General features: G+C 37.2%; 10 protein-coding genes and 2 long non-coding RNA genes across 19 annotated transcripts; 3 read left to right on the top strand and 9 right to left on the bottom strand.

Moving 5' to 3' along the window:
- Positions 1 to 6,428: 6,428 nt before the first annotated feature.
- Positions 6,429 to 64,476, bottom strand: LOC127438927 (dual specificity protein phosphatase CDC14AB-like). 3 transcript variants are annotated; one of them, XM_051694831.1, is made up of 15 exons: positions 63,790 to 64,472; positions 63,346 to 63,436; positions 61,542 to 61,617; positions 57,362 to 57,454; positions 49,494 to 49,573; positions 36,353 to 36,419; positions 26,116 to 26,178; positions 25,604 to 25,691; positions 23,948 to 24,178; positions 23,261 to 23,399; positions 21,419 to 21,572; positions 19,092 to 19,192; positions 15,370 to 15,495; positions 13,059 to 13,431; positions 6,429 to 8,914 (listed from the first exon to the last, which is right to left on the bottom strand). In XM_051694831.1, exons 1-15 carry the CDS (start codon positions 63,884 to 63,886, stop codon positions 8,885 to 8,887), a joined length of 1,809 nt encoding a protein of 602 aa, XP_051550791.1. In that variant the 5' UTR covers positions 63,887 to 64,472; the 3' UTR covers positions 6,429 to 8,884. The 3 variants fall into 3 exon arrangements, with proteins under 3 accessions (XP_051550791.1, XP_051550792.1, XP_051550793.1); XM_051694832.1 differs by lacking the exon at positions 13,059 to 13,431 and having other exon boundaries at positions 63,790 to 64,476; XM_051694833.1 differs by lacking the exons at positions 6,429 to 8,914; positions 13,059 to 13,431 and adding an exon at positions 13,440 to 14,856 and having other exon boundaries at positions 63,790 to 64,476.
- A 7,843-nt stretch (positions 64,477 to 72,319) lies between these two features.
- Positions 72,320 to 77,984, bottom strand: LOC127438928 (RNA 3'-terminal phosphate cyclase-like). Its single transcript, XM_051694835.1, has 11 exons — positions 77,549 to 77,984; positions 77,328 to 77,428; positions 76,548 to 76,691; positions 76,245 to 76,368; positions 76,066 to 76,124; positions 75,822 to 75,963; positions 74,892 to 75,013; positions 74,726 to 74,784; positions 74,362 to 74,456; positions 74,149 to 74,253; positions 72,320 to 73,266 (listed from the first exon to the last, which is right to left on the bottom strand). Exons 1-11 carry the CDS (start codon positions 77,591 to 77,593, stop codon positions 73,168 to 73,170), a joined length of 1,095 nt encoding a protein of 364 aa, XP_051550795.1. The 5' UTR covers positions 77,594 to 77,984; the 3' UTR covers positions 72,320 to 73,167.
- Positions 77,985 to 84,904: 6,920 nt separating this feature from the next.
- dbt (dihydrolipoamide branched chain transacylase E2) lies at positions 84,905 to 98,529 on the top strand. Its single transcript, XM_051695154.1, has 11 exons — positions 84,905 to 84,969; positions 85,472 to 85,592; positions 85,676 to 85,751; positions 85,864 to 86,045; positions 86,135 to 86,262; positions 92,019 to 92,271; positions 94,604 to 94,770; positions 94,866 to 94,943; positions 95,027 to 95,218; positions 95,362 to 95,433; positions 97,165 to 98,529. Exons 1-11 carry the CDS (start codon positions 84,919 to 84,921, stop codon positions 97,330 to 97,332), a joined length of 1,488 nt encoding a protein of 495 aa, XP_051551114.1. The 5' UTR covers positions 84,905 to 84,918; the 3' UTR covers positions 97,333 to 98,529.
- A 3,591-nt stretch (positions 98,530 to 102,120) lies between these two features.
- Positions 102,121 to 108,047, top strand: lrrc39 (leucine rich repeat containing 39). The gene is made up of 9 exons (XM_051694973.1): positions 102,121 to 102,320; positions 102,499 to 102,667; positions 104,521 to 104,626; positions 105,107 to 105,263; positions 105,367 to 105,503; positions 105,577 to 105,722; positions 105,858 to 106,010; positions 107,618 to 107,760; positions 107,899 to 108,047. The coding sequence occupies exons 2-9, from the start codon at positions 102,540 to 102,542 to the stop codon at positions 107,967 to 107,969; spliced, it is 1,041 nt and encodes a 346-aa protein (XP_051550933.1). The 5' UTR covers positions 102,121 to 102,320; positions 102,499 to 102,539; the 3' UTR covers positions 107,970 to 108,047.
- Positions 107,781 to 109,453, bottom strand: LOC127439005 (uncharacterized). Its single transcript, XR_007896839.1, has 2 exons — positions 108,610 to 109,453; positions 107,781 to 108,516 (listed from the first exon to the last, which is right to left on the bottom strand). It is a non-coding gene; the product is annotated as an uncharacterized LOC127439005 (long non-coding RNA).
- A 1,273-nt stretch (positions 109,454 to 110,726) lies between these two features.
- Positions 110,727 to 138,658, top strand: LOC127439035 (oxysterol-binding protein-related protein 1-like). 6 transcript variants are annotated; one of them, XM_051695050.1, is made up of 30 exons: positions 110,727 to 110,899; positions 111,023 to 111,097; positions 113,380 to 113,505; positions 113,709 to 113,794; positions 113,971 to 114,045; positions 115,777 to 115,888; positions 116,201 to 116,286; positions 116,675 to 116,819; positions 117,149 to 117,216; positions 117,806 to 117,850; positions 118,767 to 118,840; positions 118,928 to 118,991; positions 119,100 to 119,201; positions 119,290 to 119,412; positions 119,793 to 119,874; positions 120,773 to 120,879; positions 122,034 to 122,196; positions 127,067 to 127,244; positions 128,776 to 128,851; positions 129,187 to 129,321; positions 131,104 to 131,201; positions 131,430 to 131,612; positions 131,715 to 131,822; positions 133,492 to 133,581; positions 133,684 to 133,810; positions 133,947 to 134,060; positions 134,242 to 134,365; positions 135,422 to 135,512; positions 136,235 to 136,255; positions 137,179 to 138,658. In XM_051695050.1, exons 3-30 carry the CDS (start codon positions 113,382 to 113,384, stop codon positions 137,285 to 137,287), a joined length of 2,910 nt encoding a protein of 969 aa, XP_051551010.1. In that variant the 5' UTR covers positions 110,727 to 110,899; positions 111,023 to 111,097; positions 113,380 to 113,381; the 3' UTR covers positions 137,288 to 138,658. The 6 variants fall into 6 exon arrangements, 4 of the variants coding, with proteins under 4 accessions (XP_051551010.1, XP_051551012.1, XP_051551011.1 ...); XM_051695051.1 differs by having other exon boundaries at positions 110,763 to 110,849; XR_007896847.1 differs by having other exon boundaries at positions 110,727 to 111,097; positions 136,235 to 136,892; positions 137,179 to 137,317.
- Positions 138,659 to 139,143: 485 nt separating this feature from the next.
- On the bottom strand, positions 139,144 to 140,820 carry LOC127439071 (SUN domain-containing protein 2-like). The gene is made up of 3 exons (XM_051695109.1): positions 140,574 to 140,820; positions 140,402 to 140,491; positions 139,144 to 140,309 (listed from the first exon to the last, which is right to left on the bottom strand). The coding sequence occupies exons 1-3, from the start codon at positions 140,778 to 140,780 to the stop codon at positions 140,172 to 140,174; spliced, it is 435 nt and encodes a 144-aa protein (XP_051551069.1). The 5' UTR covers positions 140,781 to 140,820; the 3' UTR covers positions 139,144 to 140,171.
- A 1,120-nt stretch (positions 140,821 to 141,940) lies between these two features.
- On the bottom strand, positions 141,941 to 153,966 carry LOC127438905 (uncharacterized). Its single transcript, XM_051694810.1, has 11 exons — positions 153,948 to 153,966; positions 151,272 to 151,392; positions 150,182 to 150,306; positions 145,219 to 145,374; positions 144,530 to 144,589; positions 144,310 to 144,418; positions 143,791 to 143,849; positions 143,041 to 143,141; positions 142,867 to 142,944; positions 142,694 to 142,738; positions 141,941 to 141,979 (listed from the first exon to the last, which is right to left on the bottom strand). Exons 1-11 carry the CDS (start codon positions 153,964 to 153,966, stop codon positions 141,941 to 141,943), a joined length of 912 nt encoding a protein of 303 aa, XP_051550770.1.
- A 196-nt stretch (positions 153,967 to 154,162) lies between these two features.
- Positions 154,163 to 155,506, bottom strand: LOC127438904 (uncharacterized). The gene is made up of 3 exons (XM_051694808.1): positions 154,777 to 155,506; positions 154,590 to 154,630; positions 154,163 to 154,329 (listed from the first exon to the last, which is right to left on the bottom strand). The coding sequence occupies exons 1-3, from the start codon at positions 155,504 to 155,506 to the stop codon at positions 154,309 to 154,311; spliced, it is 792 nt and encodes a 263-aa protein (XP_051550768.1). The 3' UTR covers positions 154,163 to 154,308.
- An 8,177-nt stretch (positions 155,507 to 163,683) lies between these two features.
- On the bottom strand, positions 163,684 to 180,633 carry LOC127438977 (tetratricopeptide repeat protein 39C). The gene is made up of 14 exons (XM_051694939.1): positions 180,162 to 180,633; positions 175,954 to 176,002; positions 172,747 to 172,875; positions 172,541 to 172,655; positions 172,014 to 172,383; positions 169,108 to 169,276; positions 168,424 to 168,517; positions 167,930 to 168,037; positions 167,728 to 167,837; positions 167,470 to 167,593; positions 167,255 to 167,352; positions 167,008 to 167,112; positions 166,590 to 166,628; positions 163,684 to 166,510 (listed from the first exon to the last, which is right to left on the bottom strand). The coding sequence occupies exons 1-14, from the start codon at positions 180,299 to 180,301 to the stop codon at positions 166,421 to 166,423; spliced, it is 1,740 nt and encodes a 579-aa protein (XP_051550899.1). The 5' UTR covers positions 180,302 to 180,633; the 3' UTR covers positions 163,684 to 166,420.
- A 6,008-nt stretch (positions 180,634 to 186,641) lies between these two features.
- Positions 186,642 to 191,530, bottom strand: LOC127438999 (uncharacterized). The gene is made up of 3 exons (XR_007896838.1): positions 191,184 to 191,530; positions 187,091 to 187,427; positions 186,642 to 186,903 (listed from the first exon to the last, which is right to left on the bottom strand). It is a non-coding gene; the product is annotated as an uncharacterized LOC127438999 (long non-coding RNA).
- Positions 191,531 to 192,458: 928 nt separating this feature from the next.
- Positions 192,459 to 199,758, bottom strand: LOC127438985 (procathepsin L-like). The gene is made up of 8 exons (XM_051694955.1): positions 199,737 to 199,758; positions 199,375 to 199,520; positions 197,263 to 197,385; positions 196,921 to 197,085; positions 196,479 to 196,700; positions 193,016 to 193,184; positions 192,739 to 192,844; positions 192,459 to 192,589 (listed from the first exon to the last, which is right to left on the bottom strand). The coding sequence occupies exons 1-8, from the start codon at positions 199,741 to 199,743 to the stop codon at positions 192,490 to 192,492; spliced, it is 1,038 nt and encodes a 345-aa protein (XP_051550915.1). The 5' UTR covers positions 199,744 to 199,758; the 3' UTR covers positions 192,459 to 192,489.
- Positions 199,759 to 202,385: the final 2,627 nt, after the last annotated feature.

Genomic DNA, 202,385 nt, shown 5'->3' with positions numbered 1-202,385 from the left:
TCGTTTTGTTTTTTCCTCAAGAGTTTTCCGCTGTAAGCTTGCGAAAGTCTGATGGCTCGTGACAGTTTAATACAGTAATAAACAGAATGAATGTTTACAGACTTTATTCTTTGAATGTGTCACTAGTCCTGAAAAACCTCACTGGTGTGATGATATTAATGCTGTCACTGGTGTGATAATGCCAGTAGTTCTCTCACTGGATTCAAATGTGCTGTGATGGTTTATTGCGCAACAGGAAGATCGCAGCACATCTCAAAGCTCACAATAGATGCATTCTACGTCCTCCTGTCCTTCTGAGTTCATTCTTCCAAGGATGCTTGACAAGACTGGTCTTAATAAGAACAGAAGTACGTTCTCCACGTTCTTTGAATTGAGATTCAACCAGTGTTTGTGTTTAATGCTCCATGGAGCCCTCAACCTTTCAAAGGACACTGTTTTGACCGCGAGCATGTACAAACGCGGTCGACGCACACAAAGGTTTCCTGAGCAACCACTGGCCGGCGCCATGATGATTCTAATTGCATGTTTTGTATTTCTGGTCTCGAGACGTTAAGAAAAACTGCCAAAACGAGCAATCCAGAGAACAACAACCATTTAAGTGTTACTTGGAGTAAAAATGAATTTCATGGTCAACTTGTGCAGTTGTTGGCTGTCATAACTCATAATTAATGATATCAACATAACTAAACTCGGACCATCGCTTCATGTCATACACACTCAGGTGAGGCACTGTCTACAAAAAACGGTCATCTTGACTCTGTGAAGTATCGGCATGTTTTTTGACCATTTTTACAAATGTAATCCCTTAAACATTACATTACCCGCTAAGAATTTACGCCGATGCGAGTGAAAACACTGGAGACCAGAAATTGAAAACTGTCGAATCGTGGAACACTTCCGCATTCAGGAAAAAGTGGATACTTTTGCCTGTCACCGCAGCGCGACGCTCCGCCGACTGAGCATGCACGTATCCAAATTCCACCGGCGTTTATGCTTGTCGTGCTCGCCGTTGTACTACTCTATGAAACGACAGGGGGCGGTCAAGAGAAAATGTATTCTGAATCAGCATGAAGAACAGTGAGAAGTGTTTTCATGCCGCATGCATTTGCTTGATTTGGATGGTGGATCATTATTTTCATTGATCTATGTGTTAATTTTTTTGTGCTTTTAAGCATTAGTATTCGTAATAACCTTGACAAAAATCGTAATTAAAGCATCAAACTTCAGTTTGGTTTTGGTTTTATTCAATATCCAATAAGTCACTGGACAAATACTTGTATTTTATACCTTAAAAATGCTTATAGTATATTTATTGACCTCAAGCATATAGATATGGTGCAATATAAAACATAAAATGCTTATTGTACATTTCTTGACCTTATACTTCAATAAAATGACATATGTAGATGTGCTACAATATAAAACATTTTCATAAACTATACAAAACCATTTAAAACTGAAGAGCAATGCTAGTCAATGCAATATTCAAGGTAAGTTTACTACTATAAAAATTCAATCTGCTTTGAAAATATGCATTAAAATGCTTGTACCCATATATATATACTCTTATAGAAATGCAAACTAAAACATGCAGTGCCTAAGACAATTTATTCATGAAACATTAGCAAAACATTTGTATAAATACACTCGTCCCATTAAACTGAACGGGGCAATTTTTGCAAGAATGGTTTTTAAATACGATTTAAACAACAACAACAACACCAACAACAACAACAAAGTGTGTTCTGCTCATGTCATGAATAAGGCCAATTGACTAAATTTTCATTAACCTGTGTGTGTGTGTGTGTGTGTGTTTTTAATAATAATAGTTTCAAACTTCAGTCTAGTAGTTTTTACTCAGAACACAATAAAAGGCTCCTGACAAATTATTGTATGCCTTAAAACACTTAAAAATCCTTATAGAATATTTCTTGACTTTATACTCTTATAAAGTTTTCCACACAAACTTTATGAAATAATTTAAACATAAAGGGCAACACTACAGTCCATCTCTGCAACGTTCAAGGGACTGAACATTCATTGCATAATTTTCTGTAAAGCTGCTTTGAAACGATGTGTGTTGTGAAAAGCGCTATACAAATAAAAACGACTTGAATGCACTGTTCCAATATTTTATGCTTATAAAATTTACACTGTAATGCATTTACATTGAAATGCATTCATTTTTGAATGTGCGCAAAATAAGGGCTTGAGTCGCCACGATGACATCATAAACATAAACGAGTATAAACCAGGTTTGACGCTCTAGTACAGGGGTGGGCAACTATTTTTGGTAAAGGGGCCACATCGGGTTTTAAGTAGTGCATAGGGGGCCACATTGTATTCCTTTTGAGATACAATGTCCTGCACTGATTTGGTTTTTGTACCTTTTAAGCCTAGTTGTGTACTCAATTTTCTGAAGTGTATATGTGACTAATGGGACTATTCTGCAATTGCCAAAAGTATTGTTTTGCACTACAAAGGTAGATACTTTTCTGTCAGGCATTGAAAAACTGAAAAGTTGAGCTTATTATAAATGATTTATTTTATCATCTCTACTTCCCTGGTAGTTCATTATTTAATTTAACACTCTCTACATCAGGAGTCTGTTTTAATTAAAAAAATATATATATATAGAACTTTTAATGTTTGTCACAAAGTGGGCGAGTTTACTTATTTTACTCTCAAATCATTACCCGTTTACATGGTCATGATGCAGGTCTTGTCAATGGTTTGACTTTCCATTCAGCACACATCTGAATAAAACAAGCTGCATGACTATGATAAATGATTACTGCAAGAGTTAGATTAACATACAGGTGTGAGAGGACTTCAACATTTCTAAATTGCACAAATAAAAAAATATACATATTCGTCTCTCACTTGCTTTTGCTTGCATGTCAGTGATTACCCCTCCGCGTGACAATGATGCAGAGATCTACTTTTATATTTAATTTAATCACTGAGAAGGTTTACCTGCAAACTTAGGTACGTTTACACGACAACGATGTACTAAAAACGGAAAAGTTTTTCCTTTGCGTTTTTGAAAAGTTTTGCGTACAGACGACAACGTTGTCAAAAAGATCCTCGTTCACGCGGATCCGCGAAACGACTAAAAGTGCTGTATTATGCATGCCAGGCCAGTAGTTGGCGATGTCATTTTGTAAAGAAACACTACGCGCCTGCGCACATAAGCATTCTTCCACAGAGCGGTGAATACAAACAATGAAGATGGCGAAAGCATCGAGCAATTTTGTCTGGACGGACGATGAGGTTGCTTTATTACTACAATTACTTTGCTGGAGAAGCGTCAATAAACTCAGAACCTTGAGCAGCACAAACACAGTCCTGTAGTCCGCCATTGTAGTTTTGAACGTCTCGCGCGTTGTTTTGAAGTAATCGCGCATGCCTATAGACTGAACATGTAATACGCGTGCGCATGACGTCATCGTTTTCACAAATTTGCGTTTTTGTTTGTTTACATGGAGATGATAACTGCATCGTTTTCAAAAACGTGCACTTTGAAACCCGTTTTCAAAAGTTTGCGTTTTCAGGCCCCAAAACGCCGTTGTCGTGTAAGCGAACAGCCAAAACGCATAAAAAGTTTTCTGTTTTTAGTTGAAAACGTTGTCTTGTAAACGTACCCTTAGTAGCACCAAACATAACAAGCAGCCTCAAGAATGGACACAAAGTAGCCGTATAACACTTTTCCTTGAGAAGAATATCGCACTAAAGATCGCAAAGTTTGTTCAAAGGGGAAAGCGAGCGCTAGAAAGAGCGCACTCACGTGCATGGTTGCCACATTGCACAAAATAAGTATAACATTAGGTGGAATATTTCAAATTTGCACAAGTATAAATCTAAAATTGGGTGTGTTGTGTCTCTTATCTGGCAACCCTGAGCATGTTAATCGCTTGTGGAGGCGCATTAGGTCCCAGTGCAAGATAACTGAAATATCCAATGAAAAAAAAAAACGCTTTTAGGATAAATGAGCCGTGGGCCACATTAAACCATTTGGAGGTCCGGATCCGGATCACTGGCCATAATTTGCCCAGGTCTGCTCTAGTACCTACATGCGCAGGCGACGCCAGAGATTATTTAGCAGAGACGGGCCACTTATATTTAAATGAATGGGAGAAATTGGAACGCCCAACCAAGAAGCTCTAGTGCCCAACAGTCAACAGATGTAGAAAGGAAGTCCCGTCTTACAGTTAAAAGAGCCAATCACCTTTTAGATACAGACATCGCCTGTCAATCAACTCAACAAGGCGCGTGCACATTAGCTATACAGTATATAGTTTTTAGCGTAATCTGAGTTAAAGAAGCAAAATTTATGATAACAGTGTTGTCAAGATTTTACTACTGATTTGATATATGTCCTTTGATCGTAATCTTGACCAACAGTTTTTGAGATTTTGGTCTTTACCCATTCAAGTAGATAGGAGCTGCACTGGCATGACTGGAGACAGCCTCCCGAGAGCATTCAAAAGATGGCCGACAGTGGACTGACTTGCTAGAAAGACTTTGGTGATGCGCACAGACTTGAACTGTCCGCATGTCTGGAAAAACAGGGCTGCACTAATATACGTTGGGATATAACTACATGTCTTCAGATAAGTAACAGGGTTGATGGTTTTACACTTCATTTAGCCGTTTTAATAAGGGACAGTTATGACAGTAACAGGGCTGACACATAGCAGCGCTGATGCATATGACATTTACATCGCCAACTTAAATTTTAAAATATAGATAAATGAACAAAGAATAAAGTCAAAGCACCATTGTTGATGTTCTGATGCAAGAAGAAACAACAGGGCTGGGAAACAAGCCAAGCAAGGTAACCTCAAAAATATATAAAATAAAAATAATAATGAATGTGTGTGTTAAATACAGTAGCTAGATTAATAAAGAAATCCACCCATTTGATAGGCATGTAAAGCAGGTAGAAGGAACACGCGTGTATGTCAAGCTGGTTTAATTTCAAAGCAACTCAGAGACTATTAATATAGCAGCCTCGAAACCTGCAGTTTTGCCTCGAGCTGATCATTGAGCTGATGTGTATTCTAAGGCATTACACCTTCACAAACCTAAATGAAAGCTTTCTGAAACCCATGAGGCCAGTTACAATTAAAATATATTAGACCCGTGAAGGTTCTCTTATTCAAGTACCCTACTTGATTTGGTGATTAACAGAGTTGATTGTAGAGTGCTTCAAATTAATTGGTATGCAAGAGAATAGTCTTCCTTTTTTTATGACTTCAAGAGAACACTTTCTGCATGGTCGTGCACCTACTGGTACAAAGAGGGTAACACCTAACAATAAGGTTCTATACATTAGCATTAGTTAGTACATTGGTTAACATGAACTAACAGTTTTACAGCATTTACTGTATTAATCTTGGTTAACTTTGTTAAATAACATACATTATGTATACGGTAATGTAATAAACATATAAATGAAGGTAATACATTGTTGATTCATATGGAATAACTCATCTTAACTTATACAACTTTTAATGTTAAAATGCATAATACATGTAGAAATTATTAACCAAGATTAATAAATGCTGCAACAGAACTATTGAATTTTAGCGTTTTAGTGTTAACTATTGCAATTACTAATGTTTACTTGTGTAGCTTTTAATGATAAAATGTATTAGTACTCGTATATATTAACATTGAACAATACTGTTGCAGCATTTACTAATATTGGTTATTTTAGTTAATGTTAACTATTGCATTTATGAATGTAAACTTGTGCAACTTTTAATGTTAAAATGTGTTAGTACATGTATAAATGAACATTAACCAACATTAATAAATGCTGCAACAGTATTACACATTTTTAGTTCACATTAACTATTGCGGTTGTTACTTGCTGCTAATACTGTCGAAGCATTTATTAATATTGGTTATTGCTAGTTAATGCCAACTACTGTATTAACTAATGTTAACTTGTGCAACTTTTGTTACAATGTATATGTTGAAATTAACATTGAACAATACTGTTGCAGCATTTATTAATATTGGTTATTTTTAGTTAATGTTAACTATTGCATTAACTAATGTTAACGCATGCAAACTTATTGTAAAATGTTACAACTAATAGAAACTAAACAAGAATCAACTCATACATAACTGAAACTGACATTTTAAAATACTTGCAAATGTAATGGCTGTGAACAGTCATTTGACTTGCAGCCATTTTCACAGCTGTCATCGACGCCCACGGCAGAACGCCTGCTGCCAGACAAACTCAAAGAAAAACAGAACTCTAGTCCGTAACAGTGGCGATTTGCAGTTCACACTTTGATGGTTGTCAGGCACTTTGCCACTGAAGAACACAATCTGTACAGTATTAACTTCAAGACTAATTGGGCAACTGCACAAAGAGAAGCAAAAACGTTGGTTTCCACACAATGCACGTTTCTGTTCAAAATTAGTCTTTTATTTTGTTCTGGTTTACGAAATCCTGTTTACATTGTAAAAGAATAATGTACAATCCACTACTTTGTATTTTACTTTATATGTCACTATGTTTGTGAAAAACAAAACAATCTACAATAACATTGTTAGATTTTCTTTGCATACAGCTTCAAAAATATATAAATTTAATAAGCAAGGAGTAGTTTACAGCAGATACAACCATATATATCAAAGAGGTAGAATACTTCAATCAAATAAGATCCTCCCAAAATGTTTATATACATAGATCATTACATCTGGAATGTACAGAGTGCTACAGGGCGAAAGAGGATACAGAACAGTCATTCAGAGCAATTAACATGACTCAAGAATTCATCCATCAAGTCGTAATTGCAAACACACTGAAAGTGTGCTGAAGTATTTGTTCAAAGATAAACTTAAAGGGTTTGATTCACCCAAAGATGAAAATTCTGTCATTTACACACCCTCGTGTCAACCTGTATGACCCTTTTCATTCTTGGAACAAAATAGATGTTCACGCCGCTCTTTTCCATGCACTGAAAGTGGATGGGGACGAAATCCATTCATATGACTTGTGCACTAAAAGTCTTCTGAAGCCATCCAATAAATAGCTTTGTATGAGGAACACGCTGAAATTTAAATCGTGATTTACCAAAAACCTCGCAGCTTTCATATCTCACGCATTCACATTTTCAAAATTGTCACATCTTGACAGGTTTGACATCAATGCCATCAAAAGCCATTGGTTCTCATGTCTCGTAACAAATCAAGCTGCGGCAAGTTTGAATGTTGGAAAAGGGCGAAAGAGTTTGGAGAACTATCGCCGGTCTGTTCCTCGCGCAAAGCTAACAGACATATTCAAGAGACTTGAAATATATGGAGTCGTTCGACTCAAGGGCGATTAAATGACAGAATTTTGTATTTTTTTTTTTGGTCTAACTATTCTTTTTGCATGAATATTCCAACAGTCTTAGCTTAAACCCTGCAGGTAAACCGAACACTGTACGATAAATAATCTTCACCTGATTGTAAACATCCTCATATCCGATGATTTTACAGTCAATTCTGGACAAGTATCCAAATTTCAGTAGACACACTCGTTTACATTTACATTTTCTGAGTAGTTTATCCATTCATTATGTGCATTAAGAACATAATGGGTTTTACGTATATTGTTGCCTTTACATCAGCTTCCATTGTAATTGAAAGCCTAGATCCGTGAACAAGCCATGTTGCGTATTTTTATACTACCATGTACCGTTGAATGTATAAGCATCCATAATCACCACCATACAGCCTAGCGCCTTGTCCACACTAATACTTTTTAGTTTGAAAACACATTACATTTATGCCTCTAATCCAAACTAGAACAGCATTTTTCTCTACCAAAAATAGAGGGTTTTGAAAATGCTCTCCATTGCCGAATGCTTTGGAAAACGATGACATTAGGAAAGTGTTCAAATGAAAACAAATTAGTGTGGACGTGGCTTAGGCATGTTAAGACCAGCAGCCAAAAGTGTGCAACTTAAGCATACATTCTAAGGTGTTTTATTGGTGCTTTGGAGTGCTGGTGAAACTGACAAACGTGAAAGATGGAGTGTCTGCTTGTGTGTTTTCAGCAGCCCTTGAAGAGCGAGTGAGCTGAATTAGTTTGATTATCATGCACATTATAATGTCAAAGGCCCGGGAAAAGAACAGGAGTCCAACCTGTTACTCTTACTAAACAAACAGAACCCTTCATGTACAGCGAAAAATAATTTGTGCTTGCAAATGGTTGGGGTCTCATTAGCCATCCGTTGTTGTGTGGATACAAGCCAACCTTGGACCCACCAAACCCAACCAAAGAAAACATGCACTAATCAGTTTCATGTGCCTAAAAACAGCCCGAAAATCCCACTGAAGACAACACTAGCAGTCAACCCATTTTGCACCTTTCAAACATAGCCCTCGCACTTGATGTGTTATTCGGTAAGTACACTCAAACATGATACAGGCTTCAGAACAAACTCAATAGTCCAAAGATACACAAATACATTAACAAAACGTGCTTGTCATCAAGCATAAGATTACAATTGTGTAATTGTAGATAAAATAGTAAGGACAAAAATTTTACAAAATTATCTAAAAATATTTTTTTTTCCAGTATAGCTACGTATATTCATACATGGAAAATATCTTTAAAAAAAAAAAAAAAAAAAAAAAAGAGGGCCATGGCAAGTTCATTGTCTTCGGTTAATTACAGCATACAGCAGATTCCAGATCAGTTCAACCCTGTCATTGCAGGATGTAACATATGGGAGCCTTTCAGTCTTAACACTCTCGAATTTGTTTCACTGAGTGCCTGTGACAAAGTTGGAGAATCAGCAGTCACAGTGATGGCGTTGTGGGTCGGAACCAGGGCAGCACTATGGAACGGGATTAACAGAAATTTTCCGCATCAATACTGAACGTACTCCGACTGAAGGGACTGCAAAAAAGAAAAACAAAAAAAGGTAAGTGTGGAAAATACAGAAGTGAATTTAAAATGATTTTGAAGCCAAATATAATTATGGAAAATGGCATGGCAAATGGTAGCTAAATAATAGTCGAAAAAACCAAGCAGAGACATTAGAAAAACACAGTGACACTGGCGTAAATGAAGGGGAGATAAGAGAATAAAAAAAGTCAAAGTTCGGAAAATGAAAATACATTTGCATTAATTGTGTGTGGGGAAAACGGAATTTGTGCAAAAAGCCACTTAAGTTAGAAGACAGGTGTACAACATGCATAGTTAAGGACTGATTTTTACAATTACAAATTTTATACATTTGATTCGTTGGGGGTGGGGAAGAGAAACTAAATGTGTAACGTAACAAAGAAACAAAATGCCAAATTCATGTACATTTAAAAGGGAATTCTGCTTTAAAAAAAAAACAAAAAAAAACAGCCTAAGGTGGTTTGCCAGTCTTAGCTGATTTCCACTTGCTCAGACTGGTCTAGTTTGACAGGTTTAAAATGGTTTGGGGCACTTGTCAGCTGGACAGTCTGGGATACCAACTGTCCGACTAAATAAAACAGCTGTAGATCAGCTTGGCTAGGATGAGAAACCAGCTAAACCAGTTTAAACATTTAAATGTTAGGCTTGTTTAAGCTGGTCTTTTCGGCAGAGAAAGAAGAGACATCTGTGAAAGTGTGCATAAAGCTGTAGAAAGAACAGTGTTCTACTTCAAGCGTAGTTTGTTTACAAACATCTGATAAAGGTATTAAGAGCAGATTCGCAAACATTCGAAATCGTAAACGTCTGGAATACAATTGCAAACATCTTTCAAACATCTGAAAGGGATGGGTTGCAGATAAGCAAAGTAAAGAATAAAAAAAAATAAATAAATAAAAAAAATCACTTGCTCATCTGGACTATTCCTTAGAGAACAATGGTTATCACTGCTACAGTGCAGCTTTGACTCAGCTTCGAGTCAGAACACACGTTTGGAGTTCTGATGTTCTAAACAAAGCCAGCTCACTAAAATCCGGAAATGGGGGTGATATGGGCAAAATCGCCAAATCAAATAAATGGGAGAGGCTGCCAGAAATTCTGCCTATGTAGTTTGAAATCACATGATTTACATGTAATTCACAAACAACAATAAACAGGATGTTGAAGGGGAACCACCAAATTCCCTCCGGTAGGACGACTTCCTATATGAAAGAACAAAGTTCTGGTGAGGACACAAAAACACTCCACTAAAAAGCTACTTTTCCTCCGACCTGAATGCCCTTATCACGTGATACCACAGCTGAATCAAATTATTGCACTGGTCAAGTGTTTCTTATAAACGGAACTGGGAGCTTGGGCTGGAGGATGACCCTTGACCACTGATTTCACTTAACGAAATGTATAAATTATTTTATTTTAATTTTTTTTCCCATTTCTCCCTAATTTGGAATGCCCAATTCCCAATGTGCTTTTAAGTCCTCGTGGTCGCGTAGTGATTCGCCTCAATCCGGGTGGCGGAGGATGAATCCCAGTTGCCTCCGTGTCGGAGACCACCAACCCACGCATCTTATCACGTGGCTTGTTGAGCGCATTGCCACGGAGACATAGCGCATGTGGAGGCTTCACGCCATCCATTGCGGCATCCATGCTCAACTCACCACGTGCCCCACCGAGAACAAACCACATTATAGCGACCAAGAGGAGGTTACCCCATGTGACTATACCCTCCCTCGCAACCAGGCCAATTTGGTTGCTTAGGAAGCCTGGCTGGAGTTACACAGCACGCCCTGGGATTCGAACTAGCGAACTCCAGGGGCGGTAGCCAGCGTATTTTACCACTGAGCTACCCAGGCCCCTTCTATAAATTATAATGAACAATAATGAACAATGTGACCACGAAAAGATGTTTACATTGTTTTGCGGAAACGTTGACAGAAAATAAAATGCATGTTAAATGACAACTGCAAAATTTTAGGGTGGCTCTGATGCACATTACATATTAAGATGTTCTGTCTGCATTGGCAAAAAAATTATTATTAATTATTTTATTTTTTATTTTTTTTAAATCAGAGGTTGCCGAACTATTTCTGAACCAAATATCATGAAAATCATTCGATTCCAGTAATTATAAAAAAATAATACTGCTCAGGATAAAACCTGGTTCTCTATTCAAAACCCTAAACTGCAATGCAGTCTAAGTGTTCCAGGCAAAGTAAAGACGACAGGAACTATTTGCAAATTCACCAGCTGAAGGCATAGGACCATTTGTTTGATACACAATCAAATATTGAGATTAACATTTCTTGCAGCCTAAACCACTCCCACTGCATCAAACAGCAGCACTGAGATGCCACTAGTACTTATGTTTGTACACAAATTACTGCCAAACCAGAACACCACAGCTTTTTGCCATTCAAATAAAAGACGCTTATATTAGCTTGGCTTTAAAGCCTTTGTTTCCATATCCCTAATGAATCACTGCTCAGCCTTTTTTAATATTTTAGTTAATTTAGTAATCATTTTGATTTCCTCCGAGCATCAGCGTGGGATGCACTCACAGGCAAGCTGCAGATTAGCATGAAATTGAAAAATTAGTCTCGTTCCGACCACTCGATTTAAGCTCACTTGACAATGGTAATTAGGTCTATATCTGAACATCTAAATAAGTGCTTTATTTGAACACACCAGAGACAGACGGTACACAGAGAGAAACTGGGAGCATTAGAAGTAGCCGTGAATACATGCACACTAGCGTATAAGGGGTAAAAATAAGGACACATGCAAATAGTCAGGTTTTAAATGATAATAAAACAAGTATACAGAAGAATGCAAAAGGACAGAATCACATGTTAGGAGACACAGAAAGTGATATAGGAAGAATTCCCAAAAGAAGGGTTTCCCCCAACAAAAAATTACCATAGTAACAATAATACCCACCAAAATACATGTATAATAAGTTTCTACGGTTTGTATGGTCTATATGATCTTGCAAAATATTTGAGGCTTGTGTCTCTGCACAATAAACTGGGTGTTTCCCAATCAGTGGGCATTTTCAAACCGGGATGGGCATTTTTCAACTGCTTTACAAGATTTGCCTACTACATTAAGATCCCCTATTTTCATTGGATAGTTGAGAAATGTCCATCCCGGTTTGAAAACACCCACAGATTGGGAAACGCCTATTACTGTTCCGCAGAGACCTATACGTCAGATATTCAAGAGCAAAGAAAGTGAACCAGATAACACTGGCTATAATAAAGCTGTTCAGTCTTGATGTCCATTTGTCCATCACGCAAGTCTAATTTTGCCAAGGGTTCCCTCTAGAATTTCAAATGGGTTTTAGAAAAAAAGATTTGAGTCACACAGCTCATATATATATATATATTAAAAAAAAAAAAGCTATTTCAAACAGAAATATGTGCAAACGTTGGCAATTACCTTTAACTTTTTACACAACGTAGTGGCAGTTAATAGGGAGAAGTCAGAGCTTTTGTAAATTTTCAGTAAGTAATTACGAGTTTGGTAAAGATGTGAACTTTCTTACAAGTCGAAAGCCGCTTTATGAAGAGTTATCGCACTAGGCTTTGCACCATCAACATTATTTTGGACACCGCAACAGACAAGATATAAAGTCATACTTGAGAGCTTCTGATTTCAATAAATAATAAATAAAAAAAAAACATAACATTGTAGTCAATGTTAAAATACACCATCTAATCACTTTCCCGCAACAATAAAAACGTACCATACCACTTTGAAATATGTATACTTTGTACTGAGCCAAATGTGTGACATTTAGTTCTTCAATTGGTCACACGTCTTTGCTGGTCAGAGTTCACCAAACTTGAACTGTGGTGTGCAGTTTAATGCTAAATTTATACAAATGAGCTTGTGTTTCCGGTCTCCCCCATTCAGATGAGTTTAATTATAAGTAAATGGAGTGCGAAGTGTAGTGTGATCACGGCTTTATGGTAATTCAGACATGACCATAGCATAATTCCAGGTTAACAATTTTAATTGCAATCATGACATTTTGGCAGAAACAATGGTTAACATTGTAATTTTTCATGAGGGTATGAAATGCTGCTGCTGGGTTTGTGTATCTTTGGAGGGATAAAAGGAAGAATAATTTACTTACAGGAATGGAGCGGCTAAGGTAGCGTGCCGAGACCCCGCTCAACCCTGCCGGGGGGCTTCTGTGGTGTCCCTGCTCCTCGGCCCCCAGCCTTCCAATGGCGGAAGATCCCCCCAGGCTAGTGTGGTTGAGGTTATAGGTGAGGCTTTTTGTGCCGCTGCTTGGGCTCACCCCATTGGTGCTCGGGGCACTGGAGGTGTTGTATTGATTGTTGTTGTTGACTTCGTAGTGGTAATTGTGGGGGCTGCTGTAGCCCATACGGATGGGGTGGGAAGGAGTTGAGGAAGTGAACGAGGAGGGGGAGGACCGTTTTCTAGAGCTCTTGTCTTCTTCATCGGGTTCATACAAGTTACCCAGAGAGCTTGCTAACCTGGTGCTGGAGGATGAGGGGGCAGGGGAGGGGAAACAGACAAGAAGGGTGGAGGATGTTCATGACGACTCAACTTAAAAAAAAACACACTTGTACTCTACAATATCTATACTTTAAGACATGGCGATTAGGGATGGGCACATGTAACCAAATAATCACAAGTAGGGGTGGGCAATAACAAGCAAAATTTATTTTCTTATATTTTTTGTTTGATAAGGGTGAGGTCATTCAGGTCACGTCCACACTAATACGTTTTTGTTTGTTTTTGCTGCATTTGTCATCAACAAATGGAAAATGCTCTCTAGTATCCCACACTGAGAAACTAGAATGTTAGAATATGGAAAATCGAGTTCAGATGAAAACAGATTGGCATCAACGTGGCTTTAAGGCTACGGTATACTTGCCATTCCTTCTTGCAAACAGTCGAGCGTTCTGCGTCTCAAAGTACACTCGTTTGAAAGCGGAACAAAACGGGGATGTGTTCGATGCATGTGTGATGACTGCTTTGTGACACTCTTTTAGTGCAGTCAGTGCCAGGCGTCTATGCAGACAATGCGCAGAGACGTGGGCTGTCTAGAAAAACGAGGTTGCATGCGGACAGTCCGCACGTACAGTGCTAATAGCAAAAATTATACTGAAATCTGAAGTATAATTTGGCTTTTTAAATTGCTTTTCTCTCTCCATATTTGTAACTAAGGGCAGAGGTCTTAGCAGTTTTTATTTTTATTTTTTAAAACTCTTAATATAAAAACGAATGGAATGTGCATTTCCAACCATGTGGTGGAGTTTTGCATAACCTCATATTTCGGTATCTCGCCCACACCTACTTGGAAGTTACAGCAATGATAGATAATGAAAACATAATTGCATGAACTTTACTATTTACTTTATGTAATATTAGAGACTTTTCACAACGATCAAACTTCAGTAACAGCTATGCATCAAAAAGATGCCTCATTTTTAATTTAGCCATTGGTAATGACATTATTTTGGCGGTAACTTGCAGTCCTATTACTTTTAGACTGCAACTTTTCTGTTCTATACTGTTAGGTATGAAAAGAGACAATTCTGTGTACAATTGCACTTTGACATTTCAAATTTGAAGCATGGCCTTAAATGTGTGCATAAAATGTGTGGATACAAAGTGCCATTTATATGGTTAAAACATTACTAGAAAGTAGTGGATATGCACTTGGTCCCAAAATACATATGACTCTGAGAAAGTGCTGGTTTCAAGAGAGTGAAACAATGATAGTTATTTGAAGGTGATATGGCTCTGGCTATCTGCTGATTAAATAAACAGCAGGGAGCAAGTCATTTAAAATTAGTGCGCCAACAGCACGAAGCGAACCATCTTGGTTCCTTGCGTTCAACTGCTCTCCATTTCAGAGCATAGGGTAGTCACAGAGAGGAAAAAAGGCCACCAGGGAGCTAGGAGGAGAAAAGACAGGGAAAAAAAAAAAAGAGAGAGAGAAAGAAAAAAGGAAGAATAAGTTATTCGAAAAAAGTCTGGAAGTAATAAAAGGAGGGAATATTTAGGCACCACACAATTGTGATTGATTCAGTGAATCGCAATCAAATTGTTTATGCATCTCAATTAGGGATGCAAATTTTAAAAAATATCCTTGATCAACAATCGTTAATGAATGAAAATTGATTCATCATTAATCTCTTGGGGCTTCAGTCAGTGTCACCGTTTTTGCTTGTCACTTCATAATTATTCTAAAATTCAGACTTTGAATTTTTGTGGATCAGTCCAGTAAAAATAAAAAAAGATTTGTGATGCATCAATGAACCTATTTTTTTCCACATCCATTAAGAGGCAACTATCTAGAAGAGGCGATTGAGAGGCGAGTCATGAAAATGACCTGCTATGCAGAAAGAGTAAAGTAGAGAAGTATGGAGAAGAATGGATGAAGCAGAAGATAGGGGAGGCTAGCTTACCTCTTAAGGTTGGTTGAAGAAGAAGAGCGGCCAATTCGCTTGGCAGATGCAGAGACAGAGGAGGTCGGGACTTTGGAGGATTTTAGGGGAGAGGCGGAGCCCTGGTCAGCGGCTGCCGGATTTATCCTGTAAAAACCATATATAGGTCAAGGCATAGAACTTAGTGATAGTTCACCCAAAAACTAAAACTTCAATATAATTCTCACCCTCGAGTTGCTTCAAACCCTGATGACTTACTTTATTCTGTGGAATCCGGAGATATTAGGCAAAATATCAACCTCATACCGTCTCATGCACAGGCCTAGTCTTAGGAATTTAGCTAATCACCCTTGATCTGAGTGTGAAACTAAGCAGAACTGCATAATCTTGAATTTAAGGGAACTTAAAAGAAAGGGGATTTAGGGGATTTAAAAAGAAAAGTGAAATCAAGCTCACAATGATTTAAAAAGGTTGCTGAATAAGATAATTCAGCCTAGGTTTCTCAAATTACTAGGAGACAATGTGATTTCCAACATTTGTGTGTATAGTTCTGAATCTCCCCCAGTCATCATGGAAAATGTATCACTGTCCATTTATAATGCACAAAACTTTAAGAACTGACCATTTTCTTGGAAAAATACATTATATACACAGTTTGGCAGAATCTAAAGTCGTCTTTAAACAAACAAATCCAGGATATTACATTTAAAAGAGGCTTTAAGAGGAAAAGAAATCAGGTGAGGTAACAGGCGATGAGCCAAGATCTCCGGTAGGAGAGTCTGGGTTGTGGACTAGTGGTTAGTTAACATACATTAGACACGTTGAGCCTTGGTGCTCATGCAGAAATTGCAGGTTCAAATCACATTCTCATCCCACTCTCTCCCCAAAGTTTTTTGTCTTCCTTCTACATTTTAGGAGAAATTCTTTTTCAGTCACCATTCACTTTTATTGTATGGAAAAAGGATGTGATGAAAGTGACTGAGGAAAACAATTTTTCCTCCATGGAACGCAAAATTAGATGTTAGGCAGAAAGTCCCAAAGGTTTCCATACATGTTTTAACTGCTTATTTTAAGGAGTACATAATTCTCAGTCACCATTCACTTTCATTGTATGGACAAAAGATGCAATGAAAGAGAATAGTGACTGAGAACTTCTCAAAGTCACAAAAATATGGAAGGAAACCTGTATGATATTCTTTCCTCCATGGAACACAAAAAGATGATGTTATGCGGAATTCAAACCTCAGTCACCTTTCACTTTCATACGATCTTTTTCCACACAATGAAAGTGAATGGTGAGAATTATTTAACTCAAAACTAAACTGCAAAAATGCAGAAGGAAACCTTTATCATTCTTTCTTCCAAGGAGCACAAAAACGGATGTAAGGCAGAAAGTCCCAAAGGTTTCCTTCCACTTTTTAATGGCTTAGTCTGAGGAGTGAATAGTCACCATTTCAGTCACCATTCACTGTCATTGTATGGAAAATAGATGCAATCAAAGTAAATGGTGACTGAGGATAATTTTAATTCCTTCATGGAACGCAAAAGGAGATTTTGGGCAGAAAGTCCCACAGGTTTCCTTCCACATGTGAACTATCCCTTTAATTCCAAAGTGATCTTTTCATTTCTCTGTATCTCGCTTCCTTTTTTCATCACCCATGCAATCTCTCCATTTGTACCCACTCCAAAAAACTCCCCTTTGACTCTCCTTTTAGCCCTTTCCTTCTCTCACTCCTTGTCTCTCAGTTAAACAAACAAACAAACAAACAAACAAACAAACAAACAAACTCGCCAAGACCGTATTTGTCATCATTAATTTTTATTAAAATGAGTTGCAACAGGAAGAGTAGGAGGGCCAGTTATGTCCAAGAGCCCTCTTCAACTCTCTGCTCTTTGTGGGAAATTAATTAAGGTTCGCGCTCACAAGGGGATGTTTAATTTACATGTGAGCATAAACGTGCTATAACGTGGCCCGTTGCAATTATTGATGACATCACGAGTACAAGGACGTTGCATCTTGTTCTTGGCAAGTGGTACTTGAAGATCTTGTTTTATTAATTTTCTGTGTGTTGTGTGTGCACATGTCCAAGGGCTTTGTTTGTGCAAACACACATCCACATATGTGCTCATCTAAAGGACTGGGATGCTCCTGAACACTTCATATTTCTGTATTTTGTAGTCCATTGATTATTCATTCATTTCCAACGGCCGGTTATTTTTGACCGGGAACATAAGAGTAACAAAGTGAAAACAAAAAAAAAATGTTTTGAAAGAAAATGGTCCCATTTTTTGTTTAGTTTCAGATACCGTATGTGAACAACGTCAAGGAACTGTATTCCAACTGGATTAAATAAATAAATAAAAACAGTGTTGATGTAGGGCTTCTGCTTTGCATAATAAAGTCTTACTTGCATCTATGGATGCAGCAGCGAGTGGTGTTGACTAACAAAGGTTTACTAAAGTTATCCCAAGTCCATGTTCATGATATCCATTACAGATGAATATAGTAAGTATAACTCTATAATTCCATTTTGAACACAGCCAATTGCTCTAAAAATCAATGATGGTAAATAAACTGAGAAAAACAACAGCATGTTACTTGCCCATCTTTAAGTACAGAGAAACCATCTCTCCAAGACAACATATTCGCCATGTTACTATGCCAACCAGCTCTGCGCGTGGAACATCACAGCTCTTCCCACTGTCGTGTTCTTTTGTAATTATTGTAGCTCTGTGTCTTGTTTAAACATTAAGCATGGCCTGCCGTAATTTAGCTCTTCACTGAGCTAAAAGCTAATGGAAGTTGAAAGAGTCGTGATAAAAGGCTTCATTCACTGGCAGAAGGAAAGTGTGTAATTTATGTAATATGGCTCATTACAGTTTGTAGGAGACCTGGAGAGAAGTTGGTGATGTGTTGTCCCTCTTTTGTGGCCTTAAAGTGGAGTCGGAAATATTGTAATTATGAGTAACATGCACACGAATGACCACACAAAGTCGTATTTACTTGTAAGAAGCTTGGAATACATAATGATACATGAGTTTTCACACTGGAAGGAGCATGTCAACATGAAAGATAGTTTGCTTTCTGCTTTGCAGTAGATGGTAGTGAATGGATTTGCGAAGTTAATTTAAATTTCAGTGCTGATTGAAGATAACATTAATTTGCTATATACGAAAAAGCTTAGTCAACTAATATAAAACTATTGACGCATCCTTCACGGTTTGCTGTACACAAAATAAAATGTAATTGACATATCTATTTACTGTATATAAATAAATCATAATTTGTGTAAAAGTGATGCAGGTGTTTTCAATTGTAATTATCCACTGGCACAACAGTAAAAAAAAAAACGAAGAAAAAAAAAAAACGTCATTAATAGTTTTAGGCTTCTTCCGTATTCGTTTAAATTTTCAACATGTTCAGCATGGCAAAAATATTCTAAATCGCTCCTTACACCACGTGGCTCACGCGCCCAGTGTGAAGTCTGTAACCTGTTAATAAAGGTGACGAAATTAACATGCGCTGCTCACACCGCGCTGATGCGGCATTTGTGAAACAGGTTTAAAGGTGTGGTCATATTTACCTTTACACGGCAAAATTCCGCAGGAGAAATGCAATCGTTTCAAATGGAAATTTTCACAATCATTATTTTTGCGCAATGGACTTCCGGTGGCGAAGAATAAAATGGTTATTTGCAAAACATTCACACAAATTTGCATTAGCTTCTGGCAGGAATTCTTACCTTATGGCTCCAGTGGTCGCAGACCTGGGCTGCCGTCGACCCTTTAAGGCACGCAGTTTGTCTCCTTGAGTCATACCAAGGTCATTCTCAGCATAATCATTCTGTCAAGAGTCAGAACATGCAATCTAGAACATCTTTATGATGATTAAGTTCTAAACTTAAAGTTTAAATACTCCCCAGTCAATGTACACACTGCAAAGTTTTAGGTAAAAATAGGGATGTCACAATACCGATACTGGTATCGAAAACCAGTACTGGTATCGGAATCGGGTAGGATACTGCGCTCATATACTTGAACCAGTGTTTCCCATTAATTACCTAGACTGTGGTGGCCCGCGTAGGTGTGTGTGCTGAACTTGCACGCGTGTTCCGAAAATGCTCGCGCTAATGCACCTGAACGGTTCTGGTGAAAATTCCGCCAAAATGCCAGTCTTGGTGAGGTATTCATGTAAACAGAGTGATGTCTAAAGTGAACGTAAACAGCAGAGAAAAAGCAGATTTGTATTACAATGTCAGACTTCTAAGTATAAATGTAAGCTAATAGACCTGCTGCCATCTAGTGTAGTGTGTTGTTATAATAAAACAACAATAACAAGAAAACGAGAACACACAGCACTTGACTGAATAACTTTAGTAGCTTTAAAAAGTATTAATGTATTATAATCATACAGTGAAAACCAGTAGTAGTTTTATGTTGCATTTCATTCTGAATGTTTACTTGAATACTTGATAGACTACTGCAGTTAAATATTTTTAAGCTATTAAAAAAAGCACAGAATTTTCTTAATTTGTATTTTTTGTTCTATTATCTATTTATATTCATTGCTGTTTTTTATTGTTGTTTTACTACTGACTGTTTATTAGTCTTGAATAATTAAGAACTTGAAACCATTCTTCCATAATTTACATATTAGTTTTATTATTTGTTGTGGTTTTGAAGCTGGTAATTAAAATCGCCAAATTTCACTACCGACTACTGAAATTTTGGTATTGTGATAATGTATATTCTTTATCATACATGGTAGATCTTGCTGCACTAACATGATGAAAAAGTAGATCTCATTCCATAGAAGTGTGAGCACCCCTGCTGGAAATGATGGCGATGGAGGCTTTTCTTTATTTGACTACCATACGTGATAAAATAATTACCATATGACAATAGCCTCCTCCCCTACCCAGTGCTGTTTATATTTCTGTCGCAGAGAATTTAGTTGATTGCATAGGTACACTATTAGGTTGGGCAACGGTCATAATTTTAGAAAAATATACAACATAAACTGACATGTTACTTGAGCATGTAACTTAAATGTCATTTTTTTCCTCTCCGGACAGGTAACTTTTTTTACTCGGACAAGTGAATGACCAATTTGACCAGACTCTGGAGGACAATACTTAATGTCGAGCCCTGGCTCAAATGTATGCTCTAGTCAATTTTGTGTTTTGACCATTTGTGAACTGCGTTAAACTAGGTCTCATTTATGCTTTGTGGGTGTGACTTTTTTGCCGTGTCATCACCAATCATCTCTATACAACAATGTGTTTGATTAAATTACTAAGAGCACAAAACTGTTTACAAGAGCACAAAGTTCTTCATAGAATAATTTTGCTCTCAAAGAGCACAAAATTTATGCATTTTCTTAGAGGAGCCCCTAGAGGGTCCGAGGTCCACCCACCACAGTCTCACAAAATCCTGTGGGAAACACTGCTTGAACTCATGCTTGTAAAAATATTCCAATACAAAAATGATACCGTATGAAGGATGGATGTTATTGCATAAACATCCAGTGCACAAATTAAAATCACTTTATGTCCAAGTGTGATTATTAAACCGCAAAGCTGTGATTTAATGAGATAAATTTACTGTATAGTTTGCATGTGCTGCAAGCTTCAAAGTGATTGTGTGAAGCCAGCTGCTTATACATGGAAAGCAATAAATATCTATACGGAAAACACCATCAAGAGCATTGTGCTCTCCGTTTGTAGCAGATGATAGTGTGCAGCGTGCTAATTTTCTTTATACCACACAGCATAAACAGACTACATATTTATTTAATAGCAGCGTTTTGCGGTTAAATAAATCACACTGGCCCTGCAATTCAAACGGGATAAATCAGCCTCCGAAGGGCACTTCAAGGGGAGAACAATCATGATAACATAATTTGATAGCAGTAAAAAAACAAATTTGGGGGGTGAAATATCCTTTTAAGCGCTCAGAAGAGTGACAATCTCATTCAGCAGCAGTGTGTACATGGTCAATGATCCTAGACAGCGTGGCACTTGCATGAACACGACAAGCCCATAACAGGAAGCAGCATGGCAGGCCTCACCTCCCCCATGTGATCCATGCTTTGGGATTTCAAGAAGGTGGTGTTGATGGAGAGATTGTCCATACTGGAGATGAGGTGAGGCACACAACGGTCCTCGTACTGCCTCTGCTTAGCGCGGTGCACATCTCCATGAGCCCAGAGACTCGCCTGCTTCCTGTACAAGTAAAAAGAGAAAAGGAAAAATCTGGTTGGAATACAAAGGACAGAAACTCTGCTCAGTGAGAGTCTTAACAGTCTCTTGGTTCTTGGCCAGAATAAGCTGCAACATGGACCAGAGGTCTTGTAGTTTGTTGCTGCCAGACCTTTGACCAACAGCTCCCTTTTGGAGCTCTCATTTTGCACCAATAATTCAAAAAGTCCTATTTGCATAGGAAGACATCTGTGCCAATGCTATATAGCACACACTTTGTATACACCACGCAGTGAATGGAATGTCACATCTCGCAATGCCCTAAGGAGGAAAAAATGCTTGCAGATAACACGCATCTAAGCAGCTGTGGGCATTCTCTCCACTGTGGTACACGGCATCACAAGAGCCCAACAAAGCACTTGAGATTAGGCTTAATTGACCTTCCCATGACCAGAGCTCTGTTTTAACTCAGCCATGACACAACTCAGGGTTGATGCAGAGTTTTTGAAATCAAATTTAAGACTTAAGACCTTTTTCAAGACCTGAACAAATCAAATTAATACCGTATCCCCATACCAAAACAAACCAACACAATCTCAAAATAAATCATGTATCACGGACTCTTAAACAGGCAGGGGCACACATTCAACATGGCCTTAACATTGCTTATTAGTAAAACAGGTTAGGCTATATGCAAGTTTAAAATACTAAAAAGACATGTTTTCCACATAAATATCACATTAAAATTGGTTTATATACTATTATTATATAATTAGATACAAATTAGAGGTCGACCGATATTGGATTGTGCCGATTCAATAATGTGTTAAAATTATAATCTGCCAATATTTTTTAAAAATTGGTAGCCTATATTAAATGTTCCTAGTATTTTCATCCTGTGATGAGGAGGGCCAGAAAGAGGCTACAAGAGTCCATATTGAATTAATGTGTGATCTTTAGTGATTGCTTGTCATAAATTTCCGATATGGCTTAATGATTGTGAACTCACATTAGTTCATATCACGATTCCTGTCTTTCCACTCCCAAATTTAAGACCTCTTTAAATAAAAATTAAGACTTTTGTTGTATCATTTAAGACTTTTAAGACCTTAAATTTAGGGAAACAAAGACATTAAGGATCCAGGGAACCCTGCAACTGAACCATAGCCTGGTTGCAGAGTTCTGTAAACTCTGTTCTGATTCCAGAAAAAAATGACTATTGCTTGTGTAACCAGTCCTGCTTGGCCCGCTCCGAACGGGATTTGACCTGGCGTCTCCATGGGAGGTGGGCGCGCTAACGAGGAGGTTAAAGGCTACAGCCTCTAGCGTCTGTCGCTAGTGCACCTAGAGGCCAAGGGACTGAGGTTTACACATACCGCACAGCTATCACCCGTTACATTTTACCATTCTGGATCTAGAACATCTGCTGTACTTCCTGATCTGCTTTGCTCAGGAGGGCGCTCTCGTAAAATGCATGCACAGGTTAAAGCTCTTCACGCTTTCGAAAATATGGCCAATGGCTCAAAAATGGCTCTTAGCCCAAGTTTGAACACTTTCAGTGGCTATCTACATTCTATAAACATTTATGTTCAATTTCACAAAGGACACAAACTAAACTTAAAAAATACTCTAGGAAGATTTTGAGGGGACACCAGTGCTCAAAGGAGCATATATATTGGTAATAGTGCATTGTGGGAAGTTTAAGGACTTACTCTTCCAAGTAATGCTGCTGGGGTCCGATGATGGAGCCGGGTCTACAGATGCGGATCCAGGCGATGGCTTCGGCAGCCGTGAAACGGTAGTGCTTCATAATGTAGCAGCCAATCAGGGTGCCTGTCCGGCCTAAACCCGCTGTGATTGGCAGGAAAAACATCAGATGTGTTTTGATCACAAAGATGCAAAAGGTGGTGGGAGGGTATAGAAATTTCAAAGTATTGTGATATTTTTCCTTGCAATATTGTATTGCTATGCTTATGGCAAGAATCAATATTTTAAAGTTACATATATAGATAGAATTAGTTTTTTTCAGAAAAAGTATTTTCAAACTAAATACTAACTCCGAATGAGTGAAGAACATTCAGTAACTCTGTAATGTTTATTTTGTAAGGATGTCTGATTGCATTTATTATTTATTGACACTGATGTTTCAATGCTCTACGCTACTTGAATGAAATTAAATTATGCCACATTATTTCCACTGAAGCCAATAAATATCATCGATTTATAAGTCTGATCTCAAAATGAGAGTATTCTAATGTTTAATTCAACATAAAAACAAAACTCATTACCATTTTGACAATTATCCTCTTTTGGCAAAATCTTAGTAGATCAATGAGTGAACAGCATCATTGTGCGCTAGAATTACCATATCTTTAAGTTAAAAGTCTTTGCCATCTCACCTTTGCAGTGTACGGCCACTGCCCCATCTGTGCTCTCGCAGATATGCAAGAAGCGCCGGGTGATAACATCACTTGGTGTGCTGCCGTCCACGAAGAACAGGTCGTAATGGTCGAATCCAGCATCCGTGAAACGCTTGGCATCGTAGATCTTTTTGTTGAGGCGCACTATGGTGGTGACATTGTGCTTGCGGAAATATGGGAAATAGGCTTCAGGTGCATGTAGAGGGTAACCTTAAACCCAAGAGAAGAGGTCTTTACATACATTTTCCTGTTTGGATGAATTATCCCATTAACCCTTTAATGTGTGCCTCGGGTCTTCAGTGACCCGGGACTTATTCCACCCCCTGTCCCTCATCCATTTTTTGGAGTTATGCCTACACCGCTTTAGTATTCCTCAACCTCTCTGTTCTGAATAGTGTAAAAATAAAAAAAATCTCAAATATTATATAGATTTTAACTGTTTAATTATCAAGTGTAGTGGGTCATCAAAGACCCAAAATATGTAATAGTGGCATCTTTTTTTGAGCTTCCAAAAATCATATTTTTATGATTATTTCATCCAAGTTTACTATCACAGGATATATATTTCTTTGTACACGATTTTCTGCGTAATGGTGGTGGATTATCAGTACTCCATATTCATGTACACACACATATTATACATGCCATTTCTTAAGGTGGTGCTGATGTTTCAGTGATTAACTTGATTTATATTTGGCATTGCCATTTGACGAAGAAGCAATGTTGAAGTAAACTATAGCAAGTGTAACACATGAACACTATGATATGACTAGTCATTTTGGTGTACGACTGTAAATACGCAAATTGTCCATCTATTTAGACTAAAAAAGTGCCTGAGGATACATGTATAGCTTATGTATTATGTTTTGCTCAATGTGTTGGACAGCAAGTTGTGTCTCAATTTCAGATTGGAATAAATGAATCCATTTCTATACCTGGTGTATTACTTGGTGATTAGGAAATTATTTTGTTCCTACAGCAATTAGAATGCTTAATTCAGGGAGGAAAGACAAATGATAATTCACCATAACGCTCCCATTCCTTGAATTATGTAAATTATATTATCGTGTTTAAGTATTTATAATTTATGTATGTGTGTTTGATGTCTACGAAAAAACTGCGTGCAAACAAATTTTCCCTTGGGATATTAATAAACATGAACTTAATTTTTTTGATATTTGAAAAATAAAATTTTACAATTTTTCTAATCATCACTCTAATTGAAAATGTGACACTATCTGGACATTTTGTAGATTCATTTGTGATCGACATACATGCCGGGTCGATAAAGACCCGAGGTATGAAAAATGTTTGGCAAAGCACCCATGCATTTAAGGGTTAAGCTAGTTTTTATGCGTGAATATGGCATGTTAGACCAGTTTTTCCCAAAACAAGAGCTCCCTCTACTGCCACATAAGTGAACATTATAACCAAAAGGTAGTTTTCTCCAGTATAATCACCAAAACAATGCAAATCTTTAGTTTTGCAAAGAAATTCACATTCACAAAACTAATTTCAAGCATTAAAGCATTAGCTTTTGTATCAAATGGCTTTTAAGACCATCAGAAATTTTTAAGATCATTAGGCCAAAAGATTGCAGTATACAAATACAAGGTTTCCAAGTTTCAGTCTTACCATTCTCTATTTTACTTTTCAGATGAGGCCCGCTGAACGCGAGGAGTTTGCCAGGGATGATCCAGTTTAGATCTCCGTTCTCTACACGCTGAATAGAAAAAGAAAACAAAGAAAATTAAGATGTAGAGACAGGAAGACAACAGAGAAACAAGACCAAAATAAACAGTTAAGGCAGGAAACGTTTGTATAATAGCAGACCTGATACAGTAGTTCTGATAATACTGGGGTTTACTTTGCGCCAATGACCAGTCAACTGTACATTATCCCTTACATAACACAGGTGCACAACGTATAAATCACGTTGACTCAGAACTACACAGTGTGTAGTTTAAATCCAAAATTGATCAACGTGGGACTGTCATTAGGTTAAAATGTCTTTAGATCCGGTAGAATAAACATGATTATGTAACAGGCTTGAGGAGCCATGAATCCAGTTCTGGGTAAAAGATTGCCTGCTGGTGTGCCTAATGAGTGTGAATGCAACGCATTTCATAACGAAAGGGCATCATTACCTCATAATGCTCGTACTCATTAACGTCAAACGTCTCGAAGTTCAAGAATCTGTGCTGAAAGGCCTGAAAAACAAAGTTAATAATATACAACATCAGTTTTATGCTAAAACAACTCATGCCCATCTGGTAGAGCGTTTAGAGTAAACATTAGAATAAGTGTTCAACAGACATTCAAGATCATTGACCGAGGAACAATCAAGCAAGGAGTGTAATAAAATTGTCCGGCATGGCAGTAAAGATTGGGGCAGTAAGATGTAATACAGATTTAAACTGATAAAGGTCGTGAACCTCACGCACATGGTGAACAGACAGGCTTGCAGATGTATAGTTTTATTGATTTCAACAGCAACCACATGCCATCTGCAATGAACTACTGTTGCCCTTAGTGTGCGACAATTGCCTTGTTTCTCAATCTTTAGATGGTAAACCACAATTTCTTCCACCATTCTGAACATATAATTAAACATTACCGACATTACACTAGGCACACCACTTTCCCTTTAAACTATCAGTCAGGAACATTAAAATAAATAAAATAAGTTACATGCTTTTTATTGTTTCTTGCTATTTCTCACTGGTTCTTCGTGCTAGATTGCCTACTTGCCTAACTTCATTGAATTTCGGTAAATTCGAGCAGCACATGACTCACATAATTAAAAATCAGTTCAGTGCACCTTGCATTTGCATTTTCAGGATCCTCAAGAACAAACTTTGGACAGGGGACATAGCAAGGTTTAAGTATTTCTTCAACTTCTGAAAATGTGATATCCCGAGGGGTTGATTTTTATTAAAACTTAGAGATTAATGTTTTTCTTTTTGTTAAATGGCCTCATTAAAACTGACATCTAAACTTCTTTCTTTTTACATTTATTTTTGGTACTTTTCAAATGCCTTTCACGTACAGATTTTATTATTGCTTTAGCCTTGTCCCAGAACCAGACTTTCAATATTAAACTATGAAAAAGCTGTTGTTTAAAACTCTAAACAAAGAGTGTAATAAACTGTTTTAATGTTTTGTGAAAATTATTTCTATACATTTTTTTTTTAAATTATGACTGTCCCACAGCTGTGGCATCATTTCCACCACACTAAACAATTTAGCCCCAAATAAAGCATTTCAAAAGTTAGTGTACTTGTTAACCAAGTAGACAAAATTGTCAGTGAAGAGCATGCTTGAGATGAAATATGAGACAAGTGAAGTTTGATGGAGACAAAGAAAATTCAAAGTAAATTTCACTCGAGAGCAGAGGGGTTTTTTTGGGCATCATTGACAGTTAGGCTTTAATTCTGCCAAATTATGCAAAAACTATAAAAAAAAAATTAGTGTATGAAGAATACACTTGTGCATGTACATACACTTTTGGACATTGTAGACAAATTAAACTAGCACGAGAGTGAAAAATGTTTTAAAAGGATTTCACTTTTGATAAATTCACAGAGCTAAAAGTGAATTTGAAGAAACACTCATACATAGCCAAGTAAATGGGCCAAAAACACGAGAAATTTGAGAGTGAAGTGGTACCAGGAGAGCACCAGGTGGGTGCACTGAAAAACAAGACTCTCTTGGCAGAATCGGGAAGGTTGCAGGTGTTACCATGAGCCATGGTGTCCTGAGCTGCAAGGTTCCATAAGTCTGTCAAAACCCCTTCAAAGTGGACTGTCTGCAAGGACACAGCTGGTGAGGGATTATCACAAGCTGGCAAAAGTTACATCAGGCTAATGGACCAATCAGCCGAATGCTTTCAGGTATGCAACCCTGAGTCTGTCTGCACTGTCCAAACAACCACCTGTACTATCACAAGTGCTGAGCCATGCAGACGTGCAACAGACGGCCGTGTCCATTACTACGAATTGACAGATGTGTGTGCATCTGATACGGCAAGCCATATTGCTCGCTCCCAGGCTGTGGTTATGTAACTGTTCTCTGGTCTTGGGCAGGTTTAATCAAATGAAACTGGCTTCCCTCCTCCCCTGCAATGCTGCCTGGACGAGGAGCTTACAGCAGAAATTTGCTTCTGCAGTGTCAATGGACAGTGTTTATAAGCTGCTCTAAACTACCGCTAGCATGGCCTAAATCTCCAGTCGCCTCATTCGAACTTTGTGATGGTTGTGGCATACTGTAGTGCACAGGGATCCTGGGAACCACATATATACATAAAATATGATGGAAATATTGTTTCCAATAACTTGATATTTACACACAAATTTGGAAGTATGCTCGGGGTCAATGTCCATTTGGCAGACCAATTTGCGACAGAGTTTTAAATTCCTGGCTGATGTCTTGAGATGTTGCTTCAATATATCCACAATTTTCTTTCCTCAAGATGTCATCTATTTTGTGAAATGCACCAGTCCCTCCTGCAGCAAAGCACCCCCACAACATGATGCTGCCACCCCCATGCTTCACGGTTGGGATGGTGATCTTCGGCTTGCAATCCTCACCCTTTTTCCTCCAAACATAACGATGGTCATTATGACCAAAAAGTTACATTTTTGTTTCATCAGACCAGAGGACATTTTTCCAAAAGTAAGATAGTTGTCCCCATGTGCACTGTAGTCTGGCTTTTTTACAGCGGTTTTGGACCAGTAGCTTCTTCCTTGCTGAGCAGCCTTTCAGGTTATGTCGATATAGAACTAGTTTTACTGTGGAAATAGATACTTGTCTACCTGTTTCCTCCAGCACCTTCACAAGGTCCTTTGCTGTTGTTCTGGGATTGATTTGCACTTTTTGCACCAAACTACATTTATCTCTAGGAGACACAATGCGTCTCCTTCCTGAGTGGTATGATGGCTGCCTGGTACCATGGTGTTTATACTTGCGTACTATTGTTTGTACAGATGAACTTGGTACCTTCAGGCTTTTGGAAATTGCTCCCAAGGATGAACCAGACTTATGGAGGTTCACCATTTTTTTTGAGGTCTTGACCGATTTCTTTTGATTTTCCCATGATGTCAAGCAAAGAGGCACTGAGTTTGAAGGTAGGCCTTAAAATACATTCAAAGGTACACCTCCAATTCAGGACACCTCCTATCAGAAGCTAATTGGCTAATTGTCTAAAGGCTTGACATAATTTTCCGGAAATTTCCAAGCTGCTTAAAGGCAGTTAACTTTGTGTATGTAAACTTCTGACCCACTGAAATTGTGATAGTCAGTTAAAAAAGTGAAACAATCTGTCAATAAACAATTGTTGGAACAATTAGTCATGTCATACACAAAGTAGATGTCCTAAACTACTTGCCAAAACTATAGTTTGCTAATATGAAATCTGTGGAGTGGTTTAAAAATGAATTTTAATGACTTCAACCCAAGTGTATGTAAACTTCTGACTTATATATATATATATATTATATAAGGGCTGCTGATATAATGTGTTAATTTGGTGCAATTAATAACATGAAAAATGCGTTAAATAAACACAAGTAAACATGTCCTCTGACAGAAATAAGGAATATTCCCACCATCGGAGCAAATCAAGCTTAAATACCTGTTTTCAGCAGGGGTCAGTAAAAGAACTCTGTTCTTTGAATAGGTGTGTGTTGCTCATACAGCCAAACCAAACTCATGCTTGACTGACACTAGCAACAGCACAAAAAGTGAACAAGTTCTTGCATTCAAACACAGCTGAACGGAGCGCAATTCCGAATGCAGGGATCTCCACATGTTATCCAAGTTTCAAATTGTTTCACTTGACACAGTGAGCTACAAACTGTATGTTTATGAAGCGATGCACATAAAGCATTCTAAAAGCATCTTTCAACCTTAGAAAAACTCTTATAATAAATTTACTGTATCTCTGACAGATTGACAAATTAAATTGCTAAATAGATTGTTGTGGACTGTAGGCCAGGGATAGGATTAAGTTCAATAATATGGAAATATATTGCCTTCTAAAGTCACTTTTTGTTATGTCATATCAATGCTTTACTCATCTGCCACAATAATTTAATGCTTTTTAATTATCAGAATTATAATTTTTATAATATATATATATATATTTGTAATTTAAATATAACTAATTAATATTACTTGATAATTGTGTATTGAATTATTGTTATTTGAGGGGCTTTGAGAAACAAATATTTATGCGATTAATTTGATTAATCGGCCTAATTAACTAATTCAAATTACAATTTAATTGACAGCCCTAATTTATTCATTTTGAAGAGAGAAACGTAATGTATTTCAAGCTTAGACATAGTCCATAACAAAAGATGACAATGTCCATTTTTGCAGATTGCAAAACAACTTTGTATTAATATATTAGCATAATTCATACATAAAATTAAATGATTAATATTACCAATTATAAATAACATTATTATTACTACTAACACCACAAATAATATTAACAGCTCATTTAGTTTTTATTGGTGTAGTCTAATGATTATTTCATTATTATTGCGACACTCAAAAATAATCTATTGCTATTGGTCGTAAAGGTTCAATGAAGGATGCAAGGGAGGGATGAATATAAAGAATTCTGCCATTTTTCTTGAAGTGGGCTGAACCAGACGACATTCCAAAGAGTTTAAGAAACATATGAATGCACTCAAGAATGCACATTCACCATGCTGAACGAGTCTTTCCAGCATGCCATGCTGCAGTCACACCAATACCAGCATACAAGCCGGATGGTTGCGAAGATACTTGCAAACAGAAATGTGCACGACAACCTCCCTCAAGTGAGCACTGTTTAAAATGCAGCTAGTTTGACAACTTGGATGAATTATAAAAGTAACACCTTCAAGAGAACAAATCGGCACTTTGAGAAATTGGAGCAAAATAGAAAATGGAAATAGAAATTGTTGCCACTGGGAAAGCCATTGTGGCTCTTCAGTTAAATGTAATAAATTTACCTGCATTTAAACCATGCAGAAAAAACTCTGATAAGTGTCATGTTTGATAGCAATCCTGTTTTTGATTATTACCTTCAGCTTTAAATGTCTGAGAAGCAGTCCTGTTATTTGATTGCGCTCCAGATCAGTGTTAATTTTAAAACTTTGTTTTGTTTTAGTTTACACCAAGTAAAGACCACTGCTGTGTTATGCAAGCCATCGGCAACACAACCCTTCTGAAGCATTTTATCCAAGACAAGAACACTCTTTGCCCTATGTGCAGGTTTCTAATCTCTCACTGACTATAGTACAGTGTAGGGTCCAAGGCAGTCTATTAGTATGTGAAGAGCTGAAACAGAGGAATGCAAGAGTAATCCAGGTTTGTGTGCTTGTTGAAATATGACTTACAACTGTTTGTTTTAAGAATTGGTTCAAAAAAATAAATTTGATTTGTTGGAGTCATCACTCAAAAGTGTTCACTGAAGTCCTGCATAGCACCTTCACCTATTTTGATTTGAAGTTTAAAAAACAATTCCATTAAATATTGCTGCTTATCAGTAAATTTCATATGACCTTTATAGATTGTGTCCAATGTTCTCCTTTATAGATGTATTAATGCTTCGTGCATTGGTTCAACCAAATCATTAAAAAAAAAATATTTCAGAAGAATGAATCATTCACAAAGTGAACATCACTAACACGTACTTAAGTGTAATACTTATAATACATGCTAATGTATTATAAGTATATATACACATTATAATATATAATAAAATGCTTTCAATGTTTGCGTGATGAACCGCAATTTTATTTTGTGGCTTCTAATCAATATGATGGCTGATATTTAAAATCTGTACACTTTCCACAATAAAGCTTGAATTGAGAATTTTACCATTTAAATTATGGCTGATATCGATGTCAGATTATTTTGTGTTATGGCTGCTAAATATGTTGGCCCATATTTTAAATCTTTACAGTGCCTACAAAAAAAAAAAAAACAGAATATTATATTTTGGCCGATAGCGATGTTATGAATTATAATAGCGATTAAATTTTTTCATGTTACGGCTACTAATCAATATGATGTCTACTATTTATTTTAATTTTATTTTTTATCCCGTTTTCTCCCAATTTGGAATGCCCAATTCCCACTACTTAGTAGGTCCTCGTGGTGGTGCGGTTACTCACCTCAATCCGGGTGGTGGAGGACAAGTCTCAGTTGCCTCCGCTTCTGAGACAGTCAATCCGCGCATCTCATCACGTGGCTCGTTGTGCATGACACCGCGGAGACTCCCGGCATGTGGAGGCTCATGCTACTCTCAGTGATCCACGCACAACTTACCACGCACCCCATTGAGAGCGAGAACCACTAATCACGACCAAGAGGAGGTTACCCCATGTGACTCTACCCTCCCTAGCAACCGGGCCAATTTGGTTGCTTAGGAGACCTGGCTGGAGTCACTCAGCACGCACTGGATTCGAACTCGGGACTCCAGGGGTGGTAGTCAATACTCGCTGAGCTACCCAGGTCCCCGATGTCTAATATTTTAAATCTATACAGTGCACACAATGAAGCTCAAATCTAGAATTTTAAAACCGAAATTGTCCGATACTTATTTTTGACCCCTTTTACACCTGGAAATGATGCATTTTGGGTGATCCGATCACAAGTGGTCAGTGTTAAATATAGGTGAAAACGGGGTCTAAAACATTTTGTGATGCGTCCCTGTAACAAAAAGAGCTTACACTTTGCCAAGTGGCTTTAAAAAGGAAATAACCAATCGATCTGAAAATTTCAAGAAGCAACAACACACACTGCCTGGCCAAAATAAAAGTCACATACACTAATATTTCATTGGATCGCCTTTAGCTTTGATTACGACGTTCATTAGTCATGGCATTGTTTCATCAAACTTATGCAAACGTCACATTTATTTCCATCCAGAGTTGCATTAATATTTGGCCGTGATCTTGTTTTGATTACGGGAGAGTCGAACCACTCCGTAAAGTCTTCTCCAGCACATCCCAAAGACTTTCAATGGGGTTAAGGTCAGGGCTCTGAGGTGGCCAATTCATGTGTGAAAATGATTCCTCATGCTCCCTGAACCACACTTTCACAATCTGAGCCCAATGAACCTTGGCATTGTCGTCCTGGAATATACCCAGTGCCGTTAGGATAGAAAAAAAAATCCATTAATGGGATAACCTGGTCATTCAGTACATTCAGGTAATCAGCTGACTTCATTTTATTGCCGCATAGCGATGCTGAGCCAAGACCTGACCAACTGAAGCAACCCCAGATAATAAAACTACCTTAAATCCAAACGGTGACTTTTTATTTGGCCAGGCAGTGTACATAAAGCATGAGAACTTCACAAATCTTCAGCGTGTCTGATATCAACATGCAGAGACACAGATGAGAAGCACGAATATCTGAAGCGCCTTAAATACAGGTACTTCCCTTAAAAAAAAAAAATAAAAAAAAGAATTCTGCTTGAAATGTTGTGTTTGTGCTTAGATAAAATTTCAGATGCATCTGGGAAAAACGGCACGCCTTTTTCTAATGCTTTGTCTTTTCTGACTTTGCTGCTCTTTTATCATGCAGTAACAGCAGCATAGTGATTGATGTACAGTATGTCATCATGAAATCATAGACCCTCCCCTCGAAATCCAAACACAAGTGGTCACAGGAGACGCATTTGAAATGCATGACAGAACCAGGTGGAAACACCAATGCGTCTTTGCAGACCACTAGGTCTGAGCAATATATCGATAACAATATTGAGAATTTTGCTGACGATGTAAAATTGACCAATATCGTAAATATAGCGATGATTTTAATATGCTTTTATTTGGCCATTACGTTTCATAAAGAGCACATCAGTAGACTAATTTCATGATCTTTCAGGGCTGCGCAGTTAATCAAAATAACATCAAAATGGCGAGTTGGTCATTTGTGATTATTAATCCACAAAAGGCTGCGAATTAAAGACAGATAAACATGGTCTCTGAGTGCTTAAATATAAAACGGTAATGTGCTGATCTGTGTTAAATATAAATATTATGTGGTTGGTAGTGAATGATCAGACCCCAATCGCTCACTTGACACTGAGAAGGCATTTGATCGGGTAGAATGGGACTTTTAAGATTTTGGAAATGTACGGGTTTGGGAACACTTTTATTGGGTGAATTAAGTTACTTTATAAACAACAGTTAGCAGCAGTGCAAACTAATGGATTAATTTCACATTTTCTCCTTTTGGTAGGGGAACCTGGCAAGATTGTCCTCTCTCCCCTTTACTGTTCTGTCTTGCCCTGGAACCATTAGTAGCCACAATAAGAAAATAGGATGATTTTCTGGGTATTGTTGCAGTAGGTGTGGTGCATAAACTTCTTTACACAGATGATATATTATTATTTGTCTCTGAACCTAGTAGATCTATGCCTAGTCTTCATAAAATTATTAATTCCTTCTCCAAATTTTCAGGATACAGTGTGAATTGGTCTAAATCAGAAGCTCTTGCTCTGACAGCATATTGCCCTGCCATGGTTTTCCAACCTGCCGCTTTTCAATGGCCCAAGCAAGGCAGGTATTTAGGCATTTTCTTCACAGCAAATTTGAGAGATTTAGTTAGTTGATTCTGACCCATTAATGAAAAGGTTCTTGTGCGATGTGGATAGGTGGGCTTCACTACATTTGTCTATGGCACGGAAAGTCAATGTTATGAAAATGTATTGTATCCCCAAATTCAATTATTTATTACAGTATCTCCCTCTACAGTTTCATCTTATTTTAAACAATTTGATAGAATATCCAAGTCTTTTATTTGAAATGGTAAACTGCCTCAGTTGCATTTCAGTAAGTTACATAGACCAACCGACAAGGAGGTTTAGGCCTCCCCCAAAAAAATTTTATTACTATGCTTTTAGTCTCAGACACCTGGCCCATTAATCTCTTCCACCTGAAAGGGCCCCTCCCTGGTACAACACAGAACAAGGGGTCCTTGCCCCAATCTCATCATTGCAAAGTCTTTATCAAATTGCCTAGTGAAGTGAAAATGCATCCCATTATTTCACATTTACATTCAGTATGGACAAAGGTTTCCCGTATGTTCAATTTTGATACTTGCCTAAATGTTTCCTCAAGCATATGGCTAAACCCTAAATTGTGTATTAAAAAAAAGTCCTCCTTTTGCTGGAAAGAATGGTTGGAGAGGGGTGCTGCTACACTTTGTGACCTTTATGAAAATGGAGCTTTGAGAATTTTAAAATATAACAGCAATTTGGGATTTCTAGGTCTCAATTTTACAGGTATTTACAGTAGCGCCATCTACTTTGTACTATTTTTGGGGATAGTACTCAGCCCCCTAAAGCTGCAGACACTCTCTGTAAGGTGCTCACAGCCTTTGGAAAGGGGCATGAAGCATCAGTGTATTATTCCTTGTTGATTCAGAGTCTTGGTGATGGGGCCTTAACAGCTATTAAGAGGTTACGGGAAAGAGATTTGAACTTGGTATTGGAGGATGGGGAGTGGGAAAGAATTCTTAAAAAATGTTAAAACTGTCTAGGGATGCAAGGGTATGCCTTATTCAGTTTAAGATTTTGCATCGTATCTACTGGACACCCTCTAGATTGTTTAGGCTTGGTTTAAAAAATAAAAAAAACCACCTACCTGCTGGTGATGTCAGTTGGAGGATGGAGACATGGCCCATGCTCTCTGGTTCTGCGCTAAGAGTCCAGAATTTGATATGTGAGGCTTTAGACACTCAAATTTTTTCTGCCCTAGACTATGTATATTTGGTGATGGGGCAGTTATTAAAGTAGGTGACAAATATATAAAATGCTGGGTCCAAACTAGTGTAATGATTGGCAGACAGATAATTCTTAGAGGATGGAAGTCAAATGGCACTCCCTCATTTCAAGAATGGTTCACCGAATTGGGCAGGGTGGCGGCATTTGAAAAGATGTCATTAGCAGCTTGACGGATTAGATGTGTATGTTAAGAAATGGTGCAAATACCTGTCCTTTCTGGAAGGCGGAGAGAAATGCAAATATGGTCCAAATTCTAAATTGTATCCTTTGTGGAATTTATTTTCTTCTTTTCTCTCTTTATTTGTTGATTGTTGTATTTTTATTTTCTCAATTTTGTGTGTGTGTTTATATTGGATGTATATAACCCAGGCTTTGACCACGCTGTTGTTTGACTGGAGTTGTGGTGGGAGTTTAATGGGGTTAAAAGTTGATTCTGTGCATTTATATAATGTTTTATTCTGTTTTGTTTTGAAATCAATAAGTTTGAATCTGAAGATTGACCCATCTGTGCTGCAACATGGCCAGTGTTGGATAAAAGCAGTTGCGCAGGACAGCATATTCAAAGCAATTCAATTTAGAGCACATCTCACCTTCCTAATGCCTTGCAAACAGTCGAGAACCGTCAGGTTGTATGTGCAATTCCCAAATGAAGCATCCCTGAAAGAGAAATCAGAAGACATTAAAAAGATGTCGGCGTAGTCACACAAGATAAAAATCCAACAACAAAACACCATCCTCCCATTCAGCCACAGGTCTTGGGACTCTACCCAAGTATATAAAGTCCTGCTATGCATAAAGGAACAACAACACAGGCAGATTTTATACCGTGGTTCTCAGGTGGTCTGCTTTCATCCAGAAAAGACTATTACCTGCCGATGAATACAAGCAACTGGGCCAGGCCCTTTGTGTGTGAATGCGGGAGTGAAGGTAGAGCGAGAGACTAGACGGAAAAAGACCAAACACAGAAAGAAAACCTTGCATCTGTCAAGCCACACATGTGGGATGTTCAATAGACCAATGGGTTACATCTTATAGGTCAAGGTAGAATAATAAATAGCCTATGTCACAGACATATTTTGAAAAGATGTACGAAGTTCAGTTCTGGTTTGTGTACCTGCAATGGTGCCGTGGGGTCAAGGGAAATGTTTTTGCTAGTATTTTAGAAATTAAAGGAGGAAGCGCTACCCTTGCCTAATGCACGCCAAGAAACAAGATTCTTTGTGCCAGCTTAGATTGAGTTTTGAATTATGCATGTGCTTAACTGGCTGTTTATGATGCAGCCAGGGTTGTATAAAAAGTGGGTCAGTGTTCTGCTGGGATCTTTTCATCAGTCTCCCAGTGTGCCTCAATGGAAAGAACAAGACAAATGTTCACCCACACGCACAATACGTATTCACACATGCATATCAAACACCCACAAGAGGGCATAGGGGTGTTGTGTATTGGCAGACAGCTTAAAGTTAAAAAGTTTGTTGAGTGTAGCCTAATTTGATAGAATACTTCATTCCAAATCAATGTGCAGAGCCAACTAGAAGTGAACCATTCGTAGGTTGATTTCCCCAAAAAAGTAAACATTCTGTACGTTAAAATGCGCAGTTATAATCAAGCTCAATGGGTTTGAGTAGTTGAATTACAGTCTTCATTTGTTTGTCCAAGTATACATGCACACAACGCCAAGGCCAACTGTGATCCGATTAACATGTATCCACAGTGAACTACGTCGAGCTATAAGTTTAAACCTACAACTTGTCAGTTACCAGCTCAAAACTTTTAACCACTGCAACAATGATTTAACAAAGCATACTCGCTTCACTTTGATAAAAAAATAAAATTAAATAAAAAATTAAAACAAAAGGCTAAAGAAAGGCTAAGTTTCCATTGGAGCTTTGTAGACCAATTCTTTTGTTCACTTCACTATCGGTTCCACATTATGACGGCAGGATTTAAGAGACCTTTGAAGTAACAGTTGGAGTCGTTCCCACCAGCTAGAGGCTCATACATCTTCATCCCGGCAGCCCTGAGAAATGTTGAGCCAATCGATACAGCTGCAGAAACACAGAGACTCACCAGAACCAATTATAGACCAACATCCTCTAGGTTACGTAATGCCTCACATCCGTTGGAGGACAGGAGTCATAAAACTCCATTTAAAACAGCCCCACTCTGTCCACATCTAATTTACCAATGTGTGTTTAATAGACCTTATTCAAAGCAACTTGCAGGACACTAAATTGCAGGGACAGTCCTCAATGGAATAACTCAAGATCAAGTGTCTTACACAAAAGGCACAAAGGTAATAGTTCATAGATTGTCCCTTATGGGTTTTGAACCTACAACCTTTTGGTTTTCAGCCAAGAACTTTCACCAAAGAAAGTCCTATGGATAAATGACGACAGAAGTCTAATTTTGGGTGAACTATACTTATGCTGGTTCAAGAACCCCTCCTGAGCAAGCTACTATCTAATTAAGTGTCTCCAACAAAAGGAATCAGAGAGGGCTGGTCAGAGCAATTACATAAAATAAAAAAAAAAAATCAGTTTCTTTATAGTCACAGGCTTGGTTTAAAAGGCTGGGATAAACAGAGCTGTTATGCACTGGGTGTGTCCCGGGCGAACACTTAAGAGGAGCGAAGCAGAACAAGCTTACAGATGCCAAAACCACAAAGCCGCACGTTAGTCTCGTTGCGTAACCACGGTACCAGAATTTCAGCAGTCTGTACTGAAACCAGTGAAATTTCAAGGTTCTCGATACCAATTTCGATACCACAGAAAAATTTGCTAATATGATAATGTGCTATTGAACACTCCTTTAGCCCAAAGTTAAATTTCAATGTAAATAATCAATTAAAAGATAAGCATGTTTCCTTCAAGTGTTTAACACTTGTTTGCTTTTAAGCAAGGCTCTACTGAAATCGGTTTTATTTTTTCCCCAAATCCTTTTTCCCTTTTTTTTATTTTTTTTCCAGAATTCCATGTTTTAATTTAATTTCATTACCAAATGGTGTCTAATCAATTTTCCCTTAAACTTTTAACAAGTAAAAAAATTACTTAACATACCATTGCATTTAACAAACTTTCAGTTCAAAAGTGCTCTTGCTCTTGATATATTGCTTAATTTTTATTACAATCATTATTCATTAATCATTATAATTTATCATCATTTTTACAGTGAGGATTACATTTTACTATACAGTTATAAATTTCAGGCGTTTAGCTTTTATTATGAATCATGCTTTTATTTTGACGTGTATTTTCGATGGAAGTTTAACTTAAGACATATCACGATTCTAAATTGATTAGTTGTGCATTTCAATGTAAAAGAAGCATAACGAGCCCACTTCAAGCACTGGTTCTAAGATAAAGTACAGCAGGAAGCTCTGCACTTTTTGCACATAAACACTAATGTCCAATGGAGATAAATGAAAGATGATTGTGAAAGATCACAATATATCAGTTGAGTCGCAACACAAAGAATCATGATGCTATCATAATATTATCATTAAATCGCAACTCTGGTATCAATATAATATCGTATTGTCAAGTTCCTGTTGATTACCACCCCTACTCAGTATATGATCAGCCAGATGTTAAAAGGTAAACTACTTTGATGAAATAATGCAGGATGTTCATAAACAATTGAGTGAAAGAACACAATATTTAAAGCTGAAGTATGTAACTATTTCCATGTTAAAATATTTTTCCTATCCCAGCTTAGTATGGGGATACAAATAGAAGCCACTCAAAGGTTAATTTTCTCAAAAAACTTAAGCACTCTAAGGCGCTATGAAAATCCTCTGTTTTAAGTGACCCATCTATTCAAACACAATGACATTGACTCCACAAATGGTGTGAATTGGGGACGGGACTCTGTCTGTTTGCCCAACGACAGACGGGGTGTATTTAGAAAGCAGTTTTAAAAACTACATTTTTGCAATTCCATTTGGTGGTGCAGAAACTACATCAGTTTTAACAGTTTTGTTGCAATGCACTAAAAGTAAATGCAGTATTACTGAAATACTATTGTACTGCATCCCAGGTATCAATATAATATTGTATCACCAAGTTCCTGCAGATTCCCACCCCTAATCTGTACATTGTGAGCAAGGTCCATTTAGAGAGATGCAAAAAAACTTTTTAGATCTGCCCTTACAGGGCAAAGTAGGACAAGCCAATGTCCTCTGGAAGACTGCCACTGCTTTCCTCTTGGGATTGCCAAATATTTGGCCAGAGAGATTTATTCCTTCCCATTCTTACATAAGAAGTCAACAATGCCAAGTACTGAATCTTTCACCAAAGATTAAAGATCTTCATCCAGACCACTAGAACATCGTCAAACTTGTTGAGTAATGAAACCAGTTCAGTTGAATGGAACTTTCACTGCTACCAAATCATCTGATATTTCAGGTTACTTGCATGTAGTCCTAAAAATATAATGCTTGAAGTCAACAAATTCTGGTCATGTTGTGCATTCCATTATTGGGTGGACACTAGGTTATGCAAGTATCTTTCTAAAAATGACTTCGTATGGGAAAATGCTCTGCCTTTCAACCTAGATCAACATGCAGACGATGTAACCGACAGATGAAGACAGCAAGCCTTTTCTTAGGCAAGATGGATCAAATAGACCATATAGTTCCAGTGTACCGGAAACGTAGGCCCACTCAGACCCAACAACAGACTTGATCGTTTTTGGGTAAACTATCATTTTAAACATATCGCTTCATCTATACAACATCTGTTTGCAGGCGCTTCCTCTAAGGAAAACTTAAACAGGAGTCATTCTCACACAGAGCTTTTCTTTATTGGATGGCATGGCTCATTCATGCCTTGCCATTAGGCACCCCTGCCTCTCATAAACAAAACAACTCCATTTACTTTCTGAATTAACCAATTGCAGAGCATTACATAACTGCATTACCCTGTTTGTCTCTACAAGTGCCATGGTTACGGCAGCCAAGTGGAGAGAGCATTTACAAAGTGCATTTCTTTCTGCATGCAGCTACACCATTGACAACAAAAGACATCTTTGTGGAGAAACAAGGGCTCAATTAACCATCAAGTTGGACGGGATGGTAAACGGAGTGGGAGAAAAGCCATAAGAGGCACGACTAGTAAACGTAGGATTTCGTACACAATAAGTGGTTTCAGGAGCTGGCACACCAGCCGTTTACTTCAGGATGGATGCATGAGCTTGGGTTATTTAGGGATGGCTCACCCATTTACTTACCCATGTCTCTCCAAAACCTGAACAACAGTTTCTGTGAAGCACAAAATGAGATGTTAAGCAGAATGAGCTACTCTTTTATACCATTAAACTGGATGGGGACCAGGGGCTGTCAAGGTCCAGGAAGGACACAAAAAAAAACAACAACAAAAAAAACAATTATGACGAGTGCAATATTCGGAACATTTAGAAGTCACAACATAGCTTTGTGTGAGGAACAGACTCAAGTTTCTATTCAACAGAAATCTTGCTTTTAAAATCTTACTTGACAGCAGCAGTCACCGTTCACTTACACACTCTGGGTGTAACGGTTCAAATTTCTCAGTTCGGTTTGTATCATGGTTTTAGGGTCACGATTTTGGTACGGTTCGGTATTAACCATGTTCAGAAAAAATAAAAATAAGTACAGTAACCATAGTTTTACAACAACTATTTGTTGTAAAAACATAACCACAAAATCAACATGGTTACTGTCATGTTTACAATATATAGTATAAGCATGGTTACTATATGGAAACTACAGCATTACTGTTGTAAAACCATGGTTAATTTTTGTTAGGGTCTTTAAAAAAAAAAAAAAAAAAAAAAACTTTATTACTAAATCATTTTAACTTACAGGCACTATTGCGCTACATGCGTCGACAAAATGCATTTCAAACTCTACTGCACATATATTCAATATTCAGAAGTTATACATCACTATAGAAGGAACTTTGCTATTAAAATGGATACGAGGGATGTTGTGACACAGCTCGAGTGTTTTAATCACATGCAGAAATCACATCTTCGTCAGCTGAGTAGGTAAACATATCATTGCCAATGAACACCCCAATCGTTTTAGTTATTGTTTTATGCCTGTCCGAATTAGCACTGAGTGACTGCTTAAAAACAAATGGGAGAGTGCAGTTTCGGCTCATCTGCAGCTTTGTGTGCCCCACGCGCTATCCTTCCCCGGTGATTTCGCCATAAATTATCATATGTTGATGTATTACCAGTATACAGCACTCATGTCGAGCGATGTCTGCAAACAGTACCTGTCTTGTAATTGACTGCAAAAAGAAAATGTTTCCAGACAGGAGACCTGAATAACGCAGGGGGCTTCTCTACCAGTGGCTCGTTTTCTCCACTTGATATTTTCAACTACACACAACGCTTGCAGAACAGTGATGTCATCAAGTTGACCCACGTGAAACAAGCAGAGCGTCCATCTACAGATTCATTCAGGTGCATTAGCAGAGCTTGTAACTGTGCGTGTCTATTTGATGCCTTATTTTCTTCGCAAAACCTTGTGCTCCAGATGCATCAATAAACTTGGTGAACCGCGGTGCAAATGCTTCCTGAACTGTGGGTGGTGAACGTTACACCCTATTACACACAGTATGGACAAGAACAGCTTGGACATTGTTTAAAAGTTACTTTTGTTTTCAATAGAGTTACTTGCCATATATTAAAATCGGATGTGCCAGGTAACATCTTGAGGGAAGCATAAGGTTAAATTCTGGGGCGAAAGTGCTGGACCATAAAACCAGAGTATCATTCATGTGAGATTTACATTGTCACATTTACAGTCTTAAGTACACAATGGAGCAGCACACAAATAGATTGAAAGTGACACTGAACATTAAATCTTGTGCCAAGATAAATGTTTGATCACCTGACAAGCATGGACAAGCCCAAGGTGTGGTTGCAATTTTAATCAGCACTTTTATGCAAAACAGTTGTCAAATAAATCTGAGGTTAATCTCTCGAAGACAACAGTATGTCAGCACAAAAGCATACAACAAATGCCCACAAAAACAGACAAAAGACGTATTGACCAAAAAAAAAAAAAAAAACCCAGAGCATTGCAATTACTACCAAAGGCCAAAGCTAATCTATATCAGAAGTAGGGCTGGGTATTGATACAGATTTCCTGATTCAATTCGATTCACAAGCTCTCGATTCGATTCAATATCGGTTCATATGGGTTTATGCAAGGAATAATTGATGACGGACCATTGAATTATTAAAAAAAATAAATGCACACCCGAGGTGGTAAAGCGGTCATGATGCGCAGCTTATACCACAGTTATTACACCTTATTACATCGTTCAGGGTTTTATCTTAAGACATTTTCTGGTTTTCATCCCTAAAACGCTTGAGTGGAACTACTTTCTTCCGCCACAGTTTCAGCGTCTTGCTCCGATACATCTCAAGCCTTCATTGCTAGTTCGAAAACGTCACTTTAGAACTAACAACGGAGGATAGTTAGGCTTTCCTGGAGCACTTACTGGAGTAATAAGTTAGTGCTTGTGTGTGCACGTGAGTTCGTGTTTTTTTTTTTTTTTTTTTTGAGGGATCGAAAGAAGCTCAGAAACTGAGATATATCACCTGTGGGATTACCTTTATTTGTTGCAGCTCTAGTCAGAAGTAATATCACTTTAAAATTGCCAAGACGCAAGTTTAAGCACTTCTCAGCAGTAGCGAGTGTCGCCATATTTCCGATGTAAACCTTAATTGTTTTTAACCTTTTCTGAAATGCCGGTGACTGACATGACGGCTCTATTTCTCACTCTCGTGAAAGTGTGCGTGTAATGCGTAAATGTATGCGTGTCCACGTGTGCTTATGAGAGCTTGATGTGGAGCGTGAGTGTGTTTTTCCACAGATATTTCAGATAATACAGAAACTGTTGTTTTGATCAAGTTTTGATACAGCTCAAGCCTTCGTTGCTAGTTCAAAAATGTCACGTTAGAACTAGCAATGGAGGATGTGCTGCTTTTCGGTACTGGAGTAACAAGTTAGTGTGCGTGTGCCAAGGAGACGGGGAGGGGTAATGCGGTGCTTTCCATTATAGCTATGTGAGGCTGATTAGGGCAAAATACGTCGAAACAAAGTTTCACTTATTAAAAGTTATTTCGGATAATAGAAACTGTTGTATTGATCAAGTCGCGGGGGGGTATGGCTCTATTTGTTGGTCGCGAATTGAGTCTCCGTGTGTGTGTGTGTGCGCGCGCATCTATGAGCCTGTGTAAGTGCGGGGGAGACGAGGGAGCTTTTCAACCCGTAACTGAAATAAATGTAGGATATTATAGACATTGTCATTCTTATCTGATGTACTTAATGTATTTGTTTTATTTGGCTATTTTGTTGTAGTAGCCTGTAGGGTTCTTCGAAATAAACAATTTGGCGAAGTGATATGGAACCGTTATGCGGTCAAGTCCTGGAACTACTTCATAGCTGTGCGTTTACTTAAAATAACTGCACACCTTAGAACGGCCGTCAACCGCTCAGAATCAAGCATTCAACAGATCTGTGGTATAATTCAGTTACAATGTCCCTTTTGCTTGCATATAAAGAATGCTCTCCCAGCTAATGCTGTTAATTATACAGGGGACCTTTTAACTTGGTACATTAGGAAAATATTAATTTGACCAATTATATTTTATTACTTTTTCATCACTTGTCACATTTTGGCTTTTTAAAAATGAAAATGACATTTTTAAATGTATTCAATCAATAAATAAGATATTATAGACCATTTCAAGAATGTAAACAAAAACCAGATGAATTTGAATGGTCCAAACGTATTTCCCGATCCTTTCAACAAAGTCTCTTTTTCAAGGCAAGCGAGTCCACTCGGTGACCGTTTTTGGAATGCTCTTGGGCAGTTCGGGAAGCTATTTTTCTATGTAAACAAGCATCATGACAATGCAGCTCCTATCTACTTGAATGGGGAAAGAACAAAATCTCCAAACGGTTGGACAAGATTACAATAAAATAACATTTCAAATAAGCAGTCAAATTTTTTTATTCCGACGCGCATGGGGTTGCAAGTTCACCGAGTGGCCCGGCTTCCCTTGCCGTCAGCCATGATGCACACTCCAATCCCCAGCATTGCATCCAACTCACGCCTAGGTTCCAGAGTGCGGGTCCAGCAACACATCCAACTCACACCGGACCCTTCCTGCTCCATTCCTGGACCCGCAAATACGCCAGGAGAAGCACGCTTGTTTTTTTTAAAAGGCAGCGGTGATGAGGCTGTACCTTTTCGCTGATCGTTGGCTGCCGTTGGCCGTTCCAATTTCTCCCATTCATTTTAATAGAAGTGGCCCGTTTCTGCTAAATAGTCTGTTTTGACAAGTAGCAAATGTTCACGGAACAGTGACGTCACTTGACGTCACCAACGTACAGTCCTTGATCTATATTTCATATATTAATTGTTATATTTTTAATTAAATTGCATAAATTTTACCGTTTACAATATTTACATTGATTTGTTGAACACATGCTGAACAAAACCGGTACCCGTCGCTAACCAAAAAAAAAAAGTTTGTTAACAGTGCCTTTAAATGAGTGCATTTTAACTAGAGGAATCGAAAGGCTTCACCTCATTTGTGCGATGCACGATTAGACTTGTTTTTTTTTTAAGTTGTTTTTGATCAAGAACTGACTGTAGAGAACAGAAACGGTATTAAAAGAGACCATATTCAATGACAAATGGGTTGCGTGGATCTCGCCTTGGACACATTAATTGTAACAACTTTTACTCAACACGCTGTGAAAGGATCTCACTGCTGAACACTTCACGGCTAAACTACATAATTAATGGTGAGTGAAATGAAAACATTTACCAGCCAGTTGCCAAATATATTCACTTTAGTCACATAGTGTAAAATTTGTTTGCAAGTGCAAGTATTTCCCCTCATTGTAGTAGAGGGTTGCGCATTGAGTGAAAGATTGATCTTGGGATTTAAGAATTGTTCAAATGAAGATCGCGATTAATTGGAAAAACAATTTTTACCCACCCCAATCAGAAGCACTTAAATACAACACGTTACAGAATGTACATGTGCCCATCAGTGTATGCACAGATGGGGCCATGGGTCACCCAGACTTTCTTCATCTCCATTTCACATGCACGCATAACAGAATCTGTAGCTATGTGCTTGGCCAGGCTGAACTTTTGAGAGTTGTGTTTCTGGGTCAGTGAATAGGGAGGACGGAGTTGAGGGGTCAAATCACATTTGGTAATGACACAGCCATAATGCTCGACTCATTCTGAATACTAACTACATGGTAATAAAAGACTTCATGTTGGTAATGAAAGAAAGGATAAAGCTTTGAGATGGCACTGATATCTCCATGGGAATTTCAAGTCATTTTGAGAAACAGCAGGAGAGCGTCTTGAGCCGTGGTTGAGCTGGGTTGTTGAAAAACAGAGCAGTAGTCACACTGGCACTATTCCACAACTATTTTGGAGTGTCTGGAGACACTTTCATTAATCTTCATATTATCAATTATCTAGCTGAAGCTTTAAACTTTAAAGCTTCAGTCAGATCATTGATCTCATGAAGATTAATATTGTTGAGCAAGTCAGTCAATATATTTATAGCAACTTCCCTGAATAACAGCACATACAGTTTTATGGCAAATTGTTTTGAAGGTAACTCTGCTGGCCCCTTGAGTACTGAGGTTTGTTACCACCACAATAATGCAAAAACACACATTAAGCATGTTCAACCTCACCGTGCGTTGGCAATGTGTTGTCCAAACACTCAAATCTGCTTATGCGTGCTTGTGTAAAGTATGTATATTGCCTAAATAATGACAGAATTTTTATTTTTAAAAGTGAAATGTTCCTTCTAAGTTTAAAGATTGATTGCTTGCACAACACATTGCCAACACGGTCAGGTTGAACATGCTTAACGTGCCTTTTTGCGTTACTGTGGCAGTAACAAACCTCAGAACTGAAGGGGGCGATAGAGTTCCCTTAAACAATTTGCCATAAAACTGTATGTGCTATTATTCAGGCAAGTTGCTATAAACATATTGACTAACTTACTTGCTCAACATTTTTTTTAAACTGTTGCTCCACCATGACAGTAATTTGCTTAAATAAAATTTAAAAATAGAGCACAGCAGCAGACAATTCACACTAACGTCCGCTATAGTGCCCACTGTGGCAACGCTGAGAATGCAACACGTACTTGTGTTATGAATTGTGGTCTGACACATTTTGGAATGCAGTGACTCACAAAATGCGATGCTTCTACTTTCTTGTTTAGGAGTAAGTTTCGGTCTTTGTTCACTCTCGTGCTCCAAACATTTATTCTGTGGAACAAAAAAACCAAAAAATTGTAAACATTTTTAGGTGTGATTTTGACATCGTCGCCATCTTTAATTTGATTCAATCAATGAATTCAATTCGATTTGAAAGTGAATAACGACTTAAATTTTGCTCCATTCTTCACACAAAGCTATCTTATGGCTTCTGAAAAACTGGAATATAGTACACGAGATGTATGGACAACTTTTTGCACTGGTTTTATGGTGGTTTTTTTTCGTCCTTTTTCAAGCTTGACAGCTTTTCGAAATTGTGTGTTTGTGTTCTATGGAAGAAAGGGTGGGTACATAAATAGAAAAGTTTCATTTTTGAGTGAACTATCCTTTAAAAGGAATACTTTGGAACAAAAAATTTGATGACAGTAGAGACCAATACTTGGTTTGAATTAGCTAACACCATTTTGCCGTTCTTCAGGTTACACATGGCAACCCAACCCATTTATCCTTCTGTTATCATCCTTTAAGCATTATACTGTACGGCAACACTAATTAAAAGGAACTGGTTCAATAACAGCACTGGCGACCACTAATAAAACCGCTTTTATAATGGCAACACCATAATCCAACAGGAAGACCCCTTCACAACATAAAATCATCCATTTGCCCCATTCACAAATCCACCACAGCAGATTGCAACCACACACCAGCTGCCAGGAATCCAGAACTTGCTACAAGCAGGTTTTCCTCCATTCTACAAATGTGTGCTTTAAATACGGCACAAAGCTTATGACAGTTTGAAACAGAGTCCCAAATTCAGACCAACAGATTTGGGATTACATTAGTGTGCTGACCATGCTTAACGGCCACTTTAATAGGTACACCTGTACATCTACTTATTCATGTGATTATCTAATCAGCCAATTGTGTGGCAGCAGTGCAGTGTATAAAATCATACAGATAAGGGTCAGGAGCTTCAGTTAATGTTCACATCAACCATCAGAATGGGCAAAATGCGATCTCAGTGATTTAGACTGCGTCATGATTGTTGGTGCCAGATGGGCTGGTTTGAGTATATCTGTAACTGCTGATCTCCTGGGATTTTCAAGCACAACAGTCTCTAGTGTATATAGAAAATGGTGCTAGAAACAAAAAACAACCAATGAGCAGCAGTTCTGTGGGCAAAAACAGCTCGTTGATGACAGAGGTCAAGGGCAGACTGGTTCGAGCTGACAGAAAGGCTATGATAACTCAGATAACCCCTCTGTACAACTGTAGTGAGCAGTAGAGCATCTCAGAATGCACAACATGTCGAACCTCAAGGAGGATGGGCTCCAACCAGACGTTGCGCTAGAAGAAATATTTATCTGGTCACTTTGACGGACTGAGTTTCCGTCATTGTCTATTTTCATCCATCATACTGGTTTTAATTTTATAAGTACTACATTCAGGGGCATAGCATCCATTATAATACATGAGTGGACAGGCTTAATTATATTTTTGACTCCAAGCGCACGTCAGTCTCTAGAATTTACTCAGAATGGTGCCAAAAACAAAAAAACATCCAGTGAGCAGCAGTTCTGTGGACAGAAATGCCTTGCTGATGAGAGAGAGAGAGAGAGAGAAAAAATCAACAAAGAATGGCCAGACTGGTTAGAACTAACAAAGACTACGGTAACGCCGATAAACACTCTGGAAAAATTGTGGTGAAGGTTTGGGTTGGTTGAGAAGGGTTGGTGCTGTTTTGGTGGCACGAGGGGGACCTAGACAATATTAGACAGGTGGTTTTAATGTTGTGGCTGGCTGGCACGCATGCACAAATCTGATTGGACGAGACCTTCCATGAGTACGGATGGTCTCACTCCATCAGCATGTAAATGTACTGGTTGTTGAGCACAGCAATTTTGAGCATTATGCTATAGATGCATGATAATTGTTTACCATAAACAATCCATCCTGACATCAGGATTAAACAGTCACATCTTGGAAAAATAGGCTTGCATTTTTTTTTTTTCCATTACCCGGTTTATTTAGCTGACTGAAGTAGTTACAATCACATTACAAAACCCTCTGAGCCACAACAGTAGAGAATAATTCATGCTGTGCTAAATCAGATTAGAGCATAGCGTGCAGGAAGTGAGGCAGTGTGAGGAATGTTGGGAAAAATGAGGCAAAATATACTGTATTTTGGCCAAGCTAAAAAAATAAAAAAAATAAAAAAAAAAAACAGCTCATTGGCATGACATGCCCCATTTTTGTTTTTTTGGGAGTCAAAAAAAGCATGTGTTTCTTTGAGACAGATGGAGAAAATGTCTCTGAAGTGCGAGTGTGTGGATTAATTAATTTGGGTTCCGACATGGAATAAGGCGTTTATTATTCAACTTTCAATATCAATGCAAGCCACAACCCTGCTCAGGTGACTGACACAAACAGGGCAGGAGAACTACACTTACATGTGGGTGTCTTACCTGAAGGGGAGATAGGAGGCATTAGAGCCAGAGATAAGGGCTCTGTAGGCTTCCTCTGGTGTTTTCTTTAGGTAAATTACCTAAGAAAGGAACAAGAGAAACAGGAAATTAGATCAGTCTACAACCAATGCAGTTCCCAGAATTGAGCTGGAAATGGAGGATGTTTTACCAAGTAAAGAAACAGACAATATACTGTAAAACTAAATTCACAACCCATTTACTGCTGTAATATGATGTGTTTGAGTGAAACATTCGTGGAGTATGTACTAAGGAAAGGTATAGAGTCAATCTGTATTTTTATACTGACATTTTCCCTCTAGGATTAGGAAGGGAGAATCATTTTAGTGACAGTTTATTCACATGGTTCATTTCAATGAACTGGTAGAAATACATTATTTCGTCATCATTCAAGCGTTTACAAACGTCCCCGAGCAGCATTTTATAGGGCTGGTTAAAAATATAGTTCCCGACGTTGATTCATAAAATTCAAAGATTGCTCTTTTAAAGTTTAGGTTGATTACTATATCGGTTACATAAATAGTAATTGAATTGCATAGTTTGGGCCCTGTTCATTTTTTTAATGAATACTTTTGTAATGTACAAAGTTAAGGCCCTGGTACACTCACTGCTAAGTGCTTCTTCATTCTTCACCAGTCACACCACTGGGGGAGGGGTTTAGAGGAGTATTTAAATGAGAACGCTCAAGATTACAGAGTAGAATTCACACAAGATCAGTTAAAAAAAAAAAAAAAAAAAAGCTGTTTTAACTAGTCGATGATGATTTAAAGCAGAGACGTTAACGAGACTTTCAACTGAAGTCCGAGTCAAGTCTGAAGTCTCTGATGGATAAGTCTGAGTAAAGTCTACAGTCTTTTATCGCAAGTCCGAGTCTCAAGTCACGAAACATTACATCTTTCACTACATTTTTTTTTTTTAATTTGTATTCATTTACTTTATTTCACATAAAAATCCTATTTGCAAAAATGCACTGCACAGCCAAGAGTAAATACTGAAATTTCTGAGAAACTTTTACAATAATTCTACCAATAATCCACTGGTTGCATCGAAATAAGGGCTTTTATTGGTAATTGTGTTTGACCAGTAAAATGTATTGTTTGTGAGTCTGAAAGCTTTTTTAATTTTTATTTATTTGTAAAATAGGACAAAAAAATGTATCAGGAATATTAAGGCAGTGATTGAGGGGTTATACATGATTCACATTAAGTGACCTTACAACAGCACTAATGACTTCTAATATCATTCCGTTTATTACCATTTATTATTTTTAAGCTTATTCTTACTAGTACCCCATTAATAATTATTTTACACCTTGTATTATTATTAGTAGTAGTAGTAGTAAGTGTCATATATTGCAGATCATGTACGTTTATGCATGTACACATGCACCCACAACCATATAAAAGCGTTATCTTGTTTTTCATTTACTTGTATTTGGAATAACACAAATGTTTAAACAAAGCAAATATGTAGCACGGTGTATTTCATGAGCAAACCAGAGCACGGACTAAAACTGAATAGGATCAGAGGGGCATTCAGTGAACCACCACAAACGGCGTGCGGACCTCACAGCTCGTTGTCATGACAATCAGGGCGCCTCTGATGATTCTCGGCTGCTCTCATCTCGCAACCGATTAGCACCAAAAATCTCAAGAGAAATGCAACTACCGAACGCAATACAGATGTGCAAAAACTCAACAATAAAACAACTTACTGCTCACTTTATGGGTGTGTATGAAGTTATGTATAGATGACGGTGGCAGGCAAGTGCTCTGCTGTTCGCGTTTCTATAGATTCCACTATTCAAAGAACGCGCATCTCTTTACTTTTGTCAACCGTTGAGTCTCGGATTTATTTAAAAATAAATTCTGTGACTACCACCCCTGGAGTCGCGAGTTCGAATCCAGGGTGTGCCGAGTGACTCCAGCCAGGCCTCCTAAGCAACCAAATTGGCCCGGTTGCTAGGGAGGGTACAGTCACATGGGGTAACCTCCCCATGGTCGCGATTAGTGGTTCTTGCTCTCAATGGGGCACGTGGCAAGTTGTGCGTGGATTGCGGAGAGTAGCACGAGCCTCCACATGCGGAGTCTCCGCGATGTCATGCACAACGAGCCACATAAGATGTGCGGATTGACAGTCTCAGAAGCGGATGCAACTGAGACTTGTCCTCCGCCACCCGAATTGAGGTGAATAACCGCACCACCACGAGGACCTACTAAGTAGTGGGAATAGGGCATTCCAAACTGGGAGAAAACGGGATACAAATAATTTAAAAAAAAAAAAAAAAAAACACAACAACTGTAAATGGGGTCTTTCACCATCACTTCCAAGTGTGTGCTCTGCTGGGTTTTGTGTGTGTGTGGTGTGTGTGGTGTGTGTGTGTGTGTGGGGGGGAGCTCAGTTGAGAGCTGCATGGCCAGATTTTGTTCTAAATTAAGTCACACCAGTTCAATCTTCAATTTCGTATGAAGGGTGCCAGGGTCTTTAGAAGGTTGCCTGTATAAATTTACAGCATAAGCTGAGAAAGAATCTCTTACATTTGTAAGCAAAACTAACCAACTAAAATATACCCAAATGAATCAGAAGTCAAATCTTTTTTTTAAATCCCCTTTTCTTCCAACTTGGAATGCCCAATTCCCACTACTTAGTAGGTCCTCGTGGTGGCGCAGTTACTCACCTCAATCCGGGTGGCAGAGGACAAGTCTCAGTTGCCTCCGCTTCTGAGACCGCCAATCCACGCTCCTTATCATGTGGCTCGTTGTGCATGACACCGCAGACACTCCCAGCATGTGGAGGCTAGTGCTATTCTCCGCGATCCATGCACAACTTAACGAGTGACAACCACTAATTGCAGTCAAGAGAATTGACAACAAATCTGCTTGAATGAACTACTGTAAAAGGAGGAACAATTTGTTCATGAATCGGACATCAGTACTTCCCAACCTTCTATTTAACCCATTTTGCAATCTATGTCTATGTCCCTCTTTCTCCAACAAACAAACTCTCAGGAAAATTGTTATGGCAGAATGTGTCACACATATGAGATGCTGAGGCTCAGCACAATAGGGGCCTTCTCAAGTTGGGACGACTTGTCACGGCACAGTGCGGTCACCACACACAGACTTGAAGTTACGAATTTAAGTGGTCATCTATTCCATTCAGCCATGCTAATCCCTCTCAATGACATCATAAATAGAAAGAACTCTACAATAGGGGCTCTGCTCTCCTTCCCCCCTCCCCACCCCAATCAACATTTCAACAGCTTGATGTAAGAATACAGCATGGCAGTGTCAAAATCAAACAAGAATAAGAAACCAAGAGAACCAGGTTTCAGCTCAGCACATAGTGAATAACACACAGGAAATGGCCCTCAAGCACTTTAATGTTAGGGTATACTTCGTTTTTCTGTGTGGTGTTCAGTCTTGCTCACAATCAAGCACTCATCCTTTCAAAGCATACTCATTTGACTACGAGCCCCTATGGACGCGTTTGACGCATGCGCACTACGACTGCTTTGTGATACTCTTTTAGCACAGTCAATGCAAGCATGCGCAGATGACACAAAATTTTTTTTGGAAAAAAATAAATATATAAATAAAAATAATAGGCTGTACGCGGTGCGTGCATGTACAGTGCTGATGATGAAATTTGCATCAACCAAACTGTGCGCAAGACGTACCGGCACACGGAAATTCGAAATATACTTTGGCCATAAAATGTCTTGACAATAGATTGAAATCTTCACTCGAGGGATAAACCTTACAATAAAAGCAGTAACATTTCACCCCAAAAAACAAAAGCATGAAAAATTATATTTTGTACAATGAGAATGAAGCCTATTTTAATGAGCATTAAGATTTTTTTTTATTTTTTTTTTAAATGGCATTTTTGAGAATTTGGTAGAAAAAGTAGTGATTCATTGTCATTACCATAATTTACAGATTTTTTTTTCCTCTCTCTTTGCATTTATTTTTTTATTCTTTGATTATTCTCATTAGATTCACTTTTATTGTATTGCATTACCTTGTATTACAGTAAAAAATTAGCTGACAGATTTTTTTTTTATTGTACAACAAAATACTTCTAGAATGTATAAATACTTCACAGAACTAAATATATCAAATCAATTTAGATACACGTTATAATAAATATATTATTAAGAAAAACTGATGTAATACCTTCACCTTAGCAATGAGAAAGATTTATTTATTTTAATGTTTTGTATTACAATAATGACAATTTAGGGGGGAGGGGTGTGTTTAATTTGAAAAAAAAAATAATTGCAACAAAATAAAAAATCTCGATGTGATAAATGCATTATGTTAATGCTACACATTTGATGCTTCATTGTCTTTATGCTAAATATTTCTCTTTTTTTGACTTTGGGGAAAGAAAATTGATATTCTTGATGTGTTTCGTGAGATTCACCTTGAGATGCTGTTTGTCCCAACAGCCTATTTCAAACAGACTTCATAAGGATTGTGGCTGGTGGAGAGCTAGAACTCAAGAGGTCAAGTGACCGTGTTTATGAAGGCTATATCCGTTCAGCAGGAGACAAGAGCCATGTAATTTCTGCACAAGCTCATGAAATATGCACCAAATGAACAATTAGCCGAACAGTTCTGCAGATTAAGTTCCATTCTGTGAGAAGGGTCAGCACTTGTTTTGTGTTGTTCCCTACTGTCCCATGTGACCGAGAATAACTGTGGAATCTCTTGGCCCAGCTGTTACACCAGTACAAATATTCTCCTTCACATGGTAAAACAGGGTTATCTAATGCTGGATAGATCAGCAGCAAACATCTGCTGTAGGCGGAGGAGTACGTGAAGGTTCAGTCGTCCCACACAAGCGTGGCTCATAAAAACCTACTTATAGAAGATTAACTGAAAGATAAAAACCATTACATTGAAAGCACAGCTATGCACACGGAGCGATGGGCAGGGCCAGAAGTAATCTGTGCGTGTAGAACTCCAGAGAAAAGATAATGGTTGTTTTTACTTGGAACCTCATTGTTGGAGATCATAGTAGTAAGTCCATCTTGAGAACAGTACTGGATTTATAGGTGGGCATACTCGATCTCATGGCAGGTCTCAAGAGATTTGTTTTTTTGAAGGTAGCTAAATTGAGTTTCCATTTAAAACATTGTTAAATTAAGAGCAGGATCAAGGTTCAGGCTAAATTTACCCACATAAGGTAAAAGTGGACATTCCTGGTAGACTGCAGTGGAGGACTTTGAGGATGTCTCTCAATTTGAAGGTTCTTTGAAGGATAATTACAAATGAAAGACCAGGATCTCAAGTAACGCAAATTTTCGCTGGATCTTTAAGATTTCCTATCTAAAGTCTTAAAGAAATATTCTGGGTTCAATACAAGTTAAGCTCAATCAACAGTGTTTGTAGCATAATGTTGATTACCACAAAAATAATTTTGACTGGTCCCTTTTCTTATATATTTTACACATACATTTTTTTTTTTTTTTTTAAAATTAAGGAGGCACTTACAATGGAAGTGAAGCGGGCCAATTTCTAGAGGGTTTACACACAGAAATGAGAAGCTACAATTTCATTAAAGCACTTGATTCTTTTATTAATGCTTGTGTATTATTTGAGCTGTAAAGTTGTGTAAAAATCGTCATTTTACGGTTTATAGCGTTACGTCGACATAGCTAATTAAATTAATTGATAAAACTGGATCAAACTTTACACAGAAAAGGTTAGTAAGTGATTATACCATACTAAAATGTCAATGCATATTTTGTCTATGTCTTGTGGGTATATTTTTGAAACAGTGATTATTATTTGACCTTTTCACTTCCATTTTAAGTGCCTCACTGTAACCCAGATTTTTGCTTTTTCTTTTTAAGGAGGGACGAGTCAAAATTAAATTTGTGGTAATCAACATTATGCTATGAATGTTATCGTTTGAGCTCAACTTGTATTGAACACGAAATACTTAAGATGCCACAAGTTCTACTTTCTAAATGAAACCGTCATGGTTAGGATTCTAGAGTAAGGGGTCATTCAGACCAAATGCGTTTTGAGCGGAAAAAGCTACACACAGCACAACGGATAGAATGGGTCTGCGTCTCGAGACAAGTTTTTAAAACATTTAAAAAGTTCTTTTTAATTTGACAAGGCTTATTGAAAAAGGTGCCAAAAAGGTGCAAAACGTTCAAAGACGTCTGGCTAGCGTGTGTTTGCATTGAAAAACAATTGCAAAACAGTACTGATGTATACAAAAATGCTGCGTTTTTGCTGCAGTGCAAAACAGCATGACCACTTTAGTCCAATTTGAGAACAAATTACTCTTAAAAGCAAGTTCTTGTAATGATTTTTTTACAAATCCTTCAGAGCGGTCCTTTATCTTTGGACATACAGAGCCCGGTCATCGAATGAATGAGATGTCAAGGTCTTCGACAACGATGGATGAACGCCGAATCAACGCCTCATTGATTGGATGATTATGACATTGCATAGTTAGATTGTTTGTTGTATTGACTATATGAATTTAGTAGGAAACCGATTTAGCTTATGAGTGGGGAACAAAAAATAAAGTGGTGAGGTGATGAACCTCAGTTACAAACATCCAATATAAGGATTTATGGTGGCACAAAGCCATTGCATCACAGCACACCAGAATCAGATTATGCAAAAAGACAGATTATAATCATGCATGGCCCTCATCCAAAGAAAAGCAAGGGAACATCAGATGAATGCAGAAAAACAATAAGTGGTCCAGGATCAAGCAAAAAAGGATCCTGATATTGAATGGCACCACTGCCACTTTCAGTTCCCTAATATTTCAATTCAAACCTGGATCTCTCCTGTACATTTTAGAGTGGGACTCACATGCACAAAGTGTGCATTTGGCAGAAACACATGAACAATGGCTTCTTTGAAGGACATCGGAGAAGCATCTCATATACCACTACCTCTCTGTGTTTCCATTTAAGACTCATTAATATTTGAGGACAGCAGATTTTTTCACAGAGCTTATTTCATTGTGAGTGACAGTGGCCGTCAATGAGACCACAGGTCTGCACAAACAAAGTGAAAAGATTTGCATGTTTTCAAAAAGGATTAAAATATTTACAGACCAGGTCATGAACATTATGAAAAAAATTGGTGCCATGCCAAAACATTTGTGCCTTAAACATCTCAGAAAGTGGGCAGTCATTTGAAGAAATGGTTTATCAGAATGTTACACTTACCCACATTACAGCAGGCACAAGGGCCTTTTACACGGCATGGCATGCCAACAGTGCCATCCGAGCAATAAATCTGCCCAGCCTGTAAAGTGCCAGGAAGTGGAAGCCTAGAGACGTCCAAAAGCACAATCAGGAGGCAAGCTGGCATCGCTCACATTAAAGTGAGCAACATTTTAGTGAAGGCTGGTTAGATCAGCGTTTCCCAACCTCTTTTAAATGTAGTGGAATGGGACACACTGGCATATGAGCCAGTCAAGTACAAAATTGTGCTGCCACATCGTGGGGATGTACCAGTCTGTCATCAGACTTTTGCTCTCCCTGAGGGGGAGGCTGGAATGAGGATGCTGGTAGACATCTGAGAAGACTTTGTCTGACAAAGCATGCACACAAACATGCCACATATATGAAGATGTTGATGTGACACGTCCCTGACGCCAGCAAATGTGGACGGGGAGTGGGAGGATTGTTGGTTTTGATGCTGACGCATGGAAAAACACAGCTGAGCTGATCATTTGCAGGGCCTTGACAGATTCCGCCCTGGGTGCGATTCTTCAAGGCCAGCAAAAGTAATTGATATGGTTTTCCAGTGACAAAGACGGAAAGAGAAACAGAAGTGACTAACAAGAGGGGACAGGATACTCACAGCATAGGCACCGATGAGCACAGCGGCGTTAGCCCTTTTGCGCTGGTCAAAGCTGGTGTAGTGCACAATCCTCTTTCTGGTCAGTGTAAAAGACTGGAAAGAGAGACATAAAATGTATTACATTGCAAGCAAAGGACAGAAAACACTACAAATACGCAATTAAATGTAAGTGCTTCATTAAATTTGGTTCTCGTTAAAATAGCATATTGCATAGAAATAGCAAATGAAAAATTGCTTTAAGCTTTTAAACTGTTTCCGTTCAAATAATTTACCATAACGAAACTTGCATCAGTCGCTAAGCTTTGTTTGCGCTAAAATAGCATTAACAAAAGATGCAAAAATTGTATATAGTTCAACTTGATTTCCGGTATTCATTAAATATAATTTGAACAAAAACCAATATGAAAATCAAATCATTAAACTTGGTTTGTGTGCAAATATATATAAACAAATAAAAACAACAACATTTGCAAGAAAACAGCATGAAAGATTGCATAATAGCATGCATAGTTAAAACTTGGTATTCATTCAAACAACATTAACCCCAAAAAAAAAATTCTCAATCGTTAAACTTGGTTTGCACTCAAACAGCATATTGCATAAAAATTGCACAAATCATTAAAGTTTGGTTTGCGTTAACTAAAATTACAATCGTTAAACTTGGTTTTGGCTAAAATAGCATAATTACATTAATAGTTCAAACTTGGTTTACCTTACATAAACAAAAACTCCAATCGTTAATTTTGCTTTTGGATAAAACTGCACATCGTTAAAATGTAGTATTTGTTAAAACTACATATTAATTTTGTCTTTGTAAAAATTCTATCAATAATTAAGCTTGGTTTGCACTTAAATAGCATTAAAAAAAAATGAAACAAATTTTGCAAATTGCATGAATCACTAAACTTGATTTTCAATAGAATGTCACAAACAAAAACAAAACTAAAATTGCATCAAATATTAAATTGGATTTAAAAAAAAATAATTAAAAAGCATTTTAATGAAAAAGCAACAAAACTGCCAAAAAAAAAAAAAAAGGGCAATCATAACTATTTCTTTTGATTAAACATCTCAGTCAAGTCACTTCAAACCCATTTACAGTTAACATGACAGGTTAGATGTTTGGGAAATAGGTTATAAGAATCCCGACAACAATGTCAAAGCTTCTGAATAACAGTAACTGTATTGGATCCGAGCTGAAGCCCTCAAAAAAATCTGTTACTATGTCACTCCACATGGTGCAGTCAAAATTTAGCTGGGGTGTGATGACGTCAAACATAAAATCAAACTACTGGCACAACAAATTGCTGAGATTCAAACTCATCCACATACAATCTGCCCCCAAAGAAACTACAGAAATAGACAGACCTGAGGAAATAAATATTTCAAAGCTCTCTGGGCTAAGAACTTGGTAGCACTGAGATATTACATTTTCTTATTGACCCTGTCTGGATGCAACTTTTTAGGATGGAAATTGGCCACCAACAACTGAGCAACAATGCTAGTTTGGTAAACAAAGATATTTTCACTAGAACGGTCTCAGTGCCTTCTCTTTTTACTGAGCCAACAAAGTAACGGGGTGACACCTTTTTTTTTTATTTCCAGAGTAAACCGATAAGCAGAACGAGCTTAATTTGGTAAATTAATAAAATCACAAAAAAGCAAAAATGGCAGCATCCACATGCAGGAGGTAGTTATGCTAGTTATGCTAGTGAGGGGAAGAATGAGCTGTCAAAATTAACCAAATCAGAACAGCTTACCACAAACCTCAAAACTGACAGTTTTTTTTTGATTGTGCTTCAAAAAACACCAACTTGAGATGGCATAAGCTCCGTTCAGCAATGCAAGAAAGCAGATCTGATCTGAATCAGACTTGCAAACCAATGCAGTTGTGTTGCATCCACCAAGAACTGCCTTAACCGCAGCTTACAAACAGATCCTACCAAACATCCCTTCTTAGCTTTTGCTTTTAAGTTTCCTCCAGTGTACAACCAAACATGCATGCCCAAACCGGTGAGGATATTAAAAAAATAAAAAATAAAATAAATGCCATCCCTATGGCAACAACTTGTAAATGGCAAAACAGGCAGGGACATTCGCATGTGGTTGGATGGGTGTGGACATGAAGACAGTGGTTAAAACAGGAGGGAAACACATGAAAAATCATTCATGACTTTACCTTAAATATTCCAAAACATGAACACATGAGAGAACTACACCTTGCCAGCTTTAAAACACAGAACACAGGGATGAAAAAAGGGGTTGATTATTTTTTTGATCCCTTTCTGGTAAACCCATATACAGTAGATGCTCACAGCTGAAGAAAACGGAAATATTGCAGAATGAATCAGTGCATGGACACAATAAACTTAGAGTCTTGTGTGCTTTGGGTCTGGTCGTCTTGGCTGACCTCTCAATTTAGGTTAATTGGAAACTAAAGTTGGAGTTGTTTTGAGTTAGCCATTTTATGGTCTTAAAAGTTTGATAAATCTACTACTACATTTCTGTACTTTGTTAGAACAATAGAACATATTAGCTCTGTTCCAACACCTGGTGAGCAGCCTACCGAGACAGCATTATAGACACGATCCTGACGCACAGGGCTGTTCCAAAAGGTAGGCAGCATAGTAAGGGGCTGTTCAGACCATGTCCGTTGTTACGCTAAAAACGTGCTTGACGTGGTGCAACAAACAGAACAGAACGCAGGTGTCTCGGCACGTATTTTTAAAAGTTTAAGTTCTTTTTAACTTGACACGACATCTAATAAAAGGCAGCGCTCTTACGCGAGACTCTAAAAGAAGATACGGCACAATAGCCAAAGCCCATGTTTACATAGAAAAACAATTTAAAAAGTGCAGACGGATGCAAGAACGCATTCGGTGTGAACAGCCACTTAGATTCCTTCTTTTGGCCAAAATCTATGGCAGCATCACATTTGTCCTTCTCGGAAAAGGCAATTAGAGAATGCATTGCATTGAGTTCAGAGTTGCGAACTCAAAGTTGGCGGACAAATCAAGAGAAATGTTGAAACTAGAACAGTGATTTGCAATTGATTCTAACAGTTAAATTAGTCATTAGCATTTTGCTACACTAATGACAACACTTGACTTCATTAAAAAAAAAAAACTAGGTAGCATACACAAATATTGTGTCCAATAAAAATTGTCCACCCCACTTAATCTGGAAAACGATGTTTGGAAACTGAACAAACAAAAACGGATTAGTGTGGACGTGGCCTCAAGATTCCTAACGTCGTAATTTTCCAAAGTATGCGGTACTAGAAATCACTTTCGAAATTCTCCATTTTCAGTGGTGGAAAACTCCATTTCAGACGTAAACATAGCAAAATCAATGCATTTTCAAATGAAAACATTTGCGAGGACATGGCCTGAGAAGGCAGCTATCCATGTACGCAGTAGACTGCAAGGCAGCTCACAAGGTTTTGGAAGGAGTAGTGTATCTTCACAGAAGGTAAACAATTGTGGTATATCCAGGATTCTTCTACCTACTGTTATCCATTCCTAACCAAATAGTCCCCTGTAAACAGATGTGACAAATCCAAAGACCCTCCCCCTCTTCCCAACTGATGTGTGCAGATCAGACGGACATCTAATCCTCCAACATAAATCCTTAGGACACGCTTGAACCACATGCGGAGCCCAATGCTGGTGGCTGCCAATGAAGTCTCACTGGATAAAAGGCACAAAGTCACTTCAATTTCCAACATTGGATTATGATAGAAGAAAAAGATCTGGCCCAAGATATCAAGAATGGTGAATAATGTAATTCAGTTTCTCGGTACACTGCGAACACTAAAAGAAAACTGCAATGAAAAATAATGGTGTCTGATGTGATTTGTCACATTATGTCTAACATCTCCCTCTGTTCCCATCATAGTCATACAATGACAGACTTTTCAATGGGTGAACTACGCCTTAAAAGTGAGGGCTGAACAAAACTTTTTCTAGCTCTAGCTGAAGTTCATTGCGGTGTCATTAAGTTTAAGTTACCATCCCACATTACAAACAAAGGAAATGACAGCGTGATTCAACTGCCCAAAATATCTTCGATGCAGTCACACATTTGTGTGCGCAAATTCCTCATCGTGTTTAATTGCTGTACCTACATAATGCACATTTTTCAGGAGGGATTTAACAAATCAGGCAGGTGTTCGACTCACCTTAAGCTTTTTGTTGAGCTTACAGCAGTATCTGTACAGCATAGCAAGGTTGAGGGGCCCAAAATCTGCATAAAAGCTAAAAGAGAGAGAAAAACCCCATTAAATTTAATTAAAAGAAAATCCATTTCCAAGTTTACCTGGTGGCCGCAGTGGGCCAAAACCTGGAAACAAGCCACAACGGATAAAATAAAATTGATATAGACAGACGAACAGTGGTTTGTTTAATGTGTGTCAGTTTCTATTGCAGCAATATAAAATAATGTTACCAGCTCCAGGCCACTCAGTGCCTTCTTGAAATCTTTATTCAAACTTTTATGATGTAGTTGTGGTACATTGCCGCTTTAGAAATGTACAAGGCACATGACGTGTTTATTCCCCCAAAAGCAGCTTTGCTACTTCATTTCACATATTTGCAATGTACTTGCTCAATATTTGTACATTATCGCTCTCAATTGCGATAAGAGGTGCCCTTCGAAGAGGCTGGGGCCCAGGGGGCCTCTTAACCCTTGTGCGACTTTCTGACATTTTTGTCTTTTTCAATAATTTTGGCTGTTAATGCCAACGGAATAAATTTAGCCAAAGGTGTGTATTTTCGGGGGAATTTTGATATTTCAACTTCAGTTTCTATAATACATCTATAATATACTGTGTACACAAAACAGTTACACTCAGGGCCTTAAGGACAAAAATGTCCCCATTAAAAGTGCAATATTTCATCCCAGTGCCATTAAAGCATAAAATCATGAATTCTATGATATAATGCTTTCATACCAGAGTCCTGGCTTCAAAATTTACATTTTTAATATTTTCCACCAGATGGCACCATTTTTCTCATGTTTAGCCTATGGAGCAAATACATGCTTTTTTCCTATTTTCTGTTTGATGTATTAGAGAGCAGTACAGGTCAACTGAATAAATGACGCCGCTAAAATTGAGTGGGTGTGTTGGTATGGATGTCAGCGTGTGTTTTGTATGTGTGTACTGAAATTTGTGTGTGTGTAAGAAACAACAGTTGCATTATGTAAACATACTGGCATTTAAAGGGTTAAAATCCTGAAAATGAATGATTATTTGGTAGTTATGATCAGGAAAATCAGTGAAAGTGGAAAATTATATTAACAATATTTTTATGGCAGTTTTTTAACATTTTCGTCCTCTAAGTCCTGAGTTTTTTTTTTTTGTTTGTTTTTTTTTTAAATCTGACGTCACAAAAAAAATAATGCATCAAAATCAATGTTGTTGCTAATCATTGACATATGAAATACAAAAAAATGTCCCTTAGCATTTAGTACATGGAAAATTATTTATTTATTTATTTATTTATTTTTTTTTTTTTCATTAAAAAAAAAAAGTGGCATTATATAAATATGGCATTTAAAGGGTTAAAATCCTGAAAATGAATATTTGGTCGTTATGATCAGGACTGATGTTGGATTAAAAAAAAAAAAATTGTACTCAATGAAAGTGGAAAATAATATTAATATATAATATTATTATGGCTGTGTTTTAACGCGAACATTTTTGTCCTCAAAGGACCTCGGAGTAACTTTTTTTTAAATTGATGAACAAGGGTCAAGACATCTTCGGAAGGCGTCAAACAAGTGTTTGAAACTTATTATTCTTTCAGCAGGAAATTCAAAAACTATTCACAGGTCCATTATGGAACTTTGGAGATAAACAAATGCAACATTGTAGCACTTTCACTGGAGGAAACATTCGATTAAAGCGTTACGTAACAGACGTTGGAACGCTTTCCCGCCTGCTGAGGCTTTTAGGAGGGAAAACTGAGGGAGGGAAAACTCACTTTTCGTAAACAAACTCCTCATCCGTGCTGAAGTAATGAGTGTTCGCGGTGCTTTTCGGCTTGCTTCGTAGGGTGGCAAAATAGAGTCGATCTGAGGAGAGTGAAAAACAAATATGGTCAATTAAACAAGCTGGAACAGTTATAAAACAGCTATTAAAGGCTCTTTAAGAGGTGAGATTTTATTGTAGGCTTCAACCAGAACACAGAAGTTATCCAACCGCAACTTTTACAGTGAAAAACCATTAACTTTATTACAATTTTAACATTACATTTTATTTTGAATGCTTAATTTGAAAGAAATTAAGTTTTCTGCCCAGATTTGATGGTCGAAGTTTATTTCAGTCTGAGGCGACACAATTATTTTGACTCACTGAATCAAATCAATTCATTGACTCACTGAATCAAATGTATTCAAACAGAAGGTGCCCATCAATTTCAACTCACCTTTTATGCATTCAGAGGCGCCTATCAAATCATACTCGTCTGCCATTTTAAATAAAGTCGTGAGTATCGCGGAATGTTTCACGTTGTCGAGAGTCATCGACGGAGAGCAAGTCTGGCGCAGCTATTTTACAGAAAAGAAGAACAAACTATTGCTGGTATGAAAATCAGTTTCCTCTCTACGGATACAACTTCTCTCTTAACCGATGGCGCAAATATTCCGAGTAGTTTAAAAAAAAAACAAAAAGCCCCTGGAGATGTTTAAACAAGGCACTTAAAAGACTTGTGGCATTCCCCCACGCGTAAATATACACTGATATTAGCTTTCTGCTCAGCGAAGTCACTTGTTATTGATTTGGTTGACTGTGCATGCAAGACGATTGCCAAGAAGTAGTCCAGAAGGAAATAAATAACAAATGAAACTTCCCAATCTGTTAAAATAACTCAAGGTGCGTCATTTCGACATCCCAACTCGTTTGCCATGTCCCGCGTAAAAGTGCCTGAATTATCAACACCGGAGATTATTCCCTTATAAGAGACGCCAATATCGTCGAGTAATAAATCTGTTTTCACTTCAAACTGGGTAGATATGAGACGCGAACTGCGATATTGTAACTCTGCCCTGGTCATTAGGTGGAATTTTTTCTCGTGCCATGGTCGCAGACGGTCAAGAAATATCTTAAAGGGACGTCATGTGCTCTCAGTTGTCCAATCAGCAGTATGGATGGATGTTACTCGGGTTAACCCTCAAACGACCAATCAGAGAACAGGAAGACGTTTAACTCTTGAGTCAAAGCTCGGGATCCGCGTTGTAATTCAATCTATTTGAGGTCTGTCTGTCTGTCTATTTGTTTGTTTGTTTATGTATCTATCTAATTGTCTGTATGTCTATCTATCTATCTATCTATCTACATGTAACTGTCTGTCTGTATGACTATCTGTCTGTCTGTCTGTCTGAAGGACTATCTATCTATCTATCTATCTATCTATCATCTGTTTGTCTGTCTGCCTGAATGACTGTCTGTCTGAATGAATTACTATCTATCTATCTACATGTAACTGTCTGTCTGTCTATCTGAAGGACTATCTTTCTATCTATCTATCTATCTATCTGTAACTGTCTGTCTGTATGACTATCTGTCTGTCTGTCTGAAGGACTATCTGTCTGTCTGTATGAATGACTATCTATCTATCTATCTACATGTAACTGTACATCTATCTGTCTGTATGACTATCTGTCTGTCTGTCTGAAGGACTATATATATCTATCTGTCTAACTATCTATCTGTTTGTCTGTCTGTCTGAAGGACTATCTATCTATCTATCTGTAACCGTCTGTCTGTATGAAGATCTATCTATCTATCTATCATCTGTTTGTCTGTCTGCCTGAATGACTGTCAGTCTGTCTGAATTACTATCTATCTATCTACATGTAACTGTCTGTCTGTCTGAAGGACTATCTATCTGTCTGAATGAATGACTGTCTGTCTGTCTGTTTGAAGGACTATCTATCTGTCTGAATGAATGACTCTGTCTGTCTGTCTGAAGGACTATCTATCTATCTATCTGTAACTGTCTGTCTGTATGACTATCTGACTGTCTGTCTGTCTGTCTGAAGGACTATCTATCTATCTATCTATCTAAATATCTATCTATCTTTCTATCATCTGTCTGTCTGCCTGAATGACTGTCTGTCTGCCTGAATGACTGTCTGTCTGTCTGAATGACTATCTGTCTGTCTGTCTGAATGAATGACTATACTGTATATATCTATCTGTCTAACTATCTATCTATCTATCTGTTTGTCTGTCTGCCTGAATGTCTGTCTGAATGAATATCTGTCTGTCTGTCTGAATGAATGACTATCTATCTATCTACATGTAACTGTCTGTCTGACTGTCTGTCTGTCTGAAGGACTATCTATCTGTCTGTCTGAATGAATGACTATCTATCTATCTACATGTAACTGTCTGTCTGACTGTCTGTCTGTCTGAAGGACCATCTATCTATCTGTAACCGTCTGTCTGTATGACTATCTGTCTGTCTGTCTGTCTGAAGGACTATCTGTCTATCTATCTATCATCTGTTTGTCTGTCTGAATGACTGTCTGTCTGTCTGAATGAATGACTATCTATCTATCTACATGTAACTGTCTGTCTGACTGTCTGTCTGTCTGAAGGACTATCTATCTGTCTGAATGAATGACTGTCTGTCTGTCTGTCTGAAGGACTATCTATCTATCTATCTGTAACTGTCTGTCTGAAGGACTATCTGTCTGTCTGTCTGAATGACTATCTGTCTGTCTGTCTGAATGAATGACTATCTATCTACATGTAACTGTCTGTCTGTATGACTATCTGTCTGTCTGAAGGACTATCTATCTATCTATCTATCTGTAACTGTCTGTCTGAAGGACTATCTGTCTGTCTGTCTGAATGACTATCTGTCTGTGTCTGAATGAATGACTATCTATCTACATGTAACTGTCTGTCTGTATGACTATCTGTCTGTCTGAATGAATGACTATCTGTCTGTCTGAAGGACTATCTATCTATCTATCTGTCTGTCTGTCTATCTACATGTAACTGTCTGTCTGTATGACTATCTGTCTGTCTGTCTGAATGAATGCCTGTCTGTCTGAAGGACTATCTATCTATCTATCTATCTATCATCTGTTTGTCTGTCTGCCTGCCTGAATGACTGTCTGTCTGTCGGAATGACTCTATCTGTCTGTCTGAATGACTATCTGTCTGTCTATCTGTTGAATGAATATCTGTCTGTTTGTCTCAGTGACTCTATCTGTCTGTCTATCTATCTATCTATCTGGCTGGCTGGCTGTTTTTATGTATAGACAAAATGTTCTAATATTTAAACTGCAGAGACCAATTCAAGAAACTAAACAGATTTTTAGACATTTTAGGTTCTCTGAATGCATTTTCTTTGTCTTGTTGCTCGTGACATCATCTGAGAACCCAAACACAAGAGTAGCCAGACAATCTGTAATGGTAAGATCAAATATCCTTCACCCGCACCAGACTGTTTTTATTCGGTCACCCTCATTCACAACAACAGCTGGAGAGATCACACATGAGACTAGTCACACAATGGGTTTTACAGTAAATACTTCACATTGAACAGATGGACATCATGAAGGAGATTAGTAATATGGGTCCATTAATGATAGCTCAGTCTGATCTTGTATATTGTATTGAGGCACTGAGGAAGCAAACAATGCGAACCCAGCAAGCAGGATGTTTTGGTGCATTATGCATAGGATTTGAATGATCTGCAAATGAGTAAACAACACAGAACTTTCTGACCCTCGGCTACAGGAATCAACAGTCTGTCTGCCTGTCTGAATGTCTATCTATCTATTTTATATCAGCAATGTTGAGCTTCAAAGAAAGTCCATCTTACCTCCAATCAAGGAGATCCAGACCTTGTGCACAGCTTGGGCTGACTGGCTCCATTCCCTATTCTCCTGGGATCTCCAGGATGCAGCGTCTGACATGCCTTCATGGAGGTATAACAGAACTGGGTTTGGTGGGACCCACAGCTCCCTGTTGCCCTGTGGAACGGCCGACTCCTGGAAACCTACTCCACCATTCAGAGCACCAAATCTATTTTGGACAATACGCTACGACAGCTTGTACAGTGTGGACAGAGTGTGCCAGTGGAACAAAACAGAGAGGATCTGGTTCATGTGACACTGCTCAGGTTTCCTTACATGGGGCTCGCGTTACAGTCCTGGCAAGGTGTGACTTTCAAGCTCGCTCATGTTACTTTTCCGAACAATTGGCACTAACGTGCCGTTTCTTGGGACAACGATCCAGGTTGTGCAGAATGTTTTAGTTTATATCTTCCAGTGTCATCATGTCACATATAGTATATCTGAGCTTTTTAGAGCATGTTAGCCATTCTTTTTGTGCAGAAGCTGTACAGGTACACAAGCTGACAAATAAAGCCAATGCTGTGGAGCTCTGACATCATGGAAAATCTAGGGGAGAAGAAGCAAACAAGTGAATGAAAGGTTTCATGTAGGCAGTGAGTATGCTAGTGGGCTGTCAAGTGAAAATTAAAAGATGAGTGTTTTCACTGTGTACTTTGAGGTCAGCCATTGTCACGCTTTACTAGAAGTGTCCTAGATCATGTGTTCTATTATCTAGTCGCCAAACTAGATTGAAAAAAAAGCGCTGTTTTCCAATAGCACTCATTCTGCCTTCTGATATGCAAATTTTGTCCATCTTTAACTAGACATCTAAACAGATCACTTTCATGCTAATCCAGGATTAACTTTATTCAACATAATCCTAACTTTTACCAGAATAAGTAATCAGCCTGCCAGTTCAAATCTTACAAGATCTGAACTGGGTATCAGCAGTTCCTTGCAGTGCTACTTAAAGGCCAAAGTATACTTGGCGCTTTCGCGTTGCTGATCGCTCTGAGCACAGTATGCGTGACATAATTTTCAGTCAATGGCCAGCGCATGCGCAGACGATGCGCACAGCCGAGGACCGCGCGCACGAGTCAAGAAAATCTAGGCGGATTTAGACACAGTTTGCGTCACACATACTTTGCGCGGAGTGATCCGCAACGCGCACACCCTAAGTATACTTTGGCCTTTAGTGTGCATGCATTCATATTTGCTCATGGTCAGAAGAGTATACTCATAAGGGCAACACTATCAGCCAGGCTTTAAGCGATCCAGAACACGCAAAAACGAAGTGTACCTGGGCCTATTCTTATTTTGTGTGTAACAGGAAGGAACTCTGTATCAGGTTGACAATAACCACTTTTACAGTCTGTGGTAGGCCTGGAAAACATTGAGGCTCAGCATGAGGAAAAAACTTTCTGAATTATGTCTTTAGGCCTTAAGGTCCCTTTTTACATTTCCCGGTTTGAAATATGGAAGTAAACAAGTGTGGTAAACAAGTGTGGTGTCTAGAAGGTAACATCCCAAAAGCCTAAAGGCCAAAGTATACTTCAGTTGTCCGTGTTGGTGATCGCTCCGCGCACAGTATGCGTGACGCAAATTTCATCATCAGTCCGCCCTGATTTTCTCGACAGGCGGACAGTCCATGTCTGTGCGCATCGTAGGCGCATGCGACTGCAGTTGACTGAATTAAAAGAGTATCTCAAAGGAGTTGTAGTGCGCATGCGTTTAACGCGTTTATATTCGCTCATGGTCAACAGAGTATACTTTGAAAGGCAACGCAGTTGACCAGGCGTGATCTGATCTAGAACGCAAAAATAAAGAAGTATCCCTGGGCCTTAAAGGCCAAAGTATACTTTGGTTATCCACATTGTTGATTGTTTTGCGCACAGTATGCATTACGCAAATACGTTTGCGTGAAGCAAAGTCGCTGTGTGGCCCAGATATTTTCAACAAGTGTACAGTCCTTGTCTGTGCACATCGTTGGCACAAGCGCCTGCCGTTGACTGTACAAAAAGAGTATTGCAAAGCAGTCGTAGTGCGCATGCGTCGAACGCGTTCATATTCACTCGCAATCAGAAGAAATGAAAGGCAAGGCGTTTGACCGGTAGCAATCCGATCTGGAGCGCACAAAAATGAAGTATACCTGGGACTTAAGTCTCGTAAGAGTCTCATTCACTGTTACTAAGGTTAGGTTTAGGGTTAGATTTAGTGGTGGGTTAAGGTTAGGTTTGGGGGTAGGGGTAAGTATAGGGTTACTGCAGGACTCCAAATAAACACAGTGTGTGAATGTCTCATGCGGCTCTCACCAAGCTTTAATTTAACCATACGGTTACCTTTTAGATGTGACCGTAAACTTCTATAGCGGTAAATGGGAGACTACGGCAAATATTATTTTTGCATTTCCATTTGCTGCAACAGCAATAAATAAATAAATAAAATAATTGAAAGTGTTCCATGACTGTCAAATAGAGGAAAAAATAGAGAGAGCCGGGAGAAAGACACCAAATTTACTGTCACTTAGCAGTTGTATTGAAACCTCATCACAGCAGCAGACTAGTTTTTAATTTCATGTCAGGGTAATATAAACAAAGAATAATGTTTAAAGTTAAATATATATAAAAATAATGAAAAATAGAAAACTTTTGCAAAAGGTTTAATAGCTTTACACTTCTAAATAAACGGTAATGTGAAGGGTTAGCGTTAGGGGTCCATTATGAGTAAAATTTGATTGGTCAAATTCGCCCCTGTTTGTAGATGCCATAACTACACCATGCTTGAGAGAAAAAAAGCATCTTTCACATTGATAGCCATTCAAAAGAACCCTGTATTCTGGCAAAATATATATATATTTTAGAAGCAACATATAAATCGCAAAATCATGTTATAGTAGGTGTTTTAGCAGAGTCTAATTTTTTGAGGGCTCTTAAAAGCATAAAGTGGACTCGTGTACCTGTAGTGCATAAAATGTCATGCTATCACAAATCACTAAGTATTTGGATACTCAGATTGATATGGCCTGTTTGAAATAGATTTATCACCATGGTGTTACATGCTTCAGCAATTATAGTGCATTATCCGTCCTGTTGCAATATGCAATATAATTTGTATTACAAAGTCCTTTAAAAATGTTATTAAAAAGCAGCATGCTGTTAGAGTTTAATAACAATTAGTGCTAATGACAGTTCTTTGAAAATTACTTATATATTTGTATGTATGTATCTGTATAATGTTTGTGTAACTTTTTATGTGATATCTGTAACATATACTGAATAGCATGTCAAAGTAGGTCACTTTAAACACTCTTATATGATGTCACCTTTGTGGATAAAACCATTAAGTCATAAAACTCATTATTACTTTGTGATCAGTTCAGTCAGCTCAGACCACAGTGTTATCATAGCAGGAATATGTAAGTACAAATACTCAGGCTGAGAGGTGAAGCCATGGCCATAGATCACATCTCAGCCTTTTATATAACCCTTTAAAGACAGATGTCCGTTCTATTGAAACAAACAAAGCTGCCTATAATATTGATGGATTTATATAAGTGGTTCTTATTATATTAATCAATTTTCTATTTTTCTTAATGTGCAAGTAACATGTATGTAATCTGAGGGGTGACTGAAGGTCTGATTTATATCAGGAATGCAATAACAGTGATTGTTCATTTAGCCCGGCTCCCAGAGAATATATATATATCATTTGTATATTGTACTGAATTTATTACATAATTCATCTTTATTTAATGCAGTCTCAAAAAAATGACACATACAGGAGAGATTTTCATTAATGTCTTGGCCATTGCATGCATAAACAACATGTAATTAAAAGAATTAAAACATCCAACCAAATTTTGTCATCATTTTCATCAGTAGCTTGTTTTAATTAATCACAATTGTAAAAGTAATTAATTTTCAACCTTGAGTTTGTTGAAGCCGTGGCCTATTGGTTAGCACATTAGCTCTGCTGTGGGAGCCATAAGTTTGAGTCTGGCATGTTTTGTACCTGTCCTCACTTCCCTTTATGTAATGTAATGCCTATAATTAAAAATGGTTTTAAATTCATTCATTTAAAAAAATCTCAATTTAGAATGAATTTAAAGAAATACAAATCTATAAAACTTGAAAATTCATTCATTAAAAAAATCCAATATTAAAATGTTAATTTAAGAAAACCCCTAATTTAAAATTCATTAAAAAAAATGAACCACAATTTATTCATCTAAAAAAATCCCAATTTAAATATTAATTTAAAAAAATCCAAACTTGATCACATTTATCTAAAAAAAAAATTCCAACTTTCAAATTAATTCATAAAAAAAATCTCAACTTCAAAGTGTATCTAAAAACAAATCCCATTTTAAAATCAATTTAAGAAATTCCCTACTGTAACATTTAACAATTAATTTCAAAAGTCCCAATTTTAACAGTCATTTAAAGAGAAATTAAACTAAATTCATTTAAAAAATCCATTTTAAAATTCATTAATTTGTTTAATCATGTGGTTGGCCATAAGCAAACATTTCCTTCCCCCTGATCATACTGACAGACCACTGAATACTGTTCAGAGACCACACCCACCACCCCTTCAGGGACACTTTTCCTTTTAACAATGTACCTGTGCATTTTCACGTATCACAACACTCCCTCTATTGTCCTGGCATCTGCCAGGTGTAATTGTATTGGCCCAGAGCACAAAGGAGCCGATGGGAGAGACTCCAGTTGGACTGGTAATAGCCAACACTTGTAGACTGTCTCCAGGGGGAGTTAAATGTGAAGATTTGCATTGTAAGCTCAACAAGTACTTTCACTTTGCAAAATTATTTAGCAATGCCATACAAAACATCTTCAAAAGGTCTCCAAGTGCTGCTTAAATGCCACCTAAATTAAATAATGACCCTATATAGTGCTTCCAACAGCACTTTTACATAGCAAAGATAATTATGCCTTTAAGGAACAGTTCAACCAAAAATGAAAAATAAAGTCTCAATGGGTTTGAAGCATAAAAGGTGAGTAAATGTGGGTGAACTATTCTTTTAAATATAGGTCAGAGAAGAAAAAAAAAAATAATTACCTTTTTAAGGAAACGCTGAATCGATTTATAATTTTGTATGTATTTTACTCATTTTATTTTCTCAAATATCTTAATGCAAATAACAAAATGACATGCTCACCTAAAGTAGCCAACAAAAACGTCAACAAAATAAATCTCATGTCAATCAAATTAACATCTGCAATTTCATCTTATAAATAACAAATATTACTAAGAATGAAACCAGAGATCTCTCACTTTAAAGCACTTTTCATTCTGTGCACAAAGAAAAAGTACAGCGAGAAAATAAATTGGTAATGAAATTTCAGAAATTTGTTTCATACCAACACAACAACTTAAATAACTTACAAAAAAGAAAATGCTAAATGGAACCGTAAATTTAAACTTTTTTTTTTCCCCCTCTGTGTACACACAGTGCACTAAATTTACATGTACATTACTACCATGCAAAATTGGTTAAGCTAGTGTTATTGGTAAAACTGATTGTAATTTCAGATTGATTTAATGAAACTTTAAGGCATGTGTTAGGGTGCGTAAAGCAAATTTGACTGATTCAGCACAAACCTGATGTGGGAATATTGCAAAAAGAGCCCAAACTATCCATAATGCAAGTGATGTCATTACAGTGTAAAGCAAAACCCTGAGTAACAAAAGTATTAGAGGGGGACAGAGCAGTTGACGTAGGGTACAAACAGAGACAAGGCAGACTGACTCAGGGTCAGTGCAAAAACTAATCATTAATCATGGGAGAACATAAAGATAATGTCACATTATCTTTAGGTTATCCCGTCAGTTACAGTAGTAGTGTGTCTCTGCTACAAGTCCTCCAGTTGACTCCATTCGAGCCGCTTTATCTTGGCTGGGGACAAGCCAAGGAGGGCATATCCATGCGTTTACAAGCTAGAATTGGTGGCACCTACTCCTTGGCACTCGATGATGTAGGTATCTTTGTTGCCGTGCTCATCTTCTGCCTTGCGTATAACAAATTTTGCCTGTAAAAGAAAGAAAATTGAAACTGGAGGAAACACACTAGAGAAAGTGTCCTATGGAGGTAAAGTACCACTGCTACCACAACCGAATATTTTAAATCGAAAAGCTATTATTGGTGTAAATATTATAGCTAGGGTATAGTTTGTTTTTCTGTGGGCTGTTCCATCTCGCGCAGTCGAGCACTCAAGCCTTTCGAAGTACTCTCTGACCGTGAGTGCATACGGACGCATCAGACACAAGTGCACTACGACTGCTTTGTGATACTCTTTTAGCACAGTCGACGTCAAGCGCATGCGCCAACGATCCGCAAATACAGATTTAAGATTTGAAATTACAGATTTGACTAAGCATTGTAACAAATAATGAAGAATTGTAATCAAAACATTTTCTGTTGACGCAGTCTCCTCATTGGCACAGTACACGTGAAGCATAGTTTTTCTAGACACCCAAGACATACGAAATTTGTGTCATGTGGAAAACCATTTTGATTACAAATCTTTACTATCTGATGCAATGCATCATCAAATCTGAAATTTGGTCATGTTTTGATTTGATTCAGTTTATTTTGTACAATTTATTATTTTATAAATTGGGTGAAGACACTATTACAGATGTAACTGGAGGGATAATAAAACATCCACGCAGGATGTATTTTGGGCATCTGAATTTTTACAACTGAAAATAGGTAAAAAAGTATATTGGATAAGATACGAACATACAATACGTTTAGAATTACAACAGTAACAGTAACTTATCATTAATATCCATAACAGATGCACTCCATTTTCATTGCTGGTATCCATATAGCCAACAATGTTATTAATTTAGATTTATTGTATTAATAGATATGCAATATAGCAGTGTATGAGGTGGCACTAACTTACATTAGTAAGCCGCTCAGCAACATGGATTGCCGTTTGCGTGTGGAGAGTTATTGGGCCTGTCCGGATTCTGGATGTGCCGTTTGCCAAGGCCATGAAAATAATGAGCTGTAAGAGGAAAATATAATTAATTTAGTCTCCAGAGAAGCGCACTTAAGTGCATTAGTAATTAGTCGTTGCACTGAAAAAGTTGAGTGTTTGTGTGCACTGTCTGACCTGGTCTTGCAAGAACTCATCCACACAACCATTATGCCTGATGTTTCTTAGCAACATTTCTGCAGCCTCAATGCCAACTTTGTCAGCATACACACCTAGGGACGGACAAAGCAATAATACACTACAGTGAAATGGGGTTCATATTTTCATTTTTTTTTTTTATAATATATATCTCACCTAGAAACATATCTTTATCCAATTCAGGGAGATGCACTGATAACATATTCCATTTTACTGGCTTATGAATGTTTTTCAACCCTCAACAACAACCGCAACAGAACAGGCTTTTCTTTGTGATCTAATGCCCCCTAGTGGCAAAACGTAGAACACATTGTTTTGCACTGGACAACCAGACAACTCTTACCTTTCTTGCCAAGGGATGAGCCAGCAAATATGCAACCATTGGATGATTCTGCAATTATTCTGCCAAGAGATAGAAAATATTATACAGACATTAATGAAAACTCCAAACGAAACACTAATACTTAAAAAATGATAGCAATGGTAAGTTTGAGATCAGATGGACTCACATAATCCCGTTGCCATTGCCACAGGCCTTGTCCTTTTCTTGCAGAGATTGAATGTTTATGTACAGGTCTTTAATTTCTTTCCTGATAGTGCGCACCGCTGCCGTGGACATGTCCTTTGCCAACTGAACATCAAGAGAATTGTTTACTAAAACAATGTCTTTATCATCAAACATGCCCATTAAAAACAAAAACATGCTAATTTCAAACAAAAAACAAATGCCTTTATCTCCAAACAGGCTAATTCAAAACAAAAATCATGGCAATTTGTTTTTTTAAACATTCCGATTCAAAACAAAAAACATCAAATTCTTTATTTCCATCCTTTGGGGTCCTGGGTAGCTCAGCGAGTAAAGACGCTGACTACCACCCCTGGAGTCGCGAGTTCGAATTCAGGGTGAGTGACTCCAGCCAGGTCTCCTAAGAAACCAAATTGGCCTGGTTACTAGGGAGGGTTGAGTCACATGGGGTAACCTCCTCGTGGTCGCTATAATGTAGTTCGCTCTCGGTGGGGCGCGTGACGAGTTGTGCATGGATGCTGCGGAGAATAGGGTGAAGCCTCCACACACGCTATGTCTCTGCGGTAACACGCTCAACAAGCCACGTGAGAAGATGCGCAGATTGACGGTCTCAGATGCGGAGGCAACTGAGATCCGCCCTCTGTCACCCGGATTGAGGCGAGTCACTATGCCACCATGAGGATTTAGAGCATATTGGGAATTGGGGAGGGGAAAAAAATAAAAAATATATACAAGTCTATATTTCCAAACAGGCTAATTAAAAAACAAAAATCATAGTGATTTAAAAAATATATATATAAAAAAAAAAAAACATAAAACAAGGCCTTTTCCAATCCTTTCCTTTTATGGTACATGGTGTGAAAAGCATAAATCGTGTAGATAAGCAATAAAAGTATAAATAAGGGTCTTGTACCTTGAAGGGCAGTACTCCAGCCACAAAGGCCCTGCCGTAGATCTTGGTGATGTTTCCTCTTTCGGTCATGTTAATTGGACTCAGTTCCTTCACAGGGTTTACCTTGACCACCACCTCTCCACCCCCTTTAGGATAGTAACCTCTGTTTTCCAAGAAACATAATTCAAAAATGTTTTAGCTTTTAGTTTTAACAATTATAATCGGTTTAAAAAGTTTACATCAAATTAAACCAAACATGCTTTACCTCATTCGTAAATCACAGTCAAACTGAACCCCGAATCTCTCCACAATTGGTTTGAAGACCTAGGAAAGAGTGATAAGGAGATCTAATCTGAGACTTAAATTAATGATGCAATTTCAAGGATGTCCAACTGATGAGTCTGTCTGGACATTCCCTGACCCTAAACTTAACACGGGCGATACCTTTATTGTATAGTCGATCTGAGGCGCCATCTCAGCATTGGTTCCTCCCTTCAGGCACAGTTCTGACGGACCCTGAGCAAACAGGGCGCAGGGCAGAGAAATCTGCATCAGCAGTCCCACACTTCTAAACCACAGAAAACAAACCATTCACTTAGGTTTCAAGCCCCTAAAATGCATGGTCATGGTTATTTTTGTGAAGAATCATGATCAGATGAGGTTGTTAAATGTAATTCAATGGACTTAAAGAATTCAGGCATTTTTCAATGTCATTAATTTACACTCAGTCGTGACTCTGTTGCTTACCCGGCCGTCTGAGTGTCCGCGATGTGATTCCCACCCCTGATTTTCCCAGGAGTGAGTGCAATTTCCGTGGATCCCACTGTGGCTCCCTCCAGATTGCCATCACACATGTCCCTCACCAGCTGGAGACCTGACAGATGCTGAGGCCTGTGACGTTGAATAGGGAGGGAGGGGGTAGTGATAACAATTGAAGGGATAACGAAGTTAAGTGCTGTTTAAAATAAACACTCATTATGACTGAAAGAATCGGAATGACTCAATATACTGAGTCATTTGATATGTAAATAAAGTTAAATCACTTTAAACACATAATTCTATTTACACTGGAAAATGTGATAACAGCAATTAATTTACTCTAGAAAGGAAAAGATTGGTCATTTAAGAGCTCTAATACAAAGCCAGACCTTTTAAAAAGGAAACATTTAAGAAAGAATGAGAAAAAGAACATGTTAATTAGCCATGTGCTTCTATGCTAACTAACAAAGGGACCCATTTACAATTCATAGCAAAACTATTTCTGACATGTATGTGGGGTAGATGGTATAAAAACAACAACTTTATTGAACAGTCGCCTATCTGTATTGATTCGAGAAGTGATGTTGAGATCAGTACTAAACTCCAACAACCCAACTTTGCTTTGTTTCATGATTCACTGTTGAACAGAACGGGGGGGGGGGGGGGCATGGGAACATTCACCACATATGTAACACATAACTATTTAAATGTACACAACCCCCCATAGAGCTGAATACACAATGTGTCCCAAAACAAAATGATCATTACCTTAATCCCGGTGTGCTTCTGCCGGCTCGGATTTTATTTAGTTTGATTGACGCTCCTTGAATGCAACCCAGCGCCACAGACACTCGTAAAATCTGCCCCCCCTTCCAAGAGAAACATCGAAACTTGTTTAAAAAGAAAAACTGTCCAAACTACTACATGTAGTGAAATAATAACTTTAATTATACCTATTAAAGAAAAAGGAATGGCAAATGAACACTCACCCCTTCCATTACGCTTCCGTCCATTTCGAACGTAGTTGCGGCCATTTTCGCAAAATTCTAAAAATCGCTACAATGTATCGGCGAGTTCGACTTCAAAGCGCGCCGCTGATTAGAAACGAGCTCGCGGGAATCAAAAGCCACTGAGCGCGACTTCCACACTGTGCGAAAGTTAATACAAGCTGGCGTTCGTGGCACAAACAATGCCGCGATACTTCTCCAAAATACCCTGGGAAAAACAGTCCTTCTGAACTGAGATAAGGAATAAACTGGATGTCGTCGTTTGGTTTGATACAGATAAATAAAGTAGGAGTTGACTTGTGCCGAAACAAAATACCAAAAAAAAAAAAAAAAAAAATCGGCAAATTTCCTGGCAATACAGTCACACTCTCGCAACTAGTCTTGCCAGTCACTGCTGCTCCGGTGGAGGTGGACGGGTTCCGAGCATGCGCAGTTGTAGTGTGACCGCTGTGACGTCACGCGTGTTGTTAGACAAAAGTTAGATACAGGGGAAGATCTCTACAAATTTTGTGTTTCTAAAAAAGTGAGAGAAATTCCTATAAAGATTTTTACACAAAATCTACCCCACTAATGTTTTACTTTCTAAGTTTTCGGATGTTGGAAAAGAATGTTCTTTTTGTAAAAAATAATAATATACATATATATGAAAGTCTTTTTGTTTTATGATTGTGAAATATACAGTCATTTTGGAAAGGTTGTACTCTTTCTGCGGATGATCGTCTAAATATAATGCTGTCTGTTAAAGAACATGGAGACAAAAGCATGGACAACTTATTAAACAATACTTTTGTCTGGTAAATTCTATATTCTCTACAGTAGAATGTCCAAATATCTTCCATCTTACAAGGCTTTCTGTAACGAACTGGTCTCTTTAATACACTCGCTTAAGATAATGAAAACTGGTTAAAAAAAAGAAGGAAAAAAAAGTCTATTAAGCGCTACGAAACTGTATTTGCCGTTGTGTAAACATTATTTTATTTTTCTTCCTCTTGTAACTTTTGAGTTACACAATTTGTCCTGTTATTGTATTATTTTGATTATACAGAATTAAATAAATTGTCAAATACAAAATAAAGGGGAAAAATCAGAACTGGTTTAAAGAAATGTATCTTATTAATGGGAAATATTATATTCAAAAATGCAAATACTATTTAAAAAAATCTATTAGAAACCTATTTAAAACCCTGCAAAAAAAAAAAAAAAAAAAAAAAAAAAAAAAAGGACTTCAAATATGTAAATGTTAGCCCGGGGCCTCTAATCTTCATTTATATGAACTGCATGTTTCACTAAGATTTATTAAGAGGAAGGTCTGATTATAACACTAAATATTTATTAATTTGTTTGCTTATGGCAGTTGAGTTATACAGGTCCCAAATATATTGTATCTTAAATGTAACTCTTAATGGAAAAGCAAGATATTTTATACAGAGAGCTAAAAGAGGGTATACAGTATACTATTGGTGTGAGGAGGCAGGCAAGGAATGAGGATCTAAACGCAGATTTAATAACACAAAGAAACTCAGAATACAAGAAAACAAAACACAGGGACCCAAGCACAGAGCATCAAACAATATATGCAAAGGCTGACAAAGAAAACAGGGAAAACAAGGGCTTAAATACACAAGGGAAAACAAGGAACACCTGGGGAAACAATCAGGGTGAACCAATCATGAAATAAAACTACAAAAGACTACAAAACTAACACAGGAAACAGGAACGGGGAACTAAAAAAGAATTTCAACATAAAAGTCTAGACAAAAACAGGAAATACATGACAATTGGAATTGGTCAAACAGTTCTAAGTAGGGAGCTAATACGCTATATACTGTATAACACTATAATATTAGCAATTAATTATAATAAACACCAAATAATGAATAATAATAAAACACCAATACACTATAATTATATAGGTTAGTATGCACAAAGTTACCATATAGTGGAATAAATAAATAAAATAAAAATAATACATTTTTAGAAGCCTGGAAAAGGGTTTGACCCATTGACTCAATCAATACTAACAGCACAGGAGTCTCTAGGTGTCCGTGCTAGTGTCAGTTTGACCTTCCTGACGGTAACAGCTCAGAAGCCCATACAGAGAAGGATGAAGAAATGTACAATATTGTCATGTGTATTTTGTTGATGTAAGGTTGGTTCAAGTCAAGTCTCGCTTACAGTCAAGTCATGTTATGTCAAGTCCATGTTTTGTTCACGTTTTTTTAGTTAGAGTTTTTGGGTTACTGCACTTTGTAAATAAACTGCACTTGGGTTCTTCATCTTCATGTCATCGTCTTCGTCATTGCCATTGCCAGCCAACTACGTTACAGAATACCTGACCATCTATGAACCCAGCAGTTCGACTCATACGGCTATGTCAGGGGAATCGTCCCCTGGAGGAGTATGTAGAGGACTTTTGCGCTCTGGCCAGCCAGGTGGATTTTAATGTGGTCGCCATCAAGCACATTTTTAGGGTAGGGTTAAGTGAGCCGATCTCCTCCTTGATGCCTGATGGTCGCAGTTCCCTCAGCCTGGCTCAATTTATCGACCTCGCCCTACAGATCATTGGTTCCACGTTCACTGTGGGGGAGGCGGATTCCAAGCCAGAGGTCCAAGTCATGGCTGCCGCCAAACCAGATGTCCACGACATGGCCACCGCCGAGCCAGAGTTCCACGACATGGCCACCGCCGAGCCAGAGTCCCACGTCATGGCCGCCGCCGACCCAGAGTTCCACGTCATGGCTGCCAAGCCAGAGTTTCATGTCATGGCCGCCAAGCCAGAGTTCCTAGTCATGGTCGCTGAGCTAGCGCCATCTTTTGCCCCGAATCATCAGCCTGCTCCATGCCACGTCACAGCAACGCCTCAGCCTGCTCCATGCCACATCACAGCAACGCCTCAGCCTGCTCCATGCCACATCACAGCAACACCTCAGCCTGCTCCATGCCACGTCACAGCCGCACCTGAGCAGTTGGACCTGGAGATGGTTCCCACCCTTATACCCACCCTTATTTCTCCTGAGCAGGCAAGGGGAACTTTTGGCCCTCCGACCCCGCCTGGACCCTCTGAGCCCTGGACTTCGCCTTGGCCTGCCGGTTCCTCGACATTGCCTCAGCTCGCTGTTCCCTCGGCTCCACTGCGGTCCTTCAGCCTGTCGGCTTTGCCGGGATCCCTCGTCCCTCCGGCTCCTCCTTGGTCTGTCGGTTGCCTGGCTCCGCCTTTGCTCTCCGATCTTCTGGCTGTGCCTCGTCCCTCCGATCTGTCAGCTCCAGTGGGGACCTCCTTCCTTACGGCTCCACCTTGGTCCTCAGTCCCACCGACTTCACCTCAGTCTTCCGATCCCCCAGCTCAGCCTTGCTCCTCTGAGCCTCCAGTACCGCCTTGGTCCTCCCTGCCATCAGCTCCACCCTGGCCCTTCGAGTCTTCGGCTACTCTCCGGGCACCAAGTTCTATGGCTCCGCCCCTCGAGCCTCTCACAGCTCCGCCTTCCATGGCTTCGCCCCTCGAGCCTCTCATGCTCCACCCCCCACGGACTCTGCCCTGGTCCCATGCCCCTCGCCCTTTCTCACCACGCCACGCCCCACGCCTCAAGACACCCCCCCCCCCCAGCTCCCTACAGAACTTTGAATTTATGTCATGTTTTACATGTTTTGTTTATGTGTTGGGGTGTCGGGAGCCGCCCCTTAGTGGGGGGGATATGTCATGTGTATTTCGTTGATGTAAGGTTGGTTCAAGTCAAGTCTCGCTTATAGTCAAGTCATGTTATGTCAAGTCCATGTTTTGTTCAGGTTTTTTTTTAGGGTTTTTGGATTACTGCACTTTGCAAATAAACTGCACTTGGGTTCTTCATCTTCACGTCATCGTCTTCGTCATTGCCATTGCCATCCAACTACGTTACAAATATATCCTCTCCTGCCTCTATAGATGTACAGTACAGTACATTAATGCTGGCATCACAGTGTGGTATACCAGCTGTTGGTAAACAGGATATTTATTCCATGCACTGCCGTGGGAAAGCTTGCAGCATCAATAAAGCAATTCCACCGTGGTCTGTTTGATCCTCTTCCTTCTGACGAGCATCATATCCTCAGGCTCCTTACAGTCCTTTTCATCATGTGAAAATAATATTCTGTGAAACAGAAATAATAAAAATGCATAAATAATTTGCACTATACTGCTGAAGAGGGTTATAAGAAGTGAATGTTGCTATTAGTATAAACATAAACATTTTTTGCATGGTATGTTGATAAATGGGAGCTTACTTTATCCTTTTAACAAAAACAATAACATAAAACTCACTGCTTATACCTCTAGCTCAGCTTTTGAAAAAGAAAGCTCAAGAAGAAATTCACACTATGAGGTCTTTGCTGCATGACAGGTTATTAAAACAAAATGAAGACTGCCCAAAGACTACAAACTACATTCCACTGAAGATATATTTGGGAAAACATTTGGAAAGCCAAATGTTTCATGAGATGCGCGAGCTGGAAAGACCTTTCAATGACATTAAAAAGGATGTTAATATTATTAGTTATGACGATCTCCTGAAGCCTTAATTCTTCATGCATTTCCATGTCTGCACTGTTCTCATAAGAGGAATATCTGGACCAAACTCAAGGCAGATTTATTTGGGGTCAACTGCTGATCAAATGAAGGTGGGCATATTTGAATTTTTCCCAATGGGGTAGAGACATTAAACTGGTTAACGGGTTAGACATTTAGTGGATTAAGAGATTGGATAACTAAGTGACTATTTGTGCTCCAATAGTCTGGTGGAAATGCAGGATTTTATGACAAATTGCACCTCCATGTGCATCTGTAGTAGATCTGGGTGTAATGACAGTATGTGTATGTGTTGTCATGCTGGAGGTCCGGGTTCGAATCCCATCCCTTGATGTACTTTTCATCATGTCTGTACTCTTAATATTTCCTATAATACTACTTATAGTAATAAATAAAAGAGATTCTTCACACTGATTTGGTCACAGTGAAGGTCGGAGAGTTGAGAGAAGGATTTGATCTGGAAAAAAATGTACCATGGTTTTACTGTAGTATTATTGTTGTAACCATGTGTTTTGGTGGAAACTATATAGTTCTGATGTACTAACCATGGTGTTATTACATTAACATGGTGTTAATAGTAATTAATAGTAACAATGTTTAATTTTGTGGTTACTATGATTTTACTAGAAAAATACCATGGTGATACTATGTTTACTGTAGTAAAACCATGGTTAATTTTAGTAAGGTAGGGTTAGGGGTAGGTGTTGGTGTAGGGTGTTTGTGGGACTCCAGATGAACACAATAGAAATGCTGCAGTGATGCCACTATAATGTATGTTAGTATTTAAACAGGGGTGTATGAGTATCTGCTACTATTTGCACTTAGTGCAAATATCCTCTGCCAGACTTTAATATATGACATTGACACTGTAATAACATTAAAGGTACACTCAGTAATTTGTTTAATCATCTTAGATTTACACTGACACCATGGAGTGTGGATGCAGCATCATTCAAATGCAATAGTTTGTAGTTTCCGATGCCACTGGACAAATTATTATGATTCACAGTTCGCCATGATTAATTTAATCCCTGATTGAAAGTGTCCAATAACAGGGTGGTTATTAAGATTTATGGAGTGTTCACATCATGTCGGAGTTACCATAATTACGAGATTCAGACTTCGTTCATGTCTTTGTAGAAATCGTAATTACTAGTTGTAAACTTCAAATTCTATGAAAGCTCCGACTTGACAGTCGTAACTTCATGTAAAAAGAACCAATACGGCAGCGGTCTCAACATTCGTAGGTATTGAAACATATTTTCTGTTCCATATGCCATTTTATTACGCCATTGATGCCTGGAGAGTTTATTTATTAAGTTCAATCGACATAATATTGATTACCACAAAAATTTATTTAGAATCATCCCTCCTTTTCTTTAGCAAAAATCGCCAGGTCTCCTAAGCAACCAAATTGGCGCGGTTGCAAGGGAGGGTAGAGTCACATGGGGTAACCTCCTCGTGGTCGCTATAATGTGGTTCTCGCTCTTGGTGGGGTGCGTGGTGAGTTGTGCGTGAATGCCGCGGTGGATGGCGTGAAGCCTCCACACGCGCTAGGTCTCTGTGGTAACACGCTCAACAAGCCACGTGATAAGATGCGCTGTCTCAGATGCGGAGGCAACTGAGATTTGTCCTCCGCCACCCGGATTGAGGCGAGTTACTATGCCAACAGGAGGACTTAGAGCGCATTGGGAATTGGGCATTCCAAATTAAAAAAAAAAAGCAAAAATTTAGGTTACAGTGGGGCACAATGTACTGAATGTGGGCCAATTTTTGGAGGGTTTAAACAGAAATGTGAAGTTTATAATTTTATAAAAGCATTTACATTAATTATTTTCTTAAAACACATGTATTATTTGAGCTGTAAAGTTGTTTAAATCATAATTTTTACAGTTGTTTTAGGGTTTGTTGACATTACATCGTCATAGCAATATTGTTGTAAAATTGGCTATAACTTTACACAGAAAATGTAAGTAAGCGATTTTATCACACTAAAATCATGTTTACAAGCATATTGTTTACATCTTGTGTTTATACTTTTGAAACAGTGAAACCGTTTACTGATTGGCCCCATTCACTTCCATGGTACTTCCATTTATTTTAAAGAAAAGGAGGGGTAAGTCAGAATTATTTTTTTAGTAATCAACATTATGCCACAAATGCTGTCGATTGACCTTAACTTGTATTGAACCCGGAATATTCCTTTAAACATTTCACAACATCATACAGTGGTGAATTAATGCAGTGATAAACATTCTACTGTTGTCAACAACAACGTTGTTTTGGCGTCATAAGTGTTGCCACAGAAACAAATAACTTACGAGGTCTGAGGATGTGAATAACTCTGAGTAGAATCTACGACTTGGCATCTCGTAATTACAGTAATTCCGACATGACATGAACGCACAGTAAGTGAATAGTATTCAGCTGATCATATGATTCTAAAATGGCAGCCCCAATGAGGGGACCCTCTCCATGTAGAAAAAAACAGCTTTTATAAGGTTACTGATATGACTAGAGTCCTCATCTCATGTAAGTGCTCTTGATTTTATTTTATTTTTTTATTTTTTTACACATGTTTCGAAATTACAGTTATTTCTTTAGAAGTAAAACTTTTTAAATGAGGAAAAAAATGACTGAGTGCACCTTTAAGGGTCTATACAGGCTTTTGTGTTTCCCTTAAAAACATTACGCATCTGAAATATTTGCCCTTCACCAAAAGCTCTCTGATTGGCCAGTGGAGCGGGGCGTGATTGTTTCGTCATATCCGGTTAGACAAACTCGGTTGGGAAAGATGGCGGCAGTCATCACTGTGCGGGGTCCATTCGCGTTTATGAGACGCCTGGTATGTCTTTACGTTACATTTTATATGTACTACGTGGTTGCACTAATTTCTAAAAGACACAGACGACATTTAGAGATGGTTTAGTCGCGGTTCGGTTTATTTAAATGACTTAAAAACAGAAGGGCTTGCAGAACTAGTAGCCTGCAGCTATCAACAGCTGAAGTAGGATCATTCACTGGACATGCATGATGTATGTGTATAGATGCCAAAATGTAAACAAACAACAAATTATTAAAAGATATCAAAATTGTTGTTGACAATGAAACAATCTTAAGAAATATGAGCGTATTACATGCAACTTGCATAATAACTTCTAATGTATGAAAACATGAAAAGTTTTATTAATAAACTTCGATGCTATATATATATATATATATATATATATATATATATCAGGCTTTGTGAGATTAACACAGTTGGTCTAATCTATTCTATATGAAACGTTGAAGCATACGTTGAAACACTTTGATTCACTGATTTTGTTCTGTATTGACTATTTCAGGTCTCTGCACGTTTGCACAAGCACTGCTGCTCAAAGACCCAGGCAGCTTGCCTCGTGTACCGACCCCAATCATATTCCCTTAATGCTGGGCAACAGCATCGCTTCTTTCGCACTAGCTATGGTGAGTTTTAATTATTGCGATAAGGGTATTTGGGTTCTAAACTTGTAGATTGTATTTATAATTGCTTTTCTTGCTCTTTACAGTTGCAGCAAGACCAGTTTTGCAGTTTAAGCTCTCAGATATTGGGGAAGGCATTATGGAGGTGACAGTTAAAGAATGGTAAGTGTCTTTTGAAACTACTCAAGCTATTTGACCCATACAAATAGCAACCAGCAAGGGGTGCCATTATCTTTTATTAGTCATCATCTCCTTTTATTATTGTGCACATTAGGTATGTGAAAGAGGGCGACAAAGTGTCTCAGTTCGACAGCATCTGTGAAGTTCAGAGTGATAAAGCATCTGTAACGATCACAAGCCGCTATGACGGAATCATTCGTAAACTCTACTATGATGTCGATTCAATTGCCCTTGTGGGCACACCTCTTGTTGACATCGAAACAGATGCGGGCCACGGTAAGTGTTTTATAAGTGCATTTTTGTGGTATCGAGTGATTTAGCTTTGCATCGGATCCCTTAATCTTATATTTCATGGTGTTTTGCAGTGAAGGGACCTCAGGAGGACGTGGTGGAGACACCAGCCATGTCCCAAGAGGAACACACACACCAGGAGATCAAAGGACACAAGACTCAGGCAACCCCTGCAGTAAGACGGTTAGCCATGGAGAACAATGTAAGTTCTGATTTATCTCCCACCAAAACAAGCTTTAAAGTTGGCATGAAATCAGAATTGATCCTATTTATTTTATTAATGCATGTTACAATTGTTAACGATTCATCCATGCATATTTGCCATTTTATAAAAACATTTTGACCTCTTTTTTTTTTTTTTTTTTTTTTTGCCCCAATTTGGAATGCCCAATTCCCAATGCACTCTAAGTCCCCGTGGTGGCATAGTGACTCGCCTCAATCTGGGTGGTGGAGGACGAATCTCAGTTGCCTTCGCATCCGAGACCGTCAATCCGCACGTCTTATCACGTGACTTGAGTGTGTTACCGCAGAGACATTTTCCCCTATGTGACTCTACCCTCCCTAGCAACCGGACCAATTTGGTTGCTTAGGAGACCTGGCTGGAGTCACTCAGCACGCCCTGGATTCGAACTCGTGACTTCAGGGGTGGTAGTCAGCGTCTTTACTCGCTGAGCTACCCAGGCCCCTGAACTCTTAATTTTTAATCAAAATCTCATAACATGCTCTTCCAGTGATGTGACTAACTGTTCTCTGCTGATGTATGCAAGGCCACTCTGCAGTTAAGCCAGCCTTTAGTCAGTTTTAACCCTGCCCCCTCAAGAGCCTTTCATGTAAACAAACTTGCCATCAAAGCAGCTAATGCAGAGATGAAGAGGTGTATTTTCGTCTTTTTCCCAACCCTAAACTACCTTGGTTTTGGGTCTGCTGGCTCAAATTTACATTTCAAAGGAAGAGGAATAATGTCGAATTTGCTGTTGTGTTTGAGACATTTCATGCCTGAATGCTTCCAGAGGTAATATCTACAGAATACAATGCAAGTCGGATACATCTGGAGTTTATTCATATTTTTTAATGCAGAAATCTTGGGATGTACAGCATGAGTAAAGGCCAAAGTATACTTTGGTTATCCACGTTGGTGATTGCTCTGCGGACATTATGCATGACTCAAATTTCATCATCATCACAGTCCGCGCGTGGCCCAGATTTTCTTGATACATGGACAGTCCTCGTCTATGACAGGTAAAAGAGCCCATCACCTTTTAGGTACAGACATCGACTGTCAATCATCTTGAGAAGGTGCATGCGCATTAGCTATAAAAGCCGAATTTATTTTATTTTTTTTGCGTAATCCGAGGCAAAGAAGCGCAATTTATGATAACAGTGTTGTCATATTGTACTGCTGATTTTAAATATGTTCTTTGATCGTAATCTTGACTGACCGTTTTGGAGATTTTGGTCTTTCCCCATTTAAGTAGATAGGAGCTTCTCTGTCTTGACTGGAAATAATTTCCCGGGAGCATTCCAAAGATGGCCGCCAGTGGACTGACTTGCTAGAAAGACTTTGGTATTGCACAACAGTTGTAATGCGTATGTGTCGAATGCGTTGATCGTGGTCAAAAGAGTATATTAATTCATTTTTTCCAGAGCTGTATATATAACTTCTTAAACTACTTCAAAGAGTTCTCATAAAAAAATTCTCCATGTGCAGCAGCGACAGTTTTGCAGATCTTTGGCATTCTAGCTGTCAGTTTGTCCAGATACTCAGGTGACATTTCACCCAACACTTCCTGTAGCACTTGCCATAGATGTGGCTGTCTTGTCGGGCACTTCTCACGCACCTTACAGTCTAGCTGATCCCACAAAAGCTCAATGGGGTTAAGATCCATAACACTCTTTTCCAATTATCTGTTGTCCAATGTCTGTATTTCTTTGCCCACTCTAACATTTTCTTTTTGTTTTTCTGTTTTAAAAGTGGCTTTTTCTTTGCAATTCTTCCCATAAGGCCTGCACCCCTGAGTCTTCTCTTTACTGTTGTACATGAAACTGGTGTTGAGCGGGTAGAATTCAATGAAGCTGTCAGCGGAGGACATGTGAGGCGTCTATTTCTCAAACTAGAGACTCTGATGTACTTATCCTCTTGTTTAGTTGGACATCTGACCTTCCACATCTCTTTCTGTCCTTGTTAGAGCCAGTTGTCTTTTGTCTTTGAAGACAGTAGTGTACACCTTTGTATGAAATCTTCAGTTTTTTGGCAATTTCAAGCATTGTATAGCCTTCATTCCTCAAAACAATGATTGACTGATGAGTTTCTAATGAAAGCTGTTTCTTTTTTGCCATTTTTGTCCTAATATTGACCTTAAGACATGCCAGTCTATTGTATACTGTGACAACTCAAAACAAACACAAAGACAATGTTAAGCTTCATTTAACGAACCAAATAGCTTTCAGCTGTGTTTGATAATTTAGCATGATTACTCAAGGATAAGGTGTTGGAGTGATGGCTGCTGTCTAGATTTGATCAAAAATGACTTTTTTCAAATAGTGATGGTGCTGTTTTTTACATCAGTAATGTCCTGACTATACTTTGTGATCAGTTGAATGCCACTTTGGTGAATTAAAGTACCAATTTCCTTCCGAAACAGCAAAATCTATACATTTTTCAAATTTTGGCCGCCAGTGTACTTAAAAAGGCTGAGCGCTCGACAGCTTGCAAGACGACCCGGAATGCAGAAGAAAGAAATATACCCAAGTCTTTTGTGCTCTCTATTAGTGATCGACCAATATGGGATTTTTAGTGGCTGATGCCGATATCGTAGAGTGCAGGATGACCGATATAATGCTGACTAATGTATAGTATCACACAATTGAATATATTAGTAAATGTCATGACCTGTACCTAAAACTTCTAAAAATTAAATTAACTTGTGTTAGCACTTTAAAAATCACAAACTTGTTTAAATGAGACTTTGTTGTCTATAAAATAGAGGTAGACCGATGTATCTTTTTTTACCGATTAATCAGTGCAGATAATAGCTTTTTGGAACTATCGGTTATCAGAAAAAATGTATGCCGATAGGTTTTTTTGTTTGTTTGTTTGTTGTTCCTCTGTGGGATAATATATATATACACACACACACACACACACACACACACACACACACACCAATCAGCCACAACATTAAAACCACCTGCCTAATATCATGTAGGTTCCCCTCGTGCTGCCAAAACAGCTCTGACCCGTTGAGGCATGGACTCTACAAGACCTCTGAAGGTGTCCTGTGGTATCTGGCACCAAGAGGTTAGCCGTAGATCCTTTAAGTCCTGTAAGTTGGGAGGTGGGGCCTCCATGGATCGGACTTGTTGGTTCAGCACATCCCATAGATGCTCAATCAGATTGAGATCTAGGGAATTTGGAGGCCAAGTCAACACCTTGAACTCTTTGTCATGTTCCTCAAACCATTCCTGAACAATTTTTGCAGTTTGGCAGGGCACATTATCCTGCTGAAAGAGGCCACTGCCATCAGGGAATACCATTGCCATGAAGGGGTGTACGTGGTCTGCAACAATCTTAAGGTAGGTGGTATGTGTCAGAGTAACATCCACATGAATGCCAGGACCAGAATATTGCCCAGAACATCACACTGCCTCCGGCCTCCTTCCCATAGTGCATCCTGCTGCCATCTCTTCCCCAGGTAAACGACGCACATGGCCGTCCACATGATCTATAAGAAAACGTGATTCATCAGACCAGGCCACCTTCTTCTATTGCTCCATGGTCCAGTTCTGATGCTCACATGCCCATTGTAGGCACTTTCGGCGGTGGACAGGGGTCAGCATGGGCACTCTGACCGGTCTGCAGCTACGCAGCCCCATACGCAGCAAGCTGCGATGCACTGTGTGTTCTGACACCTTTCTATCATGGCCAGCATAAAGTTTTTAAGCAATTTGTGCTACAGTAGCTCTTCTGTGGGATCAGACCAGACGGGCTAACCTTCGCACCCCACACACAACAATGAGCCTTGGGCACCCATGGCCCTGTCGCCGGTTCACCGATTGTCCTTCCTTGGACAGCTTTTGGTAGATACTAACCACTGCATACCGGGAACACCCCACAAGACCTGCCGTTTTGGAGATGCTCTGACCCAGTCGTCTAGCCATCACAATTTGGCCCTTGTCAAAGTCGCTCACATCCTTATGCTTGGCCATTTTTGCTGCTTCCAACACATGAAATTCAAGAACTGACTGTTCACTTGCTGCCTAATATATCCCACCCCTTGACAGGTGCCATTGCAGCGAGATAATAAATGTTATTCACTTCACCTGTCAGTGGTTTTATGTTGTGGCTGATCTGTGTGTGTGTGTGTGTGTGTAAATAATCTAAAATGAGTTCACACCACTAATAAACCAATTAGCTTTTAATTTGATTATGAAGTTAAACAATAAAACACATAAAACTCTTGGTTATGCACCAAATCTAAATTTTTCTGGTTAATATTGGGATTTTTGTTTCATGATCAACTGCTTTTTTGGATTTGATTTATTTTGGATTCTTGTAGACTCTATGTCTGTGCAGTCATAGTAAAGCAAGACTAAGAAATTTTTTAGCATTCTATAAATTGATAAAAAAAAAAACAACAACTGTCGGCCGATTAATTGGTTATTGGCATTTTCCACCACCTTAGTTATCGGTATCGGCAAAATCCACTATAGGTCGACCTCTACTATAAATATGCAATTCTACTGGGTGATATTGGGCAATTCTTGGCGCTGTCTCTGCTTGTGAAACTAATCGGCCAAATGGAAAAATGTATCGGCCAATGCTGATAATTTAAAAATACTAAATATCAGCCGAGTAATAGGCCTCGGCGATACATTGGTTAACCACTAGTCTCTATATGACACTATATAAGGAGAGAGTTTTAAAAATATATATTTAATAATAACAGTATAGCATAACATACATCAAAACCCACCCTTTATTGTTTCCTGATTAATATCCTTCTTCACTCAGTAATATGTCGTATTATGGAAGTTAAATATGTTAATGTTTCATGTTGTCTTCCAACATCCAGTTACATTAATTGTTGTGGGTTAATTCTTTATTACATCTTGATTTGAAAATAAGATGTTAGATGAAAGTCACAGAGGTTCTGCTTGAAATCAAATAGAGCATGGCGCCAGAGTCAGTGGGGCTTGTGCTCTGGCTATTGTGACCAGGGGTCATAAACTCCTGCAAAAGATTAGGCGTTGCTAGGCTGTGCACTAGCCTCATTAAATCATGTCAGGGTAGATGTTACTGTTAGCAAAAGCTTTTTTTTCTAAAGATGGTTGTAGCTCCTCATTGGAGAGTCTTAGGAAAGTAATGGCTAGCCTGGCAGCCTCACATAGTCTAAGAAGTTTGTGTTGTTGTCATGGCCACAAGTAGGGGGCAGGGCGGAGAGGGTAACAAAACCAATCTAGTCAAGTTAAATAAAGAAGAGTGTTTACACATTTACTACAGCATTTTTTCCTTTTTTTCCTCAGTTTTGTAACTGTCACACATTTGTAAAGACTGTTTGTTTCCAAAGAGTGTGTATAATATATACAGTAAATACTATAAAATTGTATAAACTATAAGCACTATATCGGGTAGATTTTTGCCCATTACCCCGATTTCACAATGTATGAAACATTTTTACTGGCTTATTCAATGTGTGCATGACTTTACATTTTGACATCAAAGGTTGAGAATGACCTGATGTTTTCAAATCTCATGTAAATGCAGTATTTTTACATTGTCTGATTTTTTTTTTAATAAGATGATTTTCTGGGAGTTATCTGCATATTAGTGCGCATGTTAATGCACTCTGTGATTGTTTAACTTCATAATCAAATTAAAAGCTAATTGGTTTATTAGTGGTGTGAACTCATTTTAGATTATTTACACTGAAATAATCCTACTCATCATTTTCCTCCCAGATTAAACTAAGTGAAGTCATCGGCACTGGAAAGGATGGCCGTATTCTCAAAGAGGACATCCTCAACTTTATAGCCAGACAGACAGGGGCCATTTTACCCCCCACCCCATTCCAGGAGATTCAACCTCCTCCTCCTGCATCCGCTGTACCATCAGCTCCAAAACCAAAAGAGAAGGCAGCTCCACCCAGTATTCCCACTCCTGTTGTCCATAAGCCTGTGTTCACAGGCAAAGACCGCACTGAGCCTGTAAAAGGTATAAATGCATTAATTAAGGCTGTTTTCACACTTTGTTTTATGGCTTGGTCCGAACCAAAGTTTGATTGCACCTTTTTTCACTCTGTATTATTTGGTTCTGAAGTGCGGTACATTTGCGTCATCAACATTGCTTTCAAACTAGGGCTGAACGATTAATCGAAATCGCAATCGATTATCAAATTGCGAGGACTGCAGTTTAATTAAATGGTAACACTTTACAATAAGGTTGCATTTGTTAACATTAGTTAATGCATTAGTTTTTAGTAACTAAAAGTGAATAACACTTATTTACAGCATTTATTAATCTTGGCTAATGTTAATTTATAGATATATAGTTATTGTGATCTAACAAGGAACAGCACCTCTTTACAGTGTTAATTAATGTTAATTTATACCAAAGCATATAATAATATTTAATGTATATACCAGGCTCGTGCCATGGGCATTGAGACTGGGCATGTATCAAAGATTTTTAATGCACATTATTAAATGCTGTGCCCAAAACACATTATACTGGTGAGTGTAATGTCGCGGAAATGTTATTGATGGAAATTGTTGCCTTAGAACCCACCAGTCAATGGAAACAATTATGTCACAGTGGCAAATTCATGGCCAAATTGTTTTAAATTCAGGACAGTAATATTGTTCATATCACACAAAAAAAAGATTGTCATATATTGAGCCGGGCATGCTTATGTCCATTAAATCATACAATGAACCATAGTGCAAGAAAAGCTTGATTTGACATACAGCAAAAAGAAAAAGAAAAGATTGCAAGTTACTAGTTTCACTACGTCGCTCTTCCCACAGTTCAGAAACACTGGAATGGACAGCAGCAATTAAATAATCTGACCACCAAAGACAACAATCTTAACCTGAATGCACAAGGCAAATGTAACGTAAACACGGCAGTCATCTCTTAATATATTTTTTTAAACAGAAACTGCACCCTAACATTAGAAATATAAAACAGACATAACACAAGAAGGACATGATTGCCAGATAACTGGCACTTCAAAGTCTCAGACTAACCAGAAACAATGACCTAGTATTTATGACCTAGTATCAATAACACAGATTTTTAATAAAAATATTAACTTATCTTTACTGGAACAAAAATCCTTACGAACAATCATGCCACGGTCCAAATCACTGAGATCACATTTTTTCCCCATTCTGATGGTTGATGTGAACATTAACTGAAGCTCCTGACCCGTATCTGCATGAATTTATGCACTGCACTGCTGCCACAATTGGCTGATTAGATAATCGCATGGATGATTGTTGGTGCCAGACGGGCTGGTTTGAGTATTTCTGTAACTGCTGATCTCCTGAGATTTTCACGCACAACAGTCTCTAGAGTTTACTCAGAATGGTGCCAAAAAACAAAAAACATCAAGTGAGCGGCAGTTCTGTGGACAGAAATGCCTTGTTGATGAGAGAGGTCAACAGAGAATGGCCAGACTGGTTCGAACTGACAAAGTCTACGGTAACTCAGATAACCATCTGTACAATTGTGGTGAGAAGAATAGCATCTCAGAATGCTATTCTGAGATGCGGTTTGGCAGTGTTTTGGGGGCATGAGGGGGACCTACACAATATTAGGCAGGTGGTTTTAATGTTGTGGCTGATCGGTGTAAATAAATGTTGTTCATTGTTAGATAATGTTAACTAATGCATTAACTAATGTTAACAAATGCAACCTTATTGTAAAGTGTTACCATTTAAATATACAAATAGTCTGAACGCATTGCCCCTTTTGTCTGTGGTGTGTAGTGCTTTCTTAAATGCATGTAAACAGGGTCAGTGTATTACACGTTGTTTCAGAGCGGTTCTGTGCTCGATACGCACAAATTCTATCTATCTGGTACCCTGAGTGACTGATGTGCTCTGAGTTCGGTGTGCTAACGTGATAACGTTATAACATTACGTAATGATAACATAAGGCAATAACATCATATTTAAAATAACATCATATTTAAAGTACAATTTACTATAAAAATTTAAAATAACCCCATGGCTTTTGTGGGCAGCAAGTCAGATGAGAGCAGTTCACTGGATTAAAAGGCTGTCGTCAACTCAACTACAAACAACAGAAACTTCACTTTTCAAAATAAAAGCTTCTGCCAAAATAAAGGCTTGAGGACTCCATAGTAAGTTAAGAAATGATTAAAGAAATAAATTACTATTGAATAATAATAATTTGTCCAAATGGTTTAACCCTATTTCAAACCAGTTTCGAACCACAATGATTCACACAGATTCATACGTTTTTTTTTTCTCCACTTATGCAAATTTGTGTTTATGTAGAAATTTTCATTTCTAAACAGGCTTTCAGAAAGCAATGGTTAAGACTATGTCAGCAGCCCTGAAGATCCCTCACTTTGGTTACTGTGATGAAGTGGATCTGACACAGTTAGTGCGATTGCGCTCCGAGCTGAAGGGATTGTCAGAGTCTCGAGGTGTGAAGCTAAGCTACATGCCATTCTTCATCAAGGTATACACATTTCCTCTAGCTCTAGATTGGGCTGCCTTTTCAAAGTCTGTAGCATACAAGAGAACTGATATCGACGTTATATCCTTTATGAACAGGCAGCATCACTTGGACTCCTCCATTTCCCCATTCTTAATGCTGCCGTGGATGAAAACTGCACAAACATCACCTATAAGGTAACGTTTCATGTGAGGAAAACATTTTGTTGGTGTATTATTCAATTAGATTATTGATCTAATTGGGTTTCTTCCTCTATAAGGCTGCTCATAACATCGGACTGGCGATGGACACCAGTCAAGGTCTTTTAGTTCCTAACGTGAAGAACGTACAGATGCTCAGCGTCTTTGAAATTGCAGTTGAGCTCAACCGTCTGCAGACGTTGGGTGTGTCGGGTCAGTTGGGTACTGCCGACCTCACGGGGGGGACATTCACCCTGTCAAATATAGGATCGGTGAGTTGAGAGCTTCAGGAAGACCACAGCTTTGTGCTAATTGTCCAGAAATCATATATGATGTAAGGAATTGCAGATGGTAAATTATCACTCACCTTGAAACAAGATTTATATTATTGTTTCCTTCCCGTGCTTCTGAACAGATTGGAGGAACCTATGCAAAGCCGGTTATATTACCTCCCGAGGTTGCTATTGGTGCTCTTGGGAAGATTCAGGTTTGTAAAGCTATGAAGTCTGCAATAGAGGTTGACCGATTGTGGAATTTGCAGATACTGATAATGAAGGTGGTGGAAAAGGCCAATTAATAACGATTAACTGGTTAACCGATTAATAACTGATGCTATTGGTGCTCTTTGTTAGATTCAGGTTTGTTAAGCCATAAAGTCTGCAGTAGAGGTTGACTGATAGTGGTATTTGCAGATACTGATAACTAAGGTAGTGGAAAAAGCTGATTAATAACGATCAATTGGTTAACCGATTAATAACTGATTAATTGGTAAACCGATTAATAACTGGTTAATCAGCCTTTTCCACTACCTTATTTATCATATTGGCAAAATCCATAATCGGTCCCCTATAGTTTTTTAAAATCGATTCATTGAATGGTCAAAACATTTATTTGTAGACTTTGAGGCTACAAGAGTCCAGAAATTAATACAGTCCCAAAAGCAGTTTATTGTGCAACCAAAATCTCAATAATAACCAGGAAATAAAGAGATTTGTTGCATAACCTGGACTACAAGCAAGCCGAAATACACCAGATGAAGAGTAAATATATATATTTCCCCAGATTAGGTTTAATGAGGAATAATGTTTATTAATATTCACAAGATATGAAGTTGAAGTCACAATGTATGTGCTGACAGGGGACGTTTCCAAAAGTTGTATTTTTCTTTTGCATGCCCTTGCTTAAATTTAAAACACTTGATTATCTAAAAAAATATCAAAATATGCATTGAAGTGAGGATACAATTTTGGATGAATATTGTCAATGATGAAAGATTTAGGGTACATTTACACGACAACGATGTACTAAAAACAGAAAAGTTTTTCCTTTGCATTTTTGAAAAGTTTCACGTACAGACGACAGCGTTGTCAAAAAGATCCTCGTTCACACGGATTTGCGAAAATGACTAAAAACGCTGTATTATGCATGCCAGGTCAGTAGTTGACGATGTCACTTTGTAAAGAAACACTACGCGCCTGCGCATATAAGCATTCTTCCACAGAGCGGTGAATACAAACAATGAAGATGGCGAAAGCATCAAGCAATTTTGTCTGGACGGACGATGAGGTTGCTTTATTACTACAATTACTTTGCTGGAGAAGTGTCAATAAACTCAAAATCTTGAGCAGCACAAACACAGTCCTGTAGTCCGCTATTGTAGTTTTGAATGTCTTATGCGTTGTTTTGAAGTACTCGCGGGTATGCCTATAGACTGAACACGTAATATGCATGCGCATGACGTCATCGTTTTCACAAATTCAAATTTTTATATGTTTACACGGAGACGATAATGGTATTGTTTTCAAAAACTTGCACTTTGAAACCCGTTTCTAGGCCCCAAAACGCCGTTGTCGTGTAAACAAACAGCCAAAATGCATAAAAAGTTTTCCGTTTTTAGTTGAAAACGTTGTCGTGTAAACGGCCCCTTAGATGCAGTAAATCCCCACAAGGTGTCAGTGATTGTTTTTATTTCACCTCTAGAGGCCGCTGTTATACTGTAGAACCAATGCGTTCCAACTGTATCGTCCAGCGCCAGCCACAGAGGAACATGGAGGAATTAAAAAAAAAAACTATTGGCAACTATCGGCACCGATGAATCAGTAAAACCGATATATCGGTCTACCTCTAGTCTGCAATATTAGGATTAGTGCGTACTACGTTGAAAATAGTATTTGCAGTGAATTTTGAAGTAACATGTTCTTTCCTATGTTCTCCTCAGGTGCTACCTCGGTTCAACCACAAAGGCGAGGTAATGAAAGCACATATCATGAACGTCAGCTGGTCTGCTGACCATCGAATTATCGATGGAGCCACCATGTGTCGTTTCTCCAACATGTGGATATCTTACCTGGAGAATCCTGCCTCCATGGTCCTGGATTTAAAATAAAGATCACACTGTCCTCATACACATCTAGCCATGCAAACCCACTTTCTGTAATGACTGATGATGTCATGTCCAGACACTACAGATTTTTACTCCGGCAAAGAGCTCATGTCATCTGAGCCACTCCTTCCATTATGACATGAACGGTGCACATTGTTTCTGACTGTTGTTTTGATGTTTGTTTCCTTTGTGTGTACTGTTAAGGTTTAAAGTTGTCTCCTGTTGTTGCCTTACTGATGTAGGCTGTTACATCTACCAGAACGTATTATTAATTTCTGAATGGTAGAGAATATGAACTTATAAATGTAGCGATATGAACACTAACCTATGAACATTGATTTATAATCAAACTTTCTAGTTACTGTGAAATCAGAATGTCACTTCAGTGGCATTGCACAAGGGTTTTAAAAATGTATCCACACTAGTTACAAACAGGTGATATCTGTTAGTGAAAAAAAAAAAAAAACTGTCTTGGTGAATCTCTAGAAACATGCAAGCTCAAAATTAAAAGGAAAAAGTGTTATATTTTGCATAGAAATGTTCATTACAGATTAAGTGCATTTTAATGTGTTCATATGTTTTACTTTGGAGATTTTCTTTTTTCATTCTCATCCTTAATTACTAATACAGTAATATTTTACTTTATTACAGTAAATAAAATACTGTAATACAATATTTGTAATTAAAATCAGCACAAGTTAAAGTACGACTAACACTACCGTGATGTATGAATACTTTTCGATTTAAATACATAACATTTTTTTAATATAATTTTTTTGGATTACAGTAATGAAAACTACTTTATAAAAAAACAATGAAAATGAAGCTTTTAAGAAAATTATAGTTTCTTTTTTCTTTCTTTTGATTTTGAAGTGAAATATGACCAGGACATGTTCTTGTTTCGTGAGATTCACCTTTTTTCTTTTTTTTTTTTAAGAATGCTGCTTTTCTTTTTAATCTGATGTCATTGGTTTTGAAGGACAGTGGAAATATATGTGCAAAATATATTCATTTTGGCTGTGGGAAATTTAAACTGATGTAATATCTTCTCTGGTGTGATGATTGTATACATGGACACTAAAGTTCTGAGACGGTGATGTTCATCCACTATTAATGAAAAATGGGTGCTTCTTTTAGGGACTTTTGAGCTTGTGAATTTTGAAGAAATGCATTTTAATAAATAATATATTTTAGAAATCATTCAAAGACTGTTACTTTAAACAGTAAGCTATCAATTTAGACCTTCATGTTCCAGCTCTACTGCTGCTCCTAGTGACAGAGTTCCCAGGAAAACCTGGAAATTTTAAAAGGGTCATCAGCTCCAAAATATTTTATTGGTCAGAAATAGCTCTTTGTGGGTGCAGCCTCTATAAAAGATATTTTTTAAATCCTTATCCAGTAAACAAACTGCTGGAAAACTCAAAGAAATTTACTGTGGGAACCCTGAAGGTTGAATAGGACTAAGCAGCCCTGCTTTAGAACCAAATCTTTTAGGATTTATGATCCTTAGACAGGTTAAATAGTCAGTGGGAGGTGGAGCCTTGTTTCTCATTCTCAAGCCGGATCAGAGTTTTAGACTGTTGCCTTTGCCACATCAGTTCAAAACTACGGTAAATGGGGTTTTAATTATTGATGTGCATAAGAACATGCAGGTAAGAATTTTATGTCATTATATATCAGAACAAATTTCTTAATTTAAATCTCAGTTCAAAATGATGCAGCAACAGGAATAAATGTACTAAAAACCTGAATAAAAAAATTCAAATGTTACCAAGGATATTTTTATACTTTACAGTTTGGAGCAACTAAAAAAAGCACAATTTAATACATTCTTTTTTAATTATTGTGAATATGCACAATCTGGAGAAACAGAAAACCTTGATTTAATTTATGTTTTATTTTATTTTTTTCATTGAAAAATAAGATCATTTTAGTTAATTTAGTCATTTTCATTTGACAATATTTTTAAAAAAGGTAAAAGAAACACTAGTATATTTGTATTTTGATATATTTTTTTTAACACAAAACAAAAAGATAAGATGGCAAAAAATAGTATTAGTAACTATTTTTAAATGTTATTTTATATAAAAAAAAATTTAATCAAATTTTAAAAATTATGCAAAAATATTAGTATAAACCTATTATATTTGTAGTAGTAGTAGGTCTATTAGTATAATTAGTTGACAAACTTATTTAATCCAGTGTTCATACTGAGGGGGCTGGAGGGGTCCCGGACCCCCCAAACGACCACTTAATTTAACCTTGTGTGGTCCCCTCTGGTGTTTCATCAAACTAGAAAACTATCCTACTAATACTGCAGCCAATATTACATCATTCAAATTATTCGTATGACACTAACAACTATACATTTCTTTCTAATTACATAAGAAAGACGAGAGAAAGTGGAAGCGAACCCAAGAAACGAACGCCAAGAGGAAAATATCCAAGGAAGATGCGCAGCGAAAAACCAGCACATCATCACTGATTCCCACACGCAGCTCAAACTGGATGACGAAGGAATCGAATAGCCAAAAATTAATCCCAGAGACTTCAGACAGAGAGGAGCAGCTCATCCATTATCAGACCATCCCAGACAGACACTTCTCCACCGAACGAGCACATGAATTAATCAAACAACTGGTAGATGCGAGACTTGAGATGGTGGAATACAGTTGCGCATGTGCTGCAATTGCTAAAGCGCTGTCTGATTGCATTACAAAGGCTACGAAGAAGCTACTGTATGATCGATATAAACTGATTTGTTATGTGGCCATTGGCCAGCTGAAGGACTCGGTGGTTAATTGTTCAAGCAGAGCAGTATGGAGCCCAACTGCAGACACATTCACTGAATATATTTATAAAAACAGATCTTTATTTGCCTTTTGCATTCTGTTTGCAGTTTATAAAGAGTAAAGGATCTAACGATTTTAAAAGTACTCTGAATTAATATATGTAAGTTTATTTTAATAGCACATTTCATAAATCTAAGGGTTTTAGTGCCAAGGGAATAAATGTAGGCTTTGATCTGTGATTAAGGCAATATCATACCAAACATACTTTCACACAGACTGATCTCGCAGTGAAATCGGAAACAGTAGGCTGACTTTTCTTTTGCTAAAATCGGTCTTTTGCTTGAAATTGAAAACACTGCCCCCAATGACCAAAGCAGTAAGTGTTGTTGGGTGTATGGGCAAGTATGAGTTCCACTTTCCAGGTGAAATGTCCACAGAGGGGCGCCAAAAACGAGTTGTGAAGCAAGTTGTTTTCAGCTTTACAAGATGTAATACAGTCAATTGGAATTTTTAGTTTAGTTTAGTTTATTGTCCAGCCATGGTTGAAAATGTATCTTTGGTCTTGACAAAACAAAATTACATTTACCACACACCAATGTGAATACATTCCAGGTATAGTACAGTACAACAGGGCTTAAGGCACCCCTTAAGGACATTTTTAGCTTTTATTCTGGTCACAAAATGTGTCAAGTCAAATTTATTTATTTATTTTCACTGAATATTGATGGAGTAACATAATTTGTATGAAAAGAAATAATAACAGAAGGTTGTTTCGAATAAAATTCAGTAAAAAAAAAAAAAAAAAGGTGGTGAGGTTGGTGTAAAAGGCAATCATGTAGATACCAGGCCAATAGTTATAGGGCACAATTCATCAACTAATGCAAAAAATAAAAATAAAAATAAAATTTGAGACAGCAAGATGCTTTTTTGAGTAACAAATTAGGATGATTCTTACTCAAAATAACTACTTAAAAAAAAAGACAACCATTTCCTGTTAATTTCAAAAGCATTTGGCATTTTATTACATCTCAAGTATTGTATAAACAAACTAATCTCTGCTACGGGGGGCTTTTAACCCCAAACACTATACTTCACTTACTGGACAGTAATTGGTGGGGGGATGCAACCTCTGAATCACGCTTGTCACTGATGGCTGAAAATGTACCTTTTGTCTCGGCAAAACACAATGACATTTACCACACACCAATGCAAATACATTCCAGGTATAGTACATACAATACAAAAAGCATTAAGGATAAAAAATAAAACTGTAGGATGCATGTTTTATAAACTGAACCAACAGTGGAGGGGGTTTGGGATGCAACCTCTGAATCACACAATTACTGATTATGAGGCCATGATTATTAATTGTCTTTCATCAATAAAAAAACTCTTTCCTCTGTGAAAGGTTCCATAGGATTCCATTGTTTCTATTCAAAACCTTCCTCATGGTGAAAATTCGTTTTTGGTGTGAAAAAGCATTTACATTTAAGTTTTCACTCTCTTTTGAAGTGTTTTTAAGTGAATTATTAGGCTGTATGTTCTATGTGCATTTTAGATTATGTGGTCTTGTATTTCCCTTATTATTAATATATAAAAAAATATTTTAATATTAATAAAATAAAAAAAAACCTTCAGATATGTGTTGTTAAATGATTTTTCCGTTTTCAAAAAGGATAGCAAAATAGCATTTCACAGTAAACAACCATAAAAATTGACTAAATATTTCATAAATACAGTTATATAAGAATTTAGCCTAATAATTAAAAGACAAAAATACTGAATTTAAAAACTACTACAACTGCTGCCACTTTCACAAAATATAATTGTCCAAAGCCTCATTGTTAATCAGGTTAATACTGCTCCTCTATTCTTAAAACCATGTCTGGTGCAGTAAGGTATGCGATAGGGGACAGCTGTTCTTATGCCAACTTTCACATGTGACCACACTATTCTGTGTTGTCACTGGTTAAATTTAGAATCTGGCCAGAGTTTCGGTTCTAGAGAGAAAACCAATGACAAACACTGTCCGAATAATTATTTCAAAGCATAATCCTTCAACACATCATACTTACTGGAACTGTCAGAGGGATTACACCATTGGTCCAGTTTGGTGAAAAAACGTATGCAACACAAATGGGTTCTAACCTGGTAAAAACATGTTAGGGGCTGGAAGGACAATTTGACCCAATGAGAGTGGTAAGCACAAGCTAATTCATACCATTCTTTTACCTTCTCAAAGTTGTATTAACGTTTATTCACAGACTATAATATTAAGATTTGTGTATAACAGTCGAACAACAAAGATTTGTTGACATTAATAGTGTTACTGTGCACGCATGATTTTGAGTGTATTATAATTAGTTTGCTGCCCTAGCACACTGTGTGAGAGAGGAGATTTGGGGTCTGTTTGTCATCATGATGGGGGTGGCTGTCTGCTGTGGGACGGTGAACTCTATCAAGGCACTGTGGGAAACCAGAATAAAGAAAAGCAAGGATGAACTGAAGAAAGAGAGAGAGCAGAGGGACAGGGGAGCGGTGGGTAGGTATGTGCTTTGCTGTCCTGTATCCCATGGGTAGATAATGCCTTTATTAAAGCACATGTTCTCAGGGGAAAAACAATGCTAAATTCACATAATAAAATACAACTTATCATAAAATTGTGCATTGTTACAATATCAAAATAAATAGGATTCTCATTTCATTTGTTGTTGATGATGAAGGCAGTGCATCAAATCAAACTCCAGACAATACAACCCAGACTAGATTCGTATAAATCAAGGGTTTGATATTCTGTGTGAGTTTCCACTTGATGTCCAAAGTGAAATCTTGGTCCTGAACAACACGGTCTCATGACAAGTTGTAAAATTAGATGTATGTCTCAAAATAACATTTTGTATGAGTTTGCTCGTACAAAAACGTACGACTTTTAGTCCCATAGAGAAAAATGAACAAACCAACAAACAATTTTATTTCGATTTTTGTTATTACAAAACCATTTTTTTTTTTTTACATTTCACCCATAACCCCAACCTAACCATTAAACCGAAACTCTTACCCAAACTCTAAACCTAACCATGAACTTTTTCGTACCACAGAAAAAAAATCACATAAGGCTTTGGAGCAAGACAAGTGAAGCATATTACAGCTTTATTGACATAGATATCAGTCATTTGTATTACATAAATAAATATGGAATGAGTAACCAGATTAGTTTACTGACCTTTCCTTTCTTAAAGAGTTGGATTGGAGGTTAGTAAAAATTAGATGCCAGAATTGTATCGATTTGATATTCTGTTTGTTAATTAGTTGGTATATATGGAGATAAAAATCATACATTTTCACATGAGCCAAGTCATACGATATGTTACGATTTCGCTATACCGTACAAATTAGAGTTGTTGTGGAACTATAGGCGCTTTTCCACCATTGGGCCAAATAGTTCTCCATGCAAAACTGTACCATTACAATCCAGGCCAGCTGGCATGGTTACGGTTTCTTTTTGCACTGTGGTGCATTGAAATCAGGAGAATGTATGTAACAAATCCGTCTGTTCTCAACTGTGTGAGAGGTAAACGTTGGAGCAAGTGCACTATGGAGGGTGATCGCATGTTCCAGTTTTTAGGACTGCTTTTTTCCCTGGTTTTACTCTGCTAATACACAGGAAAGACATGGCCCATGTCGCAAAAAGGAAAACAAAGAGAAAAAGGTGAGAGGTTTACCATAATTTGCTGAGGGCTTGTGTATGCCACTGGACACGAACATGCAGAAAGGTAAAAATTCCCAAACTAGCTAAAAAAGTATTATATAGGTATTTTATAAAAATACTATATGACAATATACTGATACTTTTTGTGTTTTAATGAGCTGGTAATCCCTGATGAAAAAGGCATGAAGAAAAATAAATGTAGGTTACAATACTAGTTAAACCATCATCATAAAATCATGAAGACACACTACCCTTTTAGTTGTTTTTAGCTTGCAAAGTGTATGTTTAAATATTTAAATATTAGCGAACTTTGCAAGCTAGAAACAACTAAAAGCGTTACAAGTTACCCTGGCATTGGCAAATTGACAATCGAGAGTTGCCACGTACTAAAGACATTCCACCAGCACAGTTGAGAATGGGTACGGTTAGCTAACTGTGTCGAGAACAGTTTGTAATTGTGCCATGCCGAACCATGCTCAAGAGGAAATGCTACTTTAACAGTTTCGTGCTCAGAATCATTTGGCCCGATAGCAGCTTATGATTGTCCTGAGGCAAAACCAGTTGAGAATTTGAGAACCACCGTTTTAAAGCACTTAACTGATTGTGTTGTCGTCTTTAAAGAAATCCCTGTTGACAGATCTATTTAGCATGTAAAAAGAAGTTTTTATTAATTCAATATCTTTGATGTAGGCTGACAGGTGCCTGGGAGGATCGTATCACTTTGGCCAAGTTAAAGGAAAAAGTGGTGATCGAGGAAGGACGTGTCATCTTTCGGATTGAAAAGGAGGAGTGGAAGGTACATAGCTGTGTGATTTGTACTTTGTGAGTTTAACAAATTTACATTGAAGTTACTGATTGACCGATTTGGGTGTTTCAGTAATTGATGCTGATATCTAGAGGAGGGTGCATTGTGGGCATTATCATACAGACACAGGCCCTGTACCAAATGCTCTTGATGTGGACTTGATGTCTCATGACTTTCATTTATGTGCATCCCTTGACGTGCATAAGATCGTCGAGCGTCCCATTTGTCATTTTAGGTTTCAAAAGGGTGTTCACAAGTGCCCCCTTTGTAGCCACTATGCACCCAATATAAGCCCTTTTGCAGAGTGTAGAACCGCAAGGACTTGGGACCGGTCTAGATTCTGGAACTTACACATGAAAGAGTTAACACTTCTGGTCAATGGCAATTATCCATTATCACTATTGTACTTTTTTTTTTTTTTTTTTATTGAGCGTTTGGTGCTCATTGTTGCCATCTTGTCTCTTGCTGCAGACTCTTCCTGCAGCTCTAGTCCAGCTCACCCACATCCAAGAATGGCAATTACACCGAACAGGACTTCAGAAAATTGGACGATTCATCTCAAGCTTTGAGAATCTCATAGTCTTGGACTTGTCTCGTAACTCAGTCACAGAGATTCCCAAAGAGATTGGTCAGTAAAAAATGGGAGGCATCTACACAAATCTTTCAGCTTGACCTTTTTAAAATAAGCTTCATGTCATAGTAACTTTCAGACATTCTCTTATAACTAACAGGTAAACTAACACGGTTACGGGAGCTGTTGTTGAGCTACAACAGAGTGAGTTTTGTACCAGAAGATATCGGCCACTGTGAAAATCTAGAAAAACTGGAATTGGCAATGAATCAAGATTTAGATGAGCTGCCAGTCCAGGTATCATTAAACATCTATATATATATTTAATACACTCCAAATATTTTGAAAATCAACTAATTTATTTCCTTAGCTCAGCAATCTAAAGAAGTTGTATCACCTGGACCTCTCCATGAACCAATTCACCACCATTCCAGACTGTGTGGTTAACCTTCCTTCTCTGGAGTGGCTAGACATGGGAAGCAACAGGTTGGAGAGTTTGCCAGATGATATTCACAGGTACAGTACTAAACTTTGATCAACTACAGGTCACACTATTTTAACACATTGGCCAATGCACCATTAATAAAAAAATAAAAAAACCCAGATTTGGTCATGGATCTAACACCTGTTTCGCTCCATGTTTTGATCTAGAATGGAGAAACTTCACACACTGTGGCTCCCAAGAAATGAACTAGAATACCTGCCAGACAATATCAGCCGCATGCAAAGCCTGGATACTCTAGTTCTGAGCAAAAATAAACTACGAGACATTCCTCCACTTATGGAGGGCATGAGTAACCTCAGGTAAGTAGTTCCAACTATGATTTGAAATGCAAAACATATGTCTCAGGTGCAACCAACAAGAAGCTTTGCAAAAGTAAAATAATGATTCTATAGGAGTGACTTCAGCACAGTTTTGTCATCGGCACAGTATGCGTGGACAATTCGCGTGCAGCCTTGTTTTTATAGTCACATGCGACAGTCTGCATCTTCGCATGCCTTCTGTGAATGCGCCTAGTGCTGACTTAAAGAGTATCACAAAGTAGTCCTAATGTGCATGCGTTGAACATGACCATATGGGCTTGCGGTTAAAGGAGTATACCTTGAAAGTTTGAAAGCTTGACTACACGAGATTGGAGTGCCACGCAGAAAAATCAAGTATACCCTTGCCTTAAGGCCCGAAATATAATCCACGCAAGTATGTGAACTAGCAAACAGTTCTAGCCACGCAGGATTGATTTCACATGTCTTTCCATTATAGAATGTATCTGAATGCAATTCACAATGCAACACTAGTGTGTGTTGCATTGTAAGTGTTCCCACAAGGGGCATCATAAAGGGGAAAAAGTAAGTACAATGTGACTACATGAGTGTAGTGCGTTGGCCAAGCATTCACATCTGCATTTGCATACTTGCTTAGTGTATGTCTCTGGCCTAAAGGGCCGTTTACACAGCACAAATTTGGTCCATGTCAGCAGATGCTTCTTGTGAATAGCAAACTCAAAATGTCTGAGTGCTTTTTACAAGTCAATGTAGCTCTAACTCACACCTCTAATCACGTTAAATTAACTGGATGCCAGGTTTGCCAACTCCTGACTCTAATTAGCTTTTCTTGATGTCATTAGCCTAGGGGTTCACATACTTTTTTCAACCTACACTGTGAATGTTTGAATGATGTATTCAGTATGTACAAGAACAACGCAGTACTTTGTGTATTTAGTAAAAACTTTAATTGTACTTGTTCATTATTGTAACTTAGATGAAGATCAAACCAGATTGTAAGACAAATTCAGACATAAATGCAAGTAATTCCAAAGGGTTAACATACTTTTTCTTGCCACTGTACATGCGCTACACGGTCGCCTTTTACCGCTGCACCTCAATATTTTTTCAGTGTCTTGCACAGAAGTGCCATATTTTTTAGACACCAGGTCAAGGCTTGGGCATACTCCGTTTTGTCCGTGCCATTACGTTTCGTGCACGGTCGAGCTTTAAGCCTTTCAAAATATACTCTTTTGATGCATTTGATGCAACTACTGCTTTGTGATACTCTTTAGTCGTCAACAACAGGCGCATGCACCAACAAAGCACAAAGATGAAGACTATTTGCGTGTCTAGAAAAACTGGTCTGCAAGTGGACAGTCTGACGTCCTGTGCTGATGACGAAATTTGCATAACGCAAACTGTGCACAAGATGTCGCGACACATGGAAAACCAAACTATACTTTGGCCTTTAGGTTAAAAAGAATGTCAACTTTTAAAAGCGCATCACGAGACACTTGTGTTCTTTTATATGCATTGAGCTGCATCTAGGCTTTTTTTTGCTACGATTAGAAAGATTCGACAGTTTTTACAATATTACGATTATTGATGGGATTACGATTACTAAGCTTAAAATGCTCTTTTGGCAGGTTTGTGAATTTCCGAGACAATCCTTTGACATACGACGTCACACTGCCCGATTTAAAAGAGGATGTGGCCGAGGAAGATAACGACAGGGAGATGTACGGTCGCGAGTTCATGCACTACTACATCCAAGAGTCCCGAAAAAGAGGTTATGCTGTACTCAATATGTACTGTGTACATAACTGGTAGAACTTTAATGTAAAAAATTGAATAAATAAAACAGAACTAGAACTGAAGTAATCAGACCATGTTACTGACCAACTTTTGCATTAAATATGTATTTCAGGATCCCAAACTTTCATGTCAGTACTAAATGTGATGTTGGATGCTGTGCCAGAGATAGCATCGTCTTTGTGACTTGCTTGCTGGCTACTTTCTGCTCGTCTGCCTTCAAAGGGCTTGGCCTGATCTTCTGGTTCATCAAGCCAAGTGTTGTCCCACAAGCCCTGTGAAGAGTCCTCTGTGCTTCTCTTGTCTTTTAAATGAACTTAGAAAATGTTTTGTTCTCTGTGCAGTTGGTTGGATTTGACTTTCCTGCTTTGTGCTTCTGCTTGTTTGTCATAACTTATGTTTGTGGATGGGTTAAAATAAAATAAAAATCCATAAACATTGATCAAATAAAAAGAATCATACATGTTCTGCACAGCACTGCTGGCTATTATGTGCTTTGCCTTGTCTATGCAACCTACTGTTTGTTTTAAGAAGGCAATTCAAATACATCTCTGTTCCGACTGGTTGTGGGAATGACAGTTAGTAGCACGTTCTCCAATGACACGTCTCTGCTTGTGTAATACTTCAGGCTGGATTCAAAGCCTCTTTGCTGGAGGTAAAAAAAACTCTCCCCATGTCAATTATAAGTTTACATAGGCGTCCGATTTGTTCCCAGTCTTCAACTGACATAACACTGCAAGGATGTGAAGAGAAAACAGTTACGAATAAGATAAGCAAAACAATGAGATCAATGCAATATTCATTGGTTGATCTTCAAAACCCTCACCTGTTACCATTTACCATTTACCAAAAAGCTTCCCCACTCTTTTTATGTTCTTCTTCATCCCCTTGTTGTTTTATGGTCACTTGTTTGCTCTGATATCGTAGAACTCAATTTTCTCATGCCGCATGTGGCCCAGCTTAACATGCATTGAAAAGCAGCAAACTCTTCTGGTCCATGACCTCACTGCCTGAAGAACTCTTTCCCCATGTAGTATCTCCAATCACAGCGGTGGTGACAGCACAAAGCGATGGTCAATCCTGACACTACGAGCGCTCTACCTTCGGTTGGTGGAATGGGCTCCATTTCATCCCCTGCTCCCTCCTTTGGCTAAAGTTTAATGCGTTTGCTTGTAGGCTGATCTTTTTTGTCTATGAAGATGTGTTCAAATAAACACTGAAGAGCCAAATCTATTGAAAGTGTGCGAAAGAGCATTTGAGGCACAGAGAGAGGAATGACGCTACATGTATATTTCATTACAGCAGCATTGTGAAAAATTTTGAAATTAAGAATTTACTGTTTTGCAAGACAGCAAAGTCTCACAACAGAGGACTTTCTGTAGGCCAACACAACAACAAAATGGGCAGGAAAAGAGAACTCAAAATGTTCTGTTTAAAATCTCCCCAGGAACATGACACTTAAGTTTAAGCAAACAGCTGTAAATAAATTCACTACATAAGAAAATGTGTAAGCTTTATTGTTTGACCAACTAGCCTAGTGTTTATGGGTGTTTGCATGTTTCCCGCTTAAGGTTTTTCCTTTTTCAAAAACCATCTTGCAGTATCGTTTGTGTCTCACAACATTAAAAACACATCTTCCAGGTGGAGCCGCTGACATGCCGTCTGCTGTGGACTCCGCCATACTGATGACGACACGACTTTGTGACGTCGGCGAGAAATTTCAAAATAAGAGACATGTGAACTATCGTCCTGAAATGATTGAAATACTTAACACGTATTATTAATGTAGTAATTGAATAAATATAGTAATTTATTATTAATTTGATTTATTTATTATTATTAGTATTATTAGAAACATAGGTGATAATAATAATAATAAGAATTATTATAATTGTTATATTTATTTTATTTATATTTATACTTTAATGTATTTATTATTATTATTATTATTATTATTATAAACATAAATACTACTACTACTAATAATAATAATAATAACAATAATAATAAAAATAGTCATATTATTACTTTAATGTATGTATACTTATTATTTTATTGCTGATGTTTTTGTTGTTGTTATAATTATTATTATTATATTATTTTAGAACTCATTGGAAATAACTGGTAATTGATACATAGATCTTCTTTGTAGTATTTTGTATTCTTTCACAGTACAAAATAAGTGCTGTGGCTGCACCATGGCACAGTGATGCTATCCGACGGTAAACACACTATGTTACGGATACATACCACGATCCTGAATTATTATCATTTTCATTTAAAAAGGTATAAATAAATAAATAAATATTTTGCCATATTACATTTCCAAAAACCATGGTACTACCATGGTCTTTTTTGGTAGCCTACTTTTTTGTTTGAGTAACTGATCGACCTTGGAATAATCTGAGATGTGAATTCAGTGTGAAACCAATGTCTTCCTGATTTATATAATAATAATAATAATAGTAATAATAATAATAATAATAATAATAATAATAATAATAATAATAATAAACAAAATAAAAAAAGTTTTAGAAATATAGCACAAATGTTTTTTTTTATTTTATTTATTTATTTTTTTTATCATTACAAGTGGTACAACTTCTCCAGGCATCGCCCCTAAAAGTATACTCTTTTTAATTAACCTTATTTTTATTTATTTTTTATCAGGTGGAAAGTATTCCTTAACAACCAGTTAATTTTTGGCTCTAAAATATCCTTTACTTACATGTATTTATTTATTTATTTATTTCGTCTTTATCCTTGTACTACTTGTTTTCATAATAATAAAATTAATAACTATACTAATATATTATTATTATTATTATTATTATTATTATTGTTGTTGTTGTTGTTGTTGTTGTTATTTTTATTATAGTTATTATTATCAGATGGCTCTTATCGTGGCTGTTTAATGTTGTTTTCAAGACCGGAAGTGTATTGTCATTATACGTGTTGTCAGTCAGCTGTTCATTTACATACTGCCGTATGATGTTAGTTTGTGTTTGTGTTGACTTTACGAGCAGCAGCACGCGCACAATCTAGTTGCAGAACAGATTAAAAGATGTACGACTGTTTGTAAAGAACTTTGCACTATTAGGAAAGACTGAGTTAGTGTGAGTTATTCAAACAGGAAGAGTGCAAGGCTTAAAAGCATCACATGCTCTCTCAATTCTGTGATAGAGCACAATTTGTGAGTGTTCATTTAATTTTTAATTTTTTAATCTATTTCTTAAAAGCTCTGGACGTATTCTGGATCAGGAATGGTGGAGTGTCTCGTGGAACTTCCAGTCATGCTTTAACTACCTGAATAGGTAAGTCATTTCTTCTATACCACTAATAAAATGGTCACTATTTAATATATGGTTCCAAGTTTAAAGCTTAAAACAAGTTGTTATTTAAAGCACTTTGGAAAAGTGTTGCCTTGATTATGTAATTTATTAATAATGTATAAAAACTTTATCATTACTTTTATATAAGCTAATGCATAATTTCTAACATACATTCATTTTTATACCCTTGCATAACACATTTCTCATACAGATGTCTTAATAGTTTTGACTGCAGCTCATTGCTAAATTCCTAGGCAGAGGTGAGAAGTGATAAAACCACATCCCGGTGTCAAGATTTCCACCTTAACTGTTAAGAGTCAACGTATAGAAAACAGTTTGATCCTTTGAGACTAGAGAAAATTCACTTTGGTTTATTTTTAAAATCTAATTTATTTGCTGAAAGTTGATTCTCCAAGGGATCTTTACCAGATTAATGATATGATGCAATCAAATAGAGACCGGTTGATCAAGTTGGGTCATTCTTGTGATGTTATACTCAGACAAATTTATACCAATTTGTCCCATGACTTCAGAGGTTTAGAAAGTCACATGACAGTGAAGTAGTTTTGCACAGTCAACCTTACTGAAAAGTCTTTGTTCTTTATTTTTTGGCCATTTATAACCGTTATAGGCATATATAGCATGGCACTTTCAGAGCTTTGTGTATAACTTGTTATCTTTAATGGAAATTGATTTGCATTTACATTGATTCTCCATCATCAAGTGTCAGTGTTTGGAATTTGATGAATGCATTAAATTTGGCTGGAAATACTAGTGCACATTTGTAGATCATACCATTTTGTTACAGGATTAGAATATGAAGAATATGGATTTGCAGATTTAGAAGTACTTTTAAAAATAAGAAAAACCAGCACTGTATTAGGAGAAAGTGCTCGAGAGAAACATAGTACGTCAAACTTGTTAGAATGTGGTGTTTCCAATGAATTTATAGACCTAGTTTGAATCTTACACCCTTCATGTTCTCTTTAGGGTATTAACCTACATTCACACAATGACAGCTTTATGGTGTTAGTGTACAGCTAACATGGTTCCTGTCTGTGACTTAAAAGTGACTTATCGTTGTTAATCTGCATACCAAGACATTTTTCCTGCTCGTTTTGTTCTGAAATAGGTGGATTTCTTAAACCATTTCTGGATTACTCAGGAATTAGTTCATACAGTTTTTCTTTACAGCAACATCCTTGCTGTATTTCAGATTGGATTTTAGTTTATAGTGCTGTTCTATTAATGGCTTGTTTATGAGATCATCACCGAAAATTCATGTTTATCAACGCTGTGTCATGTGTCGTCTATGTCTTGCTGGAGGTAATTTTCCTCCAATCCAAACAAGGGAACCACAAGACGGCAATTTCGAGGAATTTGTGTTTCTGTATATCAATGCACAAAGATAATGACTAATGAATTTCTCAAACTTTATTATCATCCTGTATCATGTTAAATGACTTTTAGTGAAAAGTGAAAATTTGTTGTACAAAAGACAGTGGAATGTACTCATTACTGGTTTCTGAGCATTTTGTAGTGAAATAAATATTTAGTCTTAAAAATAAATGTTAAGACTTAATAGTCTTAAATATTTAGTCTTTTACACTTTGTAGTGAAAAATAAATATTTAGTTTTTCATTTGTAGTGAAAAATAAATATTTAGTCTTTTACACTTTGTAGTGAAAAATAAATATTTAGTTTTTCATTTGTAGTGAAATAAATATTTAGTTTTTCAATTGTAGTGAAAAATAAATATTTAGTTTTTCATTTGTGGTGAAATAAATATTTAGTTTTTCATTTGTGGTGAAATAAATATTTAGTTTCTACTATGACTGTTTTCAAATAAATCATGTTACACTAGTGACAAAGAACCATTTTAAAAGAATGATTCATTCACAAATCTGATGTCACACATTTCCCATAAACAAGGTTATAAAATCACATTTAGATTTAGATAGAATCAGATTTTGAAAATCAGATAATAAAGTGTCAATCAACCAATCAATTGTATCATTTTGTTACTATAATCATAATTGCTTTGTTGGTAATGTTGGTCTGTGCTTCAAACCTTTGGGACCATCTTACAGTGGTCAGTGTTCAATTGTCGATATTTCCGTGCAAGATGGAGACCAACACCTTTCAAGAACTTTTTAAGAGTTCAGGCAGATTTTGATTACTTGAATCCTGCTCTTTTACACACTTAATTTGTTACCAAAGGCTTGACTTTACAGTTTGAAGGGTTTTGTATTTTCTTCATAAAGCCATGGAGGAGTTGGACCCAGAGGGGCAGTTCCTCAGGGATGCCAGGAATGGGAACTTGGAGGGTATCCAGAGGCTTTTGATGTCCAAGATAAAGGAGGAAGCCAAAATCGATATCAATTGCAAGGGTATGACACATCACAGTTTACATTTCCATGGACCACTCATCTCTAGATATTACCATGCACTGAGTTTTTATCATCTAATTATCTGCTATTAGTTATTTGTTGATTAATTGTCTGCATGTCACTCCAGAAGTTTTTGTTTTGCTCTGTAGTTTGAAAATGTTTTTAACAGCAATGCTACTATCATTGGTATTGCATTGTATTAGGCAAGAGCAAATCTAATCATGGATGGACACCTCTTCATCTGGCCTGTTATTTTGGACACAAGGATGTTGTTGAGGTTTTACTGAAGGTACCGTTCATCTCAGACAGGTTTTTTTCAACAACTTTTGTGAATTCTGTTTTGGTAGCTTTGAACGCTTTTGCACCAGGTGGATGTTTACCTTACCTTACCATAATTTCTGCTAATGGGTTGTGAGAGTACTTTGATGCCTAATTTTTACTTTCACTCATCTGTGCTGCCTACAGGCGGGAGCAGATGCCAATTTACCAAATAATGTTGGAGACACGCCCCTCCATAAAGCAGCATTCACTGGGAGAAAGGCACGTATTATCATCACATATCTGAATCCTAAGATATACAAATATACTGACATACAGTAGTTATTTACCTGAACGCTAAATAATGATTGGTTAATGAATAATAAATACAGATTGAATACCGAATGCTGATTGAATACTAAATGCTGAGTGCTGAATGGATAATGAATGCTGAATACTAATAGGAAATATAATGCTGAATACTTATTCAATACTGAATGCTGAAAACCAATTGAATACTGAATGCTGAATATTGATGAAATATTGAATATTTACTGAATACTGAATGGAGGCTAAATCCTGAATTTTGATTGAATACTGAATGCTGAAATCAGAAAGGATGATGAATTCAGGTTGGATGCTGAATGCTAAATTAGGATTGGATACTCGATGCTGATTACTGAATGGATACTGAATCCTAAATACAGACTGAATACTGAATTCTGATTGAATAATGAATCCTGAATTTTGATTGAATGCTGAATACTGAATGGATAATGAATATTAAATTCTGATTGGATACTGAATACTGAATTCTGATGAAATAATGAATACTGATTGAATTGTGAATGCTGAATACTGAATGGATAATGAATCCTGAATTCTGATTGAGTGCTAAAAACCAATTGAATACTAAATGCTGAATTTAGATTGGATATTGAATGTTCAATACTCATGAAATACTGAATACTGATTGAATAGTAAATGCCGAATACTGAATTCTGATTGAATATTGAGTGCTGAAATCTGAATGACTGCTAAATACTAATTGGATACTCAATGCTGATTACTGAATAGATACTAAATCATTGATACAGATTGAATACTGAATGCTGAATACTGAATAGATACTGAATTCTGATTGAATAATGAGTGCTGAAAACCAATTGAATACTAAATGCTGAATATGTATTTAGTACTGAATTCTGAATATTGATGAAATACTGAATACTTTTTGAATAGTGAAAACAGAATACTGAATGGATACTAAATCCTAAATACAGACTGAAAACCGAATGCTGATTGAATAATGAATGCTGAATTCAGATTGAATGCTGAATCCTGATTGGAAACTGAATGCTGAATAATGATTCATTACTGAATGCTGAAAACAAATTGAATACTAAATCAATGCACAACACAGATTGGATATTGAATGCTGAATTCTGATAAAGTACTGAATAGTGAATGTTAAATACTGAATGGATTCTGAATTCTGAATGAATACTGAATTCTGAAAAAACAATTGAAAACTAAATGCTGAATACGGATTGGGTACTGAATGCTGAAAACTGGCTGAATGCTGAATAATATTGATTGAATATTGAATGCTGAAAACCAATTAAATACTAAATGTTGAAAACAGATTGGATACTAAATGCTAAACACTAATTGAATAGTGAATGCTGAATACTAAATGGATACTGAATCCTGAATGCTGATTGAATAATGAAATCTGAAATCTGAATGAATGCTGAATACCGATTGGATGCTGAATGCTGAATACTGATTGAATTCTGAATGTTGAATATGGATTAGATACGCTATACTGATTTCTGATTGGATACTGAATACTAAATACAAAATATAGAATGTATACTTAATCCTAAATACCGATTGGATGCTGAATGCTGAAAATCGAAGGAATACTGAATACAGATTGATTTCTGAATGCTATAAAATTTATTGAATACTGATTATATACTAAATACTGATTTCATCTATGCTGTTTAGGAGGTTGTGATGTTGCTCCTTCAGTATGATGCTTGTCCTTCTGTCATCAATGGGACAGCACAAATACCCAAAGACATCACCCAGAGTGTAGAGATCAAAAGCATGTTGGAGGGTAAGTCTGCCATGCTGCGTTCAAGAGCTGTTAATGCCAATCTCTGGCTTATTGTTCATGTATAATGTCCTGGTTCTCTCCGTGTGTTGTTTATATGCAGGGACACATTTTAGAAACATAAGAAAGGGTTTTTTATTGTGTGTGTAAAAGTAGCTGCAGCTGGAAAACTGGTAATGTTGTGGCCAGTTGATAATAAACTGGGCAAGAAATCATTGTGCCATTAGCACTTGACCTCAGTTTAGACAAGGACCACTGTACTGGAAGCCACTTTGGATAAAAGTGTCAGCTAAATAGCTGTTTATTACTTACTAGCTGCAGAAAGGACTGAGGAGAGGAAGCTAGAGGAGCAGATGTTGGAAGCGGCTCGGGAAGGAGCCTTATCTACCCTCACAAGACTGGTAACCTTGCCATAAATTCTTTACAAATTCGCCCAACCATTTAAAAAAATTTCTTTATCATTTACTGTCTTTTTTTGTTGTACAATGTGTTTGTTTGTCAGTGTAGATGCAGAGTACGTGACACAAGGCATAATATGTCAGAGAACATTTTCACCCTTGTATAAACAATTTCTTAGCTCTATTTTGTTTGTAGCTAATGCTTACATGACTTAAGATGTAAATTCCCTTGCAAAAGTTTTGTATTCCTGAATGTTGACCAGTGTTGCCTTCTAGTTTCAGAAGTTCTTGCATTCTTGCATCTTGATAAAAAAAGAGTTGTTTTTTGCTCTACTCATTTTAAATGCTGTTTTGTCTAAACCATTTGCTGTAACTCTCATTATATGTGTAGCTTAACATGAAGAAACCCCCGAACATAAACTGCACGGATCTACTGGGCAACACGCCGCTGCATTGTTCTGCTTACAGAGGCCAGAAACAATGTGCCATCAAACTCCTGCAACACAGCGCCAACCCTAACATCAAGAATAAAAACGGTATAAGGGTCAGCCTTACTTTAGCGTGATTTTTTTATGCATTTGAAGGTGTTGCTTTTTTGTCATGTGAATATTTTCTCAGTTGTACAGTTCTGTAAATGAATGAAATAGAAGCTGATTAAACCAGCTTTAACCAGCTTAGGCTATTTTTTCAGCAGGGACAATACTATTTATATTCTCTTGATCATCTGAAATAGTTCCTTTCTCTGTTTGATATTGTAATATAATAACTCAAGAGATCAGTTCTGATCTCACCCGTTTTGTCATATGAAATTGATTCTACAGTATGTTTATGAACTTTAACATTTTTGTTTCTATTTTGAGTTCAGATCAGACAGTTTTTGACTTGGCTAATGATGCGGAAATGAAGCAGATCATTGCAGGCAATGTTATAAAAGTAGGTTCTTTACTAGAGGGCAAACCTTGCATAACATAATGTACAAAATTATAAAAAATAAATAAATAATAGAATTTCTGTTTTGCAGCTGTGCATTGTTTCTTTAAAACTGAAGTGTGTGAACTTTTTCTGTGTTAAAATATTTTCTCAAATCCCAGCTTAATATGCACAGACAACTATAAGTTAGCCATTCACCGGCATTAACGGCATAAGCCATTAACTTAATCGAAAACTATCTCTGTGGTGCAATAAATATTACTGTTTGTTTTGAGCGGCCCGTCCAACCCGATACAACAATATTGTCTCAACCAACGGCATGAGTTGGGGGCGGGACTATCTTTTTGTTTGACCAATTGCAGACAGGGGGCATATTCGATAAGAGTTTTTGAAAACAATGTTTATTTTTGCAATTCGGTTGCACTAGTGGTGCAGATATTACACATTTCAGCTTTAAAGACTTTGAATCTTGTGCACCATTTTCGTAAATAGCTCACTAGTTCCTATAGCAACACTTCACAATATTCCTTATGGATGTTTTACAATTATTTACGATATTGCACTTTTTGTGAATTTGATTTCAATTCTACAGGGAATGACGCGCTATGTTAAAACGGTTGAGGGACCTCTTTGGAAGGTAAGCATAAAGATGTTTATCATAACAAACCCAATGAGCGTGTTTACATGCACGTTCTTACAGCGATTATGTTTAAATAAGACAACATTGTGTGAGGTTCCTTTATCGGGGTAAGGACATAAAAGGTTTAAGCAAAAACGGATCGGCACACAGATTTTTGCACATTACCCGATTTCACATTGCATGTAAACTCCTTTACCAGCATTCTTACATGTTACTCAATGTGCACAAGTGTTGTGCACATGTCTGTTTTTGTTTTGACGTAGTAGCAACGAATAACCTGATTATTTCGAAAGCTCGCGTAAATGGGTATTATAATTTTTGGACCCACTTTATATTAGGGGGCCTTAACTACTGTGTACTTAACCATACAATGTACTTATTATGTACATACATGTTGTTGCATTGTAATTACATTTAAAGTACTTGCATTTAATTACATTTGTAGTTACAGTGTTAACTTTACCCCTAACCCAACCCTTACCCCAAAACCTAACTCTAACCCCTAACCCTAACCCTACCCTTTCTCCTAATCCTACCTGTACCTCAACCTCAGTAGCAGCAAATTTGGGAATTTTGCAGAACAACATGTAGTTACACAGTAAATACACTGTCTGTATGTATTTAATGTTAGTACATAATAGTTAAGGCTACCTAATAGAAAGTGTGACCTAATTTTTTTTACATTGTCGGTTTTTCTGAGTGAGCTGATTTTCTTTATATTTAGCAGTTGCTGTGCATGTAAATGTGCTCAATGACAGCTATATATGGCAAAATTTAGTTTTCAGTAGTTGCTTAGTACTCTTTATGTCAACAAAGGAATAGCTTTGGAAATTTTAAATGAAAACACCTTTATATAATGTAAACTGTACCTTTTATTTTCGGCTGTTTCATTTCTGTTTTGTCTGTATTTCAGAGCTCAAGGTTCTTCGGATGGCGCTCCTACTGGGTGGTTCTTCAAGATGGGGTCTTGTCATGGTACCCCAAAAAGTGAGTTGTATAGTATTTAGTTATTAAAATTCAGAAGATTGCCTATAACGATAAATCCTCCTACTTTATTTATTTTAACCCATCAAGGCCAGATGCAGAATCAAACACACGGAGGAAAGGTTGCAAACCCCTAACGCAAGCGCAGTGCATGGTAATGTTCATTGGATGATTTAGCAGTGACCAAAAATGCTGGGTCTATCGGTCATGTTTTGTTTTTTTCTAACATGACTCGTCAAACTGCTTTTTCCTTTACTTTTAGATTAAAGCGAAAGATAACTGCTATTTCACAGTCAAATGCTTTGATGACAGCGTTCACAATTTCAAAGTCTCGCAGGAAAACAACCCAGAGGCCACCAGAAAAGTGAGATTACATTTAGCTCATTTGTTTAGTGTAGACTCCAATGTGTTATGTGAGTTTATGTAAATGTATGTGGGTTTTTCTTTTTCAGAGATGGCTTGAAGCAATAGAGGAACATTCAGCTTTCAGCACACATTACTGCTCTCAGGACCCTGACAGCGATGAAGAGGAGGAAAATGTTGTGACTGTGGTCGAGCTCTCTGATTCGCTTCAGGTGAGAAATGCCCTTGTCTTGTGGGTAAACTTTCAGTTTAATAGCACGTGACCTCTTTCCCCCTTTTTTAAGGTGATAAGTAGCTATTATGCTTATCTGAAACCTTCATCATCATGTGACAGCACTGCCTATCAGCTGAAATCTGGGCTTGGATCAGGTTTCTTGCCCGTACAGCTTGTTTGCATCCCTAGACAGTATTTTATTTTGCTGCGCTCATATATTTCCTGTAGTATAATGAGTTCTGACTTCCCTTTTTCAACTTATTTGCAGGAAGTGGTAAAGTTGACTAACCCTTTGCCATTCTTACAGTCCTAACCTTTCTCTGTCTCAGTTTCCCTCATTTTCTCCTTTATTTTCCTTGTTCCTCTTTTGTTTGACAGCTCGCTGAGGCCTACCATCAAAAGCTGGAGACAGAGGTGTTGGCCCTCCTGTCCATGGTGAAAGAAGATGGACTTGCGGAACGTAAAGACTTGAAATGTTATTAATATTTGATTCAAGGCTGTCGGTTTAATGAATTAATTCGATTGTGATTAATTCCATAAAAAATAACTAGGGCCCTTGATTTAATGTGTTAATTTAGTGTGATTAATTGTATTAAAATATGTAAAATAACATTAAAAACATTACATAAATTCTGTAATAAAAGTACGAATTGTACTGCCATCAGAGCTATTCAAGCTTGAAGTACATGTAACTTGTTTTTTACGACCTGTGTCAGCAGGGGGCAGTCAGCGCCTCAACAAATCTCACTATTTGTTATATATATAAATTTAAGCGAATGCCAGAATTAATTCTATTTGTCCCAGCCGGTGCATCTGAGTGGTCGAGGAACATACAGTGGGGTCCAAAATTCTAGTGAAAATGCTCCTGTTTTGCATATTTCTATTTTAATAAAAAAAATGTCATTACAAATTATATTATCAGAATAGCAATTTGAGTGAATTGAAAAAATCTCTTAAAATTTTATATGTCCCCCTTTTGCGTTAATGACAGCATGCACTCGAACTAGCTTTTTAGGAAGTTTGTGCAAAACTTCATGATTTGAGAATGTTCCAAAGACCATTGTGTGTTCTTCAATGGAAGCAAGGAAATCTGACTTGTTGTACAAAGGAGTTAACATGATCAATGCCACCAATTTGCTCATTTGGATAGTGACCCAGAAATAGTGCAGTATCGTACATATTTCTGCAAAATTTACGTCAAAATGTTTCTTTGTTTTACATTTTTCAAAATCCTAAAACTTTCTTTTTATTTGCATGTTTAAATTAGATTTAATATTCCAGATTTTCAATGTGCTCTCAGACTTTTAGTCCCACTGTATGAAAGGCACCAGCAGCCATTGATATATATGTTCTTGCAGGATTCCCTGCTGCAGTTGTTCAGAAGCTACAAGAGGTGTGTGCGGCCTCAAATGAAACCTGTTCCTCATTGCAACAGTGTCTGGGACTTTTTTCCAAACAGGAAGGGGTATGTACTACATTTCGCTGCACACATCCACTGCTGTATACAACGTTTTGGACGTAATTCTAAAAGTGCCTTCTAAGAATCAGATATGGGCCAGTTCAGACCGAATGCATTTGAGCTAGATGCGGTGCAATGAATACAATGAAAACTATTTGCACATGATTTTGCCTTCTGAGACAAATTTCAGAAATCGTAAAAGAGATTTTTGTAGTGCAAAACTGGCATTCTTTGATCACTTGATATGACGTGTTCACTGACAGCCAATTAATTGCCTTTGCAATGAATCTTGGCCTCAGTGTTGTTCTGGCAGTGTTGGAAATTTTGCGTCGCAGATGAGATAAAACACCTTGTCAACGCTATCAGTTAAGACGATTGGGACCAAAGTCTTGGCTACAGTTGTGTGAACGGCCTTTTACCTGTTGGAGTCGTGGTGCTGCCCCGATCCCATTCCCCCTCTTTTGCCCCAATAATGTCCTGTTTCCCCGTAATTGTATCTGTCTAATAATGAGGCCAAAGCCTAAAAGTAGCATTTTAAAATGAAAAAAGGTGGCAGAGTTGTACATTTGAAAAATTGCGAAATGCACTGTTGTGTCAAATATGATACAATTTTGGTTTCTAATTAATTTTAAGTCATGAGCATTGGTGTGGTTTCTGTGCATGGCACACACTAAGGTAACAGAGGGGTTATTCATCAAGGGCATTAATGTCAGCTTTTGGCAGGACTGCTTGTCAGATATGTGATATCTGGCAGATTATATTCCCCAATGAGTATTTGAGAAGCTGACATGTATACTCTCTGAGTGTGAATGTCTTTGCACAGTGAATTTGAATATGGGTTGAATATGTGCACTTGCCTACAATTTGTGTGCAAAATCTGACAAAACCTTCTTTTGGGGACATCAGGGGATGTCCTCTTTTGAAAAATAAAATAAAATAAATAATAATAATAATAATAATAAAAAGATTCATTTATAAATATTGTTTTTTCTTTTAATTCTAAAAATGCAAAAAAAAAGGTCTCTTTTTGGGTTAGGATGTTGGTTAGGGTTAGTCTATAGTAATTGTAAATAGCTTTATGCAAAAACAATGGAAGTCTGTGAAATATCCTCATTTACAGTAGATAGCAAAGTAAACATCTGTGAGTGTGCATTTTGCAGGCACGCAGATCAAAACTGGAGCATGAGGTTGAGAAGAATAAAATCCTGTCTGAAGCTCTTCAGACTTTGGCTACAGAGCATCATGAGTTGGAGCAGTCAGTGGTCAAAGGATCGTCGCCCCACAGCGCTCTCAGTGAGGACGAGTTCTACGACGCTCTGTCTGGTTAGTTGTTTCTTATGCTTGTGAATAACAAATAGTCTGGTGGGTAATACACGTGTTCCGGACTCGGGTAAAAATGCCACGGAAAGTGACAAAAATTTCCTAGATATCTAAAATAGGTTAACAAAAATGTATTTTACACAAAACCATAGAGGTTTTGAGTGCATAGTTACAGATTCATGAAATTAATGCAATTCAGATTAAGTATTTCACATGGGACGACACACTTTGTGAAAGAAAAAATGATGCCCATGTAAAGGTAAAATCTATTCCATTGGGCAAATTTAGCCTCATTTGCATAAAAATTTTATAAGTGACAATATTCGACTTGTTGCATGTTGAGGTATACCGATATATTGGTTTTACCCATTAACTGGTGCCGATAGTTTCTTTTTCGAACTGTTATTGACAAAAATCTATGATGAAAGGTTTTTTTTTTCTGTTGCTTCCGCTGGAGGATTGTACAGTTAGAACAGCTTAGTTCTGCAGTACAAAAGTGGCCAACAAGGTTTACAACAAGGTTCAATTTGTTAACATTAGTTAAAAAAATGTGTTGACATGAACTAACAATGAACATTACTTATTAAGCATTTATTAATCTTAATGTTTATTTCAGAATCAGAATCAGAATGAGCTTTATTGCCAAGTGTTCTCACATACACAAGGAATTTTTTTGGGTGATAGGAGAAACAAGTGCACACAGAACATTACAGTGAGATAGAATATAAAACAAGGTAAGAGTATAAATAGACATACAAATAATAGGACATATAACAGAATGGCATATGTGCATGTGGTAATGTATGTGCAAGGTAGGGGTATGTACAGTTATTGAATTAAATATTTGAATTTACATATGTACATGAGATAAGTATTTACATTATTGCACTATGGGGGAGTCCTGAGGCAGTTTAATTGTTCATGAGAAAAATGGACTGAGGGTAAAAACTGTTCTTATGCCTGGATGACCTGGCGCTCAGTGCTCTGTAGCGCCGGCCAGATGGCAACAGTTCAAAGAGGGAATGGGCAGGGTGTGTGGTGTCCAGAGTGATTCTACCTGCACGTTTCTTCACTCTGGAGACGTACAGGACTTGGAGGGTGGGCAGGGAGCACCAATAATCCTCTCAGCAGTCCTGACTGTCCGTTGTAGTTTCCTTCTGTCTGATTTGGTGGTTGACCCAAACCAGACAGTTATAGATGTACACAGGACAGACTCAGTGCCGGCCGAGTAGAACTGTGTCAGCAGCTCCTGTGGCAGGTTGAACTTCCTCAGCTGGCCGAGGAAGTACAACCTCTGCTGAGCCTTCTCCACAATGGAGTCTTTGTGGGTATCCCACTTTAGGTACTGAGATATGTTAGAGCCCAGGAACCTGAATGACTGCACTGCTGCAACAGTGCTGTTCAGGATGGGGGGGGGGATTTCTCCTGAAGTCCACTATCATCTCAACTGTTTTGAGCATGTTCAGCTCAAAGTTGTTGTGACCACAGCAGACAGCCAGCTGATCAACCTCCCGTCTGTATGCAGACTTGTCACCGTCACGGTTTAGGCCAATGATGATGTTGTTGTCTGTGAACTTCAGGAGCTTGACAGTGGGATCTTTTGCAGTGCAGTCATTCATATACAGGGAGAAGAGCAGTGGAGAGAGAACACATCCCTGAGGAGCACCAGAGCTAATGATGAGGGTCTTGGATGTGAATTTCCCCAGTCTCACTAGCTGTTGCCTATCTGTCAGAAAGCTGGTGATCCATCGACAGATTGGGGTGGGCACGGAGAGCTGGGTCAGTTTGGTTGAGAGAAGATCAGGCATGATGGTATTGAAGGCTGAATTGAAGTCCACAAATAGGATCCTTGCATAAGTCCCAGGTCTGTCGAGGTGTTGCAGGATATAATGCAGTCCCATATTGACAACATCATCCACAGACCTGTTTGCTTGGTAAGCAAACTGAACGGGGTCCAGCAGGGGTCCAGTGATGTCCTTCAGGTAGGCCAAATCCAGTCTCTCAAATGACTTCATGACCACAGACATGAGAGCGACAGGTCTGTAGACATTAAGTCCTGTGATTTTGGGTTTTTTGGGGACTGGAATAATGGTGGAGAGTTTAAAGCAGCAGGGAACTTCACACTGCTCCAGTGATCTATTGAAGATCTGTGTGAAGATGGGGGCCAGTTGGTCAGAGTAGACTTTCAGACAGGCAGGTGAAACACCATCTCGGCCTGAAGCTTTCCTAGTCTTTTGTTTCCGAAATACCCCAGCATACATCCTTCTCGCAGATCATAAGTGCAGATTGAGTAGCAGGAGGGGGGAGGAGGGTAGTTACAGGAGGTGTTTGTGTGTGTGTGAAGTGAAGATCAGAGCGGGGGAGAAGTGTGAGACTGGGCTTTTCAAACCTGCAGTAAAACACATTCACATTCATCAGCCATTAGTTGACTCCCAACAGAGCGAGGGGGAGGTGTCTTGTACATGGTGATGCTTTTTAGGCCATTCCACACAGATGCAGGATCATTGGCTGAAAACTTGTTTTTGTAGCTTTTGAGAGTAGCTTCTTTTAGCCACTCTGATTTCCTTAGTAAGTGTGTTCCTGGCCTGGTTGTACAATATTTTATCCCCACTTCTGTAAGCATCCTCTTTGGCATGATGAAGCTGCCTGAGTTTTCCTCTAAACCATGGTTTATCGTTATTGAATGATAAAAATGTCCTAGTAGGGATGCACATACCCTCACAGAAACTTATAAATGATGTCACATTATCTGTGAGTTCGTTCAGGTCTGTGGCTGCAGCCTCAAAAACACTCCAATCAGTGCAGTCAAAGCAGGATTGTAGTTCCAGCTCTGCTTCATTGATCCATCTCTTTGCAGTCCTTACTATAGGCTTAGCTGATTTTAGTTTCTGCCTATAGGTTGGGAGAAGATGAACCAGACAGTGATCAGAGAGTCCTAATGCTGCACGTGGGACAGAGCGATATGCATCCTTTACAATGGTGTAGCAGTGGTCTAATATATTTCTTTCTCTGGTGGGGCATGTGATGTGTTGTTTGTATTTTGGCAGTTCACGGGTGAGGTTAGCTTTATTAAAATCTCCCAGAATAATAATAAGAGAGTCCGGGTGTTGTTGCTCCATATCTGTGATGTGATCAGCCAGCTGTTGCAATGCTGTGTTCACGCATGCTTGTTCACGCATTTCAACATATACTAATACATTTTTTAAATTAAAAGTTGTATTTGTTAACATTAGTTAATGCACCATGAACTAACAATAAACAGTTGTATTTTTATTAAGTAACATTAACAAGGATTAATAAATTGTGTAACAAATATATTGTTAATTATTAGTTCATGATACCTAATGCGTTAACTAATGTTAACTAATGGAACCTTATTGTAAAGTGTTACCACAATCATGCAGGGATTTGCTGTCAATTTTCTTTATCATTGACAATATTCATCTATATTTTGATCCCCACAATGCATATTTTGTTATTCCGATCAGCTTGATTAGGGCATGCAAAGAAAAATGCGACCATATGGAAACGTACCCCGTCAGCATATACAGAATTAAACCTCATCTGGAGAAATATATAAATGCAAAACACTTAATCTGTTGAATATCTAGGCTATAAAAAAGCGTAATTTGGTAAATACATAATTATAGAGCACTGTAAAAGAGCGAAGTCTCCATCATTTCCAAATAAGAGTCGCTGGTGTGTTTAAGGCTTGTTGATAGTTAAAAGTCCCACGTTATGCGCCAAATCTTAAAACAAAAATTCTGGATATTTTGGTTTAACAATCAACTGCATCTGGGATTTTTTTTGTATCATTCTATAAGATTCTATTTGTATCATTTTTTGTATCATTCGATTTAAAAAACTTTTGGCCGATTAATTGGTTATCGGCCTTTTCCACCACCTTAGTTATCGTATCGGCAGAATCCACTATTGGTCGACCTTTAGTTGCATGGTGGCGCATGTATGTGGGTGACCAAATTCAAATACAATCAAATTCGAGTTAAAATCTGATTTCCAAATCAGTCATTTCCAAATCCTGCTTCTCATTTTTTGTCACCTCTCCACTCTCCTGTCTAATGAAGTCAAAAAAGGCCATAAAATTAAGTAAAACCAACAAAACCAAACTAAATTTGTGTAGGATTGGGGCAACCAGACCAAAGAGCAAAAAAGGTAGAATATTTTAAATAATTTGAGCTTTGCCTAATCACAATATTTACATTTGTTTTGGCCACTTTTAACAGGCTAAACTTCAAGGATGCAAACTTCCTTGAGTAATAGTTGCCTAAAAATCAGAAGTGGGCATTTTTTCTCTTTTTATTGGACAAATATAGTAGTGAGTGTCGTGACAGTTTTAGGAAAAAAGAAATGGAAAAATTTCAGCTGGACTTGAACCTGCGTTTTTCACATGAGAACCACGGCTAAGTATGTCAGGAGCATGTGCACTAACTGCAGCACCACTGAGAACTACGGCACATTTTATAACAGTTTATCAAGCTATGTTTTTAAGCGTATAGAATTTAAGATGATTATGTTATGATTTGTACCTCTCTCAACATTTAATTGTGTGATATTTACAGTGTACAGTAATAAGATCTCAAAAAAAGGGTGCATTCATGCTGTATTTACAACTTTGTGAAATTATTTCACAATTTATAACATGTTAGATCCTGTGATGGTTACAATAACAAGGAAATCTTCAGAATGAGCTTCATATTAGAGAGACATGTTACATAGTGACGTGTCCAGTCACTTCCGACTGTGTGGTTCCATTAAACGCCACCTGATCCCCAGCTCAGGTTTCCTCAGTGAGCCTGTTGCAGTCGGCCATGCATTGTCCCTGTAAACCATGTCTGTTTGTGTTTGTTTGCAGAAGATTCAGATTCTGAGCCTGTGGTGAGCGCTTTTGAGACGGCCGGCCACTCGTACGAGGACAGAGAAGACATCAAGTCTGAGATCTACTCCAGCATCCGAAGTCATCTCGTTGGCAGGATGTCCCGGGAAGAGGAGGATGATGAGGGGGCCAGGGTGAATGGATTGAAGAGGCACAGGTGAGCAAACCTGGAATGCTCATCTCAATGCAGACACAAATAAGCACAATGCAAACACATCCACCAGACCTTTCTGGTTGTGCAAAATTGTGTGATTGTAAAAGCTATGAAATAGGAAAAAAACATTTACCATCACAATAACAACTTTGCAGATTGTGATTCTTTTTTTTTTTTACATAACGTTTGCTAAATATTTGTGCTCTTTAAGTTGGTTGAAAAAATTAAAGCATGAGAACTAACAACAAAAATTTAAAAACAAATAATTTATAAAAAACAAAGTATAAAAACAAGCAAAGAATTTATAAAAATAAGGTTTAAAAACTAAAAAAAAAGTATAATGATAAAAACAGTATATATAAAAACAAATAATTAAAAAAACTAAGTATAAAAACAAAGACTTTAAAAACAAAAAAAACAAGGTATAAAAATAATCAAATAAATTATATAAACAAAGCATAAAATAAGTAAATCATTTATAAAAACAAAGTATAAAACAAGCAAAGAATTAATAAAAACATAAAATATTAATACTTATTTATTAAAACAAAGTATAAAAACAAGCAAAGAATTTATAAAAACAAAAAGTATAAAAACGAATTAAAAGTATAAAAACAAGCAAAAAATTTAAAAACAAAAAGTATAAAAACTAATTTGTAAAACCAAAGTATAAAAACAAGCAAATACATTATATAAACAAAGCAGAAAAACAAGCAGGTAGTTTATAAAAATAAAGTTTAAAAACAAGCAAAGAATTTATAAAATTGTTTTATAAAAAACAATGTATAAAAAAGAAGTATAAAAACAAATGTTATCTCAAAGATAACATCCAGCCCAGTTCTTTTTGTAACAGCACTTATTTGTTCAGTTTCTTAGACGTTACTTATCTTATCCTGTGTTTGTTTTGTTTGTATCTTGTGGTAAATAATTAAGCAAGCTGAGGCCAGAAGAGGTGCTCATAATGAAATGCTAAAAGATTGATGGGGTAGAGTTTAACGCCGTAATTTGAACTTGTACGGCTCGGCACGTTGACTGATGGATTGTTGATGGACTGATGTTGCTGATAGTGTGTTTCAGAGATTGTCCCAGGGAACATAAGAAATATTTTCGTCTGAATTTTTTTTCCCCCGTTAATTCTTCATTACATTTTTATGTTTACTGTTTATATGTTGTCTTTAGAGATTGTCCTTTGCAAAAAATTTAGAGTAACAATGTATCATGTCTATTTATGATTTTTTGTAACTTTTATCTTGTAAAATATAAAACAAAATTGCTTCAGTTTATCTGAGCTCTCTGAAACTGATTGGACTCCAGCCCTGCTTTGCTGAATAAGATATAGATCTTCCGTTACCTGTCTGATCATGCCAGTCTAGACGTGCTGTCTACTTGACCACAGCAGAACCAGTTACCATGGATACAGCTGCCTTGTCTCTGTTTTAGCCATAGAGGTTTCTTAATGTAAATGGGCCAAATTCTCATTAAGCTGACATGGCACTGCTCAATTACTATACTTTTTGCTGTTGTTTTTCCATAGGACAAGTTTGCCAGCTCCCATGTTCTCCAGAAATGACTTTAGTATCTGGAGTATACTGAGAAAGTGCATTGGGATGGTGAGGTTACATTTTTTTTTTTTCTCCAAAAGTTATATTTGTAACATTTCACTTTAAAAAAGAATGGTGCCTATTTCATCCTCAAATTCTTACTTATCTCAAGATCATTTGTGCATTTAATCATTTTTTTTATCAATGTAAACTTGAGGTTATAAACTGGGTCATTATCTGTGTGCAGCTAATGATGTCTCAGAATGAAAATCTTCTTTAAAATGTATATTGTTTTTCTAAAATTGCTAGAGATTGTAGAGGCTAACGTGGGCTTTTTCATAATGCAATCATCATCATCTTTCAGGATTGCTCAGAGTACTCTTTCTGATCTACATCTCTCTCAGGAACTGTCTAAGATCACCATGCCTGTCATTTTTAATGAGCCGTTGAGTTTTCTGCAAAGGCTTACAGAATACATGGAGCACACATACCTCATCCATCAGGCTAATGTCTTAGAAGACTCTATTGAGAGAATGAAGGTAAAAGCACTGTAATCAGCCCCTCTGTACACAAGCAAAGCCCTTCAGTTCTGGGTCACTGAAATCCTTTAGATTAGTGTAGAGGGTCCAACTTTATATTAGATATCTTTAACTACTACATACTAACATTAAAATGCATACAATACAATGTATTTATTGTGTAACTATATGGTGTTCTGCAAATTCTCACAAGATTCCCATTTGGTGCTACTGAGGTTGAGGTACAGTAGGTTTTGGGTTAGGGGTAAGGTTAACAGTGTAACTACAGATGTAATTAAATGCTGGTATTTCAAATGTAATTACAATGCAACAACAATGTATGCACATAATAAGTATATTGTATCAAATACTTAATACAAAGTAGTTAAAAGAATGAAAGTCTGTAGAAAGTCAATAGTCTGTAGAATGAAATACCAACCAGGCAAATTTCAGCCAATATTTTGAGATCATTTGGCATCGGCCGATAACTCATTCTTGATATATTTGACATATCTAAAGTCCCACCAGAACAGTCCTGGTAGCTGCCTTTTGGGAGCCCTTCAAACTAGATGTCGACCGATAGTGGATTTTGCCGATACAGATAACTAAGGTGGTAGGAAAGACCAATAACCAATTGATTGGCCAATAGTTTTTAAAATCGATTTATAGAAGGTAAAAAAAAATCTTTGTCTTTCCTTACAATGACTGGCACAAATATAAAGGCTACAAGAGTCTGAAATGAATAAAATCCCAGTTTGTACGTTCAAAAGACACCGGGGACTCTTATTATGAAAGGACAGAGTTTTGACCCCATTACAATGAATTATATTAAGTATTAAACAAATTGAACTTTATATTCACCAAATTAAAAGTTTTGATGTATGTATTTCACCAGATGATGTTTGATGATGTAAAAGGTTTATTATTATTCACAAGATAAGGAGTTGGAGACACAATGTATGTGCTGATGGGGCATATTTCCATATTGTGGCATTTGTTTTTTTTTTGTTTTTTTTTGTATGCCCTCATTTCAATTTTAAACATTTGATTATCTGATCAAAATAGCAAATCCCCATGAGTCGTCAGTGATTGTTTTTATTTCGTTCTAACTGTAGAATCCTCCAGTGCCAGCAAAAGAATACAGAGGAAAAATAAAAACTATTGCCATAGAATTTTGTCGATAACTGATAGTTCTAAAAAGCAACTATCGGCACTGATTAATCGTTAAAACCGATATATCGGCCTACCTCTACTGCTAACCTATAGATTTCTGATGGTGTTTATATGTGTGGATGCATTTTCTAAGGGGCCTTTCAGACTGAACGAGTTCTTGCACTGAAGAAAAAGCCAGATGCAGCCTAACAAATGGAACAAGACGTGTCTTGTGACGCACTTTTAAAGTTCTTTTTAACTTGCCACGGTATCTAAAAACAAGGTGCGAGATGTGGCCCAATGGTCAAAGATGCCCATCTAGCGATTGTTACACAGAAAACAACTGATATACAGCTCATTATTTCATTCGCCCATGCTGTTTTCCAATTGTTTTTCTTTTATAAACTTGCGCTAGACAGACATCTTTGACTCTTGCACAGCGGCAGCAACTCGCGCAGGAGCGTCACGTTTTTTAGACTTCGTGTCAAGTTAAATAGAATGTCAACTTTTAAAAGCGGGTCTTGAGACTCCTTCATTCTGTTTTATTTGTTGTGCTTTATTTACCTATTTTAAGTGCAAGAACACATTCAGTGTGAACAGCCTGTAAGAGTGAATTCATGGATTAGTAATCTGCCTGTGTTTTCAACACAGAGTGTGGCAGCATTTGCCGTATCAGCAGTGGCGTCTCAGTGGGAAAGGACGGGAAAACCCTTCAACCCTCTGCTAGGAGAAACATATGAGTTAGTCAGGTAAGAGATTTCAACCCATTAAAAACATGGTGTCAAGGATATTGGATTATTGTGATGAATACATAGAATTGCTGGTTTATATGAGCAATGGAATGGTAGTGGATTAGCATTGGTGTTTGCATTTGCTCTGCAAAGGTGCATTTTGGTGTTCCTTTCACCTAAACAACATATGAATATCAATATGTCATACGCTTGATGTTAGCTAGAACATATTTTCTCCACCTTCAGGGAAGATCTTGATTTCCGGCTGATATCGGAACAAGTGAGCCACCATCCTCCCATCAGTGCCTTTCACGCTGAGGGTCTCAAGAAGGACTTTGTGTTCCACGGCTCCATCTATCCCAAACTGAAGTTCTGGGGCAAGAGTGTGGAAGCCGAACCAAAGGGCATCATCACTCTAGAACTTCCTAAGTAACAATCATATGTGGTCTGCTTCATGGCATTTTGCTAAAAAATCTTAATGAGTTGTTTCAGTGAATGTTGTGTTTGAGTAACGGACTCATTTTTTTGCAGGCATAATGAGGCCTACACATGGACAAACCCAACGTGTTGTGTCCACAACATCATCGTAGGACAACTGTGGATCGAACAATACGGGAATGTGGAGGTTATTAATCATAGGTACCAACGGGAGTGTTCTGGAAATGTACAAGTTCTGATTTGATCACTTGATCTGGTTTGATTGTGATGTTTGATTCGCAAACTTCACTAATGCTGGTTTTGAACTGATTACCTTAACCATACATGATATTATGTATAACCTTAAGCCCATAGGTCTACATGATATTATCTAACACTCAATTTAGGGATGCGAACGGTATGAAATACCGATACCGATGCTGCTTTTAGCAAAAATAAAAAATGATACCGATATAGGCCGAGAGCGATATTTTGCCACTTACTTTATTTTGTCATCAGTTTACCGTTTTGCTTAAGAGGTACAAAAGCTATTTTATTGTTATAACAATAAATAATTTCCATTAAAAATTAATTAGGTCTGTTGAGCACATAGAAGTCCAAAATTTTAAGAGAGCCACAATGAAAGATAACATGATGATTAATGTGGGGGGAAAAAAAGTTATTTCTGCACTTGTGTTTTTGGAGTTCTAAACAATAGAACCCTTTACATAATATGATAGAACATTAAAAATAGATGTTTTACATGTAATTCATTATAAATGTACCATCTTTTTTCATATCTGCGTTTCCATGACCGATGGTTTTACAGTTTTTTCTGATTGCTTAGGCACTATCTTTGAAACTATAGGCTATTTTGGCAAAACTCTACACACTAACCACAAAACCTTTCACCAAACCAGCAAAACATTATACATCTCTTGCAAAAGCAAACAATTCTTGCAAAACTCTTCAAACTCTTCATTTGAATAAGCTCACGAAGTGCCAACTACGCATTGATTGTATAAATGAAAAACACTTGTGGCTTTTGCTTTTTCTTTGTGCAGGGCATAGCAGTTTGCAATTAAGTTTTGTCATACATGTAGTTAACACATTCACACAGGCATCCAAATGTGTAAAGTATGGATGTGTATTCCGAACATAACACGCTATCAATACAAATAAGGGGGAAAAGTTATGTACTGTATTTGCTTTCTCAATGATCTAACACATTTGTGCTAGAAAAAAAAAAACAAACAAAAAAACTTGCCGCCTTTGTGGGTCTGGCCATAAGACTGTGGCCTATTTATAGTGCTCAAGCTCTGATTTGTTAGTGAACTCATTATCTAAATGTGTTTTCACATGTGCCAATGTGAAAAGGCAATTGGCGAAATAGTGGAGCAATGTAGAGACCAATGTTTACAGCTTTGCTTAGAAGTGTGTTATTCAGTTGTAAACTGAGTGTAAATCAGTGAGTTTTGTTTACAGTTTTGCAAAAAGTATGTTTATAAGAATACAAACTGAGTGTAAAGCAGAGACCGTGCATTCAGTTTGGCACACTTGGTAAATGCATTGGCTGCAAGCGTTAATGGTTTCAGAAACAGTGCTTCAAGAATCACTATTAGTGTTTAAGCATTCCCAAAACAACTGTAATTTGGTCAATATTTGGCCGATAAATATCGGTTGCCAATACAACGGAGCATCTCGAACTCAATTATATATATTGTATGTCACATCTGGGTTGATGGAGCTGGTTTTTATTGATAGCCATAGAGTTTGTGTTAGAACGTCTCGCCGGTGAGGTTAGCTGATAACGATGGAAATGAACACATTCACTTCAAACGGGGACCTTGAGTAGGCAATAATGCAAGAGCTATACTATGTTTGCCAATAGGACTGGCGAAAAATGCTGCCTGAATTTCAAACCTTGTGGCCTTTTTGGGAAAGAATTGCATAAGGTTGAAGGCTACATCCTGGATAAAAGGTACATATTTTTCTAATTGAATTTACATGATAAATGTAATCTTTCTAATTTGACTGGTATCATATCATTGTTTAAGATTGGCAATTTGTTAATCCCATGTAGCAAAAAGAAAGTATGTGTTCTTTACGGGAAATGGACAGAGTGCATGTACACAGTAGACCCAGTGACGTTCGAAGCTCACAAAAAGAAAGATAAAAAAGCGTTAGAAGAGAAGAAAAGCAGTAAACAGGTATTTCTGAATGTTTCTAACAACATCTATTGTCTATTATGATGAAACCTGTCCTATAGGGCTGTAATGGGCAAAGCTATACTATTTTATTTTTTTTAATTTGGGTTATTACAACTGTTTGCTTGGTATTTCTCAGGCATCTGTTGCAGAATCAGAGGAAACACCTCAACTAGGGGGAGATTCACTGGAGGTCATACCAGGCAGTCAGCTGTTGTGGAGAATAGCACCCCGACCAGCTAACTCAGCCCAGGTCAGTTACAAAAATACAATGAAAAAGTCATACATTTTGGCCTTTTCATAGTATAAAGTAATTAGAGTAAATAGGATTGCCAACTCAATTGAATGCCTATCCCAAAAAATTAGGCACATTAAGGTAAAGTCTAACTAAAGTCTTATGGTTTATCTTATGGTTTTATTAACATATATGAAAGATGTACAGCTTCACTTCATTCGCAATGCAACTTAATGAGCTGGACAACGAGATTGAAGCAGTGATCCCTAAAACAGACAGTAGACTGAGGCCGGACATACGAGCCATGGAGAACGGAGACATTGGTATGTATTGTATGTTTGCTTGTTAGATTTTGTATCACTGTACTGCTATGTGCTATTTCAGATTTTAGATCATTGCAAGGGCTGTTGATTTAACACGTTAATTTAGTGTGATTAATTTATTTAAAAAATAACGCATTCAAAAAATGAACGCAATTAATCATGCTCCTTGATCCGTATGTAAATTCTTTAATAAAAGTATGCATTTTCCTTCCACCTGTGCCATTCAAGCTAGAAAAACAAGTTTAGTTTTTACAAGCCGCATCAGCAGGGGGCAGTCAGCGCCTCAACAAACCTCACAGGCGGCGCAGCCACAGAATGAGAGTCGGTCACACATGAAGTGTCATTGACAGCTGGATATGAAGCACAGTAGTTCATTTCTAGATGTGGTTTTCAAAGTTTCTTGACACAGCATTCTAAAAACACTGTGTTTTTGATACTGAAAACCAGAGAGATGCTCCAGAAGCGTCAGCCTGACTCTTATGTAAATAAACCAACCATTAAAAATAGCGCAGATGGAACGCAAGAACGCATCTTGTGAAAACGAGACAGATTGACGAACTTAATTGCATATTGGATTGCTGTCGACTGTAGTGTTGCTAAATGGGAATAAAACTCTGTAACCACTTTTTGTATCAATGCTTTACTCGTCTACCACAATAATGCAGTACAATTCAATCTAAATATCTGAATTATTATATTATATTCAAGGCCCTATATATAATATTTTAAATTATTTAAATTATTATTTATTGATTATATTGAATTACTTTAGTGGACCTTTCTCAGCAAATATTGATAGATGCAATTAATTGCGATTAATCGGCATGTTTTAATTATTCGATTTGAAATCTATTGACAACCCTAATAATTACACATACTGTATGATGTTACTAAGTGGTATAACTTGTGCATATTGCATACATTTATGTCAGGGTAATAACAAGATATAGCTTTTGTATGCTCCGGTTTCTCAATTTCTAGAGCTTCCTGCAAATCTGTGCAAAGATTACAAACATTTAAATATTTTGGACTCTAATAATTTTTTTGCAATCTCAGATCTGGCCAGTGAGGAGAAGAAAAGATTGGAGGAAAAACAGAGAGCGGCCCGTAAGAACCGTTCCAAGTCAGATGAAGAATGGAAGACGAGGTACCAAAATTTTGCCGAAAGTTTTATAGCTTTTCACATATTTGTTCTGCTGCTCGCTGATTTACCATGGTATGTATGCCACAATACCATAGTTACTAGTTATTGTTTTACTCTAAAATCATAATAAATTGATATGGGGGATCTCCTTCAAACTGTGCAAGAAGTTTTCATTATCTTTGTCATTTTAATTTCTTATTTTAAAAGTATAATGGAGTAATGATTAAAATATATTTTGGTGGAAACTATGGTTACCATGGTACAAATGGCTTTCACACCTATATTTGCAGTTGGATTTATTTGAGATCTGCTTCTCTCCTGAGCCTGGCCTGGGAGATCTTAACAGGCCCATTTTTATGTCCATTTTTTATTTTTGTAGTATTGGGTTTTGCTTGTGACTAACTGCATAACATATTATTCATACTAAATTTGTCAGCATTGGTGGATTTTAATATGTATGAAATTGTAATGTGTGCATTAATTAAGCTTTGTATCCACCTTGTATAAGAATGTTTGATAGATTGAACTGTTCTTCATCCATAGCTTTTAACAGTGTCTACTATCTCATGATGTGCTGTGCTTACATATGTAAATAACTGATGTTTATTAGCACTCTTGACTGGCTCTTATAGTCCTGGTTCACTGAACACTGCACTCTGCATTTAACCCCATTTTCCCTTTCATTTCTTTTGGCATTATAATCTGTCCTGTGCTGCTGTGAGCAGAAACGTCGCCTCTGGCCCCAGGTTTGACACTTGCTTTGTTGTATTGTTTTTTGCTCAGCTGTACAGTAATTGCTTAACATGGTAATTTAATTGCTTAGAGCAACTGGCATCTGTGTAACCACAGTCTGTAATTAACCTAATTGACCTAATCAAAACCCATCAGACAGATATTATTGAAGCTTTATACCTTTGAAGCTTGTAGGGATAAAGAGAGTAAAGCCCCAAAACCTAAAATTATTCATTGATTGTTAATACTACTATTACACAAAATTATACAGTAGATCTGTGTAGATCTCAGTTAAATATCAAAATATTCAGTCTGTTGTAAACTTTTAATTGTAAATCCCCCTCAAACCAATGGAATGCTAGCTCTCCGATTGCAGTATTCACACTTTTCTATTTAATTGGTTATCAGTTCATTAAAATTTCTATCAATAGAAAGATCTATCAATAAATGCTGTCTGGTGGGTCTCTAAAGCCTGACTAAGCCATTACAACAGGAAACAATGTTATATCATATTGAATAAATATATGTTTTGCAATATTAACTTTCCACTTAATTGGTTATCGGTTCATTATCGGATCTACCGATAAATGCCGTCTGGCGAGTCTCTAAATAATAAAGCCTAAAGAGAAGCCATTGCATCAGAAAACAACAGTATGTACTATTTCATTTATTTAATTTCTTTGCTAAATTCACTTTTCTACTAAATTGGTTATCGGTTCTACCGATAAATGCTGTCTGGTGGATCTCTAAAAAATAAAGCCTTACAAAGCTATTACAACAGAAAACAAATGAAAAAAAAAAAATATCTGTATTGGTCAATCTTCAGACAACTCCGTTAATTATAATGGCATTGCTCTACATTTTCCCGTGAGTTGCTCTCAGTGTAGATGGGGTGTTACGTGTTCGCTAAACAGAACCTTGTCTTTATTCGAAACAGGTGGTTTCATCAAGGTCCAAATCCACACAACGGTTCTCAGGACTGGCTGTTGGCTAGTAGCAACTGCTACTGGGACCGTGATTATTCCCAAGTACCGGACATATACTGACCCACAAGAACCTTGCACTATCGTTGATAAATTGTATAGTCAAGACTATCCATAATATAACTATAAAAACATACTGAGGTGGTCTTTTACTGGGGTGTAAGATACTTTTTATTTTAACTCACTGCTCTGTATAGCTGAATTATTAAATTTTTACATTTATATTTGTCTTAATTATGCCATGAAATATTTAAATGCATGTGCAACATAATATAGGCTTTAGGAACTACAGATTGTAGCATAACAAGGAACATGATAATCACAAGCTGGCCTTGACATAGTAATATCAGTGTACTTTTATAAGATAATAGCAATATGTGGAGTTTTGAATCACTCCTAAAGGAAATGATGATGTCATAGATTTGGGTGTCCTCCAAGGTTCAAGTCTGGGTCCATTTCACTTTACATTTCTTAAGTTTGTAACCACTGTGTTAAAAGTCAAATACTGTATAAAAATAACATTTTTAGTTGTAAAATGACTATTAAGGCCCAGGTATACTTCGTTTTTGTGAGTTCTGGATTGGATCGCGCTGGGTCGACCGTGTTGCCTTTCAAAGTATACTCTTTTGATTGCGAACAAATACTAACGTGTTTGACGCATTCCCACTACAACTGCTACTACTCATTAGTTCAGTCAACAGCAGGCTAATGCGCTTATGATGCGCACAGATGAGTACTGTCCACGTATCAAGAATATCTGGGCCACACGCGGACTGTGCTGATGACAAAATTTTCTATTAGCAACGCAGACAACCAAGTATACTTTGGCCTTTACACGTTTGGATTTTAACATTTTAATGCACATTCACAGTTCATATACCACACATACAGTATTAGGAGATTTCTGCTGCTCGGTCTGTTTGTGATGTTGATTTTATTTTGAGAGATAACTCTGTGGTGTCTGTTCTCACTATTATATTGACCAATGTCTTATTTTATTTTAAAATATAACAATCTTATAATTCAGTTATGTATTTATATTGGATTAACTGTTTAGCTGTTTTTAACAATTTGGTTAGGTAGTGCTTAATGTGTGTTTGTGTGCACACGAGAGCAGAGATCAAATCGAATGAATCTAATAATGTCAAATATTTTAGCAGCATGAACTGCAAACAACAGGAACCTATGATGCTGCATTGGTCATTTGACGTGGTCTACTTTTTAACTCTATATCTGTTTATTTTTGTGAGTGTCCAGATGTGTGTTGTGTGTGTATTTGTTTTTTAGAAATCTTATCCCAAATTTGCCTACATTATGCATGTTGAGCAGAATAATATTGTGCATAAAAGGCATTAAAGATTGAATGTAATGTACATCATATCTAAATAATAAAAAACGAATAAAAAAATGAATGTATGATAATTCAATACTATAAACTTGTACAATTGTATACTTTATAACAAATATTTAAAGGCTAAACCCAGCACATAAAGTAAACTGGAAACTTGTGAATTTGTTTGCTGTTTGCATAACCTGACATGATATGATATGTATAAAATTAGTCTAGAGCTAAAAAAATTATATATATATATTTTTTAAATACATAATTTTAAGAATACTAATAATATAGTATCTTAGAGTGTATCTTCTATTGCCTATAATTTTGTATATTTTCTATTGCTGTAAGTCGATTAAAAATTGTAATCGCGATTAATCGCTTAATTTTCCATAGTTAACTGTGATTAATCGCAAATTTTAAAAGTGATGAAATGGATTTATTTCTTTAGGAAAGAAAACAAAACAATATGTAACAATAGTGCTTTATTAACATTTTTCAAACAAATCTTTCCACAGTGTAATGACAGAAATGCACTAAAATAGCACCAATTCAAGTAACGTGAAACATTTCCCAAAGTCTACGTGGGAGGTTGACTGATTGAAAGACCTAGTCCCCATAGGTTGCGTATTCATTGCAATGTGCATTAAAGCTCTTATACCCTCATCCTCCACAAAAGTAATCGGCCGGCAGTTCTGTGGCTATCCATTTTGTATGTAAAATTTGCATGATTCGCATCAGGGCATCAAGTGCCGCTTTGAACCACATGAAAACCACTGCAGAGTTCTGCTTTTAGGGCTGGCACTGCCCACGTAATGATACTTCATCCGAATTGTCTGGCAATTATTAGCTCACGCTTCGAAAGATCAGTGGCAACGGGTTCAAAGTTGAATTATTTAAATTTTGTGCAGAGCGTCGACAGACCCTCCATGGGAGAACTCCAACAAGCTAGCTGGCCTCAACGGTCCCTCATCATTGGCATGTAGCATATTTTTTGCCATTTTGGTGATATATAAGACTTGACGTGCTTCTGTGGTAATTAAATTGTGCCTTAAAGAGGCCGCAAGTACTTGATTTCTGTCACAAGTCCCATTTGGGTCTTTTTGTACAACAAATAGCATAAAGAGGTCCTTTCCCCATCACTTGATCATTGACACGGAATCATTGTTGTATGTGTGTTGTGGTATGTGTCTATGCAATGACCCCGGGCGGACACATCACAAAGGTTCTGCACTATTCCATCCAGTGTTCAGAACTCACATGGAGCATAATAAAATGTCAAAATCTAAATACAAATTGGAAAATGTGTTAACTGCGTTTAAGTATAAAAACAGCGCAGGCAGACACAAAAATGAAAGCTAAATATTAAAGCTTTCGTGAAGATGTTTGAATCAGTAAAGGAACAAAATGTAAATATGTCATTGAAATTAATCAAATTCCATTTGGATGTTCAGACAATGATAGTGAATTAAAACTTAAAACCATAGCACCTTAAACTAAACAACCCTGTTTTGATGCTGAGTTGGACTCTTGACCTCATGCCCACAAAAATGACTCCGGATTTCAATGCCAACAGATGTTCTTGCTTTAATATTTCTGCTAATTTTTTGCTTAGCGGTGACCCTCTAACCCTCTGGTGACCCAGGGAGCCCCGTGCACCCTAAAACGGTAGATGCAGGTATATTCAGGGTGACCCCAGTTACTCAGAATCCTCAGTTCCACCATTCTGTATACTTGCGTTGTAGACTCCTTAAAGGACAGAGTTTAGTGTTTATGCATTACCATTTCATTGTAGAAGACTTGTTTTTACACTGCTAAGCAATAACCATTTTGTGACCTACCGGGAGTTCGAAAGTCTGTAAAGACTCGCCATCCTGGTCGTACATGAAGGTTCCGAGCAGTTGTCCTCCACTAAATTCGCTGGACAAACCCTAAAAAGCAGGCAAATAAACATTACAATTGTCATACCAAAATTGGAACTTGACTATGTCATGTAACATGGCATAAACTCACAAAAACAACAAAGTCTTTGGGTGCACTATCTGTTTGTCCTCTTTTAGAAAGTGCGTTGGGAATGTGCTCAAGGGTGACGTGAGTGATCCTGATTGGATGGGACAGGGAAATCACCAGGAAACCTTTTGACCCACCAAATGCCCAGCACTTCCCTGGATACACCTCCGGCTGCAACAATCCCAAACACAACAGTTTAGTCCCAGACATTACAGTTTAGATATACACCTAAATAACCATAGGGGTGAGTGTAATATCAATGTGACCTGTATGACGGTACGGGGGCTTTCAGAGTAATACCACAGCGGTATCCCAAACAAGGTGAACAATTGAGACTTGGACTGATATGTTTCCGAACAACTCGTCTTGATCACGCTGCCACCTAAACAAGTTAACAAACATACACATCAGTTATCATTATTTAATAAAATGTGGTTGGCGTTAATGGGAAGTTATCGACAAATGATGTACCAGAGGATTCTAGAGCATAGTCGGCCATTCCAGTGCCGTCAGACTTGTGCAAATTCAGAGCCCTCTGGACGATGTCAGTCACATCCTGAAATGCATTTTACGAATTTTTGAATTGGAATCTTCATTGTGAGAGCATTTGTGAAGATGATGGGAATAACGAAGAGGATATGTGAACATCTAGGGAAAAATATGTGTGTCTTTACTTTGGAACTGAGGGTGTTCTGCATATCCAGTTTCTGTTTAAGGAGGTTGGATGCTTTCTTGATGTTTGAAACGTCTGATCTTAAGTTAGAGATCTGCTGCTGGTATGCCGATTTAAGACTAAGTGAGAACCGAGAACATTTCATTCACATTTTCAACAGAAATGTATGAAGTTATTATCTGTGTTGAGGAAGTTACTCAAAAAAGTAATCCAATACTGGTTACTACTCTGAAAATTGTAATATGATTACTTTACTGATTACTTCATTGAAAAAGTAGTCATATTTCCATTTATTTTATTTTTTTTAAGTTACTTTCTAAAACACTTTTCACAGAAAAAGTTTTAGTTTTTCAGCTTGACATTTCGAATTCAAAATGTCTATATTTCCTTGAACGGAAGTCATACTCAACGCCACACGTTTGTACTTTATGTACTCTACATAAAGAGTATTATTTTAGAAATAACCCAAGTAATGTACTTAAAAGTAATTAACTTAAAGGCAGTAACTGTAATTTGATTACACTAATTTACAATGTAATGCATTACTTTTGAATTAAAAAAGTAATTAGATTACAATAACTAATTACTTTATCAAATTACACCCAACGCTGGTTATTATGCAATATGGTTTAGTCTTAATAATGGAAAAAGATGACTGCCTTGTATTATTAAATAGAAAAAAAGAATAAAAAGGTACTCACTTCATCTCTTGCACAGTGACATCTTTTTGCAACACCTACAGAACAAATAAACAACACACACACAGAGTTCAAACATGTAAATGTTGCATCAGTCACTCCATTTTGTGCTTTAGTGGCGTCAGAGAAAGAGGAAGTTGTGCACTTATGGTGAGTTTTCTAATTAGTAGAGAACACATTAACGTAGAGTTGGGTTTAGGCAATAATAGTATGTAATCAATTCTTTTATTGCATTTCGGTCTCTTGGAATGATTTAGCTTGTATTATGCATATGACATATTGGTAGGATTGTGGTTTTGGTGGCTTAGATCTGCTATGCTTCTGCTGGAACATACACAGACTTGCTGAGTTAAGCATGTGAACATCCATTAGACATCCATACAATCCCCATGTAGCAGACCGAGACAGGTGGTGCTGGGGAGGAGGAGGATTTCAGAAAAAAATATCTCGTAGCGCACTGCAGTGAAGCTGGCTTATCTGCAGAACTGAGCACATTAAATGACAAAGACAAAGAGAGAGTACAGGATTTGATTGGCTACCCGATTTCAAAGGACCTATCAGTTTACACCATGCGAGCTGATTGGCTTAACATACTGTATCACAAATGATCAAGTCGATTGGCTAAAAGATAACGTTCAAAGAACCTATCAGCTTGTGCCATGAGTTTCACGCCTGAACTTTAGTCATTTCTTTCTCCTTAATCAAATGTACGGTGTGTGTGTGTGTGTGAATGTAGTTTTCTCACCTCTCACCAGTTTCTGCTTTTCATTCTGCAGTTTAAGCCATGTGATCTCTCTCTGTGATAATGAGACCAGACAAAAGGAAGTATACAAGACCATTAAAACCCATGAATAGGTATAGAAATATCTGCATATAGAGATGCATCAATGTGTAAATGAAGATTTGAGAAGACGTGATATCTCACCATCACGTTGGCCTCTCTTTTGCGCACGTCGCCAATCTCGTTCTTAATTTTTGCCAGGCTGCCGAGGGTTAAACGGCTCTATAAAGACACAGAGTAAATAATAGCCTTTAAGAAAGCCTATTTCTTTCCCTCTTTTGGGAAGAGCTATGCATATTTTGGAGATTTTCTACTCACGCTGGGTCTTGCAGGTATGGTCGTGTATTTTTCCGTTGGAGGTTGCATTTCAGTCTGATGCCAGTGAGACGGAAAAGCAAATGGAAGGCAATACCAAATACCTGGAACAAAAGAATTCCACTATCACCTCAAATGAAAAGCTTCCCTTTGGCATATACGATGCAAGTAACCGCTATTAATGTCATTTCCAAATGAATGTCAATTAGCACAATACCCCATTACTAGAACTTTATGAATGGATGTTTCTTCAGCTTCTGACTATTAGCACTGTGGACTTCTTGGAAATCTTGTTTGTTAAATTTTTTTTGACTACTAGTTTTTTTTTTGTTTTATTTTTTGTCTACTAACAGTGTCCAACAGTGTATGTACATGCATCACAGGAGATTTATGTAAAAAAAAAATATATATATACATTTTTAATGTTTTCAAAATAAAATTTTGGCTTTTTTGTCTTGCTAAGGCTAATTTCATTGTTAACATTTTATGTATTCAAAATTCACACAATTAAATAATATTTCCACCCTTTGTCAAAATTACAGCGTAATTAGAAATGACACCCAAAAATATATATATATTCTGCTCATAAGTGATATTTTCCTTTAATTGACCTTCATTTAACAAAAAGAAAAAAAAGTTTACATTTGTTTGTTTTATAACAAATAAACCTTGGGACATGATATTGTCCAAAGTTGAATAAACCCCTATATGCAGAAAACATTTTATGGTTTAAATAATTATGAACTGACCTACCAAAAATCAAGCAGAGGGCGAATAGGAACATGATAACTTTCCTTGCATCTAAATTGCATCTGTTGTGAAAAAGAAAAATAAGGTTGAGAAGGAGAAAAAAATAACAGTATAAAAAAATAAAATAAAAAAAATCTAATGAAAGGATTTAAAATTGACCCTATTTATTTTTCTAAATAAATGTATCTGTACAATGTACAGTTCCTTACTGTGTTTGATTCATCAGTGAAGAGAAAAATGTTTGTTCTATAATCTTTCATCAAAATGTAATATTTTTCTGTTTGTTGAAACCAAGGCTGTGTCGGCCAATAATATCATAGCATAACATGTCTCACCACTTTTAAATCCCAGTGGATAAAAGGAAGTCCCATCCTACATTAATCATTGCTGAACATTCAGTTTCACTTGAAAAATACATCATATGTGTTGCCAATGCTGATTCATGTCTTTAAGGCTGGAGAGCACACTAAATATAGATCACCACTCATACAAAAAAAAAACAGATACATGAATAGAGTTTACATTTTCCTGCTGAGCTGAAAAACATCAGAGTGTGAGATTCTTGAGATATTCTCATTCAGAGTGTGCCAAACATTCTCCAGCCACCAACAGAGCATTACTACAGCCAGACCTGCCCAAAAAAATACAAAAACAAAAGAATGCATTTTTATTGCATTAAACATTACAATGCAAAATAATGACAGTACAGACACTGCAGATGGCAACATAAAGAATATGTCACCTGGAGAGTGGAAAACATCCGAGAGGGCAAATGTTGGATTTTCCTGGGTGTGCACGGAGTCTAAAAAAAGGAAACAATATCTAATAAGCATCTACCAGCAAATATATAAACTTTTCAACATGTAAAAAAGATCAGACTGATCTTGCTGTGAATTCGGCAACAGTAGGTCGAAAGTTGTGTGCTTACTGAAGTTCTAATCACTGCCCCCAGTGGCCGAAGCTGGAAATGTTTTTGAATGTATGGGCATGTGTGAGCTTCAGTTTCCGGGTGAAATGTCCATAGAGAGGCGCCAAAAGCAAGTTGTATTTTAAGTTGTAAATGATGTAATACAGTCAACAGGAAGGTATATTTGATTAACTCTACCCACTAACCCCAACCCTAAACCTAACCATCAGTGGAGTAAAAATGCAATTTTAGAGCAAAAATTCAACTTCTGATTTGCGCTGGCCATTGTTTATGTAATGCAATTGCTTCCTGCTTTTCACAGGACCAGAACCCGTGTGTCTGAGGATACTCGTGCAAAGCGCTATCAGTCATGACACTGGATAAAGTGAACACATTTGAATTGATGCAGATGTCTGTTGGGGTATGGCGCTTGTCAGTAACTCTGCAGAATGGGGTCGACTTCAGGTTATATGAACATTCGGAAGCAACTTGTTGCTTTCCTGTGTAATTATGTTGAAACACACCATTCAGTGTTGATGAGTAGTAGTCTTTCTCAGCTGCAGAATTCCCAGATGGAAATCGATTAGTGTTATTGAAGGAAAAAGGCAAAATGCTGCAGCAAGTGGTTTTGTACATCTTGTCCCTCCTTTGGGCTGCCACCTTAAAGTTAGAGGAAACATCTAGAACCAAGAGGAAGAGAATTGTTATGAAAGGGAGAAAAGGAGCTCAGCATTTTGTGATTTGAAAAATGGTTCTACAATCAATATCTGTCTCCATAATTGTTTACTGTTATTTTGTACAGTTACTTAAGGAAAATTACGTCAGTGTGGCAACATTTTTGCAAAATATTACATGACTCCTTGCACGTATCGCAGCAGTTGTTAGGTAAAATGTCCACTGTGTGGGGCTAAAAGCAAGTTACGTTTACTCCCAAACACCTTTTTAAGGTTTTAAATTAACAAAACTGACCTCCCTACCAGGGCTGGATTGGTAATCTGGCATACAGGGCATTTTTCCGGTGGGCCGACGCACTTTAGGGCCGATCAGGGGCGGACTGGCCATCGTGAGAACTTGAAATGGGCTGAATGGGCCGCGATAAGCTGAAATGAGCCACTGCGTTATGCAGAACGGGCCACAAAAGGCGGCGCGTTATGCCGAAAGGGGCAGCAATATGCAGAAAAGGACAGCGACCACCCCCCCCCCCCAACAACTTTTGGGCCGATTTCTCTTCCCAGTCCACCCCTGCTCCCTACCCTAAACCTTGAACCTAAACCTAACCGATAGTGTCATAAAAGCAAATGTGAGATAAAACACGCAATTGCTTAAGCAACAGCATCACTTTGTGATGCTTCTTTGACACTTTCAGCTCACGTGTCGACTTGTGTGCTCTTCAGGACTCATACCCCGGTTCTTTGCCTCACCAGTACAATGCTCTATCAGTTGAGCTATCTTTTTTGGAGCATGTTGCAATCATCTGATTTGAAATGAGTGTATATTTTCAAAAAAACATTTAAATTCAAAGGGTAAAACTTCAAATAATGACGGGTGAATATAATTTACAAAGTACTCCGTTTTGTTTTTATTAGATTTTCCGTACTGTCCCAACTTTTTGAGAATTGGGGTTGTACAACAAGCCACAAAAATCAAAAAATTCGTACAACAACGTGATTCTGAGACCAGGGACTGTATGCATAAAACTTCTCAGAAATACTCCTAAGAATAGTCTTAAGCTTTGACTTAAGTGTCAAAAGATTCTTGGCAAAGAGTAGGACTTGTGTAAGAGTGGGAGCTTTTTTATAAAGATGCTAAAAGCAACTTTAAGCAAAGTCTAAGACTGATTCTTAGGTGCTGACTGAGGTGACACTTAAGTGTTGTGAAATAAGGACTACAATGATGTCAACCCAAAATGGCGGCCCTCAACCACTGAATCAGCCAATAGTGAGCCTGCAAGGGTAATTTGTCCCAGCTGGTATGACATCATTAAATCACTCATGATTTAATACAACACATTATAAAACAATGTTTTGATAATAGGTTATTTTCTGTTGATTAATTCATTGGTTAATCAAATGAGAAAGCCAAATTGAATTTCCTGTATTTTAAAAACATCATTCCACATTTTGCCGAATGTTGCCCTCAAACAATGTGCAAATTGAAGGCTACAAAAAATCCAAATGCAAAACCTTGCAATATAAATAAAAGAAATATAAATAAAAGGACAATTTAAATTACAAAATGAAATGATAATAAACCAAACTGTTATAATCCCGTTACAGTTACATCTAAGATTTCAGGGAAACATGGTTCAATTTAATGATAAATTTGACATTCAACATATCAACAATATTTTATTGTGGCACTCCGTTTGGTTACTTCTCTCCATGGAGATATACAGGTGCATCTCAATAAATTAGAATGTCGTGGAAAAGTTCATTTATTTCAGTAATTCAACTCAAATTGTGAAACTCGTGTATTAAATAAATTCAATGCACACAGACTGAAGTAGTTTAAGTCTTTGGTTCTTTTAATTGTGATTATTTTGGCTCACATTTAACAAAAACTCACCAATTCACTATCTCAACAAATTAGAATATGGTGACATGCCAATCAGCTAATCAACTCAAAACACCTGCAAAGGTTTCCTGAGCCTTCAAAATGGTCTCTCAGTTTGGTTCACTAGGCTACACAATCATGGGGAAGACTGCTGATCTGACAGTTGTCCAGAAGACAATCATTGACACCCTTCACAAGGAGGGTAAGCCACAAACATTCATTGCCAAAGAAGCTGGCTGTTCACAGAGTGCTGTATCCAAGCATGTTAACAGAAAGTTGAGTGGAGGGAAAAAGTGTGGAAGAAAAATATGCACAACCAACCGAGAGAACCGCAGCCTTATGATTGTCAAGCAAAATCGATTCAAGAATTTGGGTGAACTTCACAAGGAATGGACTGAGGCTGGGGTCAAGGCATCAAGAGCCACCACACACAGACGTGTCAAGGAATTTGGCTACAGTTGTCGTATTCCTCTTGTTAAGCCACTCCTGAACCACAGACAACGTCAGAGGCGTCTTACCTGGGCTAAGGAGAAGAAGAACTGGACTGTTGCCCAGTGGTCCAAAGTCCTCTTTTCAGATGAGAGCAAGTTTTGTATTTCATTTGGAAACCAAGGTCCTAGAGTCTGGAGGAAGGGTGGAGAAGCTCATAGCCCAAGTTGCTTGAAGTCCAGTGTTAAGTTTCCACAGTCTCTGATTTGGGGTGCAATGTCATCTGCTGGTGTTGGTCCATTGTGTTTTTTGAAAACCAAAGTCACTGCACCCGTTTACCAAAAAATTTTGGAGCACTTCAGGCTTCCTTCTGCTGACCAGCTTTTTAAAGATGCTGATTTCATTTTCCAGCAGGATTTGGCACCTGCCCACACTGCCAAAAGCACCAAAATTTGGTTAAATGACCATGGTGTTGGTGTGCTTGACTGGCCAGCAAACTCACCAGACCTGAACCCCATAGAGAATCTATGGGGTATTGTCAAGAGGAAAATGAAAAACAAGAGACCAAAAAATGCAGATGAGCTGAAGGCCACTGTCAAAGAAACCTGGGCTTCCATACCACCTCAACAGTGCCACAAACTGATCACCTCCATGCCACGCCGAATTGAGGCAGTAATTAAAGCAAAAGGAGCCCCTACCAAGTATTGAGTACATATACAGTAAATGAACATGCTTTCCAGAAGGCCAACAATTCACTAAATATGTTTTTGTTTTTTTTATTGGTCTTATGTATTCTAATTTTGAGAGAGTGAATTGGTGGGTTTTTGTTAAATGTGAGCCGAAATCATCACAATTAAAAGAACCAAAGATTTAAACTACTTCAGTCTGTGTGCATTGAATTTATTTAATACACTAGTTTCACAATTTGAGTTGAATTACTGAAATAAATGAACTTTTCCATGACATTCTAATTTATTGAGATGCACCTGTGTATATATACAGTACTGTGCAAAAGTTTTAGGCACTTGTGAAAAATGTTTCATAGTGAGGATGTCTTCAAAAATAATGACGTAGTTTTCATTTATCAATTAACATCATACAAAGCCCAGTTAACATAAAAAAGCTAAATCACTATTTGGTGTGACCACCTTTGCCTTTAAAACAGCCACAATTCTCCTAGATACACCTGGACACAGTTTTTCTTGGTTGTTGGCAGATAGGATGTTCCAAGCTTCTTGGAGAATTCACCACAGTTCTTCTATCTATTTAGGCTGTCTCAATTGCTTCTGTCTCTTTATGTAATACCAGACTGACTTGATGTTCAGTGGGGGGCTTTGTGGGGGCCATGACATCTGTTGCAGGGCTCCTTGTTCTTTTATTCTACTCTTTTCTATTTGTAAAAGTAATGTTTGGGAGTTTAAAATGTATATTATCTGTTGACACTGAAGCTGAAGATATAAATAACCATCTTAAGACAAATGCTTTTTTGAAACATCTTATGTGCCTAAAACTTTTGCATAGTACTGTATGTGTATATATATAATGACTCGCTGTTTTGGACAAGTTGTTTTGCAAATTGGGAATTGAAACTTGCATGACTTTAATATTTACAAATAAGAATAAATCAGTCAAATGTAAGTTATAAGCTGGGATTAAACATCTCAAGCACATTAAACTGCAGAAGGAATCTGTTAAAGCATCTGACACCCCACATAAAACCATGAGCTTATTAAACGTTTTAGATAGTGCTTGGGTTGGGCTCTTTTCAGATGCACCACTGTACCATTTTTTCAAATGTCTTTTTTTCCCATCGAAACACGTTTTCTCTACTGTAAAGTGGCATCACTGATGGAGGTCTGTCATGGCAGTGCAAAGATATTTAACAAATCATAATTTAATTAATTGTTGAGTATTTTCATCATTGATTTTGATAATTTTAGTGATATTTAGATTATATTAATTAGTTGTTGAAGCCCTCTGAAACCTTAGGCATTTAGCCAATCACATTTTTCAAATGCTTCATTCACAACAATGAGTTTCAATGTATTCATTAAATGAAAAAAAGTGCTGCAAATAAAAAAATATACTGATGGATTTAATTTCACTTAACTACGAAACACATTTGCCCAAATTCCACTATCATAAGTACAACACATTCTTTCTTTGTTGTAGAGTGTGTTGTCTCTGCAGAACACAGTCATTGTGCTACTCCTAACTAGGTTAAAATACCTCTCCAGCACTCTTAAACAATTTGGGAGCTGAGACCAAATCTTAACACTTATGAACCTTTCTGAAACACACTTATTCTTAAGTCTAGGATTAAGAGTAAAATGACATCATTTTTAGAATTTTGACACACTTAAGACTAAAATTTTACTCTAAGTGGCTTTATACACATGGCCCCAAGCTGCAAAATCAACGTACAGTGGCCCCTAAAAGTATTTGGACATCAGATATACAAAATCAGTATAATACATGAACACAGTACAGTGCAGTGATACTAACCCATATCTAACCCAGTGTCACTGAAATCATCAATATATGATGTCAGTGATTCAATCATGCTGTTTGAGGTTGCGGTTGGGGTTGCACTGCGACCTCTACGTGCCCAAGATCTCTTTTTGAAGACCCTGCAGAAAAGAAAATGAATAGAAAATGGAGATGGCTGTAGAAAGGAACATATGTGTGTTTACTTTCACACTGTAATGCTATCTTAAAGCTGAAATGTGTCATTTCTGTGCCACTATAGCGCCATCAAATGGAATTGAAAATATACAGTACTGTGCAAAAGTTTTAGGCACATAAGATGTTTCACAAAAGCATTTGTCTTAAGATGGTTATTTACAGTATATCTTCAGCTTTAGTGTGTCAATAGGAAATATAAATGTTAGACTCCCAAACATTACTTTTGCAAATATAAAAGATTAGAATAGAAGAACAGGGAGCCCTGCAACAGATATCATGGCCCCCACAGAGCCCCGCACTGAACATTGTGTCAGTCTGGTATTACATAAAGAGACAGAAGTAATTGAGACAGACTAAATAAATAGAAGAACTGTGGTGAATTCTCCAAGAAGCTTGGAACATCCTATCTGCCAACAACCAAGAAAAACTGTGTCCGGGTGTATCTAGGAGAACTGGGGCTGTTTTAAAGGGAAAGGTGGTCACACCGAATATTGATTTAGATTTTTTTTATGTTTACTGGACTTTGTATGATGTTAAGTGATAAATGAAAACTATTTATGTCATTATTTTTGAAGACATCCTCACTATGCAACATTTTTCACAAGTCCCTAAAACTTTTGCGCAGTACTGTAAATACTGTTTTCAAACAGTTTTCCTAATACACCCCCGTCTGTGTTGATCGAACAAACAGATAGTCGTGCCCCCAACTCACACCATTGGTTGAGTCAATGTTGTTGTGTTGGGCTGGACGGGTCGCTCAAAACAGAGCCACAGTGTTTAAAGTTCTTAAGAAATTTAACCTACGAATGGTTTTTTATACTGTAGTTGTTCCTGCATATTAAGCTGGCATAGGAGAAAGAATTTTAACACCGAAAAAGTTACACACTTCAGCTTTATCACGTAATCACACCTCACAGGGCTCTCTCTGTATGAGATGCGCCGAACACGTCCATCAAAACTGGTGTTTACAGCATTGTCTTCAGGGACATAATATCCACTTAGCCGCAATCGGGAACTACGCCTTGACATCTCTGTGGAAACACAACACATAGAAATAGGTGGTATGAGGGGTTTAGTTCAGATGAAATGTTACTATACTATTTATTCTTTAAAAAAGAAACATACATCCTTTTTAACATTAAAACAGTGATCCAACTATAAAAAAAGAGGCATTTGACAAATGACATGGGCATGAAGAGTTTAGATTAAAATATGTATAAATATACACTGAAAAAGTGGTAACCTGCAGTTAACTCAGAGATTACTTTTGTTGGTGCAACCTAATTTGTCAGGTCGATTTAGTTAGATTAAATAACATTTCATTATTTATTAAACATGAATTGAATAAAACCAATTAATTTAGATGTTATCACATAAAGCACCTTTTTTAGGTTACCTGACAAAACATTTGGGAAAGTGTGTTTAAATGCTGTAACTGGTCACCATTTCCAGGGTTTATCATTATTATTATTTTTAAGTATTATAAAAACTAAGAATTGCACTAAAATAATGTTATCCTTAAAAATGTGCTTCATGTGGTAAAATCTAAATTAACTGGTTTGAAGTCAAAAATATTATTTAACATCACTAAATCAACCTGAATACTTTAGGTTACACCATAAAACCAATTTTGGATAAAGTGGTAACAATTGCAGGTTACCACTTATTACAGTGAATGATACTGCACATATAAGAATTATGCAGACGTTTTAAATGCATGCATACACTGCATCACACTGCGGTTTACCTGTGCTGATCTTTCAGTATTTTGATGTTTTAGTCTCTCTTCTATTTCCAAAAACCTGCTCGACAGGAACAAAGTGCAACTAAATGTCAAAAGCACATGCTGCCCTAAAAGTTTGATCCATTTGACATCGAAAATGTGATCGGAGAGGGCAAACTAAATGCTTCGGCAGCCTTTTCGAATGAATACAACAGTCGCGTCCGGCATTTTTTAAAGGTATGAATCAGCTAGATACATATAATGACAATCTAATAATAATAATCTAGCTAGATATCGTGGATATAATTAGAAATGTGTTATTTATTTAGGCCATATATTGTTTATTTTGAATATTTTATTTATTTATTCGTTGCTGTATTTATTTATTTATTTATGGGTCAATGACGTGGCGCTCCTTTTTTCGTTCAGGATCTACACTCCAAAAAATTATTTTACGCATTTCAAATTCATAGCAAAATTCCATTAAATTGAATGGAGTAATAGTTTAATATAATAATAATAATAATAATAATAATAATAATAATAATAATAATAATAAATAATTTTGTTACAAATTCTATAATTCATGTTGATGGAATTTTGTTATGAAACTGAAATGCGTAAATCTTAAAAATAGGTTAAATAATTTTTGAGGGCAAGTTATTCAAGATACATTAAAATGCCATTTCCACGAAACAATTACTTGAATAGGCTACACCTCTATGAACATGTTTTTTCTTTCTTTCTTTCTTTCTTTCTTTCTTTCTGGGGTTGTGATGTAATCGTTTGGAGACAATAAAAATTAATAATAAAAAAATTAAAAGTCTCATTAAAAGCAAAAATTCTTGAAAAAAGAAAAGTTGGCATAAATAGTTTGGAATATTATTTAATTATTTTTTCTAAAAATAAATAAATAAGCAGTGACATTTTTTTTAAAGTATTCTTAATATATGAATTTTTTCTTTCTTTTCTTTTTTTTTTTTTTACATGTTTTCTTCTTTTCTGAAAAATCACATTTTGTTCCAGTCAAAAAATATAAAAAATAAATATATGTTTGAAAAGTAATAAATAAATAAATAATGTTGAAGTTGTGTACACTCACGTGTTTCAATGTGCAAGGAAAGTGTTTTAATACATTTTACTTGATGGTTACATCACTTGACATTTTAAGTATATATATATATATATATTGTAGAAAATGCTATAAAAAAATCTAAAATGTATGAAACCAACATAGACAAAAAGATTACATTTATTATGACCTGACATGTATTTTCAACTAGATTTTTAAAGGATTTCTAATTATTATTATCTCCGACAACTTTATTTGTCAAGAGTCTTTAATTAATTTACCTATTTAATTGTTTAAAATGTTGTATTTAATTATTTCTTTTTCAAACTCTTTTATTTCTTTTCACTTTATTTTACTTTCAATTGTTTACTTCCTTATGTGTGTATTTGTGTGTTTTTAAATCAGTATAATAATGAGTGAGCCTTGAACGTTCAGGCATAGCAACTGAATCCATAATATGAAAGTAGGTGCATAAAGGGGGGGAAAATAGTTTATTTACTCTATGTGAACCTGCACGCGTCAAACATACAGTATTTATAAATGGACAAAAACTGCTTTGCCTTGTGAAGAGGTATAGCTCAAAATATAACTGAAAGGGATTGATATTAATTTTGCTTTTAGTGCTGTTAGACTCAAAGATGCACACACATGAATTCAGCACCATGGATAGTGACAGTGCCGCAGTTGTGTCCATTGTCTCCTCATGGAAATGTCTTGTGTTCTTTTGTCCTTGTTAAAATAATGAGAGTGACTGAGATAGTTATCATACAACATAAACCTTGTGCATTTACCTTGTTGTTTGTCCACCATCTGCACCATATATTTTGTGATACAGGCCTAATAAATGGATTCATCTTACACAAAGTAACACAATAACATTTCAAGGAAAGCCCTGTCTATTGGATATGTAGGCCGATATGTGACTACATTTTGTTTGTCTTGACTCTACAGATTGAGAAAAGTCCAAAACTGCTTATGCAAAAAAAAACAAAAACAAAATCTGTAATTTAATATGATGTAATTTAATATGTTGTCTTCAATCAATCAATGATAATGCATTTATTTCCATACATTAATTTTATTTATGTGATGTCCTGTCTTGTCCACTCATATTCCTCAGGCAGTCCCTGTCTCTGTCTGCCATAAAACATTTTACTGGACTATGTCATCATCCTATGAAACAAATGTAAAAAGAAGAATTATGGTAAATTTGATACTAGATACAATTATGATATACAATGAAAATTACTTGAAAGTTTACACAGTTGTAAATTACTTCTAGTAATCATACTGAGTTCAGGAAAGGTTAATGATGAATTTGCATGTAATTTGTTTTAATTATGAATTCTACATACAAGATGTGTATAAAATGCAATATTTATTTTAAAAGGCCAGTGTTTTAAATTGCTATCGGGGGAAATTTCTTTCCATACCTCTTCTCCATATTCTCCTGTAATTGCTGGCCTTCTCATATCTGCTTGTGTAGGTAGGAATAAAGTAAAAATCAATTTTTTTTTTTCTCTGCAAGACCTTATGGTCCTTATTGTTTTAATAGTGCACAAAATGCATTGCTGTACAGAATTGAAATGAGCAAAATGTAAAGAAAATGAATTGTTTCACCTGACGGTGCAGTGTGAGCAACCCCCTGAAGGTTCGATCCTGAAGCTGTCAGCTGTGAGGACATCACCAGGGGTTCAGTGAGCCGCATAGACATTGTCAAGACCTTGTACTGAGTGCTGTATCCAGAGCCCATCATCTGACCTGAGAAGCAGACTTGGAAACTACAACAGGGGTCATTCACATGGAACCTGCTTTGGTCCAGCAAGTCTTGCAGCAAGTCTGTCTGGATGTTAACATTATCTGGGAACTGCCTGCTACGTCCATTAGAGGTAGACGGCACTTCAAGATCCATGGATTTGAAGGTTCCACTGGATGTTGTGACATCTGAGTCTTTCTGAGTTTTCAGGCCTGTTGGTTTGAGACCTTTACTTCGACTTTTGTTCTTTTCATTGTCTTGCGCTGTTGGGTTGGCGGTCAGTGGTAATTTACGCACAGGCACTGAAGAAAGAACTTCTCCTGGTTGTAGCTGACCAACCAAGCGATTGAGAGCACTGTCATTGTTGACTGGTAACAACAGGAGGTCATCATCTTCAACGCAACAGCAGCACAGAACATTTGAAAAGCCTTTAGAGGAAGATTCATTCTTGTTCTTTATCTCGGTTGGTTTATGTTTACTGTCAGACTTTGCTTCTGAGGGTTCTTTAGTATTTGGACTTTTCTGCAAGGTCTTTGATGCATTTTCATACTTGCTAGTTGATAGGTTTTGCTTTTTGGATTGGGAATGGGACATATTTACTGCTTTAGTGGAGTGCTGATATTTTAATATTGGTGTTCTTCAGGTTGGAGATACATTCAGTGCTGTGGCGTCAGTATTTGGCAGCTCCTCACCTATAAAAATATGCATGAACATTCATATCCATTCAGGTAATTAATACAAATTAAATACACCAGTCTCAATGTTCAGGACAAACTGCTATAAATCTCAGCTTATAGCCTTTTTTTTTTAAATGTAAAGTTACTTGCTGATACCAAGAAATGGCAGCTCAGAAAACTTATAATGACATTTTATTTGACACTAAATGTATTGGTTTAAAAGGTAAATGCAATGCAAACTCCAAGAGCTCAAATTGGAAACTGGAAACCATAAAATCGTAGCAATGGTCGGAAACATACTTTGTGTAAAAAATAATTTTTATAAGTGTTACGAATTGTTATGTTAACGCATTTAATCGCCAAATCACAGTTGCGTTACTTATAAACAATGTCTTAAAAGAGTATACTCACTATCTGGTGGCATATATACTGAGAAATCACGTCTCAAATCTTCAACGTGAAACAGTTGATATAACACTAGACATCACCAAACATTTTATTAAAATGTGAGCTCTCTGATTTGCCTAAAACTAGTCTGTTTTCCGGCGAAATTCTGCTGTTTCTGTGACAACAGTGACGTTATACTTCATTACGCATAATTGTCAGGTACAGTATAAGAGTTTACTGTGAATAAAACATATGTTGCGCAAAATATCTAAATATGCCTTATATAAGAATACATTTTATTTTCAGTAATATATGCAAACTACAGCCGGTGCTAGCCAGACATCACTTCAGTCTTTTGGCTTCAGAGGATGAACTGATGCCAAAAACAACCATAAGACATGACACTTCATATTTAGGATAGATCTCACCGAAATGACCAGCCGGTTGAACTGCGATGCACCTCACTGATCTCTGTCTACATCACCTTGGTCTATTGATAGACTACACTTTTGAAAGGAATACATAGACTATCAATTAATTGCCAACAAAAGCTTTCATCTGCCAACTAATAAAGGACAATTGCATCTATGTGAATTTATGCAGTTAATCCAGGATGAACTTCAAAGACATTAGTCAGTAATCTTACAGTTCAAACAAAATCTTTGTTTAAACACTGGCCCTTAACACTTACTTAGTTTAATAATTTTAAACCATGACTTGCACTGCACATAATTAAGTAATATTGGCATTATATTCATGCTGTTAGCCAGAGGGGAACTGGCCCCCACAGTGAGCCTGGTTTCTCTCAAGGTTATTTTTCACTGGGTTTCTAAATGCAATTATTATTATGTTTTTTTTATTTGTATACACTTTACAATCATATTGAATCAAACTACACAATTATGACTCTAAGACTTTATAAATATTACAGTTTCATTTTTTAATTGTATTTTTTGTAAACGCATGATTTCCTATAAAGCTGCTTTGAAATGATGTGTGTTGTGAAAAGCGCTATACAAATAAAAATGACGACTTCTGTGTATGATAGGGTTTATCTTGAAACCGGATGGTTGACAAGTAACGTGGATATAAAAATATCGATTTATAATGTTTCACAATTTCTCAATTTTCTAACATTTTAATCACTTTTGAACTTTTTTTTGAAGAGGACTTGTGACTTTCTTTTTTTTTTTTTTTTTTTTTTTTTTTTTTATACATACAAGTTTTCAATGAAGTATCTAAATTAAAGGAATCTTCCATGGGTTCAATACAAGTAAAACTTAACCGACAGTATTTGTGGCATAATGTTGATAACCACAAAATTAATTTCAACTGGTCCCTCCTTTTCATAAAAAAAATTGATGTTACAGTGATGCGTTTAAAGTGGAACTGAATGGGGCCAATTTTTGGAGCATTTTAAAGCAGAAATGAAAACTATATTTATTTTATAAAATCACTTACATAAATTTTTCTGAAAAAAAAACAAAAAACACGTGTATTATTTGAACTGTTAAGTTGTTTAAATTGACATTTTTGCTGGATTACATGGTTTACAGCATCTTCGTGGCAACGAAGTTGTAAAATTGGCTATAACTTTACACAGAAAAGGTTAGCAAGCGATTTTATCACACTGAAATCAATTTAACACACATAGTGTTTACATCTTGTGGCTATACTTTTGAAACAGTGAGGATTTTAAAATTTACGGATTGGCCCCATTCACTTCCATTGTAAATGCCTCACTGTAACCCAGATTTTTGTGTTTTTTCAAAGAAAAGGAGGGATGAGTTTAAATTCATTTTTGTGGCAATAAACATTTTGCCACAAATGCTTTTGATTGCACTTAACTTGAATTGAACCTGGAACATCTATTTAATATGAGATCCTAAAAACTATACAATATGTACAAGAATTATACAAGAATTACAAAAATGTTGTTTTAAACTGTCAGGGGTGCGCTGGAGAGTAGGACTCAAATACAGAGGGATATGTGAACAGTTCTTTATTGATGGCACACAGAGAAAAACAGGTGAATAAATTCAGTGGGGAATGTAACTGGCACAGCCTGCAGAGTGGAATGTCCGATGAGGAAATAGAGGAACTGATGATGACTGGAAGACACCTGGGCGGAGGAGGATTTGAAGATCGGCTGATGGTGAGCGAGAAGAGTAATCCACAGAGGTGAGTATAAATCCAACAACAGGTAAGTCCATAGGTAATAATCCATATGGGAGCGGAACTAAGTGAGAGCACAGAACAAAATAACAAAAGACAAAATGATGGGCAAGACTGCATACAACAAAGAATACTGAACAATCTGGTGAGATGAACATGACACACAAGGGAGAATAAATAGGGTGGTGAAATAGGGAACAGGTGAGGGTGATTACCTCATGAGCGGTGCGTACGAGCATTCCCATGGGAACACTAATCACGCTGGCCACAAGGCAGAGGAAAACACAAGCGGGAGACGAAAACAAACAGACAGACAGGAAAAACCAGACAGACCCACTGAGACCATGACATTTCATTTTCACCTCCCATCCACATCCCTATCAGAGCTGGGCACAACCTCGCCACCCTTTCCCATTTACCCGCCTCTTAATTTCCGTCATGATATAATTATCAAGCTTCTCAAGGAGAACATTTCCTTGCAGTAATTTCCTCAATGACACCTCTTGTCTTCTAAAGTTTTTGTTTCTTTTCTTTTCCTCAATGTCAAATTAAAAATTATCAAATGGTTAGCAGCAAGTAAATTATCCTATGATGGTTAATGACGGTTAAACTAACATATCTCACGCACTTTACATTAAAAAAAATGATCGCGAGGTGCTTGCTATTTAAAAAAAAAGTTACAAGTTACATTTATTGTTACAATTTACCAATGTTGAAGTATTGAATTTGTTGTAGGCTATTAGACAAGGCAACTCCATTAGTAGGCTGATCAGACAATGTCAAAGCCTGTCTTTTTATTCTTAAGAAAAAATAAAAATGTTCTTAAGAAAATATTTGAGAGCTTAAGAATTGTTCAAGAATTGCACTGAGGAACATTCTTACGAACTTAGAATTTATCCTGAGAATATTTTTGTGAATTCGCAAGGCAGGTTGGAGGAATGTTCCCACAGCAGGACCTGTGTTCAGACTGGACACTTTGCAGGAATAATGACATCTTGCAAAGCCAAGCGGACTCTGGACTCAATCTTCCAAGACACCGCCGCCACCACCCTGTTTGATGGGATGACGGAATCTGGGGAGGTCGAGTAGATCCCGGATTCAAAAAAGCGAGGTAAGGCATCGGGCTTAAGATTCTTAGATCCGGTGCGATACAAGGTGGTAAAGTTAAATCTGTCAAAGAAAAGTGCCCAGAGAGCCTGTCTGGAATTTAAATGTTTTGCAGTGCAGATGTACTCGCGTTTCTTTGATGTACTCAAGGTTTCCTGATGTCGTAGTCCTGTTGCACTGGGGTAAGATGGTGAGAAAAGAATGTGCAGGGGTGCATTCTCTTATCCGATGTAGATCTCTGGGACAAAATGGCCCCTACCCACACCTCCGACTAATCAACCTCCACCACGAACTGGCGAGATGGGTCAGGGTTAATGAGGATGGGAGCTGAAACAAAACAGCTCTTTAGTCTTTTGAACGCAGACTGTGCCTGCGGAGACCAAGCTAACAGTGTCTTGGTGGAGGTTAAATTCATCAAAGGAGCGGCCATCTGGCTAAAATTCCAGATAAACCGCAGGTAAAAATTGGCAAACCCCAGAAACCAGCATTTGAAAAAAGAAGCATTTCAAATTGCTCATTTTAATTGGGCAAAATGACTGCTTGATTGGAAATGACGGCCAATAAAAATATACCCCTGGGACATGAAAGTGCTTGAAATTGAAGAAACACCCAATCACTGTTAAAGATACAGTAAAATAGAGATATGTTGGGGGAGGTAATTATGATGTTTTGAATTGACGGCAAAGACTGAGGTGTGATTGCTGGTACAGTCTACATGTATATGGAGCAGCATGTTGATTGTATTGCATTTGAAATGGTTTGCCTTCATGCATCTGGGATTGAATACAGTCACAAGGGACCTGACCAGCACACTGAGGCAAGCAACAAGATGTTGCTGGCATGGCTTCTTTAAATGCATGAGATGAATGGACAGGTTGTGCATTCAAATCAACTGGAGTTGCAACATTTGGGTATGAATCTGGCGGGATTATGGAACAAGTAGTAGTAGACTTGACTGGACCAATAGATACTCGTCTCATTTGGCAACACATTAGCTGTAGCCATTGTTTCATGTGATGTATAAGTGGAGTACGTCAAATTCTGGATGATTTTGCCCTCTGTCATGGTTGATGTCTCATTTGCACAAGTTGAAAGGCATTTGCCTTCATCAGTTGACATGGAAGGAAATGCCATTTACTCTGTGGAGGCCGTCCTGACAAGTTTGGCTTGAATTGGGTTTATTGTAGTTGCAATTACAGGAGAAACTGGCTCATGTGATGCTGAAACAGGGGAGTATGTAAGATCAGTGGCCACTTCTAGTGGCTCAGATGTTGGAGGGCATGGTCTAGACTTAGTTGTTACTTGTTCAGATGATTCCTCTAGACTAGAGATTTGTCGATCCACCAGACTAGAGGTAGCTGTTTCAACAGGTTCATAAACTGCGAGACATGTTTCCGAAGAGTCTTTGGATTTCTGTTGAGGTGAAACTAAACGGTTCATGAATCCCTTAAACTTGCTGATTAATTCAGCCAATTCTGATTTGATGTCAACTGATATGTTGGATGTTTCTGAGATTCTGCTATTAAAGACGAAGCTGATGCTGATTCTGTCTGCTCATCGTGGCCCTCATCTTTTTCAATTGGGACTGAACCACAATCATGTACTTACAAGGGATGGATGATGTTTTGATCAACACAGTGTTTGATGTAAACTCAATCTCGCTAAGTGGAACACGCTCAAAGAGCGCTAAACCCCTCCGGCAAGTACAATTGGAACAAACGATTGGTGGTGAACACTTATTTTTGGCTGTTTTGCAGAAGACCAACACTGCCTCCATTTGGTCTGCTCCTGCTAAAATGCTCAGAATTCCATCTTCATTCAGTACTCATTGTAATCAGCAGACTTCAGAGTAAGCGGAGCATCATCATTTTCAGCGTCATAAGATGTCAACAGACCAGCTATTTAAGAGACAAAACAGATGCTTTTTTTAAATTTATTTTTGTATTGTATGTATACTGGAAGTATAAGTAAATTTTGGTAAATGTATTTACAAAGGAACAAACAAATTTTCATTGGTTAATAATATTTCATATTGATGTAGCATGTGCATTACCTCTTTCTTCTTGAAATTCCTTTACAAGATCAAGCATATCAAGGTTTGGCTTCTCTGGCAAAAAAAAAAAAAAAAAAAAAAAGAAAAAAAAAGAAAGAAAAAAAAGATTTGTTTTTTATGTTATTCTGGAAAGAAAGAAAAAGAAAGAAAGAGCCCTTACAATGTACCATAAAACATTTACTATAGCAGTACCATGGTACAGTGAAAGTATAAGATAATAATACCACTGTATTTAATGATTATTAAATTAAAGAAATATTCTGGGTTCCATAAAAGTTAAGCTCAGTCAACAGCATTTGTGGCTTAAAGGTGATTAACACAAAAAATAATTTTTACTTGCCCCAAAAATCTGGGTTACAGTTAGGCTCTTACAATGGAAGTGAATGGGGCCAATCCATAAACACTAAAATACTCTGTTTCAAAAGTACAACCACAAGACATAAACATTATTTGTTGTTAACATGATTTCAGTTTGATAAAATTGCGTTCTAATCTTTTCTGTATGAAGTTATGTCCAATTTTACAACTTCGCTGCCATGACGATGTAACTTGGTAAACCCTTAAAACGACGATTTAAACAACTTTACAGCTCTGCTTTAACAGAAACATTGATTTAAGTGCTTTAAAAAAAATTATAAGCTTTACATTTCTGCCTTTAAACCCTCCAAAATTGGCCCCATTCACTTTCACTGTAAGTGCCTCAATGTAACCCAGATTTTTGCTTTTTTTTAAAGAAATAATTTTTTTGGCAAATGCTTTTGATTGAACTTAAAGAGATAGTTCACCGAAAAAAATAAAAATTTCTCATTTACTCACCCTCATGCCATCCCAGATGTGTATGACTTTCTTTCTTTTGCTCAACAAAAACAAAGATTTTTAAAATAATATTTCAGCTCTGTAGGTCCATACAATGCAAGTGAATGGGTACCAAAATTTTGAAGCTCCAAAATCCACATGAAGGCAAGATTAAATTAATCCATAAGGCTCTTGTTAAATTCATATCTTTACAAGCAATATGATAGGTGTAGGTGCGAAACAGTTCAATATTTAAGTCCTTTTTTACTATAAATTCTCCTCCCTTCCCAGTAGGTGGCGATAAGCACAAAGAATGCAAATCACCAAAAACAAAAGAAGAAAATGAAAGAGGAGATTTATACTGAAAAATGACTTAAATATTTATCTGTTTCTCGCCCACACTTATCATATCGCATCTGAACACATGGATTACATTTATGTTTCCTTTATATGCTTTTGTTTTGGTCACCATTCACTTGCATTGTAAGAGCTGAAATATTCTTCTAAAAATCTTAATTTTTTTTGTCTCAAAAACATGGTAGTAGTGGTACCACATCCGAAAAATAGGGTAATTGAAAGAAAGAAAGAATCTAGTTTAACATTTCATACACACCTTCTTTCAAGCGAAGTAGCTCCTTAAAATAAAATTATGTGAATTGATTTACATCATTAGGCTGTATAAGAATAACAGTCCTAGTGAACCACTCCAGGACCGTCTTCAAGCCCAGAGGGATGTTCATGTCTGGTGTTTGTTGTTTATCCATTTCATCGCCGTTTTAAATCTTTCACAGTAAACACGGTGAAGTTCTGGGTCAAATGGTGTGGACAGACAATCAAAGAATTGATTGCGGCTAGCGAAGATAATCGTAAATGTTATATTTACAAGCAAAATTTTGTTATTGGTGAAGGTTGCGATGAAGGCTGTGCGCTGGTCTTGACTCTCTCGCTATGTGCTCTCCATGGACACAAACGCGAACATCTGCAAAGTTAAATTTTAGTAAAGTAAACTTTTCTGTCACCTGCGCATGAACACATTTGAGTCGTGTGCATTTATTATAGAAATACATAAAATAACAAAATAATCAAATTATAGTATGTGTAATATATTTTATTATTTTATGTCGTATTAAAATTTTAATAATTGGCTAACATCTATATATACTAACAAAGTTATTGCGGTGCAAGGAAATGGCATTTTAATGATTTTTTAATGAAGAACAATCAGTGCTTTAACTATAATGTGGACTGAAAACTTGGCCCTTGTCATTGAGAATGCATGTCCCAATGTACAGCCAGACCCGAGACCAGTTCTCGGAGGGCCACCATGTTAATTGGTTTACCAACAGAAAACCATATCCATTTACTATTTAGGAATCAGGGAATTTTTGCAATAATGGAGGCAAGGAAAAAGGTGAATAAAACAAACCACTATCTGCCAAAATGAGAAAAACAGGCTGCATTTAGAAATCAAATTTGTGTCAGCAAAGAAATTTTCACATAGCTTTGTGCTCGGCAAAATCTTGCTTTGACGATTATAATTCAATTAACATAATGAACACAAGAACAGTGTTTGATGGTAAGTTTCATTGTTATTTTATTATTGAAATTTTCATAATTGTATTGTCCTCACAAGGTATAAATACCCTGAACATCCAATACTGACACATTTCACAGTGAAGACATGTTTTGAGTTTCAATCAAGCCTCCTATGTTTGCCTCCTCCTAACTTAGCCACCAGAAGGGCTTGTCAATAGAGAGTCATATACAGTTTGGTGAATAAACCACACAGGAGGGACCAACATTTTACATCTACTGGGCCGAGAAAATAAGGAAGTGCAAGTTTCACAACAATTTCACAATATATACACCGATTCAAATCAATTCAGGTTATTCAGAGGCAAAATTATGAAAAGGAGATACTGATGTACTGTTAAAAGTCTACAAATCATAAATTTGGGCCAGCAACATAATTACAGAAAACATCTAGCACAAAAACAATTACAACTTATGGCTCATCTAAAACAACAAGACAAAAATATATAAATGAAAAGACTTCCTCTGGCCCAGAGAAAGTACATTGGTTAATTGCGCATGGTTTATCACTTCAGAAAATATATCTTGCTGTCACAAGTTGCTGAGCAGCAGAGGACATGGCAACGAAGGGTATGGCAAAGTAGATGCAGCTACTCTCTAACTTAAAATACAACATTTCAGATGAGATGCAATTAGTCATGTTTTTCCTATTCCTGTCATAAAATCTTGCACATTTAAAAATCACTAAAGGCCCCCTGACATTCTTTAGGGCTAACAATCATGATGGGAGATGTAGTCTAGTGTTACGACAGACATTGGCAACATATGCATTACATGCATACAATGAAAACAGCCAACATTGAATGCAATAAGTTTCAATTTGCAATAGCATGTTAGCCGTACACTTCAAAGGTCTGTCACTAGACTAGATTATTCGGCCAGACCGATTTGGTCTTTTCGAGATTATTGGAATTGGGCCAATAACTGTGTTTGTCATTTGCTAGCATCAAACTGTTACATATATCAGTATTATTACTGCCACCGGCCACCCACCTCTCTAGATATCGGATATCGAAAATTTATTGGCCAGGCCAATATTTGGTCTTTTCGAGATTATCGGAATTGGCCATTAACTGTGTTTGTCATTTGCTAGCATCAAACTGTTACATATATCAGTATTATTACTGCCATCAGCCACCCAATTCGCTATATATCGGTATCTGCAATTTATTGCCCAGGCTGATATTTGAGCATTTCGAGATTATCGGAATTGGCCGATAAATGTGTGTGTCATTTGCTCTCATCAAACTGTTACATATATCAGTATTATAACTACAATTGGCCACCCAACTCCCTAGATATCAGTATATGCAATTTATTGGCCAGGCCAATATTTGGCCAACATATGAAGATTTCAAGATTACTGGAATTAGCAGATAACTGTGTGTGTCATTTGCCATCATCAAACTGTTCCATATATCAGTATTATAACTGCTATTGGCCACCCAACTCCCTAGATATCGGTATCTGCAATTTACTGGCCAGGCTGATATTTGGCCGATATTTGAGCATTTTGAGACTATCAGAATTGGCTGATAACTGTGTGTGTCATTTGCTATCATCAAACTGTTTCATACGTATATAAGTAGTATTATAACTGCCATCGGCCAACCAATTCCCTAGATACCGGTATATGCAGTTTATTGCCCAGGCTGATATTTGAGCATTTCAAGATTATCAGAATTGGCCAATAACTGTGTATGTGTCATTTGCTATCATCAAACTATTACACATATCAGCATTATAACTGCTATCGGCCACCCACCTCTCTAGATATGTATCTGCAATTTATTGGCCAGGCCGATATTTGAGCATTGAGAATATCAGAATTGGCCGATAACTGTGTATGTCATTTGCTATCATCAAAATGTTACATATATCAGTATTATAACTGCCATCGGCCACCCAACTCCCTAGATACCAGTATATGCAATTTATTGGCCAGGCCGATATTTTAGTATTTCGAGACTATCGGAATTGGCCGATAACTGTGTGTCATTTGCTTTCATCAAACTGTTACTGTTATATAAGTATTATAACTGCCATTAACCACCCAACTCCCTAGATATCGATATCGGCAATTTATTCCCCCCCCCCCCAAAAAAAAACCCTTTTCAGTCAACCACTTGATTAGACATCACTATGGAGCATACAATCTGAATTCGACATACAGATATACATTTGGATACTATTAACTTGTTGAGATAAAGGGTTACATAAGATATTTTATAATTTTATGTGTTATCTTACTACTTCTATCCCATGCTATTGTATTTTGTATGATAGGGCAAGCTATGGTAAATGATCTAACCAGTTTGTCTATTCAATACACTATATTTATATTGTGTTTTATTGTGAGAGTTTGCCTCAACATTTCTATATTCCACATGTAACAATATATACCTTCTGCATTACAGAACAATCCCAAACACACACAGACAATGTACCTGCATTGTGAAATTGGGTGTAAATGTGAAAGTGAAAATGAGATATCATTGGGATGGACCAACAGCTACATGTTAAAATAACCAACGGATATTCATGAACCATTACTGATACTAGACTAAATGCAATGTTTAAACAAATAATTTGTGAACTCATCCTCATCCTCTTAACTTTAAATTTCTCCTCCAGAATAGCATGGTAACTTCAAATGGCTTTCATTGTAAAAAGTGCTGGACAGGAGTGGTTAAAGTACAGTGCACTTTCGGTTGGACAGGGTCAATGTGGGACCACTTCCTTTATGGAGGCAAGGGCAGAATGGATACGGACGTGCAATCGGTTCTCAAAGTCGTACCCAGTGTAGTTCTCCTACAAGTAAACGTATTATCACCAAAACAAATTCACTCAATCGAGATACCTCAACACCAATGTTTAGTTAAGGTCTTACCTTAGCCTGAAGCAGTAATGATCTTCCTTTACTCAGAGTCTTAGGGGAAAAAGGGTGAAACTACATTTAATTACAACAAACAATTCCCATAAATTTGTGTTAAGGAATTTCATTCATAAAAGGGACATTGCTTTATTTAAAGGAGCAAAGTCCAATACTCCAGTATGTTAATCCCTTATTTTATTAAGTGCAAAAACTTTCAAGAGATTATCTTTTTAGCCAGAGCTGGGTGAAGTATTATTTACAGTATAATGGGTTGTTTTGAAAATAACAGCTTACATCAGCTTTCTTAAAACTGAGTAAATAAGGTACATTTTATCCAGTGACTTGAATATTTGAAAATAAAAAGAATGAATGTTTATTTTACAAAATGACTCATTGAGGATAGTACTCTGTTTCTGAGGATTATGCATTTTACCTCAGGTTTGGCCAGTAACACGCAGCCCAGCTCATAGCAGGAATAGGGCTGAACATAGCTGTTCTTCAGACGACCATATTCATCCTGTGCTGCCAACTGAAACGACTATAAACACACAAACATAAGCATAAATACAGTACATGAAGGAAAAAAAAGATATGACCAAGAAATTAGTAAATTATGCCAGTAATTAACAAATTAAACACTTCATTTTTGATACATGTTTCAGATGAAAGATAAAACAAACCTGGATGGCATCTATAATATTTCCAAGACATTTCTGAATAGCACCAAGCAGCAGATGCTTTAGGCCCAGACTTGACTGGTCATCCAGCCCTTGTAGAACTGAAAGATAAAGCATTAAAATTAGCACTTGAGCAAAAAAACAAAAAAACAACAATAACCCAAGAACTTAAGACTGATAGATGATGAATAAATCTTTAGTCACTGTGGTCTTCTTACCTTGGTTCATAAGCTGGAGTTTGGAGGAAGAGCAATTTGGAAGAGCTTTCCATAAGTACAGCACCTCAACAACACCCAAAATGCATAGCTCTCGTGTAAGGGACATTTTCCTCAGTCTCTCTGCCTGGTGAAACAAAACAAAGTAGAGGCAAAAGTTTTAGTCTTACCATTAAATAATTAAATGTAACACACAGTAATGCAAAAAGTCTGTATATATACAAAATACAGAAACTAATTGTAAAAAGAGGTGGAACAAACCCTTTTGAGTGCAAACTGCTCGATTTGATTGTTCTTGCGCTTAAAAAGCTTCTGAACGTCTTGGAAAACGGTCTTGGCTCCCTCAAGATCACCAGAGGCTCCCTGACATACTTTGGGTTGAGAAAAGGAAACGTTTAGCTATTAAAAAAACAGCGTTAAATAGGTCAAGAAAGAGCAATTGTGAGAAATGAAATTTTCTGACCTCCAGTGAGGTAAGCATAATAGCACTGCGACCATCGGGATTCATTCTTCAGTCGTTCAAAAGACCTGAAGGCATCTTCAAAGTTCATCTCTATCATGCTGCACCAACCTGCAAATTAAAGAGGTTTACAAACTTTACATACAAAATTTGCAAACATCTTCAAAGTTCATCTCTACCATGCTACACTAACATGCAAATCAAAAAAGTTTACAAACTTTACGAACAAAGAAAGTTTACAAACGTCAAGTTAATTTCTATAATTCTGCACCAACTGGAAAATCAAATAAGTTACAAACCAACTTTATGAACAAAAACGGTTTACAAAATCTTCCAAGTTACAAAACAAACAAATATAAAATAGGTGGGAATGTTTAGAACTTTGTGAAAGACAGGTGTTCCAATTCTGCAGAAATCTGCAAGCACAGATTCTGTGTGGGCCTGAAAAATAACCAAATTATCAATACTGACTTCAATAACAACTAGAGCAGCCGTACCGATTTCATAGAGGCACACGTGTTGAATCTCTCTTTGGTCTGAGGCGAACTCCAGAGCATCCTGGAATGACGCCAGTGCACTGTTGATTTGGCACTGAAAGTAAAACGACAAATATAAGATAAATATGCTTGCTTAATTATAGTCCAATGGAACAAACTCCACTGGGGGCATTATGCTCTGTCACAACAAAGGGTTTCATCAATATTTACTGAGTTGTGGTAGAGAGAGCAAACAGACCTAAGTGCCACACCTTATTTGAAATATGCCCAGTATTAAAGAATATCTACCATTGCACGTAGAATTTAGGTCAAACTGCAAACAAGCCACGACATCTGAAAACATTCTTAATCATCAGACTGCCCCAGGAAATATAAACATGTTTTCTGCTCTAACAGTGGTGTAATGTGAACTAAGCATTCAAAGGCAGTGTATAATTTGGATTCGACATGTTTTATATAATGATTGGCTTTGGATTCCTTCCATTACAAATATGTGACTAACACACCCACAGAATAAAGTAAGTAATTGCTGTGGTTACATACCAATTAAATATCGACTCGACTGCACTATTGTTTATAATGATTTACTGTAATTGTGCCAATCCATTATCCAACACAAAACATCTGGTCTGGTTTTGATGCGTTATTTCTTCATCAAATAACTTCTTTATCCTAAACACACACCTCTAATCTCTGTACTCGCCCCTTGAAGAAGATGAAGAGAGAGGAGTTTGGGTAAACCATTGCATTCTTCTGTAGAATGGCTTTGGCCTCCAGCAGTCCAGCGTGCGAGTCAGAACCATCCAGGGCAAAGAAGGGCTGCACCACTGTGTGATACCACAAGAGGGCCAAACTGATAGACAGAAAGAGAGAACCAAAGAGATAAAAGATACTCTGTTTTGCTTATCTGATCTATGCAATTTCTGTTATAATGAGAGAAATGTACTTCTATATAATGGCATAAGAAATTTACAAACAAACAAGCCCTTGTGCACTTACAAGCAAAGCTTTGTTCTCCAAAACAGAGCTACTAAATTCTGAAGGTTTTCTGTTTCCAATTCTTTACATTTATGCATTTGGCAGATGCTTTTATCCAAAGTGACTTACAGTGCACTTATTACAGGGACAATCCCCCTGGAGCAACCTGGAGTTAAGTGCCTTGCTCAAGGACACAGTGGTGGTGGCTGTGGGGATTGAACCAGCAACCTTCTGCTTACCAGTTTTGTGCTTTAGCCCACTACGCCACCACAATTCTTTAATGAAACCACACAAATCACATTTAATAGTACTGCATGAATCTGGGGTTCTGAAACATTTTCTTGCACATTTGCACGGCCTTTCCCTCTAATGCCATTTATCTCTAATTGTGACCTTTCAGTCACAATCAATTATGTAACCTCAGCTTGAAACCAGTTCAACGGTATGATTGCATGCGCACAGTACTTCAGAAGCAAAGGGCCATCCATGAGATACGAGAGGGTGCAAAATTTGCCAAATACAGGACTTCAAGTGCTGCAATGTGGAAACTAGCATCTGTATATTTCTCTGATGGCTGATTTACATTGTGTGGGCACTCATTTACACATGGCTGACTGGAATAATTACATAACTACTGCTGTAGATTTGTCATGCATTTTTCGCCACATATCATGAATATCCCAACATTTCCCTCAAAATCTATCACTTTTATTTTGTGCTCCACGGCTATGACCTACCTCGTTTTATGTTTCGTTTTAAAAGAGAAATTCGTACATTTTCTGAAGAAAAATTAGTGGTGCTTTGCCATGTAAAACCAAAGTCCATCTCAAGGCAAGTTAGTCCACTCTGCGGTCATCTTGGGAACGCTCACGGGCAGCTATTTTTTATGGATGCAAGCATCATAAATGTACAGCTCCTATCTACTTGAATGGGGAAAGACTGAGATCTCCAAAAACGGTTGGTCAAGATTAAGATCACAGAACATATTTCAAATCAGCAGTAAAATTTGACAACAAAGGCATCCTAAATTGTGCATCTTTAGTTCAGATCACGCAAATAAAAAAAATTCAAGCCAATGTGTATACGCATTCTTGAGTTGACTGACAGGCGATGTCTGAATCTAAAAGGTGATTGGCTCTTTTACCTATAAGGCAGGACTTCCTTTTCTACAACTGCCATATTGGCCTTTCCAATTTCTCCCATTCATTTTAATATAAGTGCTCCATCTCGGGCTAAACAGTCTTTGGCAAAACGCACCATTATGATCCTAGGCTGTTGTGAATGGTTGCTAGGGCATTGCTATGAGGTTGCCATGGTGTTCTGAGTGGTTGCTAGGTTGTTGCAATGCAGTTGCTAGTGTGTTCTGGGTGGCTGTTTACTGGCCCAAGTCAAAAGATCCACCCCTAAGTCTCTATGATATTCTGGAGCATAGATAAGGGAACCCTCCTTCAATGTAAACATATGGGATTATTCACGTTTTATCAGAAAGACTCAAGATTGCTAGAAGAAATGCAAATGAAAGGATATTATATCATTTGGCGTAAGCCCCTTCCTACGGTTTAGCACTCCGATGCTTGCTTGAACCATCAGATCCTGCCAGAGGTGATGACGGCAGGGGAGCAGAGCTTACCACCGCCCAGGACAGGACCTAAACTGGTGGTGATGGAAATCGGTGATGGGATGAAAACGGAAGTATGCAAACAATGAGAGGCAGCTGAGCAGGCTATAAAGCGGGGGCTGTATTGTGATTGGATGGATACCTGATAGAATGAATCCCAAGATCTTTAGGCTAGAATTATGCTTACTCTTACATTGTTGTTAATGTGTTGATATGTGGTTGCTAGGACAGTGCTAGATAGTTGCTAGTATGTTCTGGGTGGTTGGTTGCTGGCCCAAGTCAAAAGAGCCCACTCCCCAAGTATCAATGATATGGCTCAGTGTAAGAATAAAGTTTTTTTTTTCTTTCCACCTGTTTTATCATAGGCCAGGCTAACATTGTAAGTCTGATTGCTTAGAAAAGTAATAGCACAGCTCTCCTCAAGTTGCTAAAAAAAACGTAGGCAAGTATTTGTATGCAGATGCGAGCGCTTGACCAACACACTGCCAATGCTCGGCCCAGTTGAACATGCTTATCGTGTGTTTTTGTGTTAATGTGGTGGTAACAAACCTTAGTACTCAAGGGGGTGATAGAGTTACCTTAAAAGTCTGTCATTAAACTGGATGTGCTATCATTCAGGTAAGTTGCTAGAAATATATTTACTTTGAAGATATACTCTTCAAACTGTTGCTCCGTCCATGAGAGTTGTTGACTTGAAAGAGAAAACTCACCATACAAGCGGAGAGTTCACACTAATGTTCACTGAAGCGCCCCTTGTAGCAACATTGAGAATGCAACACGAACTTGCGTGTGTTATGAATTGCGGTTTGACACATTTCAGAATGCAACATGGACAAAAATCAGCCTTGCTTAGCTAGAACCATTCACGTTGATGTCCTTGCGTAGAGTATGTTTTGGCCTGAGCTATAATAATAGTGATGCTTGCACTACCAGAAAAAAAACCTCCAAAACAATCACAATGTTACAAATTTCTTAGTAAGGCATGCACACTTACATGGCAAGTGGTGCTTTCATATCTTTGCTCTCACTGGCGTAGGCTAAGGATGCAAGACCTTGGTGGCGATCTCCAGGAAAACCCAACAGGTTTACGATCTTGAGCAGGTGTGGAGGTACCATTGAAATACACAGGTGAAAAAGCCCATAACCAAAGCTGACAGAACCCTTGAGACGATCCAGAACCTCTTCTGTTACTCTGCCGCCACTTTCTGTTGAAGATGTGTTGTGGTTGGCTTGATCGGAAGCCAACGCCCCCTCCTGGTCGGAGGACCGTCTGCGACAGGCTTCCTGCAGTTGGCTGATGTCACTATAGCATTTGTTGTACATTTTCCAGGCCTTGCGGAGGATCCAGCCCCCTTTGATGTAAGCTAAAGAGAGAGAGATAATTATGACATTTATTTGATAATAACAAAAACACCTCTACGTGGTGGTATGCAAATGACGCAATGACACTGTAAAGCTGTTTTTTCCATGAATCAGCATTATTCTAATGTAAAGTATAAACACTCAGCCTTTAAAATCCACCTGAGACTTCCTGTTTGACAAAACACAGCACGGCGAGATAGATCTGGCAGTCTGCCACGATGATTTGTCTCTGCAGACGATCCAAAACCTCCACCCCTGATCTCTGGGAGTCCATCTAATTTGGAGATACAAAAGATGTCATTAACGTCAAGAAAAACAATCTGGCAAGAAATTCTATACAGAACTTCACACTCATTTAAACTCACACTCTTCTTGATTTTGTTACGGATGGTCTCGATGACGCCAGCATTGTCACTCTCGCAAAGTTTCTCAGTAGTCCTCAGGTCATCGCTGGCCATCTGCATTTTCTCCTCCTCGAATGTCATCATGGCATTCTACAATGACGCAAACAATATTTTGGCAACATTTCAAAAGTTTGTAGTCTGTGCATTAAAAAATGGTAGTCTGTAAATATTCCTTTTTAAGAATTTTTTATTTTTAAATCACATTCAAAAGGAGAAAAAAAAAAAAACAATGGAGCTGTGGCACAGTGTTGCTGAAAGTGCTCTTGTATGTGACGCAAGTTTGAATCTGGCCTGCAACTTGTTCCAGTCTCAACATGGTCTTATAGAATCACGTTACTATAACTTGATTTTTGCTAAATGATTTGTGGCTTGTTGTATGTACCACGGCAGTTACCTGGTGATATGAACACTAGAGGCGCTACAACAACAAATGGCAAATTATCAGTTTATAATCACCTACTTTTCGCATTGTTCCTCACACAATGCTTCCTTATGACATCAAAACACTATTATAGTGCATGACTTGTAAGACGATAGCCTACATTTTAACATTTGCATGATATAACCAAATACATTTACTGTACAAGATTGTTTGATTGGAATCAAATTTCACGGTAGCTTAACTGATAAAGCATTGCTCTTGCGATGCAAGGGACCACACTACGAGCCCTTATGAGCATGCTAGTCGACACATGATCTGAAAGTGTCAAAGCAGCACCACACAATTACATGGTTGCTTCAACTGTTGCGTTTTGTATCTGAAAATTGCATTTAATTACACTATCGGTTAGGCTAGGTTTACGTTTAAGGTAAGGAGGTTAGTTTTCTTGACTTCAGACTCGATAGACCATTAACCTTAAAAACCTCATCTGTTTGGGAGAAAATTTAACTAACTTTTAGCGCCACACAGTGGGCATTTTCACATTGGAAATGCAGCGATATGTGTAAGATACCACGTAATATCATTTCCAATATCATGTCACCACAGTCACATAATTTTCTTGAGATCAGACTACCCAATCTCATTTCTCAAAAATATTCCTGATACTACTGTACCTGTCACAGACGAGAAAAACAAAACAAAACAAAAAAAAAAAACAGGCAAAACCCGAAAAGAGAGCCATATATTGAAGTTGAAAGCAAGTGGCGTTGTAGTGGATAAACAGAGAAATCTATTGAATTCTTACAGTGAGAGTTTAAATTGTTCCTTGTATTTACAGAAATAAAATTTTGCCTAAGCAAAAAAAAATAAAAATAAAAAATAAATAAAGTCAAAGCAAATGACACCCTTTTTAAGTACATCTAAAATTAGTCTTTTTTTTTGTTACTGGCAAATAAGGGTACATTGCTCACTAGACATCCTTTATGTAACAGGAAGACAATGTTAAAGTGCAAAAATGCGCTAATATGATTGGACGAAGTTGCATAGACAATACCGAACACATGGGCCCAACAAATGGCCCTTTCAAAAGAGATGCGGAAACACTAGTGTCCCTTGCAAAAGGGAAAAGTAAAATGAGAGGCCTACATTGTTGCTACCACACAATCCTTAAATAAAACGCACAATGCAAATAAAAAATGTTTATATTGTTATTATATAACGCTCCCAAACACAATAAATAGTGAATGTCACAAGCCAAAAGAGAAATTGTACAGTCTTACAGTACAAAACCATACTTGTATAATCCTGTATGAATAACATCCTGAAATGATATTAACATCTATTGTTCAAAGCAAACAATGGTTGGTTCATACACTACAATATCGCTCTGTTTCTGTGCTATACTTATAAACAAATTAATTAAATGGTTCTTCCTAATAAAGGAGCACAAAACATGGCAACTACACTCATACTAATGGTAAACAAAAACCCAGTGTTTTGTAAAGTAATCCTTTTTTGTTGGCGGTACGTCAGTGATGACTAGCACTTGTCTAGCCTTGTGTAGTTCCCTCCTCTGCTGTCTGTATTTTGTTTTTAGATAATGTGTAAAACAGTATGTATTTTGCAACGATAATCATTTCAAGTAGTCGTATGCTTCTGTGCATTGTTGTCACATTGCCTCACCAATCTCTCTCTCTATATTACAACCTCCTTTTCTGTCTTTCTCCATACCTTTGGTCTTATTTTCTCTCCAGTATATAATTTCCTGTCCTGTACTTCTAGTAATGGGCTAGATGAAACATGTGCAGCACTGCAGGAAACAGGCTTGCAGTAGGAGTATGTATGAGAGCGTGTGCCGACTACAGTAATAATGATAGCAGAGATGGATAGGCATGATGCATGATGTCGTCGACCAAACTTATAAGACATGAGACTTTAAGAGGGCTCAGCCGATCGCTCACACATGAAGCCAAATTTTGCAACTATGCGACTAAAAATGTCTGTGTGCACTGAGAACCTTTCACTGCGTGTTGAGAGTAAAAGTTTGTTTTGACTCATTATGTGTTATGTGTGTCCATGCAATCCAGTTTCATTGAATTTATTTTAACATCCGTTCTGTTCTTTACAGTTAGTTGTTGATCAAAAACAAAAAAGCATTTAATTCCAATCGCATTTAGCACAGATGCGATAGAAGCCATGTGACTGCTCTCTTATTAAAATGCGCTTAACCAAAGCACTTCTGTGAAATGCTCGCTGAACTGCCGCTAGTCTTAAAGAGACAGTACCATTTTAGCACTTCTTTTACATTTCAATGTAAATACTTGTAAATGGTACAAAGTATGCATGCAAACAATAAACACGTAACAAAATACATATATATTATGCAATATAATTTATGCAGTTCCAAGACTGATGGAATACATGGAATCTGTACATTTCGAAAAAGATCAAATGTGACCAAAATGACGTAAACTGCTTAAAAAAATAAATAAATTATATATATATATATATATATATATATTTACAATGTACCAAGTTAGAAGGCGCCCTGTATAATTAACAGCATTAGCTGATATAAAATGTCTTTATTATGCAAGAAAAATTAATATTATGACTGAAATGTACCCAAGTACATTGGAATTTAATCGAAATCGGAATTGAAGGCTTGTGAATCAGAAATCTGCATCAATACCTAGCCCTAATTTTGAGTAAATATTGTGTAAATGTGGGCTTGTTTGACTTTGTAAGTACTAACAACTAAAATTCATGTCATGGCGTTCACTTACCAAGAAGCTGACGAAACTGGCCCCAAAGCTCATTAGCGGGCTATGAGTCCTGAAGACAAAATAGAGAAACAAGTTTCATGGATTATGGTTAATCTGAGGTCATGAGACAACGCACAACACAAGAAATGCCATTGCCTACATGCAGACTTTATTCATGTAATTGTGCAAAAAATGAATAATATCTGGAATCCAATTTTCCAAAAATATTTCATAAAACATTTGCAAAGGGTGGGGAAATGTGTAGAACTTTGTAAATTATGTACAGTACAGTAGTCATGGATTCTGTGCAGGCCTGCTCATAAAATTATATTTCAAATTAAACAGGGAATTAAGCTCTTAAGAGCATGAAACATAATATATGTATATCCATACCCTTTAGAGTGTCATTAAGTAACAGTTTCATCTGATATAGACACAAACTCTAAGGACTCAACCACCAATGTTCACATGCCCTGTCTCTTCAGTTTGATGCAATATGGGCCTATATAAGGTTCTAATATTTGCTAGATCTAAGATTAACCTTTTAAATCACTATTAACACCCAGTGCGACTAAGTTAATCAATCCAAAAATGTAGGCTTTCTTCCACCTTAAAAGTGTATTTATTTTGTGACTTCCTATTCAACACACATTAAATGCACCTCTCTCCAGTGTCTAAACCTGAGTTTCGCAACATGAGCACCACGTTTTTACGGCAAGATATTGTAAAGTTGAAAGCAGTTCAGCTTTATAAAGCACATTTACCCCCTGCATTTTGCTCCGTACTGTTGCGCTCTGTCCAGCTGTTTTGAATGCAAGAATGCATCCTTTGTGAACAGTGTACCTCTAATCTCCACTGTTCAATGTGAATATGAAGTTTACAGGCCTTAAAGGGGTCATCATGACATGAGGAATTACATTTTCCTTGATCTTTTGAAATAAGAGTTCATTGTATTATAAAAACATACTTTAAGTTTCAGAACTCAAAACTTCCTCGCCTGTGCAAAAGTATCATATACTATGTAATATACCTGTTGTCATGCCACTAATATTACTCTAAAAAAGAAGAAAAAAAGAAAATCACTTGTTGCTCTTAATTTATATTTTCATTTTATTATTATTCATTTTATTAATGACAGTTGCTGCTGCATGATGGCTATTATAATAAATGCCATTATTTTCATTTTAATGTAATTTTTTAATTTTCATATAATATTTTATAATCTTTAACTTTAAAAATAAAGGAACGTGTTCAATAGCATGTTTTTGCTGTGGAATCAAAACTGATGTAGAGAATCGAGAAATGTCACTGGTTTGGTAATGTGACAAACCTAGCGGTCTGTATGTTTTTTTTTCTTTGAAATCACCATTTAAACTCTGTTGTTGCTGGGACACCAGATTATGTTATTTTACTTTATGTGTAAGATTTTTTTTTTATATTGTCAAAACTATGTTGCTGTTCCCCTTTCTACTTGACTCAAGTTTAAAAAAAAAACAAATGAACATAAACTTCTTTCTTTTCAAGGCCTTTAAAAAATAATGCTTTTTAAAATTAATTTTAAGTATTCTGTTTTAATTTTATGGCATTAATTAGGGTCTGATCTATTTTTAGTTATCATTGTATGGTTTTATTTTAGCATCATGTGAATCACCCTAATTGTGTTTAGTGAATAACTTCCTCACTGTTAATTTACACCTAAAATATATTTTAAAGGGTTTAATTAATTTTATTTGTAATTAAAAGTATAATTAAATAAATTAGTTAGAATTATTTATAATAACTACTTATAATTACTATTTTGTAATTTAACTGAACATAAATTTATGTTTTTTTTAAAGAGTGACCAACTGTAACTGTGCATATAAAGAAGTGGAACTCTCTTAACTGTGATGTCATAATAACTCATGTTCAGTGTCAGTGCAATGTTGAACTTGCTTATTTCAGGCTATAAAAGGAGCTGAAACCTTCAGTTTATGACCATTTGAGTGCACGACCTGCTCACTTCAGCTGCCACTGCCAGTATACAGCTTTTGACACAGCTCTGTTTGTATAGACTGGGACAATGGCCATTTTATACTAACTGCAGAGTTTTCTACAGAGAGGATCAGCGACCAGCCAGGGTCTTTATTTCTGGGTGATCTGCACCCAGAAGTGACTGAAGACGGGCTGCTCAAGACATTCATCCTCTTTGGTGCCATCAGTTCCATGTGGGTGTGTAAACCCAGCAGGAACAACTGTCAATGGAATGGATACATCAACTTCATGCACCATAATAATACTGCTCTTGCACTGGACTCTCTGATGATTGAGCCCCTCTTTGGCAAGGCTTCAGCTGTTCGCTTTGTCAAAGAACTGGGAGGAGAGCTTGAACATGGCAAAAGCTAATGCCATTTTCGAGGAGAACTAGGAAGAGAGCTCTGATGCAATTAATATGGTCGTGACTAGAAGGTAACCTTCCGGTTATCCAAAGTCCCGTGAAAGCTGCATTTAACGTTCACAACAGGGCTGTCAAATGGGCCAAGAACCTACATTCAATTTTTTTCCTCAAAATACAACCTACATTTTTAATTACATTTAAAAAAATACAATATTTTTTGTATGTAAACACTCGCTAGATGAACATCTTTGATTGTTTCGCCATGTTTCGCTGTTTGTTCAGCGTCACGTACAGGCGCAGTTTTTCAGATGCTGTGACACTCACCCCCAAACCTCATTACAATCCGGGTCACGGTACCACTGTAACTGGTCCTGCTCAACCCGCTCCGAGAGGGATTTGAACCAGCGTCTCTGGTGTAGAAGGCAGGTGCTCTAACGAGGAGGCTAAAGGCTACAGCCTCTAGTGTCAGTCACTAATGCGCCTCTTGAGGCCAGGGGAGTGAGGTTTACACACTGCACAGCACGTACCAGCTGGCTACCGTTTCAAATGTGATTGGTCTGAAGTCATCATCAGTGCTTGGCACATATCCAAAATTCGAACGAACAGTTTTAGCATTTGAATGTGCGTTTTTTTCTTAAATTCGATGAACATTCAAATTTCGAAATTGTATTTGTGTTTATATGGAGTCACACAGAAACCCTAAACCAACCCCAACCTCTAAACCTAACCAGTTACAGCGAACGAGACTCTCACGAGACCTGGGCTTCTGTGGGGTTATCTTCTAGACACAGTCAATTAATTTGGCCCTCCATAAATATTTAGATGAGCAGAAGAATAAGTAGGTCCTATTTTGCTAGCACAATTTTACTCCTTTTTTCATTCCAAAGCTTACTGAGTGCATTAATTTTTGAGCTGAATAAATAATAATTGTTAGTAATAATATAACACTTAGGATCGATATATTATCCTCGAAACCAATCAAAATCTTATTATTTCAAGAATGTCACGTGCCCTTAACTGCTTCACTTTAAAGGTGCACTCAGTAATTTTTTGGAAGTATTTCGAAGTGACTTACATTGGGTTACACTGACACCTAGTGGCCTGGATGCTGCATCATTCAAACACAGTTGTTTTCAGTTACACATGCCATTGTAGAAATTCACTATGCACAGTAAACCAGGATTAATTTAATCCAGTAATTAAAGTGTCCAATAACAGGGCAGTTACTGAGATTTAGAGAGTAGTATTCAGCTGGTGGTGTGATGCTAACATGGCTGCCCCCATGAGGCGCCCCTGCCCCATGTAGAATAAAAGAGGTTTTATAAGATTACTGATATGTCTGAACTCTTCATCTCACATGAGTGGTCATGATTTTATACATATGTTCAAAATTACTATTAATTTCATTAGAAGTAAAACTTTTTAAATGAGGAAAAAATAATTACTGAGTGCACCTTTAAATCCGCACATCTATGACTGTCTGTGAAACATGTCAGTCTGGCCAAAACCATCATCCGCCACCCTGTACATCAACATCGCTTCTCTACAAGCAACTGACAACCCCACAGACAAACAGTTTGCAGAAGGAGGCAACCAAAACATTCGTCTTGACTTCACGCAAGCAGAACAGAAACTCATCTTAAAAAGATCTGATTTACAAACATTCTAAATCATAAACGTCTCAAAGACATCTGCTGAATGTCGTATTGACATCAGAGACATACTTATTGACATGCGTCTTAAAGACGTATTGCAGATGAGCAAACAACATAAAAATGCGTCTTCCAGATGTAAACACACATCATATAGACGTCTGGGTGATGTACGTTGGCTATCATGGTATTAATCTTACCTGTATCTCTTAAAGAGCTCGTCGCTTTCTTTGAAGCCATTGTTGAGCAGCATATGAATGCCCTGAAATGCCAGTTCGGCGTCATCTATCTGTTCGGCTTTCTCTTCAACCTGCTGTTGCGGGTGCTCGGGGCCTGCCATCCTCAATGTTTCCTCCTTTATACGACTATAAACTCTCGCTGATTAAAATGGACCCCATAAAACTACAAAACACCGCAGAGGATATTGCTTGTCTGCTTGTTTTGTTTACAGTATGACAATCACTCCGCAAGAACCGACTCACGCTTAATTTATCAAACAATCACCGACGTGCCAACATTATTCCATTACTGCTGAAATATCGTCTGGATGTAGTTTGATCCCTTCCGTGTCCGATCTGCTGCGCTAAGATGTTTTTAGATCCGCAAACGTCCCCTCCATTATAACGAGCTATAAAAAATCAGCCGGTGTTACTATGTATCCAGTTCCTGAGATGTTTGGTTCCAGTGGGCGGAGCAAACATGAATATTCATGAGTGATCCTGACATGCGTATTGAAGTGGAACTGAAAATGTTAGCGCACAACCCTCATGATTCAAGTTCAACTCGTTTGAAGGATTATTTCAAAAAGGTAATTAAACGTTGACAGAGTTAGTCTAAACTACAACAGTTTACATTTCTGTAACGTCTGTTAATTTGTCAAAAGTGTTTTGATGGGGCCTGGGTTGCTCAGCGAGTATTGGCGCTGTCTACCACACCTGGAGTCGCGAGTTTGAATCCAGGGTGTGCTGAGTGACTCCAGCCAGGTCTACTAGGCAACCAAATTGGCCTGGTTGCTAAGGAGGGTAGAGTCACATGGGGTAACCTCCTCGTGGTCGCGATTAGTGGTTCACGCTCTCAGTGGGGCGTCTTGGTAAGTTGTGCGTGGATCGCGGAGAGTAGCATGAGCCTCCACATGCTGTGAGTCTCCGCGGTGTCATGCACAACGAGCCACGTGATAAGATGCGCGGATTGATGGTCTCAGAAGAGGAGGCCAATGAGACTTTGGTGAGTAACCGCACCACCATGAGGACCTACTAAGTAGTGGGAATTGGGCATTCCAAATTGGGAGGAAAGGGGATTAAAAAAAAATACAAATACAAATAAATAAAAAAGTGCTTTTGATTAGTCTGTGCGCTTTGCATTCTTGCACGAATGATTACAGCCACTTTAGGATACAGAAGAGCAAGCTTAAGCCACTAACCCACCCCGTAGCTTTTTAAATTCTTAATTGTGCTCTTCTGTTGTATATTATTAAGTCATTTTTTGCAATAATTCATAGGTTGTGTAATATTTTTCTACAAAGAGGTGTTTTATTAACAATTAAGGTTTCAATGCTACTGTAATTGGCTGACAAGAAATAAAATAAAACAAGTTATACTTTCGGTGAGTCTTAACACTTTATGGCAAATTTGCTTTACAAAGGATGTTTAAATATTTCTACTGGAAACAAGAAACAAGTTTCTGCTTATATCACAGTTAATAGCCTGATGGCAGTTCATGTAGGTCACTTATCAATATATGCCACATAATATAATTTGTATGCTTTGTTCTTGTGGCACGTTTATTATTATTATTATTATTATTATTATTATTATTATTATTGTAGTGTGCAGAGGCACCAGTTCTCATGGGAAATGATGCACAAAAAAAAACAAAAAAAACAAACCAGGCCAGCAGCTACCACAAGAATATATATTTTTTAACTGGGATGATAGGAAATAGTACATATGTTATCATTACCAATATTATGAATGTTATGTTTTAGTTTTGTGTTTGTGATGCACTTGTTTCTACAAAAGACAACCAATTTGTGTTTTGTATTTTGGTACAAATATGATTTCATAGAAGACACTGCGAGTGGACATTTTAGTGTGTTAATGTGAAAACTAAGTTGGAATTTCAGTTTGCTTTACAAAATTCAAATGTGTATTAACCTGACATGAACTTGTAAGAATAAATTCATACTCATGTGATGCCAATGTCATTGTATCATTAAGATTGAATGTGAGAATCTCTTTCAGGTTGCATGTGAGAGCTGCAGTGGCTGGCACCAATGGAAATATGTTATCCAGGGAAATATGGAGGCTGTTTCATTTGTTCAGTGTGCCATGGGCATGTTTTAAGAAACTATTTTCTGGGGCACTTGCTAATCTTGTTTCATAATTTTATATTTTTGAAGCTTTCGTTATCTTACCAAGAAGAGCCATGCTCATTGTGACCGCTTCCTCAAATTATTAGGCTTTTGGTAATTGTTTCATGTGACTATTTACATAACTTATAATATAGAAGGCCGGAATTGGTGCAACATGCCTTTAGTGTGTGCAGCAGATGATTTTGTCATTGTACATAGAGTAGGCTAAACTTGAAAATAAGAAATGAGAAGAACACCTGTGAATGAGACTTAAGTATAGTTCTGGATCTTGTATTTAATCATTTATTTAATGCTTTATTGCATGCTAGTCTCTATCAGTTCTTTACCTAGTCATACAGTCTTTTAAATGGTTGCCAGTAAACATTCTGATAGTTTTATTCAGTAAAGAGCAGTGCTTACATTACTATCACAGTTAGACTACTGAAGCCATTCTTTCTGTGATCACTTGTAGAAAGCATTGTCTGTAAGTGTTTCTGTACGTTTACTTCCGTGTTCCAAAACCAGGAGTGTGAAAAAGGTCTATTGCGCCCTTTCGCATCGCGCCTTCTTATGCAATATTAAAGGAGCATCGGTGCCGTGACGTTATTGTTCCTTTGATACGCCGTATTAGGTGCTCATTCACCCCACTGAGGTGTAAAGGGTGATATAAGTGATCGAAAAGGATGAGGATTCAATGGAAGCTTCCTCTTTACTGTCACATGCCCTTTGCCTCCCCTCCAACCAGGAACTTCGTGACGACAACTGCTGTTCCACATTAACCCTTCTTCTTCTTCTTCTTCCGTGGTTAAAGGAATATTCCGGGTTCAATACAAGTTAAGCTCAATCGACAGCATTTGTGGCATAATGATGATTACCACAAAAATGTATTTTGACTTGATTCTCCTTTTCTTAAAAAAGCAAAAATCTAGTTTACAGTGAGGCAATTACAGTGGAAGTGAATGGGGATCATTTTTGAACGTTAAAATACTCAGTTTTTGAAAAGTATAGCCACATGACAAACAATATGCAACTAAAAAGTATTTTAGTGTGGTAATATCACTTATTAATGTTTTCTGTGTGAATTTATTGCCAATTTTACAACTTCGTTGCCATGACCAGTGTTGGGTTACACTACTTTTAAAAGTAACTCATTAGAATGTTGTGTTACTCATTAAAAAAGTAACTTAATGAATTAAAAAGTTAATTTTTATGGAAAGTAAAACGTTCAGTTTTTTCTCACAGCCACTTTCTCGTCTGCTATGCTATGCATTCCATACAAATAAGCCATGCATTGCATACAAGAGACATTACAGGTTGTGCTAGCTACTGTACAACACTCATGTCAAAACAACATGGTAAACAAACAGATATTTAGAAAGTAGTCTTCACATCATATTTATAATAAAGAATCAATAACATGAATATGCATGATTTGTTTTTCCATCAACATGGCAGCCAATATAAATAATGAAGAATAATCACTGTCTTACCTAAAGCAGCAAAGTCCAACACTTGAACCTGCATCATATATGTCATCATGTGCTGTGCCCATCGACAATGCCAGAGTCAACTTAAGACGTTTTTTTCAAAATTCAGTGGAAATGCCAGCCTAACATGTTCAAGGAATGTGTCTGATAATAAAATAATATTTTTCACTTAAGTCATCTCAGTGAAAGCTTGTTTTGAGTTGATCTACGGTGCGTACAGACGCCACTGGTTGATCGCATACAACTTCAAAGGCACATGTTGATACAACTTGAATGGAATCGTTTTTAATACTACCAAAATGTCATAAAAATGGTTTGTTTCATGAATCAAACTACTTGTTTATTATAAAACAAAAATGTAGAATCTTTTTAGAAACTAAGACATTTTCTCTGCATACACAATCGATGTAGAATTTTGCTCGGAACCACTGATCCAGAGCCAGCTTTTCTCATCCCATTCTCCCAGTTACGGGAAGCTATAACACGGAGCAGTTCAGCTGCACCCTGTGTATCATGTCATGGCCAGTGGAAGAGTAGTCTTATAATCCCTCTGCCTAAACGCATTTACTGATTTTTTTAATGCAGTGTGTATTAACACATGAATCAATCCTGTTTCACTCAACCAAAGGTTGACCTCATATTATGCTAAAACACACTTGTATAGCTAATGTGCATGCACTTTAGCGAGTTGATTGACAGACGATGTCTGTATCTAAAAGGTGAATAGCTCTTTTACCTGCAAGGCAGGACTTCCTTTCTGCATCCATTGACTGTTGGGTGCTAGAGCTTCTTCCCAATTTCTCCCATTCATTTAAATAGAAGTGACTCGTCTCTGCTAAATAGTCTCTGGCCTCACACTCTATAGAACTACAATGCCCATCATGCACTACGTCTCCTCCCCGAAGTTTGCACACTTTTATTCCTGATTTCTCACAATACAGGGAAGTAGAGGTGTACAAAAGTAACGTGTTGCTTTATTTAAAATGTAACTCTGATATTATGGTCTGAAATTAAAAAAAAAAAAAATTCGTTACTTTACTCAATACCTGAAAAAGTAATCTGATTATGTAACACACGTTTCTTGTAACACGTTACCCCCAACAATGGCCATGACTATGTAATGTCATGTCAACAAACCCTAAAACCCTAAAATGACTGTAAAAACGACAATTAAAAATGTTACAGCTCAAATAATACATGAGTTTTAACAGATGAATTAATGTAAGTGCTTTTATAAAATTATAAGCTTCACATTTCTGCCTTTAAACCCTCCAAAAATTGGCCCCATTTACTTCCACTGTAAATATGAACCTGTGAACTCATGACAGAGCACAAAATCACATTCACCACACTCCTATGTATAACATGAGACAGATAGAAAAGCTTTCTGTATGCTGTCTGGTCTGGCAGTGGGCAGGTCTCAGTGGAAGAACGTATTAATCACACATTAATGCACCTGCCATAAATAAATGATGAATGTGCAGGCAAACGCAAATATATATGCCTTGGACTTCTTAATGTGGTGCATTTAACAGCACATATGTACCAGGAAGACAAATGTACAAGTTGTAAAGCATATTTTAATCATTAAGCTTATGCATATGACTGTAACTATTTTCATTGTTCATGAAATATGCTTGTCATTATTTTCAAGAAAGGAGCTTAAAATTACTTTACAATCACACTAATCAAAAAGTGCCATGGTACTATGCTTTTATCAGACATACTGTAGTGTAGTACCATGGTAATAACATGTTTTTTAGATCACATAAATATGATAATAAATAGGACCTACTTTAGTAGAACAGTATAAAAGTACCATGGTATTACCATCTAATACTTACACTGTACCACAGCACCACCACAGTACTTTGATGTAAATTTTAACAGAGTGCTAACTATCAAAAACACTTTTTTTAATTAACAAGACATAATCATATCTTTGAATCATATCTATGACATTTGTCTAAAAGATATTATGGAGTATTCCTGTTTTCTGCTGGGCATTCGGTGGTGTTTATGGGGCCAAACACACTAGTCGCATCCCCAAATGAGAGAGGGGAGTCTTATTGAGACTCAAGTTCCGTTTTAAACCAGTCTAAGCTGGTTTGCTGGTCTAGCTGGTCTCCCATCCTTGCTAAGATGGTGTTCAGCTGGTTTAACTAGTAGTTCAGCTAGTAGATCAGCTGAAAAGTGCCAAAAACTCCTCTAAAACCAGCAAACAGACAAGCCTGGGAGACCAGGTAAGACTAGCAAACCAGCTTTGGCTCTGAGGTTGTTAATTGATTGTATATGCTTCTGTTGAAGCCATCAACTTCATATTTTAGAAGTCATGTGTAATAGTGAAATTCCTAGTGAAGAACTAAATTTCCCATGATTCTGAAGATAAACTGGTAAACAAAGCATGCCAAACAAGCGCTGCAGCGACTGCACACTTCCATGTTGCACTGCGAATGACGTAATCAAGGCAATCTCCCTACATTCTCAAACTACTAATATATTTGTAAATATCAGAATATTTTGCAATAAAATGTAAATATATTGTTTCAACACTGATAACCAACAACTTTAAATCAATAGTGATATATTCTGACATTGTTTTTATTTGTTTACATCATTCACATTGCTTTATGGGATTGTAGTTCATTCCTTCATTTAAGACGTAAAGTTAAGTCTTGTACCTTGTCTTTTTGTCTCATTTTTAAATACTTTTTTGCTTCGAATCAAAGTTTGTCATGCTGTAATTCACCCCAGAGATGATTGGTTTGGTTCATGGCTGTGGCAGAAGCTGCCTTCCCTACCAAGGAGGAAGCGTGAACAGGAGTGAACAATCAACAGAACTTTAATTTAAAACTCAAATTTACACATTACAACGAAACATAGATGCACACACACAGACACGTGCGTCTCTCTCTCCAACTGGCTTCTCCGGCTCGTCCTTATCCCCCTCCCGGCTGATTAGTACGATTCAGCGCTGGGCGAGCATCCTCATGGCTCGGCCACGCCCTCCTCCTCGTCACACTCCTCCAACACCCCTTCCTGGAGGGGAGGTGTTGCCCTTCTGGCCATCCTTCTGCTGGCAGGTCTTCCACGCCTCTTTGGACCCTGGGAGAGACGAGGGGAGGGAGAGAGGAGAGGGAAAGAGCGAGGGGGAGAGACAAAGGGAGAGAGAGAGGAGAGAGAGAGAGAGAAAAAAAAATTAAACACTCCGGTCCCCAACCACGCGCCATTTGGTCCTCAGCCAGCTGAGCAGTGGTCCTCTGAGATGCTGGGTGATGGCACTGGACCTTACCTCCTGGCAGATGGTAGCGAGCTCCTCCGCCTCCCAGCAGATGTCAGCGGCTCCTCCAACTCACGGTGAATGGCTTCTCCACCCCCTGGTGGATAGTAGCAGCTCCTCCGCCCTCTAGTGACCGGCAGCGGCTCTTCCACTTCCTGGCGGACGGCAGTGAGCTTCCCCCACCCCCTGGCGGAAGGCAGCGGCTCCTTCATCTCGGGCGAACCACTCCAGTACCACCATATTATACCTCTTCGGCGTGGCGACCCAACACTAGCGGCGAGGGCTTTTCTGATGTTGCGTCTTCCTCCTGTCCCGGGTTTCGGCACCACTGTGGCAGACTCTGCCTTTGCTACCAAGGAGGAAGCGGGAACCGCAGTGAACAATCAACAGAACTTTAATTTCAAACTCAAATTTACACAGTACAACGAAACATAGACGCACACACACAGACATATGCGTCTCTCTCTCTCTCCCTCCAACTGGCATCTCCTGGCTGATTAGGACGATTCAGCACCGGGGAGCATCCTCACGGACCGGCCACACCCTCCTCCTCATCACAATGGCTTAGAACTCTTTTATGAAGGATTTTATTATATGTGCCGACACCATTTTTTTGAGAACGAGTACGAGTAACGGTATTTCCTTTTCGGTATTCGCCGATACCGCTACCTGTTTTTATGTTTTTCTGAATTCCATATCAACAGTTTATTTCGGTTTTATCATCAAAATCGTGTCTAAATAAATTAATTCATTAAAACTTTAATCAAATTAAAATAGAATAGTTCATTTTCAACATAATATTGTATTATTTTATCAAATTAAGTGCTTTTATACAGAACCTCACAGCACAATCCAAAATACAACAATGAAGTTATTTCTGTCAAATAAAGTGTTGCATAACAGCTAGAGCATCACAGATGTGAGATATTGTTTATAATATATAATATAATTACTATTGATTTATTAATATTATTATTACTATTATTATTATTATTAGTAGTAGTATTAGTAGTACAGTGAATATTACATAACTATACAGTAGTTAAATATTTATGTCATAATTTTGTCCATTTAAATTAAGCTTTTATTTTGGAAAAAAAAATATTTTGAAGTGTTTCTGTGTTGTTTTGACGGTAGCTTCTCACTTACAGAAAAGCAGATGGCCCAATGTGATTATTAAACTACAAAAGGCTGCTGTTTAATTCAATTTGTAGTCTGTATGTGCCTCGTGCTACAAAGTGAATTAGTGCTTTGCTCACTGTCATCTACTACAAACAGAGTGTGCAATGCTCATGATGGTGTTTTCCACCAACACAACACCGACTCTACACATTCACAAGCACTCAAATTTGAAGTGCACAGCACATGCAAACTATATACTTATCTCATTAAATCGCAGCCTTTGCGGTTTACTAATCACACTAGGATATAACATCATTTTAATATGTGCGCTGAATGTTTATGGGGTGAAATTTGTACGGCAGATGGTATAGAAGCATTTTTACGAGCACGAGTACAAGTACATGAGCACATATCTGACCCGATTCCGATACCAGTATCGGTATCGGGACATTCCTAGATTTTAATAAAAAAAATAAATAAAAAAAATGAATGGGAAAAATACTTCCAGAAACCAGACAGCTGAAAAGTGGACGGGCACTGTTGTGCTTTATTTTATGCAAGCACTCGCTCAACTTTCCTCTCTTGAGTAACACAATTTAAAATAAATAAAGAGCGTCATGTCCAAACCACACCAACGATTAGCTGGTAACACATTACAATAAGGTTCCATTTGTTAACATTAATAAATGCATTAGGTATCATGAACAAACAATTAACAAAATATTTGTTACATTTTTTATAATCTTTGTTAATGTTAGTTAATAAAAATAAAATTGTTCATTGTTAGTTCATGTTAGTTTATAGTGCATCAACTAATGTTAACTAATACAACCTTTGATTTTAAATATGTATTAGTATATGTTGAAAGTAACATTAACTAAGATTAATAAATGCTTAAGTATTGTTCATTGCTTGTTCATGATAAAGCTGCACTACGTAACTTTGTGCTCTCTAGCGACATCTGTGGTTGAAACTTAAAATTTCAAGCAATTTGTGGAAGAACACTTTATGTCAGTCGTGTTTCGGCACTGCTCTTCTGGCGGATGAATCTCCCAATTTGAGCCAGCTGGACATCGCCTGCATGTGATCATGACTGGAGGCGGAGTCATAATGTGCTATTTTCATGTTGATTTTATATTATACGATTAAACATTTGAAACCGAAATATTACTTGCTTTGATGAAGATAAACAACCCTCTTATTTACATATCTGAATGAATTTTACACTTCAGTTGCTTTTCTGACACTACACTCAAAACACTTTTTGTATTTTTTTCTCCCCAATTTGGAATGCCCAATTCCCAATGCGCTCTATGTCCTCATAGTGGCGTAGTGACTTGCCTCAATCCGGGTGGTGGAGGACGAATCTCAGTTGCCTCCACGTCTGAAACCGTCAGTCTGTGCATCTTATCCCGTGGCTTGTTGAGCGCGTTACCTTGGAGACATAGCGTGTAGAGGTTTCACGCTATTCCCCGCAGGATCCACGCACAACTCACCATGCGCCCCACCGAGAGCGAGAACCACATTATAGCGACCACGAGGAGGTTACTCCATGCGACTCTACCCTCCCTAACAACCGGGCCAATTTGGTTGCTTAGGAAACCTGGCTGTTAGGAGTCACTCAGTACGCCCTGGATTCGAACTCACAATTCCAGGGGTGGTAGTCAGCGTCTTTACTCGCTGAGCTACCCAGGACCCCACCAAAGCACTTTTAAATAGAGAACAGGGGGCTCTCCTCAGCCACCACCATTAGATCAATATAATGCATCCTTGCTGAATAAAAGTATTCATTTCTTTCCAGAAAAAATTACACAACTGTTTTCAACATTGATTATAATAATAAATGTTTCTTGAGCAGCAAATCAGCATATTAGAATGATTTCTGAAGGATCGCGTGACACTGAAGACTGGAGTAATGATGCTGAGAATTCAGCTATATATCACAGGAATAAATTGCATTTAAAACTTGCCTCTGGGGCATTTACCATTTGTATAGATAGTCTCAGAACATTACAGTATGAATAGCGCTCTCTGCGCGTGGGTGTGATCACATTAGGGATAATTAGCTGAGCCAGGAGAAACTGTACATCGCTTTGTTTCATAAAGATTACATTGCAGGAGAATATTTGTTTTAAATTTGAATTGTTTTATTTAAAAGTAGACATTTTATGCTTTCTTTAGACATATGTTTCATGTTTGTCTGATAAGTATTCGCAGAGTTTCAGTTCATTTTTTTGACGTGTTTCAGAAAGATGCTCGTGGAGACAGAGACGGATGAAAGCGCACACTGATTATTTTCTTTATTTTACAAAAGCACAAGACTTTGTTGTTATTGTGAGTGAACACAAATAAAATTAGACCCCTTATAGTTTCTAATGATGTCTTACACTTATCTGTATGCGCAAGTATTTTAAGTCGTTTCCACTATTATGAGGAGAAAATCCAGCAGGATGCGCCGGCACGTCCATCGACCCCTGAGGGTTAATATGATTATTCAATTGTTTTATCTACTATTAATATTTGAATTGTACTGCAGTTTTCGATTTAAGAGGTTCAACTCGTGATATGGCTGATACGAGTTCAATAGAAGACATTATTATTTTCATACTATATTGTCATTTGTCAATCAACCTATAAAAATAGACTTCATATGTGGTAACATGAAAATCATCTGCTTTTATTCATATGAAAATCAATTTAATAAATTAAACCCAACACGGGTTCAGGTCCATTGTTTCCTAAAAACATTGCAATCAACTGGTTTTATTCAAGTAAAAAAAAATTTATGTGACATGACTACATTAGGTTATCCCAACAAAGCTAATTTTAAGGATCAGGTCAAGTAGAAATAATCCTTAAGGTAACAACTGCACATTTTTCTTTTTTAACAGTGTAAAAGACAACTTTAAGATGTTCTTCTAACTGCACAATGAAACATTATTACAGCAAGCTTCTCGGCGTAATGTGTGTGGATTCACAATACTTTCTCAAAATCTGCTGCTCTTGATTGTTGTTGCTTTCGACTTGGACATCACTGTTCCTCCAGGACTGGTTTGGAGATCCAAGATCATCTGTAGATACCCAGAAATCCAGAGAGAACAGCACCAGAACTCCAATCCACAGGCTCCAGCTCTGATCCATCATCCTTTAAAAACAACCAACCTGAGCCTATGACAAAATCTACTTCAATCACTATTCAAGGAATTCCCAAGAATAGGATCTTAGCCGTCTATAAATGCATGTTATATATTTATTTACTGCAAAGCTTAACAAGGAAGGCATGAAGACTTCTGACTCAATGCACTCTGTGCGATCTTCACTCTTGGCAAAGTTAAAAAATGATCTTCTCTTCCTGGTTCTCTCTCCAGGTGTGTGATAGCAGTGTGTATGTATATTGGAGAGGAAGGGCAGAGATTTTTGCCCATGTGCTGACAACACCAATAGGAAAGTCAAGGAATATCTGTGACCTCAAGGAACTTAACTGATCATTAACTTCTTCAATTCATCTGCGTTCCAGCCTTTCACGATGACTGAACTCATTCAGGGCGGAAATATTGATTGCAGACATATATGATACAGATTTCTAAGTCATCTTGGAACCATGTCAAAAGTAGATATTGTTTAAATCAATCAAATAAATTATAATATTTTCGACTGTGGTTGAATAATTACATGTAATAAAAATATGGTTTTAAAATATTAGTAAGAAAACATTTTTATGTAAAATTATTTATAATTATATATATGTAAGGGAGAACTCAGCAGTTGACCAATTTAATATACCAGTTCTATATATATATATATATATATATATATATATATAAAAAAGAAAAACTTTTTTAGAACAATATTAGAAGGTTGCTTTTAAATTAACCCTGACTCTAACCTTAACCCTACAGAAAGTTCATTATTATGTTGCTACATTTTATAGACTAGTTTTTCAATGTTTAGTTTTAGAATCCTCACTTTTTTACACCTTTTATCTATTATATGTAGCACTGTTGAGCACATTTCTCATGTGTGAAATGCATTAAACAAATAGTTTCTCAAGTGCCTCACTGTAACCCAGATTTTTGCTTTTTTAAAGAAAAGCAGGGGCAAGTCCAAATACATTTTTGTGGTAAGCAATATTATGCCACAAATGCTGTTGACTGAGCTTAACTTGTATTCAACCCTGAATATTCCTTTTAAGGGTTCGAAATATTCCTTAATACAGCCTCCTAAATGAAGTGATTTTTGACACAAAGTTCTGACTTCATTAGTCTTTATTGGGAAATGTCATGTTCCTCTCATACAATGGGATAGAGTGCATAGCTGGCAATCCCGCAGGTGTTTTTGCCATTGCGGATAATTCGCATGTAGCCTCCTTCTCCCCATCCTGTTCCCCAACTGAGGAAAGAAAAGAAAAGATGAGCTAAAATGTAATGCATCAAACTAGAACACTCCCATAATAATAAACAAAGCTGTCTGTGTGTCACTAACAGTGTGGATGAGGTGTCAATGTCATCATAAGCTCTTTATGATGAGAGTGTTCTCACCTGTTTTTGATTATCCAGTAATCTTTGCCACCCTCTGAACCATAACCAACCAAAAGCACAGCATGGTTGAGATTGTTAGGGTTACAGTTAGACTCCGTGTAGATCCCTGTTGGAATGATAGTTTTAGGTTAGGGATAGGTTTAGGATATGTTGATCTAAATTCTAACATATAGTATTGTAATCTAATCATATTGGGAGATTATATATATAAATCAAAACAATAGATTTGTCACAATGTAAATTAGATTCTATGATATTTGAAGAGAAAAAAACTTACCCGAGCTGTAAAAGAGGAAACTTGGGTTGTCAGCATCTATAGCAACAGTGATTGGACCAACAGTTGCCATGGCGTCAGCCAGTGCCTGTTCATCTCCAGCCGGGACAAACCTATAGTCACTGATTCTGGCGGCAACCAGGCTGCTGTCATAAAAACAGGGCTGAGTATCCTGACAAACCAATAAACATGGAGAAGTTAAACAGCGCAACTTCCACGTTTGTAATAGTACATTTGGATCAATACTAAGAAATCAATAGTAATCCATTATAAAATCAATACAAAGCAGAAATACACTACCATTCAAATGTTTGGACACAGCTAATCATTTTTAATTACTTCTGTTTTCCATATGTTAGAATTAGAAATAGACCGATAATCGGTTTGACTGATATTGTTAACCGATATTTACACTTTTTCACTTAATCAGTTATCGGTTTTGTTATATTGGGTTTACTGATAAATTCGGACACAAAAGACTTTACATTTTAAATAGTAATTAGGCTAAGTGAGGGGCTTTTTTATATTGCAACTAAAACTAGTCAAATTAATTCTTTGTAGACTGTGTGCAATATTAGTTTTGTAAATCAGTTCACCAGAGGTTAGTGATAAATGATTAAGTTGTTTATGCATATCAGTTATCAGACACTTAAACACAAAATTAATCAGTATCGTATTGGCCATTAAAAACCAATATCGGTCAATTTCTAATTAGAATAATAGTAAAGTCATTAATATTATGAAATAACACAAATGGAAGTTATTAATTTGTATATAACTCCTGATCTTCATTCACTATATGTTTCAATTCATCCATTTAAAAAAGTACAATTTTAGTATTGTAAAAAATTCATAAATAAGCATAATTTATATTTATCGACAAAAGATTTTCAAGTGTTTAAGCATGAGCAAAGATAATGAAAAACACAGAGTTGGGGAGTAGGCTAACTAAACTAAAAGTAGTGACATTACTAACATATATTACAGAACACGCTTTATTTGTCACATTAAATTGTCGAGGGAATGATCAAACACACTCACCTAAACAGTCCTCTCTTTCATATATAGCGCTAGGAAATCTGAATCAGTTAAGTGAATTTGTTCTTTTGGAAAGTTCATGTAAATGTACCAGTTAAAATAAACGATTCACTTATTGTAGCTTTGGGAGCTCCGATTCATTTTAGTGAGTCAGTTCGTTTGGACAGTTCATGTAAATGAACTGGTTCACATAAATGATTCACTGATTCACTTGAGCCCCTGCGCAGCCTTAAGGCCCCGGTAGCATATGTACATCACCCACATGTCTATTTCATGAGTGTGTTTACATCTGGAAGATGTATTTTTTAGGTCGTTTGCTCATCTGCAATACTTTCAACCCGATCTCATAAAAATGTATACATAATTTATGAGTTGGCTATTTTGTATGGTCTTGCATGATGTTGTTCACATAAACTCGTACGATCGTACGATCATGTGCAAATTCCCAGATGTCTAATGCAGAAGTAAGCACGTGTACTGCGCACCAGGCATTAAGGACATACTTAATATTATGCCCTTACCCAAACCCCTTTTCTAAACTTAACCAATGAGAAGAGTGTGTAAACATGATAAGAAGCTGTTGTGTGTGATATAAGGAAGTAAACAGTGACGTCATTGGCTGTAGTGAAAGTCGTAGGAATTGCAGTCGCACGTTATCATACGAATTAGCCAAATTTAGAAATGTGGTACGAATCCTGACGATTTCGCCATGAGAGTGTGTTGAATACTTCTATAAGACGTTTCCCCTTGTATGTCAATAAGACATTCAGCAGATGTCTTTGAGATGTTTATGAATTAGATTGTTTGTAAATCTGATCTTTTTAAGATGTTTAGCAGATGTTAATTAGATTGTGATGCTTTCCAGATTCATAGATTTAAAACAGACATCTTGGAGATTTATGTGCACTATCTGGGTATACTTCATACGAAATTGAAGAATGAACGGGTGTGATGTTAGGGGTTTTTGAGTTCCTTTCGGTGGTTTGTAACAGCTCGTCAGCGCAAAGCTAAACACCTTCTTACTGCCATTGGTCCACGTCATCAGTAGCTCCACCTACTTTGGGGCCGACGACTAATTCCGCTTATGTTGTTCAGTCAGTTTAGATCAGTCAACATGAACACAATGGTGTGCAATTATTAGGGAGCTGGTGCAAACTTACCTACATCTATACAATCGTTCACCTAAAGACATTTTCGAAGGCCATGTTGTGTGATTTTTTTTTGTTTAATTAGTCTACAAAAATAATCAAATCTACTCAAATACTCTTAAGTTCCCATTCCCTCTGTTGTTTGATATACTGCTTTCCTCATGTGCCATCTACCTGGTCATAGTAAGATATGCCTATCATCCATTATGCCTATTTACACTCTTAATGCACCGATCATTGCAGTAATATCAGTTTCATTATAAATTACAATAACAGAGTGGAGCCAGAGCATTGCATGTTAGCACATTAGCACCATGAACGCAGAATATTAACATGACAAATTGCAAATTATCTACTGCATTTATATTACTTTAAATCATTGAGTAGTTAAAACAGCTTCTTTTACTGATCTTGTGTGAATTCTACTCATAGAATGAGGTATGCAGTCATTTATTACACATTTTAATGTTACATTAGTTAAGGTTTTACATGTCGTCTTGTGCGTCCTAATATTTAAATGCTCCTCTAAACGCCTCCCCCAGGCTTTTAACGAAAAACAGAGAAGCACTTCGCCATGAGTATTCCGAGGCCTTTAAAGGGACACATATATACTGTACTGTACATATTTAGACTCAGTTCTATAAAATAAGGTGTTTTCTAGTTTCATTAGTTTATATTAGAAAAAAATTTAAATGTTCAGTTTAAAGGGTGTAGTGTCACCCCAATTAAACATATAGCTACCAGGTTAGAGGCTGTAGCCTTTAGCCTCCTTGTTTGCGCACCCTCCTCCCATGACGGAGACGCCGGTTCGAGTCATGTACGGAGCGGGTAGAACAGGAGCGTCACAGTGGTGCCGTGACCCAGATGGGAGTGAGGTTTAGGGGGGTGAGTGTAATGGGAGCCAGCTGATAGATAGCTGTGCAATGTGTATAGAACTCACTCTCCTGATCTCAAGAGGTGCACTAGCAACTGACGCTAGAGGCTTTAGCCTCCTCATTAGTGCACCCACCTCCCATGCCGGAGACACCAGTTCAAGTCCCATACGGAGCGGGTAGAACAGGAGCATCACAATAGCAAGATTCAGAGTGGCTTTCCTAACACTGGAGAAACATTTATTCTGTCAAGTGTCCCAACTTTTGACTGGTAGTGTATGTACGATATAAGCAGTCTTTCACAGGACTCTTTCAGCTCAGTGCGGTGGAGTGTTATTTTCACATTATTTGGACACCAAACTACATTTATGGTTTATCTCTCTTACTCATATGACCATAATCACTCACCACTGATGTATAGGGGTAAGTGTCAGAGCTCTGCAACCCTCTCTTGACCACATAATCATAGGCGTTTGCCATCCAGGCACCACTGCAGCCATACGTGCCGTAAGACTTGGAGCAGTCCACCAGATTCTGCTCACTTAGGGACACCAGCCGCCCCGTCCTCTTGAATATTTGTCCCTCAATGGCACCCGTAGTACTGAAAGCCCAGCACGACCCACAGAATCCCTGGACAATGGCAACAAATCAGTTCATTTTGCACCTTAAATTCGGCTTTATTTAACATCTGGCATCTTTGCTTTCATTTATATATTGTCATAAAAACAACACTTCAATAAGGAAACTTGTGGACAAATGAAAACGTGTAATAAAGAGTAAAAAGGCAATGTGACATTATAAGTTTGGAAAGAAAAAACTATAGCAAAAAAGAAAAGAAAGACCGACCGACCTGGTCTTTAACTTTAGTTACATATCCCATTGCTCTGTAGTCCACTGTGGTCAATCCCAGTCTTTTAGCATTGGAACGGAGCATCCGAGCAGATGCAATCTTTCCCCTTCTATTTATCCGGCCATTAATTGTGGCACCCAATAAATGTTTGTACTCAAACTGGGTCTGCAGATTACAAACAAAAAAGAAAAGAAAAAAAAGAAACAAAAGAGAGAGACAATTATTAACAAAATAATTGTACATATTCATAATTATAATTACAAAACTTTCTAATTGTGCTGTAAATCATAAATCAGACCTGACTCCTACAAAGAAGAAATGCACATGACCTGTTTTACTTACGAGGTCACCATATTTGTTCATTGCCATGCTAAAGGATGACAATCCAAAGCGAAAGTTTTCATTGTTTTTGTCAATCATCCTCATGTTGTTCTCCCAGATAGTCCTCCTCTGATCATCATCACACTGCAAATATAAAGACAAAAAGGACAGAATGAATAAAATGATGAGTTACAACTCACAGAAGAATTCAGTACATATTAACATCTGAAAATTTTAAGCACTGCAATAGTAGCCTGTTTTATTTTTATAGCAGCCTTTTTTTCTTTTCTTTTTTTTTTTCACATTTCATTCATTCAGATACAAAAGTGGCTTTTAGGGGCCGACTTATAGGCCTATAATGCATAGCGAGATTTTTTTTTTTTTTGAGGGGCCGTTCATACCTAAAATGTTTTTGCGTTCACCCACACTTTTTCCCGTTTTTTTATTTTTTTGTATTTTATTTTATTTGTTTTTATTTTTTTTGAGGGGCCGTTCATACCTAAAACGTTTTTGCGTTCACCCACACTTTTCCCCGTTTTTTTTTTTTACATTTTTTTTTATTTTTTTTAATGCACTAGACGTACACCGTTGCGCCACGTCTCGCATTTTGTTTTTAGCACCTTGCACAGGAGCGCTGCACTGTTTTAAACGCCATGTCACGTTAAAAAGAACTTCAACTGTTGACAACGCGTCTCGAGACACCTGTGTTCTGCTCCGTTTGTGGCGCTGCGTCTTGCTTGTTTTAGCGCAAGAACGTATTTGGTCAGAACGGCCCCTAATTTGATACGGCAAAAACGCTGAAAAAACCACGCCACGCGGCCAACGGTCAACATTGGTCTAGACTCGAGCATTTTTACATAGAAAAACAATTGAAAAACAGCACTGAAAAAAAAAAAAATATTTTGGGGGGTGTTAATTACTATTCATACACATTGGTTAAAATATACCCTTACCTATACTGCATGCTAAAATTGAGAACAAATTTACTCAAAGAAAGTGGGTGCAAATTGCTGCCTCATTTTTGGTGGGTAAATTCTAAGTTGTTGTTTTTTTTCCAGTGAATATTCCGTGTTCAATAAAAAAAAAATACGTTTGATCGACAGCATTTATGGCAAAATTTAATTTCAACGTGTCCCTCTTTTTCTTTAAAAAAGAACAAATCTGGGGGCCTGGACAGCTCAGTGAGTAAAAATGCTGACTACCACCCCTGAAGTCACGAGTTCAAATCCAAGGTGTGCTGAGTGACTCCAGCCAGGTCTCCTAAGCAACCAAATTGGCCTGGTTGCTAGGGAGGGTAGAGTCACATGGGGTAACCTCCTTGTGGTCTTGAATAGTGGTTCTCGCTCTCAATGGGGCACGTGGCAAGTTGTGCGTGGATCACAGAGAGTAGCATGAGCACCTACATGCTGTGAGTCTCCGCAGTGTCGTGCACAACGAGCCATGTGATAAGATGAGTGTATTGACTGTCTCAGAAGCGAGGCAACTGAGACTTGTCCTCCACCACCCAGATTGAGGTGAGTAACCGCGCCACCATGAGGACCTACTAAGTAGTGGGAATTGGGCATTCCACACTGGGAGAAAAAGGGGATAAAATAAAAAATAAATAAAATAAAAATAAAAAATCTGGGTTACAGTACAATGGAAGTGAATGGGGGCCAATCCGTAAACTTTAAAATACTTACTATTTCAAAAGTATAGCTACAAGACATAAATAATTTGCATGTTAACATGATTTTAACCTTTGAACCTTTTCTGAGTAAAGTTATATACAATGTTAATTTTTTTTTTGCCATGATGACATGACGGCGCAAACCCTAAAACACCCGTGAAAACAATGATATAAACAATTTTACAGCTCAAATTATACACGAGTTTTAACAGAATAATAATGAAAGTGCTTTTACAAAATTATAAGCTTCACATTTCTGCCTTTTAACCCTCCAAACATTGGCCTCATTCACTTCCATTATAAGTGCCCCACTGTAACCTCAATCAGACAGGCCAATTGTTTTTATTTATTTATTTATTTATTTATTTATTTTTGTGCTAATCAACATTATTCCACTAAGCCGCACTCAAATGACAAATAAATAAATAAAATTAATAAAAATAAATAAATAAACTCCAACCAACCTTTTCATCATAAGACACTTCATTGTGCTTTTTCCACAGCATCCACTCTGAGACAACCTCTTCTTCTGAATCTGATGCCACTTGAAGAGGTGCCCACATCAGGAGGGCAAACAATGCTGCTCTACCAAACAATGCTGCCCTATGTGCTTGATACAGATTTAGGAAAATAGACAAAAACTGTGACCTGAAAGTTAGACTTCATTAATTTAGACTTCAGAAACAGTTTTTAAAGTTTTCACACTTCCAGCTTTTTAAATTTGGCCTGTATTATAAAACAACATTATATCCACATAGCAAATTATTAGCACTAAAAAATGTGAAAAATAAAACTAACAAATAAAGGATAAGGATTCGGAACTTACCAAACATGTTGATGCAAAAGCTCTGCAGAAAGTTAATGGCTGGTTAGTTTCAGTGTCTTTTGCATTATATACCGTACAATAATTTGGAAGGTGTGTCCATACTGTTATAAATTCCAACACCATATTATTGCGAAAGAGGAAGGCCCTAATTAACAAAACTTAAATAATCCTAACCCCAACCAACAACTCCACCAAAACACTGACAAATATATAAAACATTTCCAAAAGATCTTAAACTGCTGTCCCTGGAAAACAAGTCTGATTAAAAGCTTGTGGTACATATTTTTATTTTATTTTGTTGTTGAATATTTCATTCTAGACTCAGTCAGCAATGTTCGAATGCGTGATATATGTGTTTTGTCTGATAGTCTCATGTTTTGAATATAATGAACATACCAGTAAAGACACCATATCCACAAAGTATAGTTCATGCACACCAAGACCTTGATTATGAGGGTGACTGCTGAGTAATCTGTCTCTCTTTTTTTCCATGCAGTCAAGCTGTGTGTTCTTCAGTTGTGTCATAATAGTGCCATAATTTACCCCTGTTATTATATTTCATCCCACGATTGTCTGTGCAGGTCATATTATGGTGGGTTTTCATCATACACATGTGTTAAAGGGGAGGTAATACATACAGGCTAAAATGTTTCCTTTCAGTTAATCAAAATGAAACTTTGTTGTCTTATTGTAAATTACTGTATACAGTATATATATATATATATATATATATATATATATATATATATATATATATATATATATATATATATATATATATATATATATATATATATACATATATATATATATTATTTTTTTGTGTTGTGACTTTACCCAATTAAACTTTTAAAATATGCAAATTAGGCATCATCTTATTAAAACTGCACAATTTGCTAATTAGGCCTATATCATAAGTCATACTGTATAGACCTCACAGAAAATGTTACACATTTTATTAAGGGGTTAAAAATTGTCAGGCCCTTCTGTCAAAGTTTTATATTTAATAAAACTTAGTATTTTTATAAATAAAAAATAAAATGTAAATATTTCAAAAATATACACTGAAAACCCTAATAAGTTGACTTTACTCAATTGATTGAGTAAACTCATTCCCTCAACTGAATTGAGTAATGGCATCTCATATAAAATGAACATAATTATTTAAGTTAAGGAAACTAGATGCAAGTAGATTTAACTCAGATTTGCTATTTAATTATTGTTGTTTCTATTGAATACTATAGTATACTTAATAATTTCAACTGAATGGACTCAAATTTAAGTCATACAATAACACAGCTTAAATAATGAAGATTATAACTTATTCTTGGTCAATAAATAAATAGATTTATTTTTCTACAGAAATGCATAGAAATGCAAACACCTGTACTACGGTTGAACATGCACAAGTTAACAGGGTCCAGCTTGACTAAAGACAGATCATCATACCGATGTCATCAAATGAAACAACTATTTGCAACAAAACAAAATAAATAATACTACAAAAGAGCTAAAACTTCTATAAATTCTTAATAACAGCTATTTAAATGCCCCATCCCTTTGACCAAGGATACATAATTAAAGAAGTCAAGCACAAGGCATTGTGGGTATTCCCCATTGCCTCAATTTTGTACTCAGTAGTTTGAGTATAAACACATAGATATTTGAGTTATGAGCCCAAAACTTGACATTTCAAGTAATGATTTATTAAGACATCTTATTTTTTTCTAGTATATTTTTTCTACTATATATATATATATATTTCCAGTATACCCTCCATGAAATGATATCAGAATGGAGAAGTTACAAAAACGTTGGGGGAACGTTCTCCAAACCTACAGGGAATGTTCTATGTCCATAAAAAAAACGTTCCTGGTTAACCAAGAGTGAAGGTTAGAATGTCCATTCTGATAACCAAAAACTACTGTTCCTGGAGCCTTCTTTGAAACAAAAACTGTTAGCTGGTATGAGCCTGTTATATATGGAGATGAAATTGTTTCATATTAACATACAAATGGAAAGCGATTCACAAATAGAAAGTTGGTTCACAAATAAATTGAATGAGATCCACAAATAAATGTAAGGAGTTTCACAAAAATGAAATGAATTCACAAATAAAAAGAATGAGATTTATAAATATATGTTAGGAGTTTCACAAAAATAAAGTGAATTCACAAGTAAATAAACTGAGATTTTCAAATAATTTTTTTTTTTACAAATATATTTTTTTAACTCACAAACACAACTCTGTCCAGCATTCATTGTGAATCGTGTGCATTTATTTGTGGATCGCTTCCTGTGCATTTGCGGATCACTACAAGCATTTGTCGATTTTGAAACAAATCTAGCATCAAGACGTGCACACAAAGATACAAATAGGTGGACTCCACCCATCGTCTACTCAACCAGTCAGATAACGGCCACATTACTCAGACCAATCGTAGCATGTTCTATCTTCAACCAATCACGTTTTGTATTACTATCAGGGCGGGACCAGAGTCACAGCGCTCTCATGAGCATGGAATCAAGCACATACAGATAAGCTCCAAGACCACAAACTTTTAAAGAAACGGATGTCATCAGAGGAATACTGTGATTTAAGGTTTGTATCATTTTCTCTCAGTTATAAACATGTGTAGTGTCTTGTTA

This window comes from Myxocyprinus asiaticus, chromosome 50, assembly GCF_019703515.2.
Source record: "Myxocyprinus asiaticus isolate MX2 ecotype Aquarium Trade chromosome 50, UBuf_Myxa_2, whole genome shotgun sequence".
Classification (NCBI taxonomy): Eukaryota; Metazoa; Chordata; class Actinopteri; order Cypriniformes; family Catostomidae; genus Myxocyprinus; species Myxocyprinus asiaticus.
The sequence above is the reverse complement of the archived record's forward strand: the minus strand, read 5'-3'. Positions and strand labels throughout refer to the sequence as shown.

Coding starts and splice junctions, on each gene's coding strand:
- LOC127439071 (XM_051695109.1), bottom strand. CDS start 140,780: ATGTCTGGGACTAAACTGTTGTGTTTGGGATTGTTGCAGCCGGAGGTG. Junction 140,492..140,573: donor CCAAAGACTTTGTTGTTTTT/GTGAGTTTATGC, acceptor CCTGCTTTTTAG/GGTTTGTCCAGCGAATTTAG. Junction 140,310..140,401: donor TACAGACTTTCGAACTCCCG/GTAGGTCACAAA, acceptor CTGTCCTTTAAG/GAGTCTACAACGCAAGTATA.
- LOC127438927 (XM_051694831.1), bottom strand. CDS start 63,886: ATGACTCTCGACAACGTGAAACATTCCGCGATACTCACGACTTTATTT. Junction 49,574..57,361: donor TGCTCATCGGTGCCTATGCT/GTGAGTATCCTG, acceptor TTCCTTTCTTAG/GTAATTTACCTAAAGAAAAC. Junction 8,915..13,058: donor ACCTTAGCCGCTCCATTCCT/GTAAGTAAATTA, acceptor TCTTTTTTGCAG/TCCCTTCAGTCGGAGTACGT.
- LOC127438905 (XM_051694810.1), bottom strand. Junction 150,307..151,271: donor TACAGAGAGAGCCCTGTGAG/GTGTGATTACGT, acceptor TCTTTTCTGCAG/GGTCTTCAAAAAGAGATCTT. Junction 141,980..142,693: donor AGAATGAAAAGCAGAAACTG/GTGAGAGGTGAG, acceptor TTTGTTCTGTAG/GTGTTGCAAAAAGATGTCAC.
- lrrc39 (XM_051694973.1), top strand. CDS start 102,540: ATGATGGGGGTGGCTGTCTGCTGTGGGACGGTGAACTCTATCAAGGCA. Junction 105,504..105,576: donor TAGATGAGCTGCCAGTCCAG/GTATCATTAAAC, acceptor TTATTTCCTTAG/CTCAGCAATCTAAAGAAGTT. Junction 107,761..107,898: donor CCAAGAGTCCCGAAAAAGAG/GTTATGCTGTAC, acceptor TATGTATTTCAG/GATCCCAAACTTTCATGTCA.
- LOC127439035 (XM_051695050.1), top strand. CDS start 113,382: ATGGAGGAGTTGGACCCAGAGGGGCAGTTCCTCAGGGATGCCAGGAAT. Junction 128,852..129,186: donor TGAGAAAGTGCATTGGGATG/GTGAGGTTACAT, acceptor CATCTCTCTCAG/GAACTGTCTAAGATCACCAT. Junction 131,613..131,714: donor ATCACTCTAGAACTTCCTAA/GTAACAATCATA, acceptor ATTTTTTTGCAG/GCATAATGAGGCCTACACAT.
- LOC127438904 (XM_051694808.1), bottom strand. CDS start 155,506: ATGTCCCATTCCCAATCCAAAAAGCAAAACCTATCAACTAGCAAGTAT. Junction 154,631..154,776: donor TGCTCACACTGCACCGTCAG/GTGAAACAATTC, acceptor CTACACAAGCAG/ATATGAGAAGGCCAGCAATT. Junction 154,330..154,589: donor CAGGAGAATATGGAGAAGAG/GTATGGAAAGAA, acceptor TTTGTTTCATAG/GATGATGACATAGTCCAGTA.
- LOC127438985 (XM_051694955.1), bottom strand. Junction 197,086..197,262: donor TGAACAAATATGGTGACCTC/GTAAGTAAAACA, acceptor TGTAATCTGCAG/ACCCAGTTTGAGTACAAACA. Junction 192,590..192,738: donor TACTGGATAATCAAAAACAG/GTGAGAACACTC, acceptor TTCTTTCCTCAG/TTGGGGAACAGGATGGGGAG.
- dbt (XM_051695154.1), top strand. CDS start 84,919: ATGGCGGCAGTCATCACTGTGCGGGGTCCATTCGCGTTTATGAGACGC. Junction 92,272..94,603: donor CCGCACTGAGCCTGTAAAAG/GTATAAATGCAT, acceptor ATTTCTAAACAG/GCTTTCAGAAAGCAATGGTT. Junction 94,771..94,865: donor ACATGCCATTCTTCATCAAG/GTATACACATTT, acceptor CTTTATGAACAG/GCAGCATCACTTGGACTCCT.
- LOC127438928 (XM_051694835.1), bottom strand. CDS start 77,593: ATGGCCGCAACTACGTTCGAAATGGACGGAAGCGTAATGGAAGGG. Junction 75,014..75,821: donor CTGGAGTACTGCCCTTCAAG/GTACAAGACCCT, acceptor CTTGATGTTCAG/TTGGCAAAGGACATGTCCAC. Junction 74,457..74,725: donor CTCATCCCTTGGCAAGAAAG/GTAAGAGTTGTC, acceptor GTCCGTCCCTAG/GTGTGTATGCTGACAAAGTT.
- LOC127438977 (XM_051694939.1), bottom strand. CDS start 180,301: ATGGCAGGCCCCGAGCACCCGCAACAGCAGGTTGAAGAGAAAGCCGAA. Junction 176,003..180,161: donor GAGCTCTTTAAGAGATACAG/GTAAGATTAATA, acceptor TTTTGTCTTCAG/GACTCATAGCCCGCTAATGA. Junction 172,384..172,540: donor TGTCAAACAGGAAGTCTCAG/GTGGATTTTAAA, acceptor CTCTCTCTTTAG/CTTACATCAAAGGGGGCTGG.